The 205,874-nt window shown below is 41.7% G+C and overlaps 6 protein-coding genes across 10 annotated transcripts; 4 read left to right on the plus strand and 2 right to left on the minus strand.

The window, feature by feature from the left end:
• Positions 1 to 41,090: 41,090 nt before the first annotated feature.
• On the plus strand, positions 41,091 to 53,301 carry LOC308079911 (cystine/glutamate transporter). Its single transcript, XM_080421542.1, has 13 exons — positions 41,091 to 41,172; positions 41,973 to 42,221; positions 43,293 to 43,419; positions 46,579 to 46,694; positions 46,902 to 47,027; positions 47,196 to 47,295; positions 47,578 to 47,622; positions 47,711 to 47,834; positions 49,124 to 49,227; positions 49,911 to 50,007; positions 51,876 to 52,025; positions 52,316 to 52,493; positions 53,182 to 53,301. The coding sequence occupies exons 2-13, from the start codon at positions 41,990 to 41,992 to the stop codon at positions 53,244 to 53,246; spliced, it is 1,464 nt and encodes a 487-aa protein (XP_080277668.1). The 5' UTR covers positions 41,091 to 41,172; positions 41,973 to 41,989; the 3' UTR covers positions 53,247 to 53,301.
• Positions 53,302 to 53,339: 38 nt separating this feature from the next.
• foxm1 (forkhead box M1) lies at positions 53,340 to 61,318 on the minus strand. The gene is made up of 9 exons (XM_080421541.1): positions 61,150 to 61,318; positions 59,809 to 60,305; positions 59,389 to 59,543; positions 57,893 to 58,078; positions 57,634 to 57,753; positions 57,289 to 57,342; positions 56,464 to 56,512; positions 55,815 to 55,993; positions 53,340 to 55,716 (listed from the first exon to the last, which is right to left on the minus strand). The coding sequence occupies exons 2-9, from the start codon at positions 60,257 to 60,259 to the stop codon at positions 54,859 to 54,861; spliced, it is 2,052 nt and encodes a 683-aa protein (XP_080277667.1). The 5' UTR covers positions 60,260 to 60,305; positions 61,150 to 61,318; the 3' UTR covers positions 53,340 to 54,858.
• Positions 61,319 to 61,928: 610 nt separating this feature from the next.
• Positions 61,929 to 65,121, plus strand: rhno1 (RAD9-HUS1-RAD1 interacting nuclear orphan 1). The gene is made up of 3 exons (XM_080421071.1): positions 61,929 to 62,046; positions 63,113 to 63,293; positions 63,861 to 65,121. Exons 2-3 carry the CDS (start codon positions 63,126 to 63,128, stop codon positions 64,617 to 64,619), a joined length of 927 nt encoding a protein of 308 aa, XP_080277197.1. The 5' UTR covers positions 61,929 to 62,046; positions 63,113 to 63,125; the 3' UTR covers positions 64,620 to 65,121.
• Positions 65,122 to 65,852: 731 nt separating this feature from the next.
• tulp3 (TUB like protein 3) lies at positions 65,853 to 102,357 on the plus strand. 3 transcript variants are annotated; one of them, XM_080421244.1, is made up of 12 exons: positions 65,853 to 65,945; positions 81,269 to 81,313; positions 86,270 to 86,321; positions 93,600 to 93,762; positions 94,361 to 94,570; positions 97,300 to 97,424; positions 97,882 to 98,073; positions 98,933 to 99,045; positions 99,278 to 99,395; positions 99,530 to 99,628; positions 100,423 to 100,594; positions 102,130 to 102,357. In XM_080421244.1, the coding sequence occupies exons 1-12, from the start codon at positions 65,926 to 65,928 to the stop codon at positions 102,261 to 102,263; spliced, it is 1,443 nt and encodes a 480-aa protein (XP_080277370.1). In that variant the 5' UTR covers positions 65,853 to 65,925; the 3' UTR covers positions 102,264 to 102,357. The 3 variants fall into 3 exon arrangements, with proteins under 3 accessions (XP_080277370.1, XP_080277371.1, XP_080277372.1); XM_080421245.1 differs by lacking the exons at positions 65,853 to 65,945; positions 81,269 to 81,313; positions 86,270 to 86,321 and adding an exon at positions 88,617 to 88,760; XM_080421246.1 differs by lacking the exons at positions 65,853 to 65,945; positions 81,269 to 81,313; positions 86,270 to 86,321 and adding an exon at positions 88,756 to 88,878.
• A 3,675-nt stretch (positions 102,358 to 106,032) lies between these two features.
• Positions 106,033 to 111,929, minus strand: LOC308079781 (E3 ubiquitin-protein ligase TRIM35-like). Of its 2 annotated transcripts, XM_080421375.1 has the most exons (7): positions 111,764 to 111,925; positions 109,584 to 110,049; positions 108,906 to 109,001; positions 108,586 to 108,816; positions 108,482 to 108,504; positions 108,277 to 108,395; positions 106,039 to 108,082 (listed from the first exon to the last, which is right to left on the minus strand). In XM_080421375.1, exons 2-7 carry the CDS (start codon positions 110,001 to 110,003, stop codon positions 107,538 to 107,540), a joined length of 1,434 nt encoding a protein of 477 aa, XP_080277501.1. In that variant the 5' UTR covers positions 110,004 to 110,049; positions 111,764 to 111,925; the 3' UTR covers positions 106,039 to 107,537. The 2 variants fall into 2 exon arrangements, with proteins under 2 accessions (XP_080277502.1, XP_080277501.1); XM_080421376.1 differs by lacking the exon at positions 108,482 to 108,504 and having other exon boundaries at positions 106,033 to 108,082; positions 108,563 to 108,816; positions 111,764 to 111,929.
• Positions 111,930 to 112,526: 597 nt separating this feature from the next.
• ptn (pleiotrophin) lies at positions 112,527 to 197,259 on the plus strand. 2 transcript variants are annotated; one of them, XM_080421456.1, is made up of 7 exons: positions 112,527 to 112,619; positions 115,168 to 115,227; positions 118,930 to 119,001; positions 180,130 to 180,227; positions 181,348 to 181,521; positions 186,410 to 186,571; positions 196,427 to 197,259. In XM_080421456.1, exons 4-7 carry the CDS (start codon positions 180,131 to 180,133, stop codon positions 196,480 to 196,482), a joined length of 489 nt encoding a protein of 162 aa, XP_080277582.1. In that variant the 5' UTR covers positions 112,527 to 112,619; positions 115,168 to 115,227; positions 118,930 to 119,001; position 180,130; the 3' UTR covers positions 196,483 to 197,259. The 2 variants fall into 2 exon arrangements, with proteins under 2 accessions (XP_080277582.1, XP_080277583.1); XM_080421457.1 differs by lacking the exons at positions 112,527 to 112,619; positions 115,168 to 115,227; positions 118,930 to 119,001 and adding an exon at positions 147,311 to 147,407.
• Positions 197,260 to 205,874: the final 8,615 nt, after the last annotated feature.

The raw sequence follows: 205,874 nt of genomic DNA on the forward strand, positions 1-205,874 counted from the left end.
ATCTGTCTGCCTGCTGGGATTCCTTAGGGTTGTTTCAAGAGAAGATCAAAGAAAATGAGTCTTACCGTACCTGACATTTTGCTTGGCTTTTTTTTCCTGTAAGTTGACCATGAGTCTCCCTCCCTCTGCTGTCTTCCTGTGTAGCCTGACAAATACTTAAAAGGTTTACACCCGCTATCAGGGTTAATAAAACACAAATTGGCATATACGTGCAGTAGGCTGTAGAAAGCTAGAGCTGACAGAGGGCAGCTATCTTTATTGCTTTTCTTAACCTACAGTATGTTATATACGCTTCAGGCTCACCATTGGAGACAGCTGCTCTCGCCCTGCAGTCTAGTCTTTCTCTGATAACGGCAATGAGCTCGGACCGAGATGTGCGATATTGTATTCAGAGAAACATGGCCAAAAGGGATTCAAAGTGTTGGGACTGTCGTGAATCTTTTTATCTTCTTGCCTCACCTCCTGAAAAAGTCGACATTATTGGGCCTTAATGCGCATCTCCTGTAATTGTCGGCCCGAGTGATGGCGCATGACCCCGTGACCCCTCGGTAAACAGCTTTAGCAGGGCCTGTTCAAACCATGGAACTCTGGACAGGCTGAGTAGTTGACAGATACAGTGATTACTGCTCTTGAATGTGGACCGGAAGCGTTTCTAAGGATTCATCCTGACTAGAGAGAGAGAGATGATTGCAGACTAAAGAGTTGGCAGACTGAATTAGATCGTCTTGTACGCCGTGGGTGACACCTGTGTCAGGAGAGACAGCAGCACCAGGTGAGGTCTGCTGATGGAACCCTGGCATTCTAAATGGAATCTAATCTAGTCTTTTTGTCTGTCTGTCTGTCTGTCTGTCTGTCTGTCTGTCTGTCTGTCTGTCTGTCTGTCTGTCTGTCTGTCTGTCTGTCTGTCTGTCTGTCTGTCTGTCTGTCTGTCTGTCTGTCTGTCTGTCTGTCTGTCTGTCTGTCTGTCTGACCTTCACAGGTCCACTCCAGCCCCATAACAAAGCAGTGCCTGGTGGGGAGAATGTCACTCCTCTGGACCAATGCATGTCAGGGGAACACAGAAAGAAACTCGAGGGAAACTCCAATGATGTGATGATGTTCAATGGCGCATGTGCTGTGGTAAAGAACATGACCATACTAAGAGGTTCAGCGACGCCTGGGGAGGGGAGAGGTACATACAAACCTGATGGTATCAGTTGCGAGCGTGAGAGAATGGCAGGAATATTAATGCTTATGCCTGTTGGTATAAGCATGTGTCAATACTCAATACGCCGCTCTGCAAACACTTCAATATTGTTTCATCTCAGTATGATCTATTTCTATTTCTTCCAGCATGTCATTGGCTAAATCGTATCTATTCTAAATCTTCTGAATCATTCAACTGTGAAAGCAATAATTCACATACCAAAGTTTGTGCTCAACATGGCGCAGAAATATTAGAAGGCACCACTTTTTGGGGGTGGTTATTTAATATGAGCATCATCCGATTCACTTGAACACATCATTAGTGATGTCATCTGGGGTCACGGGGGGGTGGGCGGGGTGATCCAGGGCCTGATAGGTCACTCTCCCGCCTGCCGCTCGCGGACAGAGAGACAAGAAGGGAGAGATGTAGCCGTTAAATATTAATCGAGTGTGCCTTCCTGCAATTGGAAATCCAATTGCGTTTTGGATAGCGGCGCGTCAGGGAGAGCCAGACAGAGAGGGAAGGGACCTGCGGTTGATATGAGCGATAGCCCTCCTCTGAATTGCACCGTAGATCAGTGGAGCGTGGAGATAACCACATCCCCTGGCCTGGCATGATCTAGTGTTCACCACCAGCAATTACAGCCTTCTTACATCACTTCATTTGTGTTGTAAGAAGGTCCATTACCTCTCTCAATGTTGGCACAGTTTTTATTTATATTTTTTTGCTTATATTGTTCTCTTTCGTGCCAAAGACGTAAATGTCAAACACGCTGAAAGCTGTGATGTATCATTGCTGTCGGGCAGAAACCTTGTATCTCCAATATTTCATCTTGTGTTTTTAACAAGAGCTTGGGGCTAAATATATCAATAACTACATTGGAATCCACTGGAACACATGATCTTTTTTTTTTTTACAGGGTTTCTGTCCAACAGCAACGATATGACTGAGCAGAATGAAGGGTGGTGGAGTGCTTGATAGAAAAAACAGCAGTCTGGAGCAACAGGCTTTATTGTCAAAGCAATAGCCCTGCTATTGTACGCCACTGGTGAGATGAGCTGATTGTCATCATGCTCCACACCACCAGATGCATCTGCAGCTGTGAGCTATACTGGTAAACACATCACTCTGGATCTGAATGGATGGAGCTGCATACAAATGCATACATGCATGTATATGCGCTCGTGCACACACAAACGCACGCAGGCACCAGGGGTTGCCAGATCTGCTTATTATAATTTCCCCGCAAGATTTTATTTGAAAATAGCCGATCTACAAGCTCACAACGCGTCGCATCGCGACGCGTTGTGCGCTTGTAGATCTGCTATTTTCAAATAGCTGATGTGTATGTTAAAGTGCTCATGTGGCCCATATAGTCGCTTCTTTTGGGCTGGTTTTCCTAGACCTGGTTGCTTGTTTCTCTCACAGAATCTGGCAACACTGGCAGGCGCGCACACACGCACGCACACATGCACAACTGCCATATTCTGGTTTGAACAGGAAGCTTTATCTCTGAGAAAGTGTTGTGTACATTTCATGCTATGGTTTAGCACTACCCGGTTTGGTGTTTGTGATCAAGTGACATATCAAAAGACAAGATGTTGTGATTACGGTGAGAGAGAAAAGGTACAATCAGTAGTACAAACAATGGCATTCTGACATTCATAATCTCTATATGATATCCCAACTTCCACCTAAATCTTTTACACGATTAGACTTCATCCCTAAGGGTCCGTACTTGGTCGTCTCCTGTTTCCCCTCAACACCAAATCTCTTATAAGTGAAGATAACCCATCTACAAGCTCACAACGTGTCCCATTGCAACATGTTCTGAGCTTGTAGATAAGTTATTTTCCTATTATGACGCGTGGTTAATAGCATCATTATGTATTGGCATCTCAGGGTACACAGGACAATCCTCATTGTTCATTTATCAATCCGTATCCCTGAGCGTGTGCAAATGTAACATTTGTGCACTCTCACAGTTGAAATAACACTGAGGATTTTACTATGCATTATTAGATTTAGTGGTAACCGTAACCGGTTATGGTCCTAGACTGTGAAAGGCAATGAAAGGGCCACTGAATGGCAAGGGAGACAATGTGAGAGACAAAGACGGAGAGAGAGGAGGGAGGAAGAACTGGAAGAACTGGTGTAAAGAACTGGATGAGAGAGAGCAAATGATATGAAGAACCATTTTGTGTCATTAAAATAGGACACTGAAGAAGAGAGACAATAGACGAATGTAATGGAGTGGTAAGGAAAGGCTGTGTGAAACGGAAAGAGAGAGGGAAAGTGAGTGAAGGAAGAAGAAAGGTAAAAAGGAAAATGATATTTAATGATGCTGCACTTCAGACCAATGTATTAGCCGTGCTCTTCCGCTGGGGCCATTTGCGTGGTGGACATGTTTAGAGATGATTCACTCAACACAGAGCCTGTCTCTCTAATGGCCTTCTTTACTGTCTTATCTACAGGTGCATTATCTAAAGCAAGGGCTAATTTACTACCATAAATCACCAATGAACATTGCGGGGCCATTTGCATCCATATCCAGAGCTTCTTCTACAGATTTATACTTTGTTGCTTGACTTAACAAGAATAACACATTTTCGACTGAATAAAGTGTTGATGTTACGAGTGTATCTTACATTATGTCCAGTGAAGAGGGCTTCAGTGTAACTTTAGCCTCCTTGCTGAGACGTGTTTATGGAGGTTGAAGAAATGTCAGCGATAGATCGCAGAGGCCAGTGAATTCCTCTGAATGGCCCTATTATACTGACTTTGTTCCTCGAGTTTCGCATCGAACCCAAGCGGCTCGCTCCATGTCTAGGCCCCCATGCATACTTTGCCCTTGAATTGAGTGATGCTGAAGCAAAATCAATTGAATTGGAGCACTGGTTCACTCTGTTATGTGTCAAGGAGAGAACTCCTGTTGCATCTGGCCCTGATTGGCCGAATAGGGTACCAGTTGCCAGGCAACCATCCAGCGGTGTATGTGGCCTATGGCAGACAGGCAGCTGCTAATGAAGCCTGGGCTGTGAGTAGCCCTCCTTCATGCCTTACACGTCCCAGGCCTAGCTGCACACCAGCACGTGGATGCAGGGCCTTAGACGCCCCCCACCCCCACACACACATGCGCGCGTGTGTGTGCGCGCGCGCGTGTGTTTGTGTGTGTGTGTGTGTTTGTGTGCGTGTGTGTGTCTTGGGGAACAGTGATCCCATAGGGGCCGGTGTCAGCTGCATGAATGCAATCATATCTCAGAGCAGCCCACACACATACGCACACACCACCTCAACCACCTTCATCACTGCATGACTAATATTTACACAGTGAAAGCAGCCACCGCATGTGTAATTACTCTGTATCTGTCACCCTCTTGCGATGAGAGTAACGAACCTTTAGAGGAGATTGGCAGTCTCCAAATGAGAGCTGCATGCTCTCCGGCTTTGAGACGAACATTCAACCACGCAGTGCACTGCAGTGACGCCACTATTCACTAAGGCTTATGCAAACGATGGCCATGGAATCGTTTCTTTAAATTACTGGGTGAAAAAAAAGAAAAAAAGAAAGGTGTTCTCACCATCACAGAATAGATTTGGAAAGGGGCATGTGTGCAATGTGCATTAATGTGTCTCCGCACAGATGGTATCTAGCCGAATTTCACAAGCAGGGAGCGGTGTTGATCGACATGTATGACTCACTCACACTCGGGTCACACATGCAGATCTACCACAGCTAGCGTTCTGCAATCCACGTATGAGGCCTAACCCCTAGTCAGACTGGATATGCAATGCTTATGCACACGCTTCGAACAAATAAGAGAGAAAAAAACCCTGACCTGAGTGAATACCTTTCTACCTTACTACTACTCAAAGTGATGCAAAGTTGTTTACATGGTTGGGAGGGATATTGCTGGATAATATAAGGTGTGTGGCAACTGCAGCATATCAGCATATCTCCTCAAAATGCCCTTTGGGTTTTACGCGTCACATATCATAGGGCTTCACAGCAATAGTATTGTACTTTATTGTGCTGTGTGTGCAGACTGAAGAGGAACAACTTCCCGCAACACAGGGCACGTCACCATTGTCAGTGATGCCTGACAAAATGATCCATCCATGTGCACTTAACATGGCCTCATGCTGTCCCACTGTGGCGCACTTTAGCTGCCACACTCTAGAACTATAGGGACTAGCCTAGCCTCTACCGGCTCTCTGCACCCTCCTCCTGTTTGGGGCGCAAATGGAGCAGAGCTCAGTTTCACAGGACAATGCCCCGCGTTGCCAGACAGATCCCCCCCCATTTTCCCAGTCGACTGGGGAATTTCCAATTACCGTCTCAGCGGTGGACTCGCAGGAAAGACAACAGGGATGTCTCGGAGTTAGTCAAGGACTGGGCTGTTACCCTTGAGATACAGCCTCACTTGCAGGTGAGGCAGAGTCTTTTTCTTTAGTGGGTTCATGAATGAACACAGTATTTTGTATTTAAATAGTAATACAGTATTTTTAAAATAATATTTGTCCTAAATAGAGTATGTTGGTGTAGTACATCTACACCAACATATTTGAGGTGAAAACCAGTCAAAATGGAGAGGAAATCCAAATCTGTGTCATGGCCAATGCCCGAGACACCCAGGGCCAGGCCATCATACATCTTCCATATGCAATGAATCCTGTTATTATGAGGGATGTCCAAGATGGCTGCTGATCTTTCTGACAGATAAGGGCCTCCCTTCAAGGTCTCTTATACAGAGGACATTTGATCGATGGGATCCCATAAAATGTTTATGGGGACCAATGTCAAAGGGCCTTGTACTCTCACCTGCAGTGATCCTAATGTTACAAAGGAATGAGAGCCACTTGTCCTTTTTGGCATGGGAAAACTGCATGTGGAGGATGACATAGTCACCATTACCTTTCATAAAATGTTATATTGGTCTCTTCTTCGATCCTATATGTGTGTGCATGTGTATGTGGGTGGGTAGTGGCTTATTTATATATAGTCATGGATAACTTATGCTTGTGTGCTTAAATATCAAAAATACAGGGCGGCCGCCCGCTGGCCTAGCGGTCCAGGCGCATACCACATAGGCTAGTAATCCAGTTTGACAGTATGTCGCGGGTTCGACTCCCTATCCCGACGGCCTTTGCTGCGTGTCACACCCCCATCTCTCTCCCCAGCCTATCAGCCTACTTTCCTCTCAAATAAAGGCAGAAAATACATATGGCAAATATTGATACATACCAACATGCATTGATATCTTAATTGACATTATTCTAAATCAAAGATCCACAGGATGGCACACATTGAGCCCACAGCCCACTGCTGTGAACAGTGCACCCTTTCCCCCCTATATGTCCTGTACTGTACATTCTCTATTGCAAAGGTAAAGTGTTGGTGCATAGGGCATCGGCAGATAGGCGGAAGGGATAAATAATTCAGGGGGCAGTCAGTGCAGAATACACACAGGGTCCTGGGAGACTGGAAAACCAGCAGATCACACCAGTGCTGGACTGGATACATACTGGTATTCGGGATAGGAAAAGTAACACTGAGAATGAGAATGGGATTGAGTCGAGGTAGTAACGATAAGGATCTCTGGGGTTTATTAATAGAATGAGAGACGAGGTCATGGTGTGAGGTTGTAATTGGCTGGTGTGTGGAGGTTACAGGCTGGTTACGACAAACAGAAAAAAGGTGCCTGCCCTGCACAGAGGTTATTGCCTACGGTATGTGTAAGCGGGAGAGGAGCCACAGAAAATGAGAAGCAGGGTTTTGATGGGGAGCTTTTCTTTGCCGCAGGCTGGTCTGTTTGAGGAAAGAAAAGCTCACAAGGAGTGGAGACTACCTCCCTCTAGAGGCATTGATCCATTTGAAGCATTTGGTATTGCTGGCAGAACACACACACACACACGCACACACGCACACGCACAAACGCGCGCGCACACGCACACACACACACACACACACACACACACACACACACACACACACACACACACACACACACACACACACACACACACACACACACACACAAATAATCTGACTGCAAGAGTGAACAAATGACTCTGAGGAAGCAAATTAAGAACTGAATGAACAAATGAATGAATCAGAGAATTAATTAATGAGCTATGTAACTGGTTGAGTCATCTGCAAACATTTCCTCAAATAATCTGCCAAGGAGCCTCCATTCCCGCTCAGTGAATCTTAAAAGCACATCCCCTTCCACGGCATTGACACCAGCCTCTCTATATTTAGCTCTCTCTCTGTGGAAGTATAAATAACACACCCAGGCTGGCTGATTAAGTCTTCTGAAGATTGCAAAAGTTTGGAATTAAACGGAAAGGCTAATTAGCCAGAGCCCTCAGGCATGAAATGAGAGAGAAGCCCTGCTTAAACTGTAACTCAGTACAAACATGCATCCTAAATGAGTATAGACATGTAATCAAGTGATACCTCTTCAGAGCAGTGGTGAAAGTAAGTAAGAAAACAAAGGATAAACTAATGCTCCTAGAGGCTGTGCTGCCCCTTACACCTAAACTGGAAATTTTGGGCAAGGTTGGTCCTCTACGGTATTGACCAGAAGTCCCGGATTGTCCGGGATTGTCCCAGTTTCAAGCCGGGTGTCTAGAGGCCTCAAAAAATATCTGTATAACATTATAAAGGTTTTCACCACATTTCAAATATAATGCTTGTTTTCAGTGCTTACACATATATTTATCATGTTCTATCACTACTACTGTATCACTGGTGTGCTAACCACTAAAATAATTGTCCCCCATCCTGCCATCCTAATAAAAAAACATACTGTACGAACATGCATGTACTGTACATGAAAGTGAATTAATTTAAAGGTCCTGTTTTGGGGGTTTGAAAATAATACAGTCACCCGATGCTACAGGAAAGGCCATAGGGTCACTCAAATAGTTGAAGTTCATCATCTAGGGAGCTTGAATACACTCAACAAGTTTTAAGGCAAATGAGATTTTCTCCCATCTCTTTCTGCAAGCCTCATAGATGTCCAATTGGGCTTGCATGCTGTTGTGATCCCATTGTTCTCCCAGCTGTCCATGGCCAAGGGTGTGACAGATTCCCTGGGTCTATATTACTGCCTAGGAGCCTCTCCCTGCTCTATCATCAAACCCAAAACCCAAACACCAGTGTCCCTCAGCAATGGGTCTGTTTCAGGCCCAGCTCGACCCAATATAGTTATAGGTTTGATGGGAGGGGAAATCGACACAGGGTAGCCAGTCCTCGAGACAGGAAAACTCCATAAATGCGGCGTTTGAATGTGGTTTATTGGCGATTAGATCTGTGAGCTGAGCCAACGTTTCCCAATATGTGTATGCAATAGTAAGGAGCCAGCTGTGACCCAGGCGTATTATACACTATCTCTCTCTCTCTGTGTGTGTGTGTGTGTGTGTGTGTGTGTGTGTGTGTGTGTGTGTGTGTGTGTGTGTGTGTGTGTGTGTGTGTGTGTGTGTGCGTGCGTGCGTGCGTGCGTGCGTGCGTGCGTGCGTGCGTGCGTGCGTGCGTGCGTGCGTGCGTGCGAGAGTGCGTGAGTGAGTGAGTGAGTGAGTGAGTGAGTGAGTGAGTGTGTGTGTGTGTGTGTATCTGTGTGTGCTGTCAACTTAGCTTTACAGCATGCTCAGTACAAAACAGCCCTCCATGGTCATGCCCTCATCACCACCACACCTACTACTTGCTCTTTCACACACACACACACACACACACACACACACACACACACACACACACACACACACGCACGCACGCACGCACGCACACGCACACGCACACGCACACGCACACGCACACACACACACACACAAGCCAACATCTATTTGAATAATTTTGAATAATGGCTTAGGGCCGACCTGCTTCCCGATCATATCTTATTCCTTGCATTAATCAGCAAACACATGAATTCCAGATTTGCAATTCTAAACGGCATGCCTATAGAATCCTCTGGACAATACTGGTAAGGAACTCTTAACGCACATAATGTGAAATTAGACCACAGAATTTCAAAGTACGGACCGCCATGAATAGTTTTAAAACATTTTATTCATAAAATGCAAATACAAGTATGAATATTATTTGATCTTGGCGTTCAGGCTCTGCTATATATTACTCCCTGCTCTGCAGATTAAAAGACAACAACATGTAAGAAACCTTTAACAAATAATAACAAACACAACTTTCAAGGCCAAAATCTGGAAGACCAGTTTGTGAGCCAAACATAAGGCAAAGCTAAAGATCACCTGTCATCTCATTGTAACTGAAAAGAAATCCTCAATATTATCATGTGTAAAACTTAAAGCAGCACTATGTAACTTTTTAACAACTATATAGCTTATTATGTCCCACAAAATTATGAAGTTGAAATTATTTAAGCAATAACAATCATCCTTCCATAAATGTATAGACTCAGGGGGGTCCCTGCTAGGGGCTATATTACTATGTATAGGGGAGACAATGAGTTTCATCCTGGTATTTGCCAAGGCACCAAGGCAGAACTGCCAGTCAAAGCGAAGACTGGCCAATCACTGCAGTAGTCAAGCTGAATGCCGATAACTCATGTTCTGTAGCTGTAATGCCCACGAAGCTTATTGAATCAAGCATACAGTGTGGTAGAATTGGTAGAAATTGGTCGTTGTATTTGACCAAATACATGTTCCTCAAGCAACCAACCTTAATTCAGCGGTTGATGTGTGTCTCCAAACTTCACAAACTTCTCACCAGGCTATCCCACATAAAAACAACAACAACAACAACAACTGAAGAATAGAAACCATTCCAGCCTCCTGGGGTTTTCAATGTAATGAAATGTACACATTGTCACTACAATAGAAAAAAAGAGCTTTGCAGAGTTCTTGCTGTGTCTGTTCACCTCAGACACTTGAGTCCTCATTTAAATTATTCTTTCATGCTTTGCTGCTCCATAAATTATGCATGTCTTTCTGTTCGAAGCAACCTCAGAGGAAGGCATGGAGGTGAATCAATCGATGTTCGCAAGAAGAAATATTTCTTTCGTTTTGGGGGTCTAAAGTCTTCCCCTGCAGTTGTCAGAGGGTGACCCGTTACACTGATGCAGATAGGATCACTTGGAGTAATTTCCAATTCCACTCCTGTGACAGCAATTGAGCCAAATAGATGATAACCCTTATATTTCCAGGTGTATCAACTACATGGTATTTCAAAGCAGCCAACACAGATACCATGGAGGATTATGGGATTATGAGTTTTAATCAGAAAGGTTGTGAGATTTTACAATATTAAACACCTCTATGGGAATTCAGAATGGGGGGGGGGGGGACCTGACCCAGGTAGATTATGTCAGACTTCGGTTCGCCATTGTGTTGGGATGCTAAGCCGGAGCACCACAGAGGTTTCAAACCCAAGTGTCTGCACAGAGGTGTACAGGAACTTTACCCCATCTGAGCACCCCTGGTCTTGTTCTAACAGGAAAGAGAGGTATATGTGGTAGTGTTACTGGAGTTTTGTAATATAACGGAAAGTGCTTAACACATCCCAAAAAGCACTGTGAAAGTAAGCTACACATTGCTTTGGAAAGTGCATGTCTCTGGGAACAGTAGCTGTCAATCAGTGTGCATTCACATGATCTGAGACTTAAACATAATCTGTGTCTTTCAAGCAAACCTGGAAGAGAGCCAGCAAACTAATGTGCTGAATGCCTAATGGACTGAAAAGAGGGATTGGCACAATGACAGAAAGCTTGGTTCAATCATTAAACATACGTGTGTACAGTATGTTTGACTACACAATAATATACTATACACAGTAAAAAAGAAAGTATAAAGCCAAAGGGTTTACGTTGTGCTTATATGGCTTATATGGCCGAAGCTGTGAGTAGAAAATAACATGGATTGTTCCCGTATAGTCCTTTAACCATATCCACTTTTGAACATTTTTGCAGCACGGCAGGAAGTGAAAATTACATTCAGGATCATGAGTATGTTTCCCAATGATCAAGATTCACGAAGAAAATTAATAACTAAGAATAACAAGTAGTGATGTGAAGAAACAGCTATGTGCATTAGTCCAATCCAATCCAATCCAATCCAATCCACTTTATTTATAGAGCACATTTAAAAACAACAGTGTTGAACCAAAGTGCTGTACACTCAGTAAAATACTAAAATAAACAAGAGAACACACAATGAACAAGACAACGATTGACGCAATGCCTGGGGAAGCAGCAGCTTCTCAATCTGAATTTTCAAACGCCAAGGAGAACAAGTGAGTTTTCAAACGTGATTTAAACACAGGCAGGGTTTGAGACACTCTAACATGGGGTGGCAGCTTGTTCCACAATGTGGGCGCTATGGAGGAAAATGATCTATCTCCCCGTGTTTTCAACTTTGTTGCTGGGACCTTAAGGAGTGACTGGTCAGTAGACCTCAAGACCCTTGTACCATTATTGGGAGGTAGAAGTTCGGGTATGTATAATGGTGCCAGCCCATTTGAAGACTTAAAGACAAACATTAAAGTCTTAAACTGAATCCTGTAACGAACAGGGAGCCAGTGTAGGGGAGATGTGATCATATTTCCGTGCCCCTGTTAAGAGGCGAGCGGCCGCGTTTTAGACTAACTGTAGTTGTGACAAGCAGGCTTGGCTAATGCCAACATAAAGTGCATTACAGTAGTCGAGTCGGGTTGAGATAAAAGCATGGATAAGACGTTCAAAATCAGAGAGGGTTACAGCAGACTTGACTTTGGCTGAGAGCCTCAGCTGATAAAAGCTGGATTTAACAACAGAGTTCATCTGTTTGTCAAACTTAAAATCGCTGTCCAATTTGACACCAAGGTTAGTGACCACTGGTTTTAGAAAAGGCTGCAGGGGGCCCAGATCCAGAGAGGAGGTGTCGCAGGCGGTGCTGGGTCTGAACACCATGACCTCTGTTTTACTTTCATTAAAGTTAAGGAAATTCAGGGCCATCCATGCTTTTATGTCCTTCAGACAGTCCATCAGTGTGTTCAGGGAGGTGGTGTCATTTTTTTTCAGGGGCATATAGATCTGCGAGTCATCTGCATAGAAATGGTAGGGAAGGCCATCCTTTTTAGTCATAGCACCCTTTGAGGTGCTTTGAAGGTGCTGTGTGCATGGGTCTTATTTCTAAATATTACATATACATGTTAGAACGAAGTATACTGTATGTATAATAAGAATATATTTACATATATTAGGGCATTCACGAATAGTGATTTTTAGCATTTGATCCTGTACCTGGCCTGTAGACCTGTTTCCAATTTGGTGTTGGGGGAATTTCTCACCTGAACTGAGTCAGTGGGTCCCTAGACATGAAAAATCACTGAGGTGCTTGTCCGCCAGAGTGGCACGAATGGCGCAATGGCCAAATCAAAAATGGCCGCCATCGACTATGATGAAAATCCAACTTTTTTGTTTTTGAGTGTTTAAACACATGTAATACCTCCATTTAGACTAATTGTGGTGTGTGGAATTCATTTCTGATATTGTTATGACCATTTTGGGTGATTTTGACCTTGAAAGGTCATGGTCATGGTCATTTTGTTATTCTGAAGACCTTGGCCATAACTTGGCCATTGTTAGGAGTAAAAACAGGTGCAATGAGTCTTATCCAACTAATTCTGACATTTAGAATTCATTTCTGATATTGTTTTGACCATTAAGGATCATCGTGTCATTGAAATATCAATGTCAATGTCATTTTTCAATAATTAAATTACGATTTTGTACTTTACTGTCCCTTTTATTGTATTTTTTTTCATAATAATTTGCCCGAAGTGTATCTGCAAAGCGAGAATTCTTGATCAGTTTGATCCGCTGTGGTGCATCAGCAGGAGACCCTCTGATATGGGCCGCTGTGCACACACTTGTCTCATCTGCTGTGGTGCCGATGATGCGTGTTGGCTTCCTCCCTGTCATACCAAGACCCATCACTGATCGTGCTACCGTCAGGTATTGCCTCACCAACTTCCAGAGTGTTTGCAGACAATTAAATCAGACATCAATGGCGATATGGTGCGATGAAGGCGTGTTCGCCCCGGCTGCAGATATTTACCTGCACGAGACAGAACAATTCAAGGATCTTTTTCTCTGCATGGGCCCTTTCCATTGGACCCGTGTTCTGCTCAGATGCCAGGGAAAACTGCTTCGAGGTTCTGGCCCGGATGACGCACTGGTTGAGTGTGCCATGTTTGGACCTGGTGTGATAGAGTCAGTGTTAAACGGCAGCCATTATGTCCGGGCTCTCACTGGGATGCTGATTGTGGAGGATGTGATCAGGTCGCTCCAGTGGAAGATATTCTGGCTCCACAAGGACAAAGCTGCATATCCAGTGCTAGCACAGGTAGAGGCACTGCACACTACGCTAGCTGCAAATCAAAGTTGCCCAGAGCAGTTTGAGGCCCTGATTGGACAATTGGAGAAGTTGAATCAGGACTTTCTGGAGTTTGAGAAGGAGTGCGAGGCCAAGTCAGAGCTCTGCCAATTCTTTGGCTAGAGTTGGTGGCCGTCATCAAGAATGCTGTAGTCTCTGAAAGAGAAGGAAACTGGGATCTACATGCGGCTACTGTCGAGGACTCCATGCCAATCTTTGCAGAATGTGACTGCATAAACTACCTGCGTCATGGCTCATGGTATCTTGAACAAATCAAGGTGCTAGAGTTCACACATCCTGAGCTCTACCGGCGCTTCTCTATAGGCCAGTGGGTTGTTCAGGATCGACCAGGCTGGTTCTGCGCTGTAGGAGGTGACATGAAGGTCGAGCAGACCATTCAGCGAGTGTCGAAGGGTCCAGGAGGTCACTATGTAGTAGGAGCCACACACAATGCAAATTCTGTGGCAGAGTTTGAGCTCTTGTTCCACGAGATTGGGTCAATCACCAATGTCCTCAACCTTCTCACCAACAACCACACCATGAAACACACAGAATGCCATCTCCAGCATGCACTGAGTACCACTCGCCGCCTTACATTCAACCGGAATGTGTCGAAGCTGCTGGACTTTGTGCTAGAGCGTCAGAATCCATACTCAATAATGGTCAATGTGCCTGTGCCACTGCACAATCTGCTCACAAAGCAAGCTGTTGACCGAGGGGTTGCTCCACGCTTGCTCAACTGTCTCACAAATGGGGTCTACTGAGTCTACTGCTCATACAGACAGGAAAGGTTAGTTGAGAAGACCAAGAAAATGAGCACAACCATACCAAAGCGGAAGCTACCGCAGTTCAACGAGCAACCGAAGAAGACACCAACAACCATTCTGAAGGAGCAGAAGTTAGTCTCATCCAAAGACATGGCCGAGGCACATAAGAGTATGGACATTGCTAAGGAGCGGGGCATGAACATCCGGCAGGTACTAACTCATGATGTGCTCTCAGCATCTCCCCTGTTTGAAGGTGACCTTCCAGCTCATGTCAACAAGTCAAAACTTGTCAGTGAAATTGAGCCTGAACTTGACCTCACCCAATGGAGTCTAAAGTCTACTCTTGCCACTCATGTTGTGGTAGACTTCATGTCGAAAATACGGCAGATGCCACTAGCACGATTCCCTACTTTAGGTGCTGTCATCAACGCCATCATCAGCTCAACATTAGCCCTCTGTGAAGAGCCAAAGTTCATCCATCTCATACTTGATTCCTACATTGAGATGTCTCTAAAGGAAGGGGAGCGCATGCGGCGCACAGACTCAAGAACAGGAATCGACATCATTGGCATGAACAGAGACACACCTATCCCTCAGCAACTTGACAAGTCAGGCATCTGAGGAGAACAAGCGGAATCTCCAGCTGCTAGTTCGGGATTTGGTGTGCAGTCGAGCCTGTCGCAATACTACCATCATTGTCAGCTCTGTTGTCTCTGAAGATGAGGTGCTCAGGCACAGACCACCAGCTGCAAAGGCAGCTGGTGGTGAAGAGATCCCAGACCTCTTGAACTGGATTGAGGAGGCTGATACCAGACTGGTGGTGCATGTGGAGTGGGCTGTTCGTGTGAAACAGAGCAAGAGAGTTATCATAGTCTCCAATGATACAGACACCTTCGCATTACTGCTGTACTACACCCCATACTTCCAAGCACTGGGGATGAAGGAGATCTGGCAGCAGTATGGTACTGGTGAGAAGCGGCGCATGCTTCCACTGCATCAAGCAGTCTCTCATCTTGGAGCACCACTAGCCAAGACAGTGATCAAGGCACATATCCTGACTGGAGAAGACTGCATGAGCAAGGTGGGGACCAAACATGCAGCTATGACTTCTGACCCAGTACAATATTTAACAAACTTTGGAGAGGCAGACACCTTGACAGAACAAGACACAGCATTGGCAGAGAAGTACTTGGTACGTGTCTGGGCAGGGGCTAGGTCAAGTACAACTGCTGAGACGTTTGATGACCTCAGGGTAGAAAGCTATACCAGTGCCAGTGCTGGAATTGATGCTCTCCCTCCCACAAGTAGTGTGATCAGAGGTCACATCAAACGAGGTGCTTTTCTGCTGCATAGGGCTTGCCTCCTGCTTGTGACGGCCAAGGAACCTGAGGCAAGACTAGAGGCAATGGAACATGGATGGGAGGAGCACTTTGGTACACTCCTGCCATCCAAATGTCTGAAGCCCTTACCACCGAGTCTGCTCACAGTATGCAAGTGTGCAGGCAAGTGTGACACTCGGCGATGTGGCTGCCGTGCTGCTGGAGTTCCGTGCATTATATTCTGCCATGGAAAACAGGAAAAACCTTCATGTAAAAACCCATCACACTAACCTGCACGCACACATATATGCTGCACTGTATGAGAAAAAAATTTATTTGATTTTGTCTTATGATTTTATTAGTATATCACTTTTATTTTCATGTCTTATTTTCTAATTAAAGCACCCAATTCAAATAAAAGTCAAAGGGGGATATTTAGAATTGGAAAATTTTTCATGTTCATTTCTTTTGTTTTAAAAAAAAGAAAGAAAAAAAAGGAAAAAGTACAATAAAAGTGTTAAAAAAAGAATCGAGTTATTGAATAATGATATTGGTATTGATATTTCAATTACAAGATGATCCTTAATGGTCAAACAATACCAGAAAGGAATTCTAAATGTCAGAATTATTTGGATAAGACTTATTGCACCTGTTTTTACTCCTAACAATGGCGAAGGTCTTCAGAATAACAAAATGACCTTGACCATGACCTTTCAAGGTCAAAATCACCCAAAATGGTCATAACAATATCAGAAATGAATTCCACACACCACAATTAGTCTAAATGGAGGTATTACATGTGTTTAAACACTCAAAAACAAAAAAGTTGGATTTTCATCATAGTCGATGGCGGCCATTTTTGATTTGGCCATTGCGCCATTCGTGCCACTCTGGCGGACAAGCACCTCCGTGATTTTTCATGTCTAGGGACCCACTGACTCAGTTCAGGTGAGAAATTCCCCCAACACCAAATTGGAAACAGGTCTACAGGCCAGGTCCTGGACTAATTCGAATTATTCGACCTGTAAGTATTCGAATATTCGATTAATCGATTTGATTATTATAATGGCATTGGCATTGACGACTCGACTCAAGGAATGCGAGTTGACGTCACACCAGAGCTCACAGCTGCGTGTCTGCTGTAGAAAAGCCACTGAATAGAATAATCGACCTTGATGTACAGTGGAATATTCGAATATTAGATTATTCTGTTAATGCCCTAACATATATGTATGTGCATGAATTATGACATTTTGTGGTTGTTTATAATTTCTCTGAAACTCAAGCAATCTCGAACGTGTGTCTTGTCTCTGCAAGTTGATTCTCTTCAATCCCGTTTTCATTCCGTACTGAAATGAACTGAATACAATGGCCTTGTAAAAATCGTTTGGGAATTGCAGTCAGGCTAAATATGCCTGAACACTGGTATGATCCTTTAACCTATTCAGTGGATTGGTCCCAAGGAACACGACTGCCAAGAGTAGAAAACATGAGATCACTTCATTCTAACTACGTTTACCTCAAATTGAGTATTGATTATGGATAATCCTTGTTTTCTCTCTGCAATGACAGTCTACTGTATGTGCTTTTCTTACAAGATTGCTATCCTCCTACACTTCCAAGTCAGACAGGTAAGACAAAAGGAGCATCCATCAAACAAACATGGCAAGAGCTGATAGAGATGGAGCAACAACTGTTACTTGGACAGCTGTGCTATTGATTGATAGGGCATAGGTGACAGGCTGTCAACTTGTGAGGCTGCAACTGCTAGGGCTTTTAGAATGTCATGTAGCCTAACTGTATGTGTATGTGTGCATGTGTAGTGGTGTTGGTGATGGGCATTTAAAGAGGTCGTGACCAGGGAGATGGACACAGACAGACGTTTTGAATTTTAGTTGGTATTCAGAACTGTTTCCTAAAAACTAAAAAGTAACAGGGTAGACTGGTGATTTAGCAATTCTAAAAGCATTAACATAAAACATCATGATACTGTAGCCATGTGTCATCTGCGCAAGCTTGCTATTTAGAATGCCTTGTTTCACAGATTCAAGCAGATACAAGCCCCAGCTGGCTCATACTGTATTATTTAACTTACACATGGAATAATTTGCTCTAAACACTAGGGATTTAGATCTGACACTGCAATATTTCTTTGTCTTAGTTATATGTCAACATAGCTCAATTTTCTAGGCTATATGGAGAAAGGGTGCCTTTTTTTCCCTTTTCTACAAACACAGATGTTATTTTAATGCGCAGAGTCTCGTATAAAACAGAGGCCAGAGTGAGTATGTGGAGTTTAATTTGTTCAGGCTAAAGGCCAATACAGAGTACACTTTTAGTGCCGAAATAAATTCGGTTCGAGGACCCCTCCGGAACCCATTTAATTTCGGCATTAAGAGTGTACTAAAAGTGTACTATACATCGGCCAAAAAGGAGCGAAATGGAGAGAGATGATATAAAGCTGGAATTAAGAATGATCTGATCCGTGCTTTATCCAACTACAACAGTACTGATCTTGCGTAAATTATTGGAAGACATTGAAAAGCTTTTGTTTATTGCCAAGATAGGGGCCAGAGAATGTCCTTAATATGCTCATTATAATAGACTTAAAATGTACAAACACATAAGTACATACAGTACTTAAGCATACAGACCTCTCACATGCACACACATGCATTTACAGTACATACACACACACGCACGCACGCACGCACGCACGCACGCACGCACGCACGCACGCATGCACGCACGCACACACACACACACACACACACACACACACACACACACACACACACAAATGTCACCACCACACCGAATGCACCTTTCTTTTTTGTATAAGTCAAACCAAGCTAACCTCACCAAGAAATACACCACAATACAAGTGTTCTGTCCAAGAGGTATGTACAGTCTCTATGAGAGACTGTAATCAGTGTTTTGCCGCCTGCCGTCCCGGAGAACATGAGATTTAATCTATGTTATGAAATGTGTGTTTGATTATGTTCACTGTCCTCTGGTCTTTTTAAGAACAGATTCTTCAACAGCACAAACGTATTTCATAAACAGCCTTTCATGGCATTCATGGCACTCCAGCCTCCAAATGATGGATAATTCAACCTCTGGTACCAGTTAATGTAATCAAGATAAGGGGCTGTGGTTGAGATATAGGCGATAGAATCGTGTTTTTGCAGAGCCGCTAAGAAAAATGATTCTTGTCTGTTCTTGTTTGTCTTGGTTTCTTCTGATATGTGAGATAGGGAATGGTACATTGTTTCGATACGTCATGTGAGCCACAATGTAAACAGAAATGAACAGTGTGAAACCACAAGTACAAACATTTAGTCAGGTGGCCAAGAGAAACATTCACAGTAACCGCTGCATCCAAAATATGAATTTAGTAACCTTTAGTTACCTCGGGTCAGTATAATGAATTTTGTGAGAATTCTCTCCCAAAAACTAAATTCAGAGACATGGAATTAACACTGTCACACACACACACACACACACACACACACACACACACACACACACACACACACACACACACACGCACACGCACACGCACACACACACGCACACACACACACACACATTGATTCACTCTTTCAGACTTTTTACAATGGGCTACCAAGACATCCAGTGGGCAGGGAGGAGGCTGTCTCCTAGCAACTGCTTCTCAGCTTAAGCCTTTGGTCAGTGTAGCGTTTTTCCAGAGAAGAGCCCACTGGCACAGCACTGTGGTGGGTCTGATAAATTGACACATGGCTAGAGCTTCATTAAACACAAACTGAAGAAAAACTGATTTTAATAACATTAGCTGTGGAGCTAATTAAACAAGCAAAAAACATGATATTTGTTAATACTGTGTAGTATCATGTCTGTTGGTAATCGTGTCGAGCATCAGTGGATTGAAATTGTGTCCCCGTCTATGTCACAACCTCACCAGATCAATGCAACACAGCAAAGCAAAGCAGTCTATCTTCCAGGACATAAATTCCTGGACTGGACAGATTTACATTGATTGAGCACATTGTGATGAGCCAAACACGCCCCTTTGGGTAATAAAGTGCCACAATCAATCACGCATCAGGTTCTCATCACAGCTTCATCCCTGCCCTCCCAGGCTATCAAGCAGCTCTTTCAACAAGCTGTGCGGCAATATGGGACTCTATATCCTTTGAAGAATGCAAATCAGGGGACCTTCAACCGTTGGCACCTAACAAGCCTCATACTGGGGCATACATGATGTAGCTGTTCTGTCGTGTGGCACAGGAGGTCTCTCAAGCCTTCGAGGGAATGTATAGAATTTTTATGGGGAGAGAAGCTTATAAATATATGACGTGAGTCAATTGTGTCCAGGTAGAGCACTCGCTTTTGAATTGCAAGGTTCTGGGTAGGGAACGGACGATATGAAAATTATATGTCACGATTATTGTGGCAAAAATAATTGCGATTAACAATATTAACCATAATCAAAATATGTTTAAACTTAAAATGCCACTATTGATAAACACTTGAACCCCCAGCATCCCTATTCTGGGGAGGACGTTCGCCACAAATAGCCGATCTACAAGCAAAATGGATTTGTGTAGAGTGAAATATGAGCGTGCCAAATGCACTAGGTCCATTTTATCACGTATAGAGCGTTTAAGTGGGACTGAATTTGCATGCAGCTCAGCAAAAGCGAATTCATCCTAGGGTATGACGGAGGACAATTGCACGATAAATTAAAATCACCGCGATACGATTATTGTGAGTGTTTTTTTTCTCGCGATAAGCGATAATAGCAATTATCGCCCCATCCCTATAGTTCTGGGTTCAGTTCCGGCCGGGCACTGCCAACTCAGACGTGCGGTAAGTACTGAGAGATAACGGTAGGTACAGTATGGTGCTCTACTGTACCTGCAGCAATCCATCTCCCAGGGGTCTAGCACATTGTAAAAAGGATAGACGCCCTCATTGCTCAGCTGATACTAGACGTTAAGCCACTCCAACCTCATTAATTACTTGCTTATTATCCTTAAATTGTTTAGTAGCTGCCATCTTCTGCAAATCGGTGGGTATCTAATTTTGGAGTGAGACTCTTCATATAACACACAATTGGCCCCAAAGCAGTGATGCAATAAGGTGTGTGTGTTTAATCTACTTTAGATCAAAAGGTCTCCAGGGGGTGGCTTGCCAGAGTAAAACGTTGTAGAGTGAAATAGCTGGCAGGCTCATTGGTATGCTGGACAGAACCCCGCTTTAAGCTGGAGGGGTTTTCTTTTGGTGTCTAATCCAGACTGAAATGACTGGCCTGTCCCCCGTCCTTCAGACATCCATTCACACAGGAGCCCCTCTCTCTCTCTCTCTCTCTCTCTCTCTCTGTCTCGCTCTCTCTCTCTCTCTCTCTCTCTCTCTCTCTCTCTCTCTCTCTCTCTCTCTCTCAGCAGTCCTCCTCAAGTAATTTGGAACTGTGATTTACCCTAGCTGATAAGGCGGGCTGTGAGTGCCGGGCCAACCAGACGTCATGGGCGGAAGGTGATTCACTCCCGCTGAGCTGGAAGGCAGCCCAGACGGGCTGGGCCTGCACGGAGCGAGAGATGCCTGCAATTGTCATCCATCATGACGATCTGCTGGGTCAGCCGCTGTCCAAATGAATGGAATAAGAGCACTCTCATGCATCCATCTGCTCCAACAACACTTCAATAAACCTCTTTCAGAGGGAAGATCAGAGATTAGAGTGAGTGTGTGTGTGTCCGCCTCGCAATGTGTCGTCGTGTTTGTCTGGCAGGCCTTAGCCCACACGAAGAATACAGGAAACCAACTGAACAACAAACCACATCGGCCCAAACATAATTACACTTCAAAATGTCACGTTGGTGAGACTTCCTCTGAATCAGGAGTCTACCAGTGAAACATTACTTGACCGTCGCCAAAGGAAACATGATCTTAACTGTGTATGTTTAACTTTAATCCATTAAGACCTGGAACGCATCTGTGTCACTTTTTGATTTGAGCTAAAAAACATTATTTTACACTTTGGCATACTCAAAAATAGCAGATATACAAGCTCATAGCGCGGCACCGAGTGCCGCGCTACGAGCTTGTAGATCTGCTATTTTGGAAAAATCGTGAAAATGTGTGCAAATCTTTGAATATTTATTGTTTTAAAGGGAACATTTTTAACTCAAATCTTTGCTTCTGGGGGTCCCTGGAACAAAATATTTTGAGATGGGGGTCGGCGGCCAAATACATAGGGGGGCATGAAAAAGTTTGAGCACCACTGATATAGAAACATGTCTTTCAGAAAACTGTTGGGATTTAAAAGACGTTTCTAGAATCGGCTTCAGGTCTTTGTGTTAACTGTGTGTGTTTGACTTTATTCGTCTGTCCTGAGCCGTAAGATCGGCACTTGTGCCTCTCATGAGATTTATCCGAAGTTCATCAGAAGTTTGCCACTACCGTAAGTTTGTGATGTCAACTGATCACTGCATTTATACCATTTCATGAGGATTTGTTGACAGTTTTTCAGTGTTGACAGTGTTATTTTGTTCATTTAAGTCATTCTCAGCAAAATACTGAAAATGTGGTTTTCACGACATACTCCTGCAACCCCCTTGAGGCTTGAAGTTTGAATTAGAACCATTCATTATAGAATCCTGCTTCACACTTGACATGGCTACTGTATTTAAAGCCATACAGGGATCACACTGTCTTTTACAGCTCTGTGAAAGAATCAATACCCACACTGAATCCCAGTGTACAATTAAACGTGGAGTGTTTTGTTGCTTCCATCCCTGGTGCTCAAGCAAGCTGTCATTTATCATCGAGTCACAGACTGGACTGTGGTCTACTGTAGGACATACTATATGACTGTAAACGCGTGATAAATGACATACTGTACCAAGACCATGCACGTATGGCATCGACCTACAACATGGAATCTAAGTGTTTCACAAATGGAAAACTGAATCTCCCTGTTTTGTGATTTGTTGTCCTTTATGATAGACAATTATGAAGTGGTCTGGCACGTTTATCCCACTGATTACCACTAACGGGGTACTGGACTAATCCAATAGAACTTTATGGCACCTATATTCTTTATTATGTGATACGTTTTTTTATCATAGCATTTAAATGCATTTTAAGGTGAGTACTGATTTGAAAGGTCTAGCCAAATCAATCTTTTCTCCAGTCCCTGGAAAAAGATGTATTCAAACATCCATGACATCTTAACCAGCATGCTATGATGTTTAGTCAACATTAATTCAATTATTCAGGTATTGGTAATGATGTAATATAATATATTCTACTATGTAGAAAATCTTAACAAGCGCAAACTAAAGAAATTAAGGCATCTATGGAAAATGCGTGGGCTAAAAGTATATGATTTTGCATATGGCAAAAGCTGTGAATAAACAATAACAACATAATTGACTGCAGTATGGTCCTTTGAGAAATACTGGGGTGTGTGGCACAATGTAATGCAAGGGCTAGGTTTGGTTTGAACATTGGACCGATACCCCTGCTGCAGAAACATGGAAGGCACACACACACACACACACACACACACACACACACACACACACACACACACACACACACACACACACACACACACACACACACACACACACACACACACACACTTTATTATCTAAAAACTAAATTAAACTTTTTCCTACACAGTCCTCCCAGGCTTCTACTATAATTAAAAGACCCAAAGACTCACAAATAGTATACATAGGCTACAACACATGCACCAACAAGTTAAGCTGAGCAGAATGTTGCAGACATGATTCCCAAAATGTGTGAATTCTTGGAATTTCATAATGTTAACCAGGGCCATGCAGAGACCACTGAAGGGGCAGGTGCTCAAATTACATAAAAAGGTCACATCGAACAATATTTTAAAACACCATTTTAGGATTCGTAATTTTTTTACCAGTCCAGTCAGAGAGACATAAATGAAACTTTACTCCTGTTATAATAACCTAAATTCTTATGCTTTAACTCCTGGTTGTTCCCGTAACATTCTGTATATACTACTGTATATTTCTATGAATATTAATCTATTTAAGCAACGATTTATGGATGGAGGGAGTATCAATCAGTGAATCACACGCTTAAGTAGTTGCAGCTGCAAAGCATAACGAGGGGGGATGGCCACGTTAACGTATCACTTCATCAGGTGAAAACTGAAACTGACAGATAGCAGCCAGTTCAATTTATTACATTTTATTATAACTAATTATTATTAGCCTATAGCAAAAATATTATTATTAGTCAAATATTCTTCTTGATAAGCCTATTTATCAAAGGGCACTTAGGCATCAGTGGCAAAACCAGTCCCTTCTCGTTTTATTTGGAATTTGAATATGTCTATGATTGTATTGCAAGAATAGTTTAGATGATGTCCATGTATCAGCCATGCAATGGTTTAAAGCAGTGGTTCCCTTCAGGGTATTTCAGGGGGTCCCCAGCAAAATAGTTAATATAGCTTCAGAATCAGTTTAACCACATCAGTTATTTTAAAATAGCTGATCTACAATCTCGAGCTACGAGCTTGCAGATGGCTGTTTTGAACAAATCTTGAAAACAATGTGAGAAATGCGAAACATAATAACACAATTTGTATTGGGGACACTGGTACAAAATATGTTCAGATGGAGGTCCACAGCCAAGTACAAAGAACAGTTTTTTTCTCTAACAAATGACAGGAAGTGCTTTTTAGTCACATGGCCCACATCCAGTAACATTTGTTGTAGGGAGAACATGATTCAATTTAGGATTTCAATATGATTATGATAGAGGTAAAAAAAAATCCTATTCCTATTATTGGAACATTGGAAAGTCCAATGTCAATCACCACCTAAAGTAAAAGATTGATAATATGTAAACATGCGCTAGTGAAACACCAAAACAGATTCTGACCGCTGTTATTTTTCTGCAAAATATATGCTCCTCATAAGTAGCTGATCTACAAGCTCACAACGCTGCCGCAAGCTTGTGTAGAAGGGTTTTTTTCTGCACAAAATGTTCGTACGACGAAGTATAATCAGGCTTAAAATAATACTGTGTGCTTGTGGCACATGTATGCACCAGGCCTATAGGGCCTATAGGGGAATATAGGCTTAATGATTTAATTCCCCAAACCAATAAGCAGAACTATAAGTAGTAGATTAATATAATAAATAATATTATATAAGTTGTGGACACGCTCAAAGTTCACTCGCTCATACTGTAGATCACCATAAAAAGAATCATGTTTGCTTAAAAAAAAAAAACTTTCCATTTCCATATTTAGTTGTTCTCATTTTGATTGTTTTGAAGTGTTTCACATGCAATCAAGAATGCATATAGTCTCCAGAGGTTGTTAATACATTTGATCTTCTTCTTTCGGCTTCTTTCTTTCGGCTAATTCCCGTCGGGGTCACAACAGCGAATCATCTGTTTCCATCTGATTCAAACGGCGTCTTCCTCGGGGACTCCTGCCACCTGCATGTCCTCTTTCACCGCATCCATGAACCGGCTCTTTGGCCTTCCTCTTCTCCTCTTACCTGGCAGTTCCATCTTCAGCATCCCTCTGTCAATGTACCCCTCATCCCTCATTTTGCACACGTCCAAACCAACTCAACCTCGTCTCGCTTGCTTTATCCCCAAACCTTCTAACCTGGGCTGAAATGTAGTCTTTGCTGATCCTGACACTTCCAGCTCCGCCTCCTGTCTTTTCATCCATCAGTGCGGTTGTTGGTAACCTGGTCTGCAACCGATCCGGTATATGGAAATACGATTGTCTGCATGTTTAATTCTCGCTGTACTTTGGATTACAGCTTGGAGGAAGCCTATCTAACCAAAGTGCTAAAATATCAACAGCTAGAGCAGACCGTGTTTATGTCCTTTGTACAATGCATTCTTGTACTTCTGTTTATGTGGACATAAATAAATATAAAAAATGTGTGTGTGTGTGTGTGTGTGCGTGCGAGCGTGCGTGCGCGCGTGAGTGCGTACGTGTGTGCGTGCGTGCGTGCAAATTCAATATCAAATGTAATAATAAACATATAGCACATACAGTTCCTGCTGAAATGATACTGAGAAAACGGAACTAGTCACTACATTTAGACCCAGTTTTGGGCTCTATTACACACATGTAGCCTACCTGCACAACATCCCGTTTTACCAAGATGTAAATCTGGCAAAACAAGCCCTTATACATTGGGACTGTGCTGTGGTGGGAACTGGGAAGTGTTGGCTGTTCGTTGCCCCAGCTGAGCAACAATGGACAGGAAAAGGCTTCAGGCATCACCCTTTTGCCCTCATCCCTTCTGCCCCTTGCTCCGTGTGCCCCTCTACGTCTGTAAGACCAGCTGTTATCCTGGCACCTTCCCTGGCCCCCTCCCCACAGCAGCACTGGAACGTGCATTACTCACCCTGCCAGGCAAACAGACCAGTGTGTGTGTGTGTGTGTGTGTGTGTGTGTGTGTGTGTGTGTGTGTGTGTGTGTGTGTGTGTGTGTGTGTGTGTGTGTGTGTGTGTGTGTGTGTGTGTGTGTGTGTGCGCGTGTGTGCGTGTGCGTATGCGTGTGCGTGCAGGCATGCGTGTGTACATGTAAATGTTTCATTTACAGTACAGGACAGTCAGTATCTCCACAATACTTGATGGTTCAGAAACCACGTGTACTCCCTATGAGGCACAGATGAAACCTAGAGGCCTTCCATATCTGCTGCCTTCAAAGAATCTTGGGCGTCTCCTGGGAATGGTGCCCTGGGTGGAAATACATGACCAGACCCATATGGCCCCATTGCATTTCTCCTTGAGCAAATACATCTGCGATGGGTCGGGCATGTGTTCCACATGCTTGCCCACCGCCTCCCTAGACATATTCTTGATGACCTAGATGGTCCTTAGCTCTGCTTAAAGGACCACTTAAACATCCTCCTGAAGAAGTGCAACATCTGGGCTGCTGATCACCACACCTGGAGTTCTAAAGGAATCGCTCACCTTTGGAGGCCACAGAGAGGAGAGTAAAAGGGCGTACACAGAGGCACCAAAGTGCTGTAGGCCCCGTCTTCCTGTGATGCTTACCGCTGACCCTCCTATGATGAGTGTTTGTGGATCACGCATGGGCCTGCAATGACACATAGTCCGGTGATGGAATACCCGACCAGCACCACAAGAGTCACATCATTTTAAGAAGAAATCTTGGCAAGAAACATGATGTAAGCATTAAGACACAGTCATGGACAATGACTGATTGGGCCAATAAAGGCAGGTGTGATTGAAAGTAGTACAAACACTGAGACAATAGACAATTACATCCATAATTCATTATGCCACCCATGACAGCAAAGTGCATTCACAACAAATGATCACAGTCAAACCCAGCCAATTTGTAATGAACGTGAAGAGTATTGACTGTGTTCATTATTCATGTAAACAAACCACTTGAGTCCTATTATCTTTGGTAACCATTTTAGTATTGCTTCCAACAGCAACCCATTTATTAACTAGATTAAGTGCATTTTCAGGTGAACATGACCGGAATAGCTGAAAAGAAGAAGTGCCCAGAATTGGCCTTTCTGAAGAATTATTTTCTGAATCTCTGAGTTTTATATGCTAAAATTTCAAGCATAGGATATTTTAAATGCACAGCAGCACGTGTATTAGCAGTGGTGTAGTGCATAGAAGTGTTGTGTGATGATGAGCGAGTGAAGGAAAGAGATGTGATTGTGCATGTAGTTTATCCTTTTATCAGAACATCAAATTTCCTGTCAAATCATTTATAATGTTGGACATATAATGAAATATGTGACACCTCAAGATAATTAACCGTGTGACCTGTTTGTACACAGTCATGTGTGCGTGCGTGCGTCCGTCCGTGCGTCCGTGCGTGTGCGTGCGTGTTTGTATCTGTGTCTGTGTAATAGAAAAAGAGGAATAACAGATGGTGTGTCGGCCATGACCTGAATGCTAATGGCAGTGCATGTGCCTGTCCGTGCCGATTGCCAATTCACATCTCTCATTGTGAGTTTAAGAAATACTCCATCATGTGGTTTTGCACTATGAGAACCTGATTTTATGATATTGATAAATACTGAGGAGCTCACCAAACATATTTGCAGCAGGAGGGCTGAGAGGGAACATAACTATACCCTGGATTCTTCTGCCTAACTTAGAGTAAAATAGAATCTCTACAGTGCGTCACGATGCGGCATTTCGTGAGCTTGTAAATCAACTATTTTCAACACCGCCGTACGACATAAACGACTATAATTGAAGCTTTACTGTACTTAAGTGCTGACAAATTTGTTTTGCTCTTTTGACATCTCACAAATCTACCACACATTTATGTATTTTGTATTTAAGAAATTGTATCTTTCACATTCCCAAATTTGAAGAACTTACAGAAATCTTCTAAATTCCACTACTACATTTTGTGATGTAAGAAGTACTTAGCCTAATGTCTATCAGCTGGTGTGACTCATTATATTTCAAAAAACATCCACAAAATGAGTATATTATTTTTGGCGTAAAGGATAAACCTTATTTACGCTCCCCATTCTTGTGTGTGTGTGTGTGTGTGTGTGTGTGTGTGTGTGTGTGTGTGTGTGTGTGTGTGTGTGTGTGTGTGTGTGCGTGCGCGTATGTGTATGTGTGTCATGCAGCATGCGTGTATTTGTATGTTTCAGTGTGTGTGTGTGTGTGTGTGTGTGTGTGTGTGTGTGTGTGTGTGTGTGTGTGTGTGTGTGTGTGTGTGTGTGTGTGTGTGTGTGTGTGTGTGTGTGTGTGTGTGTGTTTGTGTGTGTGTGTGTGTGTGTGTGTGTGTGTGTGTGTGTGTGTGTGTGTGTGCATGCGGGCATGTAAGCATGTATGCGCGCGTGTGTGTGTGTGTGTGTGTGTGTGTGTGTGTGTGTGTGTGTGTGTGTGTGTGTGTGTGTGTGTGTGTGTGTGTGTGTGTGTGTGTGTGTGTGTGTGTGTGTGTGTGTGTGTGCGTGTGTAATCGCAAGGGCCTTAATTATCACATATCTATGCATGCACACGTTATGTGATTAGTTTAATATTGGCTAATTCCAAACAACAGGACTTTCTCCACGGGCACAGAGACATCAGCTGATTGCCAAAGACAATGTCACAGCAAGGACATGGAGGTCAATATTTCTTTCCATGTTTCCCCTTGAATGATGATTTCTGCAATATCCCCAAGTGATAGCTGAGAGGTCAGCAGATAAGTGTGTGGTATATGTCATTAAATATTTATTTGACAGAAGGATGTTTTGTTCAGAAATGCGGTGAGTGCAGAGTTAATCGATTCCCTGGGCGTGCAGTAAAAGCAAAGGTACTGTATGCTAATGTTTTCACCCATCGGTCCGTGTGTTTAGGATATTTCATCATATAAACGGTATTTAACATAACTTGGTGGAAAGGCTGGTCCTTGACCAAGGAAGAACTATTTAACCACTTTCAACCTGATGTCCAAATAAACATTTTATTTCATTCTGCTATTTTCACTGTTTGTCGTATAATGAATCATATGGCATGAAGGGGGTGTAAGTGATATTTCTTTGTTAAAATAAGTATTAAATAGATATTTATTTCCATAGTAATCATTGCTAGAGCGTGGTGGTACAGTAACAGGGGTCTCCCCGTCTCCAGCTCTTTAGTAAACAGATTTGATCCAATCAGGGGAGAAAACTCAGAATAAACAAGTGAAATTTGAAGTGATGAAAAAATCCAGAATCCAGGATTGGAACACAATAAAATTGAACCTGAATGGATTCTTTCTCCTGATGGATGAAATTTATGTCCCACCTGAAAAAATATGTTCTGTTCACTAAAGAGCTGGAGAGATGGGGAGACCCCTTTTACTGAACAAACACTATATGAAGGATAAATCAGCATATAGAGCTTTAACCTGTTTAAACCAAAGAAATATTACTTACAGCACCTTTAAGATGGTTAACCTTTCACATTGATCAGCCAAAAGAAGGCATGGCAGAAGGGTAAAAGAAATACCTCACATGGACTGGTTTTTGTTAATCAGATTTGAACTGTTGAAGATTTTGAGTGTTGGTATCTCGTGTATGCTAATGCTTCACGATGTTACTGTACTGGGCACATTTTCTATAAAGGCGTACCTTTTTCCTCACCAAATATAACTGACTTTCAACTGGTGGCACATTTTACATAAAAAGAGAGAAAATCAGTTATTTTCTGAGTGCTACATTGAAGTATAATTAGCCATTAGTAGAGTGAGCTACTGGCCTCCACTTGACAGCACAGGGATCTGGGGAGGGCAAGTGGAAAACAGCAGGGGGGCTCGTCTCACATCTCCTGAGGTGGGTTGTGAGCCTAGGACTACGCATGGTGAGGGGCTAAATTTGGAACTACTGAGGGATTTTACGCTGCAACGCTCAATATGTTCCATGGACTTGTAAAACAAATACTGCCTTGAACTGCGTTGCCCTTGAACCAATTAGAGTAGAAACTGAAATCCTAGGTAACTTTTCCAATACGCAGTATGATTAAGTATGTTATATGTCTTTCATACATGCTCTTTGTGAATGACAAACTTAAATGAATAGGTAACTAGAAAAGGTGCTCCTTGGAGCACAGGTCTCCGCCAGTACTGTTCCTGATTAATCCTGTCTTACCTATTTATATTACATATTGTCACGTGTCACTTGACCAATGTTAGCTTGGCTGATGGAAGCTCACTTCAAAAAATAAAAATGATTTTTTGAAGTGACACACCTATTATTTATATATTTATAGGTCATCATGCGTCTCGCTAGCCAATCAGAGCATTGGTGACAACAATATTGTCACGTGTTACGCGAAGCTTGACCAATGTTAGCTTGGCTGAGACGGGGGGACACACGGAAGGACAAGAACGAAAACATACTCTCCACCTCTGGCGGAAAGTACTAAAATGATTGTCTCCTCTGGCGGAGACAATAATAACAATAATAATAATTATTAATACTACTACTACGTCTTGCTGAAGCTGATAGTTGGATATTCTTTGAGACACGCATACGGGTATTTCAGGGCGTGGCCAAATCTGCCATTACTTTTTCGGGTGAAACAACACAGCTTTCAACATTGGAATTGCACTACCGAACGTACACGTTGTTACATTTTATCAGTGGTGGAAAAAGTACTAAAATGATTTACTTAAGTAAAAGTACCAATACTGCAATATAAAAATACTCTGTTACAAGTAAAAGTCCAGAATTTAAAATGTACTTGAATAATATTGGCATCAAAATGTACTTAAAGTACCAAAAGTAAAAGTACTAAATATTTGAAAATAGCAGATCTACAAGCTCACAACGCGTCGCGATGCGAAACGTTGTGAGCTTGTAGATCTGCTATTTTCAAATAGCCTAGGTATAAAATAGGGCTAAAGTGGTTACTGTATGTTTCATTATATCATAATTTATATCTGAAAAGTAACTATTAACTAAAGTTTTCAAGTAAATGCAGTGGAGTAAAAGAACGATATTTGCCTCTGAGATGTAATGGAGTAGAAGTAAAAGTATTGGAAATCGGAAATACTCAAGTAAAGTACAAATACCTCAAAATTGAACTTTTAAGTACAGTACTTAAGTAAATGTACTTAGTTACTTTCCACCACTGCATTTTATGGGTTTATTTCGTCATAGCGCAACATGTGGTGATTCGGTGAAGTATAATAGTGCGGGTCATTGTAACAACTACCCCATCTTGTGAGAAACTGAAAACGGAGCCGCCAAATATTCTAAACGTTCCGCGATTCTGCCAATAATCATATTCTTTGAGACGCATCCAAGTTTTTGCTGGGCCAAACAAAGGCATCACGTGACGTTGATCCCCTTCCCCTATTCGCTCATACTAGGACATGACGTATGTGGAGGCAGAATAATATGAATATGGCCGAAGGCATCATCACCAGTGGTGGAAAAAGTACTCAAATTATTTACTATCATGTCAGAATGACATCATGTCAGTCTAACCAATGGTATAAAAGGAGACACAGTCTCCAGAATTAAACCAACGCTCTTGGATTATCTACCCATCTCTAACCAGCATTGGATACTGTTTACAGATACTGTCGAGACTTCATCACCAGGTTTCATCAACTCACTTCAGGATTGGTTTTGACTCGACTTCTTTACCTGGTCCTTCTTGACGGAGCTACCTTTGAAGCTCATTGTGTCAGACATCTCGGTTCAAGTCCAACATTACACTTGAGGAATCTAATTTGATCCCTGGAGGAGCTGTTGTGAGAAATGTTCTGCTGGACGCTGCATCTGAACAGAGGACCAGGGTTTGACCATCAGGCTGCTGTTGCCGTGGGAGACGAAGTCTACTCATTTGAATGGTTCAGGAACGTCAACAAGGATCAGATTGATGTTCATGTCTTCAACACAGTGGCTTTACGCTGGAGGAAGTTGACAACGGGAAGAGGAGAAAGACACCTTGAGGTTCCATCCAGACGCTGGGGCCACACAGCTGTGCTGATAGAAGATATCATCTACATCTGGGGGGGTTCTAAATATGACAAACTGGGGAAGTACTACAACGTGCTTTATGCATTTGATGTCGACACCCACAGATGGTTCAAGCCCAGGGTTTCTGGAACTGTTCCAGAGCAGAGGAGGAACCACTCAGCCTGTGTCTCGGGGAAGGTCATGTATATTCATGGAGGATTCAACCATGGATACCATAATGACACGTACAAGTTGGACACCACCACGATGGTCTGGTCTTTAATTAACACCACAGGTACTCCACCACCTGCTTCAGAACGTCACTCTGCCACCATCATCGGGACAAAGATGTTTGTATTTGGAGGCTGGTTGGGTCAGTACTACAACAAACACTCTGATGGCTTCAGAGTGTTTGACACAGAGACTAACTGCTGGCTGAACACACCTTCTGCACAGCATCTTTCAGAAGGACACTGGGCTCGTTCGGCCTTTACCTACAACGGAGCGCTGTACATATTTGTTGGCAAAACAAATTATAATACCACCTTCCATGATCTGTGGAAGTTCAGTGCAGAGACCTTATCCTGGAAGAAGGTTGAGCCCAAAGGGAAAGGGCCGTGTGGGATGCGTGAGATGAGCTGTTGCATTGTGGGAGATCGTATCATCCTCTTTGGAGCATCGGACAGACCTGATGACGTGTACGTGTTAGACTTCAGTCCTAGTCTGAAGACGTTGTGTAAGCTAGCAGTTATTCAGTACCGTCTGGACCGGTCAGGACTCCGATACAACATCAGGTGGGAACTGGAAGCCATGACCAGTGTTGCCAGATTCTGTGAGAGAAACAAGCAACCAGGTCTAGGAAAACCAGCCCAAAAGAAGTGACTATGGGCCACATGAGCACTTTAACATACACATCAGCTATTTTCAAATAGCAGATCTACAAGTTCACAACGCGTCGCCATGCGACGCGTTGTGGGCTTGTAGATCTGCTATTTTCAAATAGCTGAATACCTCAAATAGCTGAATACATGGCCATGACTAACAACAAATAAATGATATAAATAAGACGGGGTCCAATAAGGGGCGTGGCCTTCATGTGAGGGGTGAGCTCTAGGGGGTGCTCAGTGACCCCTTAGCTCTGACACTATGGGGGCTGGGGGCTCACGCATGCTCCACATGCACGCACCGTCAGCGTCTTTAACACCTTAAAGTTTAAACAATAGCCTCTCAAGGTTCACGCCGTCAGTGGCGAGCCGTTCTCAATAGCCTCTACCTGGCTGCTTTGCATAACATTAGGCTACTCGAGAAAAGCCATGGTCTTGAATTGAATGTGTTACATTCCTCTCACAATGAGAGACAACAGTCTCTGCACTGCAGAGTGTGAAGGGGATGCTTAGCAGAGGACCCAGTTCTCTGAGACAAGACAAAGACAAGTTGTCTGATTATTTTAACTACTTATGTGTGGGTGAGTCTATGTAAAGGGCTTTTATATAGAACGAAAAGGAAAATAAAATAATTAATTAATTGAAGCAAAAATAAAAACAACAAATTAACAATGCAACAAAGTAATAAGAAATATAATTACATTAATAATCACATGTTGAATACAGTATTCAACTAGCACTGAGCTGAGTGGCTATGTACACATGCCCGCATGCCCGTGCACGTGCGCGCGCCATGACGTCATAAAATAGAGCCCCCATAGCTCAAAAATCCACAGCTCACCACTGCATGTGACCAATCTGTGATGTCAGTCAACTATGACATGATGACTCCATATTTGGGCATGGTTTCAGCCTGATCTGACTGCCATTGACTTCCATTATAACATTGAAGTTAAACATATCAAATATAAAAGGTAAAAAAAGGCAAGGTTCCAGCCTCATCCAAATTCCATGAGAGAATTTTAAAAAAGAAACCCCCAACCAGTGTGGGTTTTTACAAATATTGAACCATTAAAAAGCACTTCTGACTAAACGTCCTAACTCCATTGGATCCTCAAAATGTCGGTCAAACAACCTAAATCCAACTTTGGAGATTAAATTGACTAAAATGACAAAATAATGACAAAAAACATATCTCCACCTTAACACATTACCTACCAAAGACGGACATGTCCGTCTTTTCAAAATAACAGTAACGTTTTATATTTTTTTGAGCAATTCCACACAGAACCAGAGATATCGCTATCCAAAGATGTACTGCTCCATTTACTCCCTGGTTAACTTATTACTTAACTAGAAAAAGTGCTCCTCGGAGCACAGGTCTCCGCCAGGTCAGGTAGGCTATTGTGGCCTCCTGGTGGCGCTATAATAGGCCAACGTGAAAAGGGTGCCATTTCTTCTTAGGCCTTGCACGACAATCGGACACTGACTGCATTCATGATTTGAGGCATTTTGTTAAAAACATGTGTTTCGCTAAATTAGACCTGTTGGTGGCGCTATAACAGCCCAATGTTGAAAGGGTGGCATTTGTTCCTCAACATAGTGTGAATGTGCGTGCAAAGTTTGAGCGCAATTGGACGGTGCGTTCATGATTTGCGGAATTTTGTTCAAAACAAGCCAATAATGCAAACTTTAGATGTCAATCTTAGCCAATCAGTATGGAATATGAAAAATCAAACACATCCGTCGTGATCACATGACTATAGAGATCATGTGTACCGATTTGCGTGAAATTTGGATAAAATTGGAAGGAATAGTATAAAATAATGTGTTTTACATAAGTCGGCCTTCTGGTGGCGCTATAAAAGGCAGATGTGAAAAATGCAGGGCAAAGGTTTTTCCTTGACCTCTAGGGAGTGTGCATACAAAGTTTTACACAGATCGGTGCAATTATAGGTAAAAACACGAATCGGCCTGTTATAGCGCCACCATGAGGCTGATTTGAAAAATTTCAAATGGTAGTTCTTCCTCGGCCTAATGGGAACGTGCGTGCAAAATTTCACGGAAATTGCATGCTGTGTTCATGATTTGAGGCATTTTGTTCAAAACGGAGCACTCCTGCAAACTTTGGAAGACATTTTTAGCCAATCAGGATGTAATATGAGAAATCTGAAAGACTCTTTTCGTTTAATGACTATAGAGATACTGTGTACCGATTTGCGTGATTTTTGGACAAAATCTGTAGGAGTACTGTCAAAAAATATGTTTTGCACAAATCGGCCTCCTGGTCAAAAACTTGGGCCGGAGGTTCTGAATTGGCATCCAGGGAGTGTGTGTGCACAGTTTCGCTGCGACCGGGCCAACGGTGCCGGAGATTAGCTGTTCACAGACAGATGGACGGACGGACACACGGACACACGGACACACGGACGGACGGGGTGGAAAACATACTCTCTCGCCATGCCTTTTGGCCTGGCGGAGACAATAAGTACATTTTGTATAACTAGACGCCCTCACACTCACACTGCCAATCCGACCAATACTGTATGTCTGAGTCATCGTGTTGGGGACTTTGTCAGAGAACCCGTTGTACCTGTCTACCTGTGTCCCTTTTATGCCCATATATGGAGATGTCTGTTTATGTCTGTATACCTGTGTCCCTTTTATGCCCATATATGGCAATCCGGTCGGTCCCATATATGCATATGGCCATATATCGGCATGGCGGTTGGATATGTGGCTCTGGCCAACAGCATCTCTGTATCTGTCAGACCTTGTCCCTTCTATGCCCATATTTGGCGATCGCTGATGTCATCAGCCCATGGGCATGCCCCCTTTGGTGCCCATATATGGAGATTATTTGTTTGCGGCTGATGCCATGACGACACATTGAGGTTAGACAACAACACACTCCATATTTGGACGTAGCTGCATTGGGAACCCCTAATATGGTTATGGCTGAGTCAGAGTGACGTCAGAGGCCCGCCGGCCGGTTGGTCCTCCCTTAAGCCAATTTTAATATAGGATGTGTGGAAGAGTAGTCCTGTGTTCTTCAGTGATAACATTTATATGGGATGTGGTTGCCACCTTCTGGAAGAATAACAGTCTACACTTAACTATAACAGGCCTCTTGGCAGAGGCAAAGAATTGGTTCAGCCAATTTGCAATTTTTCCAGTTAGTAGACACTCTTATGCAGAGCAACTCACAACACAAAATATACACACAATAGGAGTCCTAGTGCCATGGAGATGTACTCACTCTCATCTGTGATCACCTGGCCATCCAATGTGAGCACGATGTGGGCATACTGCATTGGTGTTGACATGCCAGAAGTGCTGGTCTGAGCTTGGCCCTGGGGAAGAGGGAATAGCATTAACCATCTTGTCTCACATTTATTTGAAAGGCAAATTCAACTACTTTCATACTACTACTCAAAATATTAACATTTTGGCTGATATCTGATTAACGATCAATTGCATACTCAAATCGACTGATAAAAATACCGGTATTGCAATACAAGTGTCCAATAAGGTTTACCTTACACATCTTACAGTAACTGTAATACTGGGTACAGATCAATAAGGAGGCAATTAACACATTACTGTACTAACTAGGATAAATGTTAGCCTATAACCATATAATCAGCATGCTAATTTATATAAAAATAAAATAATAAAATCATCAGTAGCTAAATAAATTACTATTATGGTAATCTCCATCAGCATCTCAAAAAGGCTTAGGCTCTGTTTTAGGAGGAAATCACAATGTATGAAATTATAATGACATGTCCAAAAATAGGGACGCCAGGTTGACAGTTGTTAAACTCTGTTGACAGCCACAAAATGGTTCTAATAATACTATCATTTGGGCAACTCTACCCATCAAGATACGTCTAGTTAAAGTCTGTGTTTTTGCCACATGGGAGGCTCATATTGTTAACATACTTAATATCCATAACAGCCATTATCACCATCTTCAAAGCCACCAGAATACATGACAAAAACACCGGTACAAAATCGCAAATTACCAAAATAAAGTTTCCCCAGTAACGTCAAAAGCCACATTATTTGCCATTAAACACTCACCTAAAAAAATCCCTCTTCTTTAAGCTGCTTTCTTCTATCTTCTTGATGAATCAATGATGACTTATATTATTATCTTCTCAGGAGGATTGTACCGCCACGAAAGCCCGCCTTCAAAGCTCGCGCTGTGGTCCAGCGTCCCTTCTGCTCTCAGCGTCACTTGTCAAAAAGGACAGATCTACAAGCTCCCAGCGTGTTGCCATGGCAGCCATGCACGTGTTGTTAGCTTGTAGATCTGTTGTTTTGTAACATGACACCCTGCATGCATGGTGAACTTTGACTTGGAGCCAAGTCAGCCAACCAATAGGAAAGAAGCACTGACTAGTGTACATCACTTGGCAGCCATTTGTAGTTTTCTTCTGTTTCCTAGAGATTCCATGAGATACACCCATAGAGTTAAAAATAAGGATACACCTCGGGCTGTAGTAGGCTATTGATAAGCTACTTATTGATGATGAGCTAAAATGGCTCATGTATTTGACTGACATGTGTGAATGCCTGTTTTGTTTGAATTAGACATTTGGGCACGCCCCATATATTTATTAGATGTATTCGATATAGAGCGTCGCAGTTCCCGCCCACTTCCTGTTTTTTTTGGTGCCGGAAGAAAAAACTCAATGCATTTTTCCATTGACATTTCCAAAAATATTTATATCTATTAATTTAAGCCTCGAATCAAGCCATCACGAGATGACATGAATCATGACCATAAAACGTTTTTTTCTGTGATTTTTTTTTATTTTATATTTAATTATATGATATACTATATTTAATAAATACCCTTTGTTTTGCCGTTTTCAACAAAAAAATAATCACAGAATCAAACGTTTATGGTCATGATTCATGTCATGTCATGATGGCTTGATTCGAGGCTTAAATTAATAGATATAAATATTTTTGGAAATGCCAATGGAAAAATGCATTGAGTTTTTTCTTCCGGCACCAAAAAAAACAGGAAGTGGGCGGGAACTGCGACGCTCTATAGTGTGATTATGCGTGTGACATCATCATCAAACCCGGAAGTTATGCAGGAATGCCTACTGAGTGTCAAAAAAATACTTTCTGGCCTTGACAGCCCATGCATGCATCCAAACAGAAAAGTCATATCTGATTGCATTAAACAACATTAAACAATGTTAAACTCACTTTGCATGTTGCTTTGCCACTCGCTTTGCCACTCGATGTGCCATTCACTTTAAGCATGCGCATACCCTCTAATCAACTACCCCTACAAAAATAGCTAGGGCACCCACATTATATATATATATATATATATATATATATATATATATATATATATATATATATATATATATAAACTATTATGATATAAACTATATATATATCTTATAAAAAAATATATTTAAGGTTTTAACAACAGCAAAGATAGCAGATCTACAAGCTTACAACATGTTGTGATGGGATGCATTGTGACCTTGTAGACCGGTTATTTTTGCTATTATATTTTTTAAATATTAAAGTATCGCTTCTGTCACCGTTTAGACACAGGTACCATTTAAAAAGTACTGGCTGAGCACCAGTATCAGATGAAACCTAAATCACACCAAACCATACTCATCATTACATACTTTTAACACTAGATGGCAGCAAAAGGTTAGACGTTGGTTTTATGATGTCTCCTCTTCATCCTCTCATCTGCACTCCCCTTTGCCTCCTCTACTCTTCTTATCCTAAGGAGCACTTCACCCATTTTGGATCTATCTTCATATAAGTGGTCTTCACTAATGCTCCCAAGATGGTACCATTTCTGTCCACTTCAGAAACCTGCTTACCAATGACCTCATCAGGTTTGGTGATTCCAAACAAGATTTCTTTTTTGCTTTTTTTCTTTTTTGAAAAGGCTGTAGTTTCTTTGAGCTTGGAATCCCCATCCATGACATAATTTTCAGGCAAGTTTCTGAACTGCCTATATCCCTGAGAGACAGAGTGAGCAGACGGAAATTGTGTTATTATAATTAGCAACTAGTAAGGACCAATATCAATTATACTGTATGAAAATAACGTTGAAAATGGCTGAAGTTCCTTTAACCATTATCCCACCTCTTATAGTTCACCCCCCTTCACAGTCTTAGCATCAGTCAGTAGACACTGGACACAAAGGCCTGAGCAAGTTACACTTCCCCTTGACCTTTAACCCCCTCCCATCCTCACTGTTTGGTTCATGTCTTTTTGAAGCTTACCCAGTAAAGTAGTCATAGTTCATGTAAGACCTATTAATTTGCATGGCTAATCTGCATGGCTTCCTCCAGGTTGTTAGAATTTTTGCCTGGATGCCAGTGTTTTGTACCGTAATGGGTGGAATGGACACCAAAACTATTTATTATTGTGAAACTTGACATAGCTTTAAGGTGCAGCAATGCTAGTCATACTAGTCTGACAGTGACAACACAGTCTGACCGTATGTCAAGTATGTATGTCTACTTTAAAGCAGTCTTTTAGCCATTATTAGTAAGTATTGTTTGGTATTTTCTTTACTTATCCACATTTTTACAACGATGGACTGTCTATGGTACCAAATGTAAGACAAAGAAGAAATAATACAAGAAGAAGAAATAATACAAGAGGGAAAAAGGAGCAATAATAATAATACAAGAGGAACAAGGGCAGCAAGAGGGACTGGCAGAAGAAATGCCCGGCAGGGAAAAGTAAAGCAAACAGAGAAACTCAGCATTTCAAGGCTGTGAGTTTCAAATTTTTGTTGCGTCAAATGTTTATTGTTTTTGACGGTAGGGATTCTTCACAAACATGTCAGTTTCCCCATGGCACCGCACAGCTGCATAAATACAGAGCAAACAAACAAAAAAAGGCTCCATCCTTCGTTGTTTATCGTTGCTGTGTCTGGCAGAAACCGCTTATCTACAGTACATATCATTTTTGTGTGTTTTGATCATACTACAGCGTCACACAAAAAGATCTGCAAGAACACGGCTCATAAAATGCCATATAAACAATATCATGTGGTCTTGAAAACGCAGAAAACACCGCTTTGAGAGGTTGTTTTTTTTTCTTTTTCCGCAGGATCTGAAATGAGCACATGCAGACAAAGGCTACAGTCAGTAACCATGTTCATACAAACAGCTACATGCAAATACAAAACATGCCCAGTGGAGGAATGTTAACAATCAACGCTATCACTTATGAATTGAAACAGACAAGCTGGCCATGCAAACAATAGAGACATGGAGTACACACTTATTTCTTTCAAGAGTTTGCCATCGACTGCCACTCATGTTGCTGAACATGTTTGCTCCTGGCAGACATGTTTTGAAATATGACTGAGAGAGACCTGCTGTTGTTGTGATCAGCTCTGCTCTCCTGCAGTTTGTGCAGCTGCTGGCCTTCCCAAGACTATGAGTCTCTGCAACCGCATGTAAGTGAAATATTACTAGACAGGCAAGGCAACCATACAGTATGCATGCACACGCACGCACGCACGCACGCACGCACGCACGCACGCACGCACGCACGCACGCACGCACGCACGCACGCACGCACGCACGCACGCACGCGCGCACACGCGCACACGCACACGCACACACACACACACACACACACACACACACACACACACACACACAAACACTTGCGTTATTGTGCACACAGACACACATAGTAGATTAGTAGTCATACTTACACATATTTATGTACACATGCAGAAATATTCATTTACATGTGCAAGCTTAATGTACACACACACACACACACACACACACACACACACACACACACACACACACACACACACACACACACACACACACACACACACACACACAGCAGTCAGTACAATTCAGCATGCTGCTTTGAGCCTCTAAACAGCCTTAATTACTTGCTGAAGCCAGGAAGACTGCTTGCTTTGTTCCCCACTCAGGCGGGATGGGTGTGTAACCGTGGTTACTGCACCGATTGACACGAGCCAATGAGGAATGGGAAAACATGTTAGGGTTACTTTAGGGGAGAAACAACCATGTGTGCAAGGGTTACAGAGAACAGAGACTTTGCAGCTTTCCCTGATCTCAGCTTCAAGTGACTTTCACTACTACCGATCTAACTCCAGAAGAGATCTCGGTAAGTGGAAAGACTCATTTTGTTTGCTTTTTAGATTTAGTTTTTGTATTCAAAGTGGGAAGTTAAACAATTGTAAACTCTTTTTTTTTAAAGCTGCAATCCATAACTTATTTAGTTAATTACCTAATAGTTATTTACCAAATTTTGACCAATCGATTTAGTTTTTGTATTCAAAGTGGGAAGTTAAACAATTGTAAACTCTTTTTTTTTTTAAAGCTGCAATCCATAACTTATTTAGTTAATTACCTAATAGTTACCTAATTTTGACCAATCGCTATAGGGCAGAGTATGAATCTAACTTACACATTTGCAGTGGTTGTTCTTGTAGTTGGTCTACCTGCTCTTCTGTTGGGAAATGTATACCTGTGGTTGCTGCTGGTTGATTATTGCCATTATTGCCATGGCAACACTACTTAATAAAGAAGTATTACCTGGCAATACTACTTTTTTGAAGACCATATGGCTTTTTTATTTAATTTATAATACCTTAGTAACCTCTATTGAAAACTACATTTTTTAAAAGAATCTCATTGGATCCAAGCAATATCGTGGTTGGCAAGAAAGTTGGGCAATTCTACTACTGGTGGTGATGCCACCTGTGAGCGGTATTGCATGAAGGCTGAAGCTGAAAACACAATTTATTCTCTGCCCAAATTGGCTTCTTCCATCAGCTCAGCAGTAGTCCCCTGCGGCACTCGTGGGGGTTTGAATCCCGAGTAGAACCTGAAAGTTATGGATTGCAGCTTTAAGCAGTCTCACCAGAAGAACTACTACAGTATATTGAATGTTCCCTGTCAAAGAGGGCCGTTAACAGATCATGAACGGAGCCACGGTGAAAGGAAAGGAGGATGATGAGGTGAAGGGAAAGAACGAGGCGGACGTGGTGCACCTGCGGAGAACGATAGGCCCGCTGACGGCCGTGTCCTTCATCATCGGCACGGTGGTAGGCAGTGGCATCTTCATTGCACCCAAGGGTGTGCTGATGAACAGCGGAAGTGTCGGACTCTCTCTGTTGGTGTGGGCGCTCTGCGGGGTCCTGTCCATGTTCGGTGAGAAAGCTGATCTGTCATCTCATTGTGGGAAAACCGCAGAACTCAGTATTTGTTGTTTTCATTTATCTAACTTGATCTTTCTAACTTGACGGACTCTTGTTGCTATAGTGTACGTTTATGAGGTGTAAGCTCTCAGCTTCCTATCATCTAATTCAAACCTATGTTTGTGTTTTCGCTTTATTGAGAATGAAATATTTGCATTGGTCCATAATCCTGAACCCTTGACCACTTTTCTTTACATGAACGCAATCTGATATTGTCGCTGTTGGGCGGAAACCTTGTACGTCCTAAACCGTGACTTTTCAGGAATTGAAAAAATAACATGTGTTCCAATGGATCCAATGGGATGCAGGAAGGGTGGGCAATTCTTTCCAAAATGTTAATAAATGATGACTGGCTAGCCACAGGCTTTGTAGCAAATTGTAGAAATATTAGACCTTAAATGTCAAATGTTCAAGGATTTTCAAATCATACTACTTCAGGCCATTGTCCAAATTTTTTTCTTTTTTCTTTTTCTTTCTTTTTTGGAAAAAAAGAGGTGTCCACAATCTTTAGTTGCCCACTCTTCCGGTTTCTGATCCAATGTAGTTATTATTGGTCACAAGCTATTGTTGATACTTTTCACTGGTTAAATATTTATAAAACCCACAGACAGACTAAGGTCTACTTAGTTAGTTACTTAGTTAGGCTACTTAACCACTTTCAACCTGTGGCTGCTGTCTCTTTTTTGGGCATGTCATTCTGGGTGAAGATTTAAAACGTTTTTAAGAACATTTCAGAGATTTTCAAAAGTAGTGAAATTAGCAGTAATCTACAAGCTCAGAACACATCACATTAAGACACATTGTGAGCTTGCAGATTAGTTATTTTTGCTACTTTTGCATGACACTGTCATGCAACAAAGTATAAAATAGGGCATTCATTTATGGAAAAAACATAAAATGGTGAAATACGTAGATACAAGGTTTCTGCCCGACAGCAACTATATGCTACATCTTTCCCAGCCATTATTGATTGCTGGTTATACTGTTACTTGTAAACCATACAGCTTGTCTCTCATTCTGTCAGGGGCCCTGTGCTATGCTGAACTGGGCACTACATTTACAAAGTCAGGGGGCCACTACACCTATCTGCTGGAGACCTTGGGCCCCATGCCTGCCTTCCTGCGCCTCTGGGCTGAGTTCTTGTTTATCAGGTCAGTTGACTACTTTCTAAAGGTAAATGAGTCTAAGTAGAATGTTTCAAAATCAAAATGCATGGTAATAGAGCATCGCAGTTCCCGCCCCCTCCGGGTGCCAGAAGAAAAAACTCAATGCATTTTTCCCATTGACATTTCCAAACATATTTATATCTATTAATTTAAGCCTCGAATCAAGCCATCATGACATGACATGAATCATGACCATAAAACGTTTGATTCTGTGATTATTATTTTTTTTAAACGGCAAAACAAGGGTATTTATTAAATATAGTATATCATATAATTAAATATAAAATAAAATAAAATGACAGAAAAAAACGTTTTATGGTCATGATTCATGTCAAGTCATGATGGCTTGATTCGAGGCTTAAATTAATAGATATAAATATTTTTGCAAATGTCAATGGGAAAAGTGCATTGAGTTTTTTCTTCCGGCACCAGGAAAAACCAGGAAGTGGGCGGGAACTGCGATGCTCTATAGGCTCTAAACATGCTCTGGGGACAGATCAGAAAGTATGCCTCTCTTTGCAGGGTGCTACTATTCAGCAGGTTAAAGAAGTCAAATTGTTGGGTGTCACTATTGTTGAAACATTGTCATCATGGTCCACTCATATTGATAATACAGTGGTGACAATGAGTAATGGCATCTCTACCATTAGACGAAGTGCTCATCTTCTACCTAACCAACAATTAAACTAGTCATACAATGTCTAGTTCTGTCAAATCTCGACTGTCCTGCCATCTGGTCTAGTGCATCAAAGCAAGAACTTGTTCAACTTCAGCTTGCTCAGAACAGAGCTGGGGCCTGTTCCTCAAAAGGTGAATTAGAGCTAAAGCCTGGCTTTACCACCTATCCTGGCTTAATTTAGCCAGGATTAGAGCTGAGTCGGTTCCTCAAAAGGTGAATTATCTTGAAGATTAGTTTAGCCAGTTCACCCTGGCTAAGTTTAGCCTTATCCGATTCCTCAAAAGAGAATTGAAGCAAGCCTAGCTTAGTTACCATGGCAATTTAGCTGTGAAGTTAGCCTGGTCAGGAGCAGGCTAACAGCCAAGCTTACTTAACCCAGTGCCTTGTTCTTCAAGTTTTGTGAAATAGCTGTTAGTCCAATGACTCCAATCATAAACCAACGAGTTTTTCCACACTTATTCAATTCTTATGCGAAAATCGAAGATCTACAAGCCCGAAATGTTTTTGTCTTATGGCGGCCGGGGGTCCCCGGCCCCCCATGGACCCCCGCCCCCGTTGACCCTGCCATAGCTGAGTGGTTAGTGAGCCCGCCTAGGGAACCAGAGGCCCTGGTTGCCCCAGGTTCGATTCCAGGCTATTCCAGCATATGTGCCGATGATATGAAATTTGTCCCTGAGCAAGACTCTTAACCCCAATTGCTCACAGGTTCTCATTGGAAACAAGACCGCAAGGACTTTCATGAACGACCTGTTAAAAGGAATTATCCTATCCTTATCCTATCCCTGTGGACCCCCGGACCCCCGTGTACCCCCGGCCCCCTGTGTACCTCTGGACCCCCGTGGACCCCCGTGGACCCCCGTGTACCCCCGGCCCCCTGTGTACCTCCGGACCCCCATGGACCTCCGGACCCCCATGGACCTCCGGACCCCCGTGGACCCCCGCCCCGTGGACCCCCGGACCCCGTATACCCCAGACCTCTGTTGGGGGTCAACGGGGGTCCGGGAGTACACGGGGGGCCGGGTACTCCCGGACCCACGTTGACCCCCGTGGACCGGGGACCCCCGGCCGCCAAAAGGCAAGCTTTTCACTTGTAGATCTTCGATTTTAGAAATTAGAAATTAGAAAATTATTCTAAGTGTTTATAATTATAATTCCAACATTCACTTAAACTCCTTATGTTTAAGCCTAACTGAATTATATATTTATGGATTTGTATATAAATTATATAAATTGCATATTTTTGGACAACTTGTGCATTTAATTTGTCGGCAATACTTTGCCACGCTTTCTCCCTGGATCTATATTTATTGCGGCCGTGTTTCCTTTCTTGCTTATTATAAATTTTACTTCCTTGTATGATTTCATGAGCTGCTGCAGTGCTGCTGTTCAGCCACAGAGAAGAACACCGCTCTGGTTTTGGACTCCGTGATTGGTCAAGTTCAAGGATTCTGCTATCGACTTTCATGGTCTTTTATAGAAATATGTGAAGCCTGGCTTCATTATCCTGGCTCGACACAGCCTGGCTTGACAAGGTCTAGCTTGACAAAGTTGCTCCTTTTCAGCCTGGCTTGGCGTTCCAGGAACCGAATAAACCAGGCTATACGGACCCGACTTTGTCAAGCCTGGATTTTACTTAAGGCCAGGCTTATTTAATTCACCTTTCGAGGAACAGGCCCCTGTACAACTAGCACTCCACTGTTCTGTCAAGAGTATAGCGTGGATGCTATGCATGCCAGCCAGGCTATCATGGATGAGGCTGGATGAGAGACTGGCATTCTGTTTTTAAAGAACATCTATTCCTCATGGAAACCCTTCTCTTTGTTTTCATAACTATTACTAATAAATGATAGACACGGTCGGTTATAATACTAGACCTAAGCTTTACCTTAATACCTTTTCCCAGCAACAACGCACTTAAGAAAACTGTAATGAGCCATTGAATATTGGAATGTGCTCCCCACACATTTGACTTTGACTGGAAATACATTTGGTTTAAAACAGAAACTCAGGGAAGCAATAATCAGAAATGAAATGGGATTATATTAGAATTTAGTATTAGTGTTATTTTCAGGCAGACCAGGCAAATTTCGTAGTGTTGTTGTTTTTTATTCTACTGTGAATTTGGTTCTCTAATTTTAGGTTTTATTCATTGGCATTGAACATGCTGTAGCCTATTACATTTTATATTATTTGTATTGTATAGGAAGAATAGTCTCCACTATGGTGTGTAGAGTAAACTAATGGTGATCCTTAATAAACCTGGCGTCTCTATCTTGGGCTTGTCATTTATAAGTGAACTTTTTACCCCAAAAATAACAGACTTACAATCACATCGTGATATGTTGTGAGCTTGTAGAAAGGCTACTTTGCTGTCATATGACTACGTATAGGGCTTAAGTGATTAACACATAATCACTTATAGCAGTGTACCAAACATATTCTATTTTTCAAATTCGATTCTACAGACCATCAGTGGCCTCTTATGTGTCCCTGGCTTTTGGTCGCTATGTGGTGGAACCATTCTTTACTCCCTGTGCTGCCCCCACTGTGCTTATCAAACTGGTCAGCATCCTTGGAGTGAGTGAGTAGTTGTATTGCACCTTTTTTTTCTCATGATGTCAGTACAATACATATAGAGAAATCATCCATTGCAAATTCATAATGCATGCATGTAGGTACCGTACATGCGGTCACAGGGATTTGGGTTAATCAGGGACTATTCATAACCCCTAGGCAATATGAATAGTATATATTCTCTTTGATTAGTTGTTTGTCTTGTTTCCATTAGCGTTTGTGGTGGCAGTCAACTGTTGGAGTGTGAAAATGGCCTCCCGTACTCAGGTCAGTTTGACCTTCATCAAGATGTTTGCCCTTGTACTCATCATCATACCTGGTTTCATTGCACTGGCCAAAGGTGAGGAGAAGAACTTCACCTCAAAAAGAGAAAGAATGAATTAATTCATTATTAATTATTAAATTATTACTAAAGCAGATTTTTGTATGCTAATTGAAGTCCATTCAGGTGCCAGGTTTGTGAGTGTAATGTTCAATTGCATGAGCTATATTTTCTTCTCCTGCTCAGGAAGGACAGAGAATTTTCAGAATGGTTTTGAGGTTGAAGCGATAAAACTGGATAAGTTGCCACTGGCCTTCTATAATGGTTTATACGCTTATGGTGGATGGTAAGCATATCCATAGATTGTATAGATTGAAACAAAACTACACAACATACAGATAAATAATATTATAAACAATGATACAAGATATATATGAGATGCAAATTTCTTTATCTTGTATACTGGTACACAAGAGTAATATTCTTGGGTTTGAGGGTGTACAATATAAAAAGTACAATTAAGCCAGATGAGGTTAAATTGTACCAATTAAATTCCATAAAAAACTGACAAATAACAGTAAACCCAGAAAAGCACCCTAAACGTGGTTTTATTTCTCCCATTTTGTAGGTTTTATCTGAATTTTGTCACAGAAGAAGTCATTAACCCAAATAGGTAGAGTATTCATTTTTGAAAATTGGTCTTGCTCAACTGTCTCAGATATTACAGCTCACGGCATGTGTTGTGTGTCCTGGCCTGTCAGAAACATCCCACTGGCAATTACCTCGTCCATGGCGACGGTGACCGTGCTCTATGTGCTTGTCAATGTGGCCTACTACACCGTGATGACGCCCGGGGAGCTGCTCGCGTCTGACGCCGTGGCTGTGGTCAGTACTTTACAAAAACTAGTCATGGTTGTCGGATAATGTTGACAGTAAAAAAACTCAGTTGTAAGGTCCTTACAAACTGGTGTTTGTGTCATAACACAGAACACAAATCTTACACAGTGATCAAGCGATGCAATTCTTAGGTGCAATAAGGTGATAATACGTTTGGGATTGCGGCTTGAATTTAACCCCTTTTCCACCGGGATTGAACCGGTTCCGCTTTTCTTGCCCTGAACTGGGAACTAAAGTGGGCGTGTCATTATTCTACAGGTTGGAAGAGGCCAATGCGATATAAACAATGGCAAAAGCAAGCAAAAAGAAAAGTGAAACTGTAAATGCCCTTTGATGATTGAATTTCCCCTGTGAAATAGACACTTCAACCGGTCATATTCAACACATTGCTGGCCAGGCCTGAAATTGAACCTGGGACAACTGGGTACTCCTGCTCCCCAGACAGGCTCTCTACCCATTCAGCTGTTCCGTCCCCAATTAAAATGGTTCTGATTAAAAGTGGTGGAAACACAAGCCGGTTCGTGGCCGGTTCCGTGAAAGCACTAAGGTTCCGAGAATCTAGAACGGAACCAGCTCTAGAACCAAAGTTCTTTGGATGGAAAAGGGGCCTGCATGAAAGTTTACAAATTTGGAGGCTTCTGTTCCAGGTTATGACATGTAGTTAGTAAGTGGACATTGTGGAGAGAAGTACATTCAGCAAATGCCAATGTAATTCTCTGCCCCGGTGTGAGATGCAAGCAGTGCAAGCAATGTAGACAAGAGGCATAACCTTATGATCTTTACGAGACCTTCCACTCTGCCCCACATTCCTGGGCAGTGAAGGGATAAACATTCACAGCCACAGTCTGTTCTTTTTTAGCTCTCTGCTTCTCACACTGACAAATGTGTGTAGGCCTATGTGTAACAATAATCATTTCAGTATGTTTTGCACAAGTTCATACTTCTCCACATGCACAGTAAAATCCTCAGTGTTAATTTATCCATTTGTAACTCCGACAGTGTACAAATGTAATGTAGGTTATATTTATTAACTCTCAGAGTTGAATGAACTCTTAGGACTTTACAGTATATTAAAAAAACATTGAAAACAGGATTACCAGTAGTTAGAATGTCTTTGTCACAGTATCTCAGTATTTGATGCTATGTGGGTGCACATGCATAATGTTTTGTTGATGCTTTGATTTTATTGTGTACAGCACTTTGGTCAATCTCGATTGTTTTAAATGTGTTCTATAAATAAAGCTTGAGTTGATTTGATTTGATCTCTGTCTGTGCAGACGTTTGCCAATCGTGCTCTCCAGGGGTTTGCATCGGTAATCCCTGTCCTAGTGGCCATGTCCTGCCTAGGGGCGCTGAATGGCGGCTTCTTCGGATCACCCAGGTAAACTTGTTAAGCGGTACTTTGATAATTGGCTTTGATCAGACTGCAGGCAAATCTGATTTGTTTCTCAAATCTCATCTTTAGGACTGACTGTCTACACTGTTATTTGCAAGTGATCAGATCGGATTTGCAGACATTGTCGAGCTACAGTATCTGCATTGGTTGCTGCGGTAATGACGTAACAACATAGGTGTGAGTAATGCTTAACGTATACTCTGTTGTACAATGGTCTGGTCTCACTCGATGGTGACGCTTGCCGGGAATTCTACAAGCTCCTATTTTCAGTGAGCAGCACTATCGTACAACAAAGTATAAATCAGACTTCAGTGTCCGAGTGTCCAGACTTTAGAAACTGGATCAGAATTTCAAACCATCTAGGAATGTGGTTCAAATCAGATTTGTAAAAACAGTTTTTGTCGCTGTTCAGACTGGATGAAACCAATCTGATACGAATAGATAGGCCAAAAATCTGATTTGGGCTGCCAGTCTGAACAGAGCTTTATTGTGTGTACAGACAGCTAGACCATCCTGCCTGATGACCGATTTTACTTGGTTAAGCATCGCCGTGCAGCGAAAATAGCCGATCTAACAGCTCACGCTACATTGTGAGCTTGTAGATTGGCTATTTTCGGTGTGTGACACCGGAGTATCAATCAAGCCTGCCTTTTGTGCCTACACTGCAGGATGCTGTTTGTGGGGGCCAGGGAGGGCCACTGGCCAGCACTGTTCTCCATGATCCACATCCGTAGACACACACCTCTGCCTGCTGTGCTGTTATTGGTGATATACTTTAACCACTTAAAACCCTCTACTTATTGTACCGTATAGTATAGTATTTGTTCTGCTCTTCTTTCTTTTTTACCCATCGTGAGTTTGTAGATCTGCTATTTTCGGTGATGATGTTCTGGAATAGGGAGGCTATAAATTGATTGAATTTGACCTGTTGTGTGGTGTGAGCCTTGACCAGTGGTGGAAGAAGAACTCAGAATTTTACATGAGTAAAAGTAGCAAACAATGTAGAAATATGCCTAAGTAACCTAAAAGTACTGCATTCAAAATGTTACTTGAGTAAAAGTAGTACATAAGTATTGGCAAAATATACTTATTAAGTAGAATGGCCCATTTCACAATAAGAAAAATAGCCCGTTTTCACTTTTAAATGCCAAATAGAATGTACTTTTTAAACTTAGACTTAAAATAGTTTTATATTATTATATTATATTTGTAAATATGAATGTAGGGAATAAACAAACCTTACTAATTATAATTGATGGAGCTAAGATAAGGGAGCTGATAAGGGTCGTAAATCCTGCTCTATGTTAATTAAAACTATTTGTAGTTAAACAGCTGAAAACCCAGTGTAAAAAGATGATCACAATAGTTATACACAAATGAAGTTGTTATCAGCTCTGACGATGACATCTGGCCATGAGGAGCCTCGCTCGTAGGTTGAGAGAGAAGATGGCAAGCTGATGGTGTGACAGTTTATCTTGGACAAACAGCGATCCAAATGTCTCAAACAACACGTTGACCTCGGCTCTGACCGGCGTCGCTGGAGGTGTTGTTGCTTTGTCATAGATGGTCAAGTTAACTCCAATGAGCTGTGATTGTATTCCTCCAGAGATAATCAGTGACCTCGGAGGGCCTGCGCTCTGTACGGCTCAAAACACATGCCGTCTCTAGAGGAAAGGAGAGAACTAATACTAGAATTAGTTCTGTACAACCTCGAACTTAATAAAATCATGAGATTGGTACAGTAGGCAAGTATACTGAGGTCACACAGATACAGCAAGGCCCTGACTCATGGGTGAAACATGTCAGTTTGACAGTGAGAAGACATAGGGAGCCAGGCTGATTTAGGCCCTGAATATAACACGAGACAAATTATTATTATTATAAAATATCTTAACAATAATCATAATTAATAAAACAATAATAGTAATTATAGTCAAATTTGAGTACTTTATGTGCTGATGGGTTACAGGGTAACTTTACCTTTAATAAACCACAATGGATCAGTTCATGTGTTTTGTAATAGTCTGCGAAGTTTTTAATTGTAGTGGAGTAAATAGCACAATATTTGCAATAGTATGAAGTAACCTACTGAAAAGTGGAAACACCCATTGACTCACATAAAGTAAAAGTACATCAAGATTATACTTGAGTAAATGTATTCAGTTACTCTCCACCACTGGCCATGACCCATTAAAGTCAGTAAAAAAGAAGAAAATGAGAGGTCTTATCAGCCTATGTCAGGGGTCTTCAACGTTTTTCAGGCCAAGGACCTCCTAGCTGAGAAAGAGATGAAGCAGGGACCCCCACTATATTGTATAAAAGTTGTGTTTCAGATTAAACTTTTTTCCCAATACACCTATATACCTCTTTTCCAAAAATAGCCGATCTACAGCTTGTAGATCTGCTATTTTTGGCTAAAGTTCTCCTCAGAAAAGGGATGCTAGGTTTCAAGTGGTTCATGGAAAATAAAATAAATCATATCACACAAAGATTTGTAGTAACTCTGAGCCCCTAGGGGGGTTCCGGACCCCCTGTTGAAGACCCCTGGCCTATGTCATTGTCAGAGTTGTCAAGTCTTACTGAACAGAGTGCAGGTTTGTCAGGACAGCCATATTGACTATGTGTCTACACAGTACCCTCTGGTGGTGGTAATGATATCCACTGGAGAGATCTTCAGGCTGATCAACTTTGCCTCCTTCTCTCGTTGGTTCTTCATCGCCCTGGCAACACTGGGGATGCTCATCCATCGCTATCGCTTCCCTCACCTCCCCAGACCATTTAAGGTTACTATGGCTATATTATATGTTATATTATATTATTATAAATTAAATGAATTTTCCACAAATCCATTCCATCTCATCGTGAATCTCCAGTGATGGAAGAAGTACTCACATTTTTTACTTAAGTAAAAGTATCAATACTCACACAAGCTCACAATGCGTTGCATCGCGACACATTGTGAGCTTGTGCAGTAGATCTGCTATTTTCAAACAAATTATATGAATTTTCCACAAATCCATTCCATCTCATCATGAATATCAAGCATGTGTTAATGGCGGAATTTCACCCACAGGTGCCTCTACCCATAGCGATCACCTTCACAGTTGTATGCTTCTTCATCGTGGGGCTGTCGCTGTACTCAGACCCCTGGAATACAGGTGGCAGCTGTGCGCTCACGCTGACGGGAGTCCCTGTCTACTACCTGACTATCCATCGGAATCGCCTGCCACCCAGATTGAGATGTGTCTTCAGTGAGTCACGAAATGACTGACTCAACTTGAGCTCAAGTGGCAACATAATATGGGAAATATTTGGAACATAATTAGAGCTAATATCCAAGATGCTATATCATTTTGGACCACAAGCAAACATACGCACACACACGCGCGCGGTAATATTTCAAACATGAGCACATGGTCACCACACACACACACACACACTTCTGTTTTCCTTCTGCTGTTTTTCTTCTATAAGCTTTGTGGCTCGTTACACAGGCGGGGGTGGTAATTGGATGAGGCGCATCAACACAGAGACACACACAAATCTCAGAATTCATCTGAATCTTTATCTTTACTATTGTGAAGTCAGACAAGACCCCAGCAGTGGTTCTCAAAGTGGGGTCTAGGGACCCCCAGGGGTTCATGAGGTGGTTCCAGGGGGTCCGCAGCAAAATGAGGAACAGTTCGTTTTTTGGTTAGAAATTTTTTGAATTAGAAAATAGCTACAAGCTCACAACACGTTGCAATGCAATACGTTGTGAGCTTGTCCATCACCTCTTCAAAAAAAAACACACAAAATCTTTTCAGATAGGGGTCTGTGGCCAAATAAATGTGGGTGCCCTTTGTTTGAGAACCACTGATGTAGACTCGAGCATTGTTTCGAAAGGAGGGGGAGGTTGCCCACTGTCTTTGACCACTGACTCTCCTCTATACCCCTCAGATTACTGCAGTAGACAACTTCAGATCCTATTAGAAGTGGCTCAACAGGAGGTTCAGACATACTGAAGACATGAGGACATCACACTCACTGGATGCATGGACAGCTCCTGCTGATCATTAACTTTGAAGTCAACCCAAAACATTTTCAAGACAAGGAAAGATGTTGAAGCTCATCAGCCGTTTATTATTGCAAATGATTTCTGTGTGGAATACAGAGTTGATTTAACAGTTTTAATCAAATAAAAACATGTGACATTTCAAACCTTTATTCAATATAATAATTACACTGAATATAGCTTGTTGAATTGGTGTCCCTAAATACAAAATACTTTGTAGAGAAGATAGTCCTATGAAGTCCATGTGATGGAAGACAGTGTATTTGCAATTTGTCTAATGTTAGCATGTTACAGTTCGTTGGAATGCCTCCTTGTGCAATGATTAAAACAAGATATGACCATGGTAGTAGTTCAAAGTTTGACTAGAAGCTCATTGGCATCGAGAGTAGCGAAACCCAACGTTGCAACAAAAGCATGCCAATGTTAAATAAAGGCACTTTAAAAGAGTTCTTTGCCAAAAACAAATTGCCTAAAGTATTTTCACATGCAACACTGCAATCTCCTACAAGACAGGAAATAAACCTTGCATGAATATTCAGAGGCAACTGTAGACATGGATGGAAGGCTGCTTGATATATCGAAAATGTACCCTAAAAGGGTAAATTTGGTCACCGCTCTACTACAGCTCCAAAAAAAAAAAATCCTGATTGAATGTTTAAAGCCATACTGTATATCATTTTGTGGCTTTGGTGAGGTCTCTAACCTATGCTCTAATCCAGTCTCAAGACAAAGTTCTGCTAAAATGCCTCTGCTTGGATTTATTCTCTCTATTGCTGGTATTCAAACTCCAAAGCTCTCTACAAAGTTAAAAGGGACACATCAACAAACACCACATCTACTGTAGGTCTACAATCTGTACTACATAGTTCTATAAATATTCATTGGTTTTACCGTGCCAACATCTGCATAAGTCAGGTATTGACATGTAAACACATTACATGCAAAATGTCCCTCACCGTATGTACAACATGCACACGTTGCTAGTGCCAATTCATCAAAAATAACCTATCTATGAATTAATAATTAATTAAGTGCTAAGATTATGGATATGGATTGTATTGCTGTTAGTAGCACTATTCTTGTTTTTATTACTTTCCCATTAAGTATTGCTGACAGTTCTATAATAAAACTACATTGTCACTTCCAGGAGGCTTAATTCATCTCTACCTTACCGCTACCTTCTATTTTGGCATTGTAGTGTCTCTCTGGAATATTAGATAAAATATTTTTTTACATTTAAATTTTTGAAAGGATTTATATACATTACAAAAGTGCAAATCAAACAAACAAATACACATTTTTTTTGTGTACAGAGGGATGCAAAGGATCGTGGGTAAAAATGTTCAAGAAAGCAGAGTAGCATCTGTAAAGAGAAGTTTGAAAGGAAAAAAGGAGAACAGTGAAAAAGGCAACAAAAAACAAAAGCAGGAAAATCCCACAAGTAAAGAAGACTTGGAGATGAGAACTGAGCAGCTTGGAAATATTGCGATCGCAGGGTCGCAATATTGAGGGTCGACTCCTCGTCAGACGAAACGTTAAGGAAAGGAGACTTCCACTCCAGGCTACTTGAGCTGAGGGAAGAACTCTGACCAGCTGATGTTAGTCATGCCCAGGTCGTCGTCGTCCAGGCCGGTGAAGCTGATGTCCACCAGAATCTTACTGAGGCTGTCGTTCATGGTGTCCAGGACCAGGCCCTCGGCTAGCGAGTGGTTGGTCGGCATACTGCTTACGGCCTGAAGCAGTTCCCTGGAGCAGCCTTGCGGGCGCGTTGCTGGTGGTGTGTTAGTTGGCTCAGACACCCTGGAGCAGCTGGAGGTGAGCAGCTCCCTGGGGGAGTTGAAGATAGGCAGCTCCTTGAAGGGAGTACTGCTGCAGAAGCTGAAGTTGGTGTAGTCGTGGCGCTGTGGGGTGAGTGCCGGGCAGCTGGGCGTGCGGATGGGGCTGAAGTCCAGCAGGCTTCGGTTCTCCTTGCCCACCGGGGTCATCCTCCACGACTCTGGTACCAAGCTGGCGGCGGGCTTGCTTGGGGTGGAGGAGGCCGGGTGGCAGCTGCTTTTGATGGGGGTCTTGAAGGAGTACTCAGCTTTGCAGGGACTGTCCACTGCAGAGATCGCTGATCGCTGCTCCAACTCGGAATCCCGCATGTCCGGCAGAGCAGAGGCGTCCGAAGCCATGCCCGAGTCAAAGAATGTGCTGTCGCGGAAGAGGAGGACGGGCTCCTCGCGTGAAGGAAGAATCAGACGCTGTTTCCGCCGCGACCTACTGGCTTCTCTCCGTGGACGTGCTTGACGAGTGTCGGAGCTCAGCGACTCAGATACCGGCTCCTCTTTAATCAGAGGCACAGATACTTGCTCCTCTTTGATTTCCTCCTTGATGGGTGGGTGCAGAATCACGGTGGAGGCGTCGCCGCTGTGTGTCACCTATTTACCAAATCAAAAAACACTCCCCGTTAGTTACAATTCCTGCACCATCTCAGTCTTTTTACTCTGCAATCAGTAATCGGTGCGAGGGTCTTTACCTTAGGAGCTATGCGTACTCTTTTGCCTCCTCTTGGCGTGTTGGGCTTCTGCTGCAGACATGAGGAGGGATACAGGGTCGAAGAAGAGGAGGAAGGCACGTACACAGGTGAGGAGACCGGTAGCTGGATAGGGATCAGGTAGGACTCTGTACGAGGGAGAAGAGGCTTCATCTTACGCTCTAAATATTAGAAAAAAGACGACGAGGAAAAGAAAACGTATATTTTGACAAAGGATTACATATGTAAGTTAGATGCCTGTCAGAATCTCAGACCATGCTGTAACGTAAAGTCCACACAGCCACTGCTCCTAATAGATAGGCTGGGTAGATGGTGAATGCAGAGGAAAGATTCCACATAATGTGCAAATGTATTGTGATAAAATACCCCAACAACAACAACAACAACGTTGACTCAAGCATTTGTGTACACATCTGAGACTTTACAAGAGATTTGATCGTTAGCTATACCGAGGTCAAATTGACGACAGATTGGTAAATGCCGAGCATTGCGTGGAGATTACCACTTTTCTGAGGAACTTTTCTAAGGCCCTCATAAAAGAGGGTCACTGTTTTATCAAAATCCTGCAATATGCCGCTACTTATACCCCTCCCAATGACTGCTACATGTTAGTGAATCAAGATCAACTCACCAGAGCCACTTGCTGCGTTCGCTGCTTCAGGATCCATTCCTTTATGATGCTGTGAATAAGTATTGAAAAATATGTTTAGATGTAGATATCGATCTATATCGGCATATGGTCAGCCTGAAAAAAACAAAATGGCGCAAGCTGGGGTTAAGTAAATATTAGGTTTACTTTAAAACGTTTTGGGAGCATACGCGAATAATATAGGAGGCAGAATAGGCCTCTCACAATTATTACATAATCGTCGCAATTATTTTATTTTCAATCATCAGAATCGTTTTCATTCATCTGTATAAATTCTTCTGGTGAAAGGATAATAATGTTCATTCATACATCATCAATAGTGGAAATAGCAGATATTCAAGGCAATGTGTCTCGTGAGCTTGTAGATGGACTATTTCCACAATGTTTCTCATTTCTTTGTATTTGCAAGTCATTTGTCAAATCTGCCCTCCGCTATTTTTGTTTACAACATGTTCCAGTGTTCAATGCCAAAAACACAATGAAATCGTTAATCACAATTATTTGTATTACATTTAATTTAACTACAATTTCATGATCGTGACAGCCCGAAGTCAGAACTGTGAAAATAAATGGAAATAGTGGGTAGCACAGTATGAATTGATATTTTGAGAGCATTATGCTGCAATGACAAGAATATGGCCTCTATACAGTGATGCAACCATTCAGCACATTTCATCTGTCCCTGCAATAAAGCTGTATAAAAGAGGGTCTTCTGAGTTCTGAGGTTCTTGTTCTGCTTCTTTTCTTTCCTCCCTGACCAAAGATGATAAGCAGTCCGGAAGAAAATTAAGCATAAAATTATCTTACTTGATTGGCGAATAGCAGCAATGGTACTGCAACTGAAGTTGGGTCACAACCCGGCTGAGAGGGACATGATATAAGAGGGAAGAAAATAATTGTAACAATTTAACAAAGATAGGGAAAAACTAAATGCTTATCAAAGGGTGTAACAATAAGGACACGACAAAGTGGGAGTATATTAATTTGTCAGAACGTGGTGATATGTGCTGAATTCAGTAATACCGTCACATCTACAGGGGATGAAAATAACTGCTGTTTAAAAAAAAAGGATTCTGCTGCAAAGGCCGTCGGGATCAGGACTCGAACTCGCGGCACGCTGTCAGGCTGCACTAGATGCTTTGTTGTACCCACCTGGTCGAGGGTGAGGCATCGGTTGGCTTCAGGACGGATGTGCCAGTAAGATGTCTTGCCATCTGGTGATGTCTCACGAGTGAACATGTCATGTAGAGAGAGGTTGTGGCGGACTGAATTCTGTCACAATAAAAGAAACAAGGACATTGCTAATGAGACAACTACAACTTTGTTTCTGTTCCCTGTGAGGGTTGAAGTCAAGTCCAATGAAGAGATATGGTGTTGATTACAAACTGATTCTTTCCCAGAAATTGACTACCTTCCAGCCAGGCTTGGCCACATCTCGGAAGTAAGGGAAGCGGTCCTCAATCCAGGTGTAGATCTCTTTCAGTGTCATTCTCCTGTCTTCCCTGCTGTTGATGGCAAACTGGATCATGGTCATGAAGGAGTATGGTGGCCTCTCTGACTCAAAGTTTCTAAGGACAGGGGTATCCACATCCATCTTCTGTGCATGTGAAAGAAGAACAAAACGAAAGGAATGCACAAGTGTAAATGGGTTATGTTGCAAAGTCATACAAATGTATACACAAATACAACACTGATCTGAGTGGCTCTATGGCAATACAATGTAGTGAAGTATTTGGACAATGAGCATAAAGAAAATAAAGTCTGCACACTGCCATTCACTCCCGACTCTTTATTGCAAATTCACATTTCGATCATGTCTAACTCTGAATCTTTATCAGGAAATATTGATCATTGCTTGCAATAAACAGTGGGAGCGAATAGCAGTGTGTGTAATAATTGATTGTTGTTTCTTTATGCTGATTTTCCTTTTTTCCTGCACCTGGTGACTAAAGTGGATACACATCCACAAATGAATGTAGTAGAAGTAAATTGTTTGCACAATGACACTACCATGTAGTGTACTAGTAGTTTGGGTGGAACACAAACACACACCAAAATGTACAGTATAGTGCATTTTGTTGGTACAGTACAGTATGTGATGGCTGTAGTACTGTTGTGTGTGACTATGCGTCACTGTTTACTGGTCTTTCCTTTGTCTGTTCCTCAGATATCGGGTCAGGTAATGCTAGTCATAAATCTCCATCTCACTGATCTTGCTGTTTCAATACGATACGGAATACAGTCACAGATACATTTTGCAATTACGTTGCATAACTTCTGAATCGCTATGGATTTACACTTAGGGGCGGCAGTGGCTAGAGGGAACTGGAAACCGAGGAAAACGAGGGCTCCCCCAGAGTTAGTGTCTAAGTGTCCTTGAGCAAGACGCTGAACCCCTAACTGCTCCCGATGTGCAGGTTGGTGCCTTGCATGGTTTCCTCCGCCATCGGTGTATGAATGTGTGTGTGAATGGGTGAATGTAATGCACAATCTATATAAAGCGCCATTTACCATTTACACTTCAATGCCAAAACGCTGGTAAGAGAAGAAGGTATGGGACTCATTTGTAGACAATCTCAAAACGATTACTTAATTCAAAATATTTTGGATGACGTATCAAAAGCACCATCCCAAGTTCTTTTCTATTTTACCTCTACATCTTAAATCTGAAAATCTATCTGAAAATAAATACCAGGTTTAACTTTGTGGCAACTAGGTCACTTCTAATCTAAAGTAGTATGTAACAAGAGTAAGGGAGGCAAAAACACCTTGCCACAACCCAAATATTTGATTGAGCTGTAAATCGCACGAGGCCATGGGTGGTATTCTACTGAGCCAAGCTGGATAAACGTGTCTTTTGGGAACATGCTGGGATGTTGAGGGAGGTGACAAATAGAAACGGCTGACCTGGGAAGTCTGTGGGTAGGGATTGTGGTTCTCCTTATTGGCTTCCTTGTCAGCGAGTTCAGAATCAGAACTATGACCATCCATGTTCACTGTCCCCAGCCAATGCATGTTGGTAAGGCTGTCATCTAGAGGTCTGCAATCAAGCTCTTTATTCACTAGAAAGAGAGAAGTAGAAAAAATGAATAAAATAATGGAAGTCAAAAAAATTATTAACCCATTAAAACCGCGAAAGCATCTGTGACATTTTGGCGTTGGCTATTAAAAAATAGCAGATATACAAGCTCACAGCACGTCACTTCGTGCTGCGAGCCAGATTTATAAGTAATTTTTTTAATCTGCCTCAGGTCTTAAATGGGTGAATACCCACAATGTTATAAAAAATCAAATAAGAATTTGTCAAAAACAAATAATTTTCCATACACAGTTTGTTTCCACCGAGAGGTTTAATATCCTGTGGAGTGTGCATAGGTGCCGTTTTCGCTGGCTGGCACACATCATCAAAGTCCTCTTCTTTAAAGCTCTGCTGGCAAAAAGATCCATTTCCCAGAGTACCACTGCCACTCAATAGGATGAATTTATTTGGCCCACGTGGGCCACATTCTTTCCCCCTCGCAGTGAGGGCCCTGATGACACTTTGCAGGTCTGCTGTTTGAGGGATGACGACCACTTGCACATCGGGCATGGTAGGGTGGTCTGTGATGCTGATGCCATCTGGGACGAAACGCCTGTAGGTGGATGACCTCCAAGGTTCCTGGAGGAGGCGTGTTGGTCCTTCAGCTTCACCGTGTGAGGAAGCTGCTGGCTGGTCATCTCGCTGGAAAGGCAGTTTCCTCCTTTTAAGGATCAGGGGCCTCCTTGGGCTCCGTCTCATTCTGCTCAAATCACAGAGACACTGCCCCTTTGTGACCACTTGTTATCTGCACAAAACAACATAAATCACTGTATTAATTTCTTTAAAAAACAAACCACTAGCAGTTACAAGGAAATTGGCGATTGCTACATACGATTTAACATTAAACTGACGCAGTGGTGTAATGTAACTAAGTTAAAGTACATTAACTCAAGTACTGTATACTTTATTGGAGTATTTCCAATTTTCTGTACTTCTACTCCACTACACCTCAAAGGTATATATTGTACTTTTACTCCACTACAATTATTAGAAAACTTTAGTTACTATTTACTTTGTAGATTTGGATTATTATCACAAACGTCAAACATTACTGAGAGGCTTTCAGTAATGTTTATATGTGCTCTTTTTGTAATATTGCTTGGATGGAAATTAGCATTCTAGCTGAATCCGGTGTATTTACATTGCATGTATGTGTGATGTGCATTAATATGCGCTCAATATTACACACTATATCAGGTAGAATTGTGAAAGTAACGTTAATAATACCGATCACCGGGGGCTCCAAAACAAAGTAACTGAGCTCAGCTAACATGTTAGCAGCCGAGACAGCAGTTACAGTTTTAGACGTTACTCACTCACTGATTGACGTTAGGAATTATGATGATCTGGAGGCACGGTGCACCTGTAGCAGTTCTGATTGAAACGATAACATGTTGGTGTTTCTCCAGGCACACGGTCTTCTAGATTAAGCACGAACACACTGCCATGGTGTATCACATATAACATGTGTGAGTGTGTCCCTCGGCATTAGCATGTAGCTACTAGCTAGCTAACCAATGGCTCTAGGCTCTATGGCTGTGCGGAAGCTAAGCTAAAGCTAAGGTAAAAGAACAAAACAATAGACAAACCTTCATATAAAGTCCATGTTTCAAGCAGTTCCTCTCGGCTCAATGCCCACTACTCACAACTTTTATATGCGATCGTGAATGCTCATTTTTACGGTAGATCGATTTTATTGTGATATTATTGTGCACTTTATTGTTATAATCTTCAATTATTCGATTGAGGAAAAAAGTTTTTGAATTTTGGCGCTGTGGGCGTCAACGTGATTACGTGATACAACGCTCAACTAGTGTTGCCAGGTTGTGCGAGAGAAATAAGTAACCAGGTCTATGAAAACAAGCCCAGAAGAAGCGCTCTAACCTAAATAGCCAATATACAAGCTCACAACGCATCGCAATGCGACGTGTTGTGAGCTTGTAGATCTGCCATTTTCAAAGAAAAATCTTGGAGAAAAAAATCCACAAAATCTTGTATGGGGATCCCTGGCACAAAACTATTTTCAGATGGGGGTCCGCAGACTAATACATATTAATTTTGGGGTCCTTGACTTGAAAATGTTTGAGAAACACTGGTTTAAACAACAGTACGAAGCAAGCCCCAATAAGCAACTACACTTTAGAAACAAGCCCAAAAAACGCAACCGGCAACTAACTAATATTAATATAACCAACAAGCAACTTCTTGGAAAACAAGCCCAAAGTAGCTTATAATAAGCAGACATGGCAACACTAGCTGTGGGCGCCACTGTGACCACGTGATAGAAAACTCGACCAATGGCAGCTGGACAAAATGTCAGCGTCAAAACCACCAAACCAATCAGAGACGACAGTGGTGATAACCGGGAAGCGAAGCGAAATGCATGCAACACTTATATAACGAGTTTTGAAGAGATAGAGAGATACACACAAAGAACCGGTAGCTTTGTTTATGTTATACATCTGCTATGGGGTAGACACATCACGGTAAGTACAGTATTGTGCAAAAACGAGATTTTAGAGTATACCGAATATGTATTTGAAAGAAGTGGCCATGGATGGATCACACGACGGTCGTCTGTCACGACCGTCATGGATGAACTTCAACCTGGTGTTTGCACTTTCTCCATTTACGGTGGTCCGTACATCTACATGAACGTTCAGATTTCAAATATAAAGTGCTGACCTCATGGCTTTGGATGTTACGATTATGTACGGTCTCTCAGAAGTACCCGTATCTTCCGTATTGTTCAATAAAAAGCATTTTAATCCGATCGGTGGATATTTGCTCATAGAGTTATAATGTATTAGAGTGCAGTACACCTCCCAACCGATAGGGTCGCGTAGTTGAAAGCATATGAAGGAAATACGAAAAGAATGGCCATCGATCGGATTACAATGCTTTTCATTGAACAATACGGAAGATACGGGTACTTTTGAAGGGCCGTACATAATTGTAACATCCGTAGCCATGGGGTAAGCACTTTATATTTGAATTCTGAATGTTTAGTAGATGTACGGGTAAATGACAGTCATGTGTAACTGACTGCACTGCCTGGAGGCCACTGTGGTAATAGTGCCATGTAAACATGCCTGTAGTGTAAAGTATTTTTCTGATCTTACTTTCCAGTGGTGGAAAGTAACTAAGTACATGTATTCAAGTACTGTACTTGAGTACAATTTTGAGGTACTTTTACTTTTCTGGAGTATTTTTTAATACTTTTACTTCTACTCCACTACATCTCAAAGGCAAATATTGTACTTTTTACTCTAGAACACTACAATTCTTTGAAATCTTCAGTTACTAGTTACTTTGTAGATTTTGATTATTATTACAAAACCACTTAAGACCTACATACTTTGGCAATTTGAAAATAGCTGATCTACAAGCTCTGCTTGCAGATCTGCTATTTTCAAAGGATGTTATACATTACTTTTACTCAAGTACATTTTGAATTCTCGACTTGTAACATAGTATTTCTACATTGCAGTATTGATACTTTTACTTAAGTAAAACATTTAAGTACTTTTTCCTCCACTGTTACTTTCCCAGGTCATGATTTCTGATGCCCCGTAAAGCCCGCAAGACACAGAAGTCTCCTCTGCTGTTCGCGGAGCCGCCACAGGGTGGCGCCAGAAACCGAAATGAGCCAGAAGTGCGAGCTGCTCTCAATCCCAAGTCATTTATCACAGAGGGGCAATCATCACATGACGGTTCAACTCTTACCACGTGGGTAAGACCTTTACCATTCATCATTAAGCTTGCAAAACATATTTATCAGGTATAAGCTCTACACACTCACCACATAATGGTTTTTATTCCTAGTGTTATGATACAGCAGTGGTTCTCAACCTGTGGGTCTCAGGGGGGTCCCCATGACAGTGAAGTGACAATTTAAGGACTTTTAAGACCTGTTTAATACCTCAAAAAGAAAGAAAGAAAAAGACCATTATTGCATCAAAAGTGATCAACAAACTATACTATAAAAACTGGTCAAACATTGGCCAAATTCTCAAATAATATAAGAAAGAGGCAAACAATTTGAAAATAGCCGATCTACAAGCTCACAACGCCTCTCAAAGCGAGGCGTTGTGCGCTTGTAGATCTGCTATTTTCACAACATTTGTCTGTGGAACCGAAAATGTAATGCCTCAACCCTTACATTCCAAGTGCTTGTCAGGATGGGGGGTCTCCAGTTCAAATATGATTATTTTTGGGGGGTCACGGCCTGAAAAGGTTGAGAACCACTGTGATACAGCACATACCAACTCATTTCATTTACTGTCGTTTCTCCTTAAAGGTGAGCCCACAGTTTGACACAGTCCATCTAGCTGCCCTCCCAGCAAGACGAAGCCGGAGGCAGTGCCATTCTGTCACAAGCATCACTGATAGATCCACTCAGCTGACCAGAAGGAAAAAAAGCGTCTGCCAGTACCCCTCCTTATCGTTTAAGGGGCCGAGAGACCAATCTCATCAGCCAGACCATGCCCGTGGGAAGAAAGCTACAGAACCTCCTGTTGCGTCGATCCCAGAACATCAACAACGGGGATCTCGTCAAGTCAGCAGGACAGCCTCTTGTCACAGAGCACAACACATAGAAACACCAAAGAGAAGTTGCTCCACACTTAGAAAGAGGAGCGTGGAGAACCCAGGGTTAAATGATGGTGCTTCGTGCTCTAGCAGGTGTTTGGAGCGGCATGACGCTCCAGCCGTCCATTTGACAGGAAAACGCCAAATCCCAGCATTCAGTGCTTCAACACCCCCCACCGCAGAATCCTCCACACCTGATGTGAGTGGTATCTTATCGCCACCGGATGTGGACACTCCAGAAGTGTTGCATGAAGAGGGTAGTAGTCCCTCCTCGACATTTTTACACATACTGTTTTCCTCTTCAGAGCTCTCGACATCGGCTTGTAATCAACCGTGTGACATTCTGGTGGCAGACACCCCAGAGAGGGACTATGGGGTGAAGGTGACATGGAGAAGGAGGAGAGAGTTAATGATGACGTTAAAGCAGAGAGGCAGTCTCTCTGATGCGGATGTACTGATTGACTGTTGATGTGCAGCAGTAATGAAGAACCAGTAAGAATGGGACAAGACAGCAGTGGCACAACCTCATTATCATTCATTACACCACCAGTGTCTGTATCACGATATGTTTTTGTACATTTATGCTCTGCTCTGAAGAGCTGACCTGACTGCTAGGACACACACACATTCAGTAGGCCTACAGTCAAGGTGATTTCACGATGATGATGGTTTATAATGATATTTTCTTTCTACGTTGAGCTACATTATGGCACATAATGGAATAAATGTTCAGATTGTGTTCTGTTTTGGGGACACTCAGTGACATGCCAGGGGAAAAAAGCTATCCAGATGTACCGATATCACAGTCACAAGACTATAAAATGCAATATAGTTTGGTTCATGTTCATAATTGGTTTATAAATGATGTTAGTATAATGCAACTGCAAATTAATGTCTATTGTGTGCACTGCTCTGTGAAAAATCCATAATTAATTCTCAAGTATTGCACAATTCTCAAGACGTGAAATAAAAAAAAGATTGTGGGGAAATAACCCCCAGTCGTTTATTATTACATACTTTGGATTAGCATATTTCCATGTAAAGTTATTACTGAATAATGACCGATGAGCTCAATAACAAACCGATGTCTAATCAGAGAACTCAGAGCACCTGCTGCCCTGCTTGAATTTTATGCTGAAATCCAACATTATTATTGCCATGTAAACAAACACAGTACTGTCAATTACAACAAAATGTTTTCAAGAATGTTTTTTAAAACATTTGAAGCGAGAAATAGACTATATAATAACCGAAAATTGATTCTATTTGATCAACGCTGGATGGATGGCCAGCGCAACACTTATAGTGTCATGCATGGCATAGTGTCATTACCATAAGCAAGGAAATACTTAGTTTTGTTGTTACTTTTGGGTCAGTTAATTTATTTATTAAGTAGCCTACATGGCTACTTAATAAATAAAAAGCGGTGTAACAAGCGGGATAATTGTTGCTGCGCAGGTAGTGTTGAGAAATAACCCCCTTCTCAGGATGATTAAACACCTCGGCTTCACCTCAGTGTTCAATCATCCTGCTGTCGGGTGTTATTTCTCAACAACTTCAGGCACGACGACTATTATCCCTTACATATGTGTACCCCACCCCCGCACCGTGTTTCGGCCAGCCAATCACAACCCTCCTAAAATGTATGAACGACCAATAGCTGCGCGTGTTGTAAGCCTGTGTCGGTAACTAAGGAGTAGTGCAGCTTGTGTCCACGGCAGTAGGACCGTCTGCCGCTGCTGCTGAGGGATCCTCCATAGCAACCGTGGATAAACATGAGTTACTACAGCATAAGGTGAGCAGAAAACACACACATTGTGACCAGAACGTACCAGTAATTATTATTATTATTAACAAAGTAGCAAAGAGTCGTGAGAAGATGACACACCGTGGCTGTTTAATGGAGAAATACATGATGTCTCCCCCCATCTATAAGTAACTGTTGCATGTAGATGTGTCCGGCTAGCTAACGTTAGCTTCTTGCAGTGGTGGGAAGTAACTAAGTACATGTACTCAAGTACAAATTTGAGGAATCTTTACTTAACTGGATTGTTTTCAATTTTCAGTACTTTTACTTCTACTCCACTACATATCAGAGGCAAATATACTTTTACTCCACTGCAATTATTTGAAAACTTTAGTTACTAGTTACTTTGTAGATTTAGATTATTATTACAAAACATGTAAACCACTTCAGCCCTATTTAAACTTAGGCTATTTGAAAATAGCAGAGCTACAAGCTCATCGCGACGCATTGTTAATTTGTATATCTGCTATTTTCAAAAGATTTTAATACTTTGAAAACTTGACATGCTTTTGTACTTCTCAAGTCAATTGAATTCCGGTCTTTTACTTGTAACGGAGTATTTCTATATCGCAGTATTGATACTTTTACTTAAGTAAGAAATTGAGTACTTTTTCCACCACTGGCTTCTTGTTTAACAGACGTTTTGCTACCTTGATACTTTTACGTAAAGCATCGCATCGACGAATATCTAAAAGGCGATTTAAAACGACCGTTCTCATCGACTCATCCTAACCATTTATCATGTAGTCAGGGGGCCAATACAGAAAAGTGCTTCAGAATTGACTTTTGCTAACAAATTTGGGTAAAAGCCATGGTAAAAGCTGACAAGCAATTTTTATTTGGTTAGAAGGAACCTATAGGTATAGAATACGTTTTAGGGTGATTGTCATGTTGAATTTATTTTCTGGTGCCTTTTTAGAAGCCCTTAAATATTTGAATGCTCATTTCATGTTATAGTCAAATAATCAGATTAAACATCATTATGCATTTGCTTAATTTTTTACTTTGAAATATATATATATATATATATTTTAATTGTATATTAAACTTTAAAGTAATACTAGGTAACGTTTTCAACAAAACTAAAGTTAAATTGTATATCTTTTGTCAGTGGCAAAAGTTTCACAACACCCACTCCATGAATTTCACCCCCGGAAGCCTTTTATTTATATATTTTCTATTGAACGGTGAAGGGGGGACTTTCCCGGGAAAATGACGTTCCTGGCCAACGTCATGACGTCGTGGCCGACGTCCCCAGGAACTACCGCAACGGTTTCCTGTTTGGCCAGGAACTACCGCGGTAATAGCAAAAAGGAACCTCACGCTGATGTTAAGAGAATGTAGGATTGGAAGATCAAAAAAGAACAGAAAAAGAAAGCACAGCTCATGGTAACTAATGCTCCACTGGCTAAGAGAAACGATCCGTAGATAGTATAAAACAATTAAAAGATCGCTTTTTGAAACGCTTCCGGCTTCCGGTGAAAACGAATGGAATTCTGGGTAATCGAGGATTACGGAAATTGTATGCAGTGACGGTAGTGACCAGCAGAGGTTGCTAAAAATCGTTATTTGGGATTCTGCATTGTACAACTTTAAGGACATAGATAAAATAACGGAAAGTTATTTTTAATGTTATTGTAATGGATTTGTAAATATTATGGTAAAAGATACATTTGAGGCAGCTTCTTTAGTGGCGTTTTTTCCAAATGTTTACTCTGTTTTGAGTATAAACATTACACAATGCAAAACATTCATCACACCAAAAATGGATAACAGCAGGTCTAAGACAAGACTGAAAATTAAAATAATAACATTTATAACATAGTCAATTTGTCATGCTAAATAGACAATAAAACAATACACACTGAATATAACATTACAACACTCAATACTGATGTGGCTAACTGTACCGTCCTGGGTATTATATCTTAACAGTAATGGAAATATTATGTGTAATCAGTAAATAAGAAGCACTCTGCAGTCTGGTATGGTCAAATAAGTTAAAAACAACATAACAATAACAGTAAAATGCAACAATTTCGGTGTACTTAACTCAATCTCAATCTTTCACTAGTGAGGCACTACTACTACTCCTGATCAAGGTCTATTTCTTCATTGTCAGTTTCTTCAATGTGAATTGAGTTTTTGCAACAAGCTACACGGGCACATCCACGTAAAGCCCTCTTTTACGACTGAGACAATCCCTGGTACTACACTGGTTTCCACTTTCCTTGCATCCACAAACTGTCAGTTGCAAGCATCTGGCCTGTAGAGTTTCTTCGGTTGAAAGCTGGGGGACCAACCTGCCTTCTACCATGTGCCAACCACAATTGATTGGTGAGGGTAGCTGTGGATGGGTCACTAGCGACTGTTTCCAAAACCCTCGTTTCATAGTGGGCCCACCTGATGTGCAGAGTCAAGGCTTCACTTGTTCTCACATTGGAAGAACTGAGCTCTGTCTCCTTCTTGTAGTATGGTAGCTAATTCAGCTTTCTTGGTAGGTCTGAGCATTGCATCGGTTGTGACAAGTGACAGGGGGACTGCACACAGTTCCTTTTGTAGAAGCTCATCCACGTTGACCTCTCTGCCACTCTCCATGGAGACGATGATGTGGCGGAAAATATCCCTGCCTGGCTTCACACACTTGGTTCTTGAGTTTTTCAAGCTTGGCATCTGCACTGTAGAGGCTTGAGAAAGTTTTTGGTTTTCTCTTTTCTTGTTTTCTCTTGTCGTGGAACTCTGTGTTCTTTGTGATCAGTCGTTTTTTTAACAAACTCAGTGATCATTAAGCTCTGCAGTATATCCAAGGTCCTTCAGTATACTGCACATCAACATCACCAGTTGTCAGAGACACTGACTAGATCATACACATTCTCCTGTTGGAAGACGTGGTATCTCTGGAACTGTTCAAGTTGAATGACTTCAGTATGATCTCTTTTAATTCTTGATGGTAGACAACATCCTCATGTGTCAGTCCATTGTAGGTGATGGACCAACGGTTTCAAGCTGTCTCATTTCTAGTGATGCCTATCAGCCCTCCAGCAACCTTTACAGTTTTTTATACGATCAAGGCGAAGGTCAAAAGGAACTTCATTGAAGCTGTGTTTAGTCTCCTTGACTACAAAATCACCAAATAGGAAGCCCTGGTAGACCTCTGGTGCCGTCTGTGCCAGATGTTCCATGTCTGCTATGAATACAGCACCCCATCTTGTATAATGGGTGTGATCATAAGCAGCCAACCAGGGTATCATGCTCTTGAAATAATATGCATCATCATCACTCTAGCCAGCATCAACCAATATTAGCTTTGCTTGTTTGCATTTTCATTACATTACCACATTAGCCGTTTTGCCTAATTTGCTCAACATTTTAGCAGCACATTTAAAAATAACCTGTCATTATTGTGAAAAAGTCAGACTTTACCAGTTTTAAGTATATATAATGATAAAATGACCTAAAAATAAATATCTGAGATGACAACCAGGCTAGAACACATGACAGGGGGTTAAATATTAATACTGGATAGGTTGTCTGCTTTTACCAAGAGGTGTTATCTTAGGTGTCAATATCAGCTTTGACCGCCTGACTAATGTTCAAACCGAGCTTAAATGTACCAACCATCACTATCCTTATCAACCGATGACGGATCAACGTTGTACTTTTGACTTGTACTTCTACTGTAGCTAACGTTACTACTTTTAAACCAAACGATAAACCTATAGACAAGGGCTCGTGATCCCAAATGTATGTCACCATTGTCCCTGCTGCAGGGTATAAAAACAATAATCATCATCAGCTACGATGATGATGCCATTAGTAGTAGCGATTATTATGGATCGTCATCAAAACCAGCATCGGCATATTGATTTTTTTTTATAACATGTGGAAAAAGCAAGGGAATCGATGAATGCATTATGGTTTGACAATGATATTATGTAACTAAACTAAGTGCATCTCCGTGTGCTTGGTTTCATGTGGCACATGAGCCAGCCAACGTCATGTTCTGCTCCAGATGTTTGAGACGAAAAACCCAGCATTCTATTCCATTTTTATGTTGTGTGTTTTTTTGTGTGTGGGGGGGGGGGGGGGGTTGACAGTTTTATCTTTTTTTGTCTATTTAAGCCAGTTATACCACACATTCCTGGTCAGATATAATACAATAATGACACCAACAAACCCCCATAAATATGATATGGTGGATTTTGACAGAATTTTGGAATGGGAAAATGGGAAACACCTTCTATGTGATCAACTTGCATCCACTGTTCACATGTGTGCAGATGTCATGTCAGGATTTAAGGCACGTAGGCTAAGCTTTGCAGTTTTTAGAACAGAGTGAAACGAGGGAAAAAGCCTAAAATGTTTGCATGATATGTTGGATGGAGCATGTGTCCGTCTTGCCTTTCCACCTCCTAACATTTTAGGGGCTTTTTACTCAGTGAAATGTAAAAAAATAAATGTCCTCATTAGTGCATTCCTTTGAGAGATTAAGGGCTCACAGTGCTGACATTGAATTAGTCCATATGTATCGCATTTGTACTTCATTAACTTAATGGACACTTGACCAAGTGAGAGAGCATAGATTTAGAATATACAAAAGAAGTCAAAAGTAATGGCAAAGAGACAGACTCGAGCTCAACATGTCGACTGTTCATGGAATTCACCGTAACCCTGCTACTTGTGTTGCAGCTGTCTGTTTGAAGTCATCTATTGCTACTCATGACAACAGGTGCTGAGCCGAGGGCTCATGTGATTTGTGTGCATGTTTGTGTGCGTTAGTGAGCGAGAGACTGAAAGCTATTTGGAGTCACAGGCCTGCTTTCATCATGCAAGGAGATAAAAATCAGAAATGGCTCCCACCCTATCCTGTGCCACTCTGATTATTTGATTTGATGTCAGCTTGCAGTCCCTGCCTGCCAGGCAAAGAACAGCCAAAGAAAAACCTTTTCTCTTCTCTGAAAGTTTTTTTCACATGGATGTGACAGGCCTGTCACACGATGCACCCACTTGCGGACCCATTAATTATATGTCCATGGCTTCTGGTTTTACATCTGTCAAAAGTTCTTGCTGAATAATTCAAATAAGACAAAACATGCAGAAAGCAAGTCTCTCCACTCGACTAGCCCTGTCCCTCCTATGTCATTTTAATACCTTGTATTCTGGAGCTGGTTATCCGAGGCTTGTTGTAGTCAGATTGCTGATGAGTCACTTGACAGAGTATGGGAGCTTTTCGTGACTGAGTGTGCTTTGAGGGCTTACAGCCTGACACACAGGCAATGAGTGACCTTTATTGTAACAGCGTCAGTGGCACAATGTTCCACTGATGAGTTCTTACACAAGAGATGAAATGTTGTTGAAGGTGGTACACTACACGGATGAAGAGCTCCTAACAATGCCAGGATCGGGATTTGATTCCAACTAAAAATGCTCTTACAGACAGTACAGTATGTACAGTACATAGTATATTCAGCAAGTTTGGAGAAAACCATTGTCTCAATGACCATGCTCTCTGCTACAGTTATGTGGTCTCTCACGATTGCCTACACACCCCTCGATATTATTTTTGTCTCCGCCAGGCCAAAGGCGTGGCTGTCCGTGTGTGTGTGTGTCCGTCCGTCCGTCTGTTAGCAGCTAATCTCCGGCACCGTTGGCCGACCTGGCACTTTTTCTCGTTCAAAGCATCAATTAGGTCGGCCTATGCGATTTAATAATCTACTGTAGTACTACTAATAATGCACAAGGAATTATATTAATTTGATTGTTGTTACAGTAGGACAGTGATACAAATATGATATACATAGTCAGCATCACTGGTCTATTTTATAATAACTACATTAAACAATACTAATTTGTTAGTAGTAACATTTTCCAGCATGGACATTTTAACGGTTTTGCTCTTATTTTTGTTTTGCATTTGGATATTGCCCACTCTGCTTCTATTGCACTCCTGTCTGCCCTGGAAGGGGGTCACCGTCCCAAGGTTTCTTCTTTGTCTTTTCCCTTCAAGGGCTTTTTCTCCTCGCTCAATTGAGGAATTATGACAGGGGCTGGGAGTGTCATTTGTATTAACGGCTATTATACTAATAAATACATTTGAGTGGAGTTGAGTTATGGTTCTATTAAAATTATGCTTAGGTACTGTACACCTGGCTTCAGTGAAGTATGGTACATACATAATAATAAAAACAGTAGAATGCTATGGTAATAAATTACCTGGTCCTTTCTTACCGCAAGTGTTGGCAAAGCAACAGTTCCATTGTTTGCAAGTTTGGTTGTGGTTCACTCACAGCGGTCACATCGAAGTAAATTCCTGTGGATATTTAACAACTTTAACCCTGGTGTCCTTGTTTTCTGCATAAGATTTCCCCCCCCAAAAATAGTCATATTGTCATATTGTGAGCTTCAAGTAGATTGGATATTTATGGAACATTTTGAATAGGGCTTAAAGGGGAATCTCTCTTGAATAGACTTCGGGGGTCATTTTCAAGTCTAGATCTGTGTGCAGACCAAGGTGACCGATCCCCTGCGTGTTCTGCCCCTCGATTATAATCTCCCCCTGGATCTCAGTGTCCTCTGTTGACAATCTTAAAAAACTGTTAAAGACTCACCTGTTTGTTTAGACTTTTTGTGTCATGTCCTGTCTTTTTATTGTTTGATTATTGATCGTTTTACTCATTTGTCTTTTGACTATATTATTGATATGTTTTTAAAACTGTAAAGCACTTTGTAACTGTTGTTGTCTGTGAAAGGGGCTCTATAGATTAAATTAAATGTACTTACTTACTTATTCACCCCAGACAGTTGTTAAGTTGCTTGATTCAATATGTAGATATTTGATCAATAACACCCCCCTTTGATTAGACACACCCCCTCCTATATAATCCCTTTTAACTTCAAACTAGACTCAATAGACTTGTTAGACTCATTGAAAACACACGCCCTCATCATGTTTTGATTAATTATTTCAAGCATGGACTTACAGAACTCCTTGATGCAACATTAAATGTAAGAACATAATAAATAAAAAAAACGTGTGTTTTCAATTAGTCTAACAGGGAGTTTGAAGTTGAATGGGCTTATTTATTTCTGGGCGTGTCTGATCAAATGAATATTAAGTATATTAATGTTGAATCAAGTAATTTAAAAACTGTCTTGGGTCCAGTAGTGCACACAAAACCTAGAGTAGACGTGAAAATGAGCCCAGAAGCGTTTTAAAATCCCCCTAGTGTTTTAATGTTTGGGAAAATATGTGGAATTCATTGGGAGCATCCACAGTGTTACAAGTCTCTTTAATCAAATGGAAGATGTCTTTGAGCAATCAGGCTGTTCAGCTGAACATGTAAATATAATTGTCTTTGCTGTTTCCTGGTAGCAGGAGGAAACTAGACTTTAACAACACAATTGCTTGTTCAGCATCTTCTCTCCATCATAATTTCCAGTATTCCAAGAATGTCTGAGTGTGCCAAATCAACTGTGAACAATTCTCAACCAAACGAGAGGACTAGTTCGGCAGCCTCTGCGGCAAAGAGGATGGCTGAAGTGTAATTTACTGCGGCAGCCCACCACATTCCAAACACATATGATATGGCCTAGTTGGCTTGAGTAATGCGCTCTGTTGGTCATGTACTAAGAGACTAAGAAAACATCCCTGGAATTCGTAACGGGCTGGTTTCCTTGTCCTGTTATAAGAATACAGCATCGCTATGAATGTATTGAGGCTTTCATTTCTGCTCCACTTGTTTATGATGAGGTTGTGTTTAGATCTGTGCCCCTGGCCCCCCCTCGGTTTGCTTTGATCAACGTCATATGACCGCTACTACGAGTGACAGGCTCTCAGTTGCTAGACATTCAGGTTACTGTACAGTGGGTTTGCATACAGTTCATTAAGGCTATTTGACTATAAACAAGTGAGGTTTGCGTTGCTAGAAAGAGGTGAGGGAGGAGCGTCGGGGGACGTGGTATTATGAACACTTGTTGTAGCCTATTTCCATCATTTGTTTTTGACTGTATAATTACTCCCTTAGGTGAATGATTCAACTGCATTCACCTGACTTTCATGTATTTTCCCCCTCCTAAACAAGAAAGGAACACGAACGAACACACACACACACACACACACACACACACACACACAGGCACACTGTCACTTTCTCTATCCTTCCTTCCATTCCATTTATTTATTCCTGCACGTCTAGGCATTGAAAAAGTAAGGTCCTTGTCTCCTAGCAACTGCATTAAGGTCCCTCATGTCTTGCCTGTTATAGAATGGGTGGCTTCAGCAGCTTGTATATTTCTGTTTTATGAACATTTTGCCTGATACTGTATAGTGTCATTAAATACCTCCTCAACAATATGAGGAACACAGATGGGAAGATGTTATTCACACAACACAAATTCACTCATGCTTTAAGCCGTCGACTGTGCATCATTTTTGGGACATTTAAGCTATTTAAAGCTTGTAGAATTCCTGGCATTGCTTACTGTATAAGTGATTTGATCACAATGTGATGTGATGAGTCAGAGGAAATGAGTTGTTCCTCAGAAAGTTAAATGGAAGTAGTTTGCTAGTTCACAAAAGGAACTTGGGGCGATGGCGTCACTGTCTGGGTTAGCTTGCCTTATTAACAGACATGACTAGACATGACCAGACATGAAGCACTTACCGACATTATTAACTTTAAAATAGCCTACCATTTTAGATGTGGTATCATCAGCCCAGTTTGGTTAGCTAAGCTTTATCGAATTTGACCATGAATTTATTTGACCATGAATTTGACCATGATGGACCCCAGCCCCCCCATACCACCACCCACAACATAACCATGATGGACAACTTATTGGTTGAGAACCCTGGTCTTCAGGGTGATCACTCTGCATCCCTGTGTGCCGTCTCCTGAAGTGTGCAGTCATGGCAACTGCTCCTAGTTTCCCGACCTCTGTTCTCTTGGCAGTGGTGGCTGGCTGTCACTCCTCTGGGTGGGACGTAGCTCTACTCTTTTTCACTGACAGAGGAGCTACAGAGCAGAGGAGCTACAAGCCTGTAGGACTGCACAGTGGCCTTGGGCTGTTGAAGGGGTGGATGGATGTCACTCATTGTCATACTGTAGTGTAGATTGTTGGCCTATAGATAGACTGTCTGCTGCTGAGCTCCGGACTAGAATTCCTGAAGCAGCATCCATGGACACTGTTAAGAGTGGATCTCAGCTTGTCTACAGCCGCTGGTCCTACAGGTAGCCGCATAGACATCTGACACTGACACACACACACACACACACACACACACACACACACACACACACACACACACACACACACACACACACACACACACACACACACACACACACACACACACACACACACACACACACACACACACACACACACACACACACACACACACACACACACACACACACACACACACACACACACACACAGTCTTTGACACACACCCACTTGTACTAAGTTGTGAAAAGGTGTGTGATGGCTTTGGGCTCTTTGCCATTCATGGGGGTACGGTGTCAGCAACAGTTTTCAGATGTTCACCCTCTCTTATTTGTTTGTGGAGTATGCGTATTATAATAATAATAATAACTTTATTTATGTAGCACTTTTCTAAACAGAAGTTACAAAGTGCTGCACACAATCACACAGATTAAAATATGTTATAAGATGACAAAGTTGCATGCGTCACGACAAAGGTGAACTCCAATATATCCCTTTGCCCAGTCTGTCCTCAGTGCCTCTTTGACCAGTTGAATGGCTAATCTACCACCAAGGATCAGCGTCTCGCTCATGTTTCCACACCCACATCGTTACTTATTCAGGGCATTTGGGCTGTGACTGTGTGCTGTAACAAGAGTTGGTGATTTGTGTCTGTGTGCGCTTGTGTAACTGTAGTGTATAGTGACTGTGGTCACTATATAAGACTTCAGGGGTGGACTGGCCATTTGGCGTACCGGGCAAATGCCCGGTGGGCCGCGGGCCAGTGGGCCGCTGGGCCACCCAAAAAAAAAAAAAAAGTTTTTTTTTTTTTTTTTTTTTTTTTAAATCAAATATTTTTGCTCCCGTTTTAGGATTATTACGGTCATTTCAGGGTCGTGTGGCCCAATTATTAGTTACGTTAATGTTTGGGCTGGGATGCTTTCCAGCAGGGGCCTCAGTGCGGCTGCAGAGTTCATGTGCAGGGCTGGGCTGAAACAGCCCCCCCCCCCCCCCCGTTGACAAAACGGTCCGGGGGGTGGTGGGCCGGTCCGGACCAAAATGCCAGGGCTGAATTTTGGTCCCAGTCCGGCCCTGTAAGACTTTGATTCTGTAACTCCTATACCCTCAATGTTTTTACTGGCTCACTGACTGAGTCAGGAAAGCTACAGTACTTTACGTTTACAGTAGGAAACCTACCGGTACTTAAAGGGCAAGACCACTTTGGTAGAGGTTTGGGTTGTGTATTTACCTTGCCATGGTGTAACTCCAAAGGTGGACAACAAATAAAAAATAATTGCTCCATTGATTAGAAATTGCTAATTCAAAATATGCTCCTCATTGACTTACATTGTACGGTTAAACAGCTCTCAAAGTCACTCTTTTAGCACATAAACAAACACAAACAAAGCTGATTCAGAGAATATAGAACATCACCAAACCCAGTACGTTTTTTATTTATTTATAAAAATGTCAACTTCCTGTTGATTTTACTATTTGAAGATCTGGATCCGGATCCGCGGATCCAGTCCGGGTTTTCTTCTAAATGAAAATAGCAAAATCAACAGGAAGTTAACATTAAAAAAAATAAATAAAACAGTACTGGGTTTGGTGATGTTCTATATTGTCTGAATCAACTTTGTTTGCGTCCGTTTACGTGCTAAAAGAGTGACTTTGAGAGCTGTTTCAGCGTACAATGTAAGTCAATGAGGAGCATATTTTGAATTATCAATTTCTAATCAATGGAGCAATTATTTTTGATGTCTTGTCCACCTTTGGAGTTACATAATGGCAAGGTAACTACACAACCCAAACCTCTAACAAAGTGGTCTTGCCCTTTAATGTTTGCTCTCACAAAGGCGTAGGATAACCACAGATTTATGCTGCATCATTCCTGTCTGACATCCATCACTTGTCTGTCTTGTCTTTTGCTCGAACCCCTCAAGTCTTCCTCAATGGAAATTAAATTAGGGCTAGACCACCTTTCATTCGAGTGCTTTGAACGTCAGTCATTTCCCATGGCAGAAATGAGGAGAACCGTGTCCAGCTTTAAAGCTGTGAAGGTCTATTTGAGGAAACTTTCATTAAAATGAACAGAAGTCAGAACAAGATCCTTAATGCTATGCAAATTGTTTTAAAATAGCTTTGATAGTGTCATCTGTATAGGCATGATTAGAATGGAGGTTTTGTATTTGGCCTTGGTTGGTCTTGAGGTGTGATGGACAGTGATTAGGATATTCTTCTGTACGGGTGCAACTAATTGATTTAAACAATTATAAAAAAAACGATTGATGGTCGATAATTTAATAAAACAATCGATTCATAATCTATCCCTATTTTGGGTATGCCATATAGGCGAAAAGTTTAAAAAAAGTCTCACAAAAATTCACAAATGATTAAAATAGCAGATCAACAAGCTCACAACACATGTGCGTGTAGATCTGCTATTAAAACAAAAAAATCCACGACACGGTTGTGCAAGAAAGTATAAAATTATGCTTAGTGGTTAATTGATTCGTTGATATATGAAAATAAAATAATATATCCTATATTAAAATTGGCGGGCCAAATCTGTCCCCAGGTGAGCTTTCTTGTGGCCCCTGAAACACATTCCAATGTAAAAAAGTTAAATGTACAACATTATTATTAGATGGTTGGTTGTACAGAATGACCGTTTTGAATGTCATAACTGTTAACCGAAGCTCGTTAATGGTTAACCAACCAATAACCCGATAAGAATAAAATGTACGCTACTGTTTAGACTGGAGTAATGTTTGGGACTCACTCAGGGGTTAATTAACACCCACCACCTACTACATTTGCAGTCAAGACACTGCATCTTTGGTGAGTAAATTGTGGAGACCATCCACCACTGTGCTGCGTGTTGTTGTAGCACGTCTGGGGTAGCTAGATTAGGCAGTAAATAAACAGTCGTATATAAAGTGCTTCAAAGCCAAACTTGAGTAAAGGTACAGATACTGTATCTGACCTGAAATATATTTTTTCTCCAGTAAAAGTTAAAGTCACCCCTAAGAAAATCACTTGTAAAGTGTTCAGGTAGTTCACATCACATGTATTTAAGAAAAGTATCTGGTGTTAAAATGCACTTAAGAAACAAAACAGCCAGAAATGCTGTCTATTTCAGAATAATGTAGCTTTCAAGTAGTTCTGCTGTTTTTTGAGGGAGCTACATCACTACATTTCAGTGGCATATCAACATAAAAGAGCACAACAGATGAGTTTTGAGTGCATTTCATCCATCACATGGCATCCATTTGTATCTATTTCTGAATTTTGAGTGGCTTTCAAATCAATCAATTGGTTAGTTTTGAGTGGATTTTTTCCATCTTCCATCTTCTACATCTCCATCCACTTACACCTTTTACACAGAATGATTCATCCTCAATAGTGCCCTGGGCTGAATGTGAATGATGGTCTAACTCTCCACTATTAATGAAATGCATCATAAGAGCTTGTGCTCTTATCAGCCTGATGCTCAAAAACAAACAAAAAAGCTAAAAAAAACTCCCTGTATACGTACATGTAAACACTTCACCTTGCCAGCACCAATTCTCTTCTCACAAAGACACTTCCATGCCAGGGACCCGTGCACACAACATGACATATCTACTTCCTATTTTCTCAATATCCAAATCAAAGCCTGTGCATTATAAAGGACTGGCACAGACATAAACGTTACCATAATGGACATAATATGTCCATTGTTGTGTCCTATATAGCACACACAACAAACAGTCAAACGGTTAACCACGAACACGGTCTTGTGGCCCTCGACTTCAAGTCATTTTACAATTGTGGCCCCCTGCCTAATCTTGAATATCCCTGGTCTAGAGTCTACTACTGTATAGTGTAATGTACTCTAGGAGAGAGTGAACCCTATTATCTGAAAAGCCATTCTTAATTTATACATTCTTTCATTGGGCTCACATCTAGCTGGTGAAATCTGGGAATTAGGCTACAAGGTGTTGCGGGGTGTGAATTCACAAACATGTGAATTCTATTTTCTAATGTACATACAGTAGAACCAGCACAGCTGGTCAGCATTAGCTCGTAGCTATAGATGGCAGCCCCTCTAATCCTCAAACATGTCGTGCAGACAAAAATAGATGAATAATCAACACAAAGTCACAAGAAATCTTTTCCAAACTGTATGGGCTCCATGGTTGTTAGTCTTATATCTGTACAGTACATTGAGTGGATGGACTCCAATTACACTGAAGCCAACCAATTGGCTGCAGTTTGTTTTTTAATCAATGCTTGCAGAGGTGCACTGCTGACGGAGCAGAGATCTCCATGGTTACCTTGGTGTAACACAAGGGAGGGACAGCTGTGCCGTGTCCTTCTCTTGTCACCTAACCTGTGATGGACAAATGAAATATTGATCACACCCAGCTGTTGCAGTGGACATTGTTTTCGTGCGTTTATGTTTGTATTTTCCAATAGCACTTTTGCTACTAGGGGACATTATGATGCCCAACAAATTAAAAGGATAATACTCCATGAAGGACTGGATGTTTGATCTGTCAATTATGACCACAGTAATTGGTGGGTTTGAGTTTAATGGAGGGATACTATTCTATAGAAGAGCAATTTCTCATTCTATGAAAAGTTACAGTTACAGTACTCCTTTGAGTACTTTCTGAATCAAGCTACTTTGGAATAAGAAAAGGTGCATGATAATAATTATTTTCCCCATAGCAAACCTCAAACGTTTGTGGTGTTAAGTAAATGCGTAGACCGACGGACCTATAGATAGACCTTTATTGATACTGTTAGGGGAAATTCAGGTGTCGTAGCAGCACCGCAGTAAGCATGAAGGTATTGTTAGGCACTGCATAGATACAGGTAAGAGTAGAGATCTAAGATCTAAGATCTAAGATCTAAGATTCCAGAATAAAACATAGAGAGATACAGCAGAGATACAGCTAAGATTCAAGAATAATAATAGTATGTAATACAGAATAGAAGACAAAGTCTGGCCTGGCCATCTGCATTTGGACTATCAGGGGATTACCAGTATGGGCTAACATCTATTGTCCATGAATGGATATATACTGGTACTGTATAGGTACAGACTATCAGTGGATAATGTGATAAGATAATAAGATAATAAGACCTTTATTGATCCCGTGGAGTAAATGCAAGACAGTAAAGCAGTTATGAACAGGTTATAGGACAAGAAAGTACAAAAGTACAGTAGTTCTAGCATTTAAAAAAAAAAAAACTTTTGGGGCTTTTCTGCCTTTATTGAATTGGACAGTGGAAGAGTGACAGAAAACGGGGAGAGAAAGACTGGCAGTGATACGCAGCAAAGGTCGGAGGGCGCAGGAATCGAACCCGTGACTTGCTGTCAGGCTGCATTAGAGCCTATATATGGTATGCGCCTTAACCGCTAGGCCAGCGACTAACTAAAATCTTTGCTTCTGGGGGGTCCCTGGAACAAAATATTTTGAGATGGGGGTCCGTGGCCAAATACATAACATTTTGGGGGTCCTTGACATGATCCTGACCGATTTTCTACTCATCAGAGGCTTGTTCTATTGACCAGTTCTATTGTCCCATGACAAACCAAATCTGTTCATATATACTGTTTGTTTGTTTGTCTGTCAACACAAACATAACCATGTCCAACTTCTTATATTATTAAATTATAATGCACCATTATTCTTATTATTATTAACCCATTCAATCCGGGAACATGTCTCTGTCATTTTAGATTTCTTTGGCTATTCAAAAATAGCAGATTTGCAAGCTCATAGCGTGGCACCAAGTGCCACGCTATGAGCTTGCAGACCTGCTATTTCTGAAAAAATCGTGACAATTTGTGCAAATCTTTGAATATATATATTTTTAAAGCGAACATTTGTAACTCAAATCTTTGCTTCTGGATGTCCCTAGAACAAAATATTTGACAAATGTTCGCTTAAAATAAGATATTTTCAAAGATGACACTGATGCGTTCCCGGATTAAATGGGTTGTAATAAGGAAAAACTATTTTGTTCTGAACTTGCTAACTTGCCACCATTTTGTTCTTACCATCCCCATGTGCTGTGCTGTTGATTGCCCTGCATGGTGACATCTGAAGACCTTCCAGCGCTGCCAGCACCTTCTCCTCTACCTCAACAGCAAGGTAGGCAGCAATTAATACACCTGCCACCAGACACATGAATGAACACATGCACCGCACACACACATGTGTGTTCTTGCCGAACTGTATGACTGTCAGTTTTCTTTGTGCTGTATTTGCCTGGCTCGCAGAGATCTTTGGTTTAGCGTGCAATAACATTTACAGCACCATAGGGATTGTGTCTAGAAGTTCTAGATCCGTGGTATATTCTAGAATGACCTGGCTGCACAGCGGTGTATGTTTTAGATCACGCGTCACGTTTCTGTTATGTCATGTGCAGTCCACCTCTTTGGTTTTCTCTCAGACACTGTAAATTCTATTTGTATTTAGACGTGCGATAGCTACTCATTGCACTAGTTAAAAAAATGAATTAAAACCTATGGAATCTGAGATCCTTAGATTAGTCAAAATGGCAGGGAAGATTATGGGTATGTCCACACCCCCCATTACCCCCCAGGTCATTTTTGAGCAGTCCACCATTGGGCTGGCTAAGAAGATTGTGTCTGACTCCTCTCATGTACTACACACTGAGTATAGGTTACTGCCGTCAGGTAGGAGGTACGGGACCCATGCGTTCAACTACAATAGGTACAAGTACTCCTTTGTCCCTATGTCAATTACACTATAATGCTGAATGAGGTGGCTATTATTATTTATTATTATTATGGAGGGTGATGACTAGGAAAACAGACTGTACATGTCACTGTGTGTTTATGTTTTGTTTTTGTCTTTGTCCTGTACTGTATGTTATTGTGTATGCTGCTGGTCGATTTTCTTACCTTTTCAAGTAGTCACAGAATATTTATTTCCAGTACGATCGATCCCCTGATGGTTGCTAATCACAGAGGGTTTCACTGTGCTTCCGCGACCTCCCGTTCGCTTTTATACGCCTTCGAAAATAGCATGTCTCGGCCAAAAATGCATAGTAAAAACAAAAAGTACACAGGAGCCGAGATACAGCATTTTTAAGTAATAAGTTAACCCGGAAGTGAATGGAGCAGTAAATCTTCGGATTGCGTTATCTCTGGTTCTGTGTGAAAAAACGTTAACATTTTTTTTAAATGAAAGTTAACTCGTCCATGGCAGGCAATGAGTTAATCTCAACATTAAAGTCTTCAAAGACGATGGCTTCGCAGATAGTCCACTTGCCCCTTGAGTGTACCACGGCGACTTGTCCCAGCCTTCTTTCAGTCTACCTGGACATTGTCCCCCCTGCCCTCGTCAGTCCCGGATGTGTAATTAAACCTGCTTTCATCCCTGGCGTTCAAGCACGTCTCTGTGTCACTGGCACCTGTTCTGAGGAGCTGTAATGGCCTCTCAAGGGACCCACCTGGTGTTTTTTTGTTTGTTTGTTTTTTGCCATTATCAACAGCTACAGCCATTTGAGAAGGATGTGCTTCTATAGTAGCATAAAGAAAAATAATAAACCTGCGCACACTCATCTGCTTTTCGCGCCAAGGCTCTTCATCGGGTCAGTTGAAGAGCCTTGCCTCGAAGCGTTGTCATTAAATTACATTAGAGCAGACGAGTGTGAGGGTTTATTATTTTTCTTCCCGATACTTTCCAACCCAGCACCTCAACCAAGTGATGTGCGTATTCTATTAGTTTTTGTATGAGCTTCTTGAGTAGTGTGACATAGTCTCCTTTATAATCTGTGTTCCACAGCCACCCAAAGTACCCAAAATATTGCTCATGTGTGTAAACAGCCCTAGCCATAACCACTTAAACCATATACTTGTTCTTGTTGTACGTCAAATAGTGAAAATAGCCGATCTACAAGCTCACAACTCTTCGGTGCTTTCTGACCTTATAGTAGTGCACTGAATTACATTAGGTGTGCCAATGTGCAAGTAATGACAATAGTCTATATTATTGTCAATGCTTGCGTGTTGTGAATTGAATTAGCTGCTGAGTTGCTTACATCATGGTGCACTATAAGGTCAGCCTGCCATGTTTTTACCCTTCTGTACAGAAAAACAATTATAAAATCGGCCTCGGGCAGTGGTATTCAACTAGATTAGGCAGGGGGCCACAATTGTAAAAATGACTTTAAGTCGAGGGCCACAAGTGTTCGGGGTTAATGTATGGCCGTTTGTTATGTGCTATAGGACACAACAATGGTCATAGTATGTCCATTATGGTAAATGATTAGGGCCCGCTTTATACTGCATTTATGCCTTTTGATGTTTGATTGGATCATTTCTGTGCCAGTTCTTTATAATGCACAGGCTTTGATTTGGATATTGAGAAACTAGGAAGTAGATATTTGTGTTCTGTGCAAGGGTCCCTTGGCATGAAAGCATCTTTGTGGGGAGAGTGGTAGAGGCAGGCTGGCAAGGTTAATGTGTTTGTATGAAGGAAAGGTTTTTGATTATCCGGCTGATAAGAGCACAATTAAGCTCTTATGATGCGTTTCAAGAACCATCAGTTGAGAGTGTCAGGCTGACCCATAAAAATGGGTCAGCCCAGGACGCTATTGATGACGAATGAAACATACTGTGTAAAAGTGTGTGCAAGTGGATGAAAATGTACTGTAGCAGATGGAAGATGGACAAAATCCACTCAAAAGCTAATGGATGCTGATGCAGAAGGAGAATTCTTTCTTTGGAGTAATGAACAACAGCCACAAAAGAAATGGCTACAAACGGATGGCATAAAATGTATGAAATGCACTCAAAACTCACCTGTTGTGCTCTTTTATGTAAGTTCTAAGAATTCTAGTACATGATGTGCTACTGAAATGTAGTGATGTTGCTTCTTTGTACCATGAAAAGGTCTACTTTTGATGCTTGTACTTTTACTTTTGATACTTCAATACATCTTAACACCAGATACTTTTCTTAAGTACGTATGAGCTACTTCACACTTTGATTTTCTTATGGGTGACTTTAACTTTTACTGAGTAAAAATATCTTTCATGTTATCAAGTAAGATATCTGTACCTTTTACTCAAGTATGGCTTTCAAGTACTTTATACACCACTGTTTATTTCTTCAACGTGTAAGGCGGAATTGGGCAGAAATCATGACGCAGTTGTAGCTTTGTAACAGCTACCCTTGCACCAAAAGAATGATAAAATAATAGCATAACAAAAAATAACCCTTTAACCAACAAGTTACACATTTCTTAATGGTTTGCGGTTAAACGGTTAACCATGACCATTTTGTTAATTTTTGTTGACAGTCTTGTGGCCCTCAACTTGTATAAATTGTATAACGCAGACAGTAGATCTACAGTAGTGCATTAGGAAATACATGCTCACCAAAGATTACATTTACCCACATTTGAGTTCTTGTATGTACTGCAGTACTGGTGGATGTTAATTTAGGACCCTGAGTGAGTCACAAACATTCCTCCATTCTAAACAGTAGCCTAGATTTTATTCTTATCGGTTAACGGTTATGAAAAACATTAAAAATGGTCATTTTCGTACAACGTACCATAATCTTACATTGGAATATAGAATGTGTTACAGGGGCCACGAGAACGCTCCACTGGGGCCGGATTTGGCCCGTGGGCCGCCAGTTCAATATCACTGGCCTAGGGTTTCATTCCCCTTTTAACCCATTAAGTGTCATTCTTTGGCTATTCAAAAATAGCAGATATATAAGCTCATAGCACGGCACTCGCTATGAGCTTATATATCTGCTATTTTTTTTAAATCGTGGAAGATTTGTGCAAATCTTTGAATAGCCTATATATTTCTTTTTATAGCGACCATTTTTATCTCAAATCTTTGCTTCTTTTTTTCCGCCTATACACCAAAATATTTTGAGATGGGGGTCCGCGGCCAAATACATATAATTTTGGGGGTCCTCGACATGAAAAAGGTTTGAGAACCAAAGTTTTTTTTTAAAACTGTAGACATTTGTAGAATCCCCAGAAGCAAAGATTGTTCAAAGATTTGCACACATTTTCCCGATTAAAAAAAATAATAAATAGCGCATCTACAAGCTCGTACGAGCTTGTATATCTGCTATTTTTGAACAGCCCAAAGTATAAAATAATGGTTATGGTTATAAAAATCTAAAATGACACAGTATGCGTTTTTCCGGATTGAATGGGTCAAGACCAGTGCCGTGGCTGGCTGGGCTGTACACCATCATCCATGATGGTAAAATAAGTGACTGGATTTACTGAGTGAGGCTGCAGCTGCCTCACAGATAGATGCACGTGTGCGCCACAGGCCGCACGCGGGGTCTCCTCTTGACATTTCCTTTTAGAGATGGGCGCTGATGCCCTCCAGCCGTATCATGTCATCATCAGCAACGTTTTTTATTCACACACACACACAGGAACACGTGGAAGACTGTGAGGTTTGGTTAGAAAGACATAGGGGAGGCAGGGGAGTTCAAGAGGGGATGGAAATCTAACGAGTCCAGCTCCCTTGACATGGAGATATCTCTAATTAAATCTGCAACGTGATTTGAAGAGTTCTTATCCCTTTCCTCTGATCCATTGTACAGTTGGAGCCTAGCAGGATCTGTGTAGATATATGTAATGAGAAAAAGTGTGTGTGTGTGTGTGTGCGCGCCCCCGTCCGTCCGTCCTTGACTTACTGTCTGAATAGACTCCTGCTGTTGCCCTTTCCTGCCACATTGTAGCTAAGCAACATGGACCCTCAGTCCCTCTTCATAGGTTCAGGATTAATGTCAGACAGCGGGGAATTGTGAAGTCGAGCTTCTCTCTCTCTCTCAAATTTGGACTGAAAGACAGACGCGCAGAGAAATGAGAGAGAAATGTGTGCAACTCTGCTGCTACCAAAGCATTTCATTCAGAGACGCACAATAATATTGTTTTCATTATCGTTTCCATTAAGCAATATCAGTATGTAAACTTCAATATAGATGGCAGCGTTGCCCTCTAGTGGCCTCATGTGGAAGATTCAGCCATGTACTGTTCATGTGAAGTTCCCATTTGGTTGATAACCATGCACGCATTGTCATTATGTCTCCTTAGTGGCCTTGAAGATGACAGCACCAGTCTTAGGCAGCAGAAGCTGGAAAAACAGGTAAGAAGCAACATTCTCTGATCACTCAGACATAACCATAAACAAACCCCATACGCCCACATATAGGCAGGGCCAAGTCACTCTGACTCGGACATAGCCATAAACAAACCCGATACGCCCATATACAGTATACTGTAAGCATGTCACTATGACTCAGACATAGCCATAAACAAACCCGATATGCCGCCCAGGTAGACAGACAGACAGATACAGAGATCTCCATATATGGGCACAAAAGGGACACCGACAGACGGGTACAACAGGTACTCTGACAAATCTACGACTATATGACTCAGTGGATTGGCGGTGCAACCTCTAGTTTTACCATCATTTCCTAAAGGCTTCCTAAAGGCTTCTTATGTCAGTTGAACTTGGGATGGCATGTTATTGGATTCACAAATCTGGTGCAGTGGGTCTTGACCATTATATTAACACTGCGAAGCAAAGTCACTGCCGTGTGAATATACGGTCAGATGTCGAGGGACAGAGGAAAATATTGATACACTCCCAGCCTCTTATCTGAGTGAACTCTGCCAAGCTTTGGCATGAGACAAAGCCTGGTGTGAAAAACAAAGCTTTACAGAACAGAGTATAGGGAATGGGCGAATACAGTGGTTCCCGGACAATGTGTCGGGACCCAAAAAAGAAAGTGTCAAACAATGTTCAGAAATTTCAAAAAATTTAAAGAATTCCATACATTTGGAAAACTTTTAAGAAATAGATCTACAAGCTTATCCCAGTGAGCTTTTGTAGCTCATCCAAGTGGGCTTGTGAGCTTGTCCCGGAGCTATTTTCACTATTAAACAGTGGTTAATTGATAATGTATTTTTTTTTTACGCTTTGGTCCCGGGGAGACGCCAAATGTATCTTTTTGGTCTTGAGCTGAAAAAGTTTGGGAATCCGTGGGCTAACACAACCTCTGCCACTGTGTTTGTGAGCTTGTCTGTTTGTCTGCTGAGCCGTCTTTCAGAATATGAATGACTTCATTTTCTGCTCAACTGAATCTTTTTTGTTGTTGTGCGTGCGTGCGTGCGTGCGTGTGTGTGTGTTGTTTGTTTTTCTATTATGGCTGTAGTAAACTAATACTTAGAAGGGTAGGCTCTGTACTTGGTCCACACTTTTTCCCGCCTATACACCAAATCTCTTTGCTGAAAATAGCAGATCTACAAGCTCACAACACGTTGCAACACAACATATTGTTGATTGGCTATTTTTGGTGAATGTTCCCCAAGAATAGGGATGCTAGGGTTCAAGTGGTTAAGTGCTACATACTATGGTGGTGTAATTTATTTGTATCTATATATGTATCTGTTTGTTATATTTGTATACATAATATGTATTATGTATCTACGTATTTGTATTTTACTTAAACTATTTTATGGACTCTTCTTTAAGGATTTCTTCTTCTGCCCCTTTGGTCTCGGTCTCAACTTTGTCTGGTTTTAGGTGGTCTTGAATACAATACAGCACTATTCTCTGACAGAGCCCTTGAGTTAAGTGATCGTTCCCTATTTAAAAAATCCTCTTTCCCAGAGTTCCGTTGAGATGTGCTTATCCTTGTCCCCAACTGCACTCGGGCAGAGCAAAGAAATAGCCTTGATTTAAGCTGGCTGCCATATTCCACAATGTTAGGCTGGAAGATGGGTTCAAAGAGAGGTGGATTTAGTGCAGGGTTTTAGGCTGTTAGGAGATGTGTGTGTGTGTGTGTGTGTGTGTGTGTGTGTGTGTGTGTGTGTGTGTGTGTGTGTGTGTGTGTGTGTGTGTGTGTGTGTGTGTGTGTGTGTGTGTGTGTGTGTGTGTGTGTGTGTGTGTGTGTGTGTGTGTGTGTGTGTGTGTGTGTGTGTGTGTGTGTGTGTGTGTGTGTACGCAGCGCAGCTGTGTGTATTGCACAGTGATTCCAAAAAGCCTCACTAAAGAGCCCCATGTCCTTACATAACACCACACACACAGTCTTAACAATCCCCACCTTCGTGTTTTCCTTTATCTATAACAGTTTGTCCATCTCACACTAAACAGCACCGTAAAAAAAGCATTGAAAGGAGGGTTTTTGACAAGACTGTTCTGCTCTTTCAGCAATTCACCTGTCTTTCTTAATTCAACTCCTCTCTGATCCCTTTCTGCCTCCATCACTCTCCCTCACTCTCTCTCCCCTCTGGTGGTGGAGCGCTAATGACTGCTGATTCAGTTAGCGACAGTGACCGCACACTCTCTCTCTCTCTCTCTCTCTCTCACACACACACACATACACAGGCTCTTACTCGCGCTCACGTTGCCTCTCAGTCTTTGGATGAGAGACGGCCACCCTTCCTGCTGCTGTAGGACCGCAGAGCGTAGACAGAGGCTGTCAGGCTGCTCTCCTTCCGAACCCTGGTTCCAGGGAAGAGAGAGGGGGACCAAGGAGTCGGAGCTACTATGCCCAGCGGGAGTGCAGTTCAGTGGGTGAGCCTGTAGCTTCATCTGGTCTCGAGGGGCGATGGCACCCGGAGCTTATGTTCCATAGAGAAACTTGTGCTTGTACTTTTGCGTAGCGCTCCCGTTCAGGATGTCATTGGAATGGGTTAGTAACTTTCTAACGTCTGGGCTATTTTTTGACAGTTGTCGTGACCTGAGTGATTTGAAAGAAGGCAATTTGTGTGCAATTTTGTCTGTCCATCTGTCTGCCTTTGTGTCTTAGCTTTTTTTTGCTAAAATTATTTCATTTCAGGGTGTACCCCTGAGAGTGTGTGTGGCACGCACGCATGCACACACACGTGTGTGTGTGTGTGTGTGTGCGTGCGTGCATATTGTTTGTTGGGGTGTAAAGTATCCCAGACAGACATACTTCTGCTTGTTCTGTGCTGTGCATTTTGGTGGTTGTCCTTTTGGTGATATGGTTGTTATCAGGTCTCAATGGTGGGGACACACTTCCTCATGTGTGAATATCTCCTTGGTGATCCCATCTGCTATTTACATTAGACCACTACCCTTTTTTTGTTTTGTTTCTAATTCCATGTTTGGGCTCGCACAGGAAGGAGCATGAGAGACTGAATGGAGTCACATCCTGGTCTCAAAATGCCAAGTGCCCAGTCTTTACAAAAGGAAAGCAAAACTACAATGGATCAGCTTAAAATAGAGCTGGGCGCTCACATTTAAGTAGGGAAGACAAAACATGCTGCTTTGCTGGCGGGAAGCATTTGCCTCTAGACTGCTTGACTAGAAAAACAGCAGCTTCAATACAACAACAAAGAAGCTAGTTCAAATCAGCTCTAAAACGCAATTGTCAGAAAACTCCTTGGCTTATTTCTCATCATACAGTATTTGTTTTTTGTCTTCAAATTTGGCATTCATTTCTAAATATTAACTATCATGATGTTCACAATGATAGTCTTGCTAATGTTTTATTCATTTGACACATTTATTTATATCCCCATTAAAGACAAATGCAAATTGTGGTTCTCCACAAAAAAAGTTGTTTGAAATGTCAACAAATTAAAAAAAAACTTTTGTAAATGTGGCATATTAAATGCTTCAGGTTCCCCACCTGAGTGTATGTGTGCGAGCATGCATGTTTGTGTGTCACCACACCGAAATAGCAGATCTACAAGCTATTTCTACATTTTCTTTAAAAGATTAAATAATCTTCAGTAATTTCTTTGTATAATAAGTTATTTGTCATATGCCCTGTATAATTTCTGATTACGAATGCTAAAAACGGCAAACAGAAATTAAATTTGTATTCATATGTTCCAATGCCAAAAACACTATGAATTCGTTAATAACAACATTATTTGTGACAATTAATCGTCAACTTAAATGTTGTAATTTTGACAGACCTACAGAATGTGTCACACTTTTTTTTCTCAGTGCTGCTAGCACAATGACTGATGTGTTATGAAAGCCTCTTTGCACTTGACCAGGCCCATGCTGTCCTTTCCAGCCCAGTAAACAGCGACATCTCTAAACAGGCCTTGTTATGGTTTTTGGAGCTCTAATTAATGCACTCGCATAATACATTGCCTGCTCGTACCACAGTGACCCAGGAGCCCAGGGCCTGCGAAACAAAACAAAACAAAACAAAGTGGGCATTTTTCACATTTTTGCTGAGCCTCTTCACAAAGTGGTGGTGGCCTGGGTTTCTTCCACTAAAACCACACCACACATACATTAACGTTCTCAGTCACTACGACTGGTTTCAGTCATTTGAATTCCATAGAAGTCAGCATGTCTTCTATGACATTGGTTCTCAAAGTGGGGTCCGGGGACCCCCAGGGGTCCTTGAGGGAGTTCCAGGGGGTCCCCAGCTAAATGATGGATAGTTAGGAACCAAACGGTCCCTTATGGGTCTGTAACTCAGAGACCCTAACGGGTCCATTTGGTTCCATTTGTACACTCTCTGAGTTAAATTAACACTGATTTTACAATATAAATTGGGGTCCCAGAGATAGAAATGCCATTAAATGGGGGTCCGTAGCCTAATAATGCATGTCAAACTGGGGGTCCTTGAAATTTGATTGAAATGGTTGAAAATCACTGCTAGAGCCGTAAAAATCTTCTCTTATGGGGGTCCCTGATGGCATATCTTTTCAAATGGGGGTCCGTGGGCTAATAAGTGTCAATTTGGGGGTCCTTGACATGAAAACATTTGAGAACCACTGTTCTATGAAAGCATAAGAACAAAGCAGGGCTCTCAACTCACTTTTTGAATGCTCCAAAGGTTACATATTTATTTGTAACAAACAGCAGATAAGGCCCGCTTTGTTCTTATATTACTGTTCTTACAGTTTGGCTCAGCACCAAGGAACGGAGGATGTGCGTTATTTGTGTTTCTATGCAAGCATCATGCCATACACTGAAAATAGCTCTACAAGCACGTCACGCTGCGACGTGTTGTAAGCTTGTAGATAGCCTATTTTCGGTTGTTCGTTATTTTTAAGATGAAAGAGCTCCACAGTCCCGACCTGTTTATGACGGACCTGAGAATGAAACTGTCGACAGTGTTCACTCATAAGCCTTTCATAATTATTACATAATCGCCCGATCACAATTTATTGAGCTTATCGCAATTATTTTGCATAATATCTTTCCATTCAGCTGTATAAAAACAGCTGGATGGAATGAACAGAAATGTCCTATTTCCATCATTATTTTCACCTCATTGTCGACGCTCATTTAATAACTTTCAACCTGGCGTCCCTGTTTTGGGCATTTAGAAGAAGATTTTCTAAAATGTCGGTTGTGAGCTTGTCGATTTTAATTGCTTGCAGAGCGATCATTAATCACAATTATTAGTAGGACAGTTAATTGTCAACTAAAATGTCATGATCATGACAAGTGACAACCCTACAGTGGTAAATGTGAATTGAATCAATATTGAGCTGCGGTATTGCCTATTTCTTGCCTAAAATGTTATCAGAAACTGTTTACAGTCAACAATAGATGATCTAGAGTCGGTGCAAACCAGCCAATAGGCCCAGAGATGCTATACGCTGGCCTCCACCAAGATAAGACATATCTGATAAACGGAAGATAAACGTATTGATAATGTGTCCATGTGCTCCAGCACTCTTTTCTTTATCAGATATTGTTTAGTTCTGTTTCTGAGACATTCATTCATTCAAGATTTATTTATTCTCGAAATTACAAGTTAAACTCATTTGCAGTGTCGTCGAGTAATACAACATCACAGTTTAAAAATACATTACATCTGGGTTCTAAAACGACTGAAGGGTACTAGAGTGGTTAAATTCAATGTAGTCTGCAGGTCATTCCATGTGGTAGGACCACAGAAGCTAAAAGCAGATCTACCAAATTCAGAGTTGACCGTGGGCACTGGGCACCTTAAATGTGAGAAAACTACTTGAACGGGTGTGATAGGGTCCAGCGGGGGCCCATTCCAAAAATGACGAGATGTAGCTAGGACAATCTCCAAGAATGGCTTTATACAAGAACAGATGCCAGTGCAGTTCTCGTCTCTCTGCCAAGGAGAGCCATCCAACCTCGTTATATAAAATACAATGGTGAGTACCATAACTATCACCCTGCAATCAGACCGGCTAAGTGTCCGGTGAAGTGCAGATACTCTCTCCTTTGCTAAGAAAAGACACACAGTATTATTGTGTGGCACAGTGGGTGAGGGATTCGTTGAAATGAAGTTGGTGGTTTTGTACCCAGATAGGCTGTCATATCCCTATATGTACCTCAGCAACAGAGGAAGTAGGAAAGGGAGGAGAAGACAGAATGGAGAAAAGAGAGTGAGCAATGACATGACAACAAAAGGCCGACATTGGCTTTGTGTCAGAGTGTCCTTGAGCAAGTCACTGAACCCCTCCTGATAAGCAGGTCGGTAGCTTGCATAGTTTGTGAATGTGTGGGAATGAGCGAGTATAATACACATTTGTAAAGCGCTTTGGATAAAGGCGCTATAGAAATACACCATTTACATCTGATGAGGGTGTGATACAGCAAGGACATCAGTCTGAGCTAGAAATCTGTGATTCATGGTTTAATATACAGGACAGGCTGTTCTTTATTGTAAAGAGATAGTTACTTTAACCCATTTAGACCGGGGTGTCATTTTAGATTTCTTCGGGCTATTCAAAAATAGCAGATATACAAGCTCATAGCGAGGCACCGAGTGCCGTGCTATGAGCTTGTAGATCTGCTATTTTTGAAAAATCGTGAAAAAATATGTTTTATATATTTTTTCAAAAAACTGTTAGGATTTAGAAAACATTTTAAGAATCGGACTCAGGCTTTAATGGGTTAATGATGTTAGTGATATTCTTACTGGTGTTGAGGTCTGCATTGGGTTTTATTTCTTCATTAATGAGTTATTTGGGGCAGGGAAAGTACTACTAGCCCTATCCACTGAACAAAAACATTCACTCATGCCATAAAGAACTTTGTAGCTGCCAGTTGCTTGTTTAGTAGACTTTATCCGCCAAAGTTATTCTATGTACAGCACAGTAACTTGATGGGACTGACCTCATACAGTTTATTTCATAGGAGTGGTGAGGTATGCAGAATGAAATGTAAAGTAGCATTGCCATTTCAAGGTTCATATCCTATCACACCTACAGTAATGACCATACCAAGACCACTTAGGTAGAGTTTTGGGATGTGTAGGTACCTTGCCATGATGTAACTCCAAAGGTGGACTAGAAATAAACAATAATTGCTCCATTGATTAGAATTTGATCATTCAATATATGGTCCTCATTGACTTACATTGTACGGTGAAACGGCTCTCAAAGTCACTCTTAAACTGTTACTAAACACTGTCCCTGCCTCGGTCCACAGAGGGCGCTGTTGGAGCAGAAGCAGCGGAGGAAGCGACAGGAGCCTCTGATGGTGCAGCCCAACCCCGAGGCCCGGCCGCGGCGCTCCAGGCCGCGGCGCAGCGAGGAGCAGGCGCCGCTGGTCGAGTCTCGCCTCAGCATGACTAGCGATGTCATCATGGATGGTGAGTAAAGGTTAAGGCGTATGAGATCATTAGCAAAGACTTTCTTTCGTTTGTTTCAGGCGAGCTGTATGTATAGTGCTCTGTAAATAAAGAATAAAGACAAAGAAACCCACCCCACGTTTGTGCTGCCGAGCCACTCAGTATGATAAGCAAGGGTTTTAATACAGAGAGAGGAGATGTGATTCTGAACTCCATAAAGCAGTGGTTCTCAAGCGTTTTGATGTGAAGGACCCCCTAAATGATACATATTTGGCTGCGGACCCCCTTCTCATATTTTGTGACAGTGACCTCCGGAAGCAAAGATTTGTTCACTTTAAAAAATATATATATTCAAAGATTTGCGAAAGATTTGCACACATTGACACGACTTTTCAAAAATAGCAGATCTACAAGCTTGTAGAACTGCTATTTTTGAATAGCCAAAGTATAATGTTTATAGTGGTTAAAATGACTGTGACGCTAATTTAGTAGCTAATTTAGCTGGGGACCTCCTGGTACCCCCCCAAGGACCCCTGGGGGTCCCCGGACCCTACTTTGAGAACCAATGCTATAAAGAAACAGTTGACACACACACGCACTCTGTTGACGGACACTCTAGGTATCGATGGTCCTGCTGCATTCCTGGGCGCAGAAACCCCTGACCTGGGTGCAAAAATCCAGATTCTGTCCGTGAGCCAGCCACAGCTACAACCGCAGCCCCTCCACGCACAGCCCCAGCCCCCCACCGCTGAAGAACCTGAGAGGGACGGGGACACGGAGACACTCCTGGAGCCCAAGACGGACATCCACGAGCTGCTGCAGAAACGAGGTGGGAACTAAATAGGTGCCGGGATCAGTGTTGATTTCGTCGACACGAAAAATTTCGTCGACTACCTTTTTTTACTGATGAAACAAAACTAAATAAAAACTAAGCTACGATGACTAAAACTGAGAATAAAAACTAGACTAAAATATTAGGGACTAGTGGAGAAGAGATCCAGTAGAAGTCATTTTATGTTTGGTTGCGCTCTGAAAATAGCAGATCTACAAGCTCACAACGCGTCTAATCAATGCAGCAATATTTTTTTTATTTCTTGACCACCTTTGGAGTTACATCATGGCGAGGTAACTACACAACCCAAACCTCTACCAAAGTGGTCTTGCCCTTTAAGCCGTACATACTTCATTGTACAACACATAGTGTAAATAGCCGATCTACAAGCTCACAACTTTTCACATTGTGACACGTTGTCAGCTTGTAGATCTGTAATTTCCTCTATTTTTGAAAATAAATAACATTTTTGAAAACATTTTGACGGCTGAGGTAATGTGGTTCAGCGTAAGACACTACACAGCCACCGCCGTGTGCTGCAGGGAAGTAGGACGGGGGTGAGATTGATAGTGACACAGTGAGAAATGGCTCATTAACCCATTGAAGACCGCGAAAGCATCTCTGTCATTTTAGATTTGAACCACTTTAACCATCATCTTATACTTTAGCTATTCAAAAATAGCAAATATACAAGCTCATAGCGTGGCACAGAGTGTCGCGCTTGTAGATCTGCAATCTTTTTGAAAAAGCTTGAAAATGTGTGCAAATCTTTGAATATTTATATTTTTTAAGCGAACATTAACTCAAATCTTTGCTTCTGGGGGATTCTACAAATGTCTTCTAAATCCTAACAGTTTCTTTTTTTTAAAACTTATGTTGCTTATGTTGCACACATTTTCACAATTAGTTTTTCCCCCCAAAAATAGCAGATCTACAAGCTCATAGCACGGCACTCGGTGCCACGCTATGAGCTTGTAGATCTGCTATTTTTTTAATAGCCAAAGAAATCTTAAAAATGACACTGATGCGTTCCCGTATTGAATGGGTTAAATTATAGGGTCGGCACATCATTCATAATGCACTGCATATTATGAGCTGCTGTCATCCATACTGTGAACTATTATACTACACCTCCATGCTTCAAGACACAGAGAAGGGGGTCAGACCGGAGCTCAAATCGACCTGCTCACACCGGCAGTGGCTCAGGAGGTAGAGCGGCGTCCGTCTGGTGGTCGGAAGGTTTCTTGTTCGAATCCCGGCTCCTCCTGGCTGCATGTCGAGTTTGAGCAAGATGGTTGCCTCCCCCTGTCTGGGTGTGAATGTGTGCAGGATTAGCATATAACGTGTAATGGTGTATCTGTGCCATTGCGATGGGTGAATGTGAATTACATTGTAAAGCGCATTGAATGGTTCGGAAAAACTAGAACGGCGCGATACAAATGCAGTCCATTTACACCCAGAATGTGGTTGGTCATATCCATTCAAAGGTTTAAGCCATTACGACCGGGAAAGCATCTGTGTCATTTTAGATTTCTTTGGCTATTAAAAAATAGCAGATCTACAAGCTCATAGCGCGGCACCGAGTGCCGCGCTATGAGCTTGTAGATCTGCTATTTTTGAAAAATCACGAACATTTGTGCAAATCTTTGAAAAAATATAAAATAATAATAATTATATATATATACATTTTTAACTCAAAAACTCTTTGCTTCTGGGGGTCCCTGGAACAAAATATTGAGATGGGGGTCCGCGGACAAATACATATAATTTTGGGGGTCCTTGACATGAAAAGAGTTTGAGAACCACTGATATTATAGCAACATAATCTTTTTAAAAGACATTTGTAGAATCACCAGAAGCAAAGATTTGAGTTGAAAATGTTCTGAAAAACATATATATTCAATTCATATTCGCACAAATTATGAGCTTGTATATCTTCTGTTTTTGATTAGCCCAAAGTGTAAAATAATGCTTATAGCTAAAAATCTAAAATGACACAGTAGCCTATGTGTTCCCAGATTGAATGGGTTAATGAGAGCACCAGCAGGTATTTGTCCCCCATGCATTTGTCCAAGCCTCTCAGGAAGCCAAAGGAAATAGAACCGGGAGGACATTTTTAAGTACATTCATATTTGATGACCCTATTCAATCAAAATATTTTTCTATGACAAATTATGAAAGCAGCGGATCTACAAGCTCACATGTGAGCACATGTGCCCATAAAGACATGCCTGAAATAGGGACACCATGGTTAATGTGGTTAAATTAACACATCCTACCTCTCTTGGAGCTGTAAAAAGGCTGCATGCAGGCTGTGACGGGCGTTTTAGCAGAGGTGGGCAGACACATTTGGGGGCTTGAATAGTGGGCAGGGCGCCAGCTGCCAAATCAAGTAATCTTGTCTTTGTTTCTATGGTCAACAGACTGTGGATTGTTCATTTACTTTTAAATTAAGCGATCGCTGTGCTCTAATGGATCTGAACTCGGGTTGGCCCGTGATAAAGAAATACGTTCTTTTATTTTTTTTAACTGCATAATGAATATTTATAGACAGTCTTGGGAATAAGTGAAAATACATTTGGATTTGAAATTGAGGAGATGAATAGATATTCTGGAATTAACTTGGTGAAAACATCCCTAATTGACCATATTCATACATCTGACATTTGACTTGGCCACCGCAATATATCATTACCGCTCATTCACGCCTCTTCTCCTTCACCCAGGTCTGTCTGGCAGTATGAACTATGACGAGGCCAGTGAGGATGGAGTGGAAGAACGGACATGCTCCCTGTCCCCTAATGCAGATGCCACCAGGCCCGCCTCTGCCTCCAGCATCAAGTCCAATTCAGTATGTATTGTAGCCTGTTAAATGCCACAGAAACCTTTTGATGTCTTAATCCTCAATGTCTTCAGGGTTTCGTGTTTTGTCAATGATTACTCCATTAACCCTTTAAGACAGGGAACGCTTTTTTTAAAATGTCTTTGGCTATTCAAAAATAGCAGATATACAAGCGCATAACGCGGCACCGAGTGCCGCGTTATGCGCTTGTATATCTGCTATTTTTGAAAGATCGTGAAAATCGTTCAACATATATTATTTTAAAGCAAACATTTGTAAAATATCTTGTTCCAGGGACCCTCAGAAGGAAAGATTTGAGTTACAAATGTTACAGATGTTGAAAATATATATATTCAAACTAAGATTTGCACTTCATTTTCAAGATTTTTCAAACATATGACAGAGCTGCGTTCCCGGCTTGAATGGGTTAAACATGAATAATACATTGATTGATTGACTCCATCAGGAGCTGGTGCCCCCCGGCTCGCCCACAGCAGAGAGCTCACTAATCGACGTGGACAACCTGGAGGAGTTTGTGCTGCGTCCGGCCCCGCGTGGCGTCACCGTCAAGTGCCGCATCACCCGCGACAAGAAGGGCATGGACCGGGGCCTCTATCCCACCTACTTCATGCACATGGAGAGAGAGGACGGCAGGAGGGTGAGAGAACGAGGCATTGCTTTTGAGGAGCATCCATGTAGTATTATGTGAAGCTTGTCGTTACATTTCCCATCATTTATTTCCAACCGTAGTTGTAGCCATAATGTGACAGACAAGTGGAAATAAGTATATATGTTAGAACAAGAACAGATAAAACAAACTGTCCACACACAGAGGCTCTTCTTGAGTGTGTTTGGGGACTGATGTAGTCACACCTAGCTACCTAGAGCCTGGCCGTGTCCACAGAAAGCGTTTTATGAGCAGAGGAGGTCCTGAGTTCTTGCGTGGAGTGTTTATTGACGCCCGCAACATTCAAACCCATCAACCATTGCTGTGCTTAAACGTCGTGTCATCTGCATTATTAGCTCAAATGGGGTAGCTGAAACAACGGTAAACATTGACTCATGGTTGTGCTAAAGATTCAGAAGTCGGGTCGTAAATGGCTGGGTTGTCAGACACCGCCAGGAGAATCCAATGTGACATTGATGAGCGGTGCTCCTCGCCAACGTTTTATTTATTTTCAGCTTGAAACGCCCTGAGCACTCCGCCCAAGAAAAACACTGAAACACGATGCTTGGCGCTAGGAAGAGCACGTCTTTACCATAGAAATGCATGGCAGTAAGGCGCTGGCAGCTCAAAAAACGCTTTCTATGGTCTCTGTCCCTAAATCAGCTATCACCCACCCTATATACAGTATATCCCCAAAGCCAAACTGAGGCTGGGGAGACACCCTAGCCGAATCCTTCATCTGTAATCAGACACACGAAAATGAGATGTTGGAACAAGAACAGATAAAACAAACAGAGGCTCTTCTTGAGTGTATGCAGGATGACTGATTTCTCTCTCTCTCTCTCCCTAGGTGTTTCTGCTAGCAGGAAGGAAGAGGAAAAAGAGCAAGACGTCCAATTACCTTATTTCAGTAGATGCCACAGACCTTTCACGAGAGGGAGAGAGCTTCATGGGTAAACTGAGGTAAAGCCATGCTCTAGTGCTTCACTCTGCACAGCACACTAATCTCAAAATGTCACTTGTTAATAAAATACATGGATTACAGTCAAATGTCACTTTCAAATCCTCCCCAAACTGTGTTGAGCCCTCCTCCACGGTTACCCAGTACCCTTCTGGCGTCTGAGAATTGAGTAGCACAGGAATTCCTTTTTGACATTCTTTCAAGCATGTCACCGCTCTTTGTGTGTTTTTGCAGGTCCAACCTGATGGGCACAAAGTTCACGGTGTATGACAACGGCACCAACCCCTGCAAGAACCCTGGGGCACTGCTAGATGAGAGCAACACACGGCAAGAGCTGGCTGCCATCTGCTATGTGGGTTGAACGCAACAGACAAGAGACACACGAGTGCACGCGCTTATACACGTGTACAATCCACTCAGTAGGGTTTTTTTCCCCCCTGTGTCATGTTGTCATGAAAGTGATCTTTGCCAAACCATCTTCTGCAGGAGACTAACGTGCTAGGATTCAAAGGTCCACGAAAGATGACAGTAATCATTCCGGGAATGGACTTGAACTTCGAGAGAGTACCTGTGCGGCCAAGCAATGTGAGTCTTATCCTCTCCTGCTAGAGTTAGTGAAAGTATCTGTCAATTGTGTCAAATACAACCTGTACGTACTGTATGTAAACTTGACTCAAGGCCCTTTTCAAAAGTGTCACACATTCAGTGACATCTTCAGGAAGCTTTTGGACCAACCCTTTCATTAAGAGGCGTCCCTATTTTGGGCATGGCGTTATATTTAATAATTGTATACATTTAAAAAATAAAATGAAATAGCAGATCTATAAGCTCACACGTGGCTTTCAAACAGTGTGCCGTGAGACAAGTCCAGGTGTGCCTTGGGATTTTGTGACAACCACACATAATTATTCCAATCAACTATACAAAAAGTTATGATATCAGTATTTTGCACTCCTATCCCATTACAGGAAAGGCTAATTCTATACCCCGAAAAATGACCACTGTCAACCTGGTGTCCCTATTTTGGGCACGTCATTATAGGCGATACGTTTATTTAATTGTACATTACATTACATTACAGTCCATTTTGTATTTGTACATTTTAAATCCAATCGACAACCTCCTAAAATACAGTGAGCTTGTAGATTGGCTATTTTCAATTAGTAACATAAAATTAAGTGGGGCTGATCCATAGTACTTCCACAATGTTCTAACATAGGGAAACCCTAAATGTGCATATTGGTTCCCTTTGGATGTAGAACCTTGATGAACTCCCTGATTATCAGACCATGTACAGTATGATTATCAAAATGTGGGTGTGTGCGTTCATGTGGGTGACGTGAAGCATAATTCATGGTGTGATAATGGCTGTTTTCCAGGAGCAGGAGAGTCTGCTGAATAAGTACCAGAATCACTCACTGGACAGCCTGATTGAGCTGCACAACAAGGCCCCCGTGTGGAACGACGACACCCAGTCATACGTGCTCAACTTCCACGGCCGCGTCACTCAAGCCTCGGTCAAGAACTTTCAGATTGTCCACGACAATGACCGTAAGTTTCTGTCTTTTTTTTTGCGGTTGGAGGCACAGGGTTGGGAATGCATCACGTTAATTAACTACACATGGAAATTATAATTTTTGTTTTCTTAAGTTAGACTGTGGTGGTCTTCCAATCCAATCCAACTTTATTTATAGAGCACATTCTAAAACAGAGTTGACCAAAGTGCTGCACATACCAACAATAAAACACAATGCAATACAAAAACAAACAAGAAAACAGTACAATTCAATTAAACAGTTATACATACAACTATCAATCAGGGTTTAAAAGCTAAGGAATAGAAATGAGTGGTGGGTTTTAACACATTGACCGCCAGAGGTTAATCTCATAATGTACTCACCAGTGCCAACGTTTTATTGTTGTTTTTTGTTTTTTTCACGTCGCCATAGACCTCGTTAAAATCCTTAGGATTGAGCTGTGCACTGTTTGTAAACATCGCGGAGATCTCCCTGCGTGTACCAGTCCAAACCACGTGTCAAACGGAGCCGCCATGTTGTAGTTAGAACGGTTTATGTTAAACAGTGATCAGCGAGGAGAAAAACTACAATCGAAGAAAATGGCGTTTCAGTGTGCGCTTTAGAATGGAGGCCTACGGGATCTGCAAAACGTGATCCTGAATAATTCCATTTCCGGTGGTGTTACGATGAAATGTGCCGTACTAGAAAATTGAAAAAAGTTTTTTTTTTCGAGAAAAAAAAGGAAAAAGCACCACAGCCTGTAGGCTACGGGATCGGCGCTGTACAGTTGGATTTATCGGCCCGTAGGCTACGGGCCCGGCGGTGAGAGTGTTAAAAACAGGTAGTGTGGGAGCCAGCCTGACCTGGCGGGGTAGCTGGTTCCACAATTTGGGAGCTACAACTGAAAAGGCACGATGCCCTCATTGTTTAAACCTCGCCTTAGGGACGACAACCTCGCCTTAGGGACGACAAGCAACAATTGGTCAGCTGACCTCAGAGATCTTGATGGCACATATCATTTAAGGAGATCAGAGACATAGACTGGTGCTAATCCATTTAAGGATTTAAAAACAAACAATAAAATCTTAAACTGGACTCTAAAACGTACTGGGAGCCAGTGGAGGGAGGCTAGAATGGGGGTGATGTGTTCATGTTTCCGGGTTCCTGTTAAAAGCCGTGCGGGGGCGTTTTGAACTAGCTGCAGACGAGAGAGCGAGGCTTGGGTGATGCCAGCATATAGGGCATTGCAGTAATCGAGGCGAGTTGTAATAAAAGCATGTATCACCCTTTCCAAAATTAACAAAGGATAAAAAGGACTTTGCCTTGGATAAAAGCCGTAATTGAAAAAAGGAGGATCTTATAACGGCATTTATCTGCTTTTCAAATTAAACTCACTGTCCCTTATGACACCAAGGTCTTGTTTGATGCTTTCTTGATACTGTATAGTCACATTGTCTCTGTTGCTTTGCGGTCAACTTTGTACTATACATTTGTGCTGTAAATCTCCCTCTTTATATTTACATGCATTTGGAATTGGTAATGAAGGGCTCTTTGTCTCTTCCCTCACAGCTGATTACATTGTCATGCAGTTTGGCAGAGTGGCGGAGGACATCTTCACTCTCGACTACAACTACCCCATGTGCGCCCTGCAAGCCTTCGCCATTGGCCTGTCCAGCTTTGACAGCAAGTTGGCCTGCGAATGAATCACCAGTGTTAAACTCCTGAGAAAATGGTTTCATTTGTGCGCTCTCCGGAGGTACAAATGTATAAATGAATACTGAGGATTTTACTGTGTTGCACTCCCCCCCACCCCTTTTGTCTCCTCCCCAATCCCTCCTCCCAGGGAGGAGTGAATCAATTGTGCACACACTAATGTACACTAATGTGTCTCCCAACGGTTTAACACATCCAACAGGACAATGAACAGTTCGTACCCAAGTGTGTTTTCTGTTGTGTGTCTGCCTGTCTTGACATTTGTACAGTCATAGTCACCAGCAAATCTGCCTTTTGAGAAGAGTAAACCCATACTGGACCTGTCCTTGACCCTTACTGCCTATTAGTACAACATCTAACAGGACTCAGATCACACTAATGAACAGCTGTGAAGTGGAAGCGATACCGAGATAAGAGCATGGGGATGTTGGTTGGTGATGTTGGTGCTCACTTGGCAATGGATACATTGCTTTCTATTTGTAATCTTTTTCATACTGTCGTAAAGGAATATTCCACTGTTTTTAGCCTCGCTTGTGGCTGGGCTCTAAAGGGGCCAATGTTGGTCGGTCTCTCCACCACTTTAGGTCCAAAACAAAATTTCTTAAAAACTACCAAGTGAGGCTGTGTCAATCGAGGTGTTTTTTTTCCCGGCTGAAAACGTCAAGGCGCGAGCTCACCTAAAAAACGCTTCTAAACGCCCGAGTTGAAAATGTTTCAGGTCTCAGCAAGCAGATAAAAAACGTCACGAACGCACATGTGCAAAATAAACGCTCAGTGCCTCATCACGCTGCTGGAGTTTCCAAAAACATGGCGCTCCCATTCTAAACAATTCAAAACAGGAAAAAAAAGAAACCTGCTGAGTGTATGTATGCTCCCTGAGGATGATCTCTAACTATTTGAGTGATCCATGGCCTTTTCCTCTAGCATCAACCTCAGGCCAAAATGTCAACTTTGCACACAAGATATCATATATATATATATATATATATCTATGTCTATATTGATGGGTGTAATGAGCAATACAGTACATGGTGCCAATTCCATCAACACTCTCTGTATCACAGAAGCCGCGAATCAAAGCACCACATATTGACCGCACGGACATAAAAGGCCTCAGCCTCAAGGACTGCCTAAGAACACAACCTTCAGAGTGAATTCCGAGTATTCTAGGATCTGACAGCAAAGCGCTGTCTGATGATTACTGATGTGTGGCAGTAAAATGTTTAGTTTTTCTTGACCGGTATTGCTTGTAAAGTTAATGTCACAAACCGACAAACAACCAGAAGCTTGACAGTGGAGTATTCCTTTTGTTTTAGCCAGTGCATATCTATGCTTGTGCACACATGTGCACAAGATAAAAGGGAAGAGAAAAACCAAGCACTTTGTATTTCCTGAGTGAGAGCGCTCTTATCAAAAAACGAGTGCAAAAAGACCCCATTTTATGATTTATAACTCTAGCCAATGTTTAACAAGCAGTAACAATGCTGTATACTGCTGCGTTTTGCTATTGCCTCAGTTGCTTTGTAATTGGTCTATTTTACTCATGTTAAAATATGTCTGTATATTTTACTACTACATTAACTCATTCTTCTACTCCTGTTTGCTGGTGTGGAAAGTGCATTATTGAGAATAGGATATATCTTAAACTCATGGGTTTTTGTGTTTTTAGTGAAACTGTGTTTTTAATGTTTAATTGTGATATTCTTGTCTTACCAATTTGGAATCTTACGTAAAAGCGGAATTGCACAATGAATTTAAAAAAAGGGATTTATCATGAGTTTATGCCTTAATATCTGATTTCTCCCAGTGATCTTTAAACATTATGAAATATGAATTAAATGTTATTAAGAGTGGCAGGTTGTTACTGATATGCCATGATGTCTAATCCTGTCACATTAGAATACCAGACATTCAGTGGAGATCCCTTTTGATGGTCACTTAAATATAGTATAAACTTGGCCTTGGCAGGATAAAGGACCTTAAAGGGATAAAGGGCCGGGGACACATTTAAAAAAAATATTAAAAATAAATGAAAAAAGTTATGGAAAATTCATGGCCCCCTCACACATTAGTAGGACACTGCGTGTCGTGAGGGGGCCATGAATTTTCCATAACTTTTTTCATTTATTTTTAATATTTTTTTTAAATGTGTCCCCGGCCCGAAAGTGAAGTATCCCTTTAAGTGGAGATGATGTTGATGGTTTGCAGGGTTGGACTTTTATGTTTACCTATTAAAGTATGGTATGTTCCTACTCCAGTAGGTCCTCAGGTTAACTCGTTTTTAACAGGAAAATGGCAAACAGCTGGTTCCTTTCAAGTGGTTTAATCATCTTTCAAATACCAAGAGAATTGTGCCAGCATCCTAAGATAAGTTGTTTTTCTCATTATTTAAATGAGGACAAAAAATAAATCAAATATGTAGCATGTGGAAGAGGCAATGGTTTGTATAATATATTTTGAAATATCACATGCTTTACTACAGAGGACTTTGGTAAATTACATTCAATTCTGACATTGTGGACTCATTGCTCATCTCAATAAATGAATATTGAACCATTAGACTTACTGTTTAATCTTTTTTAATGAATGAACACAACACAATTCTATTAGATCCTGAAAAGCTTTTCAGTGTAGAATATACAAGTAACCAAAATACCTTTCTCAGCGATCATCAGAACTGCACAGCTGTTACAGCATCGCTTTCTAGAATGTACTATCACTGTCTGGTACCTATACATTCCTTGAGGATAATGCCCCTGTACCTACTGAGGTGATGAAATGGCCTGTCAGAACTACACAGCTGTTCCCAGAATGTATTTTTTACTTAATCAGCAATAACCTGCTAGCTATGTGAATATAGACAATTCCCCATTAACATGAGGTGGTCTGAGCTATTATAGCTATCCTTCTTCCTCCAAGAAAATTAAGAGGGGAGTACTTCACCTAGTTGTTTCATTACCTGCTGCATTTCAGCACAGTATTCTAAAGCAACAAGCCCCATAATGTTATAGTAATTAAAAAATCACACCCAGTGTGAAGTGGGCGGTGTCTTGCTAGCTAATCACAATACTGAATGGAGTCAACGGTGGTCATCACGGTGATGGAAGCTCACTTAAAAGAATAATGTGTTTTTTTTAATACCCTTTCCACCCACAATGTGTGATTCACTTAAAAAAAACATAAATGTGTTTTTTTAAATTGCATAGTCCTATTTATAGGGCTATGCACATGTGTCATGTTTCACTAGCCAATCACAGTCCTGAATAGACTGTGATTGGCCAATCACGGTGCAGGGTTAGGGGGGTACACTGGTGGCCAATCACAGCGCAGGATTGGGGGGTGCAAATATCCAAACCTCACATATAGGGGCGGTTTCACCGCCCAAAAATAGTTGACCATTTCCTGCAGGATCCCATCCATAGATATGTTGGAACTATTACACATATTTCAGCAGACATTACACAGTAAAAAAAAAGATTGCCTTTCAGTGAACTTTCTTGGCATCCGATACTGGGAGATCAGTCAGGTTTTCAAGGAGAATAAGCACATGGCTAAACATTCTGACCTTAGATAAACTGAACCTCTATGACAGGGCTGTCGGATTCATTATTTATCTTCCTCAATTTGCTGAATTAATCCTCAGTATTCTGTTGAGAAATGTTTGTTTGAGGATATTTTGCTTTACCACTCTCAAGAACATGAAGATATTTGTCATTTAGATTTCAAGTATGTCAATAAATCACTTCAGCAACAAACTTAAAATGCTACACTGACGCCACACATTTTATTTGTAGGAACATACCACTGTCAGCCAGGGAGGACGTGGAGTGCATGGAGTTGGACTATCATTAACGATACTTAGAGAGCTGTGTATTCTGCAATTTACGCTTCTATAGTACATTTCAGAGTAAAAACAAGTCTTTTTTGTTTTTGTTTATTAGTATCACAGGCAAAATTTGGTGAAAGTAAGCTGATCATTGAAAGTAAGGACAGGCAAAAAATAAAAAGCCTCAACAGGGTACTGGGTAGTTACATTTAACATGATAGAAAAATTGCATTATAGTCATTAACATAAATCACTGACACCTCATTTTCCCTTACACTTCTGTCATTACAACCCAATTAAAATGAAATATGTTTGTAAAAGCATGGGAACATAGTTATAAGCCAAAAAAAATACGTAATCATTTTGAGTGTGTATTTTTACAAGTCCATCTTAAATACTTTCTGTCAAACAAAACATAAGTGTGAATATATCAAGTACTAATCAATTTCAACCAATAATATGACATGCATCTGTTAATCAATCTCCCAATCTTGCACCTTATGAGTGAGTGAAAAATAAACCTTTTTTGATTCTCCCAACACAGAGCTATGATTCATTATGCTAGACACTAGAGGACAGTGCTGCCCTCTAGTGTCCCTCTGCCGCCCTAAATTAAAGAAACATGGCTACTGCACATTACAAAATATTCTCTTTTTTTTTTCTTTTGATATTTTTGGGGCCTTTTTCTGCCTTTCTCTAGACCAATTATTTGTTTACCAACATTGAGACTGGACGCACAGGTGATTGTTTCATGCAATCAATTCCCAACATATTGTTTTGGGGTGCGCTGGTTTCAGTACATTCAACCTCTTGTGTGTTGGCTAGTGAGGCGCGTCCTAGCGAGACATGACAGAATGGGTTTCATGCTGGTGTGACGTCGTCTGTTAAGGGGTCTATTGATAGGAAAGTAGGCTGACAGAATATGGGGAGAGAGATGGGGGGATGCCACGTAGCAAAGGTCGTCGGGATCGGGAGTCGAACCCGCGACACGCTGTCAAGCTGGATTGCCAGCGTATGTGGCATGCGCCTGGACCGCTAGGCCAGCGGACGCCCCTCAAATTGTTCTCTTTATAAAGTCAAACAGTGCACTAAAATAAGTTTCTGAAAAAATTGGGAGGCACTGCAGTAATAGAAACATGATTCAGCACTGCCTTGTTTTATATTATTTTACATCGTGGACAAAAATGACATCCAGGCAGGTCATGGTAGTCCGCAACACCCAAAATCAGTCCTCATAGCTGGATACAAGTTTATCTGCACACTGCACGGTTGAAAGCTCTAGTGTGGCTCTAGTGTGGTCTACCCTGCCCCCAACGCTGTGATGGGCTGGGACACGCCCAGGCTGCTACAGGCCACGATACAGAATTGAAATACTCTCAAAAATGTCATTTCATATCGTCTTTAAATGGCGTCGGTCAGGAAATATATGGCTGAGGTCTTATACCCAATAATCAGCTGCACACACAGAAACCTCCAGGGGCTCGATCTTCAAAGGAAATTGTTTGCATCCTACCCAGAAATAAGGGAAGACCGTCTCTGGGATGTTCTTGAAGGTGTATATGTGTGTGTCGTCAGCTGCGTCATAAAAAGCCACACGCCTCTTGTCGCTCTCCAGCTGCACTCTGATTCTCTGGGGGTTTCTCTTCAGGCTAAGTCTGGTTAAAGGCGAGGTACCTGCGAAATACATTTCGTGGTAAAAGTACACAGTAAAGTAGCCGTTCTTCAGCACCGAAGAGACTTTCTCTTTCCTCAGGACAGATTCTTTGGCCACGCCGAGGACCCAGGCAGTGTTTCCCCCAACTTCTACCTCCCACATCTGCTTTCCTGTGGTGAAGCTCTGGTGGCCCAGTACGCCTGTGTCCGGGTCAAATCTCTCAGGGTTGTCGGGAAGCCTTTGCTTGACATCGCTGTCACTGACACTGGTAAGATCATCTGAGAGCAAGAGCCAAGGGGCAGCCGTGTTGGGGTCCAGAGTCACCCGAGCTACAGATAACAGTGCAGTTCATTAGCTGTCTGTAATGAATTTAACAACGTAGCTGTCATTCTGGTTCATTCAAAGTGTTCTTTGTATCTTGTGAATTACTAATGCTCATGTTAGAATATGTTGCAACATTCATCCTTATGACCAGGGCAATAACAATTTTTTTTTAAATCTTAGTCCTATATTAAGCACTCACTGTATTTGACAAGTTTTTGCATCTTCTCCCACACAGTGAACTTGAGGGACCCCAGGTATTCGGCCACATCTATTAGGGCTTCTGGAATCATAACTGGGTCCTCCAGTGGACACTGAGCCCTAGAAAAAAGAAATTGAAATCTTAGCTTAACACAGCTGACATTGCAACATAAGAGAATGAGAGAAAGGACTAAAAGGCCACTCACCTTTGCAGTGTCTTCTTGCATTTCTGGAAGAGAAAACCAATTAAACATCATTGGGGAAAAAAATTACTGATACAATCTGACAATAAAGGTGCGCGCCAACTTACGCTAAGGACAGAGATGCCCTGCAAATCTATCTCCGCCTGCAAAGCTGTGATGGACTCAGACAGAGAGGTTATATTTCTGGTCATTTCACCAATGCTCTGTCTCACAGCCTGAATCTTCTCCTCCTCCTCTTTCTTCAGGTCACACACCTTGGCCTCTTCCTCGGCTTTAAGGAAACGGTAGAGTTCCTCAAACTCCTCTCGTGTCCGTCTCTCCACAAACTGCGCTTGGACCTGAAATGAAAACCTTTGTCACTACGGTCTGGAAATCATCGACGCGGTTGTATGACGTCTTGTGTGCTGCTCCACCACAAAAACAGCACCTGAATGTGTGCCTCAGTATCCTCATAGTTTTTCTTCATGTTCTCGAAAGCCTTCCTCTTCTCCTGCAAAGCCCAGAGTGCATGCTTCATTTCCTCCTGTGTAGACAATTGGGGGGTTGGGGATCATCAAGACACATGAGACACATTTTAGCATATTTTTTACTGTATGTTTACCTGACAACTGCCCACATAGTGACATAATCACGTCTTTTTTTTAACCCATTAAGACCTGAAGCCGATTCTACAAATGTCTTCTAAATCCCAACAGTATTCTGAAAAACGTATGTTTCTATATTAGTGGTTCTCAAACTTTTTCATGTCAAGGACCCCCAAAATGATATGTATTTGGCCGACCCCCATCTAAAAATATTTTGTTCCAAGGACCCCCAGAAGCAAAGATTTTAGTTTTTGTTTTTTTTTGCTTTAAAAGAATATATATATTCAAAGATTTGCACACATTTTCACGATTTTTCTAAAATAGCAGATATACAAGCTCATAGCGCGGCACCGAGTGCCTGCTATTTTTGAATAGCCAAAGTGTAAAATAATGCTTTTTAGCTCAAATCAAAAAATGACACAGATGCATTCCAGGTCTTAATTGGTTAAAACATCATCCGAAAACACCATCAGTTATCAGTCACATTATTCTGCAACGCGACGTGAAACCTCGATCTCTACCTTCACGTCGACGATGGCCTCCTCAAGTGGACAGCACTCGTGCTGTTTGTGCTTCCGGGAGGTGTGGCAGACGATGCAGATGGGCTCCTTGTCCAGCAGGCAAAATAGCTTGAATCTCTCCTGATGTAGAGGACATACCTCTCCTGGATCGCAGTAAAGCTCCGATCCGGGAGCTTCCAGTTCGCCATCCTGAATGTAGGCGTCGCATAAGTTCTTAAGGGTCAGACTGACCACGGGTTCGTCGACAGACTCGTTCCTGCAGAGGGGACAGTCGCGGCCGTGTCCCCGTGGAGACCAGTACTGCTGCAAGCAGGCTGTGCAGAAGCTGTGGCTGCACTTGAGGACCACCGGGTCTCTGAATATGTCGACACATATGGGGCAGGTGAGGTCCAGTTCTGGGAGCGAGAGTCTACCAGCCATTCTTCTTCACACACAGACACTGGAAACTGTTCGACTGAATAGGAAACTAGAATAAAAAGGACAGTGGCAAAGATGTGGGAAGTAAGACAAGCAACAGATAATATATAAATACATAATAAGCAGATCCATTTCACTACTAACACAGCTATACTTTCATAAAACTATTCCATAAGGCCTTCGAATTTTATGTACTTACACCACTAGGCCTAAAATGGCAGTCGTGTTTGAGCTTGTAGATCTGCTATTTTCAAATAGTCTAGGTATAAAATAGGGCTGAAGTGGTTCATGTATTTTTGTTGCCAGACCCAAGGGGTCGGTCTTACATGAGGCTTTGTATCTGTTTTCTCCATACATGGTATGTCACTTTGTCCCCCGGCCCCAGCCAAAAAAGTCTGTCCCCCTTTCGTCATAGAAGGGACATAGAAGGGACACACGTCATGCGAAGCCCGGCCATTCAGATTTCAACCACTAGGGGTCTGGCAGTACCAGGTCCCCTGGTTCTTGTTTATAATATACCAATTTGGTAACACTTGCTAGGCATACCATGTCTATAATGCATTATAAACATACTTATAATTACAATCTGCTTATAACACTGTATAATTATAGTTATAAGAACTCATAAATACTCATAATGCTTTATAACAATAATCATAACACATTAAAGCATTCTATAATGACTTATAAAGTCAAGTATAAATGCATTGTGATATGCATGTAACACTGTATAATTACAGTTAAAGGTAGGGTAAGTGATATTTTTTGGTAATTGTTTTTGTTTGTTAAAAAGGTCAAAGCACTATATTCTGATAGTAATCATTGCTACAGAGCGTTTGTTCGGTCACAGGGGTCTCTCCAGCTCTTTAGTAAACAGAATATAGTACATTTTCAGGTAGGTGACAAAATGTAAGCCAATCAGGAGAGAGCACTGAAAATGCATTTTCTGTTTAATAAAGAGCTGGAGAGACATGGAAGACTCCTTTTACTGAACAAGCACTCTATAGCAATGAGTACTATCAGAATATAGAGCTATTTAACACTTAAGTAAATCACTTACCCTACCTTTAAGTACTCATAATCACTGTTAAAATTCATTATACTGTCATTATAAGTCAGTGACTTATAATGACAGTATAATTCATTTTAACAGTGATTGCAATGCATTATAAGAGTGATTATAATGCATCATAACATGACTATAATGTCTTACAACTATGAACATTTACAAAGGATGCATAGAAAGAGTCATTATAAAATGGTTTATAATGTATTATGATTATTGTTATAAAGCATTATGAGTATTAATGAGTTCTTATAACTATAATTAAACAGTGTTATAAGCAGATTGTAATGCATTAAGTATGTTTATAATGCATTATACACATGGTATGCATAGCAATATCTGCAAAGTAACTAGTAACTTAAGTTTTAAAATAATTGCAGTGGAGTAAAAGTACAATATTTGCCTCTGAGATGTAGTGGAGAAGAAGTAAAAGTACTGAACATTGGAAATACTCCAGTAAAGTGTACTTAAGCACAGTAATTGAGTACATGTACTTAGTTACTTTCCACCACCGTTTCGTATCTGATCCGAAAGGGAAAGTCAGACTCGATCAAATAGATCTATGATCGTCTTGATCCAAGGCTAGCCAAGTCACAGCATTTCAAATTGGGGTGAATGAGTGGGTAACACTCACAGCGCGAGAACAGTTACATGAAAATAAAGTTGCATTCAGTAAACATTGTCTGAATGATCGTACCTGAAATGCAGCAACAACACAGCAACGACAGCTACACGCATAGAGTTATGATATATCTGGAGAGCGGACGGCCCCGACCCCAGCTATTCATTTCAATGAAAGTTGCTCACAAGCGCACGAAGCACCCAACAGTAGCTCTACTTCCTGGATTGGCTCCAATATTGGAGCCAACAGAGCAGGCGCAGTGGAGTTTCAAAATGTAGAAGCATGCGCAGTAGTGTTTTTAAATGCTGACATCCTGCAATCTCAGATTTGACCACCAGGCGACGGCAGCGTCACTGTTTTGCCACGGCTCTGGGGGCATCGAATGCTACGCGCAAGGTTTTTCACCCGACTTCCTGGTTCCTCCCACTTCCTACTGGAGCAGTGTTGCCAGGTTTTGTGAAAGAAACAAGCAACCATTTCTAGGAAAACAAGCCAAAAGAAGCAACTAGGCCACATGAGCACTTTAAACCTAATATGCATAGGCTATTTGAAAATAGCCCATCTACAAGCTCACAAGAACCACTAATAAACCACAGTAATAAAACAATGTGGAAACAAGCCTAAATAAGTAACTACACGTTAGAAACAAGCCCCAAAAAACGCAACCCGCTACCAATTTTGACAAGCAACTTTACAGAAAAAGAAGCTCAAAGTCGCTTATAAAGCCGACATGGCAACACTGTGCAGGAGTATTGAACTCTTCTGACGACCTCCATCAACAATATGCTTCACACACCTTCTAAAATGCAATGCCTCCATGTGAGTGAGTGAATAATGCTCTAGTCTGGTCTGTATTCTACTACTGCAGTGGTCCGTCTAGTCTTCAAACAGGGGACCCGTGGCCCCCAGGGGGTCCTCAGAGTTACTACAGGTGGGCCGCCAAGTTTTTGGCTAATAGGATGTTTTGTTTTGTCTTGTTTAAAATCCATCTATGGTTTGGTTATAGCCATGGATACACGACGGTCGTATGTCACGACCGTCATGGATGAACCTAAACCTGGTGTTTGCACTTTCTCCATTTACGACCCGTACATCTACCTAAACGTTCAGCTTTCAAATATAAAGTGCTTACCCCATGGCCACGGATGTTACAATTTCGTACGGGCCCTCAGAAATACCTGAATGTTCCGTATTGTTCAATAAAAAACATTTAAATCGGTGAGCTGTGGCCATTTTCTCATAGTTATCATGTATCAGAGTGCAGTACACCTCCAAACCGATAGGGTCGCGTAGTTGAAAGCATAAGGAAATACGGAGAAAATGGCCACCAATCGGATTAAAATGCTTTTTTATTGTAGAATACGGAAGATACGGGTACTTCTCAGGGCCCGTACATAATCGTAACATCCGTAGCCATGGGGTAAGTGCTTGTAATCTGATTTTTTATGAAGATAAACAAAAAGTGAGAACTACCTGTATGTTGAAGTTCATGCATGACAGTCATGTTTCAGGGCTAGGATATGTACATCTTAATGCCATTACTGAATTGTTTGGCATTTCTCAACTCCCTTTGCCTAAATCTCAAGCAGACCTAACCTGATAGCCTTTGTAACACTGTTGGCAAGATGTCTAATATGAAATGTAAATCACCATGAACACCGCCGGCCATCCCATACATTAGGTTAAAGAGATCTTTAATAATTTACAGCTTGAGAAAATTAGATATGCACTGGCTCTTATAGGAAATTCAATAAGATATATGGGATCCCTTCCTTGCTTGTACAGAGATAATTATTTTCCCAGTTATTTCCGAATAAGACTTTTATTTCTTGTTTATGTTCGTTTGCCTTGTTGATTTTCCTGTCCTTTTATGGTCCCTTCAATGTGAAGGCATGTTTGTTTTTCCTTTTCATACACACTACACACACACACATATATATATATATATATATATATATATATATATATATATATATATATATATATATATATGGCACGTTCCATGAATGTGGAGATATTGTAAAGTTATTGTGCAAAAACACGAATGAACAAAGTTTCCATCTATCCATCTATGTCATATAAATCCAAAGTATAAATATCATAGTTTTGCAATGAACATAAGTCATACACATAGGCTGTCCATTGAAGAATATAGGCCTAAGCATGATATTAATCCCATATGAAATCATTTTCCTTATGAAACAAACAATAAATAAATACACACACACACACACACACACACACACACACACACACACACACACACACACACACACACACACACACGTCATTACACACCTACACATACAAATTAGAATACTGACTGACTGTTCATAGTTTCTTAAATGGTGCCGCTTCTGCCCTGACAAGTTTACACTGTCATCTAGTAGCGACTGGGTGTACAATATTAAAAATGTTAAATGTATTTTTATATATTTATGAATGCTCTGTTGTTGAATCAAGGCAAAGTTCAATGTATTTATTTTTTACTACAAAATGCTAGAATCTAAACAATGATTAGATATTTCCAATTGTCATTTGGCATCAATTTTGGCATCAAAGTAAGCAGAATTATGTAGTTGATTATCTATCTCTGCAAAGCCGACAAGCCGGGAGGTAAAGATTATGTTTTTGCTCATGTCCATGTGTGACTGTGTGTCTGTAACTTGAAAGAGAAAGAAGCAAGCACTCATCAGACGAGTAGTTCGAAGTACATGTGTATCGGGTGCACGGTTCAGGCAGAAACAGTTTCTTAGAAAGGAATACCAGCACTCACTTTCATCTGAGTCTCGGATCTTGTTTATTTAAGGGCTTATCGCCCCCAGGTAGCAGCAGCTCATAAACAAGTATAAGTATAAGTGACACAGATTTTTGTATGCTTCATATTACACACTGAGGAAGGCCTGTGGGCTGAATCGTCCGGGTTATGAGCTGCTGCTGGGAGCTATAATACCTTAAATAAACAAGATCCTGTTCCAGATGAAAGTGAGTGCTGGTATTCCTTTCTAAGAAAATGTGTGTCTGTAGACACTAAGCTAATCTCGGACACTGCTGGAACAATTGACATGCAACTCTGCATGTGTAATGCGGTGCCTGGGATTCGAACCGGGGCAGGAAGGGACACTAGTATTGATATTTATCAATCACAATGTAAATGATAGTTGTTTGGTTGCATTTTTACATTATATTATGTATTTCATGTAAGTTTTATTAATAGTTACAGTATTATTGCTATAGCAAACACCCAACTCCTACATGTTTTGCAATATCATGTTTTATTATGCAATGTTCTTAGCTGCCTGCCATATACATTTTATTTATATTTTAGGCATTTAGTTGAGGCTGTTATCAAGAGCACTTTACAATAAGTGGAATGGATTGAATGGAGAATTGTTCCATGACATGTAAAATGTTTGCATTTATCGTTGTACATACACCACTCAGTGCTATCATCCTCTTATTCTAGGCATTTTCTGCAGAAACTGCATTTGTCTCGACGGACCACTGGGTTTCAGAAGAGTTGTCAACCTCTAGAGAAGGTGAGGTGTTTCTCTTGCACATGAACACCATTTCATATGTACAAGAAGTTAGCAGAGAGTGCAAACATGTGTAAGACATGCATGCAAATTAGCTATTTTGTCCAAAAGGTAATAAAATAAAATATTTGAAAAATAGTAAAAAATAGTAAAAAAGTAATGTAAAGTATACATGATGTGAACATGCATCATTTTCAGACTTAGTCGCAATTGTAGAAATATTACACCTTAATGTCGAATGTTTAAGCATGTTCTAATCATGCATACTTTACATTACTTAAAAACTTTCCCATTTTTAATTTTTTTTTTACGTTTTGGACAAAATAGTTAATTTTATATTGAGGTGCCCAGATGTCCCTCATGCCCACCTATCCTGTTACCCAGTAGATCACCACCACTAGATGGCAGCATGCACCCAGTTATAACAAATTCAAACTGGGGGATTTCTGGGCCACACAGAATTCTTGTTATGCTAAAAAGACATAAGCAGACTGTGTGTCCTTGTCGTTCAAAATCAAAATTAACTGCAGCTAAAAAAGACAAGCATAAAAGGAGACATAAATTGCCTCATCTACTCATGATGACGTCCTTTAAAGAATGCCTGTGGTCTTTCATCGCCCGAGCTGTCGAATCAACTCACAAATTTACCTGGACCGTCATTGTCTATTGCCTCCCCTGCCCCCGTAAATTGGATGTCAGCCCGAGTGATGTGGGCTAATGGTGATTCATTATTGCTCACAACCTGCTACCGCTCACACAGAGCCGCGGCTTTATTGGGGGGGACCAGGGGGAGGAAGCCTGTCAATCTCTCAGGTTCTAATGAGGGCAGGCAGGCTGACACGCGGCAGAAACAATCCCACTCCGGAGCTGTCTCTCACTGCAACTGACTGATACCTGACACAGAGTCTGGGGTGGCCTTGATATGAGTGCAGCGACTCGCCTCATGCCACCAGTGGTGGAAAGTCACTAAGTATTTACTCAAGTACTGTACTTAAGTAATTTTTTTGCGGTATTTGTGCTTTACTGTAGTATTTCCAATTTTCAGTACTTTTACTTCTACTCAGAGGCAAATATTGTACTTTTACTCCACTACAATTATTTGAAAACTTTAGATACTAGTTACTTTGTAGATTTAGATTATTATTACAAAACATACATTAACCACTTCAGCCCTGTATACATTGCGGCCATTTCAAAATAGCCGATCTACAAGCTCACAAGTGAGCTTGTAGATCTGCTTTTTTCAAAAGATTTTCAGACCTTCGAAAACTTGAAACGGGACATTCTGCATAATGAGTACTTCTACTTTTGGCCTTAAGTACATTTTGATACCAATACTTTTGTACATTTTGAATTCCGGACTTTTACTTGTAACAGAGTATTTCTACATTGCAGTACCTTTACTCAAGTAAACAAATTTGAGTACTTTTTCCCACCACTGCACTTTGGAGCTGTCTCACTGCAACTGACTTGATACCTGACAGCGTCTGCTGGCCTTGATATGAGTGCATCGACTCGCCTCATGCCACCACAGGACCGAGCTCCCTCTCTTTTGCTGGTGGAACTTTACGACTGCTTTGACGACCACGGCTCAGAGGACACATTAAAGTTTGTTATCATCAATATAGTATCAGTGTGTCATATTTATCTCGTCCTCGTATAAACCTATCTGCCAGCATGCCACAAAAAGTCAATAGTCCATTACTCTGCTGTGCTATGCAGTTCGGCTGAATAGTAACTAGCAAACAGAGGGCCATTAGTTATAATGGTTGAAAGAAGGAGGAAGGGATGGCAGAGAGAGGTGGAGAGAGAAAGCAATCAGATTATTGTGTGGACTGTGGGTGTTAGCAGCCAGGCGCGTCTCCCTAGAGTCTCTATTCTTCACATTATCTTGGTCTAAACGCTGCTTCTTCAGCATCACTCGCACACACTGTATCATTCCATTGTCATTAGGGGCACAATTGACAGCATTGTATTGAGTTTCAGTCAAGGTGTTTTGCATTCCGCTGCGTCATTCCTTATATGTGCCTCCAAAAAGTGTAAAGGCATATTATGAAACCAACTTTAAATCATATACTTATCTGCACTGTGCCTACCCTTTTGAGAGCTACAGTATTAAGTACCTGCATGGGGTAATGGATGGAAATGGTAAATGTTGCACTGAATAATGGGCTACAGCTTGCTACAGGGGGAAAATATGGTGTTACAGTAAGAGTCTGCCGTTCAGTGTCGATAAATATTATACGATTAATCTGAGTTGAGTCTGTAATCGCAAACCATGGAAAAAGGAAATGTGGGGAAATGGAATTAGGTCTTCAATTATATACCTCGTGCCATTTCTACAGTATATTTAATAATTTTAAGAGCAAAATACTATCGTTGTCAAATCATGCTAGTCATTGTCACGTCGTGACCCGTGACCATGGAGGCTCACCATCATCAAAGGGAAATGGCACATCCATTTAATCAGGGAATGCATTCATTAAACTCTTTCACACATGAATTGAGGCCTCCATATAAATTGGATTAAATGCGTAGGGGCTCTAACCGAAGACCACGTATATTTTTCAGTCACTGTTGATTTTCTTTTTCCCTTGAACCTTGAAAACAATCTCACGGACAATCAGTGTGAATAAATGCTAGGTATTAGTAGTAGTGTCTGCAGTGTGTGCAGACCCTAACCCAATGAAAATAAAGGTAGGAACCCCACATCTGTTCACTGGAGTAAGAGAATGTTAGTCAGGTTACTCTCTCAAGAACAGATTCTGCTCTGCGTTGGAATCTGTTCGTCATAACGTGTACACACTGGGCTACAAGTGGGCGTGCCTTCAGATCAGGAAGCAGGCCGCGCTTTACCCAATCAACTGTAGTGGGCGGGATTTACGTGTCCGCCGATCCTTCCCCACTCGAAACCAACCAAAACTAATTTAACAATAGCGTCCGCGGAGCAGACAAAACCACGAAAATATATTCACATTTTAACTTGCTCTTTCATCATAGAAACAAGTGGGCTTATAACCAAAATGATCCATGTTCTCAAGGAGAAGTGGTGTTAGTGTTCTGTGTAGAAATATTGTTAGTGGGAATGAAAACATAGTCGCACCACCGGAAGTGAAACGCTGAAGGCAGACCAAAACCCCGGTTTCCTTGCGCACGGGTGCTCCGTCGTCATTGTCCCAGAGCCAAGTGAGATAGTACAAACAGCCTGCCCCACTCTGCCATTCACTTCCCCTAGGTGTCAGCCCCAAACTCTGTGTGTGTGTGTGTGTGTGTGTGTGTGTGTGTGTGTGTGTGTGTGTGTGTGTGTGTGTGTGTGTGTGTGTGTGTGTGTGTGTGTGTGTGTGTGTGTGTGTGTGTGTGTGTGTGTGTGTGTGTGTGTGTGTGTGTGTGTGTGTGTGTGTGTGTGTGTGTGTGTGTGTGTGTGTGTGTGTGTGTGTGTGTGTGTGTGTGTGCGTGCGTGCGTGCGTGCGTGCGTGCGTGCGTGCGTGCGTGCGTGCGTGCCTTCTCTCCTTTAAACTAAATCACAATTTAGTTTGAACTGAAAATGGCACCGAGCCAGGAACTAGTGGTGTCAGAGAAATGCTCACAATCTTTTTCTGCCGGAATTGAGTTGCCTATTAGCCCCTCAACCTCCTTCTCAGCTCTTCTTGTCATCTTCAGAAGTGATGAATAGGGGGCATAAATGGAAATGCTCTCTTTCTGTAGGTCCCAAAATCCCGTCTTTTCTGCTGAACATCAGAGATGATCCAGATACGGCACATTCCAGGCTACAGACTGGTGAGTTATACTGTGTCTGTGTGGTATCTCTTTGGCGGTTGTTGAACATCTCTTCCAGTGTCATACAATATGTAGACCAGTGGTTCTCTACCTTTTCAGGCCGTGACCCCCCCCCAAATTAATCGTATTTGAACTGGGGACCCCCCACCCTGACAAGCACTTGGAATTGTAGGAGTTGAGGAATTACATTTAGTTTGACTCGGTTGCACAGATAAATATTGTGAAAATAGACGGCGACGTGAGCTTGTAGATCAGCTATTTTCACAATTCTTGCCTCTTTCTTATATTATTTGACAATTTGGACAATGTTTGACCAGTTTTTATAGTATACTTTGTTGATTACATTTGATGCAGTAATGGTCTTTTTTTATGTATTTTTTAGGTATTACATTGTCACTTGGGGACCCCCCCCCAAAATCGTTTGGGGGTCCCGACCCACAGGTTGAGAACCACTGATGTAGACCATCTCCACCCCCTCGAAAACGAGATGATGCATCTCAAGGGGGTTATGCTTCTTATAAAGGTACATTGTTATTATAGTTTCCAAGCCTTTCCATGCCAAAGACCTCCAAAGTGCCTTAGTCCCTGTCAGCAGCCCCCTTATTGCAAAATGGCGTAACCTCTTGAACACTAGTGTCCCTTTTCTGGTCGTCGTAACCCCTAGCTCTAGCTCTCTCTTCTTTGCGATTGCATGCTGGGAACATGAGCAAGCTAGCTCCATCATGGGGACCCTGGAAGGGGTGGAGGAGGTGAATGTGCGCGTAGCGAGGAAGCTGGATGGTATTAGGGACAGCCACTCTAATCCCCTTCACTTGGATATTGGCCCAGCAAAAGGGGGAATGATCGATGCATTCTCCCCCCGGGGACAACCATTAGACTGAGACTGTCCTTTGTGCCGTTAGCTATGAAGATGTACTGTATAACGAGGCCCATGTTTGATGCTTATCCCTCTCAGAACTAATTGCTCGATAACAAGCAGTCCAGTACGGTATTCTGTATGTTCTCCGTACTGTTACCTGTCTTGCGCTATACTAGCGCTGCCAAGGGTGTATATTGTTGTAGCCTATATTGTATGCTGCAATCTTATTTATATACATGTAATTTTTTCTTTGTTGGCAAACATTTCTTTGTTGCCTTCAATATGATGTGTCTCCATCATGCTGTATCTATTGTACCTTTTTCCTCCTTGTCCTATAACCTGTTCTTAACTGCTGTACTGTCTTGAATTTCCCCCACGGGATCAATAAAGGTCTTATCTTATATCATAAGAGGCAAACATTCAGCAGAAATTGTATATCTACAAGCTCGCAGCTTATGAGCTTGTAGATTGCGCTGTTTTAAGTGAAGATATTTGGTGTACAGGGAAAATAATGTGAGGGAGCCTAGAATAGACCCCCTGTACCAGCTCAATGGCCTTGTGGTTAGAGTGTCCGCCCTGAGATTGGGAGGTTGGGTTCAATTCGATGTCCGGGGATATCAAAGACTATAAAAATGGGACCCAATGCCTCCCTGCGGCATGTTAGCATCATGTCCAGGTGGTGTACTTGTACATCATGGCTGCTGGATGTCTCCTACATCAAGCCGCCTCACGCTACAGAAACAGGGGCAAGGCTTTACAAAGCCCATTAAGACCGGGAACGCGTCTGTGTGTCATTTTTAGATTTCTTTGGCTATTCAAAAATAGCAGATATACAAGCTCATAGCTCGGCACCGAGTGCCGCGCTATGAGCTTGTAGATCTGCTATTTTCTTTTTAAATCGTGAAAATTCGTGGCAAAATCTTGGATTCTTTTTTAAAGCAAACATTTGTAAAATATATAGTTCCAGGAATTTCTTGTAAAAAAAGAAAAAAAATCTAATATTTGCACAACTTTTCATGATTTTTCAAAAATAGCAGATCTACAAGCTCATAGCCCCGCTATGAGCTTGTAGATCTGCTATTTTTGAATAGCCCAAACGAAATCTAAAAATGACACAGAGACGCGTTCCCGGTCTTAAAGAGTTAGAATAGACCGCTGGGAAATCCCGGTCAAATAAGTCTATAGAGTTTAAGTGGTAAAAAAGACAATAGTGATGCAAGCTCAAGACACGTTATTATTATATATATATACCGTATACTGTACGTATACCGTATACATGGCTTCCTCTGGCGGCCCCCCCACTTCACTGATGTACGTAGGTCTTTTGGTCTGTGGCACTAATGGGCCAGAGCATGTTTTTCACCGGTGAAGTGTCACAACCAGAGTGGCATAACATGATCGACCTTGGATGGGGCACTCTATGGAAGGTCAAGGTACAGTACGTGAAGATTGAGAGCTAGGCTTGCAGTATGTATTGGCTTAGCCTTAGACCAAAAGTCCTTGTTAGCTGCAGTGATGACAACCTAATCTTGACTGGGTCCACAAAGTTATGCTTTTCTGGCCATGCTGTTGTGAGGCAGGAATAGATCAATCGGCCTCCATCTTACTGTTACCTTCATTTCATCTACTGAAGGGAATGGTTGTCTCTTTAGAGGTGAGATAGATGTGCTTGCTGCTCCACTATGATGCCCAAAGGACCCCTGTCACATGTTGGTGAGCGTCTAACATATTTGAGTGTCTTGTATTTGAGGTCAAAACTAGGCCTTTTTTATTGTTGTTTTTTTCTCTGCTGTTTGTACCCTTTTAGTAATGTTTATATGCGCCCCATTTTTTGGTAATGTTGCTTGTTTTCAGTATGGGGACTACGGATGGAAATTAGCATTCTTGCATTCTTGCATTTTATGTGTGGTGTTCATTAATATGCGCTGTCCCGTCCAAATAAACGTATAAATAAACTCCTCGGAGCACAGGCTATAACAGGGCAATGTGAAAAGGGTGGCATTTCTTCCTCGGCCTAGTGCGAATCTGCGTGCAAATTTTCACAGAAATTGCACGCTGTGTTCATGATTTGAGACATTTTGTACCAATCCTGCAAACTTTGGAAGCCAGCCTTAGGCAATCAGGATGGAATATGAAATATCGGACGGATCCGTCTTGATCACATGACTATAGAGATACTGTGTACCGATTTGCGTGATGTTTGGATAAAATCTGTAGGAGTAATATAAAAAAATGGGTTTTGCACAAATCGGCCTCCTGGTGGCGCTATAACAGGCCCATGTGAAAAATGTGTGGCAGAGGTTCTGAATTGGCATCCAGGGAGTGTGTGTGCACAGTTTCGCAGTGACCGGGCCAACGGTGCCGGAGATTAGCTGTACACAGAATGACACACGGACAAACGGACACGGACACGGACGGACGGACGGACGGACGGACGGACGGACGGACGGACGGACGGACGGACGGACGGACGGACGGACGGACGGACGGACGGACGGACGGACGGACGGACGGACGGACGGACGGACGGACGGACAGGGGGTAAAACATACTCTCGCCATGCCTTTCGGCTGGCGGAGACATTAAATAAGTGAACATTAAGAGCTACATTGACTGAGAGTTGTTCTGTTCTCATTGGCTGAGTTTGGGATATACATACGATGTGGATGGCTACAGTACATACATGTGGGTGTGTGCGTGCACAAATGTGTGTTTGTTTATGTTGGGGGTTAAAAAACTTAACGACTGCGCTTGTATGTAGTTTGCTGGATTCATGACCTGATAGCTGTATGACCTGGACAAATCAGTTGTTGATATATTGGCTGCCTGAAATGTCACTCGGTTTGTCTTGTCTTTTAGATTAGGTGTAGACTTTTGAGGGTTGTGTGCCGCAGAACATTAATCAAGACTCAGCCTAGTTCAAATATTTGCCCAGCCCCGCCTTATAGGGGCCTTTAGTGACCTGACCGTTAATTAACATCCCCCAGAGGTTCTGCAAACATCTATTTGAACTCCACCAGTGGTGGGAAAAGTACTCAAATGTTTTACTTAAGTAAAAGTATCAATACTGCAATGTAGAAGTACTCTGTTACAAGTAAAAGTCCGGAATTCTAAATTTACTTGAGTAAAAGTACAAAAGTATTGGTATCAAAATGTACTTAAGGTACCAAAAGTAAATGTACAAAAATGTTTGAAAATAGCATATCTACAAGCTCACAACGCGTCGCGATGCGTTGTGAGCTTGTAGATCAGCTATTTTCAAATAGTGTATAAAATAGGGCTAAAGTGGTTAATGTAAGTAACTAGTAACTAAAGTTTTCAAATAATTGTAGTGGAGTAAAAGTACAATATTTGCCTCTGAGATGTAGTGGAGTAGAAGTAAAAGTATAGACAATTGGAAATACTCCAGTAAAGTAAAAGTACCTCAAAATTGTACTTAAGTACAAAACTTGAGTAAATGTACTTAGTTACTTTACACCACTGAACTCCACCAGTAGCTAAACTGCATTCACATGCAGGTGATTTGAAGATGGTCGCACTGTAAGAATATATTCATATGTTTTTAAGCCATGGGGTTGATTTGGTTTTGTAAAATTCCCCATTTGCAGAAAAGGGATCAGAGCCATCTTCTGACTTGTCCAAGCGACAATAATCCTTTAATCTGGGCAGTGAGCAGCACTGCAGAGGTCCCTACCCCAACACACACACACACACACACACACACACACACACACACCCCCACACACACACACACACACACACACACACACCCTAAAGCTACTAACATCACCCACACCTCTTCTCTCATAACATTCTTACCTTGCATTGCACTACACTTTATCCCAGCAGGCTTTTGTCCCTTGTGAAATCACCCAGCTACCGTGAAAGCGCAACAGCTATTTTTTAGCGATGTCAAAGGCTTTCTGTGGGATCGCTGTACTTTTTCCCCCTCTATCCTTTCTTCCAGTGCTTGCCCATTGAATAACCTTCCTCCTTGGATTTGTAGGCTTTGTTGTAACCAGCATGTAGAATCGGATCAGTAGGGATTTACTGCATCGGGACACAGTAACATTTTTGCAAATGAACCCGAGGGTCCCTATTCCGGGTCAAAAGATTTCAGCTCTACAAGCTCACAATGTGTAGCAACGTGGTGCATACAGAGCCGTGAGGGACCCCGGTCAAGAACTATACCAGTAGGGTTTATGCAGGGTTGCGTCGGTCATGGGACGGGCTAACACGCTGTGCAACCACTATTTTGAGCTGGAGCACGCGCAAGCAGAGGCATAGATTTGAAACAACCTTAAATAAAACACCTCAACAAAGTTAACAAAGGCTGCCGACTGCCGGTTGTCACAACAGCATGAATTAACATAGGATTAACATAGGAATGAGCCTAGATGCATATCAATTGTCCATTGTGTGACCTGTGGTGTAGGTGTTAAGCGACGTGTGCGTGACGTCATTAAAATAGAGTGCAACCACTTTTCAAATCACCAATGCAACCCTGGGTTTATGTGGTTAAAGTTCAGATTAAATCACTGTGAAGTAGGCTGTCAGTCAGATAAAAAAGTTGACTTTCAAATACATGCATTTATGGAGTTTAACTAGGACCACACTGCCAGTCAAAATGCGTTTTACGGATTTTATTGAAGAAAAATCCTTAAATGCACAAATGGAAGGTTAGGGACTTTGGCTGAGTCTTCAATGCTGAGAACTTGCTTCGTCGGGAGGCCGCCGTAGCTCCCAAGCACGACAAACCCCCTCAGGGTTCTAGGGAGAGTTACGAGTAGAGCGAAGATGGAATAGTGAAAGAAGCAGGGTGCGAAGAGGGTTAGGTGAGCATTTATAGGTGAACAGAAGTGATTTGATTGGAGGTGTGGTCCTGGTCCTGAACGTCTGCGAGGAGCACCTGTTGATTCATGCTACATGTATGAAGTTGTCCTTCGTCACATCTCCCAATATTTGGACCAACGAGAAGTTTAACAAGACTGATGGGCAAATTCACAAAGAATAGATTGCAGCCACTTGATTGCATCACTTAGTTGCACCAGCTATCTGCCCCGTCTTAAGGTCAGATTCACAACAATATTGAGCAAATGATATGCCAGCACAAACATGCCCATATAGTTTCATAGCTGAGTGCAGCTTGCCCTTGTTTTGCATCTGATTGCAATTATCCATGTGGCAAAGTATAGCCTAACAATTATGGCTTTGCAGTGCACTGTTTATTTGTCTGCTGATGGATCTTTGACTATCACTGAGGAGTTTGTGGAGCTGGTGCTGAGTTGTTATTTAGTCCTACCAAAAGGCTGAAAATGTATGGACAATGCTGGTGTATTAATCTAAACAGTTAAATGTATTAGAACCAGTGGACCCAACCATTTACAATTTGGTGGTTTTGGTGGTTTTTGTCCAGAAATAATTTAACACACAATGTGACATGTAAAGATAACAATTACAAGCACTGCTGTAATAAACAGTCAAAAAAGGGGTCCACTGTTTGAAGTACAAGTTGAAGAAAATTCAACACTTGACATAGGAGGATTAGACAGATTTAAATTGAAATTGAGAATTATTCGTTCTAATCCTTAAATGTTTTCACCTGAGGAAGACCAGTTGTGGTCGAAACATTGTTTGCTACTTTGCACCGTAAAAAAATATAGGGGCTTGAAATATCCACTCACAAACACTAGAAAGTCTTAGTGTACATCCATTTTAATGTAGTTACCAATAACTCTCTAAATATGCTAATAATTGTCACTTTAACTGCACGTGGTGTTAGTGCTGGTGTTTGTGAATTGGACATTCCTTTGCAGTGAGGCTGTCACTTTCATTGTGGATTAAATCTTGTTTTATTGTAGTAATATCATATGAAGTGTAACCTTTTCCCAAAAGATGTTTGGGACATCCACATTACTTTATACACAAGCTGCCTACATGTCTGCAGGCTCATCAGCTGCAATGCAAAAAAATAAAAATAGTTGCCGCTGTTGAGGGATTTTGCCTGTCAATCATCCAGGGGCCAAACCCAGCACTTTTGTTTTGCCTAATTATTCAGAAAACCCCAGACCACAGAAAATCCACTGAATGTTCAAAGTTCAGTTTTTTGGGTTGTAATTGAGGTCATGAAACTAAACAAAAAAAAGAAAGAAAATGAATGTCATGAAACCTTTAAAATGCCACTAGCGGTCGCTAGAGGCTGTGCTGCTCCTTACATACTGTATGACCTAAGTGGTTTGAACAGACCAAGTGACATTGCCATCCTTAGATCCCCGGGCTCTTGCTAGTGGGGCTAAAAACATCTAAAACTGGAAAATGCGTTCATTAGAGAGCATGCAGACATGTAGGCAGCTTGTGCATAAAGTAATGTGGTGCCAGACACTATGTCACATCTTTTGGGAAAAGGTTACATTTTATATTAACACAATAAAACAAGATTTAATCCAGGTTTAAAATATTAGTGTATTGTCTTTATGACTTTAGAGCATATCCGTGGTCATAACGAGCAACATTAGATTAGATTTATTTTGTGTATTTTTAAGTCAAAAGTTCCTCCAATCTTGATTTCTTCCCGTCAAACGAAAACACACTTCATGATTACATCAGCAAACCCCCCTTATGAATAATTATGAATCATGATTTCATTCACCTGTGTGATTCCCCTGCCTAGCTCATGTTCCTCCACACGCAGGTGTTTGTCATTATAGAGACACCAGGGTGGTGCGAAACAATGTTCCGCCCCAGGCAGCAAATAGTCAGCAAAATAGTTAACCCCCCCGTGACAAACCTTCATGCTTTCATGGTGTTACATGAATCTATTTGGAAGCAATGTGCCTTTCTGTGATTTGGGCATAAGGGTGGTGCTAGAGGAAAGGCCTTGTGGTCACCAAAATCAGTTGGGTTCATCCTCTGTGGGGAATGCACGGTATGTGTTCAGCAGGTTTAATGGCAATATGCCTTTTACAGTTTGAGATATCTTTATGTTTGGCATAAAGGTGGTGCTAGCCGCTAGAGGAAAGACCATGGGGTAAAACATAAAAAAAAACAAGCATATGACACAGTCATATTATACCAGGTTGCTTATTTCTCTCACTAAACATGGCAACGTTTAGATCCCATATGGTTGCTTATTTCTCTCACTAAACATGGCAACGTTTTTAGATCCCATATTCTGAGAGGACATTGAGCCCTCATTGGCTAAATGACCAGCCAATGAGGAAAAAGTGACCACTAGCGAGTGTAGATATAGACCAGGTTTGGCAACCTGGTAAAAAACAGGGTTCATGAACGAGCTTAGCACGTTCATGATCCCCCCACCCCAATTCAACCTAGTGCATGGGGTTGGTTATGGGCTGAAAGAATCAATGGCATCAGTGTTTTGGACATGGTCTGTCCCTTTATTAGGTTGGCATTTCCCAGTAGAAGGGGATGGTGTCCCCAAATGACTCCTTGGTTGGCTGCGTTTAAATATCAGGCCACAAGGCATGCTGATTTTTATGCCTTGGCATGTTTTAGTATGCTCATAAATGCAGAGAAAACCATGCAGTCCATGAAAGAGAAGAAAGATCACCTCGGGTGTGTTGGAGAAGAAGAGACACTGCAAACTCCTCGAGTGAGACCTTGACTAAGTGCATTTGATGATAGCAATTGGATAATGACTATTTCCTGGATCCTGGCAAAGGTCTTCGTCTCAATCCATCAGAGGTATAATGTGGAGCAGAGGTAGCCGGTGACTGACAAGGTATAAATCTTAGATTGATTTAGCCTTTTGCCTTTCTTTCCAAAAACATGTGGTGGTTTCAGTCAATTCAGTGTCACGGATGGTTGAACTAGCAAGGTCTGGCCTTGGGAGGAGAAGCGCAGGGTTTTTGAGTTTTGCCCATTATCATCCTAACACGCTTGTAAAGAAGAGATACTGGATACCGTGGTGTCATTATGAAGTCTGTAACGTTGCCATCTGTATATTGACGTGTGCCACAATAGAAATGGACTTGGCTGGCGATGATAGCTGCTTAAAACAGGCAGTGCTATAATCAGCCATCGATCCAGTGATAGTGCAGCCCCCGGGTGGTTGCAGCGGCATTCAGCCAGGCCCTTCGATTTTGATAAAACAATGATGTATGGTGGCTGAGTGGACCGGGAAACGAGAACGGATAATTGTTTTGTTGGTGTGGTGTTCACTTCTTGACCACACCACCAGGCCCTGGGTGAAGGTCATACTTTATCGAGTGTTTGGCAGCACTTGTGACCGTCCGTATCCATGTTTTAGTAGTATTGATTAAAGCTGCGGCTTCCAAATAGTGTAGTATTTTACAACCTTAAAAGAATAGCTCTCATCAATATGCAACTGAAGTTTCATGTGAATGTCTTTGTCCTCAAGGTACTCCGTTCACCAAGAGGAAATGAAGTTCACCAAGAGGAATGAACTTTGCCAGAGACAGCACATCTAAATCAGTTTTGTAATGACTCATGACCCACGAGGCTGGCAAGAGTAGTGAACTGTGGGTCAAGTTGTTAGGAACTTAGTGAGTGTCTCTCAGTAATGAGAGAGAGGGAGAGGGAGAGTGTCTTAGTTGTGTGTCAAAGAATGGAAGAGAGATGAGTTATGCCTCAGAATTGACCGTCTACCTGATGACCTCTCTTCCTCTGGGCCTCACGGCAGTGAGTGATATGCATGATTTGTCCCGGCGTTTTGTGGTCAGAGCGGTCAGCGCATGCTCCCTGTGACTGATGGTTATGGGGTGCTAAAAGGTCAATACGGTCTGCTCTCAGATGCTCGGAGCAAGGGGCTCCTCCCAGTCTCATTAGTAGAAAATCGCAGAGTCCCTCGTGCGCCAGACACGCTCATCTGTATGCCGGTGGACACTAATACAGACGTCAATGCGGCTGGCGCTCTGTACTCTTGTCTTGCCGGGCTCAGATTGACCTCCATAACAGCAAAATAAAAGCATATCACATACGGTAGCTGTTTGTTGGGGCGACTGAATTTTGCACACAAAAAAAAATGGCCAGTCATTGAATGTGTAGGTTGTGAATATAAATCAAAATAGTCATACAGTACATACTGCGACTCAATATTCATAAGGCCGACCTGAGCCAATCATAACCTGACAGACTTATCTTAACCCGTTAAGACCGGGAACGCATCTGTGTGTCATTTTTAGATTTCTTTGGCTATTGAAAAATAGCAGATATACAAGCTCATAGCGAGTGCCGCGCTATGAGCTTGTAGATCTGCTATTTTTTTTTTATCGTGATTTTTTTTGCAAATCTTTGAATATATATGTCACAGGGAGAAGCAAACATTTTTAACTCTGTTACAACTTCTGGGTGTCCCTGGAACAACATATTTTGAGATGGGGTTCTTCAGCCAAATATATATCATTTTTGAGAACCACTGATATTATAGCAACATACGTCATTTAAAAAAAAAGTAGGGTTTAGAAGACATCCCCAGAAACAAAGATTTGAGTTACAAATGTTCGCTTTAAAAAATATATATACCGTATTCAAAGACCCACGATTTTCCACAATTTCCCCGCCAAAAGATAGCAGATCTACAAGCTCATAGTGCGGCACTCGGTGCCGCACTATGAGCTTGTATATCTGCTATTTTTGAATAACCAAAAGAATCTTAAAATGGCACACAGATGCGTTCCCGGCCTGAATGGGTTAAATCTGGTAATACTGTGAGCAGCAGTTATCAGTGGAAGTTCAGGAACCATAGAAATTATGCCAGGTTTGCACTTTTGCACACTTGTGTCCTCTCAGCCAAACCAGGAGCAGAGGCTATATGGAACAAACTGCTCTGCAATAAATTACATTTAATGGCTGCAGATGAGCCTTTGGTGTGAGGCCAGCATCAGAGCATTTAGCATTGACCAAAAAAAATCCATCAGCAACCCTGAACATGGTGTGTTGCAGGCAGTGTTGCCAGATTCTGTGAAAGAAACAAGCAACCAGGTCAAGGAAAACCAGCCCAAAAGAAGCAACTATGGGCCACATGAGCACTTTAACATATACATCAGCTATTTGAAAATAGCAGATCTACAAGCTCACAACGCGTCGCGATGCGACGCGTTGTGAGCTTGTAGATCGGCTATTTTCAAACAAAAACTTGCGGGGAAATTATAATAAGCAGATCTGGCAACCATGGTTGCGGGTTAGTTTGTTCAATGGACTCTCCTTTTCTCAGATGACTGTGCATACAGGTACAGTATGTATGTATGTATACCTTTGTTTTCTGAACACGTCTCGTCTAACCAGGGATTAACCTGGAATGTAACTCATTTTCGCACATAATTGAACCGCACACAGGCACACGCTCACTCCATTAACTGCAAACAGAGGAATATTCCCATTGAGGCTGGCGCATATGGTTTCGTAAAAAATGGATGTTAACCACTTAATCCCTACTTTGTCACATGACGGATGAATAGCGATAATAGCCATTATCTGTCTATTTTTGAAATAAAATAATATAAATAATTCATGTATTAATTAAAGCCTCACTATGTAACTTTTTTTTGTCTCCCTGCTCTTCTATTGAGATATTTAGATCAAAGGTCTTCTTGTCTCATCTAGACACAGGATCTGACACAAAGTTTGACCTGATGGTCGAGATTAAATTTATCCCCCTGAGCAAGCAGGCGGGCTCTATTAGCTCAATGGTAAAAAATGGCAGCATTTGCGCAGGAAACCGGATTCAAATCCGGGGTAGAAGAGGAAAGTTACATAGTGCTGCTTAAATATTATATCTTTAGAAAATGGTCACATACAATTACAGCTGGTCATCCATGCTGCTTTCAAGGGGCAATAAATACTTCTCTTTTCACAATGGCATTCAGACCAGGAACGAATCTGTGTTATTTTTTGATTTCTTTGGGCTATTCAAAAATAGCAGATATACAAGCTCATAGCGCTCATAGCCGCGCTACAAGCTTGTAGATCTGCTATTTTTTTTAAATCGTGAACATGTGTGCCCATTTTTGAATATACATATATATTTAAAGCATCATTTGTAACTCAAATCTTTGCTTCTGGGGGATTCTACAAATGTCTGACAGTTTTTTGAAAAAAACTTTTCATATCAAGGACCCCCACAATCATATATATTTGGCCTTGGACCCCCATCTCAAAATATGTTGACCCTCAGAAGCAAAGATAAGTGTTAAAGGTTTTAAATGTGTAAGGTTTCAAAGGTTAAAGGTTTGAAAGGTTTAAAGGTTTAAGGTTCTAAAGGTTTGAGGTTTGAAAGGTTTGAAAGGTTTAAAGGTTTGAACGGTTTATGGTTCTAAAGGTTTGAAAGGTTTGAAAGGTTTGAAAGGTTTGAAAGGTTTGAAAGGTTTGAAAGGTTTGAAAGGTTTAAAGGTTTGAACGGTTTAAGGTTTGAAAGATTTAAAAGGTTTAAAAGGTTTAAAAGGTTTAAAAGGTTTAAAAGGTTTAAAAGGTTTAAAAGGTTTAAGGTTTGAAAGGTTCTAAAGGTTTTAAAGGTTCTAAAGGTCTACAGTTCTAAAGTTTTTTAAGGTGTTAAAGGTTTGAAAGGTATGAAGGGTGTTAAAGTATTAGTAGTGTTAAAAGTTTTGATAGTGTTGACTGTGTTGAATAGTGTAAAATGTATTTTTTTGGGGTAAAACAGTGATTGCTAGGGTCTAATAGGCGGTTGCTAGGGTCTAAAAGGCAGTTTCTAGGGTCTAATAGGTGGTTGCTAGGGTTTAATAGGCGGTTGCTAGGGTAAAACTGTGGTTGCTAGTGTCTGATAGCCGGTTGCTAGGGTCTAATAAACGGTTGCTAGGGTCTAATAAGCGGTTGCTAGGGTCTAATAGGGGGTTGCTAAGGTCTAATATATAGTTTATATGGTCTAATATGCGGTTGCTAGGGTAAAACTGGTGGTTGCTAGGGGAAAACGGTGGTTGCTAGGGTATAATAGGTGGTTGCTAGGCTCTAATATTGTGTTGCTAGGGTCTAATAAGCAGTTGCTAGGCTCCACTGTAGCTAAATGGCATGTCTCCATTGAAATGAATGGTTTTTTTTAAGCAATTAAAAACGAAATATCTCTAAAAGTACAAATTATTTCAAAAATTCGAATGGTAGCCGATATGTGCTAAGTAGGCCGAACGTTGTAGAGTTGGAATGGAGTTTCTAGCTAAAAGCATGAATTTCCCCATTGAAATTAATGGGATTTTTTTAGCAATTAAAAGTGAAATATCTCTAAAAGTACAAATTATTTCAAAAATTCAAATGGTAGCCGACATGTCCTAAGTACGCCGAACGTTGTAGAGTTGGAACGGAGTTTGTAGCTAAAAGTATGAAGGACTTGTTAGGGGTAAAAAAACTGCCGGAATATAGTATAGTATAGTATAGTTAGTATATAAATAGTGGCAATAACATTAGTGTGATCGCTTTAGCGATCCCACAATTACCCCACTGTTTGTTTTAGTAATGCAATCAATTGAGTGCTGCAGTGTGCGTATATACAGTGCATGTGTGTCTCACTAGACTTTCTAGTCTCGAATTCCCTGATTACAGACAGTCAGAGCTGTGGCGTACGGCGTGTTGTAGGAGCAGTGGTCTCATATTTACTTTAGGAGCTCCTGGATTGACAGTGAGCTCTTGCAGAGGGCACTGATGTGTGTTTACACGCTCGGCCAAATCAGAGAGAAGCCTGCAGCTGGAGAAATGAGGCCACAAGCGCCTATAGTGCCAATCACAAACACTTAGCTGTCTCTGTGAACCCCTGAAGAAAGACAAATCCAGTGTTATTTGAATTTTCCATGTACTTTAGGCAGACGACAAATGGTGGTTATACTTATTTGTTCGTTCAAGTAGTTGAGGTGCCATATAACACCAGTGCCGTATAAAGAACCTGTTAAGCACCTATATTATGGTTCTTTAGGGTCTCTACTGGTTCTTCAGCTTAGTTTAGGCACTTCTAATATTCTATATAAAGTATACATTTCTGTAGCACCATTTGACAAATTCCCTATAGAGCAGGGGTGGGCAACTTTGATGATGGAGAGGGCCACTATATTTCCACACTCACTCCAGAGGGCCACATTTTATATACTATTTATATATATATTTTTTACTATTTTTGAATTGGAATCCTGAAAAACTAATTTTTTATTTAATTTCAAATGCATTTAGTTATACTTATGTTAACTTTATGAACTTAAATACAAATAGATTGGACATTGGACAAAAAGACAATAGAATTGTAATACTAGTCATTAAGCTACTAATATAGACCGAAGTAATTAAAGCGGGTCATGTTTGCATGTGTGGAATTGTAACAGCTGAAATCAATAATATATCAGTATTCCAATATCAACCTGCGGGCCGCATTAAGTGAAGGTGGGGGCCACATGTGGCCCCCGGGCCGCCAGTTGCCCATGTATGCTATAGAGCATCTATAGGTGCTGTATAGCACCAAAATATGCTCCCTTATGATTATATGCCAAATAACTGCTTTTAGTTGTACTGTAGCGCCAATTTTTTAGTTTTTTTCTTTTTTTTATCTCTGAAACTCGCCTACAATCCCTTTAACCAATCCGCATCGCTCTCTGCCTTAATCAGAAACATTTCTGTGATATCATGTTTTGGGGTAATCGGGATGATTATAGTTTTGTCGCAACAGAGGTTGAAGTCACAGTCCTCTGGCGAGGTCTGGGCTGCCGGTGGCGCGGGCGGTAATTTATTTTCTAATCGATCGAGAGTGCAGGGACCCTCCAAACCCTGACTGCCAGTGATCAGTTGGAGTGAGACAGAGGTGTTTTATTATGAGGATATCGATGTCTATCTAAATCCATCTCTGCAAAGTGCAGTCAGGCACGGATTGGATACTGTAAGAGCCAGTTGTATCACAGAGAGCATGCCTCTGCTCCTGTCCGCTGTAGTATACTGGCGATTACAGCAGATGGCTGAACACCGTAACAGTGTAACTGAAATCGTTAACGTGATTCATTTTTTGGTTATTTGCCTAACTTCACTCTGTGTCCTCAGTTCACCTCTTGCTACCTCGACCGTTTCCCCGTAGAGACGGGAAGCGGGAAGTTAGGGTTTGTTTTGGTCACAGTGGCATATCCAGGGTTTGATTTTGCTGTAGGGGTAAAGGCAAAGGGCATCTGTTTATGTTATCCCCCCCCTCTGGTCATTCGCTTTTATCGTCGGTGGGGATATGTTTTATCCCGGCTTCTGGTCAGACTGAATTAAATACATGCATTTCCTTTTGGAAAATGTAGACTAAGGCTGATATGTTTTATATTTATGTTTGCTACTTTCACAATTTCACAGGACAATGTCAAGGACCCCAAAATGTATATGTATTTGGCTGCGGACCCCCATCTCAAAATATTTTGTTCCAGGTACCCCCAGAAGCAAATATTTGAGTTACAAATGTTTGCTTTAAAAATATATATATATTCAAAGATTTGCACACATTTTTACGATTTCTCAAAAATAGCAGATCTACAAGCTCATAGCGCGGCACTCGGTGCCGCGCTATGAGCTTGTATATCTGCTATTTTTGAATAGCCAAAGTGTAAAAGTGCTCACAACTCATTGCGATGCGTTGTAAGCCTTGTAGATTGGCTATTTTTCACTGTCTGTTGTACAATGGAGTATATAGGGCTTAAGTTAAGATAATTGTTTTACAAATCAAACCCTGGGGCATAGGCCTCATCTTAGCAGCTTCAGACAAGATGACAGAGAGAACACATCAAATGCAGGGCCGTGCTCCCTGAAGGAGCCGTGATCCCTGGACGGCTTTTAGCCTACCGACGTTCTTTATGTCTTGTTTTCTGGTTGGCACTAATGTCACCGGGCGAGTTTCCATCCACCCGTTCATTTGCACATGGTGTATCGATAAAAAGTCAATGGGACTAAAGTGCAACAGATTCAGTGAATAAATGACGTAGAGAAATTACATGACTTAAATGTCAGTCAAGCTTCTGCTCCATTGGAGAGATGAAAAATGGCGAGCTGTTACCAGAAATCTTCCAAGAGCACATACAGTACCTGTCATTTTTGTTGTTCAAAACTCTCCATTTTTTTTAAATCTTGAAAATGTGTGCAAATCTTTGAATACATGTATTTTTTGATCGAACATTTTTAACTCAAATCTTTGCTTCTGGGGGGTCCCTCGAACGAAATATTTTCAGATGGGGGTCTGAGGCCAAATACATATCAATTTGGAGGTCCTTGACATGGAAATGTTTGAGAACCACTGATGTGTTTAATAAATTATGGTCCCAATATTTGTTTTTAATTAAAGTAGGGTATGCTTCGAGTGTTTTCAATCTTTTATGACATCTTAAAATTGCAGGACAGTAAAGACCACAACCACCAACCGTGGTTGCGGTAGTGCAAGTTGTTGATCACATGAACGCCATACAAAGATGATTAATATAGTCTTACCATCTGATTATGATGCAGGCTGGATAACTTTGTCCATTCCCAATGCAGGACAGCAGATAGAATAATTAGGATATGTTAATGCAAAGGACACATTTCCCCTCTGTGATTAATAAAGCTCTGATCCATTATCCATGGTCCTCCATCATCATGATTTCTTTTTTTTACATCAGGAACAGTGACCAATTGTTCGGTAGAGCAATATTAATAGGTCTATATAATATCCTGCCACGCTTTATTATTTAGTCCCATTACATCGCTGCTTAAACTTTGAAGAACTGAGTTCTCATTTACTCAGGAACAATCATTTAGTTTCACTCTTACAAAAGTTCAGTTTATAGCGCGTGTAGGAATCACTTGCCAAAAACGGCAGCTCTACAAGCTGGCAATGCATCGCGATGCCTTGTCAGTTTGTAGATCAGCACTTTTTGACAGCCGACACCGTCATACTATGGACTAGTTATGTTTTTCTTATGGCGCTAAATGGAGTGTTGATCTATGCAAATGATTCTTGTATACATCCAATATACGAAAGAGTGGGATTCATCATTAATACACCTGTGTATGCACACAGCGCACAAATCAAGGCTGTACACGCCCCGTTTCATGAACCTGACATTTGTCTTTACTAGTACCCTGAGCATATGAGTGACCCCATGCCATGACCTTTCCCCTATCACCTTCCTCAAGCCAAGATGTGCCCTTGATTTTAGCATGCTCTAAGGATGACTGGAGCATGCCTTAAGGATGGCAATCTTTACAGCCCTGTGCAAAAAAACAAAACAAAAGCCCCACACAGACACAATCTCTCTCTCACACACACACGCACACGCACACGCACACACTTACCTACAGTAAGTACTTTTGCTTAATTGCTTATTCATTTCTATCTGCTATCCATCTGTTCGACTCTAGCAGACAAGAACAATCACACATGACAAAGACATACTCACTATTGAAAAAGAACACAGCGCAGTCTTGATTTATGACGTCTCTGTTGTGCAAGACTGAAAAAGCCATTAATGAGAACATACCATACTGGAAACACAGTAATAACCCATTAGAGATTAATTAGTTTTTTTGGTGGGGAAACGTATGGAGGCGGTTAAACGCCAAGCGTCGGGGACGCAGACTGTCAGCTCGCGAGACAAATCTTGTGAGAGCAGTTTCACCAACGTTGTCACACTTCGCTGGCCACACACCGGCCGTTTTGGCTCTCACAGATTACTTGTCAGCCGTAAATTAAGTTCCCTTCCATCCAAATGAAACAGAGCAACCGGAGATATAGGGCTCTTTTCTGACGTACCGGAGGGGGTCGGGGGGGGGGGGGGGGGGTTGGGGGGCTTGAACATCGGTAACTGTCAAGTTGCCCTGAACCATCAGATGGGCCAAGAAAATCAGTTCATCAGGGAGGAGGAGGACGTGGCTTCTCAAGGTTTTGCAGGAAGAGGAGTCGACCGGGCATGTTTGGTTCTCTTGATTGGGATCACATTAAGATTCAAGTTGAGAAAATACCAAGACGTTGCTCTTAGTCCGTGAGCCAGGGGGGTTGGTCATTACCATCTGAGGGGATTAATGCTCATAGTGATTTTTGTCAAGGTATGCATGTCTAGAGTTAGAAAATATGTGATAGCCTTGCACCAATGGTAGCTTTATGGGTGCTATCATGCATTTTATGTTATAACACTAGGCGAAAATTACATGGGTCAATATATGAAAACATACTATTAACCCCCCCCAAAAAAATATACAAAAGGTTTTTCAATTGGTTCTGGTACATCTAGGCATGCTTAAGAACATACAAAAAAATCTAGGAAATTATATTTCTCGTAAAGCCATCATTTTCAAGATGGCGTCCAATATGACTGCCAGGAGCTTAAATGGCTTTATGATACTGTTCAACCTAGAAAGGTGGTTTTGGTGTCTAAAACTAGGTCTTAGGGTTCAAGAAATATGGCTGAATCAGTGAAATTACCATCAGTTAATTTTGTATTGCCAAATCAAAGATGGTGTCCATCCCATGGTGATGTTCCATTGTACTAAATTATGTTAAAAACAACAAAATATTGCAGTTGTGTGAGGGAATCTGTGAACTTCGTGAACGTGATTCATATGGGGACCTGGGGGGGGGGGGCATTCATAGGTGTAGAATCTATTTCTAATGTTATATTTTGACTTGCTGGTCAGTCTTTGGCCTATGTGCTAAAGGTCAGGTCAAGGTCTCTCGCACCTTATCGTCCAACCAGGTGTCCAAGCAGGCAGCAGATATGGTCACTGGTTGACATGTACAGCAGGCCCTATTCACCTCACAATTGACATGGAGCCGTTTGTTGACACCTTGCAGGTATATAAGCATCTTATATTCTTCAGCTGCATTGCAAAACTGATGCAAGGTTCAGCACTGGAAGTGGAAATGCATGTGGTTGCAGAACATGACAGGCAAGTTCAGTGGTCAGTCCTGAGTGTATCAGCAGCACTCTGAAGTGGTTTCTATCAACTTGGCCAAAGACATTTGAACAGATACAGCAGTAGCCTACCTGGACACTGCACATCTCCATCCTACTGGCTGACAGTGGGTAGACAACTTCTTCCTACACTTCACATCCACCAGTTTGAATGCGCAGGGAGACACGTTGACATTAACTTCACCTTTTCTCTCATGAAGCACATGACTGAAGCACTTCTTCCATGCTGGCCATGTGCAGTGTGCTTGATATCTAACCCAGTGCCTGCTGAAGATGCATGTGCTCCATGCCATAGCATAGAGGCTAAGCTAGACCTTGTCTGTCGGCACCATGATGGATTCTGGATCACTGTCTCTGCTGACCAGTCTGGGGAGCAGACTGCCATAACGATCAGGAAAGATGCTGTCATGATGCATGTGAGTGGAGTGGACTGAAGCCTTCCCCAAAATGTGCAGAAACAGAGGGAGAGTTGAAGCACTGGTGTGTCTTGGTCATAAAATATTGGGGTGTAGGATTCCTCACACACAGAAAGATCATCTCTTCAATCCCATCCTTGGCTAATTTGCCCCCATGCTGTTGTGAATAGTAATGTCCTTTACCCACATGAGATGTCATCATGAAGAGTAAGAACTTTAAGCAGAAGCCGTTGAGCATGTTGTACACCTTCAGTGCTGACGATAGATACTCCATTTAGTCATGATGAGGCAGACATCACCATGAGTTCCTATATCCCTGATGCAGCCATCTCTGGAAAGGGTGTGATACACATGCTCAGTGATTACACTGATGTTCTTGTCCTGTTGTATGCTGTGTATTGGGGTGTATCAGGTGGACCTACAGTGTAAAGTATAGATGGAGCATTGGGATGGGACAGTCTTATATGTATGACAAAGGCAAGATCAGAGCACACTACACTTTGCTGGCAGGGAACTTCCCAGGCTACCCTGATGTGCTGGGTGAGGTGGGTGCCACAAGTCAATGGCCCTTCCTCCAACACCGACCAACCTGTTGCACCACATGTGGGCTCATTTATTTACAAGTGATGTTGTGGAAAGTGGCAGACCACCAAGCCCCACCTGACAAGTCGTTTGATGTCACAAAATTTGGATAGGAGATCTAGGATATTCTTGTTCCTGTCATTGCTAAGGGTGACCCCACCGTCAGAGCTATGTGACATGGTGCAATATCAATTTAGGGCACAGAGAGTGAGAAGTACATCACTGATGTACTGTAACTGCTCTGGTGAAGATGGTTACTGATGATATGTTCAAGCTACAGATGAGGAGTGATGTTAATAAGGAGGATACTTGTAAGGATGAGGTAGAACAGGATGTGGGTTGGAGAATACAGATGTAGTTGCAAAAGATACATATTTGACATTAGATTATATCATTTTACATTCATGTTATTATGAATACCAATTCTTGTGACATGTTAATGACACTTTTCACAAAACAAAATCATGAATAGTGAACCATGAATGTTCATCAAGTTGTTTCCATTTGTTGTTCTCCCAGAGGTCAATTTTAACCTTGACCTGACCTTTGACATGATTGACCTGATATTAAAAAAATAACATCAGGAATGGATTCTACATATGAAAACCCTAAAAAAGAGGTATTAAACAGAGGTATTCTAAGACAAGCGGATTAAAAGTAAAAAATTGCCAGGCGTGTGTTTAGTGGCCATTTTGGATATTTTCTTACCCATTGCACTATATTCTGTTTATTGAATTTCATAATACATTTCCTTAGAATCTATGTATGTAAACATGGTTTTAAATCTATAGGTAATTTACAAAGGAACCCTTTGTGTTCCATCTTTCATTAAAACCAAAGTACATCTTATGTCACATATAGTCACTATGTTGTCACTGCCTGTAATAGAAAAATATTCTAGATATGCAAATTTTAACAACCTTTCTGGACAATATATAGTCTGAGCTTTATCCCAACCATTTTTCAGAGAGAGAGGGTCAATAATAAGAGAGAACCATCAGTTTGAAGTAGAATGCTTCATTCGGATTTTGAAAACTGTGTTTTGGCTTGTGGTTATAAAAGGAGTGATAACACACAGATAGCTACCACCGATGCAAGGCTATCACATTTTTCCTAGCTCTAGGGGTGTATACCTACCCAAAAATCACTATGAGAATTAATCCCCCCAGATGGTAATGATGACCCCATTTTTGGGGTCCTGGCTCACGGACTATCTCTCAAGTGCAAACGTTTTCCTTTGGTAGGACGGATTTCCATTTATGGTGGTCAGAATCAGAATCAGAATCAACTTTATTATCACATCACAGGTTAAATGTGTTTGATGTAGTTTGATGACACTGATTGATGTAGTTCAGGGGTGGGCAACTTTGTTGATGGAGAGGGCCACTATATTTTCACACTCACTCCAGAGGGCCACATTGCATATACAGTAACGTGTCTCTGTATTTTGACTTTTTTCGTCATTCTATGTCACACAAAAGTAGCAAAAATAGCCGATCTACAAGCTGAAAACGATATTTCTTTTGCTATTTTTGATTTGGAATCCTGAAAAGTAACATTTTTAATTGAATTAAAAATGCATTTAGTTATACTTATGTTGACTTTATGAACTTAAATACATTGGACATAAAAAAGACAATAGAATTTTAATACTAGTCATTAAGCTACTAATATAGACTGAAGTAATTAAAGCGGGTCATGTTTGCATGTTTGCAATTGTAACAACTGAAATCACTAATATATCAGTATTCCGATATTAACCTGCCGGCCGCATTAAGTGAAGGTGGGGGCCGGGCCGCCAGTTGCCCATGTATGATGTAGTTATACCATTGGCCATTTCTCCGTCAAAATGACTATTGCTATAACGTCATCAGTGGCTCCACTGTATTCGATTACGCCTGCAGGGGTCTTCAATTACGACCTCAGCATCATCAGAAGGCGTTTATAGTGGTTCCACTCAGCTGATTCCAAACTTATTTCACGATAAGAACGGAATATTTTCCTAGATAACTTTATCACTCTGTCGCCTTGGTCCGGTGTCGACACTTTCTGCATCAATCATTTCACACTAAAAGAGTTTCATGCACGGTCCAGCCATGTACTTGGTTTTGACCTAGTTATTCATCTTCTGACGGGAGGCATTACTGATATCAGCTGTGCATTCAGGATTCACTATTAAATGTTTTTAATGGATTACAAAGAAAATCTAAGAATGGCAGATGTCGAGACGGGAGTAATGGAAACCAAAATTAATCTGTGGATTGTCATATTGCTTCACACACGCATTAAAATGATTGAAAAGTATTGCCAAAAGTTACCAACCATTGGGAACAATGTTCCCCAGACCATAACCCTTAAGGGATAATCTTGGGTGAGTAAAAATCTCTTTATCTTTATTAGCTGGGGCACAGACTATACATTTTAATATTCAACCAAAAGCTCATGGTTATTTAATGAAACTGAACTTCTAGTGAAATTAAATCAGAATAATGGGATCCCTCTCATTACCTTATGCTGAATAGATGAGGGCCATAAAATTCATTGATGGTTCCTGCCCTTAAGATTTCTTAGTCTTCGTAAGAATGTATTCTCCCTTCTACTTACCCCCCATGTCACAATATCACAATGTCACAGGAGTTACACAGGTGTGTACTTTAGGTGACTGAATTAAAAGAGGACCTTTGGCAAGACATTTACATCACATGGATGCAGATGTAATTCACTACATCTACATACCTAACATGACTTTTGCCTTGTGCTCACATATTAACTATGATGTGAAGTGTCTATTAGAGCACTAAACCTGTTTGAAAGGTTTCCCTTAACAACAGGAGAGCTGTTCTTCTGGGAGGGTCTTATGGTGCCTGTGATTAACGTACATCCTAACTAAATTGAAGCGATCTCTCGTTGCTCCGTCCATCACGCTTTCTCTCTCTCTCTGTCTTTTTCACTTTATTTCTGTATATCTCTCTCAATCACTCTCTTTCGCACACTTAAGTATATGTCAAATGCGGTCTCCATTTCCTCGCTGACATGCAGCAGAAATTGAATATTATGTTTGAGAAAAACTGTTTAAAATATACTCTGCCATTTCTTATTGCTGTCAGCTCAGCAGTTCCCCCCGCTGGTGACAGTTAGGGAAGGATGGAGTGGCAGGCCACTGGCATCGTAACAGTGTGCTGCGGCTGACTCCAAGTTCACTCCTATTTCATTTGGTTTCATCAGACTCCATCCGCAGACAGACTTCTTCTCTTGGCCGACTCCCTGCGGCCGAACTGTGAGGAGCAGGGGTTATGAAACGCTTAACACCGCCATCATCCCTTCCACTGTTCAGGGATAGCAGCCAGTTAAATTTAATAAAAAACTAAGAGGGACACCCAGGCTTAACCCATTAAGACCGGGAACGCAACTGTGACACTTAAGATTTATTTGGCTATTCAAAAATAGCAGATATACAAGCTCATAGCGCGGCACCGAGTGCGGCACCTATGAGCTTGTATATCTGCTATTTTTGAATAGCCAAAGAAATCCAAAATGACACAGATGCGTTCCCGGGCTTAATGGGTTAATATCAAGAAGCATTTTCAAACAGGTTCCCTTAATTTATGAGTACATTTGATTTCTGGAGCTCATCTCTCCGATCTGGTAGAAAATCAACACTTGTCCAGGGTCAGAGAGGTGGGCGTGAGGAGGAGGTATATACATTGACGTCCTGCCCTTAAGAGTTCTTAGTCTTGGTGAACCTTAAGATATTAAGTCACCATCTTTTCATCGTTTGTCATATCTCATTTAACACATTGAATGCCAAAAACGGTCCGGACCGTTTTTGAGGATCCAAACGAGAAGTGCCGAAAACGGTCCGGACCGTTTTTGACCCAATTCTATTTTTATACATGTGGGCCACGTGGGGCGCTAAAACGAAACTTTGACATCACCCAAGGAGTTTCTGAGAAGAAGAGGCTGGATCTGGCTCCATGTCAAAAATCCTTCCGGTCGGCGTTTTCAATGTTATCTCCTTGACTAAAAGCTTAATATCTCCATTTCTTTTTAACGTGGTGGAAACGAGCCGTTTTCGATCGGCGATCACGCTGCAATGGAGGATCGCGTTAGAAATATTATTGTTCCAGGCGTTAGTCGGGACCCTCCGCCGTCTCGCACGCACGCTTTGTTTACATGCACTTCCGCGTCGGGGCTTCTACAGCACGAAACGTATAACGCAAGTGGATGGAAGAAATGCAGGCACTCAACGTATAATATTTTAATAAACCTCTGGCACCCAATGTGTTAATCAAGTGAGGCAAACGACTTTGCCGGAGAAGCTCCTTTGTGGATCACTGACGCTATAGTACATCGCACACTCAGGGGAGGGCTTTTGGGGGAGCAAATGGATGAAGTGTATTATTAATGAGAGGAATATGAGACGCCAGCAGAGGAATGACATGTCATCGCCAAGGGGGGATGACTCATACTAACGAGTGACCATTACTACTACCAGGGCTGCATTGCCAGTTGATGCCTTGCCTGCTATCAAAATGAAGCCCCAGACAACATTGCAAGCTGATTCTGAACTGATCTGAATGCAGCACTGCTTTTGAGATGGCTCTGTCGCATGCACAATGACTTTTAGTTCAAAACTAGCTGTAGAAGAACCTGGTGTCATTTAAAATTGGGATAACATGAAAGTTGAATTGCATCCCCTGCCTACGGCAAAATAGTTTTTTTGAGTTGTGGAAGTTGGATCCAGCCTCTATGCCATGCTTCTGTTTAAGTTCCACAAACAATGTATTTCTAGACTGTTGCTGCATCTAAACTAGCCTATATATCGATTTTCCATTTCTTTTTTAGCCACCACAGCTATTGTCAGCAAAAATATGAAAGGATTATGAAATACATGAAATATGAATGAAAAAAAATTGGAGCAAAGCCTTGCTAGCTCTACTAAAAGATCAGTTCTGTCTCAGTGACGGCCAAATATGCTTATGCAGACCTTCAAAACAAACTGGGGCAACAAGAAACACAGGCAGCAGAATCACAACATTGGAGTTGGACTGAGACACATGCGGTGCATAAACCTGAAAGCTTATTACAAGGATATTGAATTGCGCTCCACCTATGAGGAGGACATGAAGTATAACCGCAATGTCCCTGGTGCGACTCCAACCCAGACACCTGTGTTATGTTATATATGTCATCCCCTTCTCTGCCCTCACCATGCCTCTCTGCATCCCCCTCATAAAGCAGAGTCTATGTGCCATTGAACCAGTGGTGTAAAGTAACTAAGTACATTTACTCAAGTACTGTACTTAAGTACAATTTTGAGGTACTTTTACTTTACTGGAGTATTTCAAATTGTCAATACTTTTACTTCTAGTCCCCTACATCTCAGAGGCAAATAGTGTACTTTTACTCCATTTGAAAACCTTAGTTACTTTTTAGATTTAGATTATTATTACAAAACATACATTAACCACTTTAGCCCTATACATTCCGGCCATTTGAAAATAGCCGATCTACAAGCTCACAATGCGTCGCAATGCGACGCATTGTGAGCTTGTAGATCTGCTATTTTGTTTATACATTTGAAAACTTGAAATGGGACAGTCTGCATAATGAGTACTTTTACTTTTGGTATTGAAGTATATTTTGATGCCAATAATTTTGTACTTTTACTCAAGTACATTATGAATTCCGGACTTTTGCTTGTAACGGAGTATTTCTATTTTGCAGTATTGATACTTTTACTTAAGTAAAACATTTGAGTACTTTTTCCACCACTGCATAGAACTACCACTTGGTACAATTAAGCCTTTTCCCTTTGCACAGATGCGCTCGATAACCCAAGCCAAACAAACAAGCATTATACGAGACATAATAATAAATAGGGTATATGGCTCTGTGTGTGTGTGTGTGTGTGTGTGTGTGTGTGCGTGTGGTGTGTCGAACGGAGAATATGGGGGCGGTCTAAGAGCAGTGTTGTACCCAGGCTTTGTGGACAGCCCTAATGGCACAGGCTATTGATTGTGTGTGCTGTAATATGTCAATGTGATCCCATCCAGCTGCAGAAGCAGGCCCAGCTAGGGCAGCTCTGTAAGGTCATCTCCAGCCATCTGCTCCACCAAAGACACCGATTACACCCAGTGGTGGAAAAAGTACTCAAATGTATTACTTAAGTAAAAGTATCAATACTGCAATGTAGAAGTATTCTGTTACCGGAATTCCAAATTTACTTGAGTAAAAGTTCAAAAGTATTGGTATCAAAATATACTTAAAGTACCAAAAGTAAAAGTACTAAAATGTTTGAAAATAGCAGATCTACAAGCTCACAACAGATCTACAAGCTCACAACAGATCTAGAAGCTCACAACAGATCTACAAGCTCACAACACGTCGCGATGCGACGTGTTGTGAGCTTGTAGATCGGCTATTTCAAATAGCCTAGGTTTAAAATAGGGCTAAAGTGGTTAATGTATGTTTCACAATGTAATCATTTATATCTGCAAAGTAACGAGTAACTAAAGTTTTCAAATCATTGTAGTGGAGTAAAAGTACAATATTTGCCTCTGAGATGTAGTGGAGTAGAAGTAAAAGTATAGACAATTGGAAATACTCCAGTAAAGTAAAAGTACTTTAAAATTACAGTTGAGTAAATGTACTCAGTTACTTTACACCACTGATTACACCCACTGCTTGTTACCGTGCCAACACTAAGAGGATGTCTCAACAAAGCAAATGAGAGCTTAAATTGATCCAAAATGAGAAATTAGAGATAGGTATAGCTTGTACATAACAAACATTTTGAACAAATTGATACGTACTAGGCTGCGGACCCAGAGCTCATTCACTGCCACTGACGTAATAAACGTAATTATTCCCGTTTACCAATACTGCCACTGACGTAAAAAACTATTTTTTTTAAAATCTTTTTATTTTTATTTTTAAATTTGACCCAAAGACCAAGGAGATATGATTTTTCGAAGATCTAGACTCCTATCCACTTCCTTGTTAACTTAAAACGTAAAAATTCTGTATCTCGGCTCCTGAGTACTTTTTTTTTTCAATGAAAAATCTCTGGCAGTGGGCAAACGCGGCCAGAAATAATTCAGGCAGTGAATGAGTTAAGAGAAGATCTTAGGTGTTTGATTAGATTACCGGTAAGTACAGAATTCTATAACTGTCTATACTGTAGGTGGGTGGAGAGGAAACCTATGATCTCAAGAGTCATACATTCTCTCATTGGATTACCTTCTATCTGGTGCCACTTAATAACCTGGCGTCTCTATTTTTGCCATGTCACAGCGAAAATAGCAGATCTACAAGCTCTCGTCTTTTGAAATGGGGCTTAAAGGAGTAGTTCATCCAAAACATGTCTTATTTTCTATCAATTGCACACCCCATGAAGCCTTCAATTCATGGAGATTTTTTTGTTTTTGTCGCATTCCTAAGCCAATAATTTGATGACCGGGTGTATTTCCGGTAGGAGACACAAAGAATCTACTTTGTGTCTCCTACCGGATACATTAGCCGGTAGGAGACGGGAATCAAATTATTGGCTTAGGAATGCCACAAAAACGAAAAAAAAATCCATGAAGTCGAGGCTTCATGGGGTCTGCAAATAAGTCATTTTGTGGGTGAACTACTACTTTAAGTGGTTAAGCTGTTCCTAAACGCCCTAGAACCCCCTCAAGGTCCCCTGGGGGTCCCTGAACCCCACTTTGAGAATGACTGAACAAGAAAAAAGATCGAGAGGCCAGGCGTCGTCGTATAGCCAGACATGGATGCTCTATAAATACAGAGAGAGGGGTGATTCACAATGTCAGAACTGCTGGTTTACAGTGCAGCGCTATATAAAAGCTTTGGCAGCAAAGACTGTGTGGGTTTGCTTGTCAATAGCGTATTGATTGTACTGTGCCTGGATGGGCTTTTCCACGCACAGAGATACATTACGTTTTATGTAACTGTCTGTCTTTGGCTTGGGTGGTCCAGCCTGCTCCAAACTGTGGCAGGCTCATTCTCTGTTATACACTACACCGAGTTATCCAAGCCAAGCTTGTAGAGCTGACTGTTAATATATTTTGTCTGGCAGGCTGGCTGTTTGCCTTTATCCCTGTCCTGCTCTCTTAGTTCTGTCTAATGTTTCTGTCGGTCCATCTCTCTCTCCATCTCATTATCCCCTGTGTATCTCCCGAGCACTTTGGCTCTTAAGTGCACTCTCTCTCCCTCTTTCTCTCTCTCCCTCTCTCTCTCTCTCTCTTCCCTTCCATCTCACATCTCCTCCCTCTCCTGCTGTCTTTCCGTGAGCGCTGCGCCCTGCCAAGCGGGGCCGTCCCTGGAGTGACCTTGGGGTAATGAGCTCCTGATCACGAGTCAGGAAACCAAGCTTTCAGCACGCCCCCCTCGGCAACACACACACACACAACACACACACACACACACACACACACACACACACACACACACACACACACACACACACACACACGCACACACGCACATACACACACAATATACTACAGAGCTATCATATGCCCAGCCCTGTGCAAGGGACAAGAGAAAAAGAGAGAGTGTGGTACAAAGACAGACAGTGAAGAGGTGCAGATGAGAAGAGAGTAAAGAGAGAAAAAAAAGAAAACTTACGGCAAGGGAGAAACACAACTACCAGACCTCCAATTTAAAGTAAGTCAATTTCTTCTTTCTGCGTGCACACTCTGTGTTTGCCAGTGTTTGGTAGTCGGGGCAGAGAGATGGTGTACTGTAAACGTGAGGGGCGAAGGGTAGATTTCAGCACCGAGGAGAGCGGACAGGGACCAAAAAGTTTGGCAACTCGACACAAAAAATAAAAGTATTCTGGGCAGATAGACTCTGGTGTTGCAGATGGCATTTGAGAATAATAATGTTGTGTTGGTCGTAGCAGGAGTGCACGCGCGCACGCACGCGCGTGTGTGTTGTGAGATATGCATTTGTGTTTATGAAACTGTTGCTTTGGAGTAGACCCCTTTGTTCTTAATGTTTTCATCTCTCACAATAGCCAAAGCTCTGTGGCCAAAGCTGCTCAAGCAACTCACTTTAAATTGTCTCTCGAGGAACATCGGTGATCAAAACAATTCTATGCGTTTTTCTTTCACTCTTATAGTTACTGCTTCAATAAAATATTAAAAAAGGCTTCTGTAGCTGGCTGCAGCCAATTGCCTCTTTGTTGGCTTTCCAATTTATTTAAATAGTGGTTTTCCCTGAGGCTGTTGATACGAGCTAATAAAAATATGAAAACATAAAAGAATATTAAACCACTGAAAAACATAACCACACAAAGCTGGCTCGTTGTCATATTTCCGCTGTGTGTAGCGTATATAAACGTGAAGAGTGCCAATAACACGTTTGTCATAGGATGTGGACTGGTGTGTTGAAAGCATTATAGGGCCCTTTTCCCTCAGTGAATCGACTTCAAACACCCATACAACAACGTTTCCCTCATTATCAGCCAAACATGCATGCAAAGTATTCCTGTGTCGCTGTGAAATGTGTGCATTTCGCGCTGGCCGAAGTGGGCCAGCTTTTCCCAGGATATCGCAATTTGGGTCAGGCCTGACTGGAATGACAAACCCAAGAAGCCGCATTGTATCGCCACTATGTGGTCCGGTGGACCTTATCCCATTAAGACCGGGAACGCATCTTCAAAAATAGCAGATATACAAGCTCATAGCACGGCACTGAGTGCCGCGCTATGAACTTGTAGATCTGCTATTTTTGAGAAAAAAAAGTCGTGAAAATGTGTGCAAATCTTTGAATATATATAAATACATTTTTAACTGAAATCTTTGCTTCTGGAGGTCCCTGGAACTGGGGGTCCGCGGCCAAATACATATAATTTTGGGGGTCCTTGACATGAACATTTTTGAGAACCACTGATATTATTGCAACATGGATTTAGAAGGCATTTGTGGAATCCCCAGAAGCAAATATTTGAGTTAAAAATGTTAGCTTTAAAAATATATATATTCAAAGATTTGCACACATTTTCACGATTTTTCAAAAAACAGCAGATCTACAAGCTCGTAGCGCGGCACTCGGTGCCGTGCTACGAGTTTGTAGATCTGCTATTTTTTAATAGCCCAAAGAAATAAAAAATTAAAAAATCACGGATGCGTTCCCGGTCCTTATGGGTTATGCTAGCGTTGCCATGGCTATCTCCAGTCCTGGTATAGCAACCCAAGTCAGACCAAACAGTGTTCCTCTCTGTGCTACGGGGCATTCCTGTCACAGACAAAAGCCCTTCCCGGGCTCATTCTCACTCAAAATGAGGTGGCCGCTTCATTTCTTTAGAATCAACACATGGTGTGTTCCTAATGAAAGCTCTGGGGAGATTAAACACGAGGTGGAGATGAGCTTGAGAAACCCAGCTTTGGTCCGCAGGAAGTCCGAGCACAATGTGGATTCAGCTGGACGAGCGCCAGGAGGGCCGGGAACTCATAAAATCCGCTCCATTTCTTTAAATAGCGCATGCCATTTTCCTCCGAGAATGCCATTAAGGCCCCCGTTTTTTTAAAGCAGTTTTTTAATGCATTTTTAGCCTTTTCTCCTTTTTTAAATGCTCTCGCCCCCACGCACTTCACCACGTGATCTCGCCTATATGTCAAGACCATGCACAAAGCCCGTGTGTTTTCTTTCTGCGCCCACCAATGCTTTCACGAGACATGCTCTTCATTGGAGGAGCCTGAGACATAGAATAGCACTGTGAGGGCCTTGAGAAGGCCGCTCCAGGGGGGAGGGACACTCTGTGAATGGAGCCAATTCTGGTCTATAGGGCGAGAGAGAGAGAGAGAGAGAGAGAAATAGGGGGGAGGATATACACAAAGATCCTCACATTGAGTGGCTGGTTTATTCTTGTGGGGTGCACATTGACCCCTCCACATGTGAGATGAACAGAGTGCATCTTGATGGGGTCCAGAGGGCCTCCGGAGGAGAGGAGGACAGGATAAAGGGAAGTGATGGCAGAAAGGAGTCAGAGGCGTGCCGGAGGAGAGAGGAGACCTGTCAGAAGAATGCCTCCTGCGTTGCCTCCTCCTCCTCCTCCTCCTCCAGCCGTCATAGTGGAAAAGTTGCAATGCAGTTGACTAGTAGCAGGAAGCTAATGATAGAGTCCTCAGCCTCCTCACCGGCTTTTGACGGGGTTAAGTCGTGCTCACAATCACAATGGCTGAGAGTGGCAGTGCCCTGACACAGAGAGAGAGAGAGAGAGAGAGAGAGAGAGAGCCTGCCTTATGTTTTATTCAGTCCACTCACAGTCTGCGGGTGATGAGAGCTGACGGTGAGGAGGACAGAGTCCTCCAGGAGGGGCCGCACAGTTAATAGTCATGTGCAGAAATCCGAGTATTCGTATTGAGCCACCAAGCAAACTATGTCGTTACTTGCAATGCTCGACAATCGAGGCAGTCTGGAGAAAGCTTTAAGCTGGTCATCATGAGAGAATGTTCCTCTTGTGAGGGGTTGCTCCCTTTGTCTGAAGGTCCCTATTGACGGTGCTGGTAAGACCTTTTGTGGTGGAATTCAAATAGATGGGTTCGTGTGTGCGTGTGTGCGTGTGTGCGTGTGCGTGTGCGTGTGCGTGTGTGTGTGTGTGTGTGTGTGTGTGTGTGTGTCCCCTCCCTCCCATGCATGTTTGAGCGCATGTTTTGCCCAAAACAAAGTTACAAAATGTATGTGTCAGGCCCCCGTCACAAAAATAAATAAAACTAACAGCAACTTCACACTCTGGTAGATTACCCTTCATCTCATCACCAGCACAGAGGTCTTCTCCGGTTGAGAAAAGCAACATCTACTGTAATTGGGACATTAAAGTGTAGGGTCAGGCCTATGCCTCGCTGCCCTTCGATTGGCTTAACATGTTGTTTGATCTCAGAGAGCTAATGGTAACCGGAGGCCTTCAATTGCAATCAATCAGCTCATTAGACACACACACACACACACACACACACACACACACACACACACACACACACACACACACACAGTATGCATATATTCTCACATGCCCCAGTGCTTGGCAGTGGGTGACAGGAGGGGTGGAGTCTAAAGGCCTATTTATTTGACCAATAATTTATTTAAAGGCTGTTGTTTATTTGGAGTATGTTTAGTTTTTAGTTTTACTATGTAACAACTGAAGCGTCTGTATGCACTATGCAGAGAGAGCCGATTACTGTATGTCAGTCCTTGAACAAGGAGCCTGCGTAGTTGCATGTGCCTTAAGCGAAGCCAGTTTTGGACAGGGAGAACACAGTTGTATGTTTAGTATGTGAGTCAGTCAGGGACTACGTCTCCCCAGGGTGCAAACCACCTCCCAACTCTCTCTCTCTCTCTCTCTCTCTATCTCTCTCTCTGAGCTTGTGTGTGCTGGCTTCAGTTAGCACACCACAGGGGAGCGGGGACTGTTTGTATCTATCTAATGAACTGAGGGATGATGCTGTCTCACGCACCATGTCACCAGAGAGAGAGAGAGAGGCAAAGCAAGTTAGACAGACAGACGAGGGAAGGAAAACAACATTATCTTGACGCTTATTTACCATTCAGACAAGAACCGATTGGACACATCTGCATGGGCATCCATATTCCATGCTTTGGGTTAGAAGCATCTGCCTGTACATTAATGCAGAATACATAAAAGTTAGTCATATTACCTTTGGTTTCTTGTTTGATGCAACAATGCTAATTGGCACGGAACCTAACCCGGAGGAACTGTGAAATAACATACTGCAAAACACGCCGCTGAAGCAGCGCCTAAATACTCTGATGTATTGGCTCAATCAAAGGAATCTCATTTTATTTTTACTGCCAGTGGCTGCAGTGGAGTGAGATTTCGATTGGACCATGCAGAGTTATTAGTGGTATTACGACCATTTCTTGAGAGATAATTAGATACTTGCAGGGCATAAACTGTGAATAGCTTATGGGAGAAGCGGAACTGGGGAAAGTAGCAGAAAACATCATTCATTAGAGGAATGGTGGACGGCTTTGCCTGTGTTAGTCTTTCCACCCCGCTGGATCACGTTTTTGTTGTTGTTGTGACATGGCCACAGATGTTGAATGGAAAGTTAAATTGATCGTGAGCATCATTGTGGCTCGCTCTGCCACTTAGGGTCCGTGTTCCAATCTCAGCACTAATAGGATTGCTAATGATAGCGCTGAAATGGGATTGGATAATTTTGTAATGATAAGGCCCCTGTGTAGCTCAGACTGACCAGGTTTTTAAAGTGCAGTAAGCACGGTCATGGAATTGTATAGATTATGAATAATTGAAATTACACTCTTCTGTCCTTCTGAACCGCCATAATTATGTCTTTAGCCGTGGCCAGACTTCGTACGGGAATAACAACACAATATCAATTAATTATTAATCACATACTGTTCTATTTTTGAAATGCCAATTCCTTTTAGTGAAAGCTTTATATTGCTCTAGCCAGAGGCGGATTTAGCTATTTCAACCAGAAAGATGCAAAATGTCAGCACCCAAAACAGAAAGATGCAAAATGTCAGCACCTTTATAATTGGACAGCTCCAATACGGGTGGCATATCACCCGCAAACACCGAATGTGTGTTCACACGATTGCATACAGTACAAATTCAGTGCAAAGAGTTCGAAGTAGGGGTGTGCCGATACACTAATTTCATGAAACGATAGATACGATATTGGGCTCACAACATCGATACGATATGATATATGGCACTTTTTTATTATGAAAATATATGGGGGGGGGGGGGGGGGGGGAAGCTTATGAAAATATATGGGGGGTAAAAAAATCAAATGCAAACAAATACTTCTGTTTTTGCATTATTCAGACATGCAAACTTGTAACTTTTCAGCTACAATAGCCGTTTTGAATCCAAATAGGGCAATTGTGTGACACCTGACCCGAAAACAAAACATGTTGTCACCTTTTTCACCTCAGGGCTGTTTGCATGCCTGATTATTATTAAAAAAAGAAAGAAAAAAAACACGTTGTTTCCCCCCCTAAACGATACATATCGTCATGAAAACGTATCGCGATATATCGCGGGACGATATATCGGCACACCCCTAGTTTGAAGCACGCAAACATGAGGATGAGGCAAACACAAATGCCAAAAATGTCTTCCTAATCTTCCGCTCAATAACTCAACTTGTGCGACGTAGTTCGTGTCTAACCGGAGGAGCTATGCTGACAGCCGACAGCGCACCAAACTTGTCTGTGACTGAAGTCTGGGACTTCCACAACAGGTACAATGCAGTGATGGTGGTGGTATCTGACATGGTTGATGGCAAAAAGAAAGGGGTTCCATTTTTTACTCTGAGAGTATACAAATGTAACATTGTTACATTCGTGCACTCCCAGTCTCTCCCTCTCTGATGTCACGCTCCCAGTTAAATTAAAACGGGTAAATTAACGCTGCACGAGTCCCTGTGCACATTTTGTGTCTGTTTCATGTGTCTGCAAACATAACAAACATGTCCACAAACTGCTTTCTGTTTACTCCCGACATCTGACGCCTCGCCTAGCTGCAGCTCCACAGTCACCGGGCAGGAGAGCTGACTGTGGGAGGAGAAAAACACAAGTCTTCCTCAGCTCTTGGCTTTAAACAATCTACAGATGTTGCTCAATCTTGATTAATTTCACACCCACAACTGCTAGTTATTAGTATTCGGTACCGTTTCCATAGCATGTCTACAGTGTCAGTGATTGACAGCATTCGTGTCATCATTTTGTCCGTGTAGGCGAACACACAAATCAACACAAGTGATTCATGATTGTCTAAAATTGCACTGTATTTGTGTCCTTAGTGCCACTGGATTTATGCATATTATTTTGTATTTGTTCATTTGTTTGTTCGTTCATTATTATTATTATCGTCTCCGCCAGGCTGTAAGGCATGGCGAGAGAGTATGTTTTGCACCCTGTCCGTCCGTCCGTCCGTCCGTCTGTCTGTCTGTCTGTCTGTCTGTCTGTCTGTCTGTCTGTCTGTCCGTCTGTCTGTCTGTCCGTCCGTCCGTCTGTCTGTGACCAGCTAATCTCTGGCTCCGTTGGCTTGATCGCAGCGAAACTGTGCACACACACTCCCTGGATGCCAATTCAGAACCTCTGCCCCAAATTTTTCACATGGGCCTGTTATAGCGCCACCAGGAGGCCGCTTTTTTCAAAACATTTTTTTGACAGTACTCCTATAGATTTTGTCCAAACGTCACGCGAATCGGTACACAGTATCTCTAAAGTCATTAAACGAATTTGATTTTCCAGATTTTTCATATTCCATCCTGATTGGCTAAAAATGGCTTCCAAAGTTTGCAGGAGTGCTCCGTTTTGAACAAAATGCCTCAAATTATGAACACAGATTTCACAGATTAACCCCGGTGAAACCTAGTGCTATTAAATGTCTCAAAAAACACCCACCAAACAAAACAAAAATTCAGCCACGTTTTTTTTTAAGTTTGTTTAATTTGTTTAAATCTGTAACTATGCATGACATACAAACCCACGAATCTCGCGTACATCAGGACATAACAGCACTGTCATAGGCACAGAATGCACAGTGCAAAACACACAAACTTAGGGGAAATGCATGAAACACATGCTATTTGCTGGCTGTGGCATTAATTAACAGAATGCTCGAAATACCTAGAGGCAAATATCCAACACTGAGTGCCAAAATAAATAGTTTATAAACCCTTCTTATACCAAAGGGGGTGTCTAATCCTTGCTCAAATCTCACTGGGTTTTAATCCACTTTATTTCTTGATTTTGAAACTTAAATACTTAAAATGGATAGAGAGGGACTTAGAAAGATAGGCCCACACTGTCATTGCAAAGACCAGAGTGTGTCCACCCACCAATATGTGAATAGAGTACGGGATCACTGAGCTGTCAGAAAGAGGAAAGAGCTGGATGTGTGTGTGTGTGTGTGTGTGTGTGTGTGGGGGGGGGGGGGGGGGACGACGACGACATGTGTTCTGTTTGGCACACTTAATGGATACGGAGGATGAATCAGAACATGAAATGAGATAAGAAAGTTCTTTGGGAACAATTGAGAAGAGAGTGAGAGAGAGAGAGAGAGAGAATTAAATAGAAAGCGAGGGGGAGAAATAAAGAGAGAGAGAGAGAGAGAGAGAGAGAGAGAGAGAGTGTGTGCGAAGTGAACAAGTGCACGTCAAGTGAGAGAGAGCGCCATTAGTTATATATGCATTAGTATTCCATCCACACAGCATGTTTCTGTGAAACAGCCGGTCTGTCCAAACAAACAACCGGCAGAGGGGGGATGCCTCATTATAACTAACCCCCTTCTTCTCAGCCGGGTTCACATTCCATTCTGACCACAGATACACGGCCCGGGCTAAGACCTTGTCCCCTTGTCTCTGTAGGAGTTTAGTGAAGTTAGCGAGGTTAGCAAAGCAACATCTCACACGCTGTTCAATACAGGACTAGTACACAGCGGTCCCATAGAGGATAAATAGAAAACAGCACTGTCTGGAAAACAAGATGGCAAGAACTGTGTTCGTCGGTTTGTTTGTCTGTGGATTCGAGTACATACTGTACTGTACGAGCGGCGCGTGCACGTGTGCGTGTGTGTGTTGTGCACGTGAGTGTGTGTGTGTGATAGTTTGGATTGATGTCTTGTCAAAATATGTTGTAGCTGTAGCTCAATACATTCTGTAGTCTGTATGTGGTGACAGGTTTGTACCCCTGAGATTTCCACTATTCCTGCCCCCCACCAGTAACCTCATGGGGATCACCCAGCCCACTCCAGCATGAGCTGAATACTGATGTGATGTTACACAAACTTCCCAGAAGTTGTACAGTATATTGAGTGACCAGTAATGTAATGTAAACATTCCATGTGAGTCGCGTGAGCGTCTCATCTCTAAGAGCAGTGTGCTGGTGATGCGAAGGGACAAGCACCCTGACGGAGTGTATTGTCCCTTTCACTCAGTGGTGGGAAAAGTACTCGTATGTTTTACTTAAGTAAAAGTAGCAGTTCTGCAATATAGAAATACACTGTTGCAAGTAAAAGTACGGAATTCGAAATTTACTTGAGTAAAAGTACCAAGTACTGGCATCAAAATATACTTAAAGTACCAAAAGTAAAAGTCCCATTTCAAGTCCTCAAAATGAATGATACAAAAAAATAGCAGATCTGCAAGCTCACAACGCGTCACAATGCATCTCGTAGATCGTCTATTTTCAAATAGCCGAAATATATAGGGCTGAAAGTGGTTAATATATGTTTTGTAAATAATAATCAAAATCTACAAAGCAACTAGTAACTAAAAAGTTTTCAAATAATTGTAGTGGAGTCAAAAGTACAATATTTGCATCTGAGACGTAGTGGAGTAGAAGTAAAGGTATTGAATATTGGAAATATTCCAGTGAAGTGAAAATGCTTGTGAAGTACAGTGCTTGAGTAAATGTACTTTACTATTACCACTAGTTACTATCCACCGCTGCTTTCAGTCACTAGAGGACACACGGCCCTGACCGTGGCGTGTTTGCGTGACGCAGGCTGCACAGTCCAAAGTGAAAGGGGTGATCAGTGGGGGCGCATGCACCCCCCCAAGCTTTGAAGCGATTGGATATTGCCCATGGGATCTTTTGCTCTGACTGCCCTAATGCTGCAGTGGCAAGGTGAAAGGGCACGCACGGTCAGCGGCGTGGGTGCCAGTACTGTTGTGTCCAGGAGCAGGTGGCACCCGACTCCTCGCTCTCTACAAGGCCCACGGTAACGGCAAGAGAACAACTGTCAGAAGAGTTCAGCTGTCAAAGAAAGGTTGTGTGGTGTAATGTGATGATGGGACTGTGGGACCCTGTTTCAAGGACGGCAGCACCGGGTAGTGTTCTCATTTATGAGAGAAATAATCGGAAGATGTAGAACTGTATTTTTTTGGGGGGTTAAATTACGCTTGTAAGAGTAGCTGCAATGATTTAAGTAAATAAAGCTGATGCAAATGCACTCTCGTTCTGATAAATGTGAAGAATAATAGCAGTGAGTGAGCACACTCTCTTTTGTTAATGGATGGAAAATACTCTTCTTCTCTTCTTGTGTGCGGGTGCATCACGTTTCCATGGGATAATGACTGTTTTGGAAAATAACTATAATCATCAGCATCATCAACAGCATCATCCTTTTCCCACACGAAATTCATTATTTGAATCATATTACTATTATTACTATCACCAGTACAGACAGAGTAGCTAATTTGCCGGGGAAAACGGAAGTTCTAACGCCTTTTATTTAGATTGTGTGGCTCCCTTTGATGAGTTTGGAATGTTCTGAGTCTTCCAATTATTCCTTAATGTACCCCAGTGGGGTGACATGCACTGGTGCATTTTGGAGGCTACAGTGTGTCATGTGTTTAAGGTTGAAGTGTCTGTCAGAATGACTGAAAGAAATGCCAAAACAAATAACATAGATGCACCATATTTGTGTACATTCTCACTTAAATTAAAGCTGCTATGCGGGAACTTATTTTTTAATAATTAAAATATCATTTTAACCAATCTGTATGGTAGAGTATGTTAATACCCTACTAGCGCATCTTCAGGGGTTGAAGGAGGTCTCCCTATACTCTTCCATTGTGAAATGTAGACCCTGCATGGTGTCACGTAGCACAGTGGTTCTCAACCTGTGGGTCGGGACCCCCAGGAGGGTCCCCACATGATGTTGGGGGGGGGTCCCCAGATGACAGTGAAGTGACAATTCAAGAACCTTTTTAATTCCTAAAAAAAAAAAGAAGAAAGAAAAGAAAAAGACCATTACTGCATCAAAAGTAATCAACAAACTATACCATAAGAAATGGTCAAACATTTGGTCAAATTGTCAAATTATATAAGGGGCAACCATTTTGAAAATAGCCGATCTACAAGCTCACAACGCCTCGCAAAGCGAGGCGTTGTGAGCTTGTAGATCTGCTATTTTCACAACACTTATCTGTGGAAGCGAGTCTAAACTAAATATAATGCTTACAATGCCAAGTGATTGTCAGGGTGGGAGGGGGGTCCCCAGTTCATATATGATAATTATTGGGGGTCCCCAGTTCAAATGTGATTATTTTGAGGGCCTGAACTAGCCTGGTAAACACCCCCTCCCTCCGGAAATCTCATGCATTGCATTGCATTTGGTTTCAGGAAGGAGGGTCTGGGATTGCTCACAGAGTAAAGCTGCCCGAACCGCTGCGCATACGAACCAATCAGCGGCTGCTAGGGGCGGGATCATCCAATCACCTGCCTAGTAGCTTGAAAAAATGAAACTCCGTCTGTCATCGATTCTGCGCCCGAAGTCTCAGATGCAAGTACGCTGTGAAACAAAATGTGTGTCGCAAGCTTCTTCCATTTGACGGAGTGAGGTTAGGCCTGAACAGGGTTGAGAACCACTGACGTTATACCACACCTACTGGTTGACAGCAAAATCTCCCCTTGCAGGGATGGATGGCTTCTTGTAAGAAGACTGGTCGACCCATGTGGGTCGGACGTGCAAGGTACAGATTACAGCTTTAACCCTGAGGATGTTATCTACAGCTCTGATGAACATCTGCTGTAACATCGGTCCACTCCATATACCCTGAATGTGACTGCAGACAAACAAGCGCCGGGCAGGTTTATTGTGGAATAAATTAGGCTGTGTCGTTGCTGTGTATTGAATTCCCATCAGCCTCTCTCCAGTTGCGTCAGAGGACCTCGGGCGGTGTATCTCTCTATGGTGCTTAACGTGCATGCTCAGTGGCTACTCGGCACTTAAAACGCACACACTCACGCACATACGCACGCACATACGCACGCGCGCGCACACACACACACACACACACACACACACACACACACACACACACACACACACACACACACACACACACACACACACACACACACACACACACACACACACACACACACACACACACACACACACACACACACACACACACACACCAGGGAAAAGGATGTCAATTACATGACCGCAGTTGTGTTTATTTATTTATTTACTTTTTCTAATCAAGAACATTGCGTCTATTTGCAAGTCAGCTGCGGGGCCACGCAGGTCAACTGACTTTTTGCGAGAGAACAGGTGTGCAATTAACTTTCAGCCAGCTGGTTTCAAGAATGTCTCTACGCTCGTAGCTATTTGTTCGTCACACAGCTATTTGTTTGTCACACATTCTCAAGCTCAAACTAATGGCAAGGTCTGTGTCTATTCTCCAATGACAATACATTATAAGTTTTGTTGTTTGTTGTTGCTGTGGGTGATTGTCCTGTTCTTGATGGAATACGGTCGTCCCATGGGAGTGCCCGCTGCCCTAGCGGTCCAAGCACGTACCACATATACTGTATGGCCCTATTTTTGCCAAGGCTATACCCGCACCCGCTGCCCACTACCCGTGAATTACTGCCCGCTAGGGCTTTCACCAACTAGTCGACTAGTATAACCACTAGTCGACCTTGTTGGTACTAGTCGAATAGTTGAAAAAAAAAAAAAAAGGGGGTCAAAAGTATGCCCTATAAAAGCCTATTATTGGGCAATGGGGATCCTTGGAGACGCTGCTGTGCCAGAAACGCTTCCCTTAAAACGCCATAAAAATAAGGGCAGGAGGATAATAATAATAGTAATATAGCAGTAGGATGGCATTAAAACAATGCCCCCCCTTTTTTGTATATATATTTTTTTAAATATAAATTTCGACTAGTCGACTAGTCGACTACCACTGGGTCAAATTAGTCGACCTGTAAAAATCTCTAGTCGTGAAAGCCCTAGTGCCCGCTACCCGTGAATTACGGATAAGGGAGCTGGCACTGTCCCTAAGCGGTATTTTGTGGCCTCTATACCCGCTATTCATTATGCCGACTCCGTTATTTGCGCATGGAGGTGTGCCCGTGGGCGTGTTGTTGCGTTATCCCCAAAATTGCTATTTTTCCCATACATGTTTGGGAAAGCGCACAGCAGAATCTAAAACCACCCGCAATGCCAAATTCGTTTGGTAGAGCTTGGGGATAATGGGTTGCGTAGTCTTCTCTTAAAGGCTATGACATCTTGCACGGTGATTGGTTTTATTATTGTGACGCCCAAACCACACCTATGTATAATGTAACGGGTAGTGCAGGTGTTTTGCGGATAAGGCAGGTATCCCAAAAGAGCAACTTTTGCACGGGAACGCCCCTTGTGCCGCCTTAAATCCCCAAATAGTGGGTTCAGCCAGTCTGGCCCTAAATAGAGCCCCATAGGCTCTATATACTCTATATACTATCAATAATAGCAGAAAAGCCAAAAGAATATAATTGAAAAAAAATAATAGGGTCGTCCCATCTTCTTGGCTCAATAAATATATATCGCCTTCCTCATCCTCAAGGACCTGGAATTAGACAGTGGCTGTAACCCAGAACAGAGCCTGTCTGGTCCACAGATGACAAGATAAAGTGACAGAGTGACACTATTGTTGCGAATTGAAGAAAATGTTTTACAAACTACTCTTTTGGAGTCAGAGAGAGAGAGAGAGAGAGAGAGAGAGCGAGAGAGAGACCTACCTGTCAAACCATATGGCTTCAGGCTATTGTCGGGCCTAACAATGAAAGCAGCCTTAGTTCTCTAACTTAATTTGGAACTGTCAGAACAGACCTTTGAAGGTTGGAACACTGTATTACAAAACTGAAGCTTAACAATTTGTCAGTTTATAATATAAACTGACAAAACATAATACATAAATATATTGTATATATATATATATGTATTTATATGTATATGTATATATATGTGTGTGTGTGTGTATATATATGTATGTATGTATGTATATATATATGTATGTATATATGTATATGTATACAGTATGTATGTATATGTATATGTATGTGTATATAGACATTCGCGCCGCGTTTCGAGCTTGTAGATCTGCTACATAGCAGTATTTACTGTAAGTGTAGCGGTTAGAGCAGCAAGGGCATGCAGTCACGACGGGTCCCCAACGCCAAATCAAATGGGTCCAAGTCTGAGCCAAGTCTCCTGCAAGAGGTGCGTCTGAAGCCTGTCCTGGACACGTGTCCCCACTCCAGACGTGAAACCAGATGATGACAGTATGATGACAGTATTTACTGTAAGTGTGATTACACCTTTCACCCGGGAGCCAGTATAGAGATGGAAGATTTGCAATGACGCGTTGGCTTTTCTTGATTCATTAAACAACTCCCATCTAAGAGGCTGAGGCAAGGGGGAGAGAGGGATTACATCAGCAAGATGTCATCCTTTAACAAAGAGCAACTTTTTTAAATTAATGGATCTGTCAGCATAGATAAGAAGTTTACTGATTACTTGACCAACATCAAGTGCACTGTTTATTCACTGACAAGCAGAAAATATCAGCTTGGCTGGCATTGCCAGGGTTAATGTGCTGAACACGTCTCAAAGTGTATACAGGTTTTGGTACCTATATGGTTGGGTTGTTGAGTGGGTGAAATAATCTTTCTCTCCCTCTCTGGGTTATTGTGTGGGTTAAGTAGGCTTTCTCTCCCTCTCCCAGTTATTGCATTGGTGAAGTAGAACCCCCCCCGTCTCTCTCTATCCATATCTACCTCTCTGATGTCACACACAACGGAAACCATTAATGCTAACGCACTAATGTCTGACATGTCCGTATTTGACACGTCAATACTGTGACATCAGGCATGGGCCACATACTGTATGGGCATATTTTGTCCACACGCACACACAGAGACAGACAGGCAGACAGACAGACAGACAGACAGACAGACAGACAGACAGACAGACAACTTGAACTTTATAGAAGATTTAAGGCAGGAGGAGACGAGATTCTGTGTAGATCTGAAACGAAGGACTCAAATACGAGGGCCTCCTTTGTTTTGACACCCCAGCTTCTCAGAGACGCGAGCGGAGCTCAAGGCATGTCTGGGAGGAGGTTGCAATTATGCAGTATTTCATGCCTGTACCACTGAATGAATGTGGATGGGGCGCGGTGGTCTAAATACTATATCTTTAACAGCCCTGACAAGCCTTTTCTTCTTCCACTGTTTTCATGTTTGATCCCCTTTGAAAGCCTTGCGGGGGAAGCTGTGTCGGTCCAGCACCCTCTCCATTTGATCTGACTGTGCCCAGTCAATATTTGAGAAGAATTGGAGTTGGGATGAGCAGAGGTGAATCGGAGCCTGTCCAAAAAAGACATTCGACTTCACAAGGAAACAAGCTATGTCATTCACCGTTCTCATTTTCGGGGGGGTTTTCAAAACGGAAGAAATTCAGTGCCCAGCGGGGCCTATATCTTGTAGAGTCCAATCAATGCCAGATTTTCCGGGCTTATGCCGAACCCAATTTTGGAGAGTTCCAGACCACTGATTATCAATGTTTTTACTGAAAAGATGAAAAAAAGTAACAAAACAACTTATAACCAAACACAAATAGAAATCACCATTAATTTTTTTATAGATTTTTTTTGTATTTGTTAACTTTAATTATACATTGAACAAGCAAACAAGTAAATATTAACTACACATGAACTGAAGTTTATTTTATTTAACCACTTAAGCCACATTCAAACGTTCTAAAAAATTGCAGATCTACATGCTCCCTTCTGTTGCATAATTGCAGATACAGATGGCGTCAAAAAGGGCAAATCATGGACGATATATAGTGCCCAAAACGATATATTGGTCTGGCTCTAATATCTCGCACCCCGTAAAAGTGTAAGTGATTTGAGACATGCCCAAACTAAACCCACTCCTCCCTCTTGTGTTGTTTCCCTGGCGTCTGGCAGGCAGTAACTTATTTCCCCCAGCAGAGGACAGTGTGTAGTTGATGAGGTCATCCAGTCAATGTGACAGCTACCATACCAAGGCACTGTCTGCAAGTGGGGGGGGGGGGGAGCCCCTTCATTGCAGTGAAGTGGGGGAGCATGGATGTCATTTAGACCTGTCGAAGTAGTAAGATTGCTGGGAAGAAATCAATTACGTGCCGGGTAGCAAAAGAAGACGAGGACAAATTATGGCAGTGATGTTTGATGCTGAGTCAAGGCTATCTGTGTCATTGTTAGCGGGGTAAAAAAAACTGAGTGTCTGGGGGGAAAGCCCTGTTCAATATTGCAATGAAAGGATACTGATGGTGGGTCACACCATTTACTGGTATTTTCACCCCAGTGCAGATCGCAGGTCAAAGCCTGTATGCATAGGCTGATATTCTGCAGTGTGCAGTAACTTGGATAATTTTCTATTAGGCATAACACAAATCTAGACTTGTGATTCTCAATATTTTTCTGTATTAGCAATGTCTACTAATGATGACACATACAGAATGATGACATCAAATGGTTACCGTTCGACTATTTTGTTATTTGTGTACATGACGCTGATGCTTAGCATTTATAACAAACATTAGAAAACATAATACATAATGATGCATTTTCATATTACAAAGAATCTTTGCTCTGTACTACTGCAGGCTGTGAATAAAACAGGCTACACATTAACAACGAACAGTTCAGACTGATAAACTGCAAAATGAATTGCATCATGACTCTCCCAGAGAAAACGCCTCCTCCTCCCCTGCTCAGTCTCAGATGGGTTGTATATCAGATGTATTTTTCCAGAAAAAAACTACAGCATAAGGATGGAGCAAATCCCTGAGCAATGTAACAGTGAAATTGAGTTTCATGTTTAAAACTTCTACTGTATCTCTCCCATAGGTAGTCACCCCAGGACAGAGTATCAACAGCAATCAATCTACTTTTCAGACTTGAGGTCGAAATCAAATAGTAGATCTCACCAGTACGCACGCACACGCACCCACACACGCACGCGCGCACTCACACACACACACACACACACACACACACACACACACACACACACACACACACACACACACACACACACACACACACACACACACACACACACACACACACACACACACACACACACACACACACCTGGCTTGCAGTGTACGGTCGGGTACATCTGTTGCCAATTAATGGGTCATCGACATGGTCCCGAGAAGCAAAATTGTTGAAAATGACTAGTGATGATTGCCTTGTACCGAAACCACACAGGTTAGTGAATAAAAGGCCTAAAAACCCACTCAGTTTGCAATCATCCCTGAAATTGGACGGATATCAAGGTAATGCCGGGACTCAAAGGGCTGAGGCAACAGACTGTTATTGTTATTTTAAAATCAATATGGCTCTTTAGGCCTCCACACACAGCCGACTGCGACTGAGAGGTGAAAGGTGGGCCGAGGTTGGTGCAGAATGAATGCATCTCGTAGATATTGAACTGTAACTATCTTCTTCTTCCAGTGTGAGCGGAAGTTAGCCTCTCAGCATGGAGGGGAATTTACCAAGGTTTGCTTTTGTGAGACTTGAGGAATCTCCGGTCAAGCTTTGTTCCCAGCCCAGAATATATGCCACCATAGATACAAGCCAGAAGCCATAGCAGAGATGTGATGTTTACCCATTAAAGCCGGGAAAGCATCTGTGTCATTTTAGATTTTAGCTATATATATATAGCCAGTGGTGGAAAGTAACTAAGTACATGTACACAAGTACTGTACTTAAGTACAATTTTGAGGTATTTGTACTTTACTTGAGTATTTTCAATTTCCAATACTTTTACTTCTACTCCACTACATCTCTGAGGCAAATATTGTACTTTTACTCCACTACAATTATTTGAAAACTTTAGTTACTAGTTACCGGTACTTTGTAGATATAAATGATTACATTATAAAACATACATTAACCACTTAAGCCCTATTTTATACCTAGGCTATTTGAAAACTGCTTTAAGTACATTTTGATACCAATACTTTTGTACTTTTACTCAAGTACATTTTTTATTCCGGACTTTTACTTGTAGCAGAGTACTTCTACATTGCAGTATTGATACTTTTACTTAAGTAAAACATTTGAGTACTTTTTCCACCACTGTATATATAGCAGCATACTTTTTTTCAGAAAACTCTTAGGATTTAGAACGGTGGTTCTCAAATATAGCAGATATACAAGCTCACAGCCCGTCACTTGGTGCCGTGCTGCGAGCTTGTACATCTGCTACTTTTAGCAGATAAAATGCATAAAATATGGAAAATGTTTTCTCTTCAGAGGGGTCCCTGGCACATTGAGCTCCTCTCTTCAGAGGGGTCCCTGGCACATTGAGCTCCTCTCTTCAGGGGGGTCCTTGGCACATTGAGCTCCTCTCGTGTCTCCGAGAAGCTGCGGTGTCAAAAAAAAAGGAGGCGCTCATATTTGAGGCATCTGTAGAATCGGCCTCAGGTCATAATGGGTTAAAAAAAAATAACAAACAAAAAAAATAAATGTTACTGGGTTATTCAACAACAGCGCAATCAGAAACCAAATGTGTGGAATGTATGGATAACTCCACTTACAATCACTGACACACTAGTGTGAGCCTCCCTGTCTCTTTAAAAATGATCAGCATTTCTGAATGAGCTACATTTCTATAGCGCCTTTTATCGAAAGCGCTTTCCATTCGCCAATTTGCACATTCACACACCAAGGCAATCTGCGCGGAATCAACATGCTCATCAGTGAGCAGTTAGAATATCAAAAGAATAGCCAGAGGCTGTTTGTTTTTGCTCACGAGAGTAATCACAGAGTTAAACCATACAGTACATGCCTACAGACACATTTGCATACATACACATGTTTTCATTCATATGCACAGGCGATAGTGGGGAAAAAAAGTTTGGGGACTTTACTCATTTAAACTCTTAAACATGCAGCACCTTATTTATTGTGCAGCCATTTGCATAATGTTCATATTCAAAATAAATGCTTCATTTCACTAATTAGATACATATTTAACAGTGAACAGGATTTCCTCTGGCTACATGTGCTTTCTCGTGCATTCTATCCTTGTACACACGGTAAATGGATGCAGAAATAGGGTGTCCTTGTTTGATAGTTGAGCTTGGAGGCTTCCGAGGTAACTGGATAGATATTTACATTAGCGTTATGCCTTTATTTATGTTCAAAGGCCACAATAACACATTTGCGTTGTAGCGATGTCTGTATTATGGGAACCCACTACTCCAACAGCCTAATTACTTGATCTACGGTACAGTATACTAAATTCATGTGTTAATGTATTTGTGCTTGATCACTTTTCACTATGCCCCTCTATACAGGGTCTTATGTCGCTGGTCTTATGTTCTCATACTGCCCAGAGCAAGTGGAAGATTTGCGCTTCAACAGCGGGTGCTGCCGACGCGTTTCGCTGTTTTACCGGTTCTTCAGCAGCCATTGTTTCAATATTTCGCCAGTCTTTCCACGATAGTAAAGTCCTTAAAGTCCTTGCATTAAGCCAGCACTGAGTACATCACCGCTTATACGCACCTGTTTTAGACTTTTAATCTAGGTGTGCAAATGTTTTTCACTACATTTTGGATTAAGAAAAAACAAGTTTTAATAAACATTTAAACAAAGAAAAGTATTAACAAGTGTTTGTGTCTAAATGATAACTACATTGGATCCATTGGTGGTTCTTTTTGCAATTGCCTGAAAGTAATAGTTTGGGACATATTGTACAAGGTTTCCAGTCGACAGCGACAATATCCATTGATGTTCATTCCAGACATTGTAGTACAGTAACCCCCAAAAAGGAAAGCTGCAGCCATAGCTATACAGGAGGCAACACACTACCAAAGTACATTTAATCCCATTTGTATGCAGGTATTTGTGTCTTCCCTGTATAGGAAAATAAATAAACACACACGCACACGCACACGCACACGCACACACACACACAATATATATAACTCACCAGTGTAATCAGTTGGCTGTATGCAGGAGCTTGTCTCAGCTCGGGATTAGGCTATTGTCCAACTCAGATGTTGGAAGATATTGGCAGAACCATAATGGTGTGTGTGCTTGCGCGCGCGGGCGCGTGTGTGTGTGTGTCTGTTGAGAGATTACAGGCAACAAGCTTTATCTTTCCACCAGTTGCTGAATCCCAAGATGCGTCTTCCCCTCAACCTTGCAGTGCAACACCTGATCTAAGGCAGGCACTGTGGAGATGTTGACATGCAGCTAGTGCATAGGTGATGCTTGTACTGTAGGTGGTTAGATTAAAGCTTCTAGTTACAGAGCCATTTGAGCCTTCTGACTGGTGTAATGTATATAGTTCAGGCATAACTGAATCAGAAACTGAGGGAAATATAAACTACCACATTGTGATTGTATGGCAGTCCAGGCTCTGATTATTTTACAGTATAATATCTCTGCTGTCCGGCAGAAACCAGCTAACTCCAAAATGTTCTAATCAGTCCATCCTTGGTTCCAAGTGGACGTTTGTGGCAAATTTTATGAAATTCTCTCAAGGCATTCCTGAGATACTGCATTCACAGGTTGGGACGTACGAACGTACGGATGGACGTAGGGATATACGGCCACTGGCTACCCGCCGGCGGAGGCATAAATGCCTGAATAAAGTACAGGATGCATTTCAGGCCTTGTGGTAATTATTCTTGTGGCCTTCTACATGTATGCCTGCTGGTATCTCAGCTCTTGGGACTTTATCATTTTCAGATTTTGTTTCAAGTGTTTGTTGATTGGTATTAACAGTAAGCATGTATGCTTTATGTGGCCTTGTAGAAATGTACTACATGTATACATATTGAGTCATTTTCCATGGTTGAAATATGACTATGAAATGAGTGGTAGTCAGTTGAGTTGGTGTTTACTCAAAATGTGTACAGGCATGGTGGGCCACTAGTACTACTGTACCATGTCTATACGCTAGGAATTCTTCATATTAGTCCGTTGTTTCATCATGATAGGCTTTGCCAAGGCTATTTACTTTAATCCTCAGTACTTTTCTCATTTTCGCATTGATCGGAGCTTCTTGGGTAGTCTTTGATAAGCTGTCAAATGCATATCCACCGCAGAAATCTGACTCCCCGCTCTGTTTACAAATAAAATAAAAGACATGGAGCTGTGTGCACACATCAAAGGCAGTGGAGCACACATACAGTAGTGTGCAGTAAAATACAAAGTCTCTTGGCTACCACTTTCACTACTTAATAAGCAGTGGTGAAAGCGACAGACAGAGACGGAGAGCATGGAGAAGAGAGAGGTGAGAGGATCGCTTAATCAAAAGGCAGACAAATGCTGCCCCCGCTGTGTAAAGGCTTTCTCCCCTGGCGTACTTTAATGAACAAGTGTCTCAAGGTGCTTTCAGTGAGGTTTTGAGAGAGAGAGAAGAGAGAGCAGGGGAAAGAGCCACACGTATGTGTTGTCCATTCAATTAGTCAGATCTAAATTGTTGCTTTTAGAGTGTGGGCAGGTCAAAGTGCCTGTGTGCGTGTGAATCGTGACCGTTGATGCTAACAGTGAGGGGGCTTGGGGTATTATAGACCCCTGTCAGCCTGGTTATCAGGTCTGGAGGAGTCGGAGTAGCCAGACAAAAAAAAAGCTCAAAAAATAAATCTGCTAGCAATCAAAAGGCAAACCAATCTGAGGGAGAAAGGGGAATGGACCTCTGATAAGACATCCCCTGCAGCCATGATGGTACACAGGTGATTGTGCGTGTGTGTGTGTGTGTGGCAAATTCTTTTTTTGCGTGCGCGTGCATGCTGCGCGACTGGTGTGCAACCTCACAATCTTCAACTGCACCCTCAGTCATTTCATCCTGGCGCCGGGCCTGGTGTGTGTGTGTGTGTGTGTGTCGGTGGGTGGAATGGAGATTAGAGGCTTTGAATGTGTGTGAATGAAAATGGTGTGGCGTTATATTGATACGATCTTAAATCACCGAACTCTACCGCTGACTATAAATAGCTGCTCGAGTACAAGCGCCACACGTTTGGATATTTTTTTCAGCCTCCGTCTGAAGGAGAAATGTTATCTCTGCCCATGTGGAGGCTCACACCTGTGGCGAGCCTGTGATCCCTCCGGTTCCTGACATGAACCCTAGTGTCCTTATCCTGGGGTGAACATTTGGCGAAAATAGCAGATCTACAAGCAGAGCTTGAAAAGGAGGGGACCCCGGTCAACTAAGTTTAGGGTTTAAGTTGTTGAAGTGTGGCTTTGCAGGAGTCTAAAGAAGAAGTCTGTGTGTCCGGAGCTAATCTCTTGTGCACACTACCAGTAGGCCCTAGAAGTTTAAAAAGGTTTTCTCCACATATGTTTTATACTTATAATAATATATCTAACTCCAGTTTTTAGATTTTATAACATGTTAATGATATTGCCAAACCAGATAGTCAAACATATTGACCCAATTGGTGCCCAGCATGTGGTCATTGGTGAACCCATCCCAAAATGTAAAGGGGTCGCTAAAGTAGAAGGAAATGTTCCACTATATGATCTATGTGTTAGCCCTTAATGTATACTGTACACTATAGTAGGAGAGGGCAAATAATAACAAATTCCACATATTCTCACGGCGGTCATTTTGCACTTACAGTATGTCTTGCTTATGGGGTTTACCACCTCCTGTGTGATGTAAGAGCACAATGGCCACCGAGTCAATATGGTCAACTGATTTTCTTGATCCGCAGAAGAGGTTTTTTTAATTGGTTAATACATACACAAATCGTCAGTGTTTATTTATACATTTGTAACTCTTAAGAGTAGAAATACATTTGCACTTGCTCAGTTAAAGTTGGAATCCGTAAGTATTATGTCCTACCCTAGGTTGCAGATCTGCTGTTTGTATTTTGTTTCTGCTATTTTTGCAATTTTTTGCCATCTTAATTTTTTTAATAATATTTCTGATTTTGTTAATTTTTTGGTGCCTATAATGACATGCCCAAAATAGGGACGCCAAGGTTAATGTGGTTAACCACTTAACTTATACATAGTAAACTAATACTTGTTCCGTGCTTTTAAAGACAGCTACTTTTGGCAAATTTTCCCCCAGAAAAGGGATGCTAGGGTTCAAGTGGTTAAATTAACACTCCGATTTGACGGTGTATGTCGCCACCTGGACCTCAGTGTGTGTGAACACATGTGAAAGGTTATGGGAAGCTGAACAGACTGTGATTCTCCTCTGTGATCAATACCAGACGAATCTGCCAGAGCAAAAATAAATGGCTCTGGAGTGATATTATTCTGGCCATGCATGCCAGGCTAGTGATAGACAGAGCAGAGCAAAGGAGAGGAGGGGAGAAAGCCAAAACAAGAGCGCAAGTAAACACAGCACAGTGTTCCTATGAGTCAATGTCTACCTAGCTGCGACAGTTACAACACGCACACGCACACACACACACACACACACACACACACACACACACACACACACACACACACACACACACACACACACACACACACACACACACACACACACACACACGGTGCAGCAGCTCCACGCGTTGTGATTCACGGAGAGAAGTTTTTGTCTACAGCCGTGAGGCAAGTCGTCACGGACCCCCAGCGAATGCCTCGCGGACCACTTGACCCAACGCTCACACAGTGCTCTCTCTCTCCCACAACCATGAGAAGTTGATGTTTAAGCTGTTTGAGCTAAGCTATGTGTGCCAATAACACAACCTGAATTCGAACATTGCAACATTGCACATTGCACATCACATGTGCAGTTTGAACCTCCCATAGCTTGTGGTGCTGGAACCATGGCGACGACAGATCCCATAGTCCGAACTCAGAATGTCCGGTGTTTGCACAAAAACGCTTTATAAACAGCTTGCATTTTGGTCAAAGTGAAAAACAGGCGTCGTGGTTGTGTGCATATGCTAATGGTCAATGCCCGTGTGCAAGTTCAGATCAATTGCTCAAGCCACTGAGGAGAACCCTGCTGAACAGACAGGTTTTGATGACAGAGGTTTCCTTAATTATAGCAGGATTATAACATAGGGTAAATGAAGAAGATGAAGGAGATGATAAGAGACAAAGTGAGTGTTTGAGGAGCGGATTATAATGTGCTGAAAGTAATGGATGCGTTCGTGCATAATGTGATGTCTTCAATTTAAGCTGTTTCTGATGCTCTCACCGAGCCTTTGTTTGCCATCGTTATTCTTGTGTTTTCATCATTAAACAAGCCTGTCGTATATCACAGATATTCAAGTGTAGCTCCATTCAGAGTCTACACACACGCACACACACGCCAGCACACGCCCACACACGCACATGCGCACACACACACACCTGCTGTTGCTGTGCTATAGCTTAGCTTTTACACAAACCAATCTAATCTCTGTTATAGCCTTTCACTGGGTGAATATAAATCCCATGAGCTGTGTGTATTATTTTACAATGAGAGGATGTGAGGGTCTTGGTTTTCATATGAATTAGTCTCTCAAGCCAGACGATCTCTCCCACAATCTTCCAATTCTACAGAGAGTCTGTAATTCCACCCGGTAAACACTGAGAACAGGAACCTGTCATCTGCTCTTCAAGAGTATTCGACCAATCACGACACGACAGTGTTCAAGGCTCTCATTAAGCACAGATATTCAAATGTAGCTCCAACCCCCCCCCCCCACACACACACACACACACACACACACACACACACACACACACACACACACACACACACACACACACACACACACACACACACACACACACAGAAGTCACACATGCTGTTTTTGTTTATGAGTGGAGTTCCCAGGAGGGTCCTCCAGGGCTGTTCTGAGAGATAGCAGGGACCCTCTCTACGCTGCTCTCTCTCCCCCACTGTCTGACCTTTACAATACACAAGTCAGAAAATGTGTGGCATTTTCCTCTAACACGTGAATAATGATGGCCTGCCTCAATTAGCCCATTCAATCCGGGATTTTCGTCATTTTAGATTTCTTTGGCTATGCAAAAATCTTGAAAATGTGTGCAAATCTTGAAAAAATATATATTCAAAGATTTGCACACATTTTTTTTTTTTTTTTTTTTTTACACACATTAAGTGCCAGAGTTTTATTAAAACAGGGTACATCTAGTGCTGGCATTCTTACCATTTACGCTGATATGTTGCGTGCTGTAGAAGCCTCGACGAAGACGAGGATGTGAACAAAGGGTACGTGCACGACAGTGGAGGGTCCCGACTATTGCCTGGAACAATAACATTTCTAACGCAATCCGCCATTGCAGAGTGATCGCCCATCGAAAACGGCTCGTTTCCACCACCTTTTTCTACCTTTTCAAAAACAGTCAGGGACGTTTTTGGCACACAATGTGCTAAATAGCAGATCTACAAGCTCATAGCGCGGCACTGAGCTTGTAGATCTGCTGTTTTTGAAAAGCCAAAGAAATCTAAAGTGACACAGATGCGTGCCCGGATTTAATGTGTTAGGGCATATACAGCCCCAAGAGAAATGACTGGGTTTTCTTCAAGGTGAAGGCCATTATCAAATCTCCATGCAGTACTTAATGCTGTAAGATTTTACAGTTATTTTTCTCCATCAATCTACTCTATGCGATTTTTCATGTATTTATCTATTTCCCCTCTAGTGGAGCCCTTTTTTCTTGTAAACTGTTTACATTTTCAATCATCCGTAATCCAAAGGCTTGTTTTAGCGGGCTTATCGTTTGGCTAAACATTCACTTTAGACAGAAATGGCTTTTTCTCTGTGCTCAGCAGAGTCGATGCGGTTGTTCTCTTCATCTGCACTGGAATCTCTCAAAGGATTAGCTCAGCGAGCTATAAGATATAGGGGGCAAAGACACTCCGCACACTAAATACAGTACATCTGCTCGATATGCTGCATGTGTAGGTGAGGCATATTCTCTACCTCTCTGAATCACAGCTGAAACAGCAACACCATGAATCCACTCAGAAGTGCTTCAGGCTAACTTTTCCCCTGGACACACAACTCTAGTCTCTTTTGGTACCTACAGTAACAGTAAAGAAACATTGATCCTGCTGCAAACTGACTCCATATATATATATATAATATATTTCTTTTTTCCTGCTTTGGAAATCTTTTTCTTTATGATTTTCTAAATGATTACCTGAGGAGAAAACTTCACACCCTTGCATACAATGTACATCTCGTGAGTGAAGTCTCAGTCTCAGTCACCTACAGACCTACACATTTTTGCCCGTTTTAGTTGGAATGTGTACAGTATGAATCATGCTGCATATCTAAAGCATAAGATATGCATGTACAAGTCTGTATGCCATGGATAAAACAGCCAGTTTTTATATTATGCTTATCTCTTTTGACAGTCTTACTGTATGTGAGAGAGTGAAGGGGCTCGTTGGCTGTGGAAGCTAATGATGCTTTCAATACCGCTAGAGCTGAATATATTTAAAAATGTATTTTATTCATTTGCTTACTTACAGTAAGTTCTTACTTACTTATAGTAAGAGCGTCCTATCATAATATTTGCTTTGCTATCGTTAGTACACCACAGGGAAGTTGTTACTTGATTACATATTTTCTGTATGTGTTTAATAAAGAAAAGATGAAGAAATATAATTCAGGGGTACGCGTGCGTGCATGTGTGGGTGCAGTGTGTGTGGGGGGGTGTAAACGGTGGAAATCTTCAGCTAGCCAAGATCACTGACAACCCAAAGTGTTTTTCTTCTACAGCTCCCTCCGTTATTTCCAGCACATCTGTCTCCGTCTCTCACCACCCCATATGAAAAGCCAGAGAGTGATCTGATGGCATAAATAGACTCTGCTCTATATGTACTCAGCAGGGATTACGTCAGTGCTGGTAGTGAGAGACAGAGAGGGAAGATGGAGAGCAAATGACGTGCGGCATTTGTCTCCGTGCAGGGGGTGGGGCGGAGGGGTCATTGAAGGTCCATCGATTTGAGGGCACTATTGGCTTTCCTCCTCCACTCCTCTCCTCACATCCCACTGCCGGGTCCAGAATCAATGGGTGAAATGGAGGGCTTGATAGGACTAATTCTCTCTGGCTCATGGGCCGCATTCACCACTGGATGCATTGTTTAACTAATAATAATGTTCTCCTGTTCTCGTCTCAAATAGAGGAATCCTATACTACGAAATAACGATTTTAGGCACACAAGCCAGCATTATTAGTACATTGCCACTATGGCCAAGCACACCACGGGGACTTCCCTCCACTCACCGTAGAACTAAAAGGATTATGGAGGACAAGCACCACCCCAGCAATGGACTGTTTGTGCCGCTGGGTCAGGCAAGCTGCGTTGTCACAGAAAGAGAGACTATCAGAGCCATGAACAATGGCCAAACGGTCAAGTCAGATGTCTTCGATCTAAACAATCCTTTTGCTCACAATAGAGCATACGCGGTTGTATTCTTTTTCATCATACGTTCGGTCAAATCCCCTGCCCATATTGTAATTTGCACACATTGTACTTTGTACTACGTATACTCAGTATGTGGAATTACCACCACTCTCTACCAAAGGTTGGAACCACAGAAGCGTAACTGTTAAACTGTCTATGTGAAACTGCCTGGAGCAGCCTGTTTCGACAAGAATAGATTAAAAAACTTTTTTATTGTTTACATTTTCTCCACAATTTAGTCAACTGGGCTTCTCTACTCTTCTCTTGCATCAGACACAGTAGATGCAGACACAGTAGAAAATGTGCTCCAATTTGTACCAAACTTTTCCAAACCATAGGGAAAGTTAAATTCATCCGAACGCATGCGGGACGTCTTCACATCCAGAATCTACTTCACACAATCGCCAACATCTAGTGGAGGGCAGAATCCTTCTGTGGGCTATAGAGGGATGAGTCATTCAGTGACATTCTTGGCTGACTTGCTTGTCTCTGATGTAAAAAACCCACTGCTTTAAACAAACTAAGGAGGCTTGAGTCATGAGAATTTGTGGCGGAGTTGTGGTCATGGTGCCAGGGGCAGGGATTTAGAAAGAGAAAGGAAACACGGCATGGTTATTTTCGCTGCTCTGCTTCCCACTCAGGAAGTGTGTGTGTGTGTGTGTGTGTGTGCGTTTATGGGGAAATAAATACTAGAGGAAGAAGCGCTGCTAGCAAGAAAAGCAGGCATCCCAATATGTGAAACCTGTACAATGACTTTAGGTACAGAGAGGAAACATTAATGTTCATTCAACGGTTCATTCAGTTTAACTCCTAGACCCATATTTTTCTTTTAACAGCCTGTGCAGTGCTCATTCAAAGGCAGCCATCTACCTCGCCAGCCTTTATGCTTGTACTGCACGAAGAGCCCCACTGCTTAAGGTGTGAATTACTGAAATGAAAGCCGATGTACCCTACATTTACCAATGCAGCAATGCCAGCCCTTAGAAAAAGATTGTCATCTCTGTGCTCAATTGAATTTTCTCACTTCCCTCTTCCTTGCTTAGATCTCGTTATATCTGCTTCTTTATAATTCAATTGGGATTGTAAGATTGCCTTGGACTTGACACCACATCATTATCACAAAAAGGGGGTTGGGGATTTGTGGGGTATATCTGTATTACATTTTAATACAAAAAGAAAAGAAAAAGAGTTCTGTGAGCTGCCAGAATTATTAAGAAGTTTGAAAAGTGATGAGCTTTTGAAGAGTTCTACATTCTGGCAGGCCTAAAGCACCTAAAGTTCCTTATGCTTATTTAAATTTCTAAAGAATGCTTAATTTAAATCATGTTAAATCATGGATAAAATACACTATTAATAAGAACGAATATGGAAATGCAGGCTTTGAATGCCCCCTACACAGTATTCCGTAAGCCATTGAGCGTCGCCTACATCACAAGTCGCTATATGGGGGCAAATCAGCCTATATAAATGATAAAAAAGTAAAACAAAATAAAGTTAGGAGCACAAGTTCATGGCGAGGAGGCTCTTAGCCAGTGCATGATTAATTAAATACGACAAACGGAAATGATTGCCCTGCCAGGCTGTACTTCAGTAATTTGAGCACAGAGGAGCATTTCTGGCATCAAGACGCTTGGTAATTGCTCCAGCTCTATGCGCTCTCTCCTCCTCAAGTGTGTGCTGTGTGCTAGGAATTTCACTGGACAGAAGCAAGGGAGAGAACCCATTGGGCATCTCTTAGTTACACAGTCCAGAGGCAATTTCATAATTTAGGCATTTAGCAGATGCCCTTATCCAGAGCAACGCATAAAGTGCAAGATCAGAGTAAATGGCATGAACCCTAGTCAACAAATGACGTAGTCACGTATAGGAAACAGCAGGAAGAGTACAAAGAAAAACAATGAAACGCTACAAAGTAACTAGGATAACCGATAAACGCCAACCTAGTATGTAACAACTGAAGTATAAGTATTTATCAAGAAATGGGTTACCACTGACCAGAAGTGACACAAGGACTGTGGAGTGCAAGGGAGAGAGGTTTAGTCAGACCAGGTGAGTTTTCAGGTTGTGGTGAAAAATGGGGAGTGAGTCTAAGACTCTGTGTGTGTGTGTGTGTGTGTGTGTGTGTGTGTGTGTGTGTGTGTGTGTGTGTGTGTGTGTGTGTGTGTGTGTGTGTGTGTGTGTGTGTGTGTGTGTGTGTGTGTGTGTGTGTGTGTGGATCATGTCCTGAAGTTAAGCTTATAAGATTAACTTCAGGACAATCCGGAAGGGAAGGCAGCAGCGAGGATGCAAGAACATTTAGGGTGGTTGAAGGTCAGGCTGCCGCGGTATTCTTGATCAGTTGAAGAGGTTTGAGTGGGCATGCTCGCGGACAAGCCAGGAGATGACTGAGGCTTGGATGAGGAGCTACTGTAGGCAGACTTATTGAGGTGAGGAAGGGTCTGAGTCTGTGGATGTTGTAAAGTGCTATAGCCTACAGGATCGACTGATCACTGCATTGAGTACACTTGAGTGTCCACCCACCCAGTGATACCGCAGTTAGAAAGCGTGTCCAGGAGAAGCTAATGGTTGACTGAATTCTGCAGGGTGCAGTTACAGTAGGATTTATTTATTTATTTTTACCCTTATTTTAGTTTTAGTTTTAGAAGTCTCATTGAGATCAGAAATCTCTTTTTACAAGAGAGACCTGGCTAAGATGGCAGCCATATAAAAACAACAATACTCACAACACAGACAAATACAAGATATGTATACATGTATGTAAATCCACAATAAAGTTTGAAGTTTGCCCAGCATCGCTGTATAGATAACAAATAAACCTATACTGTTGTGTGCGAGGGGGCAATGATATCCAGCCCACCAAGTCATAAAGGATACAATGGTTTGTTATAAACTGTAAAGACGCATGGATCACTGAGTCAAGGCTCTGTAAAATGGAGGAGGCTGCATGCATATACAGAATGTCACCGTAATCAATCAGACAGAAAAATAGCTTCCACAAGCTTTTTCTTAGCATTAGAAGTAAAGCAAGATTTATTTCTAAAATAAAATCCAATCTTCACTTTAAGCTTCCTAACAAGATTAGCAATATGTTTCTTAAATGAAAGTTTATTTTCTATCCATATCTCTAAACACTTTCTTTTCTGTGCATTTTAATACTAGTTTCAAATTACAATAAGCAGTTTGTAAAGACTTAAAATGCAAAGTCTGAAGCTCTGTGATATGGAGCAAGCATGAGTATAAATCACTGTGTCATCAGTATAAAAATGTGAATTTGAATTTGCTTTAATATCCTTACGCATCATACAGTCATTTATGAAAATGGAAAACAAACAAACAAAAAACAGAGCGGGACAGAGCCTGGGCAGCATGAAGTCCCTCTGTGACTGCGAACATTGCTGTTTCAGTGGGGTGGGCCGGCTTGAGTCCTGACTGATTTAGGAGCCAACATGTTATTCTATGAGAGATGGAGAGAGAGCTGGAGAGAAACAACTGGTTGAAGTTGGAAAGAAAGGAGAGGAGGCATTCTGTTCTGTACTTCTTAGCGTCTGAGGGGTCAAGAGTCGGTTTCTTGAAGAGTGGAGTAACTCTGGCTGACTGTGAAAGCAGATGGGACACAGCTTGATGCTGGCAGTGAATGAGAATAGGTCAGGGGGCAATGGTCTGGAAAACAGGTTTTCAAAGTGGGGTGACATGGGGGCAATTGGAAAGGAAGGGGGAAAGTTAAAAGAAAAAAAGTAAAATATAATTTATTAAAAAAGAATTTCAGTTCAAATTCAATTCAAAAGACTGTTGTGCCAGCTTAAAATAAAATTGAAATTGAAATTCACATCAAAAAGAGGTCTTTGCCAATAACCCTCTGCCCGTGCTTGCTGCTCAGTCATGTTTCTCTTCTCATGCTCTGATGTTCTCAAAGCCAAACAGAGAGCTCACTCCTCACCTAACCTCGTGCCAGGCTTTCTGCTGTAAAGCCTGTTTTCCATTCATTTTTGAGTGGTGCCAGCCACTCCTACACTTGCCCGTGTCCGTCCGTCCGTCCGTCCGTTTGAGCACGGCCTCAACAGCTGCAGCTGATTGCAACACAAGGATGCAACCAGTTACACTAATTCAAAGGCACCACTCTCTTCACACTGGGTGTGATTTTTTTTTAAACATTGCCATTCGGTCTACTGATTCTCTCTAGACCGGATATGCAAACTGGCAAAGCAAAGCGATCCCAGTCTACTCCTCCTAAAATAGCAGATATACAAACTCGTAGCGCGGCACTCGGTGCCGCGCTACGAGTGAAAATACTCTGGCAGTCAAAGAGTTTTAATGGGTTAAATTTTTTGCAATAGGGCAGCAGAGCCATATTCTATGGCTATTTGGGGGTACTTGGCATGGAAAAATGTAGGGAAAACTGTTTGATTGAGGAAGGGGTGGGGTTTAAAGGATAGGTGGTCTGTCTGGTGAATGATACCAGTTCCAGGACCTCGTCTGAAGATAGAGGAGAGAAGGAAGATAGCAGAGGCAAAACTGAAGACAATGGGTACAAAATTAGGGTTTTTGATGCAGAATATACTAAAGGAGTCTGACATCCAAACACTAAACAGTTGTATACAGTACGTTATGCAATAAAAACAAACAATAAGGTAAATATGTGCAACTTGAATTTAAAATGAATTTTTAAATTTAACGTTTTACTCTTACAGTATGTACCTGTACACAAGACATAACAGTAAAGAACCTTGAACCTTGAAACTTGAGGAGTATGCTTTTCCCAATCGAATGCTGTTTTTCATGTTTTAAACCACGAATGTTGTGTGTCTGCCATACACAGTACTAAAGTAAATGAATCTTGATACATGTTTTTTGGAGCACAAACCAATCAATCTGTATTTAATACAAAAATAAAAGAAAAAGAGTTATGTGAACTGCCAGAATTATAAAGAAGTTTGAAAAGTGATGAGCTTTTGAAGAGTTCACATGCTGGCAGGCCTGAAGCTCCTAAAGTTCCTTTTGCTAATTTTAATTTCTAAAGAGAAATTTCTAAATTTAAATCATGTTAAATCATGGATACACTATTAATAACAACGAATAAGGAAATACAGGGTTTGAATGCCCCCTACACAGTATTCCGTAAGCCATTGAGCGTTCACAAGTCGCTATGGGGGCAAATCAGCCTATATTATAAATTATAAAAAAGTTAAACAACAAACTGCTGCGCTGGTTGTTATAATTCGGTGCCTTCCAATTGCTCTAAACTAAATGTTCATTCTTTATTTTCTATTCTTTATTTAAATTCTCACTGATGGTAGGAAACAACAGTGTGGCAAGAACCCACTACATCTATCTCGCACGAACCTATATGCTAAAGCAGGGGTCTTCAACGTTTTCAGGCCGAGGACCCCTTAGCTGAGAGAGAGATGAAGCGGGGACCCCCAACTACATGTTTTATAAAATCATGTTGCATATTAAACATTTTCATAGATAGCTAGCTTCATACTATGCATAGGCGTGTATGTAGGTGAGTCAATATATGGTTTACAATAAATTGAGATTTTCAGCTCCCGGCTGCCATTTTGGACGCCATCTTGAAAATGAACCCTTTCTGGAAGGTATATTTTCCTAAATTTGTAGTATGGTCTTAAGCATGCATAGAGGTACCAGAATCAGTTGAAAAATCCTTTGTAAATTTGTTTCCATTTGAGAGCCATTTTAAGCTCTCCGCAGCCATCTGGGACGCCATCTTGAAAATGGCGGCTTTCTGGGAGGTATATTTTGGTAAACTTTTAGTATGTTATTGAGCATGCCAAATACTACCAGAATCCAACCTTTAGTATCAATTTCTTGGGGATTAAGTGAATTTTTTTCATAGATTGACTCACCTAATGTGTATTTTCAGACAGTTAACCACTTAAACCCTCAATACTTAGAAAACGTGTACTTGGTCTGCTCTTTTTTCCCCCTACCCCAAACTTCTTTGCTGAAAATAGCAGATCTACAAGCTCACAGCGCCTTGCAGCGCAAGGCGTTGTGAGCTTGTACTGTAGATCTGCTATTTTTGGATAACGTTCCCCTCAGAATAAAGTGGTTCATGTAAAAAAGTTCCTATCACACAAAAAATTGGCGGCCCCCTTGTAGTAACTCTAAGGACCCCCTAGGGGTCCCGGACCCCCTGTTGAAGAGCCCTGTGCTAAAGGTGTTGTCTCTCCTTCAGAATGCACGGACACCAGCAGTGGACACGACTGGCCGTCATGGCTCTCCTGGTGCTCGTGGTGACGGCAGCCGAAGTGGGTGAGAAGGGCGAGAAACAAGGTAGGCCCCAGGCTGCACTTTCCTGTGGTGTTGATTTTGACAGCAAATTTTCCTAGTCATATAATATATATAATAAAATTCCATTTAGTTTTAGTCATATTTTAGTCATCTGAAATGTTTTAGTTTGTGTCTAGTTTTAGTCGACTAAATATCATAAGATTATAGTCGACTAAATCTACAGTTGATTTAGTCGACTAAAATGTATGTTGGCGGTGCCTTGATGGTGTCGTAATGCCTGATTTTACACTTGGTTGCATGCTGAAAATAGCCGATCTACAAGCTCACAACGCGTCGCGCTGCGACGCGTTGTGAGCTTGTAGATCTGTTATTTTCAGAGCGCAACACCCCGAGCTCAACCAAACATAAAATGACTTGTCTTTTAGTTCTACTCTAACATTTTGGTCTAGTTTTTATTTGTTGACGAAAATGTCAATATATTTAGTTTTAGTCATCATAGCTTAGTTTTTATTTCGTTTTTATTTCGTTTTCGTCAGTGAGAAAAGGTAGTCGACGAACATTTTTCGTCATAGTTTTAGTCGACATAATCAACACTGCTGTCCTGTGGCCATAATAACACTGCCAGCCAGGAGCACATACTGTACATTACAGTCCTAAGATGCGTAGATGTACACACTTACTTACTTCGATACTGTATGTGCTGCTAAGTTACGTTTCTTACTTGCACAGGAGAAAGTGATATTCTATTGCTATATATGTGTTGTCTCTTACTTGTACTAAAGACTGTGATATTGCAAAATTTGTATTAGTGTCTGAGCACTATGTATATTTAATATGGTTGTCCTATTATCTAACTTTTTCTTTTCATTGTTACTCCTCTATTCTTATGAGGTTGGAATAGAGTTGACAATGTGACAATAAACTTGAAGTTGAAGTTGAGATTGGCAATTTAATAAACCCAGTATATCCTATTTGAATGTATGTCTTGTGCAGACGCATGGTAATTTGATGAAAATGTGGAGATTTCTCGCATATATAAACTTTAAACAGGGGGAGATTTGAATAGTTTGACCTGCCTTGACGACCCTAGTTGTATCCATGCTAATTCAAAAAGGACCAGAGTACAATATCAGCATTTCAATCTGTGTGATCCTTCCTGCAGGTAAGAAGGAGCGTAAGTCGGACTGCGGAGAGTGGCAGTGGAGTGTGTGCGTGGCCAATGAAGGCGACTGCGGGCTGGGCACCAGGGAGGGCACGCGCACGGGAACCGACTGCAAGCAGACCATCAAGACCCAGCGCTGCAAGATACCGTGCAACTGGAAGAAGAAGTTTGGAGGTGAGGAGTGACTGCTTTTCAACTGAACGTCAATTAAGACCTGGAAAGCATCTGCGTCACTTTTTCATTTGAGCTAAAAAAGCATTAGTTTACACTTTGGCTATTCAAAAATAGCAGATCTACAAGCTCATAGCGCGGCACCGAGTGCCGCGCTACGAGCTTGTAGATCTGCTATTTTTTAAACATCGTGAAAATGTGTGCAAATCTTTGAATATATATTGTTTGAAGTGAACATTTTTAACTCTATTCTTTGCTTCTGGGGGTCCCTGGAACAAAACATTTTGAGATGGGGGTCGGCGGCCAAATACATAATAATTTTGGGGGTCCTTGACATGAAAAAGTTTGAGCACCACTGAATCCGAATACTGTTGGGATTTAGAGGGCATTTGTAGAATCGGCTTCAGGTCTTAATGGGTTAACACGGCCATGTGATGGAGTATAAATTAGACCTTGATGATGATCATGATGATAATGACTTTATTGTCCTCAAGGAAAGATTCCCTGTGTGCTATAGGTTGTCAGTAGGCTAAACATACAGTACTTACAAAACCCAACACAACACGACATAACATAATACAACATGGCATATAGTACAAGACACAACTCTTAAGTCTCAACTAAACACAATAGTACATACGTAACGCAACATTCATATACATATTCCATATTCACATTCCGAGTTGAGTTTATGTTAAAACACTCTCTACAATGAAATGAGCAATACTATAAAATGCCACAATTATGACAAGCGATAAGACAAGATGATAAAATAAGATGGAAACATATGGGCCATGTTAATTTGATCAGGTTTTGATCAGGCTGTGCCCTCACCAAACATGTTCATTAAATGCCTTCAAAGCCTTCATTCGCTATACTTAGTCTCAGACGTAAATATCGACTGGTTGTCCGAGGCATACATCTGCAATGCGGTATTTCCGGGAGCCTCTTGTGGGATGTGGTGGCTCTGAAGCAGAATTCAACTTCTGTGTACACATACAAGGAAGTTCCAGGGGGTCCGCAGCTAAATGATAGATAGTCGAATGGACCCTAATGGGTCTGTAACTCTGAGAGTGTACAAATGTACCCGTTAGGGTCCATTTGGTTCCATTTGTACACTCTCAGAGTTAAATGAACATTGATTTTACAATATAAATTGGGGTCCCAGAGATAGAAATGGCATTAAATGGGGGTCCGTAGCCTAATGCATGTCAAACTGGGGGTCCTTGAAATTTAAATGGTTGAGAATCACTGCTAGAGCCGTAAACAATCTTCTCTTATGGGGGTCCCTGGCATATCTTTTCAAATGGGGGTCCGCGGGCTAATAAGTGTCAATTTGGGGGTCCTTGACATGAAAAAGTTTGAGAACCACTGTGTTATGCAATATGCAATGTACACTATAGACTATAGACTGAATGATTGAGGCTTTTGCAGAGTACGTGTCCAGGTCAGTCAGTTGGGTTTGAGACTGATCAGTGGCAACGCCAGCAGATTGTTACTATGGAACTGTGGCTAAAGACAGCTATGGAACTGTGGCTAAAAGACTTCCAATATACAGATGCATGATCAAACACAATCACGTGCGACACCAAAGTGCATATGCATGGCGCATGCACAGCCCATGAAAATATTCTTTCGTAAATTCTGCTACATCAGGAATGTAGCAGGAACGCAGGATCACGTTAATGTTTCAGGACTTGAGACTCAGTGGCCTTTCATGAATATGGGTAGCAAGCATATACTTGTTATACGTGTAATAAATATTACATATAAATAAACATGTAAATAATGCATTTGTGATACCTGCATGCTGTAATGTCTGCTCTGCAGTATGCTGTCACTTTTTTCCAGAATCAAGTTTCAATGAGTCCAAAGTAAAAGAGAATTATTTTGAAGTGAAAAACTTGTATGTAATCAGAAGCTTTATTATAAACACCCAACATAGCCCCATGCCTTTTCATTTCATAAGCACAAGCAATCCCAAAACAATCATTTTCATCTGGTTGGAAAGCTATACTGTAACTGCATATTGCCTCTGGAGCACTGTGAATTTAGCAAACCCTGGAGGTGGTCCTGAGAGTTTTCCTCTAATTAAGGGTAGTGTGGGAGCCAATATACACAAGTATAGAAGGGTGCCGCTGAGATTCAACCACAGGTAGTGAGTGGTCGGAGTTTGGAGAACAACATGACAATCTTGTGATTTTTGTTTTTGTAATCAGTTTTCTTTTTCTGTTTAAAGTTTTCCTTTTCATTTCAGTTTAGTTCTAGTTTAGTTTCATGAGTTGCTGATAATTTTTATTACGTTTTTTGGAGACTCATGTCGATTTAGTTTTTGTAGTTAAAAAGGAGCTCAGTCTCATCCGAAGCTACTGAGGGGTTTGAGCCCGTAGTTACCCGTTACCCGTACCTGGCTGACACGCTGATATTTTGTGTGGCCTAATACCGTACCGGTGGCTGTGTGTTAATGTTCCAAAGATACGATGCAGGCAGTTCTTCATGCAAAAATAATTTATTACTTCACGTAAAGAACAATAGCTTTGGGTTCCATAAACAGATGAATCAACATTTCCTCCAAACATTTCGCGCCGCAGTGATTTAAACAGCCGTCAAAAACCATTGCCCTTCCATAGTCAAATAAATCCATTTGACATGTTTGGCTCCTACAGTAGTATTCAATTTAGTTTTAGTTTTTATGAAAACCCTGCCCTGACCTGCACCATCCTCTGATGAACATATTTCATCGCCACTTAATGCAGTTGTGTTAATTGCAAAACAGAAAAGAAAGACAAATCTTATGAGTGAAAATGGCAAATTGAAAAGGAAACATAATTGTTATCACTGACAGCAGTGATTCCAACTAACCTTATAAATAAACAAAATTATCGCTGTAAAAAGCTCTCTTAATTGCTGTCGGAATAATCCAAGCAAATTGGCAGAAGCGCCAGCGAAAACAATCGGTGGCGTGGCAGTCCAATGTGGATCTCACACAAATAACGAACAAAAGCCACTTAATTGTAAACACAAAGGGAAAAAAACACTACAATCTGCAGCGGCTCAATTAAGGCCCCTGTGCCAAGTGATGTCTGATTACCAGTGAGCAGTTTAGCATTTGCAAAGCCTATCTGCTGTAGTTTCTTACAAACAACTACTACTAATACATCTATCCAAGTTCATATATAGGTCACGCGTCATGTTCATCATGGCGTATGACCTTTTTTTGACACAATGGTCTTGATGCTACCACTGGAATCATTTACGGTTAACCCATTAAGACCTGAAGATTCTACAAATGTCTTCTGAATCCCAACAGTATTCTGAAAAACTTATGTTTCTATGTCAGTGGTGCTCAATCTTTTTCATGTCAAGGACCCCCAAAATGATATTTATTTAATAATAATAGATATATTCAAAGATTTGCACACATTTTCACGATTTTTCAAAAACAGCAGATCTACAAGCTCATAGCACGGCACCGAATGCCGCGCTATGAGCTTGTATATCTGTTATTTTTGAATAGCCAAGTGTAAAATAATGCTTTTTAGCTCAAATCTAAAAAGTGCCAGGTCTTTTAAAGACACACTTTTAGAAATGGGACTCTTCAATCACAAACGTTCTTTTCAAAACTTTCCTTTCACACCATAATTCAATCCCTGGCTGCAGGAGAGAGAGTACACAGAGATCTTTTGAGTGTCCCTGTGGACGTGCATCTGCTGGTGACCCTGTGTGTAGCACACCTGTACATCCATGTTAGTGTTGGTGTGTGGTGGGCTGCCAGCCCAAATTCCCATGAGGCAGCATAGGGAGCCCTCTCAGAGCCAAATTAGAGCTATGGCTGCACATGATTCCAGAGCTGAATGTTGTGGATTCCTGACACTCGCTCTCCACTATCCTCTCACCGTCTTTCCTCTCCCCTCTCTGATGAGTACCCTGGGATCTCATCTCAGCGGCAGGTGACATGCTGGGGCCGCTAGCTTTCATGAGGGGAAGCTAGCAGACAGATGAGCAACGAGTGTCACAGCCATGAGGGAGCCGGGCTTGAGCGCCAGCAAAAAATAATGGAGGGAGATATGGGAGACACACATTCGCAGATATAGAGGGATATAATAGCGTTGTTTCTATAGTCTACTCCAGCCCAGCTGGGAATGAGTTCACAGGAATGTAAAATCAAATGAATCCCTGAACATGAAATGCAGTTAAAAAAAAAAAACTATTTTTGTTGCACAGCCAATGATTTATTTCCATGGAGAACATAAGATGGCCGGGACAGACAGCAGTACATGTGCTTTGATTTATCTACACACTGTAAAACCGAGTGTTAATTCAACTCCGAGTGTATGAATGGAACCACAGGGATCCTTGGTTCCATCAATACACTCTTGGAGTTACAAATGGCTAAATGAACTCGTCTGAGGATTTTATAGAGTACATGGTTTGAGGCATGAAGCGACGAGCACCTTGTTCACTAATGTTTAGGTGGTCATGGGAAGAAAAACAAAAGAGGGAATCTGAAAAGCTGGGGTGGGGGCTTTGTGCAACAACGAAACGTTAATTATACCTGCTTTGCTGATCTCGGGCAGTTTCCACAGATAAGAAATGGATGAAAGCCGAGCAAATTAGAAGTTCATCTTCAAGTGGTTGACTCACAGCTGACTACTCCCCAGGCTCCTGGCGTTTGGTTCCACTGAGTGATTACAGCGGTCGAATGTTTTAAGAAATGTAGCCAAGCTGAATTATGTCATTTTCGCCTAATTTGCTGCTTGATCAGTTGCATTTAGTCCCACACAATGGCTCCATTCAGTGCTAAGAGAACAGAGGTTCACAGAACAAAAAGACTCCATAGCTGATTTTCTGATCAAAGTGGTGATTGTGTTCATTGTGATTTCTGCTGCAGGCGAATGCAAGTATGATTTCCAGGCCTGGGGAGAGTGTGACCTGGCGACGGGCAAGAAGAACAGGACGGGCGTTCTGAAACGAGCGCTCATGGATGCCACCTGTGCCACCACCGTCACTGCCACCAAACCCTGTGGAAAGGTTCCCAAGACCAAGCTCCAAGGTAGGCTTATTATAGTCATCAGTCACATACTGTCAGTGGTGGAAAGTAACTACTGTAAGTACATTTACTTACTGTAAGTACTGTACTTACAGTAAGTACAATTTTGAGGTATTTGTACTTCACTTGAATATATCCAATTAGCAATACTTTTACTTCTACTCCACTACATCTCGGATCCGAATATTGTACTTTTACTCCACTACAATTATTTGAAAACTTTAGTTACTAGTTACTTATATAAATTATTATATCATAAAACATATAATAAAGGAACATCCGCACTCTCTTCAGTTATGTTCTTGGTTTATTCTGTTAAAGATGAACAGCCGCAGCAGACATGTCTATCTAGAGAAACGGCCGCGTTTCGGCACGTCGGCCTTCCTCAGCGTTTCAAACTAGCATACATCAAACAGGAAGTGACATATATAGCTATGCGATAGTGTACAGCTGATTCTCATTGGTGAATATAATTCACTTACAATTCATCATACTATTAATGTTTACATTAAGCATTAAACATAGTATTTGTTTTGTTAAAATATTCTTAAAGTTTCCACAAACACCACAACCAGAACAAACGATTCATAGAAAACATTTCATAGAAAACAATTCAATAATAATTCTTCATTCAATCCCTTTGGGAACTCAGTATTTAATGTATGGATCCAGTAAGCCTCCCTTTGTAATAGAACCCGGTCTCTGTCCCCACCTCTTCTCAGTGGGTTGACTACTTCTAAACCTTGAAATCTCAGTGTACATATGTCATGTTTAACCATATGTATTAATTACTGAGTTCCCAAAGGGATTGAATGAAGAATTATTATTGAATTGTTTTCTATGAAATGTTTTCTATGAATCGTTTGTTCTGGTTGTGGTGTTTGTGGAAACTTTAAGAATATTTTAACAAAACAAATACTATGTTTAATGCTTAATGTAAACATTAATAGTATGATGAATTGTAAGTGAATTATATTCACCAATGAGAATCAGCTGTACACTATCGCATATGCCATAGCTATATATGTCACTTCCTGTTTGATGTATTCTAGTTTGAAACGCTGAGGAAGGCCGACGTGCCGAAACACGTCTGCTGCGGCTGTTCATCTTTAACAGAATAAACCAAGAACATAACTGAAGAGAGTGCGGATGTTCCTTTATTATATGTATTCTCAAGAATCTGCACCCAGTTAACCCCAAGAGACTACTCCTCAAGACTCCCCTTGAGTAGAGCACGCCTTCTCCTGATGGTATTATCCGGTAGGAGAGTTGCCTTCATTATATTATAAAACAAACATTAACCACTTTAGCCCTATTTTATACCTATAGGCTATTTGAAAATAGCCGATCTACAAGCTCACAACGCGTCGCATCGCAACGCGTTGTGAGCTTGTAGATCGTCTATTTTCAAACCTTTTAGTACTTTTACTTTTGGTACTTTAAGTACATTTTGATGCCAATACTTTTGTACTTTTACTCAGGTAAATGTTTAATTCTAGACTTTTACTTGTAACAGAGTATTTCTATATCGCAGTATTGGTACTTTTACCCAAGTAAAGAATTTGAGTACTTTTTCCACCACTGCATACTGAATCTTCACTGTCGAGCAGAAACCTTCCATTACCTTTCAAATAATACCGTTACTTTTCAGGACTTGGAAAAAGGAACATGTTCCAATGGATCCAATGTAGTCATTATTTAGCCACAAGCTCTTGTTATTACTTATATTCGCTAAATATTTATTAAACACACGATAGACGTGACCACTTTCAACCTGGCATCCCTATCTTGGGCATGTCATAGATACATAGACACAAATAATTATAAACGTGATGTATGAGTTTGTGTGATTGGCTATTTTCAGTTTTGTGTGACACTGTCAAAAGAAGTATAATAAAGGGCATTAATTTATGAAAAACATAAAAAGATGAGAGATGGAAATACAGTAACACTCATTGCATATTCAGATCCATGTTATTGACTGAATGAATTGTTGTGACGAACCACATACACAGCAAAACTCTGAAATGTAACTGTTCATTTTGGTGAAATTTGCACAGGATTTTACAGTGTAGTTTTGAGAGTGAGTTTGTGGGAGAGGCCTTCATATTATCGTTATTTTGATGGATACAAAGGATAAAGTTTTCAAACGGTTTCACCATTTTAATTAAGGGAACAAAGCTGAGCTGAATGACCCGTGCGCGATTAGTAGCATCCAAAATATAAAACAAATATGAAGAGGAATGAAATGCTGCCATTGACTAACATCTGATATTGTTAAAAGGAAATCTGGAGTGAAATTATTTTACTTGAAGATTTCTTCCTGGCAGAATTGCTCATGGAATTTGATAAGGCCATTTGGATGGTTTGATTACTGATAACTCCACACATCTACAGTACATCTTCAATTTAGAATCTTATCAATATTCATAACATTGAGAAGAGAAGCCAATCGCGTGAGGTTTAACTCATTAAGACCGGGAACACATCTGTGTAACCACTTAAACCATTATTTTATACTTTGGCTATTTTTAAAAAATCTTGAAATTTTGAGCAAATCTTTGAACTATATATTTTTTTAAAGCGAACATTTGTGACTCAAATCTTTGCTTCTGGGGGTCCGTGGAACAAAATATTTTTAGATGGGGGTCAGCGGCCAAATTTGGGGGTTCCTTAAGTTTGAGAACCACTGATATTATAACAACATACTGTAAGTTAATAAACATTTTTTAGAAGACCTTAGAATCCCCAGAAGCAAAAAAAAAAATCGCTTTAAAAAACATATATTGAAAGATTTGCACACATTTTCATATAAAGAAATAAATAGCAGATCTACAAGCTTGTAGCACAATGAGCTTGTATATCTTCTATTTTTGAATAGCCAAAAGTATAAAATAATACTAAAATAATAGTATATAATTATAGCTCAAATCTAAAATGACACAGATCCGTTCCCGATGAAACGGTTAAGGTGGAGTTGGAGTGTGAAATCCGATCCACCATCTTGGTCTTCAGGCATCTTGGTCCACGGCAGGAAGAGAGATCCAGGCGGCGGAGATGCCATCACAACATTGAAACACATCAAACAAGGACATGTAATAGGTTGAGAATTAGTGCTATAAAATGTGGTGGTCTAGTGTTTATTGGAGCAGTATAGTTACAGGGAATGTTAAATTAGTTTGGTTAATTAATTGTGGCTAAAGGGGATATTAAATCTCGTAAGCCAATAATCTAATGCAGGGCATGTTTGTGCTTCTTTACTCGAAATGCTACAGTAGATTTTGAATATATTATGTTTTAATACATTTTGCGGCGTTTGCTGAGATAAAGAGACAGCAGGCTGTGAAAGCCTTTTTAAATGTACCAGACCTTGTGAACCCAGAAGAAGACATTATGGAAATCTGGAATAGGCACAAAAGAACAGAGAGGGAACTTAATTTGCCCAGTTGGATTCAATATGACATAGACATTATGAAATTAAATGAGGCAATGGGTGTTTCTGGGGTTATAAATGGCATGACAGCAACAATACATCAAGTCATTCTTCTCAGTTAATCTTTGCTGTGCTTGTTGTCCTTGGATTGTCCTGGAACATTGACTCCTACGGTATAAAGGCCTACTTTACAGTAGTTTTAGGACTGACCTACGTTAGAACTACTGTGGACAAGAAATTGACCCTTTAAATGATTTAAACGGATTTGCCAGCCCTGTCTCGCCTTCATATGTATCCCCCTATCGCTGCAGTGGAAATAATCCTACATGGCTCCTCGGGAGATGTGAAGGGCAGCCGTGGAATACTGGGGTGAAAAGGTTAACTCAGTATTCAGCGGTAATTGCAAGCTTTCAGACTCCCTCAGTCATGCCTAACGCCCAGAATTCAGTGGGCGTTTCGCTGGCTTTTCTGAGCTAGGTCATGAAAACACATGGGATGAGGTAAGATCTGAATTGACAGGCGGTAGATATTAAAGAACAAATGGCTCATCAGTGGGATATCATTTTATGTATTAACGCATTAAGACCTGGAACGCATCTGTGTCCTTTTGAGGTAAAAAGCATTGTTTTACACTTTGGCTATTCAAAAATAGCAGATATACAAGCTCATAGCGCGGCACCGAGTGCCGCGCTATGAGCTTGTAGATCTGCTATTTTTTTTTTTTTTTTTTTATGTGTACAAATCTTTGAATATATATATTTTTAAAGCGAACATTTGTAACTCAAATCTTTGCTTCTGGGGGGTCCCTGGAACAAAACATTTTGGGATGGGGGTCGGCGGGTCAAATACATATAATTTTGGGGGTCCTTGACATGAAAAAGTTTGAGCACCGCTGATATAGCAACTTACGTTTTTCAGAAAACTGATTTAGAAGACATTTGTAGAATCGGCCTCAGATCTTAATTGGTTAAAGAACAAATGGCTCATCAGTGTGATATCATTTTATATTATTAATATAGAATATATATAGTATTTTGGTCTACTATTTATCTGCAGCCATAGTGTGCGCGCTGCTTCAATCCAGATTGATGCCAAACTCTTTCAAAGGGAGAGTCAATTCCCTCTGAATATTTAACTGGACAGGCCATCATTAATGCATGGTGACAGGGTGTTTTTTAAGTAGGAGCATTAGCTATCTTTTATTTCTCTATAGTTAACAGCTGCTACTCAGTGATGGCGTATGTCTGTTAAAACTGGAATGGGGGAACTTTAGGAAACATCTAATACAGTAGGTTTAAAAAATGAATCCAAATGTAGATAGTTTGTGCATCAGTATAGAGAGTAGGTGGATAGGAATCTGGCTGATTTGGATGCCGCTGAGTGACAGTAATCTGTCATTTGGGGAAGTGTGACGAACAGCATTAGCGAGACTGACTGAAGATGGGGGTGTTAGAGCCTTATTTATGTCACCAATATAGTGGCGGCCGCAGATATGCACTTGTTTTGTTGTTGATCTCTGTTGTTTGAGTTGCAATGTCCCCTGGTAGCTTGAATAACATGAGCAGCACTGGAGTCGGAGAGCCGTGACTTTTAGCTCATTCTCAAATGTTTTAATGAAACAGTGGAACGGTCTGCATAAAAAAAACTACGAAAAAAGACCATGAAAAGCCCATGAGGATGTCACGTGAAAGGAAAATGGTCCAAATTAAAGGATCTACACCTGAATTTAATATTTAATATCATATTGTTTATGTCCCTCACACGTTTTTCAAAAGGTTTGAGCCTTAATCAAGCCTCAGATATACTTATTCCAACTAACTTCTCTCTGGCTTATAAAGCACTTTTACCTGCAATACCACATTGTCCTGATTTGGCACGTGGCGCTATTGAGCCAGTTTGTATGCATGTTATCTCCTGGTTCTGTGTGGAAAAAGTAAAAAAAAAAGTCTCAAAAAGAACTCATGACATGCATGCATGCATGGTGTACTTTTACTTAACATGCATATCTGAGGTTGGTAGGCAAGTGTACAATACCTCATCTCTTGGTGTACAGTATGCTTACTTGCATCCGGATCTGGCTGTGCATTAGGGCATTAACAGAATAATCGAATATTCGAATATTCGAATATTCGACTATCAAAACCACTATTCGACCACTGTAATCAAAGTCGATTATTCTATTACATTTTTTTTTTTTTTTTTTCAGTGGCTTTCTACAGCAGACACACAGCTGTGAGCTCTGGTGTGACATCAACTCGCATTCCTTGAATCGAGTCGTCAATGCCATAAAAAAATAATAATAAAATCGATTAATCAAATATTCGAATACTTATAGGTCGAATAATTCGAATGCTAAAAATCACTATTTGTGAATGCCCTACTGTGCATATGTATCTCTACACTATGTGCGAGCACACAGACATCAAAGTGAAATGTGTGAACAGTGGTCAGCATGCATGCAATTAAATCCTCAGTGTTAATTCATCCATTTGTAAAACCCTAAGGGTTAAATTATAACACTGAGGATATTACCGTGTAGCAGTAACTGCGATTGCATCCGTTCTAATGAGGGCGGGAGGCAACCTGAGGAGAAGGAAAGGGTTTGGGGAGGTTGTGCTGAGGCCAAAAGGAGAAACAGCATGAAAAGCATGAATGACAGTGTCCACGATGAAGGGAGACAGCGGGGAAGAGAGACCTGGAGAGACCATGGCTAGCATAGAAAGGTGTTATTTCCCATGTCTGTCAGCTGGGAAATAAGCTTTTGGAAGAGGAAGAGGGGTTACTGCAGGGAAAGCAATAGAGGTTGATGGGGTCCTGCAGGTAAGGTGGGGAGGGGGGGACTTAGGTCGGTAAGGGGTTAGATGTGGTGCTGCGATGGGAATTGTGAATGCTTTGTGTCCCGTGTGTGTGTGTGTGTGTGTGTGTGTGTGTGTGTGTGTGTGTGTGTGTGTGTGTGTGTGTGTGTGTGTGTGTGTGTGTGTGTGTGTGTGTGTGTGTGTGTGTGTGTGTGTTTGTGTGTGTGTGTGTGTGTGTGTGTGTGTGTGTGTGTGTGTGTGTGTGTGTGCACACGTGCAAACATGATGTCACGTGAGAGGAAAATGTTCCAAATGTATGAATTCCAAACAGCCACCTGGGGTCTTGGAGATAGCCCCCCCCCCCCCCACACACACACCACCAACTGCAGCAGGTAGGTTGCTGTGAAGGAGGCTATAGCATCTGTCATTTACAGATTCTGCAGGAGACAATGCTAAGAGGTGCCTGGGGAGAGATCCGGGGGTTCAGAGCATGCCATGCATGCCTTTGCTGTCTAACCCTGATGAAACAAGTGCCCCGGCAGACTGAAAGAGAGATGGAAGGCTGGAAGAATAAAGAGTGACAGAAATGAAACATTATGAATACCTGTAGAAACCTTCTGGACCCCCCCACCCCCACCCCCATCCCCCATCCCTCAGCTCCGTGACCCAGCGTGTTGGGCTGCTGCAGCCCCTGTTTTGCAGGGGGAAAACAAAAGGCTTTGGTAGGGAATACATTTGGCATCTCTGAATTGGTTCGGCGGTTACAGTGTTAGCTTCTGTCCCCGAGGAAAGGCGTCGGCTTACTGCTGCTATTCTGCTCTCTGAATGCAGGGGGAGAGAGCATTCAGAGTCACGCACGCTATTATTGCATTGGGGGCAGCTTCTCGACATCTGGGCTGAGAGAAAAGCTGTGTTGGTCTGATTATGAGACTGCCAGAGACAGGGGGCAAAGTGGAGGGAGAGAGAGGAGCAATGTAATGTAATGTGCCTATACAGCGGAACGCACTGTAGCATGGTGCGAGAGTTCCTATCTCACAGGCGGCGCTAACAGAGAGAACAGAGCTCTCTTCCAATCTCGCTCCCCAGGGAGGACAAATAATATGCTGACAAAAACATCAGGCAGGATAAATAAATTCATAAAAACATTCCGACAAATGAAAGCAAGCAAATTGAACGGAAGAGCAATTTCCGTGTTTTTATCCATGGGGGTCTTGCTCGCGCATGAAAATCTTAATACCCCACCATGGATGTTTGCAACTGGTGTGACGAGAGGAGATTTCCGAGGAGATTTCCCCCAAGTGTCTGTTTTGAATGTTAAAAAGTTTCAAATTGAATTGACAAAGCTTAACTTGTAGCTTGTTCACCGCCTGCCTGCATGCCTTTAGAAGTTTGCCATATTCGGGGCAGGGTGGCACGGTCGGTAGCGCTGTCGCCTCACAGCCAGAAGGTTCTGGGTTCGATTCCCGCCAGGGACGCTGTGGGCGCTGGGGGCGTGTCTTCTCCTCCGCATCATCAGCGCCCATACATACCCTAGGTGGGGTTGGCGAAAGGGCCTACTCTGTGTGGAGTTTGCATGTTCTCCCCGTGTCTCCAAAGGTAGTTAATACCCTCACAAAAACATGTAGTAATCCTGGTCGCTATACCGCCTCCCCTATGACAGCCGGGGCGCCTGATGGAGGGGAAGGGAACTGGTTGGAATAACGTGTTCCTTCCACACGCTACGTCCAACCTGGGAAACTCCCCCCTGTCAGGTGACAAGAAGGTCAGTTGGCTCTCATGCATTGAAGGAGGCATGAGCTCGGCTCTGGGCTCCCTAGGCTGGCGGGGGGAGTGTAGCGCCCAGGATAAAAAATAAAAAAAAAGTTTGCCATATTAAAATTGATATTGTTGCTGTCGGGTGGAAACCTTGTATGTCCAAAACTGTTACTTTTCAGGAAATGGAAACATAAGGTTTGTTAAGGTTTGTCCAAAGCTGTTACTTTTCAGGAAATGGATCCAAGGTTTGTTATTGTTTAGTCACAAGCTCTTGTTAATACTTTTGTTTAAAAAATTGCAGAAATAGCTGATTTACAAGCTCACAATGTGAGCTTATAGATTGGCTGTTTTTGCTACTTTAGTGTGACACTCTTGTACGACAAAGTATGACATTAATAATAAAAGGAAACAATGAAAATATGGCGTTTCTGCCCGACAGTGACAATATGCAATCAGTGAATTTTGTGACCTCAAAACGTCGAGTGAGATCTTATGTCTGTTGCTGTAATTGCTTCTTTAATGTGCATAGGGTTACCAAAGCAATCTCACCTCATTGATATTGCATTTTTCCTGCTCTAAATAACAGTGACACTTGATGTTTTGTGCAGATTATTTGGACTGAGTTTACAAGACTCTAAATAACACAATCAACCATATTGATGTGGCGGTATATCCAGGTGCAGGCGCAAAACACACGAGTGTTGATTAGCCAGCCGACTCGCGCGTCTTTCTGATGCCCACCGAACACGGCATCTAGTCTCCCGAAAAAGCCTGCCAGAGGAGAATACAGTACTGAAGATGATTGGAGATTAATTACCCCTATCTGCTTTACCTCACTCCCTCCCTACGTCTGCATCAAGCACCTAAATAAGAGACACAGGGGAGCATATGGGGAAGTAGCCATGATTACAGACAGGAACAGTTTGATGGAAGGAGGGGAAAAAAGACAAATCTGTGTACATTCGATGCATGCATTCACAGAGACACGACTCAGACAGGCCAAGGCAGAGAGGGAGAGAGACACGGTGTGACAAAGGCAGTCGCACGATATACACACACACACACACACACACACACACACACACACACACACACACACACACACACACACACACACACACACACACACACACACACACACACACACACACACACATACGGACAAATGGACGAACATGATCTGAGGGACCGTCCGTCTGACAGACTGACCGTCCACCTAAACTGATTGATGGAGGCTGTGTGTCGCTCTCTTTCTGTTCAATAGAGCGGCAAAGCCACAGAGCAGAAAAATGGGGACTGTGGCTTCTGCCATGGCAGCGAGGCACCAAATCCCACTCTTGTACGACGATGATAAAGCCTTTTTTTCCTAGCACCGTTCACACTGAGCCATCAAATCAACCCCCTCTGGCCAGTTGCTGCAGGCTTCACTCATCAAAACCGATGCGAGGCGGGCGGGACTGCGGTTTGGTGATTGCCTTCTAAAAGCTCTGTAACCTGCACTCTAGGGGTGCAGAAAACACATGTTTAATTATCATAAGCTGGAGAGGAGGGGAACAAAGCTTGTTATATAGCACTTCTAGGATGAGGTGTCTTTTTTGTATTTTGTAAAACATTATTGCTTGCGGGCACAGTAATTGTCAAGTACAGTAAAGCGAGTAAAGTACTGGGGGCTGGAGGCAGAGTGACCATTGAAAGGTTCCCTGGTCGTGATCCCCGGCTCAACCCTGGCTTCACGTCGAAGTGTCCTTGAGCAAGGCACAGAACCCCTAACTGCTCCCAACGAACGGGTTGGTGCCTTTGGTGTGTGAATGTACGACCATTTACCATTTACAACGCAGACCATTTTACCATTTACCATTTACCATTTTCTTGCAGACTCAAAGAAGCAAAAGAAGGAGGGAAAGAAGCGAGATCGCACCCCGATGGACTAACGACATGGTTTGTCTCCAGGGAGGAAGCAGAAAGAGGGAGACGAGGCGTACAGTACCATTGCCTAGTTCCAACGTGGCTCCTCTCCGTTTAAATGTCCTGTAGGTTGACAGTAGGCACCTATAGCATCGACAGACCAGCGGGAATAAAAGAAAACAACTTGTAGTAATAATGTGTTGTTTTGACTTTTTCCTAGTTCCTGATAAGAAGCAACACTTTTGTTGTGACAATAGCTGATACGTATAATACTCAGTTGTATGAATAATGTATATGACAATGTGTTTACTAAAATTCTCCTTACCTAGCCATTTTATTTCTAGGACTGTTTTCTAAAGAACAAATTGGGTAGGATTTGTATTGCCATGGCGTAGGCTAACTGCAATTTGGAAAAGTCTTTGGTGCATGTCCCTAATTAATGAAGCCGCTGGTTAAAAGTAACTGAAGCTCCAAAGAACTTCGGTTAATTAGAGTGAAAAGTTTCACTCAAGACACTTTGGAAACTGTTGAGGTTTAGTGGGGTGCATTTTATTTTCAACCAGAACCCATGATTCATTTCATGGTCAGTTCCATTTTTCTTATAATAATATGAGAAACAAGATACAAGTATACTCTTGCCAGGAGACTGCATAAGGTAGCTACTGTACATGTGTTCAAACTGTAATTTTTTGAAGTGTGTATCTCCCTGTGCTGCTTTATTGTACCTCAGTTTATATCCAGTCTAGGTTTTTACGTCTGTATAAAATGAATGTCCTGACATTGTAGTCCTCAACTGGAATTAACATTCCCTGTGTCCTATTATCCCCCCCCCCCACCCCACCCAACAAATAAAGGTAGAAAAGATGGTCAAGGCATTGCTTATTTACTTCTTGTGTAGCCATAATGCAGTGGTGTAAAGTAACTAAGTACATTTACTTAAAGGGGTAGACCACTCATTTTCAACATTGAACTATGTCTTTAATACACCTTAGAGCTGTTGTGTGGAAATAAGAAAAAAGTCCCCCCCCCCCCCCCTCTATGTTGCCTAGAACTGGATAATTGATTGAGGTCATGTGATCAGTGACATACGCAGGGTGTACTTTTGGCTGAGGGGGCGGAGCCAAAACAACACCACACAACAGCTCTAAGGTGTATTAAAGACATAGTTCAATGTTGAAAATGAATGGTCTTCCCCTTTAAGTACAATTTTTAGGTACTTTTACTTTACTGGAGTATTTCCAATTGTCTATACTTTTACTTCTACTCCACTACATCTCAGAGGCAAATATTGTACTTTTACTCCACTACAATTATTTGAAAACTTTAGTTACTAGTTACTTTGCAGATATAAAGTATTAAATTATAAAACATACATTAACCACTTTAGCCCTATTTTATACCTACAAGCTCGCAACGTGTCGCGATGCGACGCGTTGTGAGCTTGTAGATCGGCTATTTTCAAACATTTTTGTACTTTTACTTTTGGTACTTTAAAGGCATACTAGGTAACGTTTTCAACAAAACTAAAGTTAAATTGTATATCTTTTGTGAGTGGCAAAAGTTTCACAACACCCACTCCATGAATTTCACCCCCGGAAGCCTTTTATTTACCGTAATTTTCGCACTATAAGCCGCACCTGAATATAAGCCGCAGCAGCTAAATTGAATGATTTGTACATATATAAGCCGCACTGGACTATAAGCCGCGGGTGTAAAATCCATAGATTTAGGAGGTCCCCTAGTGGCCGTTAGCTGTAAAAATCCATAGATAAGCCGCACCGTTATATAAGCCGCAGGGTCGAAAAATGGGAAAAAAGTCGCGGCTTATAGTCCGAAATTTACGGTATATATTTTCTATTGAACGTGGACGGGGGGGACTTTCCCGGGAAAATGACGTTCCTGGCCAACGTCATGACGTCGTGGCCGACGTCGGCCAGGAACTACCGCAACGGTTTCCTGTTTGGCCAGGAACTACCGCGCTAATAACAAAAAGGAACCTCACGCTGATTTTAAGAGAATGTAGGATTGGAAGATCGAAAAAGAACAGAAAAAGAAAGCACAGCTCATGGTAACTAATGCTCCACTGGCTAAGAGAAACGATCCGTAGATAGTATAAAACAGTTAAAAGATCGCTTTTTGAAATGCTTCCGGCTTCCGGTGAAAACGAATGGAATTCTGGGTAATCGAGGACTACGGAAATTGTATGCAGTGACGGTAGTGACCAGCAGAGGTTGCTAGAAATCGTTATTTGTGATTCTGCATTGTACAACTTTAAGTACATTTTGATACCAATACTTTTGTACTTTTACTCAAGTATTTTTTTTATTTCTGACTTTTACTTGTAACAGAGTACTTCTACATTGCAGGATTGATACTTTTACTTAAGTAAAACATTTGAGTACTTTTTCCACCACTGCCATAATCCAAATAATAATCCAACATTTTCAAACACATCGCATAGATTTTTATTTGTAGTTCTTTCCAAAAGTATATGGCACAATGCTCACTCATGTAATTAATTTTACAGTGTCATAGGTGGCCAGTGATCTTACTGTCTCGTTTCATCATCCAGAACAAATAGTCAATCATAATGCATCAAAAGAAAAGAAAAAAGAAAAAGGATATCAATACCATTGTCACTGTACATTGGAAGGAAGTATCATAGTAGAGGGGAAGGGGCAAAGACAGGGATTCTGAAGGGGAACATTCAGATAGTAGGTATTAAACACATGTATGTACATTTCAACTGTACCGCATCCAAATTACATATAATTTATGTCCTATAGATATATATATATACACAATGCAAACAATAGACCGTTAAAATACATTTTTTTTCCTCTATTGCATGAGGAGCCACAAGCTACACTGAATCAATACACAATGAACCTCTACGTACTTAAGCAACTGAAAGATGAACACCTCCTACAGTATGTACATTTGACATTTGCAGCAGGCTATTGATATTTGATTTTAGTTGCACCTGTTCCTTATTTCCTGTGAAGTCCATGTGGGTCAAACAGATCAAAACCTCCACACACTGGCTGTTCCACAGGACCATTGTTCCCGAGATGTTAAATTGCAGGAGTGATAAAGGCTAGTCAGAGAGACAGCTGGCCTCCAGTTTCCTCTCAACGTGAGTGTCTCGTCCCTTGCTGTTATAGCTTTCAAGTAGAAACTATACCCAAGAAAAATACTACTCAATGTTGGCCTCTGGGCCACATACTGTAGCTTTAGCCTTTTTTCCCCCGCCTCCAGATATCCAGGTTGGCTTTTTAAAGTTTTACATTTTTCAGTTTGAAAATTCCACACAATAGTTTGAGAATGTAAAAGTGAAGAGCTTGTATCCAGTCATAAAATGTACAAGGCAGTGCTCCATTTCTTAACAATACATGCCCCCCCCCCTGCCCCCAGACATACAATATATTTATATCTTATACTTTCATAATCAAGTTCATCTTGACTTATACAAACACTTTCATAGTCCATAGCTTCATGTCCATATGTCTTTAGTAACTGCATCTCATTTCAAATGAGCATTTCTGGCGCCATCATTAGATATCTTCTGATTTGTAATATTACATTTTTTACAACAATAAAATAAACAGCTTTATAAAACGTGATATAAAATGTACAGGATAATGATCGTACTATTTACACGTGTGACGGTATAGGGATGATTTGCCCCACTGTGTACCTTTATCACACAATACTGTGCCTATAAGTGTGTCTTTGGAAGCCTTTTGCTTTTGAAAGACTAGTAAGGAAGGGAATAATAGAGAGATAGACAAACAATCACACTGTGCCTCTTCCCTGATGTGTGCTTTGTGTTTAGATGTAGACCTACATTAGATTTTTTTTTTACAAGCGTCCCATCAGATGCCTTCATGCTGTGGTGGCCTCGTAAAAACGATAAAGCAAAGCATACCCACACTGTCTCACACACTCACTCACGCGCGCACGTGCACACACACATACGCACACATGTCGATGCCATTTGACAGTGGAACATAATGGCAATGGTGTGTGCAGTGTACAGTACAGTTTCACACTCATCATGAGTAGACAAGCATGCAGGGATGTGCACACACATGCTTGCAGAGACAAACGCAAGCACACATACAGTACACACACACACACACACACACACACACACACACACACACACACACACAAACAGAACCCTCCATGCCTCCAACATAGTTTTCATTAAATGACTTGAAAGGTTTTTAAATGAGACGTTTAAGATTGTTCAGTCCGTTCGTGGTAGGAGCATAAAAATTATACTTTGTACAACAAGGTAAAAGGTAATTAGTGACGAATATTTTGTGCTTTTCAACATGCGTTTTACACTGAAGCCACGTTTAACTTGCTGCACCGGCTACACCCTTAAGCGCAGGAACTGTACACGCAATGTTACGATAAAAGAGCAATTCACGTTCTTGTTGTTCTCGATAAGGCACTTCAAAATTGCTTCATACAATCTGCCGATATATTTTCCAACACAGACAAAGCCACGCAGGCGCTGTTAGCATTAAAAGTAGCATAGTCAACCAATGTATGTTTCCTATTGTCGTGTCTCACAACCACACATGCTACCTTAAAGACCTTAAAACACTAACCTTATCAAATGTATACATTTTTACAGCTGTCATTTACCACTACATGGCTGCTACAACTGCAAAATTACTCCCAACTACAAACATGGCAGATTACTCTAACAGCGAGACTTCCTAATCTAAGGTAATCGCAAATAAACTTTGCGTGTCCTATGTTCTCCATAAAAGGAGTTTAGCCCTTTGACATAAGCCGTGTGAAGTGGAGCCCAGATAGCTCTTACGGCACATTATGATCTGGTGATTTCCACAGAGACAATGTTATGTCTTGCCAGAGGCGGATGAACGATAATATGTATGCATGTATCTGAGTAAGTAGACACAGATGCATAGAAAGCAAATGCACACACGACACTGAAACGCAATAAAACCCACACAATAGGCGATTGAACAGAACCATACCACATTGTGTTTATATTAATAGTGTGAGTTTCACGGGGAGACGCTGAAGTTCCTGCGGCGACCCTTGGCTGAACTGCCTGGAACAACTGTGACTTCTCCAAACATGGTCCATATGCAGAGCGACGAAGACTCCCCCCCCAACACACACACACACACACACACACACACACACACACACACACACACCCCCCCCCACACACACACACACACACACACACACACACACACACACACACACACACACACACACACACACACACACACACACACACAGCCCCTTTTGTCACCATGACTACACAGGCAAGCTTATCAGAGTTGCACAAAGTGGACACCTTGGGGGCTATCTGCCTGCCTCCAAATGTGTGCATGACAGCCATTCTCTTTGACACTGTCAATGAGCAGTCAGCAGTGTCTCATTCTCTCATGAACCCAGCCTCTCTCTCTCTCTCTCACTCTCTCACACACACACACACACACACACACACACACACACACACACACACACACACACACACACACACACACACACACACACACACACACACACACACACACACACTGCTGATGATGGCGAGGTTGCATTGCTTCACAACAAGGCAACCTGTAGTGGCCCCTTTGTTCCAGGCAACTCAGCCTCTTTCTCCGCGGCTCATGAACTGCGTTCGTCTTACGTCAACCGGCTGTAAGAAAGCTGGAACCCCCGGACCACCAGTTGTGTCGGAGGCCACTTAATTCTAACACCGGTATCACTCAAACGACAGCTTAGCCTGAGATTAATCAGATGTTCTGCAAGCCTCTTATACCCACAACTGAGACGTGTGACAGATGACACACAGGCACGGCACCCACTTATCACCGTGACGGATAGCTCCACGCTAAACCTGGATGGATGCCTTGCTTCCTGACAACAGTAGGCTACTGGGGTCAACCGGGTAACGCAGCATTGTGGGCTATGGCCTAGTGTTGTTTTAGACAGCAAATTTAGATTTTGTTTTAGTCATAGTCTTTTGAATAAAATGTCATTTAGTTTTAGTCATATTTTAGTCATCTGAAATGTTTTAGATTTAGTCTAGTTTTAGTCAACTAAATAACTTAAGATTTAGTCGACTAAATCTACAGTTGATTTAGTCGACTAAAATGTATTTTGGCAGGCCTTGTAATGGCTGGTTTTACACCTGGTTGCACGTTGAAAATAGCCGATCTACAAGCTCACAACGCGTCTTGTAGATCTGCTATTTTCAGAGTGCAACACCCGAGCGCAACACTGGATCTCTTCTCCACTCGTCCCTCACTAACATTTTAGTCTAGTTTTTATTTGTTGACGATATTGTCAATATATTCAGTCTCAGTTTTAGTCATCATAGATTAGTTTTTATTTAGTTTTTATTTAGTTTTCGTCAGTGAAAAAAGGTAGTCGAAAAAAGGTAGTTCGTCATTGTTTTAGTCGACGAAATCAACACTGGTACTATGGCCAACTTGTAGTGTCTATTTGATGGGACTTTTGATTGTACATTCCAATAGCAAACATACTTTTTCTGCTTAGCCCCACCAATTCATGCACATCTATAAGAGTTGTGAAATCTTACACCCAGTAATTTAACAGGACGGTGCAGAACAGGAAGAACAGAAGTGAAGAACGAATAGTAAATGGAGGCACATACAGTACATTATCACATTCACACATATACACACACAATGGTTAAAAAATATACAGGGTTTAGAGCCTGTAACAGGCTCAGGAGCAAGTGGGATACAAAGTGGGACAGGGGGGCGTGAAAGCACAAGTTGAGCGTGTAATGGCCAATCTTTAATCTCAAATGTAGGTGTGTTCCACTTCCGTAATCCCATAATCTGATCAGGCTCATGTGGAGTTTTCATTACAGGTTCCGTCTCAGATCTCTCTTTAACCCATTAAGACCGGGAACGCATCTGTGTCATTTTAGATTTTGGCTATTAAAAAATAGCAGATATACAAGCTCATAGCGCGGCACCGAGTGCCGCGCTATGAGCTTGTAGATCTGCTATTTTTGAAAAATCGTGAAAAAATATATTTTATATTTTTTTCAAAAAACTGTTAGGATTTAGAAAACATTTTAAGAGTCGGACTGAGGCCTTAATGGGTTAACAAGAGTGCCTCAAGGATCTATTCAGTGTATATAATCCTCTGTAACCACCCCCCCACACACACACACACACACACACACCATGGAAAAAAACCTGACAAATGGTGTCCAAGTGGTGAGCATACAATACATGAAGTTGGCAACACAAATTCAGGAGTCAGTCAAGACCACCTCGTTTGCAATCACTACCGCATCAATACACCTGCGTTTACAAGCCTCGCCTGTTTGTTCTGTTTCATAACTTCAACCCCCCCCCCCAATGATTTATATACTTGGTTGCGCGCATCATAGCCAATCTACAATGCTTGCTGGAAATAGTCGATCTTGTAGATTGGCTATTTTTTGGTGCACGACACCGGAACGCAACTACGTAAGTAAGTATAAATCAGGCCATAGTCCATTACGCTCACTTCTCTTTTACTTTCACATTCCATTCACGTCAATAAATCGTTTTAACCGTCGGTAGAGGAGTGGTGTTTTACTAGTGAATGTAACTGCACAGAAGAATCCCGAGCGCTCATTCAAGCTTAGAGTGTAAAAATGGACCTGTAAGGGTCAACCCGTCAGGATTTTATTGTGCGAGGAGGTGTCTGATGATCTTTTTATAACCACATGAACCCCAGGGTCCCGATTGGGGTGAACGTTCAGCGAAAACAGCCGATCTACAAGCTCACATCATGCTGCGACATGTGTCGTGAGCTTGTGGATTGACTATTTTCAGCCAAGAGATTTGCTATAATAAAACAGGAGCCTCCTTGGGGACCCCGGTCAACTAAGTATGGGTTTTAAGTGGTTAGATGAAAGGATTGAGTTTCCCTCACATTATTACAATAAATTAAGCACCACAATTATGTCTCCACAAAGAACAAATCTATGATGACCTGTGAATGATGTGATGCACCTCCTATTTAGAAGGAGCTGTGATGTACAGTACATGTAAAGACACAGAGATAGCCCTTATTTAAATCACAAGGCAGTGGCCCGTGATCAGCAGTAAACTCCATTCTTGGAGTGCAGACACGCACGCACGCACGCACGCACACACACACGCACGCACACGAGCATGCACGCGCACACACACACACACACACACACACACACACACACACACACACACACACACACACACACACACACACACACACACCTTCGGGTATTCCTGGTCATATCGTAAGTACAGCATACTCACAGCATGCTATTCCACGAATTCACTCCATTAACCAAATAGTACCAAATGGAGTCTCTCCAACACACATACAGAAACACATAAAATACCACAGCGCCTTGATTCCCTGTGAATCGGAGGGGTCTCAGAGGATAATTTGACAGCAAAAATAAATGTCTAAACTGTCACCATGAATTGAACATCATATCAACAGTTATGAAATAATGATACTCCTACAGGCGAACCCCAAAGTGTGTGACTGAACAATCTTGTTTTACGTTTTCTTTTTTCCTTTTTTTTTCTTTTTGTGTGTGTTTAGTTTTTTGCCTACAAAGTTTATTCAGTCGTCACTCTGAATTTCTACATGTCAGTCCATTCAATGTTACGCTTCATGAAGGGGATCTAGTAAGATGAAAGGCTTTTCTATTTTAATCTAATTCGTCCGTAGTTTGTTTTTGATACTCAATTCATTCAATTCACTCAGTCCTCAGCCATGGTGTGACCTCATAACTAACTAACTCAAATATAAGGGCTGGCACACAGACAGACAGGAAAGTAGGCAAGCAGACGGGCACACATGGGCGTGCAGATCCATACGAACACAAGTACACACACTCACTCACACTCACACGCACACACACACGCACACGCACACGCACACGCACACGCACACGCACACGCACACGCACACGCATACTGTACACAAACACACACAACAAACACAAATCCAAACACAGCACACATATTGTACACACACACACACACACACACACACACATGCACGCACTCACACACACACACACACACACACACACACACACACACACACACACACACACACACACACACACACACACACACACACACACACACGAACGCACACGCACGCACACACATTGAGTATACTGTAATATATACAGTTATCTACAGATATCATAACTGAACTTCAAACTTGTTCGGTCTGAATTCAGTCAGCCCTATTTTCCCAGTGAGTTATTTTGTACTGTGCGGATCTCTCTGCCTCGTCGTCCTCTCAGCATCATCGCATCACTTTGTCCTTTTTCATTCCCTTCAACTTCTCGCATGGTTCCATGTTTTGTCTCAAGAGCTGC

The sequence above is a fragment of the Gymnoscopelus braueri genome (genome assembly GCF_963280865.1).
Source record: "Gymnoscopelus braueri genome assembly, chromosome: 23".
In the NCBI taxonomy this organism is placed as follows: Eukaryota; Metazoa; Chordata; class Actinopteri; order Myctophiformes; family Myctophidae; genus Gymnoscopelus; species Gymnoscopelus braueri.

Bases quoted from the DNA above. Each gene is read 5' to 3' on its own strand.
- LOC308079911 (XM_080421542.1), top strand. From the start codon at position 41,990: ATGAACGGAGCCACGGTGAAAGGAAAGGAGGATGATGAGGTGAAGGGA. The intron at 46,695-46,901 runs GTGAGTAGTTGT...TGTTTCCATTAG, and splicing joins GGTCAGCATCCTTGGAGTGA to CGTTTGTGGTGGCAGTCAAC. The intron at 52,026-52,315 runs GTTACTATGGCT...TTTCACCCACAG, and splicing joins ACCTCCCCAGACCATTTAAG to GTGCCTCTACCCATAGCGAT.
- foxm1 (XM_080421541.1), bottom strand. From the start codon at position 60,259: ATGAGACGGAGCCCAAGGAGGCCCCTGATCCTTAAAAGGAGGAAACTG. The intron at 57,754-57,892 runs GTAGTCAATTTC...TTATTGTGACAG, and splicing joins TGGCCAAGCCTGGCTGGAAG to AATTCAGTCCGCCACAACCT. The intron at 55,717-55,814 runs GTAAAGACCCTC...TTTGGTAAATAG, and splicing joins GAGTACGCATAGCTCCTAAG to GTGACACACAGCGGCGACGC.
- rhno1 (XM_080421071.1), top strand. From the start codon at position 63,126: ATGCCCCGTAAAGCCCGCAAGACACAGAAGTCTCCTCTGCTGTTCGCG. The intron at 63,294-63,860 runs GTAAGACCTTTA...TTCTCCTTAAAG, and splicing joins GTTCAACTCTTACCACGTGG to GTGAGCCCACAGTTTGACAC.
- tulp3 (XM_080421244.1), top strand. From the start codon at position 65,926: ATGAGTTACTACAGCATAAG. The intron at 94,571-97,299 runs GTGGGAACTAAA...TCCTTCACCCAG, and splicing joins CGAGCTGCTGCAGAAACGAG to GTCTGTCTGGCAGTATGAAC. The intron at 100,595-102,129 runs GTAAGTTTCTGT...CTTCCCTCACAG, and splicing joins GATTGTCCACGACAATGACC to CTGATTACATTGTCATGCAG.
- LOC308079781 (XM_080421376.1), bottom strand. From the start codon at position 110,003: ATGGCTGGTAGACTCTCGCTCCCAGAACTGGACCTCACCTGCCCCATA. The intron at 109,002-109,583 runs GTAGAGATCGAG...TTGTCTACACAG, and splicing joins AGGCCATCGTCGACGTGAAG to GAGGAAATGAAGCATGCACT. The intron at 108,817-108,905 runs GTGCTGTTTTTG...TTTTCATTTCAG, and splicing joins ATACTGAGGCACACATTCAG to GTCCAAGCGCAGTTTGTGGA.
- ptn (XM_080421456.1), top strand. From the start codon at position 180,131: ATGCACGGACACCAGCAGTGGACACGACTGGCCGTCATGGCTCTCCTG. The intron at 180,228-181,347 runs GTAGGCCCCAGG...TCCTTCCTGCAG, and splicing joins TGAGAAGGGCGAGAAACAAG to GTAAGAAGGAGCGTAAGTCG. The intron at 186,572-196,426 runs GTAGGCTTATTA...ATTTTCTTGCAG, and splicing joins TCCCAAGACCAAGCTCCAAG to ACTCAAAGAAGCAAAAGAAG.